Source organism: Saccostrea echinata, unplaced genomic scaffold (assembly GCF_033153115.1).
Source record: "Saccostrea echinata isolate AGI-Se365-2 ecotype Australia unplaced genomic scaffold, CSIRO_AGI_Sech_v1 ptg000001l, whole genome shotgun sequence".
Taxonomy (NCBI): Eukaryota; Metazoa; Mollusca; class Bivalvia; order Ostreida; family Ostreidae; genus Saccostrea; species Saccostrea echinata.
Window position 1 is genome coordinate 36,616,213 of NW_026889750.1, and position 288,358 is coordinate 36,904,570.

The 288,358-nt window shown below is 33.6% G+C and overlaps 14 protein-coding genes and 1 long non-coding RNA gene across 19 annotated transcripts in view; 6 read left to right on the forward strand and 9 right to left on the reverse strand.

Annotated features, from left to right (window-relative positions):
* Positions 1 to 7,178: 7,178 nt before the first annotated feature.
* LOC133190761 (uncharacterized) lies at positions 7,179 to 21,127 on the reverse strand. The gene is made up of 23 exons (XM_061326452.1): positions 21,038 to 21,127; positions 20,841 to 20,887; positions 20,587 to 20,676; positions 20,218 to 20,273; positions 19,255 to 19,330; positions 17,753 to 17,899; positions 17,406 to 17,553; positions 16,154 to 16,280; positions 15,761 to 16,013; positions 15,351 to 15,493; positions 14,980 to 15,149; positions 14,066 to 14,197; positions 13,543 to 13,692; positions 13,258 to 13,369; positions 12,973 to 13,155; positions 12,610 to 12,749; positions 12,153 to 12,371; positions 11,115 to 11,367; positions 10,650 to 10,813; positions 10,136 to 10,331; positions 9,800 to 9,961; positions 9,229 to 9,339; positions 7,179 to 9,125 (listed from the first exon to the last, which is right to left on the reverse strand). Exons 2-23 carry the CDS (start codon positions 20,872 to 20,874, stop codon positions 9,009 to 9,011), a joined length of 3,183 nt encoding a protein of 1,060 aa, XP_061182436.1. The 5' UTR covers positions 20,875 to 20,887; positions 21,038 to 21,127; the 3' UTR covers positions 7,179 to 9,008.
* Positions 21,128 to 24,430: 3,303 nt separating this feature from the next.
* Positions 24,431 to 30,678, forward strand: LOC133178872 (uncharacterized). 2 transcript variants are annotated; one of them, XM_061313542.1, is made up of 4 exons: positions 24,431 to 24,536; positions 28,929 to 29,603; positions 29,710 to 29,901; positions 30,014 to 30,678. In XM_061313542.1, exons 1-4 carry the CDS (start codon positions 24,486 to 24,488, stop codon positions 30,644 to 30,646), a joined length of 1,551 nt encoding a protein of 516 aa, XP_061169526.1. In that variant the 5' UTR covers positions 24,431 to 24,485; the 3' UTR covers positions 30,647 to 30,678. The 2 variants fall into 2 exon arrangements, with proteins under 2 accessions (XP_061169526.1, XP_061169533.1); XM_061313549.1 differs by having other exon boundaries at positions 29,716 to 29,901.
* A 15,657-nt stretch (positions 30,679 to 46,335) lies between these two features.
* Positions 46,336 to 47,994, reverse strand: LOC133178892 (uncharacterized). Its single transcript, XM_061313556.1, has 4 exons — positions 47,839 to 47,994; positions 47,446 to 47,644; positions 47,073 to 47,265; positions 46,336 to 46,853 (listed from the first exon to the last, which is right to left on the reverse strand). The coding sequence occupies exons 1-4, from the start codon at positions 47,979 to 47,981 to the stop codon at positions 46,354 to 46,356; spliced, it is 1,035 nt and encodes a 344-aa protein (XP_061169540.1). The 5' UTR covers positions 47,982 to 47,994; the 3' UTR covers positions 46,336 to 46,353.
* Positions 47,995 to 52,115: 4,121 nt separating this feature from the next.
* LOC133190840 (sialin-like) lies at positions 52,116 to 194,433 on the reverse strand. 2 transcript variants are annotated; one of them, XM_061326535.1, is made up of 11 exons: positions 194,422 to 194,433; positions 69,173 to 69,354; positions 67,775 to 68,005; positions 66,970 to 67,057; positions 60,615 to 60,710; positions 60,370 to 60,491; positions 59,895 to 60,044; positions 58,385 to 58,517; positions 55,529 to 55,684; positions 55,065 to 55,150; positions 52,116 to 54,354 (listed from the first exon to the last, which is right to left on the reverse strand). In XM_061326535.1, the coding sequence occupies exons 2-11, from the start codon at positions 69,257 to 69,259 to the stop codon at positions 54,142 to 54,144; spliced, it is 1,362 nt and encodes a 453-aa protein (XP_061182519.1). In that variant the 5' UTR covers positions 69,260 to 69,354; positions 194,422 to 194,433; the 3' UTR covers positions 52,116 to 54,141. The 2 variants fall into 2 exon arrangements, with proteins under 2 accessions (XP_061182519.1, XP_061182512.1); XM_061326528.1 differs by lacking the exon at positions 194,422 to 194,433 and adding an exon at positions 69,927 to 70,214.
* LOC133190913 (uncharacterized) lies at positions 70,384 to 132,791 on the reverse strand. The gene is made up of 6 exons (XM_061326601.1): positions 132,787 to 132,791; positions 80,735 to 80,873; positions 71,874 to 71,994; positions 71,201 to 71,469; positions 70,879 to 71,029; positions 70,384 to 70,778 (listed from the first exon to the last, which is right to left on the reverse strand). The coding sequence occupies exons 1-6, from the start codon at positions 132,789 to 132,791 to the stop codon at positions 70,672 to 70,674; spliced, it is 792 nt and encodes a 263-aa protein (XP_061182585.1). The 3' UTR covers positions 70,384 to 70,671.
* On the reverse strand, positions 82,806 to 83,867 carry LOC133190904 (beta-1,3-galactosyltransferase brn-like). The gene has a single exon (XM_061326590.1). The coding sequence runs from the start codon at positions 83,849 to 83,851 to the stop codon at positions 82,844 to 82,846; it is 1,008 nt and encodes a 335-aa protein (XP_061182574.1). The 5' UTR covers positions 83,852 to 83,867; the 3' UTR covers positions 82,806 to 82,843.
* LOC133190823 (potassium channel subfamily T member 2-like) lies at positions 89,139 to 133,658 on the reverse strand. 2 transcript variants are annotated; one of them, XM_061326509.1, is made up of 29 exons: positions 133,481 to 133,658; positions 130,831 to 130,913; positions 126,872 to 126,968; positions 118,617 to 118,706; positions 115,929 to 116,037; positions 110,356 to 110,430; positions 109,614 to 109,700; positions 107,654 to 107,757; positions 107,210 to 107,396; positions 106,426 to 106,590; positions 106,130 to 106,266; positions 105,749 to 105,812; positions 105,244 to 105,352; positions 103,563 to 103,671; positions 102,029 to 102,178; positions 101,648 to 101,859; positions 100,511 to 100,784; positions 100,173 to 100,278; positions 99,811 to 99,983; positions 99,581 to 99,652; positions 99,065 to 99,199; positions 98,296 to 98,410; positions 98,020 to 98,124; positions 97,373 to 97,456; positions 96,908 to 97,048; positions 96,253 to 96,433; positions 95,529 to 95,549; positions 91,437 to 91,521; positions 89,139 to 91,348 (listed from the first exon to the last, which is right to left on the reverse strand). In XM_061326509.1, the coding sequence occupies exons 1-29, from the start codon at positions 133,567 to 133,569 to the stop codon at positions 90,973 to 90,975; spliced, it is 3,735 nt and encodes a 1,244-aa protein (XP_061182493.1). In that variant the 5' UTR covers positions 133,570 to 133,658; the 3' UTR covers positions 89,139 to 90,972. The 2 variants fall into 2 exon arrangements, with proteins under 2 accessions (XP_061182493.1, XP_061182501.1); XM_061326517.1 differs by lacking the exon at positions 95,529 to 95,549 and having other exon boundaries at positions 133,481 to 133,657.
* LOC133190771 (phosphatidylserine synthase 1-like) lies at positions 155,286 to 172,390 on the reverse strand. Of its 2 annotated transcripts, none has more exons than XM_061326463.1 (12): positions 172,184 to 172,389; positions 171,013 to 171,104; positions 167,957 to 168,001; positions 166,633 to 166,751; positions 163,685 to 163,843; positions 161,241 to 161,392; positions 159,312 to 159,371; positions 158,786 to 158,980; positions 158,275 to 158,340; positions 157,847 to 157,946; positions 156,982 to 157,044; positions 155,286 to 155,681 (listed from the first exon to the last, which is right to left on the reverse strand). In XM_061326463.1, the coding sequence occupies exons 1-12, from the start codon at positions 172,342 to 172,344 to the stop codon at positions 155,469 to 155,471; spliced, it is 1,425 nt and encodes a 474-aa protein (XP_061182447.1). In that variant the 5' UTR covers positions 172,345 to 172,389; the 3' UTR covers positions 155,286 to 155,468. The 2 variants fall into 2 exon arrangements, with proteins under 2 accessions (XP_061182447.1, XP_061182453.1); XM_061326469.1 differs by lacking the exon at positions 155,286 to 155,681 and adding an exon at positions 155,846 to 155,912 and having other exon boundaries at positions 172,184 to 172,390.
* LOC133181391 (uncharacterized) lies at positions 181,603 to 192,757 on the forward strand. Its single transcript, XM_061315907.1, has 4 exons — positions 181,603 to 181,657; positions 189,704 to 189,762; positions 189,844 to 191,764; positions 192,420 to 192,757. The coding sequence occupies exons 1-4, from the start codon at positions 181,603 to 181,605 to the stop codon at positions 192,755 to 192,757; spliced, it is 2,373 nt and encodes a 790-aa protein (XP_061171891.1).
* Positions 194,434 to 197,008: 2,575 nt separating the features above from the next.
* Positions 197,009 to 211,424, reverse strand: LOC133190789 (tetratricopeptide repeat protein 39C-like). The gene is made up of 14 exons (XM_061326479.1): positions 211,142 to 211,424; positions 208,819 to 208,867; positions 207,028 to 207,165; positions 204,625 to 205,138; positions 204,198 to 204,295; positions 202,416 to 202,509; positions 202,110 to 202,164; positions 201,849 to 201,901; positions 201,133 to 201,242; positions 200,897 to 201,020; positions 199,915 to 200,012; positions 199,635 to 199,739; positions 199,329 to 199,367; positions 197,009 to 199,153 (listed from the first exon to the last, which is right to left on the reverse strand). The coding sequence occupies exons 1-14, from the start codon at positions 211,291 to 211,293 to the stop codon at positions 199,061 to 199,063; spliced, it is 1,722 nt and encodes a 573-aa protein (XP_061182463.1). The 5' UTR covers positions 211,294 to 211,424; the 3' UTR covers positions 197,009 to 199,060.
* Positions 211,425 to 212,379: 955 nt separating this feature from the next.
* Positions 212,380 to 218,532, forward strand: LOC133178901 (snRNA-activating protein complex subunit 5-like). Its single transcript, XM_061313566.1, has 4 exons — positions 212,380 to 212,473; positions 215,511 to 215,837; positions 216,284 to 216,511; positions 217,628 to 218,532. Exons 3-4 carry the CDS (start codon positions 216,320 to 216,322, stop codon positions 217,784 to 217,786), a joined length of 351 nt encoding a protein of 116 aa, XP_061169550.1. The 5' UTR covers positions 212,380 to 212,473; positions 215,511 to 215,837; positions 216,284 to 216,319; the 3' UTR covers positions 217,787 to 218,532.
* An 18,378-nt stretch (positions 218,533 to 236,910) lies between these two features.
* Positions 236,911 to 245,320, forward strand: LOC133190799 (aquaporin-1-like). Its single transcript, XM_061326491.1, has 6 exons — positions 236,911 to 237,136; positions 238,390 to 238,577; positions 238,787 to 238,991; positions 241,292 to 241,372; positions 242,921 to 243,032; positions 243,127 to 245,320. The coding sequence occupies exons 1-6, from the start codon at positions 236,936 to 236,938 to the stop codon at positions 243,222 to 243,224; spliced, it is 885 nt and encodes a 294-aa protein (XP_061182475.1). The 5' UTR covers positions 236,911 to 236,935; the 3' UTR covers positions 243,225 to 245,320.
* Positions 245,321 to 248,398: 3,078 nt separating this feature from the next.
* Positions 248,399 to 250,784, forward strand: LOC133181399 (uncharacterized). Its single transcript, XM_061315916.1, has 3 exons — positions 248,399 to 249,706; positions 250,017 to 250,191; positions 250,408 to 250,784. The coding sequence occupies exons 1-3, from the start codon at positions 248,399 to 248,401 to the stop codon at positions 250,773 to 250,775; spliced, it is 1,851 nt and encodes a 616-aa protein (XP_061171900.1). The 3' UTR covers positions 250,776 to 250,784.
* A 2,199-nt stretch (positions 250,785 to 252,983) lies between these two features.
* Positions 252,984 to 255,379, forward strand: LOC133178914 (uncharacterized). The gene is made up of 4 exons (XM_061313574.1): positions 252,984 to 253,018; positions 253,221 to 254,506; positions 254,603 to 254,789; positions 254,875 to 255,379. The coding sequence occupies exons 2-4, from the start codon at positions 253,307 to 253,309 to the stop codon at positions 255,276 to 255,278; spliced, it is 1,791 nt and encodes a 596-aa protein (XP_061169558.1). The 5' UTR covers positions 252,984 to 253,018; positions 253,221 to 253,306; the 3' UTR covers positions 255,279 to 255,379.
* Positions 255,380 to 286,730: 31,351 nt separating this feature from the next.
* The window catches only part of LOC133178926 (uncharacterized), a 2,346-nt gene continuing 718 nt past the window's right edge, over positions 286,731 to 288,358 (reverse strand). Inside the window, exon 3 of the long non-coding RNA XR_009720076.1 lies at positions 286,731 to 286,863. This is a non-coding gene — a long non-coding RNA (uncharacterized LOC133178926). The remainder of the gene's footprint in view (positions 286,864 to 288,358) is intronic.

Sequence of the window (288,358 nt, forward strand, 5' to 3'; positions counted from 1 at the left end):
TCTGGCCATTTTAAAGATCAACGATCTGGGTTATTGAGTTTTACAAACATTTTTTAATTAATTCTCATTATGCAGCATATTTTTGTCCTTTTCACAAATAATATATTTTTTTAATTACTTTTCTGTAAATCTTAGCTGCAGAACTGTAGCATTTTGGTTTTATATTTTAGTTTTTTGGCCATAACGCTACAGATCCAGTAATGCAAATACGGTGCAATTTACGTCGCAAGATTTTAATTCTCCGCACGGTTGGGGATGTATTTGCCGTAGACGTTTTGAAGAATTTTTCGGTTATTCCAAGCTCACAAATTTATGACCCAGTTGAAAATTCTCAAAGTTCAATATATCAATGGTACAATATATGGTTTCGGAACAATAGAAACTTGCTATAGATAGAACATATGAACAAATCGGAAATTTCATGCGTAAATATATATGGGTAAGCTGTTCTCATGGTAAGAACTTATACATAAATGGATCTGATTTGTTACTTTTTATTTTATTTCATTTTTATTTTTACAAAAATCACCAATTTTGTCCTGGAAGAAGAACTCGGAACAGCACAACTCCAGTAGGTCTCTGCGATGTAAATTATGAAGATTGAGCTGAGGTACGGATATAGCATTTTGATATAAAAATGTAGCATAAAGGACGATAGTCAAATAACAAAATAAGTCTATTATAGAAATTGACGATGTTACGGTCTTGTATAGTAGGGTTTCCCCTCTAACCCCCCCCCCCCCGGCTGTAGAGTAGGATTTCCCCACGGAAAAATGGCTCTAGAGTAGGATTTCCCCCACGGAAAAATGAATCTAGAGTAAGAAGTCCCACATCAGATTAAATTTTCCAGGGAGGGGGTGGGGGAGTGCGGAATCTTACTCTGTGTAAAAGTTATAGATTCCGATTTCCCCCAGAGCCAATTTTCCCCTCGGTAAAATATCTTGGCTGTTCTTATGTAAGGGGGGACATCTTGTTTCAGGTGTCCCTTCTTCAAATTGGAGACCAGTTCCATTGAAACATACGAAGTATGAAAAACTGAAAATTTCAGATCTCATTTTCTTAGTAACCGTCCAACCAATTCTTTTGAAACATTAAAATATTATTCTTTTGATAAAGTCAAACTGGTTTCTCAAGAAATATTGGTACAATGTAATCGGTTGGACAAATTTTTAACTTTATCCATTGAAACGAAATGAAATTTTATTTTAAGTGGTTTTTTTTCTCCAATTGTATTTCAAATTACATGTACATAATATTGCTGTGTACGTGTCTCTCCAAAATTCTGGTGTTTAGATTTCAATAATAGCTGCCATTGCCATGGAACTAAAAATGGATAATTTATTTTTTTAAAATTGAAATTTTGCAAAATTTTAAGAGAGTATATGCTCTCTGCTTTCAAATCCAAAATTACACCGCTGTGGTCGAGGGGACATATGCTTCGGCTTGCAAAAGCAAGGTTTCTTGTATTGTTTTGTTTTTGGTTTTTGCTTCTTCTTCTTTTTTTAATTTTTTTTTCCTTTGAAGAACATCTCGAAAAAATGGCATGTGAAACCTATCGATATCATAATTTTAGAATTCTTCTCACATACTCTGTAAAAAGGATCGATCCATAGAATTACTGGGCCCTTAGAGGGCAAACAAATTAGCAAATCAGTAAAGGTGGCCTGATTTACATTTTAAAATTCGTGAATAAAAGGGTACCACTGCGCCGAGAGAGGGTGTTGAGACATCGAGTTTTACGATTTTTTGAGTGACTAATTTTACAGATTCCTATCAGTTAAAATCGTTGGTTGAGACTCGATGATTTGAACTATATATTTAAAGTTTCATACTAAATTCGTCAATTCTTGAGTCGAGAACACTCACATTTACGTTAAAAAAATCATTTGATTTTCATATAAACTTTTAGCCAAAACATTATCGATATGATTTAAATTATAAACATTGTTAAAAGAAGGGAAATCCTAGGCTACTCTGAGAAAGAAAAATGGGGGAAATCTGGTTCTAGAGTGAGATCCCCCCGGGGGAAAACCTACACTAGAGTACAGATTTCGGGGGGAAAGCTGGCTATGGGGACATCCTACTCTAGAGTATAGATTCCGGAGTGAAACTGGCTATGGGGAAACCCTATTCTAAAAGTACAATTAAATTCCGGAGTGAAAGCTGGCTATGGGGGAAATCTTACTCTACAACAACGGCATTACAATGTTTATAAATGAACACTAAATGGAGAGAGGGACATTTATACAGAATTTAAAAGACATTTTCGTGCTAGGTTAATTTGATTATGAGAAGTTTACAACAAGCAAAACATTAAATTTAAAAAGACTCTTAGAGAACTTCACACATAGAAAAAGAAGACTGGTATTTGCATACTTTCACATTAAAATATGACTTATCATTAAATAAATCAAGCTAAGGGTGTTAAGGATTAAGCATTATTGCATTCTTAGGTAATTGCTAGTAAAAAAAAATGCACTTTATGAAGTTTTGATACGATCACCTCCATACATTTTGGAGAAAATGAATACATGTATGGTGATTTTTAATGGGTTTTTAGCTCACCTGAGCCGAAGGCTCAAGTGAGCTTTTCTGATCACATTTTGTCTGTAGTCCGTCTGTCTGTCTGTCTGTCCGTCTGTCCGTCTGTAAACTTTTCACATTTTCGACTTCTTCTCCAGAACCACTGGGCCAATTTCAACCAAACTTGCCACAAAGTATCCTTGGGTAAAGAGGATTCAAGTTTGTTCAAATGAAGGGCCACGCCTTCTTCCAAGGGGAGAGGATTATGAATTCGTGAAAAATTAATGGCATCATTAAAAAATCTTCTTCTCAAGAACCACTGTGCTTGAAAATATGAAACTTATATGGAAGCATCCTCAGGTAGTGTAGGTTTAAGTTTGTTCAAATCATGACCCCCGGGGTTGGGTGGGGCCACAATGGGCGATCAAAGTTTTACATAGGAATATATAGGAAAAATCTTTAAAAATCTTCTTCTCAAAATCAGCAAAGCTATGATTGGTCATATTCACATGGAAGCATCCTCAGGTAGTGTAGATTCAAATTTGTTCAAATCATGACCCCCGGGGATAGGGTGGGGCCACAATAGGCGATCAAAGTTTTACATAGGAATACATAGTTAAAATCTTTTTAAAAAACCATTTCTTAAGAACAGCAAAGCCATGATTGGTCATATTTATATGGTAGCATCCTCACGTAGTGTAGATTCAAGTTTGTTCAAATCATGACCCCCGGGGGTCCGGTGGGGCCACAATGGACGATCAAAGTTTTACATAGGAATATAAAGGAAAAATCTTTAAAAATCTTCTTCTCAAGAACAGCAAAGCCATGATTGGTCACATTTACATGGAAGCATCCTCAGGTAGTGTAGATTCATGTTTGTTCAAATCATGACCCCCGGGGATAGGGTGGGGTCACAATGGGCGATCAAAGTTTTACATAGCAATACATAGTAAAAATCTTTTAAAAATATTTCTCAAGAACAGCAAAGCCATGATTGGTCATATTTATATGGAAGCATTTTTAGATAATGTAGATTCAAGTTTGTTCAAACATGACCCCATGGGGTAGGGTGGGGCCACAATGGGTGATCAAAGTTTTACATAGGATTACATAGGAAAAATCTTTAAAAATCTTCTACTCAAGAACAACAAAGCCATGATTTATTATATTTAAATGGAAGCATCCTCAGGTAATGTAGATTCAAGTGTATTCAAATCATGTGCCCCCCCCCCCCCCGAACCACTTTTATATTTAAACTTTTCAACCTTTCAAGACTGAACTGATTTCTGCTTTTTCCTAGCTGTAGTGCTCAGGTGAGCGATGTGGCCCATGGGCCTCTTGTCCTAATAGGAATCATTCCCATTCTGTAAAATTTCTTGAACAGACCTTTGCAGATGCTTCTATAGTTGATGATAAAAGCTAAGACTACAAGATGCTGTTGGGGTACCACTATGTCAGGTCTGAGTCTATTAAGTAAGGATTATGATTACCGTATTATACTATATACCGTGCCTTTTTATGTTACATGTGGCAATAAGTTTTCCATGATGAATAAATAATAGCTCATTGTCTGAGTTTGCTTAGAACTAAAATTCTTATACAAGATGGTATAGTATGGAGCTAAAGTATATCAAGATTATATAAAAAGATACCTTAACACGGTTTTTTCTCTATTCAGTGATGTACAAGAGAACATGTCATTTTTTGTATAATTTCTCAATCTGTCATTCTTATGTAACGACTTGATGCTTTCCGTTATCCTAAAGTTTCTCAAATCATAGCGAGAGAATTTAATGAACATGTGTTTTTGTATGCATTAATAAAAACTTTGACAGTTGCTTATAAGTACAAACGTCTGCTCGTGGAATTTAAAGTGCCTCCCCGTCGAAAAAAAGTGAAAATTTGGAATCTGACCGAATTATTGCATGTGTGAATGGAATAATTTTTAAGATAAATTGAAATATTGTTTTACCACTATCTAAGGTTCATGGACTCCGCGTCAAAACATAAAACATCTCAAATAAATTATGTTTTTTCAAAAACTAAGCATGTTTTTTCTTGTTTTTTTTATTTTCATTGTTTTGCATTCGCAGATTAGTATATCAGAGAAACTACCATGAATACCATTATTATCATCTAACAGAATTTTGTTGTTTTGCAGAAACTTAAAACCTATGGGCATAAGAGCTATAAAAAACATGAAAAAGGGTGTTTTTGTAGTCTATGATATCAAATTTTCAATATAACTACTAAAAATTTTTGCAATTCAAATACTCTTTGATACTTTGATATTTATTTTTTTTTTTTAGAAGAACTGAAAAGAAAATCAGTATGCCATTGAATCTTTAGAGAAAAACGTTAAAATTTCTGGAAATGGTTAAAAAAAATACCCTCTGGTCATGCAGAAATAATGAAATCAGAACATTTACAGAATTACATATTTGAATTGAAATTTGTATTCGAAATGTATGGAAGCCCATTTAGGAACCAATCAAAAAATATTTTTGAACTCGATATATTGATTGATTTATTTTCGACTTTGTCAAAACGAATTTAATTTGTTATAATATTTTTTTGATCTCGTTATAACGAAGTAAATATGTTATTATGATAACAGACTTCTTGAATCTGTTATAATGAATTAAAAAAAAATGTTATAACGAATTAAATTCGTTTAAACGATTCTAAAATTTGTTATAACAAATTAAAAATCTTCCTCTCAAAAACAGCAAAGGCCATAACTGGTCGAGCAATCTTCGATAAAGCCAAGTGTATCATATCCATTCCCCACAAAGGAGTAAGTAGAGCGGATCAAAACATGCGTCTAGAGATGATATGCTTCTGCATTTTTGATATTGAAGCATCTCCATCATAAGTGGATTCAAGTTTTGTTAATTCATGACCCCCCTAGGCGCCAAGGTATGGCATCTCAATATGGGGTCAAAATATTTCATAAGATCTTTCCTTGGTGCCAGGGCATGGCAACAATATTGGCTCAAAATATTTCATAGTTCTTCATAATTTTCTTCTAAGAACAGCAAGGTCAATTTATTCAGGTGAGTGTTGCAGCCCAAGGGCCTCCTGTTTCAAAGAGTTTTTAAAATCTTTCAGCCTGGCACATATCAAATGATGAATGCACAACCTAAGCGCTTACATATGTTTTATTTCAATGGATTGTTTTTGTGTAACTTTATAATTCTACATTGGAACTGTGCATTACCTGACTTTTGAAGGGTAATTATAAGTGCAGTTTACTCTAAATCCCATGAAACTGACTTCAAATCATTATGAAACTATTGTCCCTGTCAAAAATAAAAGGCATAATCATTCTCTGAATGGGAGATTCAGAGTCAAAATTCCATGGCTTTTCCAACTTAGAATTTCTTACAGAATGAACTTTTCAACATTCAACAATCTATGTCAACCTTGGAAGTTCAAGGGAGAGTGTATGAAATACATGTACATGTATTTTTTACCCTGGCAAGGATGTTTTCTTGTAGTAACAAAATAAACATATTTGCTAATCTACATTTTATTAAATAAATCAAAGAAAAATGTAAATAACATATAACTTGGTGTTATGTATTTATAAAAGAAATGGACGGAGACTATATACTTTGACTGCCAGCAGTCAATGTTAATTAGGATAGGAAAAATATGACAACAAAATTAACATTGTCCTTGTTAACGAGGACAAAAATCAGGACAAAATATCACAGATAATCACAGGTCATTTTGTGGCTGTATAAAACTACATATAGTATAAAGTTGTTTCCTTCTTAAAACTGTTATTTAACATAATTAATCACAGTATTAAAAATAGTAATCCTTTATAACTACATTAAAATACTTTTCAAAGCTTTAACCAAAACTGTCTACTACAGTAATTGCAATAATGCTGAATGTTGTCTTAAATTTCTTAAATGTTTATAATTACAGTTAAACCTCATTATCTTTAACTTGATGGGACAAGAAAAAATTGAGATATACCAGGATTCAAGATATCCAGGTTAAAATACAAAAAAAGTGGTTGGGACTTCCAATTCACTTTGACATATCCATGGTATTTGAGATATCAGTGTTCGAGGTACCAAAGTTCAACTGTAATTAGATTGTAAAGGAGTAACAAAACTTAATCACAAACCAAAGTTCAACTGTAATTAGATTGTAAAGGAGTAACAAAACTTAATCACAAACCAAAGTTCAACTGTAATTAGATTGTAAAGGAGTAACAAAACTTAATCACAAACCAAAGTTCAACTGTAATTAGATTGTAAAGGAGTAACAAAACTTAATCACAAACCAAACTTCAACTGTAATTAGATTGTAAAGGAGTAACAAAACTTAATCACAAACCAAAGTTCAACTGTAATTAGATTGTAAAGGAGTAACAAAACTTAATCACAGACTAGCAGATCAGAAATATTATAAATATGTATATAATGTTCTTCATCTATGTTTAAAACAGGATTAGAATATTGCATCAATAACTTTCATTGATTTGTTCTTGAATCAGCTACAATTAATTTAAAAGGATTACAAAAAATGGAATAATTCAATTAAATGCATTGATACAACTAGAAAAAAATACTGTAACTATGGAAATTTATTTTGTCAAGATGGTAATTTTTTTTGGATAATAACTCATTTATTAATTTTTGTAAAAAAAAAAATTATTCCTTTAAAAAAATAGCACAAACCTAAATACAGTGTATGTTTCTTATCTATTGACATAATTCACATTTGTACAAATTGAATGATTACATCATTGCGTTTATCTCAGAAATGCACAGTTTCAAAAATTCTGAGGATGCTGTTCACAACACTCATAAATTTTCAGATTTACAGTACCTCTTATATCTATATTTAAGTGAATTAGCATACACTACTACACGTAGCTTATAATAAATGTGGGGTCATATGGAGAATTAGCATACACTACTACACGTAGCTTATAATAAATGTGGGGTCATATGGAGAATTAGCATACACTACTACACGTAGCTTATAATAAATGTGGGGTCATATGGAGAATTAGCATACACTACTACACGTAGCTTATAATAAATGTGGGGTCATATGGAGAATTAGCATACACTACTACACGTAGCTTATAATAAATGTGGGGTCATATGGAGAATTAGCATACACTACTACACGTAGCTTATAATAAATGTGGGGTCATATGGAGAATTAGCATACACTACTACACGTAGCTTATAATAAATGTGGGGTCATATGGAGAATTAGCATACACTACTACACGTAGCTTATAATAAATGTGGGGTCATATGGAGAATTAGCATACACTACTACACGTAGCTTATAATAAATGTGGGGTCATATGGAGAATTAGCATACACTACTACACGTAGCTTATAATAAATGTGGGGTCATATGGAGAATTAGCATACACTACTACACATAGCTTATAATAAATGTGGGGTCATATGGAGAATTAGCATACACTACTACACGTAGCTTATAATAAATGTGGGGTCATATGGAGAATTAGCATACACTACTACACATAGCTTATAATAAATGTGGGGTCATATGGAGAATTAGCATACACTACTACACATAGCTTATAATAAATGTGGGGTCATATGGAGAATTAGCATACACTACTACACGTAGCTTATAATAAATGTGGGGTCATATGGAGAATTAGCATACACTACTACACGTAGCTTATAATAAATGTGGGGTCATATGGAGAATTAGCATACACTACTACACGTAGCTTATAATAAATGTGGGGTCATATGGAGAATTAGCATACACTACTACACGTAGCTTATAATAAATGTGGGGTCATATGGAGAATTAGCATACACTACTACACGTAGCTTATAATAAATGTGGGGTCATATGGAGAATTAGCATACACTACTACACGTAGCTTATAATAAATGTGGGGTCATATGGAGAATTAGATAGATACATATATATGAGTTTACATATTTTATAAAAATACAAAAACAAATTACAATTATGCAGGAGGGAAAAGAAAAAGATAAATATCAAAATTAAATGAAAATAAGTATTGCATCTAGCCAAGAGCACAGCAGTATTGCAGGGACTTCTGGAACACTTCCAAAGGCTGTTAATATAATTTTTGGACAGAATTTGACAAGATAATCAAAAACAAAAAAACACACAAAAACACAAGCTCAAGTCCTGCCCAGCATAAAATATGTTGAGAAAATATTACAAATATGTATTTAAAGTGGGACTTTACACTGACACTGGAGCTTCTTATAAATTAATATGTTTTGAACTTGACACGTCATTCAAAAATATGTTTTCAATGCTGAGAAATGTAACAGTAATGTTTTATAGAATCAAGTTACCTGAAAGAAAAGATTGTCACTTTTTAAACAATTCAAAATTCACCAATCAACTTTTTGCAATTAAAAGATAGGTTCAGTCTTTTTATAAGTGGAAGCCATTATCCTTCAGTTCATTCTTGTTGCCATCTTTTATTTCTTTTTCTTGGGGAGGGAGTCATCACTACTGCTAGGGGAGGGCGATGCTGGGGGAGGGAAATCATCTGCAGTGAATCCTGATCGAGTGTGGGCACTTCTTCTCCCGCGTACCTAATGAAGATCAATAGATTTATATTAAAGGATTCACCAAGAATTTCTGTCTAAATTTATAATAAATTCAATACTCATAACAAGACGAACTATATAAACTGACCCCATGAAAGCTGGCCAGTGAGCCCATCAGATTCTCTACACCTCGGGCTCCTCGCTCCAGGGCAGTCTTCATATCTTTGTCCATTCCAGGGATAGAGATATCTCCAAATACCTGTAATATGCAGGCCTACATGTACATACATAACTTAAAGGTAGAATCACAGATTACCTTGAAATCTTTTACAAAAAGGGAGAAAAAAGAAAACTATTATTCCTCTAATGCAATACCATCAATGTAAATTTTGTGTAGATGTAAGGGAGGAGTGGGTGCAAGAACATTTGTATTTAATGCAAAACAAGCAATTAGTAACTTTCTTTAAAAATATTCTTGTTTGAAGCTGTTCATTTTATTGCAAAACTTGCATCATCATGCAGATCAAGGCAGACAAAATAGTTCCTTGTTCATATGAAGATTGTCCCATGGATTCACTTAAATAACAGAATAATGAAAATTTTAAGATGATTTGGCCTACTCGTTCAAAATTACCTAATCTATTTTTAATTCCACAATGTGTTTCTAGAGTCATTCAGATTTTAAAAAACCCTAAATAAATGACTGGGATAATACTGACCTCAACAACAGCTCCATCTGGCAGCCTAAGGAAGTGCCGGTAGAGTTCACGAAGTCCATCCAAGTGGATAGTGTGGATGGAGACATGAGTTGTGATTTCCTTCTTTCCCTTTACTGTCTCTTTGTGTTCCACTCCACTCTCATCCCAAATACTTTCCTCCACCTAAAAACAAAGAAAAAAATCTGCATAATTTTGATTTTGTTTAAAATAAAAATTAACTTTGCAGACTAAAATTAAACATACCTTTTTTGACAGTTTCAAAAGATACCTTGAGTATTTTATTTTACTTCAAGCTATAAGAAGAAGTTTCCGGATTTTTATAAAAGCTTCACTTACATCTTCCTCCTCCCAGATATAGTCATACACCGCTGTCTTCCTCCTCTCTCCTTCCTCCCCTCTCCATTTCTCTGCCTTCTTCACAATGTAATTCAGCTCCTGATTTGAAACCTCAAGGTCATAAGGCAGGAAGAAGTTGTCCTCATCACCATGGAGACGCCAGTACACATCCAACAGACGGCCATTATTGTGTAGTCTACAATTTGAATGGCAATTTTTTGCACTCAAATATACATATACATTTTAAAAATAACCTTTTATCAGTTATATTATATACTGTAAAATCACATATTTTTGTGGGGGTCAAATTTTTGTAGCTACAGGAAAAATAGAGGTTGGTTGGAATTAGATCTCATGGTTGAAGAATTGTTGAGTTGCTGCGTATTTAAAAATTACATGTCATTTAAATGTGTATAAATGTGTACATAAAACTGCTAAAATTCAACAAATATTATGATATTCTTACGTGTTTTAAAGTATGTTATGAGGAATTTTAGATAAACTTTAATTTTACCTGAGAAAGTACATATACAAGATGGAAGCTGACATAAACATTGTAAAGGTGTAGAGGAAAGCCACAATGAAGATCCCAGCCAAACCAGAACCCTCCAGCCGCAGGAAGTGATAGTAGAGCTTCACCACGTCAGCCTGGGGGTAGATTGAAGTGTCCTCATATCTCTGAAAATAAAACATCATCAAGTACATCCATACTGAAGTCATCACTTCATAAAACATCATCTAAAAATAATTTCATACAAAGTATTTAATGTTCAAGTATTTAAAAGATTTAACATGCAGCAATGATATTATGAATTTTTTTCCTGCAGATTTCTATTAAATTTGAATTCATAAGTTAAAAATTTAATTTAAAATTTTCTTGTTCCACAAAAACTGAAAGACTGAGTCAAAATCAGAATGAATATTATGTCTTCACACAAGTTCTACATCCCATTCACATTTCAGTTTTACTTATCCATACCTTCAGGCTCATGTCCACAATGAGGATAAGGATAGGATCTAGGAAGGTGAACAGTCCATAAGCTACGACAAATTTACACCCAATGTCTGGGAATAGTCCAAACAGCTTCTGACAGACCCAACACAGGACCACAAGCAGACAGAACACTACGATGTTGGTGAGGGGGCCCAGCCAGACCACCCCAATCTCCTCCCGAGTGGCCATCAGAGTGCTCTGGTAGTTCAGCTCTACTGTGTAGGGCAGGAAGTTAAATCTGTATATAAAGAGTTTTATCAAAACATGAGCAACATAGTACTGTAAAAGTCTGCAATTCCACTTTTAAAATTTCACAATTTTAAATGCACTCAAAGTCATTGAATTTCTTACGATCAAACATCTGAGATTTTAAATTTTTCTTTCTTTACAAAACAAAGTTGTGAGAAATTATTCATAAGAAATGTTATTATTAACCTAGGGTTTCTTTATGATTTCCAATAATTCACTATTTTACTATTTCAGAATAGGAAAACAGGGTTTTAAAGTTCAATGTATGTAACTATATGAATGCTTACATTGAAATGGCTATAACATTCATGATGGTTTAATGTTTGTAGAAAAATTCTGTGATTGCAAAGACAGTCAAATTAAAATCACTGTAATGTACTTCATGTTTGCAGTATGTTCATTACATTAAGGTGAATAGATTTAAAGTATTAATCTCAATTTACATAAAAAAAAAAAATAGCAAAGATACAGATACATAAGATTACTATAACCCAACTATCATTTGCAATAACTTTTTTTTGCAATTGGCAGTTATAATAAAGTCAATCCATGACAAATATATTTTTGCGACTTACAAAAACATTCTACATAGCTTTATAAATAGTTTGTGGTGATAAATATTTGCAAGTAAATGAAGTTCGTGAAACTCGCAGATATTTTTAGCACACAGATAAAAGTTGGTTTATAGTATATATTACGAATTTCCCCTACAATAATCGATAAAAGTTTAAAAGATTGAAAAATAAAGCACTGCAAAAAATCTTCCTCACTCACTTGTTGACAGGGATGTTGATTGCGTTGAGGAACATCCACTGACCAATGTAGTGGTTGTACATACGGATGAAGAAGACGATAATAAACATCAATAACATGCCCCAGAATTCCCTGCTTCTCCACTCAGACAATCCCAGCTCTGCCATAAACTGTCGCCCCACATACTGCAACTTTTTGTTGGTCCCACTGGAGGTGTGACCTTTCTCAGCAAAAGGAGGCCTGTTTGGTGAAAAAATGATATGAACATTAGACAAAATCTAAAATTTATGTTAACATCACCTTTAAGAAGCTAAATGTATGTTTTTTTTCCATTACATTTTGACCAATAATTAATGTTTCTATAATACATAACTTTTTGTAAAGAAAAGGCACATTTGTAATACATGTACCATTTTACCTTCTTTAACTCATGCTATAGTATAAAATCATGTTTTTGTTATATATTGTGATAACTCACTGGACAACAAACGAGTGCTGCTCAAGTTCCTCTACATGAGTGAGTTTTTTGCGGTTGACCGGTGGTTGGAGGATATGTGTTCGTGGTAACAGGGAGTACAGCTTGTTGTGGTACACCTCCACAGGATTGTTCAGGTATTTCTGTCATGTTAATGTGTACATATTGTATCTTATTATTTCAAATGTCACAAACTCTTCACTATCAATATATCATTAAATAATGCATGAAATACATTCACCTATTGCTCTCTATTAGATTAATATCTTCATAAATGCACATTCTTTTCTGTAACAAAAATATTTCTTTCTCTTATCAAACGAAGTCTCTACTTTAATGTATTATGCCAGTGAGTTTGACATTAACCTTATAGTACATCCCTGGCATGCCATCCACAGGCCTGAAATCCTCTTCTTTACGAATGGCCTTCAGATCATTGAGGTCAGCTAATGCCTCCTCTTCAGCATCATCTGAATCTGAATCCAGATCCACTTTTTTGTCTTTATGGATGATTCTTGATCCAAAAGTGGTAGCAGCTGTGGAAGGCCTCTGTTGTACAAGACATTTATATATATTATTCTGTAATAAATATTTCAGAAATCAATTGTCTCATATTTCTAGTTTGTGGAATCAAAATTTTAAAATATGTACCTTGTCATCTGATCCAGCTCTTTCATTAAGCTTGATTTTGGTTGCTGTGGCATCTGACTTGTTGCCATCAAAATCTGTCCCTGTTGGACTGGTCAGACTGACACGAGAGGTACTATAAATAAACCAATATTGATTCTTAACAAGTTAAACAAAAGCTGATAAAAATCAAACATCAACATTATACCAATCATATCTTGTTCCCTGTACTGGTTCTCAGGACACGTTTTCCAGCTGATCAATCAATAATGTATGTAAAATTTGTAGGTCAAAGTTTGAAGGTTATACCTGGGGTCAGAGCTGATAGATGACATTGACCCTGGGATGGGTTCCTCTCCATCACGACACTCCTCCCCTTGATTGACACGACTGGGAAAACCAGTAATGGAGGATGAGAATTCCAGCTCCACTTCGTACTCTTTCTGGCCTGCCAGGTGTCTGGTAATGTAAACAAAAATAAGTATTATAAGCTTTCCTTAGACATATTCGATGTCTTTGTGGTTGAGCCAGACCATGAAATTAGATGAACAACAAACTACACACTTTACTAAAGACAGAAAAGGAACATCGACATAAATGGAATTTTTGAAACAACCATGCAATCTAATCCCCATGAAAATTAATGAAACCACAGTTTTGTTAACTTGCTTGACAATTTATCCAAACACTCCAAATGTAATTCAGAAGTCATCCTTTGAATGAGTCAAATTTAAGTAATATATACAGTAAAATTCCTATTTGACTCATTTAGAGCATAACAGGAAAGTTTACCAGTTTTCTTTAAACATTTAAAACATACATCTACACTCACCTTGGAAGTTTAATGATCTCAAAGTACATGTTACAGAGCCAGTGGTCCATGTCTGAGGCCATCAGTTCCTCAATCTTCTCATGTTTGTCCAGAACATGGTCTAATTCACCTCGCAGGAATGGACACTTGTATCTGTGAAGGATAATGGCAGATATTCAATGTCCCAGAGAAATGAATCATACATTGTAAAACATGCTTACAGCGAACACTTGTAATGAATTCAGGCTAGCTGAGTTAAAGCAAAGTGATTTTCATTCTGCATGGTTTTAAAAGATATCATAAACTTAACAGATTATAACAAATTATGTTTATAACAAATCAAAATTGTTTGTCCCTGGCACTTCATTATAAGCCTGTTTTACTATCATACAAAATTGAAGCATGGATTCAAAAATCATTCATCAGTATTTTAATTGAATATCTAACAAAGTAATGCTTGTACCAAGGATAACAATTTGATGAAGAAAATATTCTTTAGTGCCATACATAAGTTAATGTGTTGAATAGGGATCTTATTGGTATACCGGTATATCGTGATTTTTTTTATTGTGTAATACACATCGTGATACAGAGACTAAAATACCGGTATCTGGTACATAATTATAAATTCCAGAAATTATTCATTTATTTGTTCAAACTATTAAATAACAATTACAGGAAGTGTAAAGAATGTTGAAAAAAGTTAAACAATGGCATCCAAACATGCTTTATATTATAAAAATAAAAATTGAAAAAGTGAAGCTATGTTTTTATAGCATCTTTGTAGGATATATGGAAACTCAATGGAATTTGTTGTAAAAATTGTGTGTAAAAATATCACAATACTATCATGATATTCTAGCTGGGAAAAAATTGTGATGTTTCACGATACAGAATTCTAGGCAATACCCATCCCTAGTGTTGAAGGTACGTACTTTCCCTCAATGATATCAAACTGTCCATCACAGATAGGGAAACAGCCCCAGCCCACCACACGGTCAGTCGCCACGACAGCACCTCTCAGCAGAAACAACTCAAACATCAGGATCATTCCGGGTCTCAGAGAGGCTTTGGCTGGTAGAACAGTAAACACACTCTGGTCCATCTATCAAGACAATTATAAATCTTTTTACCATGTCTAAATTATCCAGTGCATTCAATATTTCTTCTGTTGAACTTATGATGAAAATATGGTTTATGTTCATTTTTACTACAAGTATTTTTTTTTACATTTATTAGAAGTTGTAAGTAAATTAGATAATGAATTTGCAAATTTTTTTCTAAGAATAGTTTAAAGAAAACTGACTTTCATTTCCACATTGTAATATCTGCCATCATGGTTTACAGGCAATGTTGCTGCACCCCAAGTTTGACCTTTCAACTTTGACCACCTCATGTTGTGGCCTCCAAGACGATTGTACAGGGACACCATCATGACATATCTTCCCCCTGTATTAATAAGAAAACAATGAAATTAAATTCATTCCTTTGTTCCAAATTCCTTCTATGTGATTACCAAGAACCCTCCATGAAAAACGTTATCAGCAACATGTCTTGCTTCTATTCAACTTCTAGTTTGCCTTCCATCATTGTTTCAAACAGGTAGAGTAACAACTTGTTAAAATTGCTAAAATTAAAAAGATTCTTTTCAATAATTTAAATCTTCTTCATGTTTTTATATTTAAAATAACCACTAATCCATCGGTTGATTATGACCTGGAAGTTTGTCCCTGACCCCTCTCAGACACATAAGCTTGATCTGGATTGGTTGTGGTGTTTTGTTCCAGTCGACCTTCCATCTCCGGCTCTGACTTCCTCCATACACCCCATCAGCCAACATCAGGTCCCCATAAAATGTCTGGACCTCCCCCTTCCTCCTCTCCAGGACGCTGATCAGCTGACTCTCAGCTCGTCTGTAGGCTCGATGGAGACGGTCCATTAGCAGTTTCTCTCTCTGTCTCAAGATCTCCTAAAAAAAAGATGTGTGTGGGAGAAAACCATAATATTTTGATTTACCTTTGAGAAACTTACTGCTCTAGGAAGTTTATGAAAATTTCATATCAATATCATCTGGTACTACAAGAAAACATAATGGAGTGTTTTGCTAACCTCTCTCTTGGCTATGTCTGTCCTGCTGTCCTTAGTCACTTTAGCCATCCTTTGTTTGGCTTCCTCCTCGCGTCTGAGAATCTCTTCCTGAAGTTTTCTCTTTCTTTCAGCTTCCTGATCTAAGTATCTAGACAAAGTAAGACAAAGTCAGTCATATTTCTCAGCTTCTTAGGCTTGGCATTTAGCCAGTCGGAGTGACATGACTTACTATGTGCTATGTCATATGAATCTCATGTGAATGTGAATCTCATAATAAGATAACTTATAGTATATGAATCAGAACAGTGAAATGACTTACTGTATTTGAATCTCATAATGAGATAACTTACTGTATGTGCTAGCTTATAGTGAGATAATTTACTGTTTGTGAACTTCTTAAAGTGAGTTGACTTACTGTATATGTTAACTTGTGTCACAGATAACTTACTGTACATGTTAACTTGTTGTGTCAGAGATAGCTTACTGTACATGTTAACTTGTTGTGTCAGAGATAACTTACTGTACATGTTAACTTGTTGTGTCAGAGATAACTTATGTTAACTTGTTGTGTCACAGATAACTTACTGTACATGTTAACTTGTTGTGTCAGAGATAGCTTACTGTACATGTTAACTTGTGTCACAGATAATTTACTGTACATGTTAACTTGTAGTGTCAGAGATAGCTTACTGTACATGTTAACTTGTTGTGTCACAGATAACTTACTGTACATGTTAACTTGTTGTGTCAGAGATAACTTACTGTACATGTTAACTTGTTGTGTCAGAGATAACTTACTGTACATGTTAACTTGTTGTGTCAGAGATAACTTATGTTAACTTGTTGTGTCACAGATAACTTACTGTACATGTTAACTTGTTGTGTCAGAGATAGCTTACTGTACATGTTAACTTGTTGTGTCAGAGATAACTTACTGTACATGTTAACTTGTTGTGTCAGAGATAGCTTACTGTACATGTTAACTTGTTGTGTCAGAGATAACTTACTGTACATATTAACTTGTTGTGTCAGAGATAGCTTACTGTACATGTTAACTTGTTGTGTCACAGATAACTTACTGTACATGTTAACTTGTTGTGTCAGAGATAACTTACTGTACATGTTAACTTGCAGTGTCACAGATAATTTACTGTACATGTTAACTTGTAGTGTCAGAGATAGCTTACTGTACATGTTAACTTGTAGTGTCACAGATAATTTACTGTACATGTTAACATGTAGACTTATAGTTGTAGTGTTAGAGATAACTTACTGAATGTGCTCATCTCGAAGTCTCTTTTCCTCCTCTTGAACCTCCTCCAGAGAGATTTGACCAAGCATGACCACATCATCCTTAACTCCTTCTTCAAAGTCATTCAGATAGGCTGGATACTCTTCCTTCTCCATTGCGAGCTTTAATTCTAGCATGAACAATTCATATCATAATATTCATATTTTGTATTAAAAAATTTCATGTCTGAGAAACATCCAAAATGTACCTCAAAATGTACCTCTTCTATCACAGTATGATGGATATCACATTTTTTTTTCATCATTAATCATAAGATATCATTGCAAAAGAAAATCAAGGAAAATTTTTATTCATACTAACATATTTACCTGAGATCTTCTCATATTTGGGAACGTGTTCTTCCCTGGTGAATAGAGCTGGGGGATCCCTCTTGGTGACAAGGTCTGTCTCCCCCTCCTCTAGACTGTCTATGAGGCGATACAAGTCAGGAAGTGTATCATCTCTGGGTGGAGGTACTGAAGAAAAGCAAGAGTGACCTCCCTTATTAGCACATCAAAGCTCTACACTCAGTACACAGATTTATTACAAATTTCTATATCCAGATAAAGAAATCACTCCACTGCTTACATTCAAATCACACATTTGAAAAGGAAAAATATTGTGCAGCACTTCAGTGCACTGCAAAATAAACTAGAAAAAGATTCTCTTTTTGCAATAGTGAATTATAAATCTCAAATTCAAAGTGTGTAAACTGTAGCTGCAAATGCTGTGCAACCATTTCTCAAGTATTTTCAACCATTTTATAAGTATTTTTTTCATTGTTTTAAATCTAAGTAAATACAAAACATACAACCTATGGATTGCTCTGCATCATCTGAAAATTCATACATGTATATCTGTATTGTTTAAATCATTGTACAATAAAAATACTTCAGAATTAATCCATTGACATTAGGATTAATCTAATTTTTTTATAGACCAAGATATATATTAATCCTGCCTCCAATAAAAATCTTGAAATTTCATTGGTCAAGATTATGCATGTACTTTAAAACAATATCATGCCCCTCCGTGTGATCTACTGACCCGCTATCAAATTCCATATACAGTTAAACTTCATTATCTCGAACACCAATATCTTGAGTACTATGGATAAGTCAAAGTAATTTTGCAGTCCCAACGACCTATTATAAAAGTATTTACATACTACCCCACTATGTGTCCACATACGTAATATTATCCTGCTACAGATACATTTGTAGAATAATTATTGGCTAATCACAGATCACATTACAACCTGAATTTTTTTTATACACCAGGGGTGGATTAAATATCAGGCATAAGACTCAGTTCTGCCTCACCATTTTACACTCTGGATGACTCCATATTAGGTCCCAAACTAACTGTGTAATGAATAGCAGATAAAACCTAACACAAAACTAAAATTCAAATCAAATACAATCCCAACAAAAAACAGAAAAATATGACATTGTATTAATGTGCAAAAATTGTCATACAGATTGATTTGAAAAATGAAACTAGAAGCAAAAATTAATTAACTATAGGAAGAAACTATGCATTAGCTGGTGAATTTTTAAAATCCAGTTGTTTACAAAAACTGCACTTTCATTAGCAATTGAGTAAAATATCTTACTCAACAATTAAACATTTCTTCTGCTTTCACTTTTACACTACAATGTTTTTTTTTAATTTGGGGGAAAGGGGGGGGGGGGGGCGTAAGTGTTTGCTTTTTGTCTGCCTGTTTGTTTATCTTTTAAAGGGGTGTTCACCTCCTCTGACTTCTTGTGTTGACTGCATTAATAACTGATGTACATGTATTAAGTCACATTTATGATCTCCTTGTGCTTACCATACTGAATTTCCTCCTCTTCTTCTGTGGTATCAAGTGTCATGAACTCCATAGTTTCCTTAGTTTTTACTGAGGTCTGAAAAGAAACAGTGAACACCTTAGTTATTTCTTCATATCATACAGACATATATTGTTCTTAGACAACTTTTATGATTGCAAATTTATCCTAACTATAAATAACACAAAGTAGACTACAACAAAATAGTACCTAGTCTGTCTAATCTAGTACATCTAACAATGATGTGCATTGAAATGGTAAAATTTTCCTTTTGAATGAAATGTTTTGAGCTTTCTTTTGAATGTTGGTTGTTACATAATGAAAAGCCCATTTCTTCAGAAAGGAGAAAATGGTATATTGTAGGGAGAGTGGATGGGAAAATGTCAGTCTGTACTGAGAGAGAAAGAGCCCTCAATTGTTGTAAATTTTCTCACATGCTTCATATAAATACAACAGCCAATCAGACTGGCAGTCTACATATTAAACACTGGGTAAACATGTGTTCAATCAATACCCATGTTGTTATAACTTCAATAAACATGACAAATACTTATATGTAATAATGTATATATTTGTTGCAATATATGTACTTGAGTTTTACAGAAACAGGGATCGAGTCTCTCACTCTCTCCCCCAACTTCCTAAAATCCCCATTTCAGCAAAACTGACATTGCTAATCTCAGAGAGTGGGGTGTACATCTTAAAACACTGCGACGAATATTGGTTTCTCAATTCTAAAGAAATGGGTGTGTCATTAATAATATTATGTAACAACTGACATTCGATAAGAAAGACCCAAATGATCCATTCAAACAAAAAATTTTCTACTTCAATGTCCATCATATTGTACCAGGATTGATTACAAATACTGATATGATTACTTAAAGGTCAAGTTTGATGAAATGTAAAATTACATGTAAATGATTAACCAGTTCTAATTAATTACATTATATGAATAATAGTACCTGTACTGTAGATGTTTTTGTTGATACCTCTCCATTTTGCTCATCCTTCATAACATCTAAGGTGAAGGAAAAAAGTATGCATCATCAAAACAAATCATACTTAGTATGAATCCAATCCTATTATCAGATTTATATTTAATTACATGGAGAAATCTAATAATTGGTGAAAATGTAAAATGTAACATCTAATAGGTATTCCATCTTTTTACAATTTTTCAAGTGCACATGAAAACAAAAACAAAACAAAGCTAATTGAAAAGAGAAAAATATTCAATGTCTGGCTACAGTATCATGAAATACTTAAGACTTCATCTTTTAAATTAAATTAAGATATAATTAATTTATCATAAACGATACACATGTATATACCTGTCTTTGAGTCTGATTTGTTATCTTCTGTTATCACTGTTTCTCTATTTTCTTCCTCCTCTGTGGGAATTTTTGTTCTTACTTTCTTTCCTATAAAATTTTGAATACACAAAAATATATAACAAAAAAACAAAATGAAATCAACTACGACTTTTGTGTGTTACTGTGGATGTAAATTTAGATTAGTCTGGAATTTTGCAATGCTAGGTATCATCAAAGTGCAAAATAAAAGTATGAAACTTTTGCATAAATACCTTTTTTGTGGGGTAACTTGGGTTTTTCTGCCATATTGGGAACTTGACTACATGAAAGCAAAAATATGCAGCTTAATTATTTTATCATATTCCAAATGACTTTTATTGTCCTTTATATAAACATGAAAAAAAAGAAAACAATATTTACAAGTTATGAAAAGTGTTCTGTAAGTGCTTATTCGAAATATTCTATTTACCTTTAGTTGCTCGCACCTGTCAAGCGGTCGCCATTTGTAAACAATATGGGGTGTAGGGTGACGTCATTTCTACGGTAGGTAACTCTGAAAGAACAAAGTCGGCAATTTTATTAATTATAGGAAATGGATACTTCGTTGATAACACTAATGTATATAGTGAACACAGCACCGACCTCTCTTGCTCTTTGAATTAACATAAAAGGTATTTTTGTCTCATTTGAATTTTATCAATTATTGACAATTTAGTCTAGGCCTACCTGACCATAAAAAACTATTGGAGTGCTTTATCATACATTTACGGAAGCGTATTAGGGCCGCAGCAGTATTTTTTATTAATTTGTTTACAAATTATTTTTTTGTTATAACAAATTACTAATCTGTTGTAACAAATTACTAATTTGTTATAACAAATTACTAATTATATAGGCGAAAAATCAGAACATTCCAAAAGAATATGGTGTATAGTTATTGCACAATCGCAAGATAGACATTCAGGTTGACGTTCTTTGTCTAGAAGATATGAATGAGTAAATCTTGAATGTCGAATTCGTATTCTTGAAATAATGACTTCGTCCTGACGTTTCAGGCCGAAATCAGATGATTGATTAACTTTGTGTTGTATTGCATACAATTTATTATGATCACAAAAATCCCAAATTATCTGCCAGAGAGAATTTACATAAAGTTTTACTAAATACTTTAGATCGGTGTAAGGAATTCGAAAAGAAACAATATCATATTGAAGAGCAGTATTTGCAGAACTATCGGCATTGTTATTACCCGGAATACCAATATGACTCGGAATCTAACAAAATTCGACTTCTTTACCTTGTTGAGTCAGATGATAGAACTTAGTTAATATATCCAAAATGTAAGGGTGATCTGTGTTCATATGTACTCTAAGCATGAGAGCGAGTCTGAAAATATTGTAAACGATTTTTCACTAGAAGTTTTTACTGATATATTCAAAAGGTAGACCTAACGTCATAAATTAATATCACAATTTTAATTTGGAAGAGACACTCTTGGCCATCATTACCATGCACTTAAGTTTCTCTGCTTAATATCCAGGAGCAGAGAAGATTTTAAAAGAATGAATGTATGGGCTTCGGAACCGGGGGGGGGGGGGGGGGGGGCTTAGCCCCCAACTTTTTTGCAAAGATAGACATAATATAGGCATTGAAAATTGGGCTTACCTTTTTTTGTTGGTAGCCCCCCACTTTCAATTAGCCCCTACCCCCACTTTCAATGGTTTTTTTTTTTTTTTTTTTTTTTTTTTGGTTTTCGTTTTTTTTTTTAAGAACAAGATGTGTTTGTGAAACACTGATGCCCCCGTATGGCAATTTATATCAAAGGTTAAACTTTCTCAAATGCAAATCAAATATGTTGGTATCCAAAGTAAGGTTTTGTCTGGAGGAATATACCTGTGAAATATGAAAGCCCCAGCAGCAACCATTAAATAGATATGGAAAAGGTTAACGTTTTTTCAAAAGTATGTCAAACATCAAGGTCAAGGTCAAATGGTCAAAATTAATGGTGCCCAAGGAAAAGCCTTCTCCCAAGAAATACACAGGTGAAATATGAAAGCCAAAGCACCAATCATTCAAAAGTTATGATCAATGTTAAAGTTTTCAAAAAGTAGGTCAAACTCCAAGGTCAAAGTGTCAAAGTTGTTGGTATTTAAAAGAAGGTCTTGTCACAAGGATTACACATGTGAAATATGAAAGCCCTAACACCAACCGTTCAAAAGTTATGGCCAAGGTTAAAGTTTTTCAAAAGTAGGTCAAACTCCTAGGTCAAGGTCAAAGGGTCAAAGTTGTTGGTATCCAAAGGAAGGTCTTGTCACAAGGATCACACATGTGAAATATGAAAGCCCTAGCACTAACCGTTCAAAAGTTATGGCCAAGGTTAAAGTTTGGTAAAATTTTGCAAAACTGGGTCAAACTCCAAGGTCAAAAGGTCAAATATGGTGGTACCCAAAGAAAGGTCTTGTCACAAGGAATACACATGTGAAATGTGAAAGCCATAGCTCCAACCAATCAAAAGTTATGGGCAAGGTTAAAGTTTTTGCGGACAAACAAACAGACGGACGGACAGGGCAAAAACTATATACCCCGAATCTTCGATACGGGGGCATAAAAAATAAACGATCTTGTAGGTATATAGTATTGGATGGGATCGTTTCCCCAAGCACCAGAGTAGAATGAGTGAATATTAAATCCAAAGGAATCCAATTTTAAAAGGACGGTAAGTTCTCTAACTTGGTGGAGTGCACACAGGATTCGGAGTTATCTCTGACTGTATTCACCAAGCCTGTTCAAAATAACTAAGACAAATGTGCACAATTAAAGGATCGTTAAGCCACTACACTGACTCAGACATTCTAAAACCACTTCATCTGCGAATACGTACAAGAAAGAATTAAGATACTTATATCTATCATCTCCATCATTCGTCATTAGTCAACGGTTTCTCAAAATCATGTGCAGACATAAAGGAAACGAGTATAAGGGGGTACTTCAAGTACTCTGGTAAACTTTCCCTGTACAAAATTTCATGAATTAATTAAAGTATTTTAACTAATTGTGATACTTCCTGTCATAAAAGAAAAGGAAAAAAGTGTACATGTATTTCATCTAGAGGGATGGAACCAAGATTTTTTTTTTCTAAAAGGAATTAAGGGAGTTCATTTCCATAGAAAGGAAAATCCACCCGAAAAAAAAAAATGTACAGGAAAAAAAACCCTAGGGTTCCTGTCAATCACCTGTCAGTGATCAAGTCTTATGATTTTTTAACTTAATTTCAATTTGACTTGTTTTAGCGTATATTTGAATGATCATAAGGAACACCATCTAGTTTAATCAAATATGCTGTAGCAAATCACTTTCACACACATAATCACACTCTTTCATACACGCACTTAAACTTCACCCTAGACACTGTACAATATGGAACAATGATTTCGCTGTACGTGCAGAATTTTTAGTTCAAAGTAACCAAGAAAAGAAAGAAGATCTAGGTGTCAAATACAGACAAAGCATACTTCCAATTCAGGCGTTTTACCCTTTGGTTAGATATATCTGATGTAGGTAATGGTTTGTTCAAGCAAATTAAGGTTGAGAAGTCAGACACTTGAGCCACGTTTAACCTTAACAAAAAGACAAGCTTTTCCACTCGGCTTTTATGTAGAGTTTATATATACTTAAAGAAAATCTTGATAACATACGTGACATTTAAAGAGACCCAGATAAATCTCCCTGTGGTTGGGCCCCACAAACAAAAATAATCTTTGGTCAAAAGCTGGAGTGTGTGTTTTTCTACTTCCTGGTTTCTTAACCATTAAATGCAGGTAGTTGTTCTTATGAGATGAAAAGGATAACGACGTGATATTGTCACCAGCCCGGCAGCTGATTGAAACAGAAAATAATAGCCGAATATCAAGGAAACGATGAGGAATTTTATCCATTTAGTGATTATAACGGTTGTGATTGTAATACAGGTAGGACATTACGGGCTATTTATAAAATATTACGTTGTTTCCTCCGAGTCAACAGGTGTCTGTTTAAGAATTTGTTAGAATACATGCAAATCGGTGTTAAGAAATCAGTCAGTAAATATGAACTATATACATACACAAGTACATGTAATGATAGTTTAAATGGAGCGTCACTGGGTTGTATTCAGTATTTTTGATACATGTAGTGGGTTGAGTTTGGGTTATTAACGACTTCACTCTCAGGAAAACGACTTATCATATCATTTTAAACAAAATAGCACAAGATAAGTGAAGTGAATTCAAAATTTTGCCGGGCAAGGGAGTCTTATAGACTGTTTGACCTTCAACCTCAACCAGGCACAACTTTTTTGAAGCTTCTATAGGTGTTCATAACATTTTAAAGAAAAATATACTTAGTATATCTGTTTTGTTTTCATTGATGATGACAAGGATTTACTAGTTGACACTCTATGGTAAGCTGGGGAAGAATCTCTGCCAATGTAACGTCATGTACCTGGGGAAGAACCTCTGCCAATGTAACGTCATGTACCTTTTTTATAGGTTTGAAAATGATAACGCGGAGGAGGGGGGGCATATCCCCATCTAAACCCGCCATTAAATTACAAATATTTACGTTGAAATCTTTTCATGCGTACATTTAATTAAATGAATAAACAGTTGCTTGTTGGGGGAGGGGGGTATAATACATGTACCTCACCATAACTGTCTTCGTGTATATGTACGAAAGATGATACTATATTTGGGTATGAGGTGCGACTAGAAAAACGCCCTGCCGTCTTTGGCAAGAAAATAAAATTCTCACCCATATAGTCACATTTTAATCCTCAGATTTTCTGACCTATTAAAAAATTTATAGATGGATTTTTTTATCTATGATCTATTCATATATAATATTAATGTCACACACAGAATTAAGCCACAAGCCCAAATGTTTCGTCACAGCCAACACCATTGTTTAAAAAAATATTTTGTTCAAGATGAGATGAAATTGAGTTATAGTAAAGATGTCGAAAGCTTGCAAAATTCCGTTGTCCCATTAAAAAAAATATAGTACAAAAATGGAAAGCATTGGATTTATACGACACACTCTGTTAATTCGACCCACTTCAGCATCTGTGTATTGACCTATACCTTGATGATGAAATAAAATTCCAATTGACTTCCTTGTCAAATTAACATTTTTGTTTCTTTGACCATGAGAATGTTCATCAAATTAATACATGTACATGTATATGAGTTTTGTTTATTCTGTCTAAAACATCGAATCAAGTTTACTATACACGTACATGTACCAATGTGCACAGGTAAGTAAATTTCATTTATTCTGCCACGATGGGACTGAAGCCACATTTCTTTGTTCAGTTACACAATGGACCAAGATTTCTTCATCACGTTTGTTTGTCCTTTGAGACATATCATTAGAACAACCCACTCGAAGAGACCCTCGGAATAGTCCAATTGGCATCCTGGATAAGATGTAATATAATACTGCCGTTAATAAGCTCGTACTTTTAAGTTTTCAAAGTTTATGTAAAGTGATGCTTGGATAATCTTTTCAAACATATTATATTTACAGTGGGTCTAATTTGTAGAGTAAAATCTACGTGCAAAATACTTAACACGATTCAAAGTCATGCAGCATGTTTTAAACGTTTGAGGTTTTATTGAATTAGTTAAAAGTGCATATTTTGAAATGTTTATTGATATATGTAAAGAAATCTCATCTTCGAAATTTGTGGTAGTTTAGGTTAGATTTAGTTACTTGATAATGCTTGCATGGGGAATATACTTACAATACAAGTACAATGAATAAGTTTATAAAGTTGAACGATACAGATGATACGTAGTATGTTATTTCACTCCAAACTTCCTTCCCCGCTCCCCTGTACTAAGTAGCTGCATGTGCTGTTTTTCTTATGTTAAGTTTGCCTTAAATGATAATCCAGGAAGACCGATGACACAACATATTTATATATATAAATTCTGTACAGGATGACTTTAATTTAAGTTTTCCGGAATCTACTAGGAATTTCTTGAATGGGTTATTCCAGTGAGGTCGGAGACGAAAACCAGTATACTTTCTATCATGTCCAACGCATTTTTCATTACTAAACAATTACTTTTAAGTTTGTACAATGGGGTTTTCCGCAACAGTGGCTCAAGGGCCACAGCCGACAAGCATGATGGATAGAATAATCATCGACAGGTACATTGGCGAGCAGCTAGGAGATCGGATTGAACGTAGACTTGTATTTGGTCTTATTTTTCTCCATTTCTGGTACACCTTTGCATATATATTTCTTGACATAACTGAATATACCAAATAATAAATTATAGCTATTCTTTTCCATTCAGAGCTGCCCCCTACACAATAAAACCCAAATTAAACTCTTTAGCAAAAAACCTACCAACAACAAGACAAAGCAAAATTTCCTCTTTCTTTTTAGCACGAATGCATTCTCTCCTACCTTAAGCACATTTATTTAAAAAAAAATCCCCTAAATAATACATAGATAAATTGCTTAGAACTTATCAGTAAAAAAATGTCAATTTATTGTTTGTCTTCGTCTACCTGTTACGACTAGATAAACACATTATCTCATGTCATACGATGTCATAAATTCGATAAACACAATCCATTAGGACTGGAGTTAACTTCTATACACTTTCAGCAATATTTGATATCCGATATTTTTTATTCATCTTAATAATAAAATAGCATGTATAGACATATTAAACAGATCCTATACATACTGATATTTTTTCTGTAATCACAGATCATACAATTTTTTTTCAATGCATGTAAATGCATTCCATTTTTAATGTTGTTGGACTGTACGCCGTCGTTGTCTCTCTTATTACTGTTGTCCGTCTAGTTGTCCGTCTTTCCACTGTTATCAGTCTTGCTAATACTAGTATGTTGTTTGCCATGCCACTGTTGTCCGTTTTGCTGTTTGTCTTTCATATGCTATTTGAAGTTATTACTTTTTTAATAACTCAAAATTAACCGAATGAAATCAAAGTATTTGCCACTGAGCTAAAGATTAAAGCTTGTATAAATATCTTAGGACAAAAATGTTGAAATTACAAAATATCTTTATTCTGGGTAAAAATATGTAAAAATATACATTTTTTGATTAACAAACACATAGCGTAAAGGCCCATTATACCTTAAAGATACACTTTTATGTCACAACATTTGTATCTTTCCGAGAAATATTTAAGTCCATTTAGTCAAGGGTCATATCACAAACTTGATTTACTAGTAAATGCCTCATGAGTTGTGTAGCATAGTGGTTAGCGTGTTTAAGAAAGAATATTTATATCCACTAAATATCATATCCTTAATTTCTTAAGAAAAACATTGCCATTTATCAGTACCTAAACACCACTAAGCATATCAACTCTACAGATTTCTGGTGCAATGACTGTCCTAACAATGAAACGTACAATGACGTACATATATTTCATCTACTAAATCTACTTTAAATGATTATTTGCACAGATATAAGTATAAACAATAAAATAACGTTCCAGATATTGCAGAAAAAAATTACATATATAACACACTTACGTGGGTTATGCATTTCTTCTGCAACAGCTGCAACATCAATTCCCGTACTAACAACCAAAGAAAGCATTTTGTTGTTTAAATGATATATCCGGGGTTTTTATTGCTTGGCTTCGAACCCCAATAATGGCACGTTTTTTTTATATCATAGAATAATTTTTGCCAAGAGAATTTTCTTGAGAAAAGTTTTGGTTGTCATAATTTCATACCTCTCAAATCTCAATAATAAGAAATTTACTCTAAACACCAAATTCACAAATTAAATATGATTTTTATACGTTTGAAGCTATGGGCATTTTGGACTCCTTGTTCGCCCATCTCCTTTACCCCTACGAAACACACACAAGGTCCATATGTAGTATTACCAAATCCTACACTGTATGCTTCCACATCTGACAAATATCGCCTAGTTGGAATGCAAAAAAGTTTTGATGATCTTAAAACAAAGATCGAAGGCATTTACGAGTTATGACAGTATGTGACACTTCTTTTGATGCATATTATGCCAAATACATGTAAGCTTATCATTAGCCAAAAAGGTTAAAAGATATTATAAAACAGCTACGACACAAACAAAAGGATTTAGAAGAATTCGGGGGTTAAACAATATCATGCTTTGTAGAAAATATGTATCATCTTTTTGTTTTTGGCTTTTTAAGCTGATTGTTTTAATTTTTAGACATATTATAAATAAACAAAATATTTTCCCAGTATAATAACAATTACTATATCTCCTTGTTCCATGGGGTTTCGGACTTGTCCTGTGTAAACTACTAGTACATGTATATCTCTTGCTATTGTAGGACTCTACCCTCGCCGAGGATCCATATGCTTGCTGCTCTGCAAACTCTAACGATACAGGATGTTGTTTATGTTCATCAGAATATTCCAACTGTTCCTCTGTAAATTCGGATTTTAAAACCCTCATTAACACAGACGGAGTACAATGCCTGATTCGTACCACGACCCTGTCAGGTGTCAGTACGTCCACAGGTACCACAACAAATACTGTAACTTTCGAGGAGACAACTCTCACAGAGTCCTCGACTTCAGAGGCGGAGGAGGAACAAACATTCACTATCTGTGTTTTACAATGCCCATTGGGATTTTATGAACAAGATCAGAACTGCCAAAAATGTGATGACCTGTGTAAAAATTGTACATTTGAAGGTGGCTCTGTTAAGTGCTTAGAATGCAAATATGGTATGAACAGTACCGAGCACTGTTGTCCCAGAGGAACTCGGCAGAAATTAGCAGGTAACGTGACCATCTGCGAGAAGGAATCCACACCTATTACACAAGACGATGGCGATGTTATTCCTATCATTGTTGGCTGTGTTGTTGGCGGCGTGGCAGTAGTGGTCGTTCTTGTTGTTGTCGTTTGCTGCTGTCTTCGAAGAAAATCGGAAGGTCACAGTCAGTCAAACGATCAAGAGAGTGGTGAAAGAACAAAACGTCCAATCAGCCAGTTGTTACATGTAAAAAAAAATTACATTTTTAGATTAGATGTAACCACTCTGTGCATGCATTGAACACAATTCCAAAGTACATTCTGGTATTAAAGACTATTTCTTTTATTTTTAGGATAAGTTCAAGAAAAAAAAGAAAGATCCTTCTGAAGGTCAGCTTCCTAGCATCGAGGAATTGAGGGGCATTGACAGACACCCTAGACCTTACGAAAATACAGCCACTATAGACCATAGAAGGATTGCCATTGGAGCTCAACAGGAGCAAGACAAGAAAGGTCGTTATATCAAAGACCCAACAGAAAAGAACGTAAGTCCATAGATACATGTATTGCAGAGGTTTGCTTGTATTAGGTATCAGGGCATGTTTTTATCTTTTTTAGAGAAAGGCAACATTTCTGATGCTTTCTTGTGTTTTGTAGAAAAAAACTCAGAAGAAAATCGATCACGACGAAGAACCCCAGGAGGTGTATGAAAATCAAGCAACTATAAATTTACAAACACAACAGTCCCAGTTTCACAAGAAAAAGAAGGGCCCATTCAATAAGTTATCCCAAAAGTTGAAATCTAAAAAGGGTAAAGATGATACGCATAATGGGAAAACAGAGTTACATGCACCAGTGGGGGCTCCGACAGAAGAGTATGAAGAGGTGAATCCCCCAGCTTCTCAAAGTAACATGCCAACAGAAGCTTATGAAGAAGTAGGATCTAATCAGCCAGATTTTCCGCAGGAAGTCTATGAAGGTGCAGCACAGTCAAACTTCAATGAAGACCTACCCCAAGAAGAGTACACAGCCATGGACCCAAGTACACAACAACCGACAGAGGAATATCTACCAATGAACATCCAGAGTACAAAAAAGAGCAAGCCAACAAAAGTTCGTAAGGCGAAAACGAAGGAAGGAGCAAACAATCCGGTATTTAATACAGGAGAAACTATTTATGAAAACATAGGTGGTGATGAAGGACATTACCAAAATTTTCAAACTCTTCCACAAGACCCAAACATGCCAGAAGAGGAGTATCAGAATTATCAGGGCCCATTATCCAAGTGAATCCAATATCTCGTGTAAGGAAAATGTTCCTTGTTTTTAAGTTGGGTAATACGATTGGTCACAAGTAAATGCGCTGATATTCGTACGTGTAAGGTAAACAGTTTATCCAAGTTTCCTTAGCATATGAATTCTTAACACTTGACTTGGATAAGATTAGAGCATGGGTTTTTTAAAATGGGGTCTAGAGAAGCGATTCGAGGAATCGATTATATACCTGGTATGAAGTGACTGTATATTTGTACAAAATAAATATAACTACGTACATGTACGTGCAACTCCTACTGATAAGATAAGAAATATTAACCTATTGAATACTTGGGGGGGGGGGGGGTGCAAGAATAGCTTTGAATTCAAGTGATTTATGTATATTTGGGGGAGTGAGTGTAGTTGTTTTGTTCTTTTTTAATTTTTTTCAATTGTCAATGTTTCCGAAAAACCTAGTCATATTAAATTCATGTATTCATCTTTTATTCTAATACTTTATTGCCATTTGTTTTCTTTTATTGAACAGTAGACTCTTTTACAAACATCAGCATTAATACGTATAATGAGAATGAAAGCCAATGAGCTTTTTATTAATCCGGCTATGATTGTTCATTTTTAACTTCAAGTATGCTTTATTACTTTATTTTCATGATTAAGTGTCACATGACCATGCATCTATTTCGCGGAAAGGAAGGATATTATGTTAGATACTTAGTGAATTAAAGATTTCCAATTCCTCATGGCAAACTTTTTTTTTAATCCGGTGCTCCTGTTTCAGTAAATGTTGTTTATTTATTTTATGTGAATCCTTAATACTCCTCAACACAAATCATCTGATATATATACATCATGTATAACTATCTATACTTTGTTTACAATATCATATTGTCTATTTACGCATTGTCGTATTTCATCACCAAAACCTTCCTTAAAGAAACACATTTAAATTTCAATAGTAGGACGAAGTCTTAACTGAAAAAAAAAATCTTGAGAACATCCTTGTTACATATCATGTATGCAATAAGGAAATGACAGGTACTCTAGGCAATAATAAGATACTCAGAGATTTATCAAACATAACCCTTAGTTCAATGTTAAGCATGATAAGAATGAGTCAGTTTAGACTGATTGACATGTGCTTTTAAGTGCTATGGTTCAAAAATTACTTTTCTTTCTTTTATTTTTTGAAATTTGTATATTCTAATGTTAATTATGAGATATGGACATGCCGTGTAATTAATGCATGTATAGATCTAAATATAAGACTTTATTACATTTTCAACAGTGAAATACTGTGATTTATTACATTTACAACAGTGAAATACTGTGATTTATTTATTGAATAAAAGTGATATTCTCTCACAGTGTGAAAGAATACCAAAAATGATATTCTCTCACAGTTTGAAAGGATATCAAAGTAAGTAAAAAATAATTTCTGGCCTGTCATAAGATAGAGATAGTACCTAAGCATCTTGATAGAGCTAAAACTGCAAATTTCTTCATAAATATGTTGCTAAAAATCCATGCTATGTCATGTTTTCAATCACACAACTGCTAAACTATGACGTCTCAACCGCTCAACTATGACGTCAAGCCTATGACACTGTGTTAAGAAAAGACAGAGGCAAAGGGAAAATCAAAGAAAATGTAATAAACAGAAAATTCAATGTTTTGTAGATGAATATGGAATTTATTTCACGAGTGGGACAGGATTTTTTGATATTTTCACGAGTGCGAAGCACGAGTGAAAATATCAAAAAATCCTGTCTCACGAGTGAAATAAATTCCATATTCATCTACAAAACATTGAATATCCTCTATATACTCTATCAAAAATTATAGAACAGAAATTTACTGAGGAGGTCATTGCTTTCATAGTTGCTACAAGTTGCAATTTGATGAAGAATAAGGGCACCTGTCACAAGCATTTTTTTCCCCCCAAAAATCATGAAAATAGATATTAAATGTATGGTTATATAAGTAAAATTAAAAGTGTTAGTCATATTTAGTTTTTTTTTCAATAATTATAGTAATATTTATCAATAATGTCCTACAGAGTGATAGTAATGTTGTATCCAGATTGACATGGTAACGACAAAATGTGAGAAATGTGAACATCATAGAAAATGTAAAATTTCTTCATATTTTAGGAATATCTTATTTGCATCATTTGTAACCTGAATACTAGTAAGTCCAAAAATATACATGTATACCAGACGATGCATCCATTTTTTTTTCTTTGTAGCAAGTTTCCTCAAGAATTTTTATGACTTATTGCATATAAAATTTATGTTGTGAAAAGTTCATTTAAAGATATAAAATATGTACATCGTACAGTTTATAGATATTGAATGTTTTTATTTACACATTTTTATCTCTATATTAAGATAGCTTTATTACAATGTACATGTATCCAACAGAATAACCTCTTTAATGCAAGTGACGTTATATTTAAGAGTGAATCAATTTCATGCAGGATGAATGGTGAACACGTTTTGTGTAGAATTGCTTCGTATGTTTTGTTTTTGTTTTTTTTTTTTTTTTGTTTTTTTTTATATAGAACAAATGCACACATATTTCTTATTACTTTAATTTTTAAGCACTTGAATAAAAAATACATGTATATCAGATTGTAGTGTTGCGTATCTTAGACGGTTGAATTTAACCAACATCCATATACAGGTATAATATTTCTACAAAAGTGGTGAAGTAGATTTTTATGATATAATTTAAATAAAAGAGGATTATGAATGAAGAACATGCATATATATTAGTAAGGGAAGAAAGATGCTGATAAATTTGATACATGAGTCAATGAAAAAATACAGGTATTAAACATTCAAAGTACGTGGGTTTCTTTTCCTTTTTAATCAATGCCATATAGATAACTTTTTAAAATTCACAAATAATAACGCTACAGCTTACTTATTAAATGTTCCTTAAGTTTTTGTACACCTCAATATCAATACTGCCTGTTGCTACTTTGTTTTTCATGAAATTATCGCATTGAAGTGTTGTTTCCGTAAACTCCTTTGTTATTCATAGATTCACATAAAGGATAGGGTATGATGGGGGCTAGATTTTGCCTCTCCTTTGGCCTAAAATCAACTCAACAGCTAATATTGTCACAGTATGCTATTTTGCTATTTAAAAAAATCATTTAAAATCAAATTTTGCACTGTACATTCACATAGGTCACAATAAGATGAAATATAACAGTTTGCAGAAGTTCCTCAATTTATTTAATTTCTTTGAATCCATCTTAAGATATATATAAATTCTTTGACAAATAAAGAAATGAGCACAAGCCATCCTAGCTTTCATTTTTGTGTACGATAAGTACATACTAGTAACTAAAATATGTAAATTGACAGATAGTGTAACAGATGCTTTCTGACGAAAAATGCACATTAGAATCACGTGTACTTTTCTGAAAGTATAATTTCATAATTCAATACTTTAGGGGATAATTATAATTTGACATTGTTGCCTATTTTACACCTCATCCACTTTCCGCCCCCCAGAATGTACATGGAATCTACTTGAATGCATTATTCTTTCAGAAGTATTTCATCATTTAGCAATATTCAGTTTAATTCTTACATGTACTTTGATTCAATATATCCGACTGAACTCGAAATAAAAAAAACACCTGTTTCATATTTGGGTATATTACTAGAGAATGACATTGATAGCAATTGAAACTTTGTGACAATTTTCAACTTTTCTATCGTCAACTTCTCTTATTTATGAAACTATATACCGTTATCATCTGATACTGAGTTTTTGTCTCCTAATTCATTCTCAAGAGCATGCTCTACGTTCAAACAATTTCTAAAATAAGGCAGGCTATTTACATTTGGTTGATGATACAAAGATGTCAACAATCTCGTTTAAAGTCAACATATCGCAACTTCTATGGTCGATACAATGACCTTTGTTTGCAAATCTCGTATAATCTGTCGTTGGGTCGAATGTTGACTGATGTCTTTCGTACAAATTGTTAGACCATTATTTTCACACAGAAATGTCTACGAATTTTTCCATTTACGCGATCATGACAAAGAGCACACGGCGGGTGTGACCGGTCGACAGGGAATGCTGACTCCATTATGGCACCTAATCCCACCTCTAATTTCAGAGATCCGAATTTTCTCTGTTCATAATTTATTGTTTAAATGGACTTCTGAGCTTTATCACTGTTCGTTATTTTCACATTTTTTGTTGAAGAAAATCATTGGATATCGTACATTTCGATCATCTTACACTGTTCAAATCAATTCAAAAGACGCAAACATCTTTGATTTGATTGCTGACTCACTGTCAGTTGTCAGTGAGTACATACGTTGAACTAAAATACATAATATTCTATAAGCCCAAACTATATAATATATGTATATATATATATATATATATATAGAAAGCACAAAGAAATTCACTTTAAAAGGATACCCACTTCCGCCCCAATCCGAGGTTGAACTCGAGCTACGGAATCTGTTTCCTAGCAGTACAAGAACAACGCGCTAGACCGCTCGGCCATCTAGGCAAGTCAAAAAACTTGCTTTCGATTTTTATTTTATTGCTAATTTTATTAATACACAGGCGCGGATCCAGGAATTTTTTCCGGGGGGGGGGGGGGGGTGGGGGGATCCTACTCAAAAAAAATTCCAACCAAAAATTCCTTGACAAAAATAAATTAAATAAATAAATAAATTCCCTTTCGTATGGAATTCCATATACGACAGCCAACTGTTAGCTGCTTCCTGTCAACTACTAACTGCTTACTTTGGCTTCACTTCTGCAATTGTGCACACAAATCTATAAAAGAATTACGGCATCGGATGTTTGGTCATTCATATCAGAACGTATAAGGTGACGATGCCGTGGTTTAAGCTCTGGACATATGACAAATTAAAAAGAACTATGTACAGTACAGTAGCAGGAAGCAGCGTTAAAGAAATAATTCAAAAAGGTATTTAAAAAATATTAAATGCAACACTTAATTCATGGCCGTAGGAACCCCCCCCCCCCCCCCAATAATTTTGCCGTTATATAGATCACTATATAGAAAACATAGATACTATATGTTTGTGCCCCCTCAATCGAAACGCCTGATGACCTTTTTTTTTTTTTTTTTTTTTGGTTGTCAAAAATTTTTGGTAGTTGATAGTGCCCCCTCAAACTGAAAATGTATGGCTGTGCCCCCCCCCTCCCAAACTGAAATTGCTTCCTACGGGCCTGTAATTTATGTTAGACAGTTAATTACATACATGGTCGATGTATATTATTTGATATTTTAAAAGAACAATACGAAATGCGTTTAAATGAGGGTTAATATTGATAGTAAAATAAAGTATATTTTCAATATGCATGCTAATTGCGATAAATATGCAAATAAAATGTACCTTTTGATTTAAATGCAATATTTATATTAATTAGATGTCTTTTAAATCTTTATTTATAAGAAAAAGTACAATTTTAGGGTCTCAAAGTTTGTGTATCACAGGACATGAAATTGCCCTTGAAGATGGGAGCAAAATTAATGATTCCGACATATTGAATTCCATGACAAACGGTACTCTTCCGATTTGCTTGAAAGATTTCAGAATGTGAAATCCCCTAATATAAATCAACCAAGTACTATAGTTCAGGTATATATGTTTTTCTTAATTGGATATTACTGCAAAGTACGTGTTTCATATGAAAGGATAATTTGTCTTCTTTCAAAATCATAAAGAACAGTTTGAAATTCTCACACCAGGTTACCTAAACGAGTACGAGAATTGCTTCAAATTGAAATCGAGGCAGAGGAGGAAATGAAGTCAAAAGACCTTCCTGACGCTGCGCTCGAATAGGTCGATTCAAGTAAATATCTATCGGTATATGGTGCAAGAAGCGCTGTAGATCAGCTGTTTGTTGATGAACAAAATCACGGAGGGAAAAGATAGAAAAGATTGACACGGGCTACGGACCTTTCTTCTTAATTCCAAAAGAAGATGTTCCAAAGTTTGATATTAAAACTTCCGAAAGATACATGAATGATCCTAGAAATCTGAATGTTCTCGATGCAAGATTAAGATGGTGGATAAAGGCAAAGAATATCAAGACCAAACCGGTTTCAGAGAACGTTGTTGAACTTAATTAAATAGTGATGATATTGATTTCCAGGGGCTCGTTTCTCAAAAAGTCGTAGATTTGGGCCTAAGTTAGTCCGACTAAGTAAGTTACGCCAAAATTTAGACGGGCCTAAATCGCGTTTCAGAAAGCGTCGTAAGATTAGGCCAAAGACAAACACCTCTCCGCTAAGTACTAAGCATGCGCAAATCGTATTTTATTTGGTTTAGAGACTACAATTTAATGTGGCGGATCAAATTAATATCAAACTTAAACCTAATTGCAGAAGTAAGGAACGGAAAGCATGAGCGCGCGTGTATGTTTTCTCTCTTCACCATCTTTCAAACAGATATATTACGCAAACTTATCTGTATTTTCAAGGTCAAAGCATTAAAATTAAATAAATATTTTTGTTTGCTCAGATAAATTTTAAAAAATCTATATAGGTACAACTTGAAAAATATAAACGTGCATGTACTCGATTGGGATACTTCGATATACAATCGTACATTAAAACCCAAACGATGTACATACATGTAGCATTTGTATTTGCGAAAAATTGGAATACATTAAGCATGAAGAATTTTACTGAAGTAATTTTCCTTTGAAAATAAGCCATATTGTCTTTTCACTTCTGTTTTACATTAAAATAAATACACATAAGGCAGTGGTAAAGGCCTGGAACAGGTTCGTAGCAACGATTTCAAAAGTGAGGGGAACACCACCACCCCCAAAAATCTGAAAAGCCAAAAATAAAACTAAACTACCAAAATGTGGGGGTTGCGGGGGGGGGGGGGGGCAACTTCCCAAATTAATTTAATGTGACCAAAAAAAAACTTCATTAACTGTCCAAGTCAAAAACCTAATCAACTGTCCAAGTCATGGAATTTACCAAGTCAAACAGCAATAATCAACTGTCCAAGTCATGGAATTATGGAATTTGCCAGTGCTCGACCTTTCAGCGACAAAAAGTGTGTATGGGGGGGGGGGGGATGCGGGGGGCTACCAGCATCTGAAGGAAAATTTAATATAGCAAAATACTACACTCAGAAAAAGTGGAGGACCGGGGTCCCCTAGCCCCATCGCGTTATACGGACCAGTGGAAAATTTAACAATTATGAAATCATACATTATTAAAATATGGATAAGAGATTTTTGAAAATTTATCAGTTGTATTGAATTTATAATTTCATAACAGAATAATCAATTCTAACTGAATTAGATTTACTGACATTCAAGTTGATACATGTATTATAATACATGTATTACACTTTGGATATACAGTATAGTTGCTATCGATAATTTACCCAGTCCATGGAAAAATATGCATATATACCACATTTCCATTAGCACACGCATTCTCAATTAAGGTTTGCAAAATCTTTATTAGTATTAATAAATTTCTTGTAATCCATATTACTGTCACAGGGTGAATAAATTATTATTCTGATAAATATTATATGTATGATTAAATATTTAATGACCTAATCACTAATCATCATTTCATTATCTTCATCATCATTTTCATCTATAAAGCATAGTGAATTACAGTCCTTTGGAATTTACTATGTGTTCATTCATAAAATATCTCATTCATATTCATGGGGTTGAATGCTCATTGGTGGATTTAGGAGTGTGAAAGGTCAAAGGTGTTTGTGTCAGAATGGGTGAGGCTTGGAGTTGTATGATTGGTTGATATTTTAGAGTGAGAAGTGTGTGAGTGGTTTTACTAGTTTGGTATTAGGTGCGCATGCTTGGCGCCAAATACCCCAACTAATTCACTCCACCCTAGGACAGCCAGGAGTAAGGAAGAATTCCTCTCCTACTCCACTAAGTCTATCATTTTATAATGTGGACAAATCAACTGCCTATTCGGTAAGAACTTTTACCACCGTTGCTTTGAATAAATTAAATATCTTATCAAATAATTATCTACTTAAAGATAATTACATTGGAAAAGTTAAAATATATTAAAGTAATTTAATGTGTGAGTGTATAGGTATGAGAGTGTATTCATTTATTTTCATTACTGTTATTGTTACAGGTCACCTTTTTAGTCTTACCATGAAATTGAAAAATATATGAATCGAACCCAACAGCTGTTTTCATTGTTATTATTAAAAAGGAGTAGCAAAATAAATTACGGCTGTGACATTACAGGCAAGCAATCTAGTATTTTTTATAAATTTCTTTCATTTAATATATTTCCAGTCGGGATCAGATTTATTTAGATCGGGAAAGGTATAAATTTCAAAATCAACATCTTTTTTCTTTTAAATCTCGTAATTCCGTTTCAGTTTCTATTAAGAATATGATCATATAATATTTCTTTTATAGATGCTGAATGTTTCTTGAAGATTTTATCTAAATTTAAAGATATTAAAACAAGTCATGATTTTCATATTCATAAGTACTTGTGGATAAGCAAAATTTCTTCTTCTTGATATGTTTTATGGGTATAATGCAATAAATGACAGCAAATTTGAAACTCTGTTTCTCATTTACAATAAAAACATTTTTAACACGTTATTGACCGCTTTCTTTTCAAATGCATGTAATATAAAGCGTTTATCTGATAAATCGATCAAAAGACACTCTCAAACAAAATTCGTCCGAGAAAAGTACGATAGATTGTAAATTAATTAAAAACAAATACCTATTTTTTAAAAAATGCATACATGTAGATCCATCTGCACATCTTAATCGCCGTGACAGTTAATACTTTGAAATAGAAAAAAAAACAGTATTACGGACAAGATAATTAATTATACCAGAACATTTAACAAATTCATATTTTTCTATTCTATAAATTTTATATTTAATTAAAGGGGAAATTAAGGTAAAAGGTGCATTAACTTAATAGATGGCATAAATACCGAATATTTCTTATTATCGAAAATATATTAATGGTATATTTACGGAAGCGTATTAGTGCCACTATGACACTTTTTTAATTTTCATTTTCCACACTTTAAACTGTAAATTTTACACTTTAATCTGTAAAATTTACATTTAAATCTGTAAATTTTACACATTAATCTGTAAATTTTACACTTTAATCTGTAAATTTTACACATTAAAGTGTAAAATTTACACTTTAATCTGTATAATTTAACTTTTATCTGTTTAATTAACATAATCAATTTGGCAACTTCATACATCTTAAGTAACACGCTATAAAGCCAACAGACCATGACTCCTGCATGATAAAATTTAATTTTGATTTCTTATTAACATGATAAATGTGGAAAATAATTACTTATCAGATATTATATAAATTATACGTATGTTTGGATATAAAACAAATAATAAGCAATCTAGTAAGACTGATATAAGTGAAGACTTTCATAGAATATTTGAAAGAATTATGAATTCAGTGGAAGTGAAGAACTAATCAAACACATATCGATCAGTGAATATGATATTGATATCATTATACGCAAATCATTTGATGCACTCATATATCAATCTGAACTGCCAATGAAAAGACATAAATATTCGAGATATATATTTTTTAACTGTTCGTCGCTCTTTACTACAGTACTAAATAAATATACTGGATTAAAAGCAGATTCCCGATATTTTGCTGGGGGAAAATTAAGAGGCCCATGAACAAATCGCCAATCCTTACTTATCATATATACATGTATAAACTTTTATACAAACACTTGTGAACATCTCAGTTTTATACTAATTTTTCAAATGTCATAGGTTTAACACCATGCAACGACCGTTCGATTATTACGTATTACATTATAACTTTTTCAGATAAAAGTGTAAAATTTACAGATTAATGTGTAAAATTTACACTTTAAAGTGTAAATTTTACAGATTAAAGTGTAAAATTTACACATTAATGTGTAAATTTTACACATTAAAGTGTAAAACTTACGGATTAATGAGTAAAATTTACACTTTAATGTGTAAAATTTACAGATTAAAGTGTAAAATTTATACTTTAATGTGTAAATTTTACACATTAAAGTGTATAATTTACACACTAAAGTGTAAATTTTACAGATCAAAGTGTAAAATTTACAGATTAAAGTGTAAATTTTACAGATTAAAGTGTAAATTTTACAGATTAAAGTATACATTTTACACATTAAAGTGTAAATTTACACATTAATGTGTAAATTTTACAGATTAAAGTGTTAAATTTACGGATTAATGTGTAAAATTTACACTTTAATCTGTAAAATTTACAGATTAATATGTAAAAGTTATACTTTAATGTGTAAATTTTACACATTAAAGTGTATAATTTACACATTAAAGTGTAAATTTTACAGATCAAAGTGTAAATTTTACAGATTAAAGTATAAATTTTACACATTAAAGTGTAAATTTTACACATTAAAGTGTAGAAATTAAAAAATAAAAAGTGTCAAAATGGCACTAATACGCTTCCGTATATATTGTTTGAGGATTTTTTGTGTTTTTTTTTTTCAAAAACAATATCCATTTCAAAAATTAAAAATTATAAGGAACCCACTGTGTTTGGGCAGATGGGGAAATGGGTAGGTAATTGAGTAACCAAAATATTCAGCAAACTTTGACAGTACAAGATAACAAATACTGAAAGTGTAGGTCAGCCTAAATTACAACTAAATTTTTAACAGACAACACCATTACTGAAAAAGCGGGAGGGTTGCAGCCTTCCCCCCCCCCCCCCAAACTACGCGTGTCTGCTTTTTTTTTTAACGCGGACACTTCTTAATATCTTACCCAATTCAGAATTCTTACTTACAAATTTCTAGCTCATCAAACCTTTATAGGCAAAAAAAGTCTGCATCCTGGCTCGATTTTTACTACCTTTCTATTTACCTACATAATAATTGTACATTTCACGATTTTTCGCATATCATATATGTACATAAATAGGTACATGTATTATCGTATACGTACAAAATAGTTATTCTTTTATCTCTTTATTATCAAAACACTTGCCACTTTTTTCAAGTTGTGTACAGAACTTACGCCTACTCATGAGCAGGAGTAGATTTAAGCTTAACTTTAGTCTCGACTAAGTCTGCGCCTTTTTGTGAAACGCTACTTAGTCCAATTTTTGGGTTTAGTCACTGACTTAGTCCGGACTAAGCTTACGCCAGCTGGTCGTAGGCCTTTTTGAGAAACGAGCCCCAGGTGTTCATTGATGGTCTTGTATCAGAAATTAAGGCATAGATTGAAAGCAATCATTATTTTTTGACTCTGTTTCATTATCATTAACTAGGCTGATACCTTATTAATTGGATTTATTCAAGAAGAATCATTATTCTCAATTTGTAATGTAATTCTCAATTTGTAATGTAATTCTCAATATGGTTAACTCCGTTTCGGAAAACGCTAAATGCGTTACATTATGCGTTACAAGAATTATAATTTACTGAAAATATAAGGCATATATGACAGGTGTTCAATAAACTGTAAATATTTTTTTTTTGTTATTGTTGTTTTAAACATCAATTTGCATTGGCAATCGTTATACTTCCATTGTTCGACAATTCATCCCACTTCTAATTAAAATCTATAGCGGGTAGTATAAAGAGAACTTCTATTTCTTCGCTAGTAAGCTAGTTTTTCGATCTATGGATGGAGAGAATATTCTTAGATTTCCGGCGAGTTAAGCTACGGCGAGACTTAAGGAGGTTGGATCCTGCCATCAAAAGTAATGAGAATTTTTTATCAAGTATATTTTTAGAATTTATACACATAGCTTAATTAAAAATCAAAACAAAAAATGGGGGTCAATGCGCTTCTTTTGGCGCTACAGAGCATTTAGTTTGACCTTTTTGCACTGTAAATACGTCCTACACATAAATCAATTTTTAAAGTTTTTCCTCCAATATTTTTTATTCAATTTAATTATGGGAACAAACACAGTCTTATTTCATCTTGAATAGACACATTAAAATTGGTGACAACGAAAAAATTTTCAAATTACTCCGCATGTTCAATTATTTGACCTTTTTGCACTCAAAAAATTTCATTTTTCTGGCATTAAAAATTTAACGAGCAAAAATATCATTTGAAAGTAATGACATTTTACTGATTTTAAGAAAAATAATTAAAAGTATCTTATATATTTAGAAAAGAAAATAAGAAGTGGGGGTCTGTGATGTTAATTTTTAGATATTACTAAACTAGTGCTAATTTTAAGCTTAAAATAGGGATATTTTTTTTCCCTGATTATCACAATATATTTGCTATATTTATCAAATATGATGACAGAATTCATGACAGTTTATTTAATATATAACTTAGGACCAGTATAAAACAGTTCACTGCACAAAATAACTCTTTGTGCAGACTGCTGTAAAAATAGGAATCCAAACTTAACATACTTTAAATACTTCGAAAGAGAAAAAATGATCATTTTCTTCTAAAAAACCTTCCGCCACAAAATATAGTTCCTCACTTAATGCTTTTGGTATGGAATTTAATCATGGAGTTTTAACTGAATATAGTTTAACTGGCATTGTAGAATCCAAAATTATTGTAAGAATTAAAACTTTATGCAGAATTTTTGAAATATAGGTTAAGATATAAATCTGCTCAAAAGCTCAGGAGCGAACCTCGTTAAGAGCCCTCTGATTAGTGACCGCTTCACGCAATATAACGTTAAGTATACCAGAAGCTTAAGGACATACGCAACGTAGTTTGAACTTTATTGTCTTTTTCCCTGGAGTTGAAGAGTTCCAAAACTTAAAGGAAATGTGTGCTACATTTTAATGTCTATATATGCTATTGTACACTTCTTCTAAAAGAAGTTTTAACAAACAAAACATCTAGAATATATGTTAAGTAATTTTTGTATATTTTTCTTTGAATTATACGGAAATTTTCATCAATTGATATCTTTTCAAAACCCCTGGTAATGCCTGCTGATTTTTTGTCTACGAACATCTGATGGCACTATAATCTTAAATTAAGAATATCTTGAAAAATTATCAGTAGGTAAGGTACGTTGCGTATGTCCTTAACTTAGTTCCAAGATTGTTCATGCAATTCATACCTTGACCTTTACCAGCTTTGATATAAATTGAGATTAGAGAGCTTAAGTTACAAGTTTATAGCGACCTTGTACGTATGACGTCATCAGAATATGTGTACTTTGAAGTTCCTTCGCGTTCTTGTGACGTGTAGTTACCCGTATTGAACCTGTGGCGTTTGATTTACACGTAAGTAAATAACTTGTAATTTTATTTCAAGTCTATGCAATTTTCTGAGAGTTTTAACAAATGATGTTTATATAAATGATTAAATAAGCATATATTACATAAGAATCATATGCATTTTCATTCACAAAGGGACCAAATTCTGTCTGTAGTGTACTGACATTCGCTATCATGCAAAACTTGAAAGTAGAAAAAAAAACCTGAAATTGAGGAAAGTCGGTTGGCTCAATGAAAATTTATATAATAATGTATGCAATAAGATTTTTTTCATAACTTTCGTAGCTGCTATTTAATACGAAACTGTAGTGTCATTAGATCTATGTGTTGGGAGTTGGTTTTGTGTGTGTGTGGGGGGGGGGGGGGCTGGCAGATTTCAATTTTGGAAATAAGTAATGTTGAAAAATAAATAATATTTCTTCCATCTTTAACAAAATAAACAGTATCACATTGACTGATGCAAAATATGATGTGTTGACGAAATAAGTTTCATTGTTTGTTTTGTTTTGTGCGTGGTTTTTTTTTTTGGGGGGGGGGGGTAGCTTTTCCAAAGAAAGAGTTAATCTGTATCTGGTCATCTTGGGCATAATTAATAAATTATCTTTCTTGACAAAATTTGCCACCCAACCCACGTACCCCCTTCCCTCATTTTCACATCAGAATCAACTGGTCGTCCCCTTTATACCTAGATGTTTTTTTTTAAAACAGTTATAAGGATTTATAAAGCCTAAGTTCCCAGTGTCAAAGAAAACATTACAATCTAAATCAATCATATATTTTTTGCTTACACATCCAAAGCAGAAGCAATTAACCGTGTGTAGCACCGACTCCGCATTTAAATATCAGACACAGTTTAAAGTCAATTTAACAATAGAAACATGGGGTTATTCAAACTCAAAATCGGTGAAAATTTTAATTTGAACGTAAATAACAATTTATCATGTTCACTCAATCTCGTATTTTTATTTTTTAGCTCAGATACGCCATATATATCTTTAACTTTAAAAAATAAAACGAACAATCTGCATTTCCCGGTTAGACTACATCAGACAAATATTTTTTTTTTGATTGTTGGCCTAAACATTGTGCTTTTAAACAGAAATTTAAAAAAATCTACAATACATTAATCTATTTCTATGATATAATAATAACTCGCTTTCATTAGTTAAGAATATGCGTACCTATTTAGTCTTAGAAAATTAAAAATATGATAAAATAATAAAAATAAGTCTTCAAAATATTTAATGCAACAGATTTCAATGCAGGTCCTTGACACATGGCAGCAGCTGAAACTCCAAGGAAAAAGATGTTTCGCTTCTCTGTGAAGCATGACATTGACCTCCTTATATGTGTGACTGCTGTAAATCCTTATGCAGGTGATGCTGCTAATAAGTGGTCTGAAATAGCAGAGAGTTTTATGGAGATATATGACGGTGTCGCCATAGATGGGAGAAGATGCAGGGAACGGACCTCTCTTTTATTGTCCTACTTTAAATCAGAAGACCGGGAAAAACTCTACCGGTATGAATTGTTGCATTCGGCTTTGATAAACTTTCTTTTAATATATATTAAGGAATTAAAGTTGAAAGATTTTTAAAATTGTCTTTAATACACACAGATCCGGTTGCGATGAAGATTACAGTAAAAAGGAGCAATTATTGCAGGAAGTTTTGGAGCTGTCAGAGTCACATCAGCAAAAGAAAGAGAAACAGAAGGAGAATGAGAAGGGAAAGCTGATTCGGAAAAAAGCTATGGAAAACATGACTGCGTGTATGTATGTCTGATGGATTTTGATTTAATTAAAATGTTCTTACAATAATTCACTACGAAAGTAAAAACAAATTAGGCAATTTCTTTAGGTATTTATGGAGTCCGACATATGTACATAGATTCATAAATCATGTCATACTAATAATAATTCTAAATTACCCTTTGAATTTCATTCTAGCAACTGCCAGTTTGACTACAGATCCTCGTGAAGACGATGAACTGCCTGCTTTGAAAAGAAAAAGATCTTCTAATAGTGCTACTAGTATGATTGAGTTTCTGCAGAAGAAGACTGATTCGGAGAACCAGTTAAGCAAAGAAAATATAGAATTAGAAAAGAAACGGGTAGAAGTTGAGGAGAAAAGACAGGTCTTAGATCAAGAGAGGTTTGCGTTGGAGAAGGAAGAAAGGAAAGCAATGATTGATCTGTTCAAAGAACTCATTAACAAAGTAAACAAGTAATTTCTGTTGTAAAAATCTTTTATTAATGTTGTTATGATGTTGATGTCATAAATATTAGAATTAAATAATTACAATTATGACTATCAATGGTTCTTATCTGGTGTTCAAGTTAAATCAATACATATGAACAACAATGATTTGGGAAAGGGGGGGGGGGGGGGTAATTGAAAGTTTCATCATTTTTTTTCTTTAATCAATTTGAATCTACAAGTTATTAACGTACTCCTCTAATAATGGGGGTACTACTCCAAAATAGTCAGTCGTGACACTTCCATACAGGCACGTATGACAATTTGTCAAGAAAGCCCCAACCAAGTAATACTTCCCTACTGGTTGCAGGTACAGTTTTAGATTCTTTTTGAAGTCTAAAAATGCAAATAACTTAGAAACTTTATTAAATCCCCATTCAACACATTGTCGAACGGACGACATTTGTCTGTTGAATTCCAATTCCTGTGCTGTAAGGTTGATTCCTTTGAAGGGCCCGAGAAGATGTTGGTTGATGGGGTATGCAGCATCGCCATATAGGCAAAAAGGTTCGCCATTCGGGGAATTCATGTTACGTAAGAGATCATTTGCAAGGTTGCTTTCTCTAAAAATTCCTGCATCATGGCGTTTTCCTTCGTATGGTCCTGACAAATTGGCAATCAGACCATTTGGTGCCATTACCGATTGAAATTTCAACCCATGTGTCCGCTTGTGCCCTGTATTTTAAGAAGATAAATGTTGATATGTTTAAAAAACTAAATCTATTTAAAATGAGTAGTGCATGTTTTCATACCATACACGTCTAGTATGACTGGCACGTGAACTGCATCATTTGGAAATTATAAATGACTTTTCACTGTAGTTTTAGAGTTCTGTTTTTGTTCTGAAATACCTCGGTATTCCTGAAATGAGTCAGCAAGTATTTGTATATGTACCTGAGTAAATAGTTTCTTGATACTGAGATGGTCGTGATACTGGACGTAGTGTCCCATCAATAAATCCCCAACAATTTTGTAGAGGACAAAGCCTATCCACTGAATTCATCAAAGTCTGCAAATCTCTTTGTATCCATCTTTGATTTAGAGACGTCAGTTTATCTCCATGCACATTGTAAATGAAATCCAATGTCTATAAAATAAGTACTTTATTTATTTATACTTAATCCATTGTTAAAATCGTCTATTTTTATCCTTAATGTTTTTTTAAAGTTCACTTTACACTTTAGATTGATTGAATATCCGTTTACGTTTTAGCCATGAAAAAATATTTATAGGGAATATATGCATTAAAAAAAAAAATAGAAATTACGGAATTAAAGATCAAGCTCATCTCGGGCTCACTTCTTCCAAATATGGTAACAAGATCAGCCAATCTGTTAGGGTACGCTAGTCTGCGCAAAAGTATACAAAGTGCTTCCAGGCTACTGGAAACCGATTTGTTTTTGCAAATTATTTTCTCTGGGATACCCAAAGTAGTCCGTAAACGCAATACATCATCTTTGCCAAACCTATAAATAAATGATATGTCTGCTGATACCTTTCTATTCTAATTTTTAGTTCGTCATTTCCAAGAATTTACAGCTCTCGATCCAAATTTCAATAAAAAGCAACCCCCCCCCCAAAAAAAAACTGTTTTATAAAATTTATCTACCCTTTACTATGATTTTGATGTTTAGGCCTTTATTAGTTATTACACATGTACCTGAACATCGAAAAACTTTGTTCATCTGTTAGTGCATCAAAATTTAACCTAGGACCATCAGGAGCAAGCTGGGGAGATCGACAATTAAAAGACGACCATAAAATAAATAATTCTTCTTGATCTATGATCCTCTCATCAAGCATGAACAGCAAGTCGTCATTGCTAAAAGTTTGTAAAATTGAATTTAAACCTGTGTGGATTTTCATTAACAATTAAAAAAACACTTGAATTTCTTTAAACTTTGTCTTTTTCATTTCTCCTTGTGTTTCTACTTACCTTAATTCACACATGTTTGTGTATGTTTACAGTGTTTACGTCTGCTACAAGTACTTCCGGTCGTACGCGTAACTTAACGCAAATGCATAAAAAGTTGCCGTTATGTACGTGTACGTGTAGGCTACACGTACACGTTCGGAGTATTCGAGTAACTAAAGCTCTCTATTATCTCGCCTTCAGATCACAGGTGCTTAAAGATAGGACCCCCCACCCCCCACCCCCCCCCACACACACACAAATAGACCCGTAGGGGGAGGGTTGTTCCTGTCCTCAAGCACGTGTTTCGAATCCATTAGGGAATCTTTAGTTTATAATAAGTAAAATGCTATTTTAACATGAAAAATAACGAATAACTGAGTTTTGCGGTGTACAATACTTTTTTCTCGAGCATTCAGAAGTGTTATTATGTTTCCAAAAAGTTCCATAGCATCATATAGAGTGTGTGGTAGAGACAAATCTAATAGCAAAATCGCTTCTAAAGCTATTTTAGAAAACTCGTCAGACGAGCCCATTTCAGAATCATTCTCCACTGTACTTATTACTTCACACATATCAAGCACGTCTAAGTCAACAGCCCTTATCATGTCACAACAGTCAGAATCCTGGGTTGTTATACAGAAAAGATGGTCTACCCGATGGACAAAGTGTGTTCTGCTTTCTAATTCTGTGATTATTCCATGTGTATATCAACCTTTCAAGGTCTGATTTTATTACTGGAATAAAACAAAATCGCAAACTCTCAATATGTATAGCATCTGAGAGATCAAGAACGCCAATATCTCTCATATCTTTCAACAGGGATAAACAGGAGTTAATGTATGTGTCTATTAAATATTTCCTCCATCTTTCTATTCTTTAATTATGGGGGAACTTCCGGTAAAAACACAGGACGTATCAATAACAAGAGACTATGGGTCACAACGCCCACCTGAGTAACCATGGCCCTGCTGTTCTTCAACAGATTTCTCCCTATCCATTCCTATTTAAAACTTTGATCGCATATTGCGGCCCCACCCCACCCCACCCCTGCGGGTCATGATTTGAACAAACTTGACTCTACACAACTTGGGAATGCCCCCATATAATTATGACTAAACATGACTTTGCTAGAAGATTTTAAAGATTTTTTCTCATCTACATATTTACTATGTAATACTTTGATTTAAAATATGATCAATTGTGGCTTTGCTGTTCTTGAGAAGATTTTTAAACGTGCTTAGACACACATTTGATCTTAATATTTTCTCAAAATTTCTGTGTAATATCACGACTTATATATTCCAATAGCATTTCACACGAAAATATAATTAAAAACTTATTTTATCTGGAAATTATTGGAACTACGAATTCCGGGACGCGTTTGATTTACACATCTTTGCACTTACACAAATTTTAACTTTATCCTTAATATTTAAGAAAAGAAGCGATTTTGCTATGTATTAACGAAAAATATTATATCTATAATCCAGAAAATTCAGAGTAGAAATGTTTGAAAGCAAACCAACTCACCAGTATTGTCAGTCCGTGCTCTGTGATGTGTACAGAGTTTAACAAATTGAACACACCCGCGAAACGTAAACTGTTTTTGTAAACAGGGCACGAGCTCTCTTATTGTTAAATTGTTAAACTCTGCACACACTACTGAGCACGGATTTACAATACTTTGAGTGGGTTTTGCTTTCGAACATTTCTACTCTGAATTTTCTGGGTTATAGTTTTAATATTTTTCATTAATACACAACAAAATTGCCACTTTTCTTAAGTATTAAGAATAAAATTAAAATATGTGAAAGCACAAGGATATGTCAATCCAACGCGTCCAGAAATTCGAAGTTTTAATAACTTCGAAATGAATTAAGATTTTTATTATATTTTAGTATGAAATGCTATAGCAACATATAAATCATGAAATTATACAGAAAATTTGAGAAAATATTAACTTCAAATCTGTGTCCAAGCACCTTTAAAGATTTTCCCTATGTATTCCTATTTAAAAATTTGATCGCCTATTGAGGCCCCACCCTACCCCCGGGGGTCATGGTTTGAATAAATTTGAATCTACATTACCTCAGGATGATTCCACATAAGTTTCACATATTCTAGCACAGTAGTTCTTGAGAAGATTTTTAAATGATGCCATTAATTTTTTACGAATTTGAAATTATCTCCCCTTGGAAGAAGGCGTGGCCCTTCATTTGTATAAACTTGAATCCCCTTTACCCAAGGATACATTATGGCAAGTTTGGTTGAAATTGGTCCAGTGGTTCTTGAGAAGAAGATGAAATTGTGAAAAATTTACAACGACAGACAACCGACAAATTTCGTTCAGGAAAGGTCACTTGAGCCTTCGGCTCAGGTGAGCTAAAATATTGAAAACAGTTAAACAACAGCATCCAAAATTGCTTTATATTATTTAAATAAAAATGAAAAAAAAAGTGAAGTTATGTGTTTACAGCATATTTGTAAGATAAAATATTGAAATTAATCTGAAATTGTAGTAAAGATATCACGATATTATCCCCGATATTTGGGGAAAAAAATGATATATTTCACGATACGAGATTTTTGGCGATACCCATCCCTCTAATATATATATACATATATATATATATATATATATATATATATATATATATATATATATATATATATATATATATATATATATATATATTGCACACACACACACCCTCGCGCGCGTGTGTGAAAATTCTTGGGTCAAGTTACAACTATTGAAAAAAAAAATCCAAACTTTTACATAAGGCTGTCCATAGTTAATTCTACGTTTAACATCACCTATGCATATATTTGGGAGAAATTGGCACTTTGAAAAAAAAACAACAAATCAGCATTTTGTAAACTTGTATTCCAGGTTGCTTTGTCTTTTAGCAACTGAAAACTGCATTCCTTAAGAATAGACATTTGGGCCCTGTATGAGGTATATTTGAGTCTATCATTTATACTGATGGATTTACTAAAAATTTTCATTAAAGAATAAGCCATCACTATGCACAAATATTTACAGTATTTTGATTTATGTAAATAAGTAACTACTTACTTGTTTGAAACTTTTGTTTAATTTTTTCTCCCTCCCTTGTAGGTTTTGAAGTTTATAGGTGACGTTAAACGTAGAATTAATTTCAGGCAGCCTAATAAAATAAGAGCCATAAATGTATCTATGGTAAATTATATTTTATTTGCAGGAATTTTATACATGCAAACTTTCATAAAATTATTATAACTATGAAGTGCTCTTAGATTTTATTAAGTGCATTTGAAGAAAATCATTCAACATACAAAAGATACCCAAAAAAGGAAGATACACTGCAGTTATCTAGCATAAAAAGTCAGTTATGGTTGTTTTACCTCAAACAAGCACTAATTCAAACATTTATTTAACAACTTAAATAGTGTAAATATAATATACATAACCCCTTTGATGTGAAACAAAAACAAGATGTTTCTTATGACAGTCTGAGAAGAACATGTACTCTAATGCCTTTAATGGACCTGAGTTTACAGCAAGTCTGAAAGACTTGGTTTAATTATAGTTTTACAACATATTCACATACATGTATACATCTGTAAATATAACAAAAACAAAAACTATCTAAACCCATTTGATCTAAAAGTAAGAATTCAAATTAACAAATAACAAATACCAAATACATCAATATAACGGGCCCTACACAACAATTGTCATACATAATTGTATTGTTATAAAATAAAAAACACCTTTAAAATTGGGGTGAAACGATATGCCTCCTCACAATACAATACCTACTCGTAAAGTACAATTTGTCACAGTACAATAAACAAATTCCAAGTTGTTTTATATCTTATTCACTATAAACAGTAACTTGACCTGCAAATTGATTAGAAGAAATTAACTAGAATGAATTAACTATTATTGATTATTCTTTCAATTATTATTCTTCAAGAATCACATTTTTAAAATTTCATTATTGCTGTGTAGCATGTTTACACTACAAATGCTGAATTTGACTGAATAATAATCCTGATAAAAAAGTGAATTAAATTTGTACTGTGTATCAAATCAACTAGAAATACTGCAATAAATCCACATCAAAGTAAACTGTTTCACTCCTATTTTAAAACATTTAACCATGATGATCGCATACATTATAAATATTTAGGGATGACAATTGAATGCAGAATTGTGCCATAAGTTAACCACTTATTCCGACTGATTATGCTGTTTAATTGTACATGTATCCATAGTGTGTTTTATTTTCTCATGTTAACTCTATTCATATACACAAAAAAAAACCAGTTTAAATATACTGTTATTTTAATCAGAACACAATATCAATTTTATTTCAATTTTATACTCAAAAAATTATGAAAACCATAAAACATGCCTGCGATATCAGAAACATAATTTCTCAGATCTGATGCCACAACTGGATTCTGCATAGTCATCTCCATCAGAAATATAATAATTAATTTACATCTTTGTTTAAATATAATTTTATTGACAAATGTAAAGGATAGATGGGGTAAGCTACCCCCATTCAATCTGGATAGCCTTAATTGTCATCAAATTATGTATATATACCCTAATTGTTTTTTCAAATTTGAATTTAATCTTTAATAAACTGAATTCAAATATACACATATACAGTCAAACCCCCTTATCTTGAACTTGAACAGACTGAGAAAATACTTCAAGATATACAAGATTTCAAGATATCCAGGGTAAAATTCTTAAGGAATAAGCAGTTGGGACTTCAAAATTACTTTGACATATCCATGGTATTCGAGATACCCGTGTTCGAGATACCGAAGTTCAACTGTATTACATTTTCAACAGTGAAATACTGTACATGTAATTTGTTTATTGAATAAAAATGATGTTTTGTCAAAGTCTGAAAGAATATCAAAGTGATATTTTGTCACAGTGTGAAAGAATATCAGAAGTGTGGCAAAATTTTTGATTTTCCTTCTCTTTATGAAGAATGTTTAAAAAAAAAAACTCCCTGGCACGTTAAAAGATAGAATAAATAAACAATCCTGACAGAGAATAAAACTGCCAAAGTTTTCCAATATTATTCTTATTGAAATCCATGTTTACAATGTTTCAATCTCACAATCTGATGTCTGCTCAACTATGACATTACAGCTTATGACACTTTATTACAAAAAGACAGAGGCAAAGAGAAAATCAAAGAAAATGTAATAAACAGAAAATTCAATGTTTTGTAGTTAGATGTGGAATTTATTTCACTTGTGAGACAGGATTTTTGACATTTACCCTCATGCTTTGCACAAGTGAAAATATTAAAAATTCCTGTCTCATAGTGAAATAAATTCCATATCCAACTACAAACATTGAATATCCTCTCTCTCTCTACAGTTGAACTTCAGTATATTGAACACAGATATCTCGAATATCCTGGATATGTAGAAGTGATTTTGAAGTCCCAATCAACTACTTATTCTTTAAGTATTTTACCCTGGATATCTCGAATCCTCAGATATCTCGAAGTTTTTTCTCAGTCACACTGAGTCTGAGATAACAAGGTTTGACTGTATATATAGTAAAACTCGGTTATTACAAAGTCACTGAGACCTGTGAAATTACTTTGCTATATCATTATGTCTGTATAAGGAATTTGTTAACTTTATATAGCTGGGGATCCAAGAAAACTTTGCTATATCTGTGAATTCACAATATCTGTTTTCATACTAGACAAGTTTTACTGTATACATGTATATATTGTAACTGATTTAAGATTTATTGACCAATTACCATTGTACTGACCAAGTAACTGGTCATCAATCACCATCCCTAATATGTTTACTATACCTTGATATCCACTTTCCAAGTCAATGAGCAGAATTGCAAGGATTAAAAAAAATTCATAATAAACCACAAAGCAATCAACCTTCATTCATAAAATTGCACTTAAACTTTTGAAAGATAATTTAAATACAATGAAGATGTGGTCAATATGACTGATGATTGGACGTTGGCCGTTATACAGTTGTTCAATAAAGATGTGGTTAGTATGATTGGACGTTGGCCGTTATACTGTCCCTACTGCTGTCTGAATCCTCCTTCTCATTGATTGCGTTCCCTTTAAACACTAACACAGATTGTTCTGGAACATTCCAGGGTTGCTCCTCTCCCTTTGCTAACACATTAAAGACCACACATCCTGTCACATAAATAGCTGCCGAGATATAGAACACAATCTGCCACTGATCCCTTGTATCCTGAAATGGGTCACAGATGTATAAAGATCTTTCACATATTAAGTAATTTCAAAAACAAGAGTTCACATTTAACTATGTTTCTTGTTTTTATACCCACAACTTTCTACAGAAAGTTCGGTATGTTGTTGTTATCTTGGTTTATAGGATTAGTGAACAAGTTTGATTAATTTTAGATATCAACCTTACTGGAGAAAGTGGGAAATAATATAATGATTTACCCAGGTAATATCAAATTGAAAAACAAGGGCACTGCAAAGCGGAACATCCCCTCGCAGAATAGCATATGGATACCAATAGGAATTTTTATTTGTGAAACTTCCGTTACTCACACACTCACTCACTTACCCCCCCTCCCCCCCACAAGCCTGTTACTATATCCACTGCAATACTTTCGCAGCTATTATTGTTTACCTAAAACTTTTAAATCAGCCATGCTGTGGTGAACAAAAACAAAGCAGTAAGTCATTGAAGTGCAAACATCTCTATCTTCAATGAGTGTGTTCAATAATTTTGTTTGTCCAAATTGCTCTGTTAATGGTGATTTTCAAAATGTTGTTATTGATTATGGACAGAAAAACCAGTGTATTTATTAATTTTTTTTGTGCTTTAATTTAAACAATATGGCAATACATACAAGGACCCAGAACTGAGACACCTCGTAATTAGCAACTCCACTAAAAGGCTATAATAAATAAATTCATAGTCCTTACCTTATGCTTGGTTAGTACTCCAACTACAGCAGGTCCAAGGAATCCCGGGATTGTGGCAAACATATTGGTGATCCCCATCAGTGTACCTAATTACAGAAATTACAGTTTTTACCTGTAAAATCACCTACACTTCAATAAATACAAATTAGTTTTTCAGTATGTAAGAAAATGCTACAGAAATAAAGTAGTATCAGATTTGTCCTGTTGATGCAAATTCTTATTTTGCCTCAGTGATGTTAGAATTCACTAAATGTAGATTGGAATATGTCTAATTTTCAGTATATTCTCTGATAAGACAAGAATTAGCCTTTATTTTCTTTATCCCTGGATATCACATCTAAAAACATGCTCAGGGTTAAATAAACATACTCAGAAACAGGATTTTATGTCAATTTTGTTCACAGTAGAATTGGAACAATTTGATGCAATGTGTATTTAACATTGGTAAAGTTACAAGAACAAACCTGAGAAATTGGAGGCTATGTCAATGTGGTTACAGTTAAATCCGCCCATACAAAGTCCACCCATGCCTACAGCAAATGTTACTATGACAACCACTGCTGCATGGTCGCAACCTGCAAACTGGACACAACACAGAAGGATGGCGGGTAAAAGTAAACCTGAAATTCAAATACAGTTAAACTTTGTTATGTCTAATGCTGATATCTAAAATAACAGGGATATGTTGAAGTGAAAAATGGCAGTTCCCACCATTTTTCTGTATGTTTTTTCCTCATTAACTCAAATCCTCATGTATTTTGAAGTTTAATCTTGGTCCCATCCAGTTAGAGATAACTAGGTTTGTCTATTATAACAAGAAGTCTGTGAGCCAGTGCTCACTAATAATACCCCCGCTGTGATGTGAATACACAAGTTCAGTTATGGACAGACACAGTGATAATCAGGAAATTGACATTGGATTTGTACAAAAATTAATCCCAACATATAGCATGCCTAAACAAAGAGTGTGTTAAAATTTCAAGCATCTGTGATGAGTAGTTGCTGAGAAAACTGCCACCCAAATTTGTTATGTATGGTACAGATAGATGCATGGATAAACAGGAAGCTGACATCAGATTCATACAAAAATGAATCCCACCATATGGCATGCCTAAACAAAGAGTGTGCTAAAATTTCAAGCATCTGCGATGAGTAGTTGCTGAGAAAACTGCAACCAAAATTTGTTACAGACAGACAGACGCACAGATGGACAGACAGACAGACAGACACACAAGGGTAAAACAGTATACCCCCCCTCTCCTTCAGAGCGGGGGTATAATAAACTGCTTCTACTCCTTTAGCATGCTCAACATAATACAGTAAACAAACAGCTGCTCCAGTAATATGAAAATACAAACTGGTACAATATACAGCAGAACAAGGTAATAGCAAACACATTTGAATAACATAATGATTAAATGGTTATAGCAAAGTGGTTTTCATTCCACGTGTTTTGAAATGTATTGAAAATTTAACGTATAATTACGTATTATGTATAAAATGAATCAAAATTGTTCATCCCTGGCACTTTACTATAAGCATGTTTTACTGTATACTATGGAAAAAAAGAACAAGGCAGGTTAAAGGTCAAATTTGGTTCATCATTTAATGTAAATCATATCTAAGTTAAATATATTACTTAAATAGCCCATTATTGGAACAAACTTGAATCTTTTCAATAAAAAATGCTTTTTGCTAAGTTTGGGTGAAGTGAGTCCAGTGACATTGAAGTATTCCTTCTACAGGAAGTGATCAGAAAATCTATTATCCAGTTGTCAGATTTGTGGATTTAGTAATGGCACAGAATGTACAGAAAAGTCAATTACTTATAATAAACAAATAAACTAATGTATGAGTTAGACTTATTCTAAACACCAATGAACAAACTTTACTCTTAAGGGAAAGGGTAAAGGGGCATTTTGTTCCTATTGACAATTCGCACTGAGACCATTCACCTTATACAGATGTTTCGAGCCACATATAAAGATTAAAGGACATTTTTTTTAAAATTAGGGGTTTTTTAAAATCTTTTCTTTCATTCAATTTGGTATATATTTCATTTTTATTGATCTAATTTGCCTCCTGCTCTTCCTAAACAAGTTTTACTGCTTTTCCGCGATTATAATTTTTGCTTTTCTGCGACTTTTTTAAATTCCATTAGCTCTACCGTTAGCCAGGTAAAACCTGTTGACCCCTACCTACCATGGGCAGGTGGAAGTAGGATTTTAAGCAGAATAAGTCTTGTAAAACACTAGATAACATCACTGATTTAAAACCATTAGCACCATTCTTTAAAAAAATATACTTTTCTGTATGTAAATTCACTGTAGATTATCAATTTGTTCCCCCATTTGTTTCTGTATGTAAAATTTCCATATTGTTAAAACATCTAAAACCTATCACCGACCAGAGTGAAATGTGAGATTCACTCAGTTTTTATCACCATGTGAGTAAGAACTCACTACCGAGTAGAACGCTTTGGGGAAATACAGGTAAATACAAGTAAATATCGGCAACCGTTTGATGTTAATTGCTAAGCGTAACTATTTAAAAGTCGTGGAAAGGAAGTATAAAAAAAGGAGATAACACATAACATAGAAAAAAAAAATCGCGGAAAAGCAGTATAGAGTAGTCACGGAAAAGCAACAGGGTTCTGAAAATAAATTCGCAGAAAAGCATTTCAGCCGTTAAAACTAATTTGGAGACTCTCTCAGTGCAATTAATTAACTGATAAAGCAAACAAGGAGAACATTGGAGAATAATTATGAGAAGGTAGAATGATCGTTGATAACTGTATAATAAAACACAAATTTTAAATATTTTAAAAAATTTAATATAAAACACAACAGTTAACTGATAAGTAATTGCTTATAATTTTAGAAATTGGGATTTTAGTACGAAAGGTCTTTAGGGGTAAAGCTTCCAACATTCAAGGTAATAATAATATTTTCACAGGTACTACTTTATCATATTGGGGTTGAACCATGAAATCTTGTACATTTAAAAAACTCAAGTTTATTCACCATGTAACTGTAAAAATGTTTGCATCTCAAAGTAAATGTATTTAAAAAACCTCTTTAGTGCGTAACATGTTACGAAAGATTTACATGAAGCTGTAATTGTATGGTAAACAAAGTAGTCAGTCGCATCATGTATGCACAAATGGGTTACATATGTCGGATGCATCACATGGTATCAACCATGATAGCCAGAAGCAGATCACAAAAATATGAAAAGTTGACATGATACAGGACACTTCAAACACTGGACAGACTAATCAGTTAAAATGCTGCATTTTCCAAGTGCACATATACACATACCACATGAGTTGACAAGTTTTCTTGTGGCTGCAGTGCTTAGATATTTATTCTTTCTTATGAAGTCAGCAAGTTGTCCTGATGACATCTGACATAACCAGCAAACCAAATATGGCAGTGCAGACAAAAATCCATCCTGAATAAATAAATATAAAATATATCAACACAAAATCAACTAGAGGTACTGTGAGTGAGCTCACAAAACCATCCCCCCCCCCCCCCCCCCCATTAGTAATTTTGTAAATGTAACCACGAACTGGCTAAAATGGGTAAAAAAAATTATACATCCTCTGGTGATCATTTATCTTTGAGTAAAATATGAACATCCATTAGAAAATTATGAACGTAATCTGAATTTTACATTTTTTCTGTCAGGGACCTTGAACTTGCCATAGTACCTTGAGTCAAAGTTATGACATACTTTTAGCTCACAAGTACTCTTTGAAGTTTTGACTTCCAACATTTTTTTTTTTACTTTTTCTCTTCCAGTGACCTTGAACTTGCCAGAATGACCTTGGATTAAGGTCATGACACACCTTCAAGACATAGATAATATTATGTAAAGTATGAAGTTCCAATGTTTTCATCCATTAGAAAGATATAGACTGGACACAAATTTAATACTTTTTCAGCCAATTACCTTGAACTTGGCAAAATAAGCTTGGGATTAGATCATGACACACCCTTACGTCATATCAGTGTCAGGTATCATCAACTTCCAATTAGCCTTCGTTTGATAGTTACAGACAAGACACAAATAAAACCCTTTTTTGCCAGTGACCTTGCATTTGCTGGAAAGACCTTGGGTCATGGTCAATACATACTCTTAGATCATATGTAATATTAGTAATTAGTATGTGCCTATAATGTTCTCCATTACAAGATATGGTCAGAACAAGAATTTTTTTTTTTAAAAAAATATGAATGCCCTTGGACTTGAAAAACTTACCTTGGTTCAAGGTCATGACACACTTTCAGGTAATAAACAATCTATGTATGAAGTATGAACTTCCAATGTTTCTCCAAAAAGAAGATGTAGACCAGGGCAAGGATTTTATTTTTTTCTGCCAGTGACCTTGAACTTGTCAGAATGACCTTAGGTCAAAGTCATGACACAACCTTTGAATGAAGTATGAGCTTCCAATGATTTCCATTACAAAGTTATAGCCTGAACAAGATTGCACAGACAGACAGACGTGAATCCTACATCCCCCCAAAACTTCATTTGCAGGGGGTATAAACATGACAGGGCAGACAGAAATCTTTTTTGTATAAACAATTATAAAAAACATTCAAAGTCAGAAATATCATTTTATGAGAGCAAAAGACTAAATGTTGATCTTTCATGTGTCATTAATCATGATAAGACCTTCATCTACTTTTTACATTATCCCTTTATGTTATATCAACATAAGAAAAATGAAATTAAATCTTTTAATCACCAGGAGTCCAAAATACAAATACTTTTAATTCCTGTATACATATGTAGTGCATTTAAATCAGTGATGCATACCTGTTGCACATCAAAATGAAGAATTCTCTTCATATAGCTGGGTAAACAGGTTAGCATAGTGTAAAATCCCCAGTTGTTTGAAAAATGGGCTGCACAGATAGCATACACAGCAGGGGAGGTCCATATAGCCAACCAGGGGGTCTTCATTTTCTAAAAATAAAACATTTTCCAACTGGACAATGCAATTACACTGTATCAATTATGAAGTAAATTCAATTTAGTTGTGCAGATGTGAATGTAAATCAGGAGATTTAGTGATGTTTTAATTTTCCTCACTTTGTCAAAAGGACTAAAAAAAACACATTGTCCATGCATTGTTCAATGTTTCTGTACCAAACATTGGTCTAGAAAACTGATGCTTGTTAGTATTCTATTTGTAACCATGAATAAATCTGTTTTATATAAGGAAACCCAACTACCTTAATCTTAAAATTAATTCTACAAAACTGGTCAAAAACCTTCACAGAGAGCTTACTAATCGTGTTCCCACAGAAGTCTCAATGTAATCTCTCTCCTCCTTTGAGATCCGTGGATGTTCAGCAGGTGTGTCGTGAACAACCAGCATCCAAACAACAAACCACACACAGCCAATGGCACCTAGATAATATCAGTAAGTTTCATTGTTGAATTTGTTTGTTTTTTGACAGCCATCAAGAACCATTAATTTTTAACAAACCTCTTTGTTCCACAATTTTTTTAGTTTTTTTCTTTGATACCTACCAAACACGTAAAATACTGACGGCCAGCCGCCTAAAAAGTCTGATTTACACAGGATCCCTGAGATAGGCATGGAGAACACAGTGCCTAACTGAGCACCTGTAAGGAGATTGTGTTATATATCACAGCCAGCTAATCAGTGTATGCTTATCTCTCTCACTGAGGCCCGGGGCCTTGAGAATCACACAAGTATCATGCACAGTTTGCAATATTTGTGATCTTACTCTGCATTCATAATAAAAGATAGGGATTGGAATATTTTTTATTGTACTTTCTACAAGATAGCCACCCCTAAACAAACACAAGCTAAATGAAGCTTACTAATGATTAACTATGTCAAAAGTTTGTCTTCTAAAAGTTCTGGGATAAAAAGGAAAATTTTGGAGTCTCTGACCCCATTTCTCAGTCTCTTTTACCCAATAATGATAAACTGAATCAGAATTTCAAAGGAGAAGATGAAAATGGTCAAAGTTTTTTAAAAATGTATAATGAATGGAAGGCATCAAAGGCAAAGACAATCCACTGCTCTGAGACAACATAACAACTTTCCAACAATTGAATTTGGTTCATGTTTTAACCTAGAGGCCAAGAAATTCACAATTCTGAAAGAGGCACCATTGCTCATCATAATTAAACACTTAGCATGCTTAGTTTGATTACTTGATACCCAGATGCAGAGCAGAGGAACAAAGAAAAAATGCATTTCCACCATATAATCAGTAGTGCCCCACCCCACAGGAACCCCTGACCCTGGGGATTTATAGCAAAATTCTAACCAGAAGTCTCTGATGAGACTGTAGCTCTACTGGTCTGTTTGTATAACAAAAGAAAAGTAGCACTTGGATTTGAAACATTGCAACATGCAACAATAAATAGAATTATGTATCTTAATGTAGTCTACTTTTGTGACAAGTTATATTGAAATCATTATGACAAATGAAAACTAGGAGTAGTAGCGTTTTGAAAGTATTTCACGGAAATTTCTATTTTTAGTACCGGTAACCATGACAACACCACTCACCCAAATAAAAAAAAACAGAAATACATATTATGTATCGTAGTGTATTCTAACTGTGTGCCAAATTAGATTGAAATCAGACCAAAATTGTAGGAGGAGTAACGTTTTAAAGGAATTTCACAGAAATTTCTATTTTAAGTAACCATGGCAACACTGTTCATCGAATTCAAAAACCAATGCAATAAATTATGTATCTTAGTATAGTCTTCTTGTATGCCTAATTATATTAGAAGCAGACTAAAACTGTAGCAGGAGTAGTGTTTTAAAGGAATTTCACAGAAATTTCTATTTTTAGTAACCATGGCAACACCGTCCATCGAAATCAAAAACCGATGCACTAAATTATGTATCTTAGTGTAGTCTACTTGTGTGCCAAGTTACATTGAAATCGGACTAAAACTGTAGCAGGAGTAGTGTTTTAAAGGAATTTCACAGAAATTTCTAATTTTAGTAATCATGGCAACACCGTCCATCGAAATCAAAAACCGATGCACTAAATTATGTATCTTAGTGTAGTCTACTTGTGTGCCAAGTTATACTGAAATCGTACCAAAACTGTAGGAGGAGTAGCGTTTTAAAGGAATTTCACAGAAATTTCTATTTTTAGTAACCATGGCAACACCGTTCATCGAAATCAAAAACCGATGCACTAAATTATGTATCTTAGTGTAGTCTACTTGTGTGCCAAGTTATATTAAAATCAGACCAAAACTGTAGGAGGAGTAGCGTTTTAAAGGAATTTCACAGAAATTTCTATTTTTAGTAACCATGGCAACACCGTCCATCGAAATCAAAAACCGATGCACTAAATTATGTATCTAAGTGTAGTCTACTTGTGTGCCAAGTTATACTGAAATCGGACCAAAACTGTAGGAGGAGTAGCGTTTTAAAGGAATTTCACAGAAATTTCTATTTTTAGTAACCATGACAACACCGTTCATCGAAAATCAAAAACCGATGCACTAAATTATGTATCTTAGTGTAGTCTACTTGTGTGCCAAGTTATATTGAAATCGGACTAAAACTGTAGGAGGAGTAACGTTTTAAAGGAATTTCACAGAAATTTCTATTTTTAGTAACCATGGCAACACCGTTCATCGAAATCAAAAACCAATGCACTAAATTATGTATCTTAGTGTAGTCTACTTGTGTGCCAAGTTATATTGAAATCGGACCAAAACTGTAGGAGGAGTAGCGTTTTAAAGGAATTTCACAGAAATTTCTATTTTTAGTAACCATGGCAACACCGTTCATCGAAATCAAAAACCGATGCACTAAATTATGTATCTTAGTGTAGTCTACTTCTGTGCCAAGTTATATTGAAATCGGACTAAAACTGTAGGAGGAGTAGCGTTTTAAAGGAATTTCACAGAAATTTCTATTTTTAGTAACCATGGCAACACCGTCCATCGAAATCAAAAACCGATGCACTAAATTATGTATCTTAGTGTAGTCTACTTGTGTGCCAAGTTATATTGAAATCGGACCAAAACTGTAGGAGGAGTAGCGTTTTGAAAAATTGTTTACAGACAGACGGACAGACAGACAGACAGACAGACAGACAGACGGACGGACAACGGACACCTTACTATCGCATAAGCTCTTCTGGTCTCTGACCAGTAGAGCTAAAAAAGGCACTTGCTCATCATAAATGTTTGATTAATACCAAGAAGCAGATTTCAAAGCATTAATTTATTTTCAGTATATAATCATTAGAGCCCCCCCCCCCCCCAGTATCCCTGACCCAAGGGGCTTGAAATTCACAATTCTGGAAGAAGCACCCTTGCTCATTATAACCATGTACTTAGATCATTGGTATAATACCCTGGAGCAGAGGAGAAGATTTTCAAATAATTAATGCCTTTTTACTATATAATCAATAGCACCCCGCCCTAACTCCAGAACCCCTGACCCAGGGGTCATGAAATTCATAATTTTGGAAGAGGCATCCTTCCTCATTATAACCATGCACAAAGTTCATTGGTTTAATACCCTGGAGCAGAGGAGAAGATTTTCAAAGAATTAATGCATTTTCAATATATAATCAACAGAGCCCAACCCTAAAACCAGAACCCCTGACCAAGGGGCCATGAAATTCACAAATTTGGAAGAGGCATCCTGCCTTATCATAACCATGTACTTAGTTAATTTAAATAATATCCAGGAACAGGGAAGATTTTCAAAGAATTAATGCATATTCATTATATAATCCATAGAGCTCGCCCTAACACCAGAACCCCTGACCCTGGGGCCACGAAATTCACAATTTTGGAAAAGGCACTTTTGCTCATCATTACTATGCACTTAGTTTATCAGCTTAATACCCAGGAGCAGAGGAGAAGATTTTAAAAGAAATAATGCATTTTCACTATATATTCAACAGAGCCCCACCCTAGCACCAGAACCCCTGATCCTGGGACCATGAATTTCACAATATAGGTAGAGGGCTCAATGCTAATTACAACCATGCTAACAGTTTGTCTGCTTGATGTCCATGAGTAAAGAAGATTTTTAAAGACTGCATTAATTTTGATGGTTTTAGCCCCTCCCCTCAGGCCCCAGGGGGACAGGGGTCATGAATTTCACAATTTTTGTTCCCCTTCACCAATAGATTCTTAATGCCAAAACTGGTTGAAATTGGTTCAGCCCTTTCAGAGAAGAAGCTGAAAATGTACAATTGTTAACACACAACGCACGTCGCACGATGACGGATGAAAAGAGATAGCAATAGGTCACCTGAGTGACTCCGGTGACCTAAAAATGGAGTCTGAACCCATTCTACATGTATATGAAAATTGGAAATTTCTGAAAAAATTATCAACAAACTCATTTAAATCACACTGACACACTCAAGATACAAGACTGTGTAGAGTAGTGGTGAAGGCATTTAACAATCTGCCCCACCTCAAGCTTTGGACTAAGATGGAATCATGTATGAGGTTATCTTTTTTTTCACATACCTTAAAAAACGTAACTGAAAAAAATATTTATCAATAAGTAATTCGATGAAATAAAGGAATAAAATGTGTAAAAGATGATACTGAAAACAAACCTTTTGAAAAAATGGAATTTTTTATAAACTTTTAGAAATGAGAAATACTAATATCTTGTCTCAGGGTGGGGGATTCTCCTTGTGGCACCTTTTAGCCTACATTCTTTAAGATCTAATTTATATATTGTCCTCAAAACAGAACTTTATTTTTAATATGTTAAGATAAATTGCTTCATGACATAATATAATTCATTTTTTTAAGAAATAAATGAAAGAGAGTACAAAAAGGTATTACATCTCTGTCATAGCAGTACATCTCAAAATGAAAAGACAGTGACAACATCCATAATGTTACCATCAGGACAGAGTACCGTATTCACAGTAACATGGTCCGTAGCTTTTGATATTTGGTGAACTTTTAATTTTTCAGTGACACAAAAAAATCAATATTATTGATATTAATCACATAATCCAAAATTCGCAAAATTACAGACCATATCACTTTAAATAAGAGTTATGCAAACAGGTTACTCGTCAATCATTCCTATACTTGTTTGCAATTTAAACTTACCTTCATCTTGATCATGGATTCTGTCAGTATGATAAACATGTATAAATTTTCATTGGAAAAGTATCAGAATATATAGTATGCAAGATTTATGAAAAAATCATGTTTGGAAATAAATTAGACCTCAATAAACATTTTCAAATAATATGTGTAATTTTATGTTTCAATTGCATAAAATATTTTCTAATTACAAACACTGACAAAGCATTCATTGCTTGTGACATAATCAAAATAAAGAAAATTTAGTCTCAAAGCCAGGACAAATATCGTTCCATAAATTCTTTTTCACTCACCAGCATAAGTAAAGTCACTAACCAGCTTAAGTCAAGTCACTAATCAGCATAAGTAAAATCACTAATCAGCAAAAGTAAAGTCACTAATCAGCATAAGTAAAGTCACTAATCAGCTTAAGTCAAGTCACTAATCAGCATAAGTAAAGTCACTTATCAGCATAAGTAGTCACTAACCAGCATAAGTCAAGTTACTTACCAGCATAAGTAAAGGCAATAATCAGCATAAGTAGTCACTAATCAGCATAAGTCAAGTCACTAACCAGCAAAGGTATTCACTAATCAGCATAAGTCAAGTCACTTATCAGCATAAGTAGTCACTAAACAGCATATGTAAAGTCACTAATCAGCAGTCAAGTCAATAAGAAGCATAAGTCAAGTCACTAACCAGCATAAGTAGTCACTAACCAGCAAAAGTCAAGTCACTAATCAGCATTAGTCAAGTCACTAACCAGCATAAGTAGTCACTAGTCAGCATAAGTCAAGTCACTAATCAGCAAAAGTCAAGTCAGTAATCAGCACAAGTAGTCACTAGTCAGCATAAGTCAAAGCACTAATCAGCATAAGTCAAGTCACTAACCAACATAAGTCAAGTCACTAACCAGCATAAGTCAAGTCACTAACCAGCATATGTAAAGTCGCATACCAGCATGAGTCAAGTCACTAATCAGCATAAGTCAAGTCAATAACCAGCTTATGTAAAGTCACTCCAGGGATCGACATTAACGGTTGTCCGATTGCCCGGGGCAAGTAAATTCCCAGTTCGGGCAAGTGAAAATGCCAATGCACTTGTCCGTTAGGGCAAGTGAATATTTCCGATATTTCCGATAGAAACTTTTTAAAAAAAATTTTGCTTTAGTTTTCAACAAAACGGTAACACTTTCCACCAAGAACATGACATATGGTTTTGCATTCGGAATCCCTCGGAAGCGTTTCTACATTTTATTCAGAAATCGGGCTGGTTTTCTCTTTTCTTTCCGGTCCATGACAAAACATGGCTCTGCGTCTGACAACTTAGTTACATTCTTATTATGAAATTAGAATAATTTATTTTTTCACTCACAGAACACCAGTTATTCTTGGCACACTATGTATTCTGATCAGGATATGTATGTTTCAAAACATGGCAACTGTTTTCCTTTAGTGAGGCCTCAGTTTTCCAAAGGAAAAAAATCAAAATAATGTATATGTATTTTTAAAATATGAATTTTATTTTAAAGAAAATATATACTGCTGCATGGCAGTGTGAGTTTACAGGATAAATGAAAGGACTGTGGTATACATGTATTTACAATTGTAAGATCACCGGCACGTCAACATTTTTTAAAGTACTTTATCACACATTATTTATAAACATAAATTAAATTACTCGTATTTTCTTCTTTCTAAAGTTTGGGCAACCAAGTTTTACATTCAGACAAGTCAAAATTTGAGTTCACTTGCCCAAAGGACAAGTGAATATGAAAGTTAATGTTTATCCCTGCACTCACCAGCATAAGTAAAGCTCAGTAGTTTGCTTCGCTCCCAAAGAGGAGCCCATTTCCCCCACATGGCATTCATGGCTGGAAAAGTCACACCCTAAAATAGCATTTGAAATAGTTTCAATAACATCATACAAAACAACTAAAAGATGAATAAGATCAATGGTCTATGGATATAAATGTATGCATGTTCATACGAAAGGTTATGGAAAAGTTTGTGGACTGGAGCCATAAAATTCAAACCACTTTAGGTACATCAGTGAAATTTTGCACATTTGGTATCATCTTTTCTGACTACAAAATAAACTATAAGTCAATTGTTTTATCTTTAAATAAATTGTCAGCATTTTTATAAGCAAAGTTATGACCACATGGTGCAACCTCAAAGTATGAAGTTTTTCAACCATGAGTCTAACAGAGACAGACAAGTGGATGTGAGCATTTGTCAAGCAATAATCACATCCATTCACTTGAGTGATGTAACATAATTGTTCCGTAAAAGTTACTATTTTCAGCCCATTTTGTCATGAGTTCTATGAAATCTTATTGTAATTTCTAAATACTACTAGAATGAAAAAACAAAGGGTAAAAAAAATGACAGCAGATGGGTGACAGGTGGCTTTTTTCCCCCTGCAAACTTTAAAGTTCCATTTTGGAAAAAAAAGTGGCATAGAAGTTGGAAATGTGTAAACATGCTGGAGAGAGACAAAATTTGTCCAGATAACCTGTTCAACATTCAACACTTTTATTTTCTTCTTTTACCACTTTTAATAATATGTTATGTTAAAAGTAATCCTGGAATGCAAAAGTTCACCTCTCCTATTCCTTCTACGATTCTGAGAGCAATGAAGACATACAAGTTCCATCGAGCTGCTAGGGGGGTCAATAAGGTTAGAACAGCTGTGCAAAGAACTCCGAGTCCAAAAAGCTTTTTACCCCCAAATACCTCTGCCAGCCACCCTCCAGGAATCTGTGTGATGATGTAACCATAGAAAAATGCCCCCAACACTTGGGACTGTGTGTTTGTATCCCAATCAAACTCACCCTGTTAATTATAAAACACACACACTCCTTTGATTTCATTGGATCACTTTTGCACTAACATTCCATCAGAGTAATTGTTTGTCCTCTGTAATGCATTATTATTTTTCCACAACAATACGCTTGTCCTAAATAACATATGAGCATGCATATTCAAATCAGGTACATGTTAAACACAAGGACACATTTAGATTGTATATGAATCTGGATACATGCCATGTGTGAATTATGGCACTTCAACATTTAATGAAAATTTACAAAAATTGATCATTTAATTCTTAAATTTAAGTGTTGTTACCAATTCATATTTTACAAGTCACTGATACAATGATGCACATTGAAGTGGTAAAATTTTCTGTTTGAATGAAACATTTTGAGCTTTCTTTTGAACTTTGGTTGTTACATAATGATACGCCCATTTCTTCTGAAAGGAGAAAACATTAATTGTAGGGGAGAATGTGCAGAAAAACATTAGTCTGCACTGAGAAAGAGAACCCTCAATTGTCATAAATTTTCTCACTTGCTTCATTCAAAAACCCGTAGAACAGGTATGATCCATAATTTATACAATAGCCAATCAGACTGGCAGTCTACATGAACAATGGGTAAACACATGTTCAGTTGATACACATGTTGTGATAACTTCAATAGACATGACAAATAAATATATGAAATTATGTACATATTCGTTACATGTGTTCTACAGAAGCGGGAGACTCCCAATCTCTCTCCCAACTTCATAAAATCCCCACTTCAGCAAAACTGACACTGTTAGTCTCAGAGACTGGGGTGTCTTAAAACACTGCAATAAATATTGTTTTCTCAATTCTTAAGAAAAGGGCATCATTATGTAACAATTGACATTTGATAAGAAAGACCCAAACTTCCATTCAAATGAAAAATTTTACTTCAACATGTATAACATGTACAATGCCCATCATTGTAATTTATTTTTTAAATGCTTAACTGTGGGATCCCTTGTGTTTCATTGAGAAATAATCTAAAAGTAGATTTATAATATAAACAAATATGGAATGAATTATCTATTGTTAAATATATGTACATTACCCATTTTTATAATTCTACTCAACAGAATTAACATGTTTATTACAAATATGAAAATTACAACTGCAGCAGTCTCAGTGCAGTACTATAAAAAATTTATACTTACAGTACTAGCTGATGATGTATTGGCAGGAATGTCATTTTTACAATCTGTAGTATTATCCGATGCGTCACTATTTGAGGAGTTTACCATAGCAACTAAGGCAACACTCAGATTTACACGTAAACAGTAAACATTAAAGAACCCGAGGAACCCTAAGAGAGTCAAAACGTGCCGACTTCCAAAACCTGTAAGATCACAAATATAGAAGAAATATGTACTATCTTTTTTACTCTCCATATTTGAATAACATCATATGGCATAATAAATAATAATTAGACTATCTCCTGCATGATATATATATACAAATTATAATAAATGCAATCTTGGATATTTTAAGTTCACATCAATATGTCAATCGCATGCATAATATAGTACAGGTCATATACTTAGTGAAATAATGATACTACTTTGAAATGCCTGTGACTGCAATTCTGTCTAAATTTTAGCTAAAAATGAAACAAAATTTGTTTATATATATATATATATATATATATATATATATATATATATATATATATATATATATATATATATATATATATATATATATATATATACCAGTACATTGAGTATCTGTACCAATCTGAAGAAAAATCACATTCAAGTGTGTCTGTAAACACTGTACTTCCAAATATTATATATATATATATATATATATATATATATATATATATATATATATATATATATATATATATATATATATATATATATATATATATATAACAAGTGTTGGTGTATGTAGACAAAACCTCACCTGCTGGTGCGCTTGCATGTGTAATTTTCCCCAGCAGGGGGTCCTTTTCCATGGACTTTGGTTTAAGGTAATCCATAGGATCTTCTGTACTTGAATCAATACTCATTGTCATTAATTTCTCCTTAACAGGGATAAGAAAACAATTCTATAACATTGATAACTTGTTACAACCCCCCTAAGTCCATGCAAATACACACACACTTTATCAGCAGCTCCTGTACTTCACCAAGTGAATGTGTCCTCATTTTCTGATAAGATGTAGACCATCATCTATCATAAGAGATGCAATCATTCACAATGTGTTTGTTATTGTTATCATTTATCAGCTGATTTCAAGTACACCTCTTACCTTTACTATACAGAAGAGTGCTTGCAAGAGAGATAACTCTTAAAAAGATCTAATTCAATTTTTTTTTTAATTTATGTTGACATTTCAACAGATTTTTCCAACATTATTTAAAAAGATACTAGTAAGTTTAAGTTAGAGACAAAATTTAATTTTAATGTATCTTTCACATATAGAAAGTATGTAGTTTATGCCATGACTGATGTAAATAATGTAAGAATCCCAAATGAATAACTGGTACAGTACATTTCTTAGTACATATACCTCCAGTAGACTTCACACATGTGAAGAAAAAATATGTATATAGTTGATAAGATATACAAAAAACTATTGTACAGCTGCTTTAGCAGAAACACTGTTTCATAACAGAAACTCAATAGAAATTGATGTCTATCTAAATCATTTTAAAATGTCTGTCACTATCTCAGAAACAGAATCAGCAAGTGGTTTGGATAAAAATATATTCTTCCAGTCTTTGATGTTTCTCTGTGTCTCTGAATCTTCCTCTATAAATACATGGACGTAGTAATTCATCATTATTGTTATAGCATTTTGTAAGGTGCTATCTGTCATGTTACATGTAATGTATATTGCAATTTCTCTTACCTATCTGAACTCTCTCTGGCAAAACACTTAGTAATCTAAAGACCAGTTTCATTCTATAAAGTTGTTTGGGGTCCTCTAACTTGATCTCGACATAATCATAACTTGAAGTGTTCTGGATGTCACATGAAAAACCGTTTCCCTCAATCACTTCCTTAAAATTGAAAATAAAAATGACACTGCTAAATGTAGAAATCATTTCACCATTTTGATTGTGTCTTGATCAATAACTATGCAATACTGTTCTGCTCTTTTGTCGAGTATTTTACTAAAGAAATATTGCAAACTACAATCTCAAACCTTAATCATTTAAAATCAATCAAACCTTCACTCTCCTGTGTTCCTCTCTTTTGAATATGTATGCTTGCACATAGTTCCTAATGATGGACAGAAATGATGCAATATCTCCTGTAGTCAGGTGGTCCTTCTCCAGCTGAAGTGTGGGGATGAACTCAGGCAATGAATGCCTTAGTATTACATATCCATTATCTTTATTCTTTAATTCTATAAGGTAAGATTCTAAAACAGTGTCATAATAAGAGGCATCCAAACAAACTGTTAACTGCTCCTTGTCCTCATGGCATACATGTGTACCTGAAAAAAGATATCCACCACTGAAAATGCTCTCAAATTTCTTTTTAATGCTCTTCCCTCTGGCAGCAAACTTTGCTCTAATGACACTTATGCCGATTTCATTAATGAAGAACATAAACAAAGTCACATATATTATATGCGTTTAAATAAACCAATTACATCATGGATTTTGATATTTATAATTCCTAAAAAGAGAGATGGATCTCCTATACCCCCACTCCTCTCTCTAAAACTGCCTTTAACGTTGCCTGGGGTTCCACAATTTGATATCAGCATAATCAAAACTTGAAGTATTCTGTATGTCACATGATAAACCAATGTCCTCAATGAAATCTAAAGGCCAATAACATATTTTGGCCCTGTATGTGTTGCTATTTTCTAATGACTCTTTAAGTTATTCCTACCTGTGATCCTGTATAAATTGAGTAAATCTTGTAAATACTGATGTCTCTCTGCCAGCTCCTCATTCTCAGTTTCTGACTGCTGTCCAAAAAGCTCTCTTTCTATTTCTTCTTCTAATTGACTCTGAAATATATAATGAATTCATGCACCTTTAGGCTCTATTATAAATGTGGGCAAGAGTGCATGTTGTAAAATTTATTTTTCTTCAATGGCTCCTATCTGAACTTTCTCTTTAAAATCAACGATTTTTACCTCATGAACAATTACTGACAGGGTGAACCTTGTGGAGAGGACTCTTACATGTTGCCTGTGAGATATAAATATAATTTGTCTTCTCAATCTTTTTGTTTCTTAAATTCAATAACCAATGTCAGGTCATACTAAAAGAATGCCATTGACTATTTTGACCAAAATAATCCTGAATACACCAATAGTTGCCAACTCTCCCGATTTCATCTGGTTATACCCAATTTTCCGACCTGTAACCCAATTATTATTTACGACACAATGGGACATGCTTTTCACACAATTTTTGCTGAAAAACAAAAAATCTTCCAATTTCCAGATTTGGTTTGTAAATTTGTTTGCACTTTTGATTTCCAGCTAAAAAACAGTGAATCATTAGTGCAGTGTTAACAATTATCTAGGAGCTGTTTTGACAGATCAAAGTTTGAAATCATTATAAAGTGGCTTCTGATAGAATGAGATCATTATAAGGGTCAACAGGAACAAAACCAAGAAAAATGATATTTATGTACTTATCCAAGAATCTTGGAAAATAACTTTCATTAGATAAAATAAAGTTACTGAAGATAATGTGAGGCTAACTGTACATTATATAATACACTTGTTTATAAGGTCTGGATAAAATACTTCAAAGTTAATATTTGAATACTTTCAAAATAAGCTCAAACTTCCCATGTTCCCTCCAATCAGTAATGCAGATTCTGAAGGGGCTTTCAGTATTTAAAACACTTAATTAAGGTTAATACTAAACAATGAACCCCCAATGCCCTTTTAATATGTAAATTTAATCAATGAATTCAATTAATGAAATATTCATGCAGATTTTGCCATTGTAATTTACCAAGCTTCTTTTCAATAAATAATTCTAATCAAAGTAAATATGTTGTGAATGTTGTTACGCGTCATGACCAGATTTTTTACTTTCCAAATAAGGTCATGTCCAGATTTTAACATGTTGGAAGTTGCAAGTATGATTATTCATCTATTCTGTTCTAATGTATAATCATATGCATCTTCTTCCACTTGTTTCATTCACTTTTTAACAAACATTTTACCACAGCCCCAGTGTATGCCAAAACTTCAAATAATTATGTATTCACATCATTCATTTTGAAGAATACCTATGCTAGAACTTCATTTAAATTACCAAATGTGTAATCAAAGCTACATGTAAACATACATAACGCTGCAGACCTGTAGCTCGCTGGTCTGAAAAAAAATTGGGATGGACGACCAGAGAGCTACAGTGCCACCATTGAATAATAAAGTGCCCCGCCACAGCATGATACGCCCGTCAAATATTGTTCAATTATCATAAATAGTCTAAAGTGAAAGAAAATCATATTAACCTTGATACAAAGATTTCAATGATTTTTCCATTGCTTATAATTAGGGATGTCAACGAATAGTCGACTATTCGACTATCAGTCGAATGGACCGACGATCGAATAATGAAACGACATTCGAATATTATTTTAACTAAATAAATGCAATAAATGAGTGATAGATGAGATGGAATTCTCATCAAAACAATGAGAAACAGTCTTTTCTCATAGACAGTCGATAATTTTCCTCAACAAAAAAAAAAAAACGGTAGATTTTCCATGTACATATAGAAAGTACAGCAATTATAAATGCTTCACTACTGCGAGAATTAATTGTCAGTAACTGCCTGTGTTGTTTTTGTAATAAATTACCAACCAATATAATGGGCTTTGTTTGTAAAATTATTTACTGGACAATTATCTTTTGTTATTTTAAGTTTGCTCAAATGCAAGGAATAAACCTGTTTTGATACTTCGATAATTATTAAAACAATGCACTTACATTTTAAACTGTTTGAGGTAGGGATGTGCGATTTTATCGGTATACCGGTATATCGCGATTTTTTGTTGCGTGATACGTATCGTGATACGGAGACTAAAATACCGGTATTTAGTACACAACTATGGATTCCGGAAATTATTCATTTATTTGTTCAAACTATTGAATGACAATTACAGGAAGTGTACTAAAAAATATGTTGAAAACAATTAAACAATTTCATCCAAACATGCTTTATATTAAATAAATAAAAAATTCAAAAGTAAAGTTATGTTTTTATAGCATATTTTAAAGAAATATTATGAGTTATTTATTTGAAATTGTAGTAAAAATTGTGTGTAAAAATATCACAATTTATCGTGATATTTTTGGAAAAAAATCGTGATATATCACGATACAAAATTTTTGGCAATACCCATCCCTAGTTTGAGGACATTTTGATAGCCCCCCTCCTCCATTTTATTTCATAATAAGCTTTTAAAAATATCGGCTGGTAATTTTTTAATGCTTACTCAATAAAAATGACTGTATGTACAGGCCGATTTATGAATTCTATTTCCGGGTAAATGATAAATTTTGGAGAATTAGGTTTCTAAATTTATTTCATAGAATCATGCTATCCACGCATTACGTTACATTAATTTTGATGTTACTTTTTAAATAGATTTAAGTAAAAAGGTTTCTGAGTATGTACACTGTACCAACATGACCAATGAAGTATAAAATAAAATTTTATTTTCAGAAAATGTTCCGAATATTTGACTATCGTTCGAATAATGCAATCGAATGATCAACTAAGGAAAATAAACATTTTGACATCCCTATATAATGTTTGATGTACATACATCTCCTGTGGTGTATGTATTAATTATAACAAATAATACATCATATATTTCTCCTTTGGTTTTTGTAGAGCTGAACAAATGCTCGTCTGCAGCTTTGTTTATTGTATATTTTATGATGGATTAACAATGCTACAGCCTAATAAAACATCAAAACAAATTATGTTTATTCTTTAGACTATAAATTTGTGTCTTTAATAGTGAGACATGACACTCTGCAATTTGTTGTAAAGATATAAAAATTAAAATAAAAAAATAAATACAATATATAATTAGTTTTAATTATATTATACAATATCAAACTAGTTTTAATTACTTTACATCAAATTTATCTTGAAAGTTAGACTAACCAACAACACTATTCAATTAAGAGACTGATTCCCAAGAGATATAGATAACACCTGCTTGATCAGAGATGCTCTACCAGTTATCTCCTTACACTAAACTCATTAATTTTTCTCTAATTTGACATGCTATTTTCTGTTATCAAAATTCTTCTTGACCAGAGCTTGATAATTACTCCCATGGGAGAGGTGGAATTTCTCTTATAACATTACATTTGTTACAGATTGCTGTAAATTTTTAATGAAAAAAATAAGTATTTTCTTGATTTAATATCTTTTAAATAAGGATACTGCAATACTCTTACATCTTTTGGGATTGTGTAATTTAAAAGTTAAAAGACATTTTTTTTTTTTAAATTTCACTTAAATTAAAGGTCTCAGTAACCTTGAAATAGGTCGCAACACACCTTCTACCCAAGATGCATATATTGGCCAAGTTTGATGATTCTAGGTCTAATAGTTTTCTAGTTATGAGCCGGACAGGATTTTTCAATATTTGGCCATAGCATCTTAATTAAAGGTCAGAGTGACCTACTTTTAATGTGCGACACACCTTCTACCCAAGAAGTATCAGCTGACAAAGTTTGATAATTCTAGGCCTAATGGTATTAAAGTTATGAGCCGGACACAAAAAAGCTAACAGACAGAAGGACGGACATGAACGCTATAACATAATACGTCCCGTCATAAGACGAGCGTATAAAAAAGTGTATAGATCGATGTATTGATTGTGCATAAAAGTGTCCTGTTTTTTTTTTATTTATTTTTCCATATATTTTACACAGCACAATAAATGTACACTTTTTTCAATGGGTGGCACTGTAGCCCTATGGTCGTCCATCCCAATTTTTTTCAGTCCAGCGAGCTACAGATCTTAACATATATAAAAAAAGATGCATTATTTAATTTTTTTACTAAAACATAAAAACAACAACAACTGAAAAAACAAATATACTATACATGTACATTTTTCCATGTGGGATTAATTTACGCAATAAGTCGGGTCACAAATTTTCCAAAGAAATTTGTCACAACATACTTAAACTAAAGTGATTAAGACATGTATACCATGCATTCCAAGAAATCCTCATTATTTTCAACCCGTGAATTGAATGGAAGAATTATGACCCCATGGAAAAAAGTACATGCTTATAGTACTTTGCAGAGGAATTTATTATCCAGTAAGAACTTTAATATACTTGTCACTAGGGATGTGCAATTTTATTGGTATACCAGAATACTATGATTTTTTTGTTGCATGATACACATCATGATATGTAGACTGAAATACTAGTATTCTGAACATGATTAAAAATTCCTGAATTAATTAATTTATCCAAAATTTTGAATAATAATTAACAGTAGTATAAAAAATGTCGTAAACCAAGGCATTCTTACATCCAGACAGGTTCTCTCTCTCTTTATCTTTCTTTCTCTCTCTCACTCTATATATATATATATAATTATATATATATACATGTATATACAGGTCTGGTACAATCACTAGATTTAGCGATGTAGCTTAAAATAATTTCCTACCGTAGCTTTATTTACCTACTTGAAGTAGCTTTATTTAGCCTTTTCAAAGCAATTTTTCACAATTTTGAAACATGGGTGTAGCTTTTGATGCAAAATTGATAACTTAGTTAGAAAGTAATTATTTTTTGGACAAAATTTTTGTCAAATGCATCGTCAGTGTGACTATATCAAGAAAATTGGTACTCACCATATTGCGCCATTCCTGCGATTTGCCACAAAATGCGAGTAAAGCAAAAAGTGGGTAAAAATAGTTCATGGACTCGGACTCCTGGCTTCGGGGCCACCAACGCTGAGATTTTCTCAAATCTGAGATTTCTCAGAAAATTTGAGTTTTTCTCACCGAACTGTGCCACCAATGAAATATTTTCTCAAACTCAGACTTATTTCTTGAGTTTTTTCTTAAATCTGAGATTTTTCTCAAATCTGAGATTTCTCTGAAACGTGTGTGCCACCAACGTTTTTTCCGACTCAGCTGAGAAAAAAATCTGAGATTTCTCAGAAAATCTTGAGATTGGTACATAGTAGTCTCAAATAAAATCTCAAAGAATTATTTTATGGTAAAATGTTTGCAAATATTATGACAGTGCACAGGTTAATCCATGAATACATGAAATTAACGTGCAAACACAGAGAGCATGTTTATTTCTTCCAAAACAAGATCATACGTTTTTAAGAAAGGGGAGGAGGGGCTTGCGCACATGTAAAAAATGTCATAATATTGTCCACGCATTGAAACAAAAAAAAAATAATAATAATAAGGAATAAAAGCAATATTCTTGTGACACGTTTTACATAACATGTATATCTTCATTCATGCAAGAATTATTTTCATTTATTAATTAAATTCATATTTTAGTGTGCTATGTATGGTCAGGCAAATTTATCAATTCACATTATATATACATGTATATCAGAAAAGAAAATATGATTAGATAATATTAAATCTTCACGGCCTCTTCTTTGTTCTTTTTCCGGTAGTTATTTTTTACTTGTACAATATACGTATATACATATTTGTGTAAATTATACGCAAATATTAAAAGAACATTGTCCAAAATTTTGTGTAAAATATTGCTATGCTTTCAAAATAATTTATAAATCACCATTTATTAATCACTGATGATAGCAATCTGTCTAATCTGGATCTTCACTAAATCTATAAAATTCCTAATTGAGAATAGGTATCCCGGAATTCTTTCCAGTGTTGGGGGGGGGGGGGGGGGGGGGTCCACCCAAGTCAAAAAAAAAAATCCAAACCAGAAATTTCTTGACAAGCAAAACTGCTTTCCCAAAAGTATAAAACCCCGAAAATTTCTTGAAAAGAAAAAAAATCCGTTTCACAAACGTGAAAAACCTATTTCGTTGTGGTAGTGGTGGGGTCCACGTTTTCAGGGGGGGGGGGTCCAAAATCAATTTTTATTTGATTCAGTATATACTTTCAATAACTTTGCATGCAAATTCCGGGGTGGGGGTGGGGGGTGAGGGGGGGCGACCACCTCCCCCCTCTAGATCCGCGTATGGGCATCTGCTTTATACACACTATGCATCGCACACAAAAATCCCTGACCGTTTATATTATTTGAAAGAATAAACCAGACTTTTTTTAATACGACCAGTTACATTTTGAGATTAGACAAGTATGGTCCTAAGTTTCAAATAGTACATGATTACGCCGTGAAACTTTTCATAGGAATTATAATCAGTTAATCGTCACTTGATAAGTGATTGTTAGATTGATTTAGGTAACCAGTGTAACAACGAATATTGCTCACTATATTCTTTGTTATTATATCTGAAATTAATTATTATTATATATATTATATCTGAAAAGAAGAATATTTTTCCTGTGACATTTTATCACGGGATCGTGGAAAATGTGATGTGTTATTTAGCCTCGTCCCTACATACATGTCCGTATAGTTCAATTTCAGGTTGTTTTTTTTTTTTTTTTTTTTTTTTTTGGTTTTTGTTTTTTGTTTCCTCGGGGGAAGGGGTGTGTATACATGTACCTGAAATAACTGACATAATCACATTAAACAATTTGATAAAGAACAAGGGCGCCTTTCATTGGCATTCGGCAGGAATCTGGGCGCACTTAAAAAGTGAAAATTTCATTGATCTGTCACATAAAATTTTAGCATTCTTTTCCTGTATTGGGTTCCTGTGAAATAGGAAATGAAAATATTTTCCCGATATTGTATTTTGATTTGCTAAAAAAGAACTTGAAAATTGGCTAGATGAGTCATTTGGTACAAAATGTTACATTTTCAAACACGTTTTTCTAAAAATTTGCTACCTCTGGGTCATCTCTCCATGATTTTGAAACGTTATTTGTGTGCATTTTAATTCAAAGAAACGAATAAACATTTGTAAAAAATGGAGAGAAGACCCAGAGACAATTAAAAATGAACTTTTTCCAAAAAAATTCCAACGTGTAAATGCAGTGCTTCATTGTCGCTTTAAAAACCATAAAGTGTGTGGAGCGGTGATAGCTCAGTAGTATGAGTTACCCGTCCAGTGCAATGATAAATTAATATTTTTGGTTCGATCCTCGCATGGAGCGTTAATATTTTTTTTAGTGCAAACAATCAATTCTTTTGTCAGTTTAATTTTATGTACTGATTTATTTTCAAATAGATAAATTCTGGTTCTGTTGCACCGAAAGCGAAAGCAATTTTTCTAACCTACTGACACTTTAATATATAGTTAATGTAATTGCATTTAACTATACCCCATAGGTGTTTATTACTTACGTGAAGAGTTACTACGTTTTACATGTAGTAATTATTAAGTTAAGCGGACTGATATATTAAATTCGACACAGTATTTCAAACTAAATGTAACATTTTCCCATGTGCGTAACTTTGTAAAGTGTGTCCAGCTGTGGTCAGCCGACCAAATCGTAGACATTTGAACTATAAATGTTTCGTACGCCTTATTCCTGCAGATCACACACCAAACACGCCCATCTTCTTGGGTTCAAGTAAAACCAAGCATACATGTATATATTGAATTGAATTGTAATTATGTTACTCGCCTTGGACATTTTTTCTGTCGCAACTTATGCACGAATTTTACGGAACACTCAAGAAAATTATCATGTGAGAAAATAAGGATTTAATCAGGTAGAAAAAAAATTACTCGGTGTTTTCTTTATCATTGTTAATGCCGAGTTTGCAGTATTAAAATCATCATTTCGCAGCGGTAAAATCTATTTTCTCTGATCGCTTGAAACGATGATTTTTTTAAAAAAATTATTCTAAATAGGGACAAAAACTCCCTATATTTAAAACATTTTTGCTATGGAGAGTAAAATGTAATAGATATTTCTGACTTTGTAAAAAACAAAATAAAAGAAAAAAAATTGTGTAATCGGCCTGTAAATATATAGTCTTGATCCGCCTATCTACTCTTTGTAATCTTTCGACACGTAACGTCACAATGGCGGAAGTGACGCCTCGGTGTATATTTTTGTGTGTTTATGTAGACAGACGAACCAAGACTATAAAGTTTGGATATGTTTTGTGTTATTCTTCTGTATACGATTTATTTTACGGGGACTCGGTGAATATTTATTGTCGCAAAGATCGTAATGGAATCCTTTCCGTTGAGTGACTCGAAACAGCAAATAAAAGACGTAGGAAGTGGGGGATGTGTATTTTCGCGATTAAACACCAAAATATTGCATTAACAACTGACTAAAAGGTAAATTCAATCATTAATTCAACAAATTTGTGCATTATCAGAAAAAAAGGTCGCATATAACAACGAGAATAAGTCTAAGATTTTTCTCAAATCTCTGCTTACGTGAGACGAATCTCAGAAATGTTGGTGGCACGGTGTTTTAGGAAAATCTCAGGTGAGGCAGAAATCTAAGATTTGAGGTTGAGATTTGAGCTGAGATTTTTATATGTTGGTGGCCCCGAAGCCAGGAGTAAGTTTAAATACCTAGGTAGCTACATAAGTAGAAATAGTCTTTAGACTGGACCTGTTTTAGCGTTTGCAAGAAATTGATTAGGACTTAGTCAGTAATTAAGTTCCTCTTGACAAACAATCAAATAACCGTACCTCAGTTCTATTCAAATGATCTAGCTTTGTGAGTAACTTTTCCCTGACTGACTTTAGGTGTATCCATTTCTGTAAAAGGTCGCTTTCCTTTCCTTCGCTATTTTCTCGCTCTAGCTTCTCGAGAAAAGCAAAACAATCTAAATTAAAAGAAAAAAAATAGTAATACATATAATCTCAAATAAGGTCACCATCTGTCCGAGTGAAGGTCCTTTAATGTACTATTTTGTTTATTTACAAACCTGTCATCTTTCATGACATTCCTGATTCCAAATTTCGCGCTAATAAGAAGGTCAAGACAGATCGTTCTACGATATTTTCGTATCATTCAGTAGGTCGTACTTAAATTACACTTTGATGATGTAAAATCTTGAATTTAATACAAAATTTACAACACGACAACTAGTTACAATATGACAACTAGTGATAGTTACCATTTAATCTTTATAAAATTTAAGAGGAGTTTGAGGAAGAAGATAGTGTGAAGGACGGACGGACCAAGATAACAATTTCCCCGAACTTTCTTTAGAAAGTGCGTGATTATATAATTAAAATATATGTCAAAAATCACTCGATATGCATAGTAGTATACATTATAATATGCTGCCGAGTTAGTGATATGAATATTCAAATAGGGCCATTAACAAAGCATACAATCTATATCAGCCCCCCCTTTTTTTTTTTTACAAAATACACAGCAATATTTTGGGAGGGGGAGGGCTATACAGCTTCTCCATAAAATAATGAAATCATAAGTCCACACTTTAATTATGATACACAAACATGTTTTTTTTTTCAACCCTCGAAGATAATTGTGCTTATTAAAACAGAAAATTTACATGTACACTTTTTTTCATGGAAACACTTGCTTTTCTTGGGAAGAAGGGATGTTGGGGGGGGGGGGGGCATTTTAATGTAATTTACAGTAGTCTGCTCCTCAGGAAAAAAAGTTCTTAGTAATGCTCACAAAAAGTCACCGTGGTTCACAATGTACGTAATCTTCTCTTTTTTTAAATTATGTTTTTTAATATCATTATTTTACTGTTATGGGGGTACAAATGGCTACTTTTTACAAGACTGTTCGATAAGACTTCAAAAAATCTTAAAACGTAGTTTAAGATGCATGAAATGAAAGTTGTTAATCGAAAAAATTTTCAATTTCAAGTTTCACTTTGAGAATTCAATTAAATTGTCATTTTGAGATTTATTGTTCCTGGCTGATGAGTGCTCATCCTTAAAATGAATACGCTTATTACATGTAGCTGATTAGTGTATGGGGGAATCTGTAAACTCTAAATAGGTCTTCCCGTCATTTATAATTTCTAAATTTCATACAGAGCCACAAATACTGTTCTTATATATATATGCATATTCTGATGAAAAGAAAAGGGTTCAAAGAAAGTTAACTTGCAATATATAATTAATATATATGTATTGAGACTTTAGACAAAGAGCAATCTTGAGCCACTTATGGCCTTTTTTGGCCCTGTGAATTTCTGAAAATTCAAAACTGTATAGTTTTAGTCAACAAGACAATAAATAATACTTGAGCACTTGGTGAATGAATATCTACTGAAAATGACGTAATTTTCTTTCTAGTCAATGCATTATGACGTCATGAATTGCGTCATTATTCACATATCCTGAATATTTCTTCAAAAATGGCCAAAATATGATGTCTTTTTTCAATATTTCGTATACAGCACAACCTCCGATCCAAAATGTGTAAATATATTATAAAAGAACTGTTAATGGAGATTAGAAAACAAATTTTAATTTTTGGATCGAGGGGTGTGCTCATATTTTAATTCTTTGCTGAAGGTTTTCAGAAACACCTGTTTTCTGCAAAATTCAATAACATTGCAATTTCACACAACCTGTTTTTCAATGCCTGGACTATTCAAAGGAAATTCTGCTGTATAAACTGAAAGCACTAAGTCTCTACTTTATAGTAATGTTGAAAATGGTACACGGGGTATTAGTAAAAAAATTGGTATATCTACAGGGCCATTTTATGCATAAAGTGAACCTAGTGAAAAATAAAAGGACACAGAAAACTACATGTACACAGGGTATGAATGGAATACGAAATCATAAAACAATCATCATGTTTTATATAAAGGCTTTACATGCCAAACATTTATTCCAATTTTGACAGTTTGCAAAATCAAAGAGAGAAGAATGTTTTAGAGGAATGCCCAGTTTTGATGCCACGAGTCCTAAGTATACGTCATCAACAGGAATATCCTGTACGTACGGGAAAGCCAGAGTCAATCTCTTTGCTATTCTCGAACTAACAAAGTAACTACCACCAGGAAAATATGGAGGAAAAGCATCACTAGAAAACACAATGTTGGACACGAACCATTTACTGGCTCGTTCTCTGACAACTGACGCCCCTGCGGGGACCAGATATCCTATAAACAAGTCATCAGGTTTATACTGCCGAGAAAGGAAGTCGAACACGTTCTTGACATTGATGAAGAAATCGTCATCTTGGAATACAATAAAGCTGGCAGACTTACAAAAGGACGATGCCCATTCGTAGCCCATTTTAGTTTTGAATGTCAGATTTCTGTACGTATCAATGAAATCTCTCTGAATTATATCGCCGTATTTGATGCCCTCTTGATAAATATCCCTGTTATTCTTCTTGGAAAATCCTAACAAGAAAAGCAATCGCAGATTTTTGCCGTACTTGCCTATGGTATCATTCATCAGTACTCTCAACCACTGCCTAAGGCGCGCGTGATCCGGGGCGCTTTTCACCAACACGAGAACACACGAAGCATTGGTCTCCTTCTGAAATCCATCACAGGCACCTCTCGGATTTAGCATATAGTTAAATTTTTCTAAGTTTACTGGTCCAATATCAGGAGTCTGGTGTTGTTGAAGCTTATCTACAGCTTTAACTAATTTCAAATCGATATCAAAGGAAGGCATTTCTATTTCCTCGATGTCTTCTTCAGTCTCATAGTCGAGGCCGAGATCCGTCTTCTTAGGTTCACTTTTAGGAACAATTTGATACTTTTTAGCCATTCGATAGAAAAGGACATATGTGAGCATGAACACAATCAGAAATACCACGACGGGATATAAGAACTTCAAAATAGTCTTCATTTTTTATCCGACGGTTATACAGCTTACATATCCTTAATGTTTCGCATTTACAGCACAGAGACTTCTGGAACGAAGACAGCCACAAAACGGCACAGTGCCTTTTGAACTTTAAATGTTTATCGAACATTACACATACTCTGATTAATAATGTGATAAAATTAACTTTTTTAAAAATCTGATTATGTCTTGGGGGTTCAGACCATTTAACATGACATTTAGGGTATTCAAGCTATTAATTAACACACTGAGAAAAAATTAAAACGGAATATATCGTCTCAAGCCACGGTCCGGAGTTCATCTATAGAGCTGTCTCCTACAATGAAAGAGGATCGCAAATTTTGGCCATGCAATTTTGGTTTGCGACGATGAACCGAATTATAAGATTAAAATTATAGAGCCATTGATTTTCACTGTCTATTTCTCTTCAATTCCAAACCAAACTTTCTACACAAGCCAAAGTAAGAAAATTTTTAAAGGTCTTGAAACTTCATCGTAATGTTGAACATTTCATATTTTATTCCATCGGTATGCACTGCATTTAAAGTAACACTTTGACCAATTGCATGTAACTAGTTAATCTAATCAAATTACACAATTTTGCAAATTTTTCAGGTAACCTGTATTCATGTACACTAGAAGACTAACTATGGGCCACAATGCTCACCTGAGTAACTATGGCCCTTCTTGTACGTCATCAGCAGATTATTTTTCCTGTATAGTCCGATTTAAAACTTGATCACCCATTGTAGCCCCACCCTACCCCAAGGGGTCATGATTTGAACAAACGTGAATGTACACTATTTGAGGATGCTTGCATAAAAAATATGACTAATCATGACTTTGCTGTTCTAGGAAAGAGATTTGTAAAGCAATATGAGCTGCATTTTTTAATAATTTTGTTTGTTATATTTGTTAAAATCATTATGATAAATCTATTTGTAATTTAAACATTTATGATCAATTAGACAAAAATAAAGTATAAAAAAAAAATTAAAAGATTTCTGAACAGTGTATTGTATAGTATTATAAAAGAAATCAAAATTGTACAGGATGACAAGTCAACAATGTAATATTGATTCAATCAAAGCTTATAAATACTGTATAGTAAAGGTTTTTAGCGGGGTGCTAACTTTGGCTTATTTTAGCGGGTTTTAAGTAGCCCGCTAAAATTTTAATCGCTAAATATGCACTATTGCGTATACATGTAAGTACTGAATTAACTTCGATCAGTCTTCTGTTGAACAATACATCTTTCATCTGATGTTGGTTTTTACTCAAACTCTCGTTTAAATCGGTATTCAAACGTAAATTCAACGTACTGAAACTCAGCTAGAAGGTGAACTTCCTCTCTTTTACAATGTTATGGAACTGTGTGCCCGCCAAAATTATTAGCAAACTTTGAGCAAGCAAAACGCCAAATTTTACACCCGCTAAAGAAACCCGCTACACGGTAGTTCTTCCATCACAAAACTGAAAAACAGAAGTTTATAAACGTTCTTTTTTATGTCATTGAAATATTTTATTACACTTTTGCAACAACAATGGCAACAACAACGACAGACAATGGACAAATTTTGATCAGAAAAGCTCGCTTGAGCCTTCAGTGTTTATGCTTGATCAGAACACTATACATTGTATATATTTTATTTCAATTGGTAAAGAAAACGTAAGAAAAAGAAAACGTAAGAAAACCAAGAATATACCCAAGATATCAGAAACATTAATCAAAAAATATTTCTGACCATATGTCACACAGATCATGCTGCATTAATTGTCACTATAATCAGACTATCACTTAATTTACAGTTTGTTTTATAATATAATTTCATAAATAACTGGAAAGGATAGATCATCTATCATAGATGGGGTGAGATACTGAATTATAATCAGTTAGTAGTACACAGATTATCAATGATTTCCAGTGTGAAAGCTTATATGAAGACCACACTTCTGTTTGTTATTATACCCCTCCTTGAAAAGTGGGGATGTGTAGTGATGGGGTGTCCATCTGTCTATCCGTCCATCTGTTACTCTTTGGGGTACACATCTCTTATCCGCAACTCCTCTTACACCAATGAATAACATTTAATGAGACATTCACAGAACCCTTGTTACATAGTGGTATAGGTGGAGCTGCAGCTAAGAATTTAAGGAATTGTGGTGCCCTGCTTTTGGTGTCTTAAAGGATGGGATGCCATCATTTACGGCATATTGTAACTTTCTTGTTTGTGTGTTCTGTATTGTCTATGCATCTTACAAAAAGACATAAATTATTGAATTAATAACAGTTATGGCAAAGATTACAGCTTTTCAAAATTACATCAAACTTCAAGATCAAGGTCATGAAGTCAAATATCATAATACAATCCGAATGGTCTTGACACAAGTAATGTACATGTAAAAGAAGATGTGTTTGTGAAACACTGATGCCCCTGTATGGCAACTTATAGCAAAGGTTAAACTTTCTCAAATGCAAATTAAATATGTTGGTATCCAAAGTAAGGTCTTGTCTCGAGGAACATACCTGTGAAATATAAAACCCTAACAGCAACCATTGAATAGATATTGAAAAGGTTAAAGTTTTTTCAAAAGTCAAACATCAAGGTCAAGGTCAAATGGTCAAAATGAATGGTGCCCAAGGAAAGGCCTTCTCACAAGGAATACACATGTGAAATATGAAAGCGTAGCACCAATCATTCAAAAGTTATGACCAAAGTAAAAGTTTTTCAAAAGTAGGTCAAACTCCAAGGTCAAGGTCAAAGGTCAAAGTTGTTGGCATCCAAAGGAAGGTCTTGTAACAAGGATTACATACTGGAAGTATGAAAGCCCTAGCACCGATCGTTCAAAAGGTATGGCCAAGGTTAAAGTTTTTCAAAAGTAGGTTAATCTCCTAGGTCAAGGGTCAAAGTTGTTGGTCTTCAAAGAAAGGTCTTGTCACAAGGATTACACATGTGAAGTATGGAAGCCCTAGCACCAACTGTTCAAAAGTCATGGCCAAGGTTAAAGTTCAGTAAAATTTTGCAAAACTGGGTCAATCTCCAAGGTCAAAAGGTCAAATATGGTGGTACCCAAAGAAAGGTCTTGTCACAAGGAATACACATGTGAAATATGAAAGCCATAGCTCCAACCAATCAAAAGTTATGGGCAATGTTAAAGTTTTTGCAGACAAACAGACAGACAGATGGATGGACAGGGCAAAAACTATATACCCCGAATCTTAGATACAGGGGTATAAAAATATCAAAAACCAGAGTATACAATCTGAAAGGTCTTGAAACAGGTAATGCACATATCAAATGTAAATGCCATATCTTCTCTCATTCAGAAGTATCAGCAATGTTAATTTTTTTGAAAATTATGTCAAACTTCAAGGTCATGGGGATAAAAATCATAGTACATTTGGAAATGATTGTTGCAGGTAATGCATGTGTCAAATATGAATGCCCTATCTTCGCTCCTTCAAAAGTTAGCAACACTGATAAAATGTTTGAAAATTAGGTCAAACTTGAAAATCAAGGTCACAGGGTCAAATATCATCGCACATTCGAAAACATTTTGACACAGGTGATGCACTTGTCAAATATGAATGCCCTATCATATGTCAGTCAAAAGTAATCACCAAAGTTAAGATCTTCCAAAATAAGGTCAAATTTACAAGAAGATCAAGTTCAAGGGGTCAAAAATCATAGCATGCTCAGAAACATCTTGTTGCTGGTAATACACAATCATGTCAAATATGAAAGCCCTATCTTTCCTCAATCAAAATGAAATGATTAAATTTTTGAAAAGTATTTCAAACTTCAAGGTCAAGTTCATGGGGTCAAAAACCATAGTATGTTTGGAAAGGTCTTGTCACAGGTAATGTACATATGTCACATGAAAGCTCCATCTTTTCTCAATGACATATGTACATTACTTGTGACAAGACCTTTCCAAATATGCTATGTTTTTTTTGACCCCGTGACCTTGAAGTTTGACCTAGTTTTCAAAAAAAATTATCTTTTCCTTTAATTTCTAATTGAGAAAAGATATGGCTTCCATATTTGACGTGTGCATTACCTGTGACAAGATGTTTCTGAGTATGCTATGATTTTTTACCCCTTGACCTTGACCTTCATGTTACAATACTGGACACACAAACAAGAAAGTTACAATATGCCATAAACAATGGCATCCCATCCACTAAGACACCAAAAGCGTGGGACCACATTTCTTTGAATTTGCTTGTTTTCCTTTGTTTTTCACTGAAAAATACTATGAGTACTTATCTCTGACAACCGACATGTTGCATGTGGCTTAATTTTGCTATTACTCATGCATCAAAATTTAATTCAAACAAGCATTCTGAGAGTATTGCATTAGCAATACTAGTCCCCTACCGGCAATTGTAATCTGGTTCCCGTTAAGAATTGAAAATGCCATAATTCCGTCAAAAATTAATGAAGCGGGACGAAATGCAAACTTGTTCTATAACTAATTAAGGTAAAGCCACATACCAAAAATCAGCTCAATATCTACAAGCGTTTAGAAGAAAATTGCGGAAAACCCGTAAAATTGAAAAGGCCGTAATTCCGTCAAAAATCAATGAAGCAGAACGAAAGGCAAACTTGATCTGTAACTCATCAAGATACACTCACATACCAAAAATCAGCTCAATATCTCCAAGCGTTTAGGAAAAAAGTGCAGAACATAGTGGGACAGACTGACAGACAGACAGAGGGACAGACAGACAGACAGACAGACGGACGGACAGACTCAGAGGAAACCTATAGTCCCCTCCGGTTTCACCGGTAGGGGACTAATAAGCTTTGCTTAGCATTCACACAGAGTTAATGCAAAGCAAATTGATGTGCAGTAAATTAATTCGAATTAAAATATAATTCACATTATATTGTTTGAGTGAACCCAGTTTAAATTTAATTTGTAGTAACCTATGTTTAATATGAATTAAACTCTCCTTGTGAACAGGGCATAAATCATGTTATCTTTTCCCATTATGGAGATATACTATATTAATTTTTCATTTCATTATTTTCTTTAAAAATATAAACTTACAAAAACGAAAGGTAAACTGTTTGGTATGCTTCCACAAGAATTGAAGGGTGGACAATTTTTGAAAAATTTTCCTAACAGCATCAGTCTACTTTGATTGACTGTGGCTTCTAGTTATACTCTCTAATGCTGAAATTTTGATTGTCAGAATAATCTAAACGTGGCCAGGGTTTCAGTCTTATTTAAATGCATAGTATACATGTGTATATACTAGTAATTCAAAAGCAAAACAAAATAAATTTATCATTATCTATTCTGATGTTTCAAAGGAAAAATGTTCATAAGCAAAGCACCATAAGACCCGAGCACAGAAAATTCTCAAGCATTCAACGAAATAAAAATAACTGTAAAAATGCTGTCATAAACAAATATATAACAGATTTACAAGTCTTTAAAACATATTCCATAAAAAAGGGAAATGTCTGGAAATCCTACTGATATGGCAAGTTTCAAATGAACACCAAATTAGTTTGGAATGCATTTATAAGATGACAACAATGAGATTCCTGTTGAGTAAACACACTGAACTTCTAAAAAATGGGTACAGGTACAACAATCAACAAATCAACCAAAAAGAGACATCAATTGACACTATGTCACTACACATCAAAGGACTAACTACTCAGCATTTTAAACAATATAAAACAGGTACAAACACTGATAATTTCTCATTATTAACAAAAAGATATACATGGAGGTTTATTTATCATCAATTTGTTATTATTTCGGTGTTTTCATTATTAGGCTAACAATCCTTTCACCATACCATGAAAGTACCAAGTTTTCCAAGCACCTTCCATTACAATTCTTGTGAAAGAAATACCATTTCCTTCAATCATCATTATACATGAATTGTAGTGTGCTAGCACTTATGTCTTTGAAATAAGAAATATGTTAAATGAAATACAGTATGACATGTAATAATGATTGAAAATGAATACACATGCATTTATAAATAATTTAACATCGTCTTTGATAAGGATACATACATGTACACCTGCAGTGATTTAATTCTTCTTGATCCATAGTACATTAGATTTATAAACAAAAAACCAATCAGGGAGAAAAAATATGACTGCTATAAAAAAAACCCTTATACATGTAAAACACTAAATTAAAATTCTTGTTCCTCAGGTCCCTGTTGGAAGACATACAATAGGAAAGACTTGCAGGAGAAATTAGTTACGTATAAAAATGACAAGTACTAGTTCTTTTTCTCTGGTTATACACTACATTGTGATATGATAAACTGTAATACATTGAACCTTAAACACGTGTGAGACAACTATTCTATGGCATGAAAGATAAATGATTCTATGGTAGGCCTCAAACATCCTTTGATACAACCAAAAGAATTAATCTCTAATATGGTGAATCTTTGGCACACTACAGAGTGGATTTAACCTGAGTCATTCATTACAGCAACAAAATTTACTCATTAGATGATTATGACGTTGGCTTTACAAAGTGGTTACTGATTACTTCCGAAGTAAATGGAAGACACCATTATATACTAAACCACAACTGTACAAAAATATACAGACCTGCAATCAAACCGCAATCATCCATGTTTAACTATGAAGTCTGTAGGACATACAGCAGTAACAGTATGGAAGTCAACTCTGGAGAATGTACCGATAAACTTGAATACATACAAATCCGAATAAATAGCATATTGTTAATACAGGAAAAAATAAATGGTTTTATACAGCCTGATCCTGTACATGAAAGTCAACTACATGACTGAACCTTGGACTAAATGTAGCATGCATAAATCTACCTACAATGTTCATTCATATTTATAAAAAAAAATACAAATGCCCTATTTTTCAAACCACTGTCCAATTCTTTACATGTTGATGTAAAGATGCAGTATTCAATAAAATACATACTGTGCAATATCTTTACTTCTATAAAAAATTCTAGCTGGTATCAAAAAATATTAAGACCATATCATGTTCTATGTTATAGCAACAAAAATGACACTGTAGAAAAATATATCCCTTTCCCATAAAATTTTAACAAACAATGCACACACAAAATATTAAAATATGAGTATTGCTAGCTTTTTAAGCATCTGCAGCACTATGGACTGTGAATCTGGAGACCTTCCTCTCTAGTATCCCAGGCTCTGGAATACAAACCTCAGGCATTAATAAGTCCTGTTTCTCGGGGTCCGTCGAGCTGTTTTTGGCAGAGCTACTCAACTTTCTTAGAGGAAACACAAAAACACTTTCATTTTCTTTAGCATACAGTTCCCCAGATCCACTGGATGTTCTTTTGAGTAGGTTTCCATTGCTTTTGCTTGTTGGTGATATGCTAGAGGATGACGGATTACTAAGTGACCTTGACACTAGAGATTTGCCAGATAATGCATTCCTCACCATGTTCCATCTTGTTTTACCACTAGGAATGGCAGCCATGCTGCTTGGTTGTATGACATACCTGCACAAATCAACATCAGTCATGTTCAGATCTTATACTCCACTAACATGTTTTTATAATAAGATTATACTAATCCTAGAGGACTTACACAATGTCTCCTACTCTAAGTTTCCTCATTGGGGTCGGGTTTAGGATGACGTAGGATATGGTGTTGGCCGATGTATCTACATCCACTGTAAAACAAAAAAAACGGATTTAATGTCTTCACGTCTAGTCAGACAGTAATCTTATTTGCCTGTATAAAAACAACATTGATAACACAAATCCATTTCAAAGATTTTTCTGGTAAATGATGCATACTCAAATTAAGGATCTGAAATCTCTTGTTTTAGTCAGAGGCCTCCGTTTTTTACACACATAAACACACACACTCACATTAGCAATAAAAAACAGGAGGCCCCTGGGCCACAATGCTGATCTGAGTCACTTTGGCCCTTCTGTTCTTCATCAGCTATTTTTTTCCCAATATATTCCTATGTAAAACTTTGATCGCCCAATGTGTGATCCCTCCCTAAACCCAGGAACAGGATTTGAACAAACTTAATTCTACACTACCTTAGGATGTTTCCATATCAATATGACTAATTATGACTTCGCTGTAATTGAAAGAAGACTTAAAAAAAATTTCCTATATATTCCTATGTAAAACTTTGATCAACCACTGTTGCCTTACCCTTCCACTGGGGGTCAAGATTTGAACAAATTTGAATCTTCACTATGTCAGAAAGCTTTCATGTAAGTTTCATCTTTTCTGGCCCAGTATGTCTTGAGAAGAGGAGTTTTAAATGACCCCACCCAATTTTCACTATTTCTTAATTATCTCCTCTTGGAAAAGATGTGGCTCTTCATGTGAAGAAGCTTGAATCCCCTTCACCCAAGGATACTCTGTGCCAAGTTCGGTTGAAATTGGCCTAGTGGTTCTGGAGAAGAAGATGAAAGTGTGAAAAGTTTATGATGACGACGATGAGAACAACAGACAAATTTTGATAAGAAAAGCTCACTTGGGCCTTTGGCTCAGGTGAGCTAAAAACAAAAATGTTACAAAAATGTGGCAAACTTGGTACATGGTATTCTATAATAGAAATATAACATGAATATCTTAAAAAAGATTTGACAAATGCAATTGTCATTCAAAAAGCCATGTGAACAAAAACAGTCATATGAACATAATAGTTATGAATCATTCCAATTTTTTTCTCATTTTTTTTTTTGGGGGGGGGAACTGAAATTCTCAGTTATTCCTTTTACATCCACTGTCTATACATTGCAAGACAATTTTTACCTAATGGTTTTGAAAAAAATGTGGATTATCATATATACTTGTATATGTGACACTCCACTAACAAGTCAGATTATTTACGAGGTATTTCCCATTTACCTACTTGTTGGTTGGTGTCAATTTTTGCCAAAATCAGTTGCCAATTTTTGATCAATTGTATTTACTGGTGTTTCAAAGTATGTAATGGGGTAAGCCATCAATATTAAGACTTCTATCAACAAATTTAACAACAATATACATTTTATAAAGAAGGACTCACTAATACATGTAAGTCGCACATAAGAGTTTGTGACCAAAATTCAACTTTCAAAAATCTGACTTACATTTGTATTATGCAAGTATATACAGTATAACTGTATGATCAAGAACAACAACAACGAAAACATACAGTAAAACTCGGTCATAGCGAAGTCTTGGTTTGGGACCTGCGAAATCACTTCGCTATATCCATAATTTGTTATATCCATATAACGAATTCGTTATAGTATATATATAGGGAATTCGCAATAAAGATTTTTTCCTTCAAGTATGACTACTAAATGTATTTTAGGAAGTATTAAATACAAGAGTTACTTTGGAGTTCAAAATTTTGGATGAATTGGATTTCAGATTTAAAATACTTACAAAAATAGTGTCAGTTCAATACTTTTAAAATGCGATCTTTGAAAATTCGATATAAAAGATGTAAACTTCGTTATTCTTAACCACTATGGGACACAAAAGCAGATGGTTTAAGATGAAACTTGAATTCCTGCTGTTGCCCTTAAATGGTCAGTAATGCTGGTTATGGGCAAAAATCTGCTGCATTTTGACATTACTTGTATGAAAAGTCCCTGTCTTACAGTTAGTTTCTTTTGTCTCCTCACTCAAGGATGGTCTAAAACTGATGCACTTTCCCTGTATCAACTAACTAAATGTAACTGGCAAACAGTTATATAGTGGAAAATAAAATACATGTAATAAGGAACAATAGAAACATTTATGCCAACATCCACCATTCCTTCTGTGGTCATTTTGGGAAAGGCTTCTGTTGAGCATTTAAAGGACAAGGTATGGCAACGGCTGAATCTGGCCCCTTTTTTTATGTAAAAATCAGAACACAGTTAAAATTGTGAAAGTTTGTAGTTAAGGACTTAAAATGATGCTTGTTTTAAAACCAGCACTAATTTTGTTTCAAAGCTTACACGGAGGCTACAACAGGGTGCTGAAGTAGGACATTTTCCCGAACTTCCTCAATTCTGGTAGAATTTTGTTAAATTTGAGATACTTTTCACTTCGGGAAACATAGAGGACAAGCTTGCCTGAGATTTCATACATAAGATGCATCTGATACTAGTTTATGAAATATATAAATTTGGTAGATAGGCAAGCTTGTGCTCTATGTTTTCTGAAACAAAATGTGCTGTAAAATCGATGAAAATTTGCATAAAAATGAGAAAATTCAGAAATTGACATATTTTCTGACCTTCCTGTGACCTCATTTTGTGGCAGGGCTGACAACAGGTTTTAATTGATAAACTGTTGCATCATTCTAAAAGACACCCCAAACGAGGGGCCAAAAAGAGGTCTAAGCCTGTCTTGTCCTTTGATGCAAAATTTGTGTTCTTCCGTCTTTAATACACTTTGATTCAAATGCAATGGATTTTAAACACTATCTGATTAGAAAATCATATTTACCTCAGGCAATTGTTTTTTGCACATTCTACTCACTAGTGGTGCTAAATCATTCAACCATGGGTGGTTTTAAACAAAGGGTTAATATTTGTGTTCAATAGTCATTCAATTGGAATTAACAGGATCTTCAATAATTTTCACGAAAAAAATTTAAAGTTGCTAAATTTTTTTGTTTGGGTATAAAAATATCTAATTGCAGTCCATAATCTTAGTTACTTAGGACAGGGAATAAAAATTTAGGTCAGATGTGGCATCCAATGATGCTTTATACATGCAAGTTTGGAATGCCAATAATAAGCTAAGAATAAATTCAATTTCAGACTTAATGTACAATGTATTAAAATGGTCAGAAAGACAACTATGGTGTTCACAGTTTTCTTCCTTAACACTACGTTGCTGTTGCATAATGGTGCATTTCTATGAGGATTACATGTACAAATTTGATATGTTTTATTTTTAATCTTGCATTCTTATATTCTTCAGAATAAAATAAAATACATTTGTCAACTGAAGCTTGTACATGCTGTTATATATACACAGTCATACACATAAATGTCCAGATGTATGTCAATGAAGCAGAAAGCTCTCCAGATACATTCACAGACTTTCAATATTATATTTGATATTTCAAATGCAAATTTACTTTCATAAATTTATCATTAACCATTTCAAATACAAAAAATTTGCTTGAACAACTCCTATTACCCTGAAAATAAGTTACATTTTTAATCTTTACACATTTAAGAACATCTATCAATGAATTTATCAATGATTTTTTTTTCAAAGTAAAAAGATTGCATGGCTCTGCATGGCATATTTCTGATTGTAGTAAGTGATAGAGTTATGATCTTTGATGATTACTTACTTAAATCAATATCTGTAATACACACAACAAGGAAAGCAAACATTCAGAATCACACTTTACAGGTTCAGAACATAAATTAACTGGTAGTAATTCATTCCTATACAGCTATAATTTATAAACAGCTACTTTTATTAACATTATTTTTCAATCATTCATGCTACAGTTCTTGCTATGTTCAGTGCATTTTCCAGTGATATATGGTAAAATCTCTATAATGATGCTACTATCTAATGAGGTCTAGCCTCATCTTTGATGACATGCAAGGGAAAAAAAAATACAGGTAGATTATTATTGGATTTGTTTCAAACTTTACACAATTTTTTTGTAACACTTGTGCTCAACATTGTTAGATATATGTATACCTCCTAACTCCTCTGTTTTATCTATAAAGTGATCAAAATGGAAAAATCAATTTTTATCATTATTTATTTTATGTACTATACAGTTATCATGTTACATGAAGAAATAGCTTCAATCTTAATACTGAAACCAAATCATTAATGAGCAGATACCTATTGTAGCAAATTTTTGAAATAATTTGTCTTTAAGTTAATTAACATACTTCTAGAGATGAATTATAATTTGATAAATATTATTACAAAGTACATTGTATGTAGATGTATATGTGTAGTAAAATATTTATAAACTCCTTATTGAATAAATCTTAGAAATGTGGATTGGTTCAGTATTTAGTGGGTACTAGCTACAGAAAAGGTGAAAGGGGGTGGGGAAGGGGGGTCTCATTTATCCATTCCCCTAATGATTTGTCAAATGTCTATTAATCTTTTCATTATTAAGGTGAACATTTATTCAAAATGAATTTTTCTTCAATTAAAAAAAAAAAAAACAATCTTATTTTAAACATACAATGTAATTTCAGATGTAAATAACAAATGAGGACTGGTGCAGAAAACACCCATCTTCTAAGCAACAATCCACAAAACAAAAATTATCTGCTGAATAACAGATTTCTCTATTGAAAAAAATATCCAGTGACAGACAGACAACATTATAAGGAAACAGCACATTCCTGAACCTGCTACAAGCCAGCACTCCTACAGTAAATTGATCCCTATCAATCCTTACCATAATCTGATGATTTCATGCCGAGTTCTCTGAGCCGATTCTTGACTAAAGCAGCCAGATCTGCAGTCTCTTTCTCTGATTTTCTATTGGACGGCTTTGAGAATAAGCCTCCTCCACTCATTTTGGTTGAGAACTTCCTGTCATCAGTCTGGAGGTGGTGATTATTATTCTTACTATCTGACTGCTTGAAGTAAGAATTTAAGAGAGTTATTTGTATAGAAAGAATTTAGAGTTATTTGTATAAAAACTAATACTAGTGCAGCATACATACACATTACCTTAAACAAAATGTTACTGTAAAATCACATATTTTTGGGGGGTCAAATTTTAAATTTTCATGGTTTGAATAAAAATTACTTGTCTGAGAGGATTTGATCTCATGGTTAAAGGAGAAACATCATAGTACTGCAATATGGAACTTTACCATTTTTTTTGGAGGGGGGGGGGGGGGGGATGGGCATGAATGCGATATTTCTCCGTCAAAACAATGAAAATTAACCCCCCACAAAAATTAATGATTTCACAGTATACTAATTTTTACTAAGCATTTATTGAGTGAAAACATAAGAGAACAAACAAATTATCAAATTACACACTACCATTTAGACTGTTCCTACACTGTAAATGTTCTGTTTATCAGTGTTTAGTTACATACATTAGGGACATTTGATGTTGCATCTGGGTGTTCTTCTGTTCTGTAAATAGCAATAGGGATTTCCCCAGTGGTTGTTGCCATGGCATTATAGAGATCACCATATGTGCTATATCTGGCATAAGTCATACGCTGCACCCTGACCTGTAATCATTAAGATCAAAGCTAACTGAAAACTTATGAACATGTATGTAGAGAGACTTTATAAAAGTCTGTTAAAGAGAAAATAACTTACAATAAGAAGAAACTAATTTACACTTGAGGGGTGACCAGAAGAAGAGAGAGGTGACCAGCAGAGGTTAATTTATACTTCAGGGGAACCAGCAGAAATTAGTTAACTAAGTCTCGAAAGGTGACTAGCAAAAGCAACTTATACTTGAGAGGTTACAAGCAGAAGTTGGTATACTTGAGAGGTGACCAATAGAAGTTAACTTACACTTGAGAGGAGACAAGCAGAAGTTAACTTACACTTGAGAGGTGACCAGAGTTTTCCTCAGCATCAATACCTAGTAACAACCTGACTAGTGTGATCAAGTAGCCTTTTACAAAAGTCTGAAAAAAGGAAATAATTTTCATTTAATTCCAATCAAATATATTTTTATATATTCATAAATATATGTTTACTCAAGAAGCAGCTCTATTAGAATATTTTATGACAAAAGCTTAATGATCTTTACAATTGTTACATGTAATCTTTACAATTGTTACATGTAATCTTTACAATTGTTTCATGTAATCTTTACAATTGTTTCATGTAATCTTTACAATTGTTACAAGTAATCTTTATAATTTTTACACGTTTCTTTACAATTGTTACATGTAATCTTTACAATTGTTACATGCAATCTTTACAATTGTTATATGTACACTGTATCTTTACAATTGTAACATGTAATCTTTACAATTGTAACATGTAATCTTTACAATTGTTACATGTTTCTTTACATTTGTTACATGTTTCTTTAAAATTTTAACATGTAATCTTTATAACTGTTACATGTATTTATTTCTAAGTACCTTATATATATATATATCTTTACAATTGTTACATGTATTTATTTCTATGTACCTTTTCTATATCTTAACAGTTGTTACATGTATTTATTTCTAAGTACCTGATAGAGGAGACTGTTTAGCATACTGGCACTAAACACCTGTCCTGCAGCAAAAGGCTGACGAAAAATATGAGAGAGTGCCGAACTCATTCTACCACCCACCACCTACAAAAGACAGCAATTACATGTACAATGGTGGTTTCAGAATATGCAAAAAAGGGCATGTGCTTGCTTTGGAATAAATTGAAGCAAAGTGGATCTAAAATTTAGTGTTAAATATATCCGACTCTGATGACATTGGCTTTGACATTTCAACTCTTTCCTAGGAAAACCAACCTTTTGCAATTTGGAATCCTGTTTTGCATAATGTGTGCTGTGAGCATGGAATTGCATGAATCTTATACTGGTGGCCTGGCTCAGCTCAGTAATGATGTTAATGTTGGGAAATAATCTGGGCATACACAGAAAAAAAGGTACATTATATTTTTTATAAACATGATATAAAACTTTTTAAAGCATTTTTGTAGGTATGTAACAGAATTATCTTTAGTCAATGGAATTAAATATACTCCTTGGAGCGATTTATTAGAGTTGTCTCCCTTATAAAATTTGACAGAGATAGCAAAGATTATATTTATACATTCTTCAAGAACTTTCTTGCGAATCAAATTGATTACACAAGTACTTTCACTTAAGATTTTAAGTAATGCCTGTCTTGAAATAGCATAATCTCAATAACTATTCTGTAGGTGTTCTTATTTCATCACATTTCTAAATTTATAACAAAAATAGATGAGAGGTGACTAGGCACATCATGAATTATATAACAATGGGTAAAATTTACTTGACAATGATTCTCATTTTAAGACTTGTTAAATTAATGTGTAAAATTTATGCAAACACTGTTCATCTTAGCTCTTAGTACATGTATCGTGTCATTTGAGAGTTAAGAATACATGAAGCATTTCTTCCTTTCACACAGTGTGTGATAGCCACTGAATAAAAACAAATTTATTTAATTAGCTCAGAAAGGATTGTGCCCAAGATATAAAAAATTCTTAAATATGTACACATACAGTATTTATTCTAGTACATATATGCCTACTTGACAATGGTCTGGACAGCAACAATAGTCTCGGAGTCCACCATGGTTTCCTCCATATTTTCCCTCATTGCATCATGATTGACCACCACTAAATGACTGACCTTGTTAATTCCAGCCAAAAGTAGATCATCAATGCTAAAATATATAAAAAATATAATTACCTGCCTGAGATTTCAAAAACATAGAAACATGGAAAACTATGTTATTAATTGTGTGAATAGCAAAAACAATATGCATGAAGGTTATTCCAAAGAGCAGCAGAATTTATCATCAACGTTACATAAAATGAGATATAAATGCATCAGTATGGGTCGGGATGTTAACAGAAAAATTTCTTCCTCATTTCCTTCTACTGTATGTAGATTAAATTATCATATGTTTACAATAAATTATCAAGTTTACAATATATATTTTCACGTTAACAAATAGTCATGAGTGATAAAATGAATCTACATCTATGTAAATGCAGACTTCAAAGCTATTTACACCAATCAATATGACATGTAAAGAATTTACCAAGAAATTGTTCCTTTCATCCAATATACCAAAGGAAAATGCCCAATAGAACTAAGGAACATATCGTCAGGGCTGTAGAAGAGAGAACATTGACATTAATGGAAAACAACCACCCTTATGTAATTAAGGAGTAACTTATCTTCTCATTTGCCAATTTAACATTCTAAATATCAAACTTTAATGAATTTTTGATTCCTAGCTTTCATCAATTGATATGTTACCGTACTTACCTATCTTCCATGAGGAGTATAATTGGACTTAGTGAATTTCTACTGATAAAGTGGGATCTCAGTGGTACAATAAAGTTATGGATCCCAGAACATGCGTGCTCCACAGCCAGTATAATCAACTGTCCCTTCCAGCGATCATCGTTAGCATTCTTGTATGTGCAATGTTCACAGTTCTGAAGAACATGATGTAGAAATAGTGTGTGGAACTTTAATCATGAGCATTTTTTCAGTGCAGTATAAGACATTACATAATCTTTCTGCATGAGAAAAAGGATAAAAAATTCTGCTCTAAACTTGCATCACTGATAAAACCCTGTCTGCAGATTTAAAATCCCATGTTCATTTATAGACAGAATTTTTACCTCCCCCCACTTGAGACAACACTTTGGTCTGGGAGTGCCCATCAGGTGACATAGTGTTCTTCTGTTTCCAGAATACAAAGTGACAGGAGGTGGCCCAGTTATCATTCTGAAATCACATCAAGAGATGATATAGAATCACACCAAAATAACAAAGAAAACAAACATCAAGTATCTACATGACATTTACATCCAATTCATAAGCTTTATAAAAATAGGGAAAAAACTGAGTCAGTAACAAAAGTAATAAGTGCAATTACTTGCATTCTCAGTGGAAAAGGGTTAAATAATTTTTTTTTTACACAATATCCAATGAAAACTAAATCAAGAGATAGGCTTACTGCTCCTGCCCCATATCTTTGTGGACCTGTAGAACACGAGGACCTTTTTTGTCCTTTCCTACATTAGCGTTAACTTCAGCTTCTATCACTGTAGAGTTCTCTTCCTCAAATGTGTCAGTTTTACGAAGTTCCCCGCTACTCTTCCTGCGAATTCGACGTGCAATTTCTTGCCCCCACTCATTAGTAATGGTAGAGTTAAACACACTCTCCTCTCCATAACTGTCTGCCTCCAGTTCTTGCTTGATCCATTTTTCTAAGACTTCTGACACTTGTTCTGTAAGGATATACATGGGAACTTGCAACTGTCCTTAAAATAAAGTCTACCCCTGTTGGTTATTTGCCATAGTTGTCTGTTACAAATCGTATCCATACAACACAATTCAGACCCCTTGATTATGAAAACTTAAGTCTGTAAAAACAGCTAAACTTCAGTATCTTAAACACTGTTTAATACATGTATGTTGAATACATTGGATATGTCAAAGTCATTTGAAGTCCCAAGCACTTTTTCTTTCAGCATTTTACCCTCAATATCTAGATCCCTCAAATATCTCAAAGTTTTTTTATTGGTCCCTTCGAGTTCAAGATAACAATCTTTGACTGTATATTGATTTCCATGAGATATATGTGCCATGGTTTTGTTTCCATTTTTTATACATGTACATAAAATCAAGGTAATCAGGCAATGAATTTTAAAAATTGTGTCCAGGTTTAATTTGGAAACTTCGAAGCATTTTTTTCAAACAGAAGTACATGTATTGTTGCCCATAACCTAATTTATCTTGAACTCCACTTTGCACAGGTCATAGGGCAAGATCACTTTTAATGAGATGTTAAAATTGAGTTACTAAATACAAATGTCATCAAGATTATAAATTTTTAACCACTAATTAAAGCAAGTCCAATCTTCTTATATACTGTTCATCAAGATATAGAACACAACTCTCATTTTAAAAATTTTTTCCAAGATCAAAAAATTAAATGAGGTATCAGTGAGGAAGACTGGAGATAGCTATTGTTGATGAAGACAAACAACATCTGGTTGTCCAACATCTCCAAGGCCACAACAACATCTGGTTTTCCTCTGTTGTATCTGATTCTCACAATATTACAAACTTTGTTACATTAAATCCTCACCTAAACTCTTTTTACTGTTAGTTGGGGCTTTCTCACTTGGATTCTTCTCCAGAATGACATTCTCAGACTTAATTTTGGAGAATTCTTCCTTGAATTCTCCTATGTAGAAGCAGTAATCAGATAACTTTAACTTGTGGGAGGATCCTGGGTTTAACTGCAGACGAGGCTCTTCATTTGTGATATCAAGAACACCAATCAAACACACTCCAAATCTAAACATAAAACACATTTGCTGATACATGGTACACAGATGATAAAACAGCTAAACATAATATGCTAAAACATGGTATATACACAAGTATACTGATATTCGTCAAGTCCATAGATTGTTTTAAAACTATTTTGTAGGAAAATGATTCAATACTTGAGTGACTGTCTTACCTTTTATGAGCATCAGCTGATGCATTTGTAAAACTCTGTCCCTCATATTTTTGGAAAAACACACTTTTACTGAGCTGTATGTGATAGACCTCATTCCCAGAGTGTCTGCCATAAACATGTTGCCAGCTCTGTACCCCCACCTGTCCTAACCTACAGACAAAATCAAACAGTAGTAAACCAATCATGTACACGATGATAAAAAAAAATAACCTAAACTTTGTTGTATATTCCTGCACACACTTAGAACCCAAAAAGTAGAGTAAAACCATGCAACACTTATGTAAAGAACACAACTTCATAGTTAGTATGAAATAATAAGTGATCTTGGTATATCCTAGATAAAGATTGGTCAGACTGGAAAGATACATTGCTCTCTCTTTTATGGTGTAAAGGAGCAGAGTGACAAATATAGATATGTAGTCTTGATCATAGAGACAGACACGCATATCAGTAATATACTTAATCTCTGTTGTATGGAGCAGTAGAGTGACCAGTGAACCTTGGATACAGACAGACATACAGACATAATATACTTACTCTCTGCTGTATAGACAGAAGAGTGACCAGTGACGACAATCTACAGACAGACATAATATACTTACTCTCTGTTGTATGGAGCAGTAGAGTGACCAGTGAATACAACCTGAGATACAGACAGACACACAGACATAATATACTTACTCTCTGTTGTATGGAGCAGTAGAGTGACCAGTGTAGACAATCTGGGATACAGACACACACACAGACATAATATACTTACTCTCCATTGTAAGGAGGAGTAGAGTGACCAGTGAATACAATCTGGGATACAGACAGACACACAGATATCATATACTTACTCTCTGTTGTATGGAGCAGTAGAGTGACCAGTGAAGACAATCTGGGATACAGACAGACACACAGACATAATATACTTACTTTCTGTTGTATGGAGCAGTAGAGCCACCAGTGAAGACAATCTGGGATACAGACAGACACACAGATATCATATACTTACTCTCTGTTGTATGGAGCAGTAGAGTGACCAGTGTAGACAATCTGGGATACAGAAAGACACACAGACATAATATACTTACTCTCTGTTGTATGGAGCAGTAGAGTGACCAGTGAAGACAATCTGGGATACAGACAGACACACAAACATAATATACTTACTCTCTGTTGTATGGAGCAGTAGAGTGACCAGTGAAGACAATATGCGATACAGACAGACACACAGACATAATATACTTACTCTCTGTTGTATGGAGCAGTAGAGTGACCAGTGAAGACAATCTGGGATACAGACAGATACAGACATAATATACTTACTCTCTGTTGTATGGAGCAGTAGAGTGACCAGTGAAGACAATCTGGGATACAGACAGATACAGACATAATATACTTACTCTCTGTTGTATGGAGCAGTAGAGTGACCAGTGAAGACAATCTGGGAGACAGACATAATATACTTACTCTCTGTTTTATGAATCAGTAGAATGACCAGTGAAGACAATCTGGGATACAGACAGACACACAGACATAATATACTTACTCTCTGTTTGTTGTATGAAGCAGTAGAGTGACCAATGTAGACAGCCCAGGATACAGACAGTTGTTGGCTAACAGGGCATATTTAAACTCATCCTCACAAACCACATGCTCTGAAAATCAAATCTACAGCTACAGAACTCAAACAATACATGCACTAGGAATGAAAAGCTCTCCACAAAAAAGGATAACAAAACAAAATTCAAAAAAGTGTGAAACTAGACTACAAACAAAAGTAAAAAAATCAATGCAATCCAACTGTCAGAGAAAAATAAAGCTATAATTTTTTTTTTTTTTGAATAATGCTGAATATTTCAGTAAAGTGTATTAAATCAGAGAAAGGAATTAACAATTTGAATGACTTTTTTGTGTTTTGAAATGTTGCTTGTTTTTTTGCAAAATTAATGAATAAGTAATGTATTCTATTATTTATTCATGATATAAGGGACAATTACAGTGATGAACCTGACATAAATTATAATGGGCTACTTATCTAGCACCACATTAAATTAAAGTTAATAAAAATGACAAGTTATGATAATAAACCATTTTATGTCTTAATTCATCATGTCTATGTTAAGTGGTGCTAGTCCTTAGATGTCTCCAAGGCCACAAGCCTTTAATGGGAAAAAATCTGAGTGTGGACTTTGATTCTTTTATTAAAACATATATTAGGTAATGAAAGATTACAGAGCTCACCTTAACGGATGTTATCTTTAAGTAAGGCAAAGTCTCACACAAAACTAATAATCTAGTAATGTGCATCCCTAAATGCAACATATATGCAATTTTGGTCTGATAGGGCTTGGAGTTAATTGGGAATGGACTTGTTCTAAAAACTTTAAACTAGTCACTCATCCAGGAAATGTATGTAAAATCCAGCATCTGAATCAACTCTGATAGTGTGCATCCTTAGATATTTCATCCATGCAAGTTTGGACAACATAAGGCTTATGAACCTGCTCCAAAACCTTTACTCTCAGACTGGTTACTCATTCAGAAAATGGAGTTCAGATCCAGCATCCAAAGCAAGTCCATCAGTATGCATCCTTAGATGTATAAACCATGCAAGTTTGGTCAACAAAGGGCTTAGAGTGAACCTGCTCTAAAAACTTGAACCTACTCCAAAAACATTGATCTGGTCATTCTTGAGCTGAAATTGTAGCATCTGACTGGTACAATGAAACACATTAGAAGCATCATCCATGCATCTCTGATTAATTTAGGACATAAAAGTACTTAAAAAGAAATCTGCTCCCAAATCTTTAACCTGGGACACCAATGCCGACACCCATACTGAGGGTACTATATAAGCTCCACACAACTTCATTGATTTGAGCTAAAAATTGATAGGATTGTGACATTCACTTGAAATGTAGTGTAATACTAAACATCTTCAGGATTTTTCCATTATACATGTATTAATATTAATAATGTGTGGAAAAAAACCATACTGATTTCATTTATTGATCTTTTTTCGTATCTATAATGCCTGTACACATAACAGTACATCAAAGCATGAATAGTTTGGGGGAAAAAATCTTACTGTCCATTGAGATTAATAATGAAGTTTAACTGGAAAGAATTTATGAAGATGATTATTATTCAAACAAAATAATGAGAAAAAAAGATGTGCAACAATAAATGATTTGGAAAGAAGAAGAAAACTGAAGTTGACTACCCACCAGCAAACTTGACATGTAATTTGTGCTCAGTCTTAAAGAGCTGGATGTATTGTCTACACTGTGGTGCAAAGTCTTTGACAGCCCAGGATCTTAAAATAGTGTGCTGGTCCTAAAACCAAAGACTAAAGATGAATTCAATGGAATATGAGCACATAAATGTTCATGTGTTAAAATTGAATTAAATTATTGTACAGTCAAACCTCGTTATCTCAAACTTGATGGGACCGAGGAAAAACTTCAAGATATCCAGGGATTCGAGATATCAGAGGTAAAATACTTAAAGAATAAGGGGTTGGGACTTCCAAATCACTTCGACAAATCCATGGTATTCGAAATATCAGTGTTTGAGATACCGAAGTTCAACTGTATGTACTACTATTGAATTCAACAATTAATCTGGACACAGTAACAATACTTTGGGGAAATTTTAGATCAAAATGTCTCTGTCTGGTAGTGGAAAGATTTCGGATTCATAGAGACTAGAGAGCACAGAATGCTGACTTACCGCCTCATCTCTATTGTGACATTTACTTGGGGCCAGAATGAAGCAAGCATCTGCCTCCTGTAATCTGTAAACACAATCAATATAAGCAATGTACAGAATGGATACCCAATTCTGCCAAGTGAAAATATGTTATCTGGCTTACTTTTGCTTTCATAAGAAATATATTAGCCATCAGAGAATATTGATGAATATATCAAATGCTTTTACTAAAATTCTTTTTCAACTGATTCAACATCATTATGTAAGTGTTGGAATGTTATTTTTCAAAATCTTTAGTTCTTTAAAAATCACATAACTAAAAAATAATCTATCAAATGCAGTTTTCCAATGTCCTGATAGAGTCCAACTGAGCACTAACTCCCATCCATGTCCTTGACTTACCTACATCTCTGTAGATCTGTGTCTTTAAGTGCTGACCCTTTCATGTATATCACACGATGGGCCCATTTAGGATCCTTCAGTATAATTTGTAAACTGGTATCCTTCTCATCAGAACTTAGAAGCACTACTATGTGATCCTTCAATGACAAGAGATATATCTTTTTTTCCCAGAAAATAATGAGGCAAAATGACAATATATAAAGTTTCTCAAATTTTACAATTTAATTAAGGAAAAGTTTTTGATTGTGGAGATCAAGTAAAAAACATATTGAATTGGACATTTTTGTTGACAGTACCTCTAACTTCCTGTTTGCATAGAACTCAATCAGGAAGTCCATGGTATACTCAGCACTAAGATGGCTAGTACAGACTACGACATGTCTGTGTCCGGAGGCATGTCGAGAACTGTACTCTCCCCCAGTCTTCTTACGCTCCTTCCACGTGGAATGTATTCCCTCTATCTGCAGGTGACATAGTACTATCTTATTCAGTAGTGCACATAATTCAACAAATCACTATTCTATCATTTGGAATTCGAGATTTTTGATCATTTTTGGGAGCCGTTTCTAATCATGATAATGGCTATAGACACATACATGTACAGATATGTTTAATGTTAACATCATATCATGAATATTTGGACACATTTCCACATTTTTACAGCAGTATTTTGACTATTGTACAAATGTATTTTTAGTACCGTACATAATTCTAAGGAATGGCTTGTCAGTTGAGACTTGAGAGCAAAAATTTAAGCAAAGTTTTGTTACTCTAACTCTATTGTATGATTTCTAACCATATAATTATAGTTAAGGAATGAATTTAATAGCTATCCAAGTCGTTGAAAGGATCCAAACTAATTAATTTATAACTGTGATTTTATAGGTTTTTACCATTTTTGTGTGCTTACTTTTTATTTAATACTGGGTCACAAATAACAAGTATCCTGAAAAATCTATTTTCGTTGTAAAGTCACAGATTTTAAAAATTTCATTTTTTAGTAAATAGTAGACTATGTTGCATCCTATCACTGAACTGCTGCACATTCTGCTTCAGTAAAAAGGAGAATTTAATACATGCCTGTCTAGGGATGAAGGCGAATGCTAAGCAGATCATAGTGAGCATGAAGAGTTGTCCTAGCCAGTTGTCTGGTGAGATGTCTCCATATCCCACCGTGGAGAATGTCACGATCACAAAGTAAAACGACTCAAATAACGTCAGGGGATGCGTAGCACTGCTACGCTGTATGTGCTGTATACCACAAATCCTGCAATAAAAAAATCTAAGTAAGACAAAAGACTAGAGCTTAACTGCACTTTAGGATTATTTTCAGAAATCACATGATTTTATTATATGCATACAACACATTTATGCATCAAACTCCTTTCCTTTTAAAATAATTCAATATATTGGTACTCATACATTTAATATAATGTTAAATCACTGAAAATTCTCTTCAACAGTTGAGAAGAGTCAAGAATTCTCCATTAGAATCTTTGTTTCATGTTTGAGTGGCTTACTTACGTTGTAAATACAAGACAACCCATGGAAACAACCAGCAGGAACAACTGTTGTGATAATGTCACAGAGATTGTCTGGAATCTCTGCTTCGTCAAGTGTAAATCATTCTGGAAAAAAAAACAAGTCATTATTAATTAGGTGAGACAGTGTACTCACGAAAATTTCATTCTCGTGTATATTAGTATTCCTAAAGATTTTATAGAGCAATTCACAATTCCTGAATATTCTGTCTTGCTAATAAAGAGTCAATGATTAAGTTTAGTGATCTACAGTATTAAGGAAGCTCTAAACACTAACAGAAAGTGCTTTTTGGACTTGGAGAAAAATATCATATAAAGGTGTGCATATTGAGTCTATTTAGTTCATGTTCAACATAGGGTACCTGCCTTATTTCCTCAGGAGAAATGTTCAAAGACAATGGACTATGCTTGAGCAGAAATCACTGTTGTTTACTTACATTGGAAAATTAATGGAAAAAATGAATTCAATTACTTATTCTCGGTCTAATATAATGCTAGGAATATTCTGATCTATTACAAATTGTGCAATTAACTGTAAATAAGCGTTTTTTCTATTTTACTTCTAAGGGCAGATCACTCTAACTGCATAAAACTACCCCATAAGTAGAACTCTTTAGTGTGCAGTGTTTAGAGCATCCTAATAATTATGAAATTTTGATAAAAAAAGCTTCAAAAGTGATCTTCAAGGTAATGGGAAGATCAAGGAAAGAAAATTTTGACAAAGTTGGAAAGCTCTCACCAGTTTGTATTAGTGTATGAAGTTTGATGAAAATATTGTGAACAGTTTCTTCTAAGTGTGTTAAATACAAGAAAATTAATAGTGAGATCAAGGTCATGTGGAGGTCAAGGTAAAAATTTAAAAAGTGTATCACCTGTGTTTTACATTATAATTTTGTTAGTGGAAGCTGATCCCCATATCTGATGATCACCTAAATAGCCTTAGGTGGTGAGGGATGATTGGTGATATTCATTGCTTCAGTAATTTTATATACGTGTCTAGAGCTCATCATAACTTAATTTGCCTGGAGTCAATTCATTTGTTTTAAAAACTTAATTTGCAATGAGTCAATTCACTTGCCAACTGCAACAGCTGAGAATGACAGTTCCGTCTTGTTTAGTACACAAGACAAACAAAATAATAATCTACTTCAATTATATCAATAGATTTTCAATAAAAATTTAATGTGGAAAAAGTTTTTAGAAGTATGGCCTGTTTCTCTGTCCTCAAAGTCACAACAGTTGTCCTCTGCACTCAATTGTTACTGGCTCAGATTGATTCATTCATTATTTGGGCTGAAATAGTTTGTACCCCATTCAGAAGTTTATTACGAACGTGTCAGGCCAGAAGCTCTGCAGTTACTGATCTTGGAATTTTCAATGTTAAATTCTAAGCATTATGCAGTTTATTTCAGTTTTGAATCTCATATACCAGTATGTATTTTTTATAAAGTATGGATTATTAAATTTCTCTCAAAGTCCTCTCACATTTCTACGTGCTACGAAAAGAGGTACTGAAGTTTTGGGAAAGCTTTACATGGATTCAGATTAACTGATAAAACTTTGGGTACTGATTGATATATTAATATTTTCAGTATAAAAAACAAAGAAATTTTCAATCATACTGTATCAGTTTTCATTAATGCAAAACTGCCGAAAAAAAGGGTAAAGCTTTGATAGCAAAGGTACTAAAATTCAAGAAACTTTCACAAACACTCAATTACACAAACACTGACACTAAAATAAAGACAAATGGCCCTCAAAATACCCCCTACTGATATTGAACTGAGTTTTGCACTGAGTGACTTGATGTTTTTTTGTTTACGTTTCTGTCAGACTTGATGTGTTCTGACAACATTAACTAACCCTTGTCCTCTCAATTTGTGTCATTACCCCAACCCCTGTCATTATCACTGACACTTCACTGTCAGACCTTCAACACTTACAAAGAGCTTCTCCAGAGATTTCTTTACCAGCCACACATTGAGAAAGCTTGGCACGTAGAGATTCATCAGAAATGGGGGGTGAAATAACTGCAAGAGTTCAGAAAACTGTATTATTATCATATGTCACAAACACTTACATATCAGACTACCTTTGTTACAAAACACAGTGAGCAAGTTTACTCTGAGTTCAAAAGACATCCATATCATGTCAATAGAGTCCCTGTGAATTTCTTCTCAACAATTCAATTTTGGGTGACAAAATAGACTTCATCCCTAGGTATATAACAAAATTAATCTTCACAGGTTAATGCAGTGATCCTAAAAGTCAAAATTATATGTACAATAACTACACTTCTACAATACTTTTACATGTACTCCTCTGAAAATGTATTTCATTAAAATTAAAGTACATTGATTTAATAGACATTATATTTTCTGTCTTTCACATTGTACAAATTTTATTAACATGTTACAACATCACTTTAAAACAAAAGACATGGACACTGACTGCATGGATTGTTAATCAATACTTTAGATTAATAGATAGGGTGCACATTTTATCTGTAACTATAGGAACATTCATAGGAAAAGAACTTGTGGAATGCATTGATTTTGATACCAATATAAAATCACATGCATGACATTTCCTGTGATTTTTTTCTCTATCAAGGCAGTTTGATATCTACATCAGAATACAGCACAAAACAACAGAGAGCTAGTTATAATGAAAGGGTATACTCACAGTTACTAGGAAAGGGATGGAGCATACTAGCTCCAGGATAAAGCAATCTTGTGTTGCTTTTTCTATGAAGGTTCCCTGTAACACATAATATCTGTACAGTAAAAAACAAAGATCATTAAATTGACTATTTACATGTATAGCCATGTCAAATAAACTTTTCAATATTCAATCCCCTGAATTTTAATTATTTTTTTTTAATCTTTTTGATGCTAATGCGTAAATTTAATGTCTAAAAGTTTCAGCTGATATAGCAGGCTTTGTTGGAGGTGATTGCATAACATGGTACCATCCACTATTCCCATTTTCTAAAAATCACTACCAGGGTAATTACTTCCATTCCAAAATGCCAGGTGATTTGATCATTGTTTTTATGGCATTTAAGTTTAATTACTTGTCACCTTAGAATTACCTGTATGTTTAAAATTCTAGAAATATACTTCATAAACTATTTCTATTATTTTGAATTTCTAAAAGGAAATACAAACACAAGAAATGTATCGTATTTGCTTCTCATGTGGCAATAATTTCAAAATTTAGGATCAATTTTTAAATTTAGAATTTCTATAGTGATAGTACTAGTGAAAGCTATGGGTAAGGTAATAGACACGAGCAACTACAATGCTTTTTATCTCTATCAGGCAAAGGGTTCTAAAGATATTAAAATAACTGGTCATTTGAGTCATGACCTTCAACCTTGAGACTTCAACCAATCCTTAGGCATGGGTACCAGTGCATCAAGTTTGATGTCTGTCATCCAAAGATCTCACAAGATATTAAGTGGACAAGGTTTTCTTATGTCCAAAGTATTTGGACTCTTGACCTTTAATTGACTTTTTGTCCTCAATATAAAATATAAGGACCAGTGTACAAAGTTTGATTTCTATCAAGATATTGAGTGGACAACATTTTTCTTTGTTTAGAGTAGTTTGACCCTTGATCTTTGACCTTGTGACCTCAAAATCCATAGAATCCTCTACTTTTTAGGGCTACCATTGAATCAAGTTTGATGTTTATCAAACAAAGAGTTTTCAAGACATTAAGTAGACAACACTTAGTTTTGCTATCAAACGACTGACTGATCAACGAATGTGAACCTGAATGTCCCTTTATTTTTAAATGAAGGCATAAATATGAAAAAATAAGACAAATATTTATTTTTTATCAACTGAAAATGTGAATAATTTATCTGATTCTATTATTTTAATAATTTAATAAATTTTGATTTCTGTACAAGTTTGGTAAATCTATTTACAAAACAAGAGGCCCATGGGCCCTAATGGTCACCTGAGCACCATGAATTTTTCAGGTTAAGGCCTCTAATTTGGCCCCACCAGGAACTGGCCTGGACTTATGTCAAAAACATTTTATAAATTGAGGAGAACTCTATAATCATTATCATATTTATGCAGCTTGCATCCTAAATTTAAGGAGGCTTGAACCAAAGGCCATGGAGGAAAAGGGGGCATGAATTTTACAATTTTGGAAGAAGGCTTAAGTAGTAATCATTATAATCTTGCAATTTTTTTTCTGCCAGACATCCATGGGTAAATATGAAGACTTTCAAAAGTGTTATAATATATTTACAAAATTTGACTTGCTTAGCCCCACCCAGTAAGGCCTGAATGCTGGAGACAGCAAACATAAATTTTCAAATTTTGGTAAAGGGTTACTGTAACAATGCATCCATTGTCATCATAAAATTAGGATGCCAACAAGATCTCATTAGAAAAAAACTAGAAATATGTCCATAGGACATGAATGCCCCGCCGAGGGTATATTAGTAATGCAACATGAAAATTTGTATTACTGCATGAAATTTGATGAGAATATCTTGAATAGTTTCTTTAGAATTGAAATCTAAAAAGTTGGATATAGATGATAAATTCTCGCCAAATTATGTATAAGTGCATAAACTTACATAAATATATCTTAAATGGTTTCTTTAAAATTAAGCAAAATACAAATCTAAGAAAAGTGAGGTCAAGGTCACAGGAAAGTTCAAGGTCAAATGTTTTTGATGCAGTTGAATACTTCTCACAAATACGTATCAGCATATTTAAGTTTGATAAAAATATTTTGAATGGTTTATTTAAAACTGAGCTAAACACTAATTTAAAATAAATGAAGTTAAGGTCAAAGGAAAGGTCAAGGTAAAAAAATGTTGATGCAGTTGAAAAGGTTACATCAGTATGTATTAGCATTTGAAGTTAGAAAAATATTATGAATGCTTTCTTTAAAACTGAGTTAAACACAAATTCAGAAAAGTGAGGTCAAGGTCAAAGGAAAGGTCAACGTCAAAAAATATTGATGCAGTTGAATAGCTTACATCAGTATGTATCAGCATATGAAGTTAGACACTAATTTAAGAAAAGTGAGGTCAAGGTCAAAGGAATGGTCAAGGTCAAAAAATGTTGATGCAGTTGAATAGCTCTCATCAGTATATACATATTTACATTTCCAATGTCTTTGTCCGAGATAAAATTTCAAATAGTAAAAATACTTTATTTCTGCATAAATCTACTGGTTCATTGATAGGCGTGGTGAAAAAAAAATCACATGGGGGGGGGGACAAATAGAGACAGAAGCAGGGCTTGTAGCATGTGAATTTGCAGAATCAAGAGCATGTAAATATAAGGAATAACTGTCAGATTTTTTGGTTTCATGACGATGATCAATCGATTGGCTTGCGTGATAATTTTATGCATAAATGCATTTGGCATTTATGCAAATTATCACGCCAGCCAATCGATTGATCACATCATGAAACCAAAAAATTAGACAGTTATTCCTTAAGTATTAACATATGAAGTTTGATAACACTGTATTGAATGGTATCTTTAAAACTGAGCTAAACATTTAAGAAAAGTGAGGTCAAGGTCAAAGGAAAGGTCAAGTTCAAAAAATATTGATGCAGTTGAAAAGCTCTCATCAGTATGTATCAGCATATGAAGTTTCATAAAAATATCCTGAATGATTTCATTAAAACTGAGCTAAATACTAATTTAAGAAAAGTGAGGTCAAGGTCAAAGGAATGGTCAAGGTCAAAAAATGTTGATGCAGTTGAATAGCTTACATCAGTATATATCAGCATATGAAGTTTGATTACACTATCTTGAATGGTATCTTTAAAACTGAGCTAAACACTAATTTAAGAAAAGTGAGGTCAAGGTCAAATGAAAGGTCAAGGTCAAAAAATGTTGATGCAGTTGAATAGCTTTCATCAGTATGTATCAACATATGAAGTTTGATTACACTACCTTGAATGGTATCTTTAAAACTGAGCTAAACCTTAATTTAAGAAAAGTGAGGTCAAGGTCAAATGAAAGGTCAAGGTAAAAAAATGTTGATGCAGTTGAATAGCTCTCATCAATATCTATCAGTATATGAAGTTTGATAAAAATATCTTGGATAGTTTCTTTGAAACTGAGCTTTGAACAGAGCTAAATGCAAAGTGTGACGGAAGGGCGGAAGACGGACATGACAAACACTATATGCCCCGGCCATATTCATGGCGGGGCATAAAAATTCTGAAACATGAAATGAATTTTCAATATACAGTCAAACCCCGTTATTTTGAATTTGATTGGACTGAGAAAAAAGATATCCAGAGTAAAATACCAAAAAATCAAAAGCCTGAAAGGCTTCAATGACGTCGAACGAGAAAAACAATTTCAAAAGATCTTTTTGAATTTGAAAATAGCAATAAGTCAAGTGAGTGACTCAGGAGACATAATAAAAAAAATAGTTTTAAACAAAATATCACAATTGCAGTCTGGGGCCTTATGTCATGGTCCGAATGGAGCAGGGTTCGAATTGACCAGACACCGTCGAACATGTTTTCAGTCAATTGAAGAACTATGAAGGATTTCATGAATTTATATAATATTTTTTCTGATTGCCAATGTCAAAACGTTGTATAAGTGATTGCATCTAAACTACAACCAAGACTCTGTTCTGTTAAAATTACGATCGAGTTACGATCGGGCGTGGTATACGGTATACTGGGAAATGGAGGAAATGGCGAAATACAGTAATACTGGTCAATATCATCGGTTTTTAGGATAGAGTTGGTTAGAAGATTGTATAAGTAAAGCGAAGATTTAGAAATTCCATCTTTTTAGTCTTGTAGTATTCGTGTTTAGGTAATTTTGTAATTATTTTACCTCCTGTTTTGTGTCGTTTACGTTACACGGTTATCGTTCCGAAATGTTATTCATGTCATTCAACGCACCCTTTCTGTAGAAATTCATCCGCAACAACCATCACGTTTTTCTTGTTTGAAAATAAAACATAATATCGTTGATTTGCAATGGAATTAATTGCAGATATAATTGATGCAATTTTATTTTCAAGCTATTATTCAATATGAGTGTTTTCAAAGAAATGTGGTTTATACACGTAGCTATTGCTATTTTCTATTGCGGATGCATCGACTGACACATTCGGTCGCGTACATCACCGGTCGCGATTTGAACTGGGCGCTTGCTAGATGACGTTCGAGCTCCAAGAGCTCGACGTCATAATAAGTGGTTGGAACTTCCAATCACTTTGACATATCCATGGTATTTGAGATAACTGATGTTCAAGATACCAAAGTTCAACTGTATGACCAACTGCCCCATTCCCAGGCCTGAACCATGACCCAGGGGGTATGAATTTTACAATTCTGGTAAGGGTCTAAGTGTTTGTTGTAATCATGTAAACAGTTTGTCTGCTAGATGTCCAAGAGTAAACATGAAAATTTTCAAAGTTTTATTTTATGTATTTTCAATGTACATGTATGATAACTTAGCTCCACCCAAAGCCTGAATGCCTATAGACCCAGCAGACATGAATTTTCCAATTTTGGTAAAGAATTATTACTCACTGTATTAATAAAAAATAGCTTGCACACTAGATGTCCTTTAGAAAAGAAAATTTTCAAAATTGTTTTGATTTTTCAATATATGACCTACATAGCCCAACCCTGGGACCTGAATCAAGGGCCTCAGGATTTCAACATTGTTATGAATTCTCAATATAAAATTCAGCCCCATCTTGGTACCTTAACCATGAGTTTAGTGGATTTAGTGTGGCCCTGCTGTTCTTGAAATGGTTGACAAAAAAATAGAGAAAAGCCTTTTGTAAAATATTGTTCAATACATGTATAAAACAGATATCAATTTAAGAGCTGACCACATTTTTTCTTTACATCTCTTTAGATACAAACATACATGTAGTCCTACCATCCAGAAAAATACTGGTGAAAAATAAAGTCATAAACACAGCTTTGAAAAGAGGAAATGCATGTTTTCTCCTCTTATGTCAAATCTAGCAATTTTTTTCGCTATGTGACAAGCGAAAGATTTCATACCAAATGCAGACAGGTACTAGTTTTTTTATGCAGAATAACTTTTATCAGAAAACAATTTTCTCCCTCGTTTTAAAGATTTCTATTTAGGGAATCCTTTGGGCTACATACTGTGAAGGAAGGATTACTATACAAAAAAAAAAACAAACAAAACACAAGCCTTGAAGATAAAGTGTGTGAGATCAGGCCTTGATGAGGGTCATGATGTTGTAAAACTACCAACCTTGGAGACAATAAACATGTCCAGACAGGCCTTGGTGAGAGTTATGATAGATAAGAGGCTCTGGAATAGCCATAGAAACAGGGGACGCTCCACCCATAATATCACATACCTATAAATAAGAAATTTTAGCTTCTAACATGTACATTTAAAATTTCACTTGTAATGACCTGATAATTTTGATTTACATTTTCATTTTACACAGATTTAAGAGTAAACTTATAAACAACAACTGAAATTTCCATACAAATAAGGGTCTTTGTAGCTTAATGCAGCAAAATGATTGGACTTAATTTTTAATTAACACCTCCAAATATGAAATCTTTAACTGTGTACACAACATATGCATTGTAATGCTATATACCAGTACTCTGTATTTATATAGTCAAGGTTAGATGACTGAGACACAGAAAAAAAAACTAAATATACACCTGGATCATCATTTTTTCCATAATTCATGTTGAAATCTTTTATCATTTGTCAACAGATATATCGACTTTCATACACATGAATTTTCAGATTATTTCTCAAATACCTCTTAAATATAAAAGTTTATATCCAGCTCCTTAGTTTTCAGAAATTTTATGCATAGATGTATCTTGGTACATGACACAAGTTTGCATGTGTATAGTTTTCTGGTATTTATCTAACATCAAAGCAGGATCAGTCCCATGGACTGAAATTAAAACTACATGAGTCAAATAAAATAGCCATTTATTTGATAAAATAATCCTATTTGCTGATATCTATAATGGTTTCATAGTAAAGGAAGAAAATACTGACACTGATAACAAATGCACTATTATGCATGCACTGCCCCTGCACAATATGAATTTACTGTAAACTGATACATGTATATGTAACTTAAGTCTATACATTACAAATGAAATTCATCACAAATCAATTTGGGATAGACTGCTCAGAAAATAGCGTCTTAGCTTATAAAATGCAGGCAATTTCATACTTATAATGATATCACCCTGTTCTTTTCATAGAGAGAGATTGGGTAGCTTTTGATCACCACAACTAAAGTTAACTTGTGGAAATTGACAGATTTAAATTATGCAGTATATTCCAGAAAAATAAGGTAATGTAAATACACTGAGCAATAAATTCAATCTGTTTGTCCTCATTTTACCCTGTGAGTTCAATGGAAACAAAAGTGAAGGTCACTTAATACTAGTAATTTTACATATATTAAAGCAAAGTGAAATACTTACATGCACAAAAATTGATTTTATGATATTGAGCACATTTTTCTTTTCTCTGTTTTGAAATTTATGACTTTATGATTATTACTTTTTTTTTGTAAATTAATGGCTAATTGAAAGTTAAAATTAGCCAAGCTTAATAAACAGAACAAGAATTTATTTCTATTGCTTAATTACTGCTTAAATACTGCATCAGTCCTATTGAGTGCCCCTTCCTATAAGTGCCCCCTGGGACCTTTTTCACCAAGAATAAGGGAACCCCCCACCCACCCCATTTTTTCTCAAATATTCTTACCCTATACATGTAATTTTACTTTAAAGGATTAGATCACTATGCATTGAGGATATTTAATAAATTTATTCTTGGAATGACATGTTTACATTGTTTAAGCCTAATCTTAAGATGTTCATTGTTTCAGAAGTTTTTTGTCACATTTTATTTTTAGAATGTTGGGACATTTACCATTTTTAACATGCATTTTAAATGGTAGTTCTTTAATTAATAAAAGTATGTTTCTATTTATTTGAATACTATAAATGTCTTGTATTAGAGCATAATTTTACACAACATGCATACCTAATAAATGCTTTTTTTCCCCTTATGCCCAGGTCACTTAATAGGACAGATACGCTATGTCTGTTTCATGCACAATAATATTGAACCATTGTTTATTCAAGTATATCAAATATCAGCAATCAATCAGTACAGAGCAAAAAGTGCTAAAAATATCTGGAGGACTTCAAATAAATTTTATCCATATTAAAACCACAAATACAGCAAATAGCTCAGTAATAAAACACACACTGGTGTACCAAGGCACTTGTACATTATTTATAAATATGAACATTTAAAATACAAACATATTATTATGCATATTAGAGCACAACTTGTTAAGTGCAAAGTTAAAGCAAGTTCCATCTCTAAAATCCATGAATTTTAACATTTTAACATTTTAAATAATGCAGGATTTATGACTAGTTTATGTGGCACTGATAAGACTAATGCTGGTTCCAATCCTGCCAGCTACTTTTTTAATATAGTACTTTATTCACAAGCATGGATAAGTATTTGCATGAGAAATTCCACTGCCATTAAGAAGTTGATAGGAATTAAAATTTGCCTGCTTATAGTATCTAGGAGTTAAAAACAAAAAATAAACTCATTACTCAAGATACAACTAATTTTTTTTTGATTTATCATTTTTTATCATAATTGATTATTAATTTTGATATATATTATTTTTAAATGTCATATTTTTGAAATTACAATTCAAGTAATTTACATTTTTACACTGGACTTAATTTAGCTTTAATTTACTATTTTACAAAATAATTTCTGAAAATTGCTGGTGAATTTCAATTTTGCAAGTAAATGTTTTTGTCATGATGGTAGCTTAAGTTTGCTCAAGGAAACAAAAATTAATTTTGAACCCTGAACTCTGTTGACCCTAGCAATAGTATAGATAATGTATATACAAACCAGTTGATGGCTGTAGAGGAAAATTTCATACTTCCATCATCCTGGGGCAGAGTGTGCGTCTCGTTCCCAGTGCCACATTGGTGTCCATTGCTGTAAAATTGTACATCAAATTTATATTTGAAAAAATCATCTCTCTATTAATTTACATAAGAATTTTTATATGTACTCCACTCTTAAGTAATAATATATACTCAGGACTGTATATTACATATATCACAAGAATTATACATGTACAAACAAACAGAAAACAGATATTAGTCAATGGATTTTTATTTTTGTTGATCTGCTGCACTGAGATGACATGAAAAATGAGCCCATCACTAAGAAAAAGAGGAAGTTATATAAAATACTCCTCCTAAATCCTCCCAAGAAATCTAGTGCTACCATTACAGTCAATCTTTGATACAGACTATAATTTCTCACAACTGATTTCTGTTGAACATTCAAAACTGGTGACCCAAGATAAAAACATCTATACTTTGCAAATGACCCCAGCTTTAAGTTTTCTAGCCCATAAATCAGTGAACTGTTTGTCAACACATAGTATACAAGAGGGCAGCAAATAAATGAAGGAGAAACTTATATATCTAGCTGTGTAAATTAACTCTAATCAATGGCAGATGTTTTTCCTTCAGAAGAAAGTTTAATTTATTTTCATTTTACTTTTACCTGTGACAATTGACAAAGAGAAAACGATTAATATAGCTTGTCTTTTGATAAAATACATTTCACTTCCATGGAAAGATGTCATCTCTTTTTCAATTTTGTGACATATTTATTGACGTCACAAACATTTTTATTATCAATCCAATTCAAAGCTGGTGGTATATGTGTGATGAAATATCATGAGAAGTGCAAAAATTTGGTTCTCCAAAATAAAGCAAAATAATTCAAATTAAATTGCATTAACATATGTCATTTATAAAATTAATTGCCTTGTTAAAAAAATGTTGAAACTGCATGCAGAAATATAATTATATATGTGCAACTACCAGTTGATAGATATCTATAATAAGCTAGTCAAATTATTATTCTAATAAGCAATTGAAATTTTAAAACAATAAAAATTCAAAATGCAATTACCCCCATCCTCCATTTAAAAAAAAATATTATTTCATGAAGGTATTTATAAAGTCTGATTTTTTTGCACAGAACTGTATTATGGTTAAAATTTATACACTGTAGATAATTTAAACATTATTTTTGTTTTTGATTTCAATTGGGTGGCTTGGGAGGGGGGATCTTCACTGATAGAAAACTACAATAGCTTCAAGAAATCACAAGATTTATTGAAAAAAGTAGTAAAAGCAATACTTAGCTACAGTTTATGGCGAATAATTTATATTTTTAAATACAACTGTCAAAAAAATGTATGTTTCATGTTTAATGATGACAAGTGTTTTATGCTACATTATACTACAAAAAACATAAAAAGTGCTACTTTTAAAAAAGTATATAATTTATTATGTCTGTTAAAACTTCAGAAAAATGCAAATTGCTAAGATATATAAAGCTTTCATTTGCATTTTTCTATTAAAAGTTTAAAACAAATTTAAAAAAAAAAAAAAAAAACTTACTAAACTTCAGCAAAAAACTGTCAGACATTAATTGTTTGACACCACTTTAGCATGCAAAATTTTCTTCTTCAAAATGGCTGTATACTTAAGACCTTAAAATATTAAAACATCTACTAGCTTCCAGAGAAAAAAGTACATCAAGATTATTAATCAACAAGATCTTACAAGAAATGGAACTAGACATCCATAGCTGTGTTACCTTGAATGTACATATATTTATCAATGGATGAATCATTTACTGTATAGGGGGAAAATAACTCGCGGTGTTAATATTCGCTATATTCACGGTGTAAATAAATCCGTGAATTCAAGAAACAGTGAATAAGTTTTCAATAACTTCCATGTTTTATTTGGAAATTTGAGAATATACTACGATAGGTAAATATACGTGCAGTACATGGTCATTAACGTTATTACGAGTCGTACTTGTCATTCAATTATTTTAATTATCACGCTTTACTTTAATTTAGATCATTCAGCAGATAATAACCTGTAATTGTAAAAAAAAAAAAAAAAAAAAAAACTGTTTTAATAGCCAACGCTACATGTTTCATCAATCAAAACACGTGGGTCATGGGTTTTGATTACCCATGCGTAACTACGTTACCACATGTATTTGTTACCTGCATTATCATGTTTTTATCGACATTTTGGTTTTTAAAAAATCATTCAAATAACTATCGAACTTGCTGATGATCTGGATGGATATTATTTCGTCGACCTACATTAACACATTTCTTACTGTCCAGTGGCTTTTCGCCGCGATGTATTATCCCCAGGGAAAGAAGATCTTGGGGTGTACATACACTCATCGTAATAGCATATAGGAAGTAATTTGACGTTTATAGTAAAGGACTTTGAATAACTGCACTTGTTTTAGTTAGTCGTCAATTAATTATTAAATCTAACTATTTTATATAAATCTACCCTGTTGTTTGTGAAGTGAATACATAACGCTGATTAATGTCGTTCTAGCTATGCTATGAATAAAACGGATATAGACATTGAAGGGAGGTACATGTAACCTTTATTATATACCGATTCCACGAATTCAACAAACTGCGATCGTGTCAGAGGAGAGAAAAACGTGAAAATTACAACCCGTGAAATTAATCCCCTATACAGTAATTGTTTCTTCAAAATATTTCAATTTCTTTAAAATAATTTTAAAAGTTCTGGCTATATAAAAGAACAAGATAGACAAAAATGAATAACAATAGGAAATCTGAGTTACTCAGGTGACCTAAAAAATAATGTCTCTCCCATTAAAACTCTTGGTCATCACTGTATGACCCTGCATGGTGACATCTCACTGAATCAAGATGGCTGAAAACCATACCAGTGGCATTATTAGGGTATGGCTTTGATAAGAATTGCAAACTTCAACCTCCTCAAGCCTTGACATTAACCGTGGAGAGATGACATTGAGTGAGACCCTAACACAACTTAATACTAATACAGGAAACAATACCCAGACAAGATTCGAACTATTTCACATGCTGTTCTTGAGAAGAAGATTTTTTTTAAAAATATTCCTATAATTTTTGTATAATTTTGATTCCTGTTTTGGCCCCATCCTACCCCAAAAGGTTACAATTTAAACAATCTTGAACCTACAATACCTGAGGATATTTCTGTATTAATATGACTAATCATGGCTTTGCTGTTCTTGAAAAGAATTTTTTAAAAAGATTTTCCTAAAAAATCCTATATAAAACTTTGACCCCTGTTGTTGCCCTGTCCTACATCCGGGGGTCATGATTTGAACAAACTTGAACCTACAGTGAGTATGTAATGAAGCTCTCATATAAGTTTCAACTTTTCTGGCCAAGCAGTTCTTGAGGAAAGGAATTTCAAAAGATGCCACCAAATTTTCACAAATTCTTAATTATCTCCCCTTGTAAGAGGTTGTGGCCCTTCATTTGAACAAACTTGAATCCCCTTCACCCGATGGTACTCTGTATCAAGTTTGGTTGAATTGGCTCAGCTGTTCTGGAGAAGAAGCTGAAATTGTAACAAGAGATGTTTGTGAAACACTTATCCCCCCCCCTCCCCAGACATACATTATAGGGTTTGCTAGATCGTACCCAAAATAGAACTTGACCTAGATATTATTATGATAAATCTGTATACCAAATTTCATTTCAGTATGTGCAACCTCTGCAAAGAAAATAAACGGAAACTGCAAATAATTGGAATTTTTCTAAGTCCAAGGGGCATAGCTCTATCAAAAATTGCTTGAACGTATCCAAAAAAGAACTTGACCTAGATATTCTTATGATAAATCTGTATACCAAATTTCATTACAGTATGTGCAAACTCTGCAAAGAAAATGAATGTATACTGCAAATACAGTTGAACTTCGGTATCTCCAACACGGATATCTTGAATACCATGGATATGTTGAAGTCCCAACAACTTATTCCTTATGTATTGTACAGCAGGTTAAAATCGCGGTTGGAAAAGATCGCAATTTGTTCAACTTGCAGCAAATTGCGGTCGTTTGAATTCGCGGAAAGGAAAAATTATGCAAAAAAAACTTTCCACACTGAAAGTATTTTCCTTGCGTATTGTGTCGATTCTGAACCCGATTAAAAAGAACGAAACACCGGACTGATCCCGATTAGAAGACAAAATGTTGTACGATTTATAATATTACGCATTCACATAAATTTTCTTTCTTTCTCGTGTTTTCTTTCTTTCTTTTATTTTTGAAATACATATGAGTCTATACTCGAGTGATTTATTCAAGTGATTTCAAGTCGTATCCAATACATTCATGTAAACCAGAAGTCTCTGATGAGACTGTAGCTCTACAAGTCTGTACATATACATGTAACAAAGAAAAAGTAGCACTTGGATTCGAAACTTTGCAACATGCAGCAATAAATAGAATTATATATCTTCATATAGTCTACTTGTGTGCCAAGTTAAATTGAAATCAAATAAAAACTGAAGGAGGAGTAGCGTTTTAAAAGAAATTCACAGAAATTTCTATTTTTAGTAACCAAGGCAACATCGTTCATCAAAATAAAAAACTGATGCTCTGAATTATGTATCATAGTGTAGTCTACTTGTGTGCCAAGTTATATTGAAATCAGACCAAAACTGTAGGAGGAATTTCATTTTGAAGGAATTTCACAGAAATTTCTATTTTTAGTAACCATGGCAACATCGTTCATAGAAGTCAAAAACCGATGCACTAAATTATGTATCTTAGTGTAGTCTACTCGTGTGCCAAGTTATATTGAAACCAGACCAAAACTGTAGGAAGAGTAGCATTTTAAATGAATTTCACAGAAATTTCTATTTTTAGTAACCATGGCAACTCCGCTCATCCAAATCAAAAACCGATGCACTAAATTATGAATCTTAATAGAGTCTACTTGTATGCCAAATCATATTGAAATCAGACCAAAACTGTAGTAGGAGTAGCGTTTAAAAGGAATTTCACAGAAATTTCTATTTTTAGTAACCATGGCAACACCGCTCATCCAAATCAAAAACCGATGCACTAGATTATGTATCTTAGTGTAGTCTACTTGTGTGCTAAGTTATATTGAAATCAGACCAAAACTGTATGAGGAGTAGGGTTTTAAAGGAATTTCACAGAAATTTCTATTTTTAGTAACCATGGCAACACCGCTCATTCAATCAAAAACCGATGCGCTAGATTATGTATCTTAGTGTAGTCTACTTGTTTGCCAAGTTATATTGAAATCAGACCAAAACTGTATGAGGAGTAGGGTTTTAAAGGAATTTCAAAGAAATTTCTATTTTTAGTAACCATGGCAACACCGCTCATCCAAATCAAAAACCGATGCACTAAATTATGTATCTTAGTGTAGTCTACTTGTGTGCCAAGTTATATTGAAATCAGACCAAAACTGTATGAGGAGTAGCGTTTTAAAGGAATTTCACAGAAATTTCTATTTTTAGTAACCATGGCAACACCGCTCATCCAAATCAAAAACCGATGCACTAAATTATGAATCTTAATAGAGTCTACTTGTATGCCAAATCACATTGAAATCAGACCAAAACTGTAGTAGGAGTAGCGTTTAAAAGGAATTTCACAGAAATTTCTATTTTTAGTAACCATGGCAACACCGCTCATCCAAATCAAAAACTGATGCACTAGATTATGTATCTTAGTGTAGTCTACTTGTGTGCTAAGTTATATTGAAATCAGACCAAAACTGTATGAGGAGTAGGGTTTTAAAGGAATTTCACAGAAATTTCTATTTTTAGTAACCATGGCAACACCGCTCATCCAAATCAAAAACCGATGCGCTAGATTATGTATCTTAGTGTAGTCTACTTGTTTGCCAAGTTATATTGAAATCAGACCAAAACTGTATGAGGAGTAGGGTTTTAAAGGAATTTCAAAGAAATTTCTATTTTTAGTAACCATGGCAACACTGCTCATCCAAATCAAAAACCGATGCACTAAATTATGTATCTTAGTGTAGTCTACTTGTGTGCCAAGTTATATTGATATCAGACCAAAACTGTATGAGGAATAGCGTTTTAAAGGAATTTCACAGAAATTTCTATTTTTAGTAACCATGGCAACACCGCTCATCCAAATCAAAAACCGATGCACTAGATTATGTATCTTAGTGTAGTCTACTTGTGTGCCAAGTTATACTGAAATCAGACCAAAACTGTATGAGGAGTAGCGTTTTAAAGGAATTTCAAAGAAATTTCTATTTTTAGTAACCATGGCAACACCGCTCATCCAAATCAAAAACCAATGCACTAGATTATGTATCTTAGTGTAGTCTACCTGTGTGCCAAGTTATATTGAAATCAGACCAAAACTGTAGGAGGAGTAGCATTTTGAAAAATTGTTTACAGACAGACGGACAGACAGACAGACAGACAGACGGACGGACGCCGGACACCTTACTATCGCATAAGCTCTTCTGGTCTCTGACCAGTAGAGCTAAAAAAGGCCCTTTGGCAGGTGTTCGTTCATAGGTGTGTTTTGAGTAGAGTACAGAGTAGTATTTACTGCAGTATATTTAAATCTCCCTGAATCTAAATAAGTTGTCAGTACCGGTAATCAAAATGTTGAACTGTTAATAAAATTGAATTAATGTGTAACAGTGTTGTCTTTACTACGTAAGTGCCTTGATTAAAGATAATAGGACTGAGTGATACGCTCGGGTGAAATCTAACAATAGGCCTCATGTTCTACAGATAATTACATCGCACCTCTACTGGGTGGCAGAATTAAATGTTAGTTATAGATGTTTATTTATCAATTAAGATTTAAAAAAAACCAACTCAGTACGTCTTAGTAAATCAATTGATCCGTACACCCGCATAATTAGGAAGACAGTCTACATCTATATTAATTACTGCTTTTATGTTTGCAAGGAAAAACAAATAGAGTTAACGAATCTAATCACAGATATCGGTATATTTCAATTTATCCTTATCAATTTTTGGAGGATTATTCACTGTATTTAGAATTCGCGGAATTTTTATTTCCGCGAATATAGCGAATATTAACTTCGCGAGTTAATTTCCTGCTGTACAGTATTTTACCCTGGATATCTCGAATCCTCAGTTATCTCAAAGTATTTTCTCGGTCCCTTCAAGTTCAAGATAATGAGGTTTGACTGTAATTGGACTTTTTCTAAGTCCAAGGGGCTCGATCATACCCAAAACAGAACTTGACCTTGATATTCTTATGATAAATCTGTATACCAAATTTCATTTCAGTATGTGCAACCTCTTTGAAGAAAATGAATGGAATCTATTGGTGGACAGACAGACAGACAGATCGACAGACAGCAACAAAGCAATATGCCCTCCCTTCTTTGAAGGAGGGCATAAAAAGTTTACAATGCCGACACCATCACCGACAAGGACAACAACAGACAAGAGACAAATTTTGATCAAAACAAATTGTCTCCACCCAGTTGGACAGAAGAATATTGTATGACAAAACAAGAACCACTCAGCAAATTCCCCTATGATTTCTTACTCATTCCATCCCATGGTACAAGTAGACATGTTTTTTATTTCCAAATAGGACAATAACCATATAATCTCTATGAACACAATATTTATAGTGTATGTTCTACTTCAATTTACATATAGTCACCATTTTATATCAAGTATGTAACATTCAGTGCTGAACATTTATGACATGAAATATCCCCTACATATCAATGTTCAATGGTTTTATGACCAATAAGGAGAACTTTTTTCTGTAAGAAGAATTTTGAAACCTTACTTTACAAGGTCAGAAGGAGAATGACAAGCCATTTCTTGAAACAATTTGGCAATTTTATGGCTGTTAAAACAGCACACATTTGAAGATTTAGCAAGTGTCACACGAGAATTGTGTCCATTTCTCAATACCACCCTTTTATTTATGGACATAATACAAATATACATGTTGTTGTATCTTATCATATTCATTACATAATGAAATATTGTTAAAATTAAATTCACATATTTATGATAGAAAAGTTTTAAAAATATTAACTTGATATAAAACACACATACTTTAGGCAAATGCATGTTTCAATATCTTCTTGAGGAAATTAAAAAAAAAACCTACTGAATTACTTTATAGAGGACATGTCATGATTGTATTAACATTAATGCATCTGGGACAAAAAAAATATTATGGATATTATTGTTAATATATATACTTACCATTGATAGTTTACAGGTCTGTCCAGGGACACTCGCACAATGTACAAAATACATAACAGCAACTTGCATATAAGATCAAATATTCTCAGACGTATCCCTGAAAAGATAGAAATGACCACATTTAGTGAGTTCAATGATCATAAATGTATACATTTTTTTTTAAACACACTACTGCTGTTCTTTTCTAAAACTTATTTCATTGTTCATACATAAACTCCCTAAAAAAACTCCCACACTAAGCATGCTAAGAATACCTATACATTTTTGATAAATCTTCTAAAACATGAATGTTATTACATGAAAACATGCACATTGCTGACAGAGAGAAAACATTATAAGCTACATTAATTTGCAAGTCTTTCTCTAGGTTTTTGCGATTGTGTACATATGAAAATATGTGTAACGTACCATTCAGAAATAATACATTGTACAATATATAATGACATTCAATTTAATTTCCCTCATTTCTCTCTCTTTTTTTAAAAAAAAAAAAAAAGATCGACTTAAAGGACTCTTTTGTCCCAACCTGTTAATAGCAAGATCAGTAAGCTGACCCATGGATGAAGTGACTTCAACAGTAAATTGCCCAAATGGAATACATTAACAGGTTTGGAATACAAAAAGGATACAGATTTAAAGTGCAAACCAGAAGTTTCTGATAAGATGTAGCTCCACTGGTGTGTATTTATAATAAAGAGTGTTAATTGTTACTTAGTACAGTCTACTAGTGTACCAAGTCTGATTGAAATCCAACCAAAACTGTAGGAGGATCAATGTTTTGAAAGAATTTTATAGAAATTTCTATTAATAAGAAGACAAGGCAAAATCAATTGTAGAAATAACAAGAGGCCCATGGGCCACATCGCTCACCTGAGCACATTGGCTAGGCAAAAGCACAAATCAGTTCAGTATTGAAAAGGTTACCCGGGGTGGGGGGGGGGGGGTGGGGGTGGGGGGGGGGTTATAACAAATGTCTTTGTTGTACTTGAGTAAATTTTGAAAAAATTTGATCCCCCATTGTGGCTCCTCCCTATCCCAGAGGTCAATATTTGAACAAACTTGAATCTACACTACCTGAGGATGCTTCCATATCAATATGACTAAACATAGCTTTTCTGTTCTTGAGAAGAAATATTTTTTCTGTATGTTCTTATGTAAAACTTTCGATCCCCCATTGGGCCCCACCCTACCCCAGGGGTCATCATTTGAACGAATTTGAATTTACACTATCTGAGGATGCTTCCATATCAAAATGACTAAACATGATTTTCAGTTCTTGAGAAGAGGATATTTTCCTATATGTTCCTATGTAAAATTTTCGACCCCCATTGTGGCCCATCCCTATCCCCGGGGGTCATCATTTTAACAAACTTGAATCTACACTACCTGAGGATGCTTCCATATCAAAATGACTAATCATGGCTTTGCAGTTCTTCATCAGAAGATATTTTACTATATATTTCTATTTAAGACTTTGATCCTCCATTGTGGCCCCACCCTACCCCAGGGGGTCATGATTTGAACAATCTTGAATTTACACTACCTGAGGATACTTCCACATAAATATGATCAATCAGGGCTTTGCTGTTCCTGAGAAGAAGATTTTTAAAATTTTTCCTACATATTTCTATGTAAAACTTTGATCCTTCATTGTGGCCCCGCCCTACCCCCAGGGGTCATGATTTGAACAAATTTGAATTTTTACTACCTGAGGATGCTTCCATATAAATATGACCAATCAGGGCTTTGCTGTTCTTGAGAAGAAGATTTTTTAAAGATTTTTCCTATATATTTCTATGTAAAACTTTGATTCTCCATTGTGGCCCCACCCTACACCCGGGGGTCATGATTTGAACAAACTTGAATCTTCACTACTTGAGGATGCTTCCATATAAATATGACTCATCATGGGTTTGCTGTTCTTGAGAAGAAGATTTTTAAAGGTTTTTCCTATATATTTCTATGTAAAACTTTGATCCTCGATTGTGGCCACGCCCTACCCCCGGGGGTCATGATTTGAATAAACTTGAATCTACACTACCTGAGCATGCTTTCATATAAATATGACCAATTAGGGCTTTGCTGTTCTTGAGAAGAAGATTTTGAAAGATTTTTCCTATATATTTCTATGTAAAACTTTGATCCTCCATTGTGGCCCCGCCCTACCCCCGGGGGGTCATGATTTGAACAAACTTGAATCTACACTACCTGAGCATGCTTCCATATAAATATGACTCATCATGGGTTTGCTGTTCTTGAGAAGAAGATTTTTAAAGGTTTTTCCTATATATTTCTATGTAAAACTTTGATCCTCCATTGTGGCCCCACCCTACCCCCGGGGGTCATGATTTGAACAAACTTGAATCTACACTACCTGAGAATGCTTCCACATGAGTTTCATCTTCCCTGGCTCTGTCGTTCTTGACAAGAAGATTTTTAAAAGATGCGATTAATTTTTCACTAATTCTTTATTATCTCCCCTTGAAAGAGGGCATGGCCCTTCATTTGAACAAATCTGAATCCCCTTCACCCAAGGATACTTTGTGGCAAGTTTGGTTGAAATTGGGCCAGTGGTTCTTGAGAAGAAGATGAAAATGTGAAAAGTTTACGACAACAACGACGCCGACGACGACGCCGACGACGACAGACAACGGACAAATTTTGATCAGAAAAGCTCACTTGAGCCTTTGGCTCAGGTGAGCTAAAAAAACTGATATACTGCAGAAGCAGAAGTATATGTTGGGGATTTAATTTTATGGACAAAATTTATCCCAAATTTTGTGGATGAAATTTATCCAAAATTAAATCCAAAGAATTATTTAACCTAAAGACTGTGTGAAACTAAACCTAATAGAATAAACTTGTAAATTTCATTTATCCATTTAATTATAACATTGATAAACAAGAGGCCCATGGGCCACATTGCTCACCTGAGCACTTTGGCAGGAGAAAAGCAGAAAGCAGTTCAGTATTGAAATATACAAGTGCCCCACTCACCAGAGGGGCAGGGAAGGAAGTCATGAGTTAAACTGATTAAACAAACTTGAATCTACACTACCTGAGGATGCTTCCATATAAATATGACTAATCAAGACCTTGCTGTTCCTGAGAGGATGATTTTTAAAAGAGTTTGCTATGTATTCCTATGTAAAATTTAGATAGCCTTTTGTGGTCCCAGCCTACCCCTGGGGTCATGGTTTGAAAAAAAAATGAATGTATTTTGCCTGAGGATGCTTGTAAACAAATATGACTAATCATGGCTTTGCTGTTCTTGAAATGAAAATTTTTAAAAGAGTTTTCCTATTTATTCCTATATAAAATTTTATTAGCCATTGTGGCCCCACATTTCCACTGGGGGTCATGATCTGAATAAAACTGAATCTTCACTACCTGAGGATGCCTCCATATAAATATGACTAAACATGGCTTTGCTATTCTTGTGAAGAAGATTTTTGAAGATTTTTTTCCTACATTTTTCTACGTTAAACTTTGATCCCCCATTGTAGACCCAACTTACCCCCGGGGGTCATGATTTGAACAAACTTGAATCTAAAAAACTTTGATCCCCCATTGTGGCCCCACCTTATCCCTGGGGGTCATGATTTGAACAAATTTTAATCTACACTATGTAATGAAGCTTCCATATAAGTTTCAACTTTTTTGGCCCTGTGGTTCTTGAGAAGAATACTTTTAAAAGACGCCACAAAATTTTCACTAATTCTTGATTATCTCTCCTTGAAAGAAGGTGTGACCCTCCATTAGAACAAACTTGTATCCCCTTCACCTAAGGAGGCCTTGTGGCAAGTTTTGGATGAAATTGACTCAGTGGTTCTGGAGAAGAAGTTGAAAATGTGGAAAGTTTACAGACAGACAGCTACACAGACGTTTGGACAACGGACACCTTACTATTGCATAAGCTCTTTTGGTCTCTGACCAGTAGAGCTAAAAAGTATACATACTTGTTGCTGGTTTTCGGATTAACAATCTTTTAAGACGACCTCTAAGTGACAACTCATTGGTAAAGTATTTTATTGGCGATGACCTAAAAATATTAAATATATTTATGGTTAGAAAAAACTACTTTAATGATGTTTGGGTTGGGCTCAAACTCCACTATAAAGATAAGATAGGCCTGGTTATAAGTATCTGGAAAATATTATTTGCAACACCAGGGCAGTGCCAGAGGTCAACGTCCAGTGCACAAAACCGACGAAAACCAGGGACATAAAAGTTTCGTGCCAGTCTGCATAGATGTTTTTCCTACCTCCGACAACTGAAGAGTACGGTGCGCTCAACGACCATTTTACTAGCGATGTAACAATACATCGATACAGGCCCGTAGGAACCATGGGCACGGAGGGGGAAAGCATGCCCCAATAATTTTGCAATGAAGCTAACTTAAGGTTGTCCCTCCTCCCTCTCAAAATTAAAGCCTGATGAAATTTTGTTTTGCTTGTCAAGGAATTTATTTAAATTATGCCCCCCTCCAACTGAATTTTTTAGGCTGCGCTCCTCAACTGAAACTGTTTGCATGTGATGCAAAAGGGTTCGATATAAAATATCTATACATAAAATGAATTTATTTTCCCCCGATACTTTCCGGAATCGTAAATAGAGTATTTGAAAACAACAAGAGCAGACCTCGTTAAAGTTAACTCTCTCTCTCTCTCTCGCTTTATACATACTGAAAGACTTTCAGAATGAACTTTTTTAATGTAGGGACGCTGAAATCTTCCTTTTAAACCCAAAATTAATTACGGAGAAATCTGTAAATGTAAATACTTGATACATAATGATATATTGCGATATTTTTCTGATATATCGTGATACTTTTTTTCTTCACGACACACAGTCCTACATTTTACAGAGCGAATGAAGCCCTCCCCCTCCCCCATCACCATTACAACAACCCATTCCGTACATTAAAGTACTTTTTAATTAATTTTAATTTTTTTTTTTTTTTTTTTACTCAGAATGAAAATTTTGTTTATCCCCCCCCCCCTCACAACTAAGGGATACCTTATTCTAGAAGAATGGATCTGAGAACATGAGAATACAATCTTATATCATTAGCGATCATTTGGCAATGGAGAGCAAACCATTCCCCTTAACCCAAATTTGCATGCCTTTCAAAAAAGTCTCTGTTTTCCAGAAAGTTGCTACGAGACAAAAACAACCCCCGGATTATATGTATGTGTGGAGTATGATTCGTGAATATAAAATAACTACGGTAAATTAAATCAAACTACATATATGCTAATATTGTTTTTACTAAACCCTTGTATTCCTACCCCAAAATAGTAAAAGAATTGAATTAACTTTATATTACGATCAGCTGGAATAATTGATTTTATGTATTTAATGCAAATGAGCTAAATGTATATAAGGCTATCAAAGTTGCTTAAATTGAACGATATAAAATTATGTGTGTTTAACCGTAAAAGCTACTCAAGGTTAAAAAGAAGTAAACCTTGCACAGAAAATATTCTAAAGCATAACGAACTTCTCAATTCTATTCAGCAGAACAACTGATTCACATTTGATCAATACGAACAAATTCCCAAAAGTTTCAAAATAAACAGTCATTACACCACGTTATACATTTATGTCTTGCCTCTGTGCTTTTCGCCCTTGTGATAATTGATTGGCCGTTCTTTTAAAAAGTTTGATATTCTGTAAGCATAATTTGTTTTACAGATTTTATTTGACAAAATAAAATATATTGGAAAGGACCGAGGGATTATTTATAGGCTGTTGTAGAACTTGTCTGACATTCCAGTCTAAAGCGACAAAGGAAGGTGTCAATGATTGTTTTCGTTGCAAGCCATGTCGGAAGACTGTAAATCCACTAAGCAATGATTAGTATATTTCTAGAGTTGGTTAAATTAGGGTTTAACTAATTAAAAATAATGTTGGTCATGTTTCAGGTTGTGCACACGTGCGAACATGGTATCAACGCCCATAATTAATCATCAAAGTCTTCGCCAAAATATAGAAATTACGATAAATGCCAAGTACTATTTAATAATTCTGGCAAATCTGTGATATCACTAACATATTATAATTGGTTTTCAGGAATTAGTCATGGACTTTTTTGATCTCCCTGTATTCATGGCCGTAGGAACCGGGGAGGGGGGGGCACGGGGGCTGTGCCCCCCCGCCCCAGTTATTTGCAGATATATAGAGTACTATAGAAAACATAGATACTATATCTTTTGCCCCCTCAATAAAAACCTCTGATGACCTTTTTTTTTTCTTTTTTCTTTTTTTTTTTTTTTTTTTGCTTGTCATGGAATTTTTGGTAGTTAGTAGTGCCCCCTCAACTGAAAATGTATGGATGTGTCCCCCCAAACTGAAATTGCTTCCTACGGCCCTGTGTATACATACACGGAAAAGTGTAAATATCATGCAAGAAACGCTTTCAATTTGTAATAAAGTTCCGAATTTAAAAGCAATATATACATCCATGTAAATAAACTGTTTTTAAAAGCAATATAGACATCTATGTAAATATGCTGTTTTTCAATAACTACGTTTTCCTTTAAAATATATACATAATTGTTTGATTATTATCTTTATGTGAAATTGATCGATGCGGTAAATCGTTACCTCAACCATTCCTCTTCGTTTTCCTCGTCGCTCTCATTAATGATGAAGTTTAGATCTATTCCATCACACACCGTGTGTTCATACACCATAATGATAGCTCATGCATACCGGTTACAGCAACTGTCCAAAAGTCCTTACTCCCAATTATTTTTTAATCCCTGCAATAAAAGTCACTGCCTTGGCGTAAAACGTCCCAGAAATGTGTTTATTATTTTGCCTCTCATGATAATTAATACATCACATGTTACGACAGAAATGTTCAACTTTTTTCACCTATGGTAACACACAATTGTCAAACGACGCAAATTCGTTGCATAATTTTCATTGTTTATTACAGTAGCAATGCCAGACCAAAATTTAAAAATATGCTTGAAGAGTTTTCTGCAATTGTATTTTGTAGTTTAATGATAAAACATTGCTTTTCTTAAAAAAAATTACTAAAATATTCTAAAATGGGTATTTTTTAGACACATTCTTAGGGTAACCCCCTCGGCAGTAAAAGAAGCATTTTTCCCGTTTATCAAAGAAAGTTGTCCCAGCTTTGAAACTTGAAAGATATTTGATTTCTGGCAATTTTTTTTTTCATTAATGTGTTTTTATACATTCCTTCTTATAAAATAAGGCAGTAAACACTTACCAAATATTAATTTAATATCCAGAATGTCCTTTGAAAATGAGCAATATGACCCGTTTTCAATGTGACAATCAATGAAAATTGAAAGAAAACTTGTATTACAACAAAGTTACTTTATATATAAGTAAAATATTGAGATGCCATCCATATTTCATTCATTAAAAAAAGTTATAATTATTGTTGTGGGAAGTAAATGAAATTCATGCATATTATATTGTATTTTATATTACTAATTTATGTACAATTTATTGAATTTGCGTAAATTTCATTTACTACTGACATCAATAATTATACATGTAATTTGTTTTTATAAATGATAAATGAATGGAATTTCAATATTTTAATTTTTTACAAGTCATCTTTAAATGTTCTTTCAATTTTCAGTGATTGTGACATTGAAAAGAGGTCACACTATTAATATTACTAGTACGAATATTTCCTGTCAGGGTATGAAACAGGATTTTCAACTTGAATTGAAATTAACAAAGTAGGAAAAAAAATCATACTGAAGAACCATCACCATCAAAATTGGTTTAAAAAATCCATTCTTCTTGAAGAGTAAAAGCATAACATACAAAGGAGAACAGTATATTTATAAATGCATAACTTTCAAACATTTTTATAAAATTTATTTATTTATTAATAAATACATGTATATAGTCATGCGTTGCATATTTTTTATAAGTTCAGATTATTTATCTGAACTTATAAAAAATATGCAATGCATGACTTTATATTTATTATTAAATAAATAAATTTAAAAAAAAAATAATCTTAATATGTATTTTATTAAATTGTATTAGGACAGAACTTTTCTGTAATTTAAATTTAAATCAATATCGCTTTTCAACAGATGTCAAGAATTTAACACAATAACCGATTTATTTACCGACTCTACATTTAAATAACAGAAATTTAACTATAAAACGTGAGGATATTCAAGTTCAAAATCGGTGAAAATTTTTATTTGAACGTTATTTATGATATAAATTATATCTACATTGAATCTCGTATAAGTACTTTTTTTAGAGCTCTCAGATACGCCATACATAGCTTTAAAAATTCTAATTTTGATTCTAAGTTTGCAATATATGTCTACAAAATCTTCTTTAGAATTTTAAAGAAATATGTACCTCGTAGACTGACTTCGAGTCAGTACTCGTGTTTGTCATCACGTTGTTTACAGTTCGAATTTCCCTAAACAGGTCACTTCCGGTTTGAGGGTACCTGAATATTTCACAGTGCTTTCAATATATTACGGCCAATAATGACATTAAAAAAGGTGCCAATTATATTTAGAGGTATTTGTTGATTAATTCAAATGTGTTGAAGTACTGTAATAAATTGTTAAGATTGTAAAAATGCAAATCCAAGATTTTCAACGACGATAATTACCATACTATTGTGAGATTTTCCCCGGTTTTTTGTCATTACATAAAGGTAAAGGTCACTACTCTAAAATTACCAACCAAAGAAATCAGCAGAATCTATAGGGAACAAGTCAAAAGCCGTAATTCAAGGGTAGTATGCGTTGGGACACTTTCCCGCGAAATCCTAACTTTCACGTTGCGCAGCGCCACCTATCCTTCCGGCAATGCTAATTACAGGAACACCGAATATGCTTACTGGTCAGTTACTGGTCAGTTGTCGGGCGATCTTAATGTTCGTTTGTCTCGTTAGCTTGATGCAGCGCCCGTGGGGACAGACGAACGTCTGGTAATCATATACAAATTTTCTAAGATAAATTACCAGCGCATAATCCCGTGCAGAATAGGTAAAATAGGTGTTATTTCCGTGAGCTGGTTAAATAGTTACGTAACTTGCTTCAACTTTGACAGGACGAAAAATTAATTTTAAAGAAAATGTGTATATAATCTTATGTTACCTATGAAAATATTTAGATTAAGGTAAAGTATACAAGAAAAAGGTGGGAAAGATAAGGTCTTTTATTTTGATTTTTTTTTTTTAAAAAAAAGAAAAACAATATAATCTCAGTAAAATGTGGTCAGAATTAAATAAATGCACGTTCATTTTTTGCAGCGTTAATAACATTTCATGGTAAGGGTTATCTTTATGTCAGTCTATTTATAAAATAAATTATACGTGCGACCGCGAGATATTTAGTGATATGTTAATTCACTACATATAATATTATATATTACTGTAATACTGCATTAAGTAGTAGACTTGTAAATCCCGGAAGTGTAATTTGACCGAACGGGATATGTAACTATTATACATATTGAACATAAACATTACTTAATTATTAATTCATATGGTCAGAGAGGTTTTTTTTAATTTGTTTTACTTTAAAGTTTTATGTCCCTGATGTCAACAACGAACTGTACTGACGTACGACTGTTATGCAATTTCAAAACGTAATTCTCATTTAATTTCGAGTTTTTGCTCTTCATGTAAACATCTTTGTTCTCAGCCGAAGTTGTTAAAAAATCTAGAAACAAGTGATACGAAAGGCCTTTACAAATCTTTGAATTGACGTCTTTTGTTCAGCGTGTAACCGCAGACTGTGTCAATACATTATATATACTATGTAACACGGTACATGTATTCTTCATCTCGTTAACCCTGAAGACATGACTGTGCATAAAGTATCAGATATACAACACAACATATCGTTACATTATCACTTACGCTCATTTCTTCTACAGAGAACTGTATCCTTTGTAATACTCCTTAGCCTCCTTTGTTGAAAAAAATAACAATATTCCTAGGACAAAAATCTCCCGCGATCGTCGGACCGAAAAAAAATCTAAAATTCGATAATAACACCAAATTTTCTTAATAGAACCAGTTCACTTAAGAATTTACTTTCTGTTTTCCCTTTAAAACACACGTGGTTATGTTGACCGAGTGCACCATTTCCTTGTGTTTGTATGTACTACTCGATTATTGACAAGTAAAGTCTGTTTCATTTTCGGTGACACAGCAGGATGCTTTGCTCATGTACATGTCCCTTGATTTACAATAAACTTGACGGATGTAGAAAAAAATCTGTCAAAAAATAGTTTCTGAATATACAGACAATGCATGATTGAACCCTACAAAATATGTAATAATTATTAATCACGGAAAGACAATAATCTATTTATTAATGTGACTTTAATTTGAGAATAAATTTCACACGTTCAACACAAACAAATAGATGTCTGACAGCTGAACATTGTGTTGAGTTAAAATATGCCATGATATATAAATGAAGTACTTATAAATGGAATGGGATGTATGCTGAGGATAAAATTATAAATACGAGTGCTATAACCAGAGGAAGCCTGGAGTTCATAATTAAAAACAGATTTGAAAGCAGGAAGGTCACCAGTTGGAGAAGGGAATGAAAACACCAACTCTGCCTTAAATTTTGACAGATCATGTACATGATTTTCAACAAATTCCTCAAACTGCCCCCCCCCCCCCCGTTTTCCTTATATATACCTTTAGAAGGTTTTAGCAATGTCAAATATATATCTGCAACACAGCCGTGCTGCGGATTTTCTTTGGCAAAATAGAAATGTCAGAAAGAATACAAACGTGATAAAGCCATATATCACTGAAAATTGCTTCGACTTAGACAAATAAATCCGATCAAGATGACTAAAATGGATGATTTAATGGGCTGGATTTAATCATCAGCACTTATATGTTTTTTAATTATGTACAGATGACCCACTTTTTCTATACTTTTATCACCTCTTTCCTGTCTGTATCTAGGCATAACATACATGTAGTTATAAATTAGTGACCGTAATTCCTAATATGTTATCAAATATATGAAGAGATGTTTCTACTCCCACCCCACTCCCACTATACTAGTACATGTATATTATTTATTGTATCACAATGATAAGGTAACACACTGTTAGTAAATCTCAAAAGAATGAATTAAAACAGTGGCTAACACAGTAGCTGCAAAATCTATAAGTTTACCCCTGGAACACAATAATATTGAAGTTTTCACCATTTATTTTGGGTGAAAGTCCAGATATTATTAGAGTATCTTCTGCAAAATTATGCAAAGAAACCCCTCATACAACTGAAATGATGTAGAATGATAAAGTAAGCAAGAATTTTTACAAAGAATCGATCAAATCTGCCAACCCGCGTGTCATAGCCAGAAAATGTTGAAGTGTTCATGTACTTCTAGCACGAATTGTGAAGTGGGATATTGGTATCAGTAAACGGAGAAATCACTGTGTTCCGTGGTACATTAATATAGAACTAATTCCATCTCAATCGCTGTAGAAAAGCTAATTAGGTCAATTTTCCTAGCAAATTACGCTCCGAAATCCGCACCCCAAAGGTCACTATTCCGTACCCCCATATGTGGGGTTATACCCGATGAAAATTTGCAGTCAAATTGAAGTTGAATTACTCTGTATTGGATTCTAAAACTTATAAAGAAGAGGTCCAAGGGTCTTAACGGTCACCTGAGTATAGTATAACACTGTAAAGGATTCAAAAATTGAATATAAGATAAAATAAAATAAGCTGATAAATGAAGCTATGTTACCCAAAAGCAAGAGAAATAGGATGATCAAGGACCAGCAAAATAATTAATTTAGTGCTCAGTAACATATCTTAAAGTTGATCTATTTACTTGCCTGCACTTGCCCCCATTTGTCACTATCCCCATGCTGACTAAATAAAACAATAGTTCTTGAGCACTGTTAGTTAACCGATATCATTCCCTCTCACGATGGCCTCACTTAGTCTTTGAAGAACATTTATTGTACAAATAAAAGGTATTTTTGTCCTGTTTTTATTTATCTATTATGTACAAGTTTGCCTGACCATTAAAAACCATGAAAGTACTTTTTGTATAAAAAATTATAAAAATTCTTGTATAATTCTGTTATTCAATTGACCTTTCAGTTACACTATAGTTACATTACAGCACCATCCTAATACCAGAGCCCCTGACCCAGGAGCCAAAAAATTCACAAAGGCAACCTTGTTTATCATAACCATGCACTTAGTATGTTTGCTAATTACCCATTGACAGATAAGAAGATTTTCAAAGAAATAATACATTTTTTTACCATATATTCAAAAGAGCCCAACCATAACACCAAAACCCCTGACCCAGGGGTTTTGAATTTCAAACTTACTGAAAAGGCATCCTTGCTTATCATAACCATGCAATTAGTTTGTCTGCTAAATACCCATGGTCAGAGAAGGAGATTTTCAAAGAAATAATGCATTTTCACAATAAATCCACACCCCACCCCCACCCCACCTGAACAAGGGCCATAAATTTTATAATTTTGGAAGAGAAATTCTTGATTATCATAACCATGCACCTAGTTTATCTGCTAAATAGATGTAGCACCAAATCCCCAGACCCGGGGCCATGAAATTTTGGAAAAGGCATCAATGCTCATCATAACTATGCACTTGGTTTGTTCAAATACTCAGTAGCAAAGAAGATTTTCAAAGAAATAATACACTTTCACTATATTCAATAGAGCCCCCCCCCCTCCCCCCTCACAGAGAACCTCGGGGCCAAGAAGTTCATAATTTTGGAAGAGACACTCTTGATTACCATAACCGTGGAATTAGTTTATCTGCTAAATACTCAGGAGCAGAGAAGAAGATTTTCAAAGAATTAAATTTAATGCAATTTCATTTTAACATCAATCAATAGAGCCGCACCCTACAACCAAAACCCCTGATCAAGAGGCCATGAAATTCAGAATTTTGGAAGAGGCACCCTTGCTCTTTATAACTATGCACTTTATTTATGTGCAAAATACCCAGGAGCAGATAAGAAGATTTTCAAAGAAATAATCCAGTTTCACTAAGTTTTCAACAGAGCCCCCCCCCCCCTTCCCCAACTGATCTCCTGATCCTGGGCCACAAATTTCACAATTTTGGAAGAGGCATTCTTGATCACCATAACCACGCACTTAGTTTCTCTGCTTAATATCTGGGAACAGAGAAAAAGATTTAAGGGAAGAAATCGTGCATTTCCACTATATAATCAAGATCCCCACACACTAGATCCCCTGACCCAGAGGCCATGAAATTCACAATTTTTGAAGAGGCACACATGCTCATCATGATTATATACTTGGGTTTTGTTTTGCTTAATAACCAGGAGCAGAGAAGAAGAGTTTCAAAGAAATAATACACTTTCACTATATTCATAATCAATAGAGCCCCCCTTTCCCACAGAACCCCTCACCCCGGGGCCACAAATTTCAAAATTTTTAAAGAGGCACATTTGATTATAATAACCATGCACCTAGTTTATCTGATATATATACAGGAGGAGAGAAGAAGATTTTTAAAGAATTTATGCATTTTTCCTGTATGGTCATTAGAGCTCCACCCTAACTCCAGAACCCCTGACCCTGGGGCCATGAATCTCACTCAATGCTTATTACAATCAAGACAACGGTTTGACTGGTTGATGTCCAAGAGTAAAGAATAAGATTTTTAAAGATACATGTAGCATTAATTCTGATGGTTTTAGCCCCACTCGTAAGGCCCGGGGGACAGAGATCATGAAGTTTAGTGAATTTTGTTTCACTTCACTCATAAATATTCTGTGCCAAAATTGGTTGAAATTGGTTCAGCGGTTCCAGAGAAGAAGCTGAAAATGTTCAAAAGTTAACGCACGACGGACGACGACGGACGAAAACATAGTAATAGGTCACCTGATTGACTCAGGTGACCTAAAAATCTTAAAAAGATGAATATCGGGATATAGGAAACCAGTACAGTAGCAGTACTTTTCAACAAAATATTCAGAAGTGGTGTTAATCAAACGTGGATACCAAAAGAAATTTTAGAAAATATCAGATCACACTTTGCCAAAATCAAATAGCATAAAACTTACATACTGTTTCTTCAGTGAAAACAGAACTCTCTTCATTTATCTTGTCATTGGTCATTTACAAATTCACTTTGATAAAAACCATTCTGATTCTACATGTATGAAGTTGATATTAAAAAGATGCTTGAGTTTACCATTGGCAGTATAGTAGTCTTTGGAGACCAGGTCTTCCAACAATCCATTGGAATTTCCATGGGCTCTAATTGGGTCCTTTATTAGCATGCCCGTTTCTTATGAAGCAGAATTCATTTTAAAACAAGATGTGTTTGTGAAACACTGATGCCCCCGTATGGCAACTTATAGCAAAGGTTAAACTTTCTCAAATGCAAATCTAATATGTTGGTACCCAAAGTAAGGTCTTGTCTCGAGGAATATACCTATGAAATATGAAAGCCCTAGCAGCAACCATTAAATAGATATGGAAAAGGTTAAAGTTTTTCAAAAGTAAGTCAAACATCAAGGTCAAGGTCAAATGGTCAAACTTAATGGCGCCTAAGGAAAGGCCTTCTCACAAGAAATATACTGGTGAAATATGAAAGCTGAAGCACCAATCGTTCAAAAGTTATGACCAAGAATTAAGTTTTGCAACAAGTAGGTCAAACTCTAAGGTCAAGGTCAATAGATTACAATTGTTGGTATCCAAAGGATGGTCTTGTCACAAGGATTACATACGTAAAGTATGAAAGCCCTAGCATCAACGGTTCAAAAGTTAATGCCAAGGTTAAAGTTTTTCAAAAGTAGGTCAAACTCCAAGGTCAAAGGGTCAATGTTGTTGGTATCCAAAGGAAGGTCTTGTCACAAGGATTACATATGTGAAGTATGAAAGCCTTAGCACGAACGGTTCACAAGTTACGACCAAGGTTAAAGTTTTTCAAAAGTAGGTCAAACTCCAAGGTCAAGGTCAAATATGGTGGTAGATGAAGAAAGGTCTTGTCACAAGGATTACAAATGTGAAGTATAAAAAGCCTAAGCACCAACCATTCTAAAAGCATGGCCAATGTTAAAGTTTTTCAAAAGTAAGTCAAATTCCAAGGTCAAAAAGTCAAAGTTGTTGGCATCCGAAGGAAGGTCTTGTCACAAGGATTACATATGTGAAGTATGAAAGCCCTAGCACCAATTGTTCAAAAGTTATGGCCAAGATTAAAGTTGGGTAAAATTTTACAAAACTGGGTCAAACTCCACGGTCAAGGTCAAAAGGTCAAATATGGTGGTAGATGAAGAAAGGTCTTGACACAAGGAATACATATGTGAAATATGAAATCCATAGCTCCAACCAATCAAATGTTATGGGCAATGTTAAAGTTTTTGAGGACAAACAGACAGACAGACGGACGGACAGGGCAAAAACTATATACCCCCGAATCTTCGATACGGGGGCATAAAAACTCTGCATGAAAAGAAGTCTCTTGCTGTAACCTTTATATTAATTCTACATCAAGATACATTGTATATCGACGACGTTTTTTCAAATAACAATATTCATTTTCACTCACATGTTGTTTCGATATATCCCACTGAACTCGAAATGAAAGACAGCACAGTCTCATATTTTGTTGTTTTACTGGAGAAGGATATTGAACTAAACTTTATGATAAACGTGGTGATTTTAACTGTTCTATCGCCAACTTCCCTTATTCACGTGACAGTATACCATTTTCACCTGCATATGGTATTTATGTATCTCAACTGAATCGAAACGGAAGAGCATGTTCTACGTAAATTTTGAACAATTTTTTCTACTGACAAATAAGTTAAAGATACAATGGTACCAACAATCTAGTTTTAAAGTCAATATTTACAAATTCCATGGTGGATATAACGACCTTGTTCTGAAATACAATTGACATCAGGTCGAATATATTGACTAACGTTTCTCATACAAATTATAAGGCCAGGCTAGTGGTAGGGCGCTCGCTTCGTGATCGGGAAGTACCGGATACGATTCTCTTTTTCTGCATCGCGTCAAACCTAAGGCGTTAAACATAAGCAGTGACTGTTCCAACGTCAAGCGCCCGGTATTAGACGTGAAAGTCACAGTCTTTCGGATGAGACCTTAAAAACCGAGATACCGTGTCAGTTAGGCGTGGCACGATAAAGAACCCTCTCTGCTCAATGACCCTAAGTGCTGAGTAAGGGTCTGAATTTGAAGCCCTTCACCGGTATGTGAGTGAAAACTTCTCGCAAGGAACGTTCAAGAGCAATCAATCCATCAGTCATACTGAATTGTTAACGAATTTCTCCCTTTACCTGATCCTTACAAAGGGTTTACGACGGGTGTGACGGTTGACAGGGGGTGCTTACTTCTCCATGGCACTTGATCACACCTCTGATGTTTTCAGGGGTCCGTGTTTGCTCTGCTCTCAATTTGTATAATTTGATTGGATTTTTGAGCATGATTACTGTTTTTATCCTCACATTTCATTCGAGCATTGAATGCTTATGTTTAGCATATCAAGCACAAAAGCCTTATAAAAAAAGAAAATGATTAGAAGTGTAACGGAATGCCTATAGTCACTTTCTTTTACAGTGAGCTACAGTAGGATTTATAACCACATTTTCTCATTCTTTTCGACTGAAACCATTCAGATCTATTTAAACATGCACACCTAATCGAGCGACACCAAGATCAAGAGACAGGAATTTATGTTTGTATTTTAGAAAGTTTGGGGCAAAGATATGGAGACCACATCCACTCACACTGAAATATCACAAGAGTCGATCAAGTAGTTAGAAGATATACTGACCACACTCAATAATCATAAAAACCTAAGATATCACGGAATCAAACACTAGATTATTGGACCTCCATACTATATATAACCTGACACACATGTACGTGTAAGAGATGAACATGTAATAGTACGAGGGTCATTCATTAAATAATGCAACCTATGGTTTTCCATAAAAAATATAAAGTATTTAACGATCATCTTATCACAGTCTATAAATTCCATTCTTTCCAACTCACTCGTCGAAAATTGAAAATGTAAGTGCGAGAACATATATGAAAAACTGTGTATTGCTAGGGAAATCATTGAAAGACAAACACAAAGAATTGGTTGCTATACATGGAAAGGGTGTAATTTCAAACAGTACAGTTTTTAGATGGATGAAGAAATTCAAACATGGAGAAACAAGTCTGGAAAATCGAACACATACAGGACGACCAAAAAGCGTGATGATCCAAAGAAACATTGATGCTGTGAGTACCATGATAACAGAAGATGCAAGAGACACAATAAAAGACATTGCAAGGGCCTTCCGGATTTCAACGGGAAAAGTAAACAGTTCTAATAAAAAAAAAACCTTAATCTTAGGAAAGTTTCAACTAGATGGGTGCCTCATTTACTCACTGAAGAACAAAAGAAAACAAGGGTTAAAATGGCGAAAGATCTCCTAAAGTCATTTAAGAATTGTGACAAAAGAAAACTGTCTAGTATCATAGCAGGTGATGAGACCTGGATCTATTTTTTGAGCCCCAAAGAAAAGTGAATAATAGAATGTGACTTAAAAATGCAGCGGAAGGCCGGAATTGCCAGGAGATATCAGAGTTCAAAGAAGGTTTACTATTGCATTTTCTTTGACTCAAGAGGTGCAATCGCTCAAATTTCTATATCCAAAGGAAGAACCGTTAATGGTTTGTTTTACAAAAACAGGGTATTGAAGAAAGTGAAACAAATCTTCTTTAAAAGACGCCCAAAGACAGGCCTTCGTAGAATTTACTTGTTGCATGACAATACTGCCGCGCACAAACATAGAGAAGTTAAAGCGTTTCTGAGGAAGGAAAGAATCACAGAGTTAAAACACCCGCCATATTCGCCTGACCTGAGTCCATGCGACTTATTTCTCTTTCCTAAACTAAAGAACATGCCATCTGGAAGACGCTATGGCTCCAGATTGGCCATTGGAGGTGCTGTCTATCAGTGACTTTTCGGTATCCAGAAGAAAGAGTATGCTGAGGCCTTCCAGTCTTGGATAAAAAGACCTGAGAAGTGCATTAAAGTAAACGGGGAATATTTTGAGGGACTAATGTATTTACTAGTAAATTATTTTGAATTGAAGCTTGTGTCATACTTTTTATGTATCCAGTTGTATTATTTAATGAATGACCCTCGTAAAGTCATGAAAATTTCTTTGAACCTAGATATGGAGACAACACCAATTCTTTGTGGTTTACACATACTGGCGATGATAGTAAATGGCAAGTCTCTGAGCATGCAGAAATGACTGACTGTAACCGACTCGGTTGTTCCCTGGTTTTCTTTGATCTCCCAGATGCGTTACTAGTCCCCCATCGGAAAAAATGAGACCTGAGGATTTATCTACGTTTGTCGTTCGTTTTCCAGAATTTTTTTTGTTAAACTTTAAGATTAAAGATTTAAATTTCTTACACTGGTACATGTAGGAGAGTTTCAGATCGTATAAAATTTAAATTTCGATACTATTTTGTCAGAGTTTGGGCCCCTTAGACGAAAAAAGGGGAAGGTGATGAACAGTGATCAATCTCATTAACCCTGTTAACAATAGGAATCGTGAACAGGGTAAAAACGGGGATCATTGGAAACATCAGAGATGGGATCAGGTGCATAAGAGGAGTAAGCAACCCTAGTCGACCTGTCACATCCGCATTGAACTCTCTGTATTGAACAGGTAAAAAGAGTTAAAAATCATAGAGAAACAAAAGCCTTACAATTGATAGGAAACATGTCAGTCAAAAATAAGACCCAACGATAGGTTGATTTTTGCAAGCAAGCACATCATAACGGTCATAGAATTTGCAAAAGAGACTGTAAAAGAGATTGTCGATGAAATCCCTGTAACATCAACTTATTTGTCAGTAGACTGCCTACTTTTTAAAATTTGATGTACCTAGAACACACTCCTGCATACCGAAACAGTTGGGAAACATAAAAGCCATCTGACACTGAGGACACTAGAATATTAAATCCAGGGAGTTGACGATAAACATGTAAAAAATGAACATATCCCTTTTGTCATACCCATGTAGTTTAGTTGTTCATTGGCCATTAACGTCTACAGTAAGTAAAACATCCAAATACGAAACTGATGCGACAGACTCTTTGGTGTGTGTCGAATTGAAGGCCACGACAAGAATTTTCTTCTTCTCATGTAGAATTCTTAGAAGAAAAAAAGATCGGCTAATAAACCAGCACAATTACTTCCCATCGGAATTCCAATACATAGCTGGGAGTTCTGGTCTAAAGGCTACATTGATATTGTCAATGAGGAACATCAGTGTGCATTTTTTTTATATCAGCTTCAGAGTAATTGGGTGTAGAATCGGATTGTTTTTTTTCACCAAAGTAATGTATTGTAGATGACCAATCATAAAAAATAAAAATTCCCTAGTCTCATTTTTTATTGTAGAAGCAGTTGTCCATGTTGCTAAAAGGCCTGGTCTTTAATGCATCGTGAGGAATGGTAAAATGAATTGTTCAAGTTATGCATTTTGACATTATTGATTGGGGGGGGGGGTATATTTTCTAAACATTCTTTGGAGTTTTGGATAGGTCTTGTAACAGGTAATATACATATTTAATATAAAAGCCCTATCTTTTTCTCATTTAGAAGTTATGACCAATTTAAAGTAATGATAAAATTTTTTGAAAAGTAGGTCAAATTTCAAGGTCAAGGTCACAGGGTCAAAATTCATAGTTTATTTGGAAAGGTCTTGTTACAGGTAATGTACATGTGAAATATGAAAGCCCTATCTCTTCTCATTCAAAAGTTATGACCAAGTTTTTGTGATAGACAGACGGACAGATAGACGAATGAGATTTAATGTCCCCTCGCTTTCGCGAAAGTGGGGGACAATAACTTGTACTACTTTTTTCAATTAAATACATGTAACTCTGTAATCAAATAACATTCGTTCAATAATTAACACAAATTTTCGGAAAGGGGGATGGGGTGGGGTTATGATCTCTTTTGCAATGTAATTTTTTTTATCGTCGCCTTTGACAAATATGAAAAGGACATACACTTAATATCTGATGAATCTGGAGTAAATTTTTGTAGCAACCGCTTATTTACACACTATAAATTTTGTATCAATAGTTTTTATTCGGTTTTTAAGTTCTACGATAACTTCTATGCTTGCCTTACTATTGTAGTGCCACGTATAAATGGAAATGTTGGAGAATTTGGCAAGGATATAAACAGGTAATCAACCCTACAATGATAATACCTTTCAATCAATACTAAATGTCCAAAGAATGCAATTGCTTGATTACTTTCGACTTTTCTCCAACTTATTTGAAAGATAATCCTATTCTACCGCATAAAAACATTTATCACAGAGTCCCGTGTGATCCTTTGCAGGATGATAAATCAGGTGTCTAATGCATACTGTCTACAAGTATGACATTCTTGCTATTTGCAGAAAGAATAAATTGCTAACGTCTGAAACTGTTTAAGAAACGATTTTCAAAGGGAAGAGAAGAAAGAAATGTGCCTAATTAACGAGAGTTTTTATTAAACTGTGGCCATAGCTCTTTGACTAAAGCCAAGTTGTTTCACACTTACATTTTTATGTAACCTTAACCATGAAGAATTCTGATTTCCAAATATCAAAATAATTGTTGGATGTTTTGATGAGTATAGACGTTAATGGGGAACTATCAACTAAACTATGACAAACGGGATGCCTTCGGCTTTTCCATCGTCTACTTCCCTTATTTAAGTAGCAATATTCCATTGTCACTTGCACTTGGTGTTACATGTAATTGTTTATGTCTCTCACTAATTCGGTACGCTGGAACAAGTTTTGTGTACGATTCATTTTTATACTGAGTCAAGGTACTGACAAATAAGTTGATGTTACAATGAACTTTTTTCGTTGGGTCAAATTTTGACTGACATATTTCATATTCGTAGTCAGACTAATTCTGACTACGGATTACCCTGTTATCTGATCAATACAGAGTACTCGTGGCGGGCGCCACTTGTCCACAGGGGACGTTCCTCTTAGGCTCCTCATCTCATCTCTGATTGTTCAGATGAGATGGATTTTTGTGTTTTTGTTTTGTTTATTGGATTTATTGTTTGATCACTGTTCCTTATCCTTATCTTTTTATTAGTTAAAATATATCATTATGGGAGTAAGCAAATTGAAGAATCAGAGATGTTTAATTGGAGGCAAAGCTGAAGCAAAAGAGTATCAGAAATCGTGCTCACGAACTAAGGATGTGATACCTTTTTTATTTGATTTCATCTAAATTTTAAATTAAGGCCGGTACGCACGTTTCGAGCCCCGCAAGCCTGACTTATGAATGGATCACTCCTCAATTTCTTAACACTAGTACAAAACATAGCTAACAGTCAACCTATTTTATGACGTTGAAACCTGGCTTTGGGGTCATAAAGCTTATTTGTTATCTCAGTCTTACTTTTCTACCATTAATTCCTTTTGTAAAACTGAGACTAGAGCTTGTCTCAGTGATATTGGCCCTGAGCCTGGTATTAGATAATCGTTATTTTTTATGAACGAATCAACCGTGCGGAGGAAGTTTCTGGCGTCTTCTAAACTCATAATCTATGTACTATGCACTGCTGTCTTCCGTATACGCAGACTCATTCACACCTAGCTCTCTGTTCAACCTCGTCCTTTTTTTTATATAGAAGTGTGAATACATGTGATCAATATAATTACTGCCGCTGACCTAGAGCATATGTAGAAGCATTATCTTCCAAACTTACAACCAAAATCACCGTCTTGGAATTATAATTCACTTAGATTTATAGAAATGCTCATTATATAATCATGTGAGGCTTGCCTTAGCAGACACAAAGCATCGATATCGTTTTTCAAAGGGGGATCGGCCAGAAAAATAATTGAAAAGTAAAATGAATAAATGAAATAAATGAACCTGAAAAAAAATTGACAAGAAAAATTGAAACAGAAGAAAATAGATGTATCTGGATGACAGGAATGTCCTCGTTGACACGCACGTTTTAAATATATCGTTTTCTTTAGATTTTAAACATATATCAGATATGATAAAAAGAAGGCGCCCATACTTTATCCACATTGGATAGACGACGCTCCCAAGAAAGAAGACTCGGGTTGTGATGGTCACCATGCTCATTCTGGGAAAGGATATCCTTATCCACCCATCCTAATGATGGGATTTGGTCATTTCTGGCTAATGTACTGTTTTGTAATAAAAAATTACTTGCATGGTAAGAAAAATAAGACTCGGAAAAATCTTTTATCTGTAAATAGAACGCTATGGAGCATGTCACGTGACCGTCTGTATCACGTGATTTGCGCATGGGCAGAACGGTGGCATATATGCATTTAAATCGGAGAGGACTACGTTGAAAAATAATGAACATTGAAGTGTTGTTGTTTCATCTACTAGAACTATCCTATTGCAATTCTTTAATGTATTCCTTTCCAAATGTTTTCATGGACTTTCTTCAGGTGTTCTTCTGCCTCTTTCTTTGATGATTTTAGGGTATTGTATCTCTCCCTATCGAGCAGGTCTTATTGTAAATCTGTATGGATGAATTGATTCATTATCTTCGTCCTTTATTGCTAAATATCCTCCTATAATGTCGCCTATGCAGCCCTAAGTCTCTTGATGTCATCTTTCAATATGCTCTGCAGCTCTCTAATACCTAAATTTTCCTCATCTATTGCTTTTCGGTGCTTTCTTGATGTAGTTCCTTCATCCTCGAGTTTTTTTTTTAAATTTTATTGCCTTTGAGATCGCTTCTTCTTTCCCTCTGTACCGAACCTCTCTTTGCTGACGATAGACTGTCTTGCATTGTTGTAATGGTCTAGTTACAATGTCTAACCAGACTTTGTCACCTAAGGCCAGTTTATACATTATTAATCTGGTACTGCTGGCTCGTCTTCAACCTGAATTTGACATTGCTCCTAATACCAACACCATCTGAGTTCGAAGTTGAAAGATTCCCAGTGTTGCGGTGTGGCTCCTGATTAGGTTCCTTCGACGTCTTACCAGGGCTTAGCAAGCTTGCTTTGTGCACTGCAACTGATTAACAGTATGGGTGCATTCGGATCTGTTCTGGTCAATTCGTAGGCCTCTGGCGTTTTTGCTAACTTTCCTAAATCTGCATCTTACTTTCGTTTGTTCACTAGTAAAGGTGTTTTGTAATAAATTCGTGTCCTGTGGATCGTCCGACTTGCATTGTAGCCGATAAATAAGTTAAGGTGAATCTCTCATCCTGGTCCCCTTCGGTAGACTGAGGATGTTGCTCTTCTTGGAACACCATAGCTGAGTAGGTGTTCTTTCACGAAAAAAATGCACCCTTTGTCAATCTGTTTCCGGCTGTTTCCTGCTGCCGAATGTCTCTCCAGCGTCACTGGTCTTCCCCTTTCGCCAATCCAGTGTATTCACAGAAGTCACTGGTAACCTGGAAATAGTCAATTACAGGTGATGGTACATGTACTAGTATTCCACTTATTACTGGCCAGGCTTTCTGGTTCTGAGTCTAGTATACGGCCCCTAATTTAGACTCTTTTGTCTGTTTTGCTGCAATCTGGCTAATGCTTGGTGGTAGGTTCCGTCAAAGACATCATCAGATTGTTTCCTGCTGTCATTGGACGTTTCTCTTCAAAACCTTGTCATCCTACAGTTCGTGTTTGCGGGGGTCTGCCTTTTTTCTCTGTTCTCAATTTTTTTTAATATGATTTCTTTTTGTGAAACTGAACCTTGTTCGTTATCTTCACCCATTTCTTAGTTAAAACACATCAAAGAGGGAGTTATCAACTGAAGATTCTAGTTTCCGAGATCAGATCTTTGAGGGGAAGTCACCCATTTCTTAGTTAAAACACATCAAAGAGGGAGTTATCAACTTAAGATTCTAGTTTCCGAGATCAGATCTTTGAGGGGAAGTCACCCATTTCTTAGTTAAAACACATCAAAAAGGGAGTTATCAACTTAAGATTCTAGTTTCCGAGATCAGATCTTTGAGGGGAAGTCACCCATTTCTTAGTTAAAACACATCAAAGAGGGAGTTATCAACTGAAGATTCTAGTTTCCGAGATCAGATCTTTGAGGGGAAGTCACCCATTTCTTAGTTAAAACACATCAAAGAGGGAGTAATCAACTTAAGATTCTAGTTTCCGAGATCAGATCTTTGAGGGGAAGTCACCCATTTCTTAGTTAAAACACATCAAAGAGGGAGTTATCAACTGAAGATTCTAGTTTCCGAGATCAGATCTTTGAGGGGAAGTCACCCATTTCTTAGATAAAACACATCAAAGAGGGAGTTATCAACTGAAGATTCTAGCTTCCGAGATCAGATCTTTGAGGGGAAGTCACCCATTTCTTAGTTAAAACACATCAAAGAGGGAGTTATCAACTGAAGATTCTAGTTTCCGAGATCAGATCTTTGAGGGGAAGTCACCCATTTCTTAGTTAAAACACATCAAAGAGGGAGTTATCAACTGAAGATTCTAGTTTCCGAGATCAGATCTTTGAGGGGAAGTCACCCATTTCTTAGTTAAAACACATCAAAGAGGGAGTTATCAACTGAAGATTCTAGTTTCCGAGATCAGATCTTTGAGGGGAAGTCACCCATTTCTTAGTTAAAACACATCAAAGAGGGAGTTATCAACTGAAGATTCTAGTTTCCGAGATCAGATCTTTGAGGGGAAGTCACCCATTTCTTAGATAAAACACATCAAAGAGGGAGTTATCAACTTAAGATTCTAGCTTCCGAGATCAGATCTTTGAGGGGAAGTCACCCATTTCTTAGTTAAAACACATCAAAGAGGGAGTTATCAACTGAAGATTCTAGTTTCCGAGATCCGATCTTTGAGGGGAAGTCACCCATTTCTTAGTTAAAACACATCAAAGAGGGAGTTATCAACTGAAGATTCTAGCTTCCGAGATCAGATCTTTGAGGGGAAGTCACCCATTTCTTAGTTAAAACACATCAAAGAGAGAGTTATCAACTTAAGATTCTAGCTTCCGAGATCAGATCTTTGAGGGGAAGCCAAAGGAAATAAGTTCTATAGTATTGCTTACTCTTGAAGGAAAATACTTTATTTGTTAGATTATACCGATTTAAGGTTAAAGGCATGAACACGCACAGCTTAATACAAGTTGGGTTTTTTTCTAGCCTGACAAGTTTGACTTGTTTTCGTAATTCTAGTAAAAGACTTAGCTGACTGTCAACCTATTGTTTTATTGAGTGAACATCTTGTCTTAGCTATAGATGGAGACAATCTCCATTTTATATGATAAATGAACCATGATCTATGCGGATGAAGTTTCTAAACGTACATTCCAGTCTTTAGTCTTGCAGCAGTACACTGTGTGGACCAAACTCTGCTTTCCTCCATATCCAAGGGCGCGTAAAAACGTGGGGGAGGGGGATAAACTAACATCAGTTTAATATTGCTTAGTATACACTACTATAGCTGGTATGGTTATCAAATGTTCGAACTAGAAATCAGAGATACATGTGATGATACACATTAAAATTATTAGGACCTGGCAAAGGCAGTGTTGCACCAAAACTTGCAAATCCTGATAGCTCACAAATAGCAAGACTATTTCTTCATCACCTGAGATCAATCACTTATCTGACCAGTCTCTGCTACTGTATGTTTCTAAATGTCAGAACCATATACTATATATAGTATAGACAAATTAATTGATGGTTCGCCATAAATCTTGCATGCTAATTAGGAAGACTAGTATTGATGTTGCTGTTAATAGATTGTTACTTGGATGTATTCCAACAAGGTTACATGTCAATAAATTGAATTCTTAAATGAAAATAACTCAATTTCCAGACTTCTTGGAGTCAACCTTACAAAGTGCAATATGTATAATGCAATTAGGTGTATAGCCAGAAAATGGCTAAACCTAAAGTCCCCCTGGTTTCATTGATAAGCAAGTGCTAAAAGATAACAATTTTTATGTCGATTATTTATATATTTTAATTGCAGTCCAAATGAAACTAGCTCAATCACATATCATTTGTTGCTAAAGCTCTGGCAAGAGATTACAACTGTAAATGCAAATGGTAACTGTTGGGTCAATCGTCCTTTAAGTAGCAAAGAAGTATTAATATTTTACCCAGTATCAGCATAGCGAAATGCAACTTTGTATCAACTTTTTTAAGATGTCTTACATCAGTATGATGCAATAACAATGATTTAAGGAATGGACTCATTCATTTGAAAAATAAATGCACTTTCATTATGGTCTTTGTTTCAATATTCATTTTGATTTTCAATTTCATTAAAAAAAAAATAAAAAAAATTAAGCATAATATTTGGAAAAACTTTCACTTGTGGTTAATGACAATACCTTACAAAAACAGTAAGTACACCTGTCCTAAACAATTAAGCAATCTATTGGAATATTAATTTGTTTAAATTTTAATTATCAATAATTCCAAAATATTGAAAATTTGATTACATACAATTGATGGCTTGAAACTCCGACAACTTATTTACAATGTTCGTAGTGGGACACTTTGACAGTTTACTATAAGGTATCTATTATCTAATCTGTTTTACAATACTGATATCAGAATCAGATCATAGAGAATTTTTACTTTTTTAACAGTTTTGTTATTGTTCCTCATCATCCACATTTTTATGTTTACAGTAACAAAAGAATCAGTCGAGGGCTTATGAAAAATCAACAATGCATACATCATAGAACATAAAGAACAAAACAGTGGGTATTTTGGCAAAAAAACACACTTTGGCAATATATTCATATGCACCAAACAAAAATATCTTTTGAAATAGTCTACCTACAGTGTGCATTCAGATAAGAATGGAAAGTAAAATATACATATTAATTCTAGAGAGAGAGAGCAGACAAAGACCATTTAACAGCAGATCTAAAAGCCTCATGAAGTTAACCAAATTCTGTAGTTTTTGTCCTGGTAGAATTTATAAATATCTCAGTTTGACAACAGACTAGGACTCAACTTCCAGTTCTAAACTGTTAAGTGTTTGTTTCCAACATTGTGACAATTTAAGCAGCACACTCAGTGAGTATGTGACTAGAAGAGTATTATGACAGATAATGACAAAGTCTTATATAAAATCATATGTAAAATCATCCTCATCATTTCGCATGTCAGTGTATCACAACAAAAATCAATCACACAGCTTTCTATAAAAGAAATAGTAGAAGAAGTATATCAGCAGGTTAGGGCAGATCTTTTATAACTTGTGAGATCTTAAAACATCAAAAATTTAAAGACAAACATTGTGAAACAGTCCAAAACAGACTGATATTTTACAAATAGATAATTATTAAAGCTATCACTCATTTGGTACAATTGCCATTTAAAAAAAAGGTAACTTTTCATACATTTTATAAAAACAAGTAAGAATCATTTGTCAGATGATATCTATTATATATACAGAGTATCTAAACAATTTACAGGATTTTTCCTTGGTGCTGTCATTTTCTTTTTTTTAATTTGAACATTGTATTACAAACGTATTTAACATGTACTTCAAATGAAAAGAGAACAAAATTAACATCTTAAAAAATATTCTATAGGTTTCATGTGAAAAAATCACTTAAGAGATACTAAAGTAAACGATCATGTGAATTAAATGTGAAACTCTTATGAAACTCATATGAAAATTCATGAAATACCCAGCTGGTTGTAAAACTTGCAAAATGTACATAAACTTGACCAGATTTTAAAATTGACTATATTTAAAAATCTTTCAGACTGAAATACTGGCCATAATGTAATACATCTTTTATAAGAAATAAAAATGGTGAAAAATCATGTATATAACTATACAAAGAGGTGTCAAAACATCATGAACACATCAAAGATTCAAATTGAACAAATAATTTACACACATCCAGTCTCAGATAACTACAAATATTAGTTAATCACTAAAGAGGTTATCATTTTGATATCTTAAATTCACAACTATGTCAATACTAATGTAGTATTGTATAGAAAATAATACTTCAAATACAAATAAATAACACATACTACATATCAATACTTGATAGAAGATTGTTCCATACAAATGGTTGACATATTCCATGGCTGTTATAAATATGACTTAACTTGCCAGTCACAGTTATGTCCCATCATAAAAATGATTATCATATACACAATGTGTGAGTAATACAATACATAAATGACTAGAAAATCACACTTAACAAGATGTCTCTTGAAAAGATCCTGCACACATCAGCACCTAATGAGTTCTTATTCACAGCAACTATCATCATGACAGAAAAATCAATACAAATCCGAAAAAAAATTAAAATCTTCAAAAAAATCAAAGTTTTTAAAAGACTTCGAAAGTTATGTTTTACACATATGGCAAATCAAAAACATAATTGAACATATCTCATTTAATCAAGAAGTCAAAAGGAAACAAATATAAGTTCACTCATAGAGACTCAAGAAAAAAAACAAAAGAAGGACCTGAGTCATCACTGTCTGTTAAAATATCAATAATCTTGAACAAAAAAAAACTGGTGGATTATCCCCCTTTAGTGGAAGTGTCCATTTCTGACTTCCTTATTATTTCTGTGACGTAGATTGTATGGAGAATGACTAGAAGAAAATCCATTTAGTCTGCCTGCTGGATGAGTACCATTTTTTGATATAGACACACTGTTATTGTCTGTCTGGTTGGATGTCTTACTGGCCAATCTCTCTGCTTCTTTATCTGCTTCAGTCATAAAAAATCCATCCTCTAGAGTCTACAATAGATAAATTAATATCATATTTTTAAACTTGTCTTACTCTTCACAATTATTTTTGGAATTAATCCCCTCATTTATTTTCGTGTTCCATTTTGGACACCCCATCCAAAACAACATTACTATCCCTGTATATTAGATAATCAATACACTATTGTGATTACCTGAAACTTCAACTGATTGCATGAAGTGCTTAATCTTTATGTCACTTTTTAATCACATGCTTTTATCCTTGAGTAATAAGAAACAAATGTTAATACATACTCATTTTTGAGAAAAAATGTGAAATCATAACATACATATAGGACAACAAACAAACAAACAGACAATTAACAAATTATCATGCAGGCAAAGTAACATTTTAATCTTATGCACAATATTCAAGTATAGGGTTACATTCTTTAGAGCTAAACAAACATGGGGGATTTTTTCAAGCAATTGTACAGTTGTATCAGTTTTTCAAAATTCACACATATTAACTCTAACACTTTATGCTTTTTTATTCTATCCTCTGTCTACTGCTTTTGTTTAAAAATCTGCTTTTCTACAAACTCCATTTTTTGGTTCACTTGGATAGCCATTTTGAAAGCCACTCAGTTATAAAATCTTGTTGGTTTTTAAGTTACCCTGTGTTTACTTGGCACATAAAAATGCTTTTGTCATTCCGATGTTTAGATGAATTTCAAGGTGGCATTTGGCAACAACAGGGTGCATACATTCTCTGTGATAACATTGCTTTGATAAATTTTGTCAACGTTCCCAAGAAAAAGGGAGATTGTGGTTTAGAATCTGGATGAAAACTTTTGACTTCATTCATAAAAGTAAAAAAGGGAATCAGCATTTATTTTTAATTTTTTGCAACTCTACTTTTGCTTTCAGACATCACAAGAAATACAAATCTTGTTTAAAGAATTACAATCTAGTTTTAGATTCAAATAGTCTCATGACATCATTTGCTCTATTTGGCAACTAAATGAACAAAACAATGACAATAATTTCTTCCAGGTTATAACCCACAAACATCACTCTTCAAAAGGCTAAGCAGCCACTAAAAGCTATTGTGATGAGCATGAAAGATATTTCTTTGCATAATTTATATACGTGGTGATTTTGTTTACCTGGTAATTCATTACAGTTGATATTAATCTTAATTATTACAGTGGTCATTAGAGGCCATATACTTTGACATATCCCAGATTGGAAGTGTAAGAACACTGCATGCAATGCTACTACTTTTGAGGTTTGAATCTTCCTCTTTTTCATCACAGTAGGTTAACGTGTATGCTAAATTGAATCTTACCGTCCATTTCCAGTTCCTGGCATAAATAGCACAGAGGTACACGCAGACAATACTTCCGACAAACTGTAAAACAGGGTACAACATTAATTGGTTTATCTAATAATTCTGTTTAATATAGTAAAAGAAATTGAATTCATAAAAATTGTAACCACCAACCCTCTTCAATATAGCCCTAGTGTTGGACATATTGGTGTTTGAGATACATGTACTGAAGGTGAATGTAAGAATACACATGTTATCAGGTATATACATGTATAATGGGGTTGTTAAATCAGTCCAAATCTTATAATAATATGATAAAGGATAAAGTTGGAGGGGGACTCAAATCTTAGAAATTTAGGTTTAAGGGATAATTCACAACTCACTGAAAAGCAAATAAGCTTTATAATTGATACCGATTTGTATGGGCCTGTGCAGTGGTGGATTTTGGGGGGGGAGGGGGGGGGGTGCACCCAAGGTAAGCGTAAATCATACTTTCATTGAGAAAATGTAAGAATGTCTACTATGTAGACCTCATTTTTATCCTACAAAATCTCTAGAATTCAGGAGCTGACTTTGATTAATATGATCATTTAACTGACTTCGAAGAACAATACCCCTTAGCACTGTCCTTCTCTGGTGGCTAAATGATCTTATGAAAGTCATATATAAGTATAAGTACAGTGAAACTTGTCTAATCCGGATGTTGTGTATTCCGAAATCTTGCCTAATACGATGTAAACTTAAAAGTCCCTTTCAGTAATTTCAGTTGTTTAAAATGTTGTCTAATCCGGAATGTTGTCTAATCCGGCCAATTTCTTTGGAACCAGTGGTGGCTGGATTAGACAAGTTTTACTGTGTAATATTCAGATTATTCATATTGTACCTGAATAGTTAGCCACATAACTATATAGGACACTTCTGTCTTTTTAAACAGTTCCAGCCCAAACTTGACACAAATGAATGCTTCAGTGAATGTCACAATGCTGAAACATAAATATCTGGCATTAGATGAATGTTGCTGAATGAAGATCTAATTTAAGCTCACAATTAAAGCTAGGTATTATTTTGTCATGTTGACCTTTAGAAACCTTTACATCTAAAAAGTAAATGACACAAAAGTGTCAAGTGGTATAAAAAAGTGATTTGTCCATGCTCTTTAATTACTTAGACATGCATAAATAATGCAATCAGTCCATTCAAATGAAATTACACAGTTTCAACTTAAACTTATAACTGATTTTTCTTTTCATTTTTCATGGCATGAAATTTAAAACATTATTTTTGAAAGATCCATAGACAGAAGCAACTTACATGAATATCCAGCACTGTGTTCCTACCCTTCTACACTGGGTGTCTGTCACATATACATAGTACTGTCTGTAAATAAACACAAAAGCATGTACAAGTTTGTGGGTGTTCAGAATAAACCATAGCAATCCAAACAATAAAACCTGAGTATTATAGAGATGGCTTTTGATAGTGGGAAGGCTAAATGCCACATTCGTATAAGACACATAATTCAGTGTAGATTCCTTATTAAACCTCAGTAATTAATTTCACAGAAGACTTGTAGATGTCAAATCGTGAGAACATGAATTCATTAATGTACTGTTGATCAAATTTTTACATGTATTTCAGCAATATAAAAATAAAAGTAATTTTTGAGTGGTGCTTCTCATGAAAATATGATATAAATAATAAATTCCATGTATATATTTAGGAATCTACAGTTTCCACCAGTAATTCAATATTTTATATAAAGAATCATCATTTAAAGAAAGACCAAAGAAAGTAAACAATGACAAGTCTAGCTAGAAAATACCTGATTGAGGGGGCTGAGATCAAGCTAATGAGAACCAGTCTCCACACATTGATCTGATGAGAAGGAGGAATCTCAAAGATTTGTTTAAGGAAGAATGTGTTGAGTTCTGATAACTGCCACACAATGATAAGGAGAGACACAGCTACCACCCTCATAGTGGAGGAGTGGGGGTCCAACCAACGTACATTATACCAACTGAAAATAAAGAAAAAGTGAACTTTAATGCTGATACATGTGTATTTTCAAGTCATGACAACAATACATCGTAAATTTGAAAATAACTTTCCAACTGGAATAATGATTATGCTAATTAAGTAATTAAAACCAATTTCAAAAAATTTTAATTTGCACTTTAACAAAACATGCATGGACATTCTGCAGTTTTTAAATACTTTCAACATATGAAGGTAATGAAAAAAAAAAACAGGATCCTGTTGCTGCATTAAATTGAAGTACATAAGCATAAATCAATGTAATATTATGATGGATTCCCTAAGTGACAGACCTGCACTTTACAGGATCTTACCTGACAGGTGTAAACTGCAGCACAGCTCTCCTGATCTTCCCAGTTGTTGAGTGGATGTCTCTGGTAAAATTATCAGAAATAAAAATTGATAGGATATTTAGGAGAATTAGAGTACATCTAGTAATTATGTCGATCAAGTCTTGCCAATGACTAAGCCTACCAAGACAATAAAGCACACAGATAGAAATGGCATTATCAGGTACACATACCTCTGCACAATTCTAAAACATCAAGCTAGGTTTTTTTTCCACCCTTATCTTAAAAGCAGTCTTTTTAAATATCATTTTGGGAAGAATATTACATTAAAATCTCAAAAGCAATTTGGAAAATATATCTAATTTTGGGAAGAAAGTATAAACTGTGAACAGTAGTAGCAATTCAGGTTTACAATATGATGTCAAACAAGTATGGCTTCACCTTAATCAAGAGGGAATTTATTGGAAACCACATAAGTTAAATATAAAAATAAGGCCCAGTTTAGCCCTAAATGGTCCTGTTCTAGTACATACTCACTCCTGTCTTCTATTTTAATTATGTAAATCAAGAGATATGTGCAAAATCAATACATATTCTGCAGAATCCAATACTCCAATGCTTTTTTTTTTCAAGGTTTATAAAATGTTTCAATATTTTGCCCAGATTTTAAAACTTAAAAAAGAAAAAGGTATGCCTGCACTGAAAATATTAATTCTTGTCATATTCTCATAATTGTTTAATGTTTGAAACACTGCTTTAAAAAAAAAAAAAAAAAAAAAAAAAACAAGAGTTTTGCTCCATTTATACATTTCATATTTCTGGTACATGTACAACATACCAGCCATTAAATCCTCCAGTATATTGTGTAATACAGTGTCTTCCTTTATGTGTGTTTATAACTAAAAGAATAAAATTCATTCATTTTTGAAAACATCTATAATTTGTTATTTACCTGTAAGAGATTTCTTTCTAAACCTTCTTAAACAACAAATTGAATAAAGGTACCTCTTCACCTGCATATGTTGATCTAATTTGTCTGATTAATTTCCCAAAATGATTTTAAATGTCATACATGTCTGTCACACCATATACTCTTATAATCATTTAATTTAATCAGGACTGATTGATGAAGAATTTACATGTCTAGTATACCATCAATCATCAAGAAGTATTCAAATTGTAGAGGAGAGAGAGAGAGAGACTATGAACCCTTATCTGTACACTCCTATACAGGAATTGTAATATTAGATTATGTGGGTTATTTATAAGACCTGAAGTTTTCATATTTGAGTTATATGCATACATGTTTTTCTTTACGAGATGTGAAAATTAGCACTTGATAAAAATGACATTGTCTGTTTGATGCCTAAATTTTTCCTTATCGTGACAAATGTCTGGATTTTGAAAAACCATTTTCAAAATAAAACAACAGAAATTCAAAATTCAGACCTCTTTACTCCTTTTGTTGTTTCTCAATATTTCAGATTAATTTTGAGTAAGATTTGACCTTTCTCAGGAAAATTTATATATCTGACAATGTCCCATCAAGTGATTAAGAGAAATGCCACACCATTACACTTAACAGCTATCCATTATCAATAATAGATAAACCACCATCACAATGTATTCTAGATGTGATCATTTAAAGTGTGCTTGATAATAACAACAATAAAACACACAACAAAAAATTCTAGAAATTCTAAATTCTAATATTCAGATTTTATTGGAATACAGACTAAGAAATGTAATTTGTATTTGAATTAATCCAGAGTTGGCCATTTCCTTATTTGTGTTAAATTTTTACTTGTAAATCCATAAAAAATACAAAGAAATCATAAAAGTAAAGAGGCCTGCAAATTAAAATGTTCTTCATTTTGCAAGTTCTACTTTTTTAAAAAACTCTTTTATGTAATTTTTAATCTTTTACTTAAGAATCTGAGAAGTAAATCTCACTTGATGCTCTCCCAGTGGTAATTACGCATTTCTAGTTTACGACAGACATACATCCCCAGCCAGATTCCGAGACCATTACAGATGAGAACATCCAGGACCCATGCATCCCACCAACACTCGGCAAAGTTAGGCAGCAAGTGGGAAAATGCCATCTAAAAAAGAATTACTACAGCTTATCACTAAAATTCTGTATCTAGAAATATTTAAATTTATGACATTAAAGATGTATACAATGATGTATACACATGGGCCTAGTTTATTTCATGTAACTGATTGTAATTAACAAAAATACAATTTAATCAAAATATGACTAGATAATTATGCTTTTAGTTTAATTAAATAATTCTCGCTTTCTTTTATATGTTATGAAAAGCTTATTTTTGACACAAGAACTTTTGTTTGGACTATAATGTAAATGTGAACAAGAGGCCCAGGCCCATGGGCCACAATGCTTACCTGAGTAATTCTAGCCCTGTTCCTCTCCAGGAGATTTTAAGAAGACTTTTACATTCCAATGAAAAATTGTGACCCCACATTTTGACCCCACTCTAACTCTATGGATCTCTGAATCCTCAAAATTTGGTGATACTTCGATCATTATCCATATGACTAAAATGGCCTTGCATCTATGGAGAAGAAAATTCTTTTCCTGGATACATGCATCATGTAAAATGTAATCCCAACCTTTGCCAACCCTAACCTGGGGTACATAATGTGAAAAAAAAATGTATCCACACATCTCATAAAATCGGGGGGGGGGGGGGGGGGGGGGGGGGGGGCATGATTTGAATCTTCACATGTCCGAAAGCTTTCACATAAATTTCATCTTTTCTTGTTGATCCCCTATTGTGTTCCCATCCTATCCCAGGAGCCATGAATTGTATACTACCCCAGGAAGCTTTCACATAAGTCATCTTTTCTGGCTTAATGGTTCTTGAGAAAATTTTTAAATCAGCCATCCTTTTTTTTTTTTTTTACCTTTTCATGATTATCTTCCCTTGGAATGGGGCTTGGCACTTCATTTAAACTACCAGTATATAGAATCCCTTTTACCAAATGATGCTTTATGCCAGCTTTGGTTATAATTGCCAGTGATTCTTGAGAAGATACAGAAAATATGAAAAGTTTACAGATGAACACACAGCTAGACAGATGGATGCCTCACAACAGGTGATTAGATAAGCTCACTTGAGCTTACAGCTCAGGTGAGCCAAAAAAAATTAATCTGCATCAAAGTTGGTTATTTTTTGTTGTTTTGTTTTGTTCTTTTTCAAATAACATGCAGTGAATTTTTATGCAGTTAGTAAGCCAGGAACAAGTTGTGCTCACAAAAATCCACACACTTTAGGGATTAAGATATAGGAGGACAGGAGACAAGATCAGGACACAGAGGATAAGACATTATAGAAGAGAAATCTTTTACTAAAACCACACAGCATGCCAGCTATGATATTTTTTTAACTGTGTTAGATCATCACTTGACTCCTATACGGAAGAATCTAACACCTTATAGCACCACTCTTAGTGTGTACAACATAACTTGAAAAGGAAACTTATGACCACCATCTCTTTCTCTCCCTATGCAGTCATGGAGTGGACAGTGCTCACGTAACTGAATGATTAATTAAGGAGCCTGGCAAAGTGACATCCATACATCAAGCTTACAACACACAATGATTTCAAGGCCACCTTCTAGCCAATCATAAGCTAATATGGTTACACTTGGTAACGAAGATTGACATTAAACACCCTATAAACAATGTTTGAATGATTTATCATGGTACCCAAGATGGCCCCCGTACTATATTAACCTGTATATTTTGAAGCTATCCTCAAGCTTACTCTTTACAATCATGCTCCACCTGGTATAAAATATTTAACATTTTTTGGATAAGACTGAAATAATCCTTCAAAAACATGTGACTTTTTTTCAAAAAGTTATACCATAAATTAGATGAATTCTAAATTTGTAGAGCTGTTGCTGAAAATAAGTTCATTTAATTAAAACTGCTTGTCACGAAAGTGTCAGAATTTTTGGAACAAGTTATATAATTGTATGAAGAAATTAATGCAGACACACCATGTAACTGTATATTTAGAAACATTTTGTTATGAAAAAAAAATATATGAATGCCAATTTTTCTAAAGGAATAAAGGTGATATGTGCAGAACATATTTCAGATTTTTGAATAATTTAGTAATTAGGGACTTAAGAATCCAACACAACATAATAAGGCTTTAAAGATTGGCCATGAAATTGAACAGCATTTTCATTACAATCAAAGGATGTGTGAAATGTTTCCTCATATATATATGAATTCAGTTTACACATAATTTGGTAAAAACTGTTTAAAAATGTAATTAAAATCTCTTAAATTTTGGTGTATGATATGAATAAAGATTAACCTGTTGATATATATATCAATATACATATATATATATACCTCAGTAATTTCCCATGTGATGCTGATGGTCCATAGAATGCCATGATGACGAATCAACAAAGCCTTGAAGAACCAGCCTAACAAATGGGCTGCAGCGAAACAGTCTATCATGCTGTACAAACGGGCCCAGTCCATCTTCCAACAATTCACTGCATACTCCTATATATACACATAAAAAAACTTCATAATTATTTTATAAGTGACAATTCATAGATTAGTGAAATACGGAATCATTACTTATTGATGACTTGTTACTACAGAATTTTGCACAAAAAAATGAATTTTTCGGAAAGAGTAAATTTCCTTTTCAAAGATTGTATAAAATATAATTTTATAAGAACTGTTTGTTCCCTCGAGGCTCACAGGGGACAGTGACTTTGAAGTTTATCAGACTGGTTTCTTGTACATGTACATCCAGAGATGTTACTTATATTTACATATCATTAATCAAGACTGGTGATGGCTGGTCCAGCAGTATCAAAACTGATGTAAAAAATTATTGTGTGAGATTTAACAACAGTAAACAATATATCATGGCTCAGAGAAGGATCACAGGGACTTACAGTTATGTACAGAGATGATACTTGAGAAACTGTATGAGTGAATAATTTTAGAAGCTGTCTATCATTCTAACACAATAGGATGTAATATTAGCAATCCTTACTACCCTAATTCACCTAATGGTTGCCATAAATAGATGGTTACAAATGGCAGGTCCATTGGTCTTGAGAGTCACCTGATCATAATTATCAACCAGCTCCATAACTTGCCTAAAAATTCTAGTTCCAGGTGGACAAGAATTTATAACTTAAGTAGAGAAGGTATTTCTAGGTCAATACTACAATGTCCTTTAGTATGCTTGCTAGATATCCATTTGTTACAAGGACTTTCAAATAGGGTTGTCAATGAGTAACCAGTTAATTGAGTACTGTAGGTTCTTTATTTTCTGCAAGTACTTCACATCGCAAAATGACTTGTAGACACTAAATTGCAAGAATATGAATTTGGGAGTGTTCTTTTGATCAAGTCCTTTTACAAACTAGATTTCAGCAATATAAGGATATATAGCAAGCGGTGCTTTCCTCAACATTGCATGATAATAAATTCCTTGCTTATATCTGGGAATTTTACAGTACTCATCAAAAGGTCCAAGTATCAAATACATGTACTGAAATAAAACTCAAAAGCACAGAGAGCGGGGCTCATTTACACAATATAGTTAATTCACAAAGACTGTTCTACATGAAACAATTTTCATTCCTAAGACTAATTTCTGTGATATCAAAACTCTGTATCACAAGGGACATAACTCCTGTTAGTCACATTTAGTAACAGTGTAACTCTTCATCAATGCTATGTTTTGTGTTGTAGTGTCAGAGAACATGAACTTAAAGCATTCAGCTACACTGATATCCATCAATCTGTCTTATCTACATGTACAGGTAGGGTTTGGAAGAATAGTGAGATTATATAATGCCAAATTATGTAAAGTGGAACCAGGTTCTATGTTAATCACTCAAACTGCCCATAACTGTCATTTCCACCACCCATTATTATAATCTTACTTAATCATATTTTTTCCATACCTGTATTATCATACACGATATTAAGTCACGTATCATGTTCCATGCACAACAATTGAAAAGTAACTCTTAATGCTATATAGTTATCTATTACTTGTGGCATTCTATCTAGATTTTTTGAATTAATTACCTTATTTGGTTTTATATGAAACATATATGTTTATATGAAACAATGAAAGAAATCAAATTGTTTTTATTTTCATTTCAAAGTCTCTTGCTGAATCAGCAGACTCTCTTCTAGACTGACAGTATCCTGCATTAATTTATTGATTTCATTCTTGCAAGATGTTGGGCCGTTTGCTTTTTCTGTCAGACATTTGGAAGCTAAATCAATACAGGCATAAAGAGGCTGCTGAAACCCAACACTGCCAGTGATATGTTTGTATCTGCATGTCTGCTATTTTACAGTTCTCCCTTTTAGATATCCAGTTTTATGATATCAAAGCAATGTTAAGATTAATGAAGGTTCATTGATTGCTTATAGACACTGATGTTACATGGAAATAACCCACATTGCCCCATTTGTTTAAAAATCTTCTTTTTTTTTAAAGGCATGCATTATAATAGACTGGAATATTGAAATGGCTCTCTATTATAGTATCAAAATAAGTTTTGCAATTCAAATATATAAGTATAACTATCAATTAAACTGAAAAATATTGAACTGTGGATAATTACCTAACATATCCATTTAATTTATTTGAACATTTCAAAACTTCAAATAAAAGTTACCATGTTCACCTTAAAAAAAAAATATTTACTTATATCATTATAATATTCTTTACCTTTTGTGGCATGATAATAAATACTAACAATGTAATCTTGGATTTGATATATATAGCTATAATAACCTAAAACATGTAATAATGACCAATTTTTTTTCTTCTCATAATAGTCACTCTTAATATTACATTTTTTTTCCTTAGAAAATATACCCCTCAGAACAGAATTAACTCATCTTATTGGTTGGTTTCATGTTACCAGTGAAAAAGCTATGTGATTATAGGTCATATAACATTAAGTTAAGATGTACAGTACTATGTGTCATAATACTGAGGCTTCAATAAAGATATCTAATTGATTGGAACTGTTGTTCTATTTCTGTTTATCTCAGCCCCCCTCTGGCATTTATATCAACTTAAATGCCAAATAAAATCTATCAATACTGTGATTTTATTCTCATAACCACTCAAATTACAAAATCAAACATTTCTGGAATTAATCCTGATTCACATGATTCGACTATGTATTACGTATACATCAACATAACAACTTTTCAGGCTATATATGAATGTAAAAACATAAAAAACGACAAGACAGTCAAGCAAATAGAGAAAGGACTACTAACCTATAAGCTTCCCTTACCTTATCTTCAGGAGCCACACCCTTTAAGTCCGGGAAAATCCATTCTATCATTAAACGAACATCTCGACGATTTTGAAACAGCAGAAAAACTAACACCATGAAGTACAATACACTCAGTCCTATAACAAAAAATCATAGCAAACTTTTACGAAAGGCTTCAAATGATTCACAACCCATTTCACAAAAGACCTCAAGACTATGACAATTTTTTTTTTTACATTTTATCCAGTAGATCTTAAAATTTACATGTATTTCATCCTGATTAAAATAAATTAGAGGAATTGAGTTGTGGGATTTAGTACAAATATTTTTCAAAAAAAAAAAAATCATGTTAAGAATTAAGAAAAAACTAAAAAAATGTCCAAAGAACATGAATGCCTGGGGCTCTTGAATGATTTTCTTTGAAACTGAGCTGAACACAGATTTTTAAAAAGTGAGGTCAAGGTAACAGGAAAGGTCAAGGTCAAAAAATGTTGAAGAAGTTGAATAGCTGTCATCAATATGTATCAGCATATGAGGTTTAATAAAAAAAAATCCTAAATAGTTTCTTTAAAACTTACCTAAACACACATTTTTGATAAGTGGTGGTCAAGGTCAAAAGAAAGGTCAAGGCCAAAAAATGTTGATGCAGTTGAATAGCTGTCATCAATATGCATCAGCATATGAAGTTTGATAAAATATTAAATACTATGAATAGTTTCTTTAAAACTGAGCTAAATGCAAATTTTTGATAAGTGGTGGTCAAGGTCAAAGGAAAGGTCAAAGCCAAAAAATGTTGATGCAGTTGAATAGCTGTCATCAATATGCATCAGCATATGAAGTTTGATAAAATATTAAATACTATGAATAGTTTCTTTAAAACTGAGCTAAATGCAAATTTTTGATAAGTGGTGGTCAAGGTCAAAGGAAAGGTCAAAGCCAAAAAATGTTGATGCAGTTCAATGGCTCTCATCAATATGTATCAGCATATGAAGTTTGATAAAAATATCTTGAATACTTTCTTTGAAACTAAGCTAAACGCAAAGTATGATGGAAGGACGGACAGAAGGACAGAAAGCAGACATGACAAACGCTTTATGCCTAGGCGGCTGGCCACATTCATGGCGGGGCATGAAAAACATAATCTTTGGTCTTTATCATCATAATTAAAGTCCTGTTGTACACAAAGCCCAAGACTATTGTATCAAATTCTCAAAATTTTTGGTTGTAAAATTTAAAAATAATCATCCAGATAGGACAATTAAAGTCATTTATTAATAATCTTGAGTGATGTACAAGTTTAAATGTATATTAATTTGCAAAAATATTTAAACAGAATTATTACCAAATACTATTCTCCATATCCCTGGATGAGGGCGGGTAAAGGGTCCTACAAAAAAGCAGTAATTGTATAGTTAATATTATTATTATTAATTCCTCAATCAAAATTTTAAACACTCTAAGGATACTGTATTAAAATGAAAAAGATCTAAAAATAATATGAAAAGGCATAGGGCTGGTGTGCATGCTCATCTTAATAAGTATATACAGTCAAACATCATTATCTCGAACTCAACGGGAACAAGAAAAAACTTTGAGATATCCAAGAATTAGAGATTTCAAGGGCAAAATCCTTAAAAAATAAGTTGTTGGGACTTCCAAATCAGTTTGATATATCCATGGTATCCGAGATATCAGTGTTTGAGATGCCAAAGTTTAACTGTATATATATCCTAGTACACATAAATTATATACAGTCATGTATACATAATGTTATGTATAAAGTAAAGTACATATTATTTTATTTACCATTAGGGAAAAAACAATTTCTCTGGATGTGGAAAAGGGTGATCTTTTTTTATCTTTAGAGACAATATTGGTATATGTAAAAAAGGCTTATAAAAGTAAAATTTTCTGAAATTATATTGTTCAGAATATCTACATTTCATGTCCCTTTCATACTTGCTTCCCTGTGTCTGTATAAGAGTGTTCTTTACATCAATGAGGAAGCTCCTTATAAATTGTGCAAATGTTTTTTATTATTATTATCATTATTAGGCCAAAAAAATAATAGTCTTGTTTCCTGCTACCCGACCTACCCTATTTTTTTGCACCTGACCCTAAAGTTTTTTTCACGTTTTGGGAGAAAAAAAATCGGGAATTTCTGGAATTTCATCGTTCTGTCACTGTAATCGGTTTCCGTGTTAACACAAAACAAGCATTTCATGAAATTCTTGTTTTAAATATGGACTTTCATAAAATACCACTTGAGTTGTGCATAAAAGACATGAAATTCAATTTTAAAAGACAATGTTGACCTGTGACATGTTTAATTTTATCTTGTATTAGTTCATATCCAAAAAATGCTGTCAGAAAAAAATAAAATAAAAATATAAAATAAAAAAATTTTCCTACCTACCTACCCTATTTTTTTCAGGCTGGTAGCAGGAAACAAGACTATTATTTTTTTTGGCCTTATTAAGAATTTCCTGTAAAAGGGGGGAATATTTTACTTATAAATAGTAGAACATAATGACTGGATAACAGCACAAGTGTATACATGTCAGATGTACTAGCATTCAATTTCCTGGTAATTTAGTTGTACATGAAAACATGAATTACCGTAGATGTTACTGATCTGCCGTTTATGTCATGCCCTCTGCATAAACTTTGATCACAATAAATTTTGAATAAGAATGAATTTACTGTGAAACATAAATTCCACTTCCTGTAGCAATATATAATTGTATATAGCTTCTTCATAAACAAGATTTTTGTGTAAATGAGACCCTTATAACAAGTTTTACTGTAGTAAGAAAGATCATTTTGATGCGTATGTACTTATAATTGTTGGATGCATCTGAGAAGATCAATTAAACATAATTTCTACACAATATATTACCCTAAGACATTTGAGAAGACCTTGTGTCTATCACTGTGACAATATCAATTTATTTACTTGAGGGAGGGGGGTGTCTTTAATTATTCATTTCAGACCAATATGCTCCAGATTTTGAGCAAACATTTTTTTCTGTTTTTTTAGTTATTCTGAGATGTTGTTTATTCTCTGAATGTTAGATAACTGTGGTTTTATTTTGTATGTTAAACATATGCTAATTGCATATATTTTCTTGCATAACTAAAATGCTGTGGGTTAATTGATGTCAGTTTTATTCTTGTAATTATGATATAGTTCTGCAAGGCCCATTCAGCATTTTTTAGAGCAACAATTCATTTCTTGATTGAAATAATTTTATGTTCTCAACATTTTTTTCATTTCTGACAACTGTTTTAATACTTTTTATGGATTTTGTTTAAACACTTAACTACAGAAGTTCCACTATAGAATAGCTTATATTTACTTCAATGTCTTTTTACATATGTTATCAAATTCAAAATCAAACCTCAAAAAATGTTCTTTAGAATTTTTTACTTTATAAATGTACAAGCATATGTCTTAGCTAATGTTCATAATCAAAGTCTACATTACTACAGTAAATTTTGCTAAACTTCTGCATATCATACAATGTACATGAATTTTTAGTCAATACATATTTATGGCAAATCCATGATTAATGTTTCCTAAGACAGTAGCAAGATTACTACAGGAAAGTAGTAGGGTGGTACAAGTATTTCTGCCAGAAAGGAAAAGTTAACTATACTAATCATAGGTACTTACTCTCTTCAATCACTAATAACTTGTGGCATCTGTGAATCAATTTCTTTGCCTTAATTTTTAGAAATATCATTTCCAAGAAAAACATCTTAAGCAAGCGATCTACTACAAACTTGTCTCTGATAATAATTAAGACAAATTAATGTAATGGCCGGTGCAGAACAATCTGCACGTTACATGTATTTTACATGGTTGGGATTTTTAATGATTACACTAACAGACAAGGTACTGTACAATGGGATAAATATACTTTTTTATTCTCCTCAAACGCAGACTGATAATTTTTAGCATTATTTCCTTTTACAATAAAAGTATCATGCATATGTTTCCTTAAAGTTGTATTTAACTTTATTCAAATTGTTAAACAGCATATTCAAAATTTAGTCCACTCATATTTGTATTACTATCTGACATCCCCAAGAGATGAAATATAGAGCTAAACAAAGAGCTGGACATACTCCAAGCATGCATGCATGATTATACATAAACTGACTTTAAAGTGTATCAGTACTCAAATGCTTGTACATGTTTGTGAATTTCAAAACTTCAAGATGTTATGATAAAGAGCATAACACGAGGGTTGATACTAGTATGCATGTTATAAATAGTGCTCAGTGTAAGTTGTGGTGTGGCTATTGACATGAGATAAATGATGTAAACTGTATGAAGATATCACAAAAATCCAGACTTTTATTCCCATCATAAAGGTTATGTATGAGTCTTACCATTTGGAAAAGCAAGCACACTGACAACAATAAAGAAGAAGATGATCCAGCACAGGCCAATCCATAGATTGTTGTCTTTATCATCATCATTCCTGAAATATTCAAGACAATCAATGAAGGACTCATCAGAGTGCCATTGAAAATCCCAGTGGACACTTCTAGTGGCAGTTAACACAATGCTTGTAATTATCAATAGGGCCCTAAAGTTAGCCAACACCTTTTTCTCATAGTTTTATGATACTATGACTCACCAAGAAAAATACAAATTATAGTTCAACTTATAACACTCATGTGCTTTGTGCATTATGCATGTATGTAACATTGTACTGATAAGGTATAATAATTGTTCTTGCCACTGATTATAATTTAATTGAAATAATTTCTATATAAATTAATTATAGGCTGAAACAAGCTGCAACTAGTGCACTAGCTGTACAATATATATATACATGTCAACAAATGTAATGTGTGTTACTTATATTAAAATACATGTACTTTTCAGTGGACATGTTTTACAATAATTTTAAATACAAAGAAAATTATTTGATCCATAATATTATATACCTACACAGTTATTTGACAAATACAACCATGAATCCACAGACCCTTTAAGAGAATTATATCAGATATTTTAATTTTATTATGTGCTGGTTTACAAAGTTTCTTCCACAAACTGTATTAAGAAATAAAATCCTTCCTTAAAGCCATCTGGTAACATCTTGTGGATTTTACCCCAGTCATTCATTCCTACCTAAGTTAACCAACTGATCCTCCAAGCCTTAATTCAACAAGGACAATTTAGTGAAGAGGTTTTTACAGGAAGATGATGAAAGCCAATAAATCTATGGATATATTCTATTAAATGAAACTTATCCTAGAGTTATTTATGTCAAAATGAAAGTTTAATCCATATTTATATAGCACGAAATTATGAAACATGGTGAGCTTTGATCAATGTGACTTTAAACATAGAGTCTTACGTAACAATTACATGTTCATTCAGCGTTTTGTGAAAATCAGTTTCTAGGATCTTTTACTAAAAGTATGTGCATGCCCCTTTTCAAATTTTTATTCTTGTGAATTAAAAGTAATAAAAATTATCATAAAACAGCAAAGAGTCACGTGTAAAAAGGTAAACAACGTGTGCGAGCAGTCGACACACGATACCTACCTAGTGAAAGCTGAATATAGAAGTCCTAAAACACACACAGACAACAAAGTTAAGGTGTGAGGTTTGTAAAAAAACGCCAGAGAAATATCATCTACGGATTTTTCATTAATAGAACGAAAATGTTCCATTTCTTCGGCAAGGTCATCTCTTTGTCGATCCATATTGCGTGAGAGGTGTGTTTTTGTTTCGAATTGCAAACTCCGAGCCCGATGTAAATTTCTTCGACCTCATATTGATTGAAGTGAAAATTTAAAAATTTCTGCATCAGCCGATAACGATATTTAAGAATTTGGTATACACATTCTGAGATATTTTATATATATGTGTGTTATGTTTTACAGTGTACCAGCAAATGAAATCCCATGGCTCGTCACGAAATATCTGTATTCTTTATATGTAGCGACTCAAAGTATTTGATAAGGATCAAATTATGCAAGATCAAGAACGCTTAAGTATGTGATGTATCATAACGTAATGTGTATATATTGCATACATTGAAAACTTCCAAATATATCCTTAAAATCGTTTTTAATGATACATAATAATAATTTTTTTTTTATTTTAGTATCAAATATTGACTCTAATTTATGTGGATCTATTTGAACGTACTCACGTACTCTTCATTTTGAAGATCATATATATATATATATATATATATATATATATATATATATATATATATATATATATATATATATATATATATATATATATATATATATATATATATATATATATATATATATATATTAAACGAGTCCATGGGTCATAAAAACGAGAGATGACTGACTGAAAACACTATGCGAAATTTTCTTCGTCCTAAAAATAAAATTCATAGGAAAAAATGAGGAAAAATATTTTGCACATTTCACGTCTTCCAAACTCATCGGTTTGAAGACAAGTTCATTTTTCAAGTAAAAGGGTCGGTTGCAGCTGGAAAATACTTGACAAGCATCAAAGAAAGAAAGAAACATGCATACATACATGTACATACAATGTAACGTACATATATACACATAAAAATACAAAACAAGCAAAACAAAACACAAACAAACAAACAAAAACAAACAAACAAACAAAGTTTACAAACAAAAACGAATAAACAAAATATTGTATACATGTAAACAAAACAAAAACCAACAACAACGACAAATAAACATAAAGAAAACTGCATGCCCAAATTCAAACAAGAGACCGAACCTTGTAAAGGATCCATAGAATTATATAATATTGATAGTGGAAGATATCTTGCTAACATAAATAAGAGAAAAATTTAATTCTAAAATATTTTATTCCATTCATGATGATTTGGAGGGGGAGGGGCATTATATATGGTCCTCATATCAGTGTCCAAATGATTATTTAATTGAACATGACTATGAATGAATACCTTAATTGCCATCGGGCAAGTTAAAAGTATTTACAAAGTTCCATGGGTATGACATAATATAATTATATAGAAGAAGGCAATGTAACAGCAGTGAAATGGTAGGGAATCAAGGCCAAAAACTCCCTTGAATGTAATCTACAAATATTTTCCCACTACTTACTATGTCATTAACTACATATCTTAAACATTAGCATAAAAACTACTCTGGTACACTGGGTATAATCATTGCACTGTAGCTTGACCTCTCCTGATCAGTTTAAAGAGAACATTTAAAAGTACATATACATATAAGGTATTTTTTGTCTAATATTTATTTATTTTAATTTTTTACAAGTCTACGTGACCATTAACAAGTATATTACGATATTTTTTTTTCTATATAATAAAAAGTCCTGTATTATTCTTTTATTCGAGTGACCTATCAAATATAATTTAAAGTTATTTATTTATAAGTAAATAATCAAAGGGGGATAAATTCTATCAAACAGCAAAATCAATCGAGCCATCCCTAGCACCAGACCCCTGACTTAGGGTCATGAATTTCATAAGCCTGGTAGAAACACCCTTATTCCTTACAACCCTCTACTTGGCCTGTTCATTCAAAGAAGAGTTATAGCGAAGGAAATTTTTAAAGAATTAATGGATTTTCAAAATATAGACAATGGGACCCCGCCTTAACACCAGAACCCCAGACCCAGGGAGTTGAAATTCACAAATTGGGTTGAGGGATCACATAACGATGAACTTACCTTGTATGTTAAATACCCAAGAACAGAGAAGAAGATTTTCAAACATGCAAAGCATTTTCGCTGTATGATCAAATGAGCCCAGGCGTAACACCGGAATCTCTGGTCTAGGGTCCATAAATTTCACAATTTTGAAAGTAGATTTTTCAAAAATTTAAGAATTTTCTCTCCATGATCAATAGAGCCCCACCTTAACATAAGAACCCCTGACGTGGGGCTATGAATTTCACAAGTGTGGTAGAGAGCTCATTGCTTATTTTGATAATGCTAACAGTTCCACTGCTTGATGTCCAGGAGTAAAGAAAAATGTTGAAGATTGCATTTATGGTGATGGTATTTAGCCCAATCCTTAGGTCCCGTGTTGGGGTTCTTTAGACATGAAATTCACAATCTTGTTCCTTTCAATCCAAAGATGCTATACATGTATACCATAATTGGTTGAAATCGGTTTTGGTGGTAAAAGAGAAGATGCAAGCGTTCAAAAGTTTACAACTGACGCACGACGGACGGCGACGAACAAGAACAGGTAGCAATAGTTCACCATAGGGACCTTAGTTATGGTGAAAAATACGCTTTTGTTGTTGTTATTGTTGTTTTTTGTTTGTTGTCTCTTGTTTTTGTATGTTTTTTTCTTGTATTTTGGGGGGGGGGGGGGTGAGGTTATTTATTTGTTTTTTTTTTTGGGGGGGGGGGTATAATGACACATCTTCTAGTTTTACCATACATGTACATTTATTTTGAGACATGGCGACAACTCTTGAAGGCTTGTAAAAAGTATTATTAGTATAAAACTTTTATGTTTAAATTAATAAAGTTATTACTGTAATCAATGTGTCATGATGTACATTTTGAATTTACTAGGAATGCAAAATTTACAACATGTCATGTTGTAAATTTTGCATTTACCTCCCCCTAGTAAATTCAAAATTTACGGCATGACAAATATGAGAGAATCGTCTCTATTATATTTAAAACTATTACTAACGTGGTGATGAAAATTTGCCTTTACAGATAAATAACAGTATTTTTGCTGCTGTTCATAAATTTATTGACGAAACGTGTAGATTTTCTTAGTTGATATGTTAAATTTTAGTTGTATCATTTATATTATTTTTCTTTAATTTGCATGACATATTGTATTATATAAGGAGAGGAAATAGTAAGTTATTTTAGAACTTGTTTCCAATCCTTTTGAGTTAATCAATAAAATATGTTCAAAACAAAGACAGAGAATCGTGTAATTAAGAAGGTTTATACATGTATACACTGTATTTGAAGCTCTTGCGCTAAGATGTACAATGTAATACAATGTACATGTAAATATATTAGACATACTCACATACCTCTTCGCACTTAGTAGAATGTTGTAAATATAAATAAATAAAACTGATCATCTATTTTTGACAAAGCTTTATAGATAATAATGTATCATATAATAAATTGTGCCACGCAAGATTGTCTTCTGTCCTCGAGAGATCCCGACTGTAATTAACAAAGATCACCAACAAAATGGCCATTAAAACTCATTCATTATTGGATATATGTATTCCGGTAAATTATATTGTTACATGATGGGGTTAAGCCGGGATCACTCACATGGCAGACGAAAGACACACACCACAGGGACTAACACTTTCGAGAATTTTTCACTCATATGGAGACGCCACCATTGAGCAGTGAGGGATCTTTTTCGTGCCAGCACCTACTGCGACACGGACCTCGGTTTATACGGTATCACCCGAAGGACCGGTCTCCACGTCCCACAGTGGGATTCGAACCCGCGACGTACATGTATATAAGGATCAACTCCTTACTCCGCGACTCTAGAGCAAATTTACTCTGTGTTTTAATCTGATCCCATTTTTTTAAAGTTACTGGTGATCAATTTTTAAAGGCAATGGTATGGTCCAAATTTCAACAGTTCAAAATATTTAAATTTAAGTTTTAAAATAGAGCGTTGCTATTGAAATTATAGGAAAAACATGTTTAAAAACTTGAGAAATATTTTGCTACCTTGGATTCGTACCCTTGTCTGTACATGTAGATTCCCTAAACATTTGACCGATATTATGAGTAATTAACCTGACTTTCAATTTCTGACTAGGTAGTACCACACAATCTCTAATTGGATGCATGATATTACTATAAAATCAACAAATCTGAACAATTTCTCTTCTTGGTAGCCATAGCAACAGTGCTATTCTCTTCATCAAACTTTATCAATATATGATATTCAACTTTAGTTCTATAAGTACAATTCAAGCTATAAGTCAAATAATATGTTTCTTGATTGAATGGTAACTAAATTTCTAAATCAGCAAAAAACTATCGCTATAAACCACTGATACGTTGTTTTCATGGTTACACCACTATGTAGCAATTAATCCCATTTTTAGCTCTACTGGTCAGAGACCAGAAGAGCTTATGCGATAGTAAGGTGTCTGTCGTCCGTCTATCTGTCTGTCTGTCTGTCTGTCCGTCTGTCTGTAAACAATTTTTCAAAACGCTACTCCTCCTACAGTTTTGGTCTGATTTCAATATAACTTGGCACACAAGTAGACTACACTAAGATACATAAATTAGTGCATCGGTTTTTGATTTGGATGAACGGTGTTGCCATGGTTACTAAAAATAGAAATTTCTGTGAAATTCTTATAAAACGCTACTCCTCCTACAGTTTTGGTCTGATTTCAATATAACTTGGCACACAAGTAGACTACACTAAGATACATAATTTAGTGCATCGGTTTTTGATTTCAATGAACGGTGTCGTCATGGTTACTAAAAATAGAATTTTCTGTGAAATTCCTATAAAACGCTACTCCTCCTACAGTTTTGGTCTGATTTCAGTATAACTTGGCACACAAGTAGACTACACTAAGATACATAATTTAGTGCATCGGTTTTTGATTTCGATGAATGGTGTTGCCATGGTTACTAAAAATAGAAATTTCTGTGAAATTCCTTTAAAACGTTACCTCTCCTACAGTTTTGGTCTGATTACAGTCTAATTTGGCACACAATAAGAATACACTAAGATACATAATATGTATTTTGGTTTTTGATTTCAGTGAATGGTGTTGTCATGGTTACTAAAAATAGAAATTTCTGTGAAATACTTTCAAAAAGCTACTCCTCCTACAGTTTTCGTTTGATTTCAATTTAATTTGGCACAGAAGTAGACTACATTAAGATACATAATTCTATTTATTGTTTCTTGTTGCAAAGTTTTAAATCCAAGTGCTACTTTTCCTTTGTTATACGTACAGACCAGTAGAGCTACAGTCTCATCAGAGACTTCTGGTTTATGCTGTCACTTTGAAGTGAAAGTCACGGGTATTTCGGATGAGACCTTAAAAACCGAGGCCCCTGTCACGCCATGCGTTGGCACGATAAAGATCCCTTACTGCTCAATGACCCTGAGCAAAGGTCTGAATTTGAAGCCCTGCACCGGTACATGGTGACGTCTTTATATGTACATGTGAAAAATGGGACGTAGAACAACATTCAATCAATATAAATCTTATGCTGTGTAAATAAGGTCATAACAATGCATATTTGCCGTCTTGAATTTCAATATTTTTCCTTAAGAAAGCAACATTAACCAAAACTTGGCAACAATTTTTTGTGTGGCTACACTCTATTACCATGGCAACAATGAAAGTTTATTTTTATAATGATATTGCCAATAACATATTTCTTGAGGTCAATTTTTTTTCTTGTACTGTTGATTGAGTTTGATCATGTTAGACCTATCATTAGAAAATATTAAGCGTTTTTCAGTTTTTTATCCCCCGCTTTCATTGAAAGTGGGAGATATTAATTAATTATCTGTCTGTCTGTCTGTGATTCTGTCTCTTTGTAACACCTTCGTTTCTTGACTATATCTCGAAAAGCTTTTGAACTTTTGCAATGAAATATTATATCACAACCGCCTATGGCCTAAAGAAGAGCCTTCTGATTTTGAAGTCAAAAGGTCAAAGGCCAGAAATTCATGCATTCTGTATGTGTGTAACACTTTTGTTTCCAGAAGATATCTCAAAAAGTCTTAGAGCTTTTACATTGAAATTTCATATCACAACTTTCTAAGGTCTAAAGATGACCCTATTAATTTTGAGGTCAGAAGGTCAAGGTCATAAAATCATACATTGCAAGGAACAATTTCCAGATGATTATTTCAGTTTTATTTGAGCTTTATTCAATGAAATTTGTGTCCCAATTCACTGTGGTCTAAAAATGACTATTGTTGATTTTGATATGAAAAGGTCAAAGGTCAAGATAAGAAATTAATACATTCTGTATGTATGTAATACTTTCGTTTGCGGACAATATCTCAAAAAGCCTTTTAGATTTTGCAATGAAATTTTTTATAACAAAATTCTCAATGACCTTTAAAAGATCCCTCCTAATTTTTAGGTCAAAAAGTGAAATGTCAAGGTCAGAAATTTATTTATTGCCGGAAATGGTTTACAGATGATTACTTTAGTTTTCTTTGAGCCTTTTCAGTTAAGTTATGTATCATAACTCCTGGTGTCTTTAAAAAGACTCCTATATATTATTAGGTCAAAAGGTCAAAAGTCAAGTTCAGAAATTCATACAATGCAAAAACTATCTCCGGATGATAATAGTTTTCCTTGTTTTTTTAAAATACAGTTCTATATCATAACCCTCAATGAATTAAAGAAGACTCCTTTGATTGCTAAGGTCAAAAGATCTTGGTGAAAAATTCATATCTTGCATAAAATGGTTTAGTGGTAATAACTAGTTCTCTGCGACATCCAGTTGAAAAAGAGATGGTCATTCTTATACAATTTATTTGAAAGATGACCAGATTTATGTGACTTATAAAGAAACATTGCAATTTTTACTTTATGTTATTATGCCCCCGTATCGAAGATTCGGGGGTTTATAGTTTTTGCCCTGTCCGTCTGTCTGTCTGTCTGTCTGTCTGTCTGTTTGTACACAAAAACTTTAACCTTGCCCATAACTTTTGATTGGTTGGAGCTATGGCTTTCATATTTCACATGTGTATTTCTTGTGACAAGACCTTTCTTTGGGTACCACCATATTTGACCTTTTGACCTTGGAGTTTGACCCAGTTTGGCAAATTTTTTCCAATCTTTAACCTTGGCCATAACGTTTGAACGGTTAGTGCTAGGGCTTTCACACTTCACGTGTGTAATCCTTGTGACAAGACCTTCCTTTGGATACTAACAACTTTGACTCTTTGACCTTGACCTACGTTTGAAAAAACTTTAACCTTGGCCATAATTTTGAACGGTTGGTGCTTGGGCTTTCATATTTCACATGTAAACTTCTTGTGACAAGACCTTTCTTTGGATACCAACAACTTTTACCCTTTGACCTTGACCGTAGAGTTCGACCTACATTTGAAAAAAACTTTAACCGTGGCCATAACTTTTGAATGATTGGTGCTTCGGCTTTCATATTTCACCTGTGTATTTCTTGGGAGAAGGCCTTTCCTTGGGCACCATTAATTTTGACCATTTGACCTTGACCTTGATGTTTGACATACTTTTGAAAAAAACGTTAACCTTTTCCATATCTATTCAATGGTTGATGCTGGAGCTTTCATATTCACAGGTACACTGTATATTCCTCGAGACAAGACCTTACTTTGGGTACCAACATATTTGATTTGCATTTGAGAAAGCTTAACCTTTGATATAAGTTGCCATTAGGGGGCATCATTGTTTCACAAACACATCTTGTTTTTCCTATAACCATATTACTAAACATTGTATACATGTATATATATGGAATATAGATATTTTTCTACTATATTTATCATGGTGAAACTGTAATGGAATGGGTAAGAGGAAAGAATCAGTGAGTAAATGTTAAATAAAATCCGCAATGTTTATAAGTATACTTATATTGTCATCTGTATGTTGAAAGGCGGAAAATGAAAATGAAAAAAAAACTCTCGTTCTCTTTGGGAATCTGCAATGAAATTTTATACCTTTAGTCAATATGAAATAGAAAAGACCCCTATGATTTGAAGTAAAAATGTCAAAGACCAAGATAAGAAATTAATATATTGTATACAGGGTTTTCATATGATAATTTTAGTTCTCTGTTTTTGCAATAAAACTTAAGGTGATGAATTTCTTCAACCTATGAAGGACTCATATTGACTTTAAGGCCAAAAGCTGAAAGGTCAAGCTTGACCTTTTTTCTTTCTCTATCTGCATATTTTTTTCAGTTCTTCCACCCTCTTATCTTTTTTCAGTCTAAATGAAGATTCACATTAGCTGAAAAGTTTAATTTTTTAAAAACTTTTTCGGCTTACCATGGCAACCAACATACATAGCAACTAAATTTTATTTATGTTTCTTTCTGGGGTGAATTTTTAATAATGGGCAAGGTTTCATCAAAATCGGTGACCGTGCGGGCCCGAAAGTTGAAGTGATTACAGAGAATAGTTCTTAATCTCTTTAACATCTGCCAAATACAAACTTTGCCTTCAGATTCAATTTACTTGAGGATCTTAACGAATCCAGTTTATGACACATTCTATCCTTTCGTGACGGAAGTATCGACTAGATGCTTCTTGGACAAATTACAGAAATTATTTATACAAGTTAGTAATCCTATAAAAAAAAAGAAAATTGAAATTTTTGAAAATGATCAAGATAGATATTTGATACTTTATACAATGGAGGTTTGGCATGGACAATTGTTTTGTCTGAGAGTGAATCCATCATATTTCTAAAGACTAATGAAATAATGATCAAACTTTAAAAAGACGGGTTATTTATACACTACTCCATGTTTATCCTTGGAATTCTGACTACAAATTTAATGGCTTTTTTCTTGTGATTTTAAATTTTGGATTCATTTACATTTATTTCAATAACACATTTTTAAAATTTCAAGTTTCATTTCTGTTCAGTCTCTTTGAAACATGCAATATTTAACTTGAATTAGGATGTCTATATAATCACGAAATATTTATAATTAATTTATTTGTTACTTTTGGTTTTGTGTATAAAATATTTTTGTCTAGTAATACTAATAATAAATTTTATAGCATTTCCCAAACATATGTAATGAAAATATTTCTTTCAAATCAGAAAGAAATCTGCTACATCGGTTTCCCGTAAGACGAAGTTCCTCTTGGGATTTTTTTTTTCTTGGATAACCTACTAATGAATTTTTGAAGTACATGTATATATAAACTGTCTATTTGAATGAGCCAGAACGGATACTGATCTCTCCACAATCTGTGGTGGAGATATCTGTGTATAGCCCATGTGGATATGATCGACCTGGTTGATATAATCAGTAACTGTAGCTTGGATAGATTGATTGATGGTATGTTGTTTTACGTCCCATTTGATAATTTTTTACTGTTATAGAGACGTCACAATATACCGGTGAAGGGCTTCAAATTTTGACCTATACTCGGCATTCAGGGCCATTGAGCAGTGATGGATCTTTATCATGCCAACTCCTTCCACACGGGACCTTTTTTTAAGGTCTCACCCGAAAGACCCGTGCCTTCACTTCTAGTGCCGGGCACTTGGCGAAGGAACATTGCGTACTTAGGTTTACGACCTAGGTTTGACGAGGCGCAGTGAATGAGAATCAAACATAGGCCTCCCTCTCGAAGCGAACGCCCTACCACTAGGCCACCGTGACCGGTTCCTTGTATAGGAAAACAGGCGAAACTTTCTACGAATGGACCCAAATTGTATGATACGAAAACAACTCCACATATAGTACTATTACTTTCTATTTGATTGCAGTGTGCGGTCTGAATGTCAATTATACAGCCCCGTCTGAAGGCAGATAAAATATGCCACAATATTGAAAGCTGCCGTATTTTCTTTCATCAAAGAAAACTGTTAAACTCATAAAAATGTTTTACAATGCATACACTAATAAAGTGTGCGCTGATTAAATAAATACAACCTCACTGACACGTCATTTTGACTTTTTGTGAAACAATCCTGTGAAAATGAGTTTCAAGCTGAATGTTGGAGTTCTCTCGGAAAAACAAAGTTATAACGAAAGCGCGGGGACTCGGTTTCAGGCTGGTGTTTTGTTTTTTTGTGTGTGTGTGTGTGTGTGTATCGTGTTTTCTTCTGCGTCTCTGATTACGATTATTAAAATTCAAACCGAAAATTGCTGTTATTAGCAGTTTTTAAAAATATCGTATTTCCATGTACATTAAAAAAAACCTAACCTTTCCATGCCAAAAAAGAGAACATTTCTGTTAAAAATGAAAATACGTATAAAAATAACTCCTTTTTATTACATTGTAGTTGCTGTATGATAAAAAAAAATAGTGTCGATTTCATTCATTGTCTTCATATTTTTTCTTTTCTCTCTTTTTTTAAAAATGAAAATCTTGTAGAACTGTTAAATCTCATACGTGATGTATTGGTTTGGGTTGCAAGGACTGCATATGTATACATATCAGCCTGGATAGCTCTGTGGTTAGCGCACCTGTCTATAGAAATGCTGTCCTAGGTTCGATTCCCGCTCCTTCCATAATTTTCCCCCCTTCTCTATTTGGTGCCGTGACCAGGATTTGAGAATGTAGTGGTTAAAGTTGTATGGACTGGGCGTATCGGCCTGGATGGCTCAATGATTGGTAGAACCTGACTAGTAATACAGGGGTCCTGAAGTCGATTCCCGGTCCAGCCATAAATTTTCTCATTACCTGTTACATTAGGGGCCGTATACTTAGGATTATAGAATGTATTGGTTTTTGTTGTTTGTGGACCAGGAATGTCGTCCTTAGTGGCGGTATTTTGAACAATTGACTAGTAATACAGGGGTCCTACGTTCGATTCCCAGTCCATCCAAATTTTCTCCTTTTTCTATTACAGTAAATCAGATCAGCAGCAAATTATCTCCCTGTCGTTCAACAGCATTTCAACCAATGAAATTGACGAAAAATGTTCACATCCAGTCACAAAGGAGAGATAGTGCATAATCCGAAGACTGTACATAAAATACTTCATCTCTATATACCGTCTGCTAAAGCAGGCGATATTAAGACTCGTGTCTAAGATTTTAAAAGGTGTGTTAAGTGAAGGTTATTTCTTGAAGGCCAAGGTCAGTAGGCGATGAGACAGTTAAATGTCCAGGTTGTATCTTCGGAAAACTTGACTGGTTTCAGTATATTGTTACAATTTAAGATGAATCATTACTTTGACTTCATCTTTTTTCTAAAAAAAAAAGGCTGCAGAGTTTGAAATAATTGGGATGAAGATAGCTGGATTTTCACGCATTTAAAACAGTGGGGATTTATTGCATACAACTAAACTGCATGAAAAACGAGATGACTTCAACTTTTCCATCGGCAACTATCCTTATATATGTAGTAACATTCCATTATTAACTGCATGTAGTGTTCACGTTCATGTCTTCCTACTTATTCGATATGCAAGAACATGCTCTGAGTATGATCAATTTTTAAACTAAAAGGGCTACTGACACTTAAGTTAATGTTACAGGAATTTCAACAACCTTTTAAAGTCAGCATTTCGAACATTCATCGGTCGCTATAATGACCTTGTTTGCAAATAGAGCTTATCATTGGGTCTTTTTTTGACTGACAAGTTTGATACTTATTGTTAGGTCATTGTTTTCATACTACGGATTACTTTGTCTACCTGATTAATAGGTAGGGTGTGACCAGTTGATAAGGGATGCTTACTCCTCCTAGACACCTGATTCCACCTCTGTAGTTTCAGGGGTCCGTGTTTTATGCCCAATTCACAAATTTATATTGTTTTTAAGAATTTTGAGATTGTTCAAAGTTCTCATCCTCACGTTTTTCATACAAAACGTGCACACTATTCGAGAGTAATAACATTTTAAAGCTGTCATCTCAAAATGTTCTTTAACAGCGACAATTACTAATTTGGGCTGTTATTTAGTATCCAGGAATATCACTTATTGTGTCTTATTGTGTCATTGGTTTGGTACTTAAATCCTGTTGTTTTGAGGTTTACTTCAAGTGTACCCATGTATATCAAAAAACTTTAAATTAAAGGGAGAATGATTTACAACATTTTACTCAGAAAAAAAGGATTGAATGTCCAGCGATCATACAGTGAAAACGATAAGAAAATGATATTTCTTCGGGAAGGTGGGGTGGGATAAAAACCAGACAGTGAAAAAAAATCTCATTTTGAGTTAAGGAAAATAGAGCAGTCACTCTTTCTTTCTTTTCCTTCAGAAAAAGGTGATTGATACATAATAAAATTGTGGTCAGTGTTCCTTTTGTTTCCTGAAATTGAAGGAGCTTTAAAAATGCTAGTTAATGTGGACAAGAAAAGTGAATATGGAGGATAATACTGTTTATGTTCTATTGATGTACTTCACATTTGAAACTTCAAATGATAATAGAAAAACAATTAATACAGAATTTATATATTTTGCAATATTTGCAAGATGCATGCAAAACATGTATATACGAATCTGCCCCGATAAGGTAGAAAACAAGGTAGATTTCTGTAAGATTTTCATCTCCTCTCTTTGACCTTTAAGACGAAAATAGCCAGTCTTACATAGCACTGGGTAGAACGCTATATCGTGTACGCAACTCCAGATAAGTTCACTTATTTATGACAAATGGTGTCTAGACCTTTTTTCAGTGTGGTTTGCGCGCCCATTCAGTACAGAGATATGAGGAAAGCTTTATATCCACAGGTATATTTTAAATATCACAGCTTCATATAAATTCTAAAAAAAGTTATGCATTTCCTAAATTATGTTCTTTTTAAAAATCAACGTACTTTCAAAATAAGATCTAATAAATTTGAAAACATGCAAGTGTAACGAACATTCAGCATCGAAAGAAAAATCGAATTCTGTCCAAATTTTTAAATCTCTGTCGAATTTTGTTTCCTTGGAACAATGAATATCTTTTAAAATACTTAATATCAATGTTCAAATTTTCCCTTTTTATCTCTTTCATTCAAATTACTTTGAATTAAATCTGCTTCGGTTAACTTTATTTTTGTGAAATCATTTACGCTGCGACAAAACTCCCTTCCTCAATACTGCTGCTGACTGATTTTTATTTGGAACAAATTTATCTAATTATTCCTAAATTTAAAAAAAAAATTATCAGATCTAATTTCAATATTTTAATTAAAAAAAAATCAAGAATATATTTTATATAAATTGAATATAATTAAATGTCAAACATGGTGTTGCTTCTTGGTTTAAAAGGGTGTTTCATGATTTCTTGCCGTGTTCTCAAATTTGGTTTTAAATAGTACTTAATGTATTTCTAATGATTTTTTTTTTTCTGATTTGGATACTACTTTGCATCATTCTGACCACAGTTAATTTTGTTAATGGCAATCTCAGTATACAGCCGCACAACTTCAATATTTTTGATCTGTAGACAGAGACATCGAAATTTTAGCCTGTTTTTATAACATCAAAAATGAAATCATAACATTTTAAAAAATGCTATTTTTCAAGATATAAAATTGTTTCTTTTCTTCTTTATAATACTGTTTTATTTATTTTTTTTAAATATGATTAAAATTAAGGATTTTACAGACAACTGTAATGGGGATAGATTTTATGAAATACTCTGTACCATATTGATGTTAAAGACAGTACCCAGAAATTATACAATATGTGACCTTTAGTACATATAACAAGAAAAAGAATTTTAGACCATTTGTTAAAAAAAAAAAACAGTACATATTGTTGTTTTAAAGGTGCTTGGACACAGATTTGAAGTTAATATTTTCTCAAGTTTTCGGTATAATATCATGACTTATATGTTGCTATAGCATTTCAAACGGAAATAAAATTTAAAAAAACCTTATTTTATCTGGAAATTATTGAAACTACAAATTTCGGGACGCGTTTGTTTGATACATCGTAGCACTTTCATAAAGCAAACTTTATCCTTAATACTTAAGAAAATTAAAATTTTTGTTGTGTATTAATGAAATATATTCAAACTATAATCCGGATAATTCAGAGTAAAAATGTAAGAAAGCAAAACCAACTCACCAGTATTGTCAGTCCATGCTCAGTGATGTGTGCAGAGTTTAACAAATTGAACACACCCCGTGAAATATAAACATTAACAATAACAGAGCTCGTGCCCTGTTTACAAAAACAGTTTACGTTTCACGGGTTTGTTCAATTTGTTCAACTCTGCACACATCACTGAGCACGGACTGACAATACTGGTGAGTTGGTTTTTCTTTTTCACATTTCTACTCTTTATTTTCTGGATTATAGTTTAATATTTTTCATTAATGCACAACAAAATTCCTACTTTTCTTAAGTATTAAAGATAAAGTTTGCTTTGTGAAAGTGCATAGATGTGTCAATCAAACGCGTCCCGAAATTTGTAGTTTCAATAATTTCCAGATAATTTTTTTTTTATTATTATTATTTTTATTTCCGTGTAAGTCATGATATTATACCGAAAATTTTAAAAAATATTAACTTCAAATCTGTGTCCAAGCACCTTTAATGTCTATATTTGTTTATCATGTTACTTTATCAGTTAAAATACAAATTTAATTACAAGATTTTGTACATGTGCGTGTAAGCAATGTGAGTTTCAATCCTGTTGATTTCGTTGTTAAATTGAAATACTGTTCTAATGACAGAAAAAATGAAGGTTTATAAGTTTGTGTTGGAAATTAAAACTATTAAAAAGCAAAATTGCAATTATCGTCGTCCTTTACAAAAATGATTTTTTATGTATTTCTACACATTCTTTAGTGCAGAAATCTCTCTTTTCTTCAGATAAAATTTCTCATTCGGTAGAGCACTCGCTCCGTGATCGGGAGGTCGTGAGTTCAAATCTCGGCCGCGACTGACATAAGTCGATAAAAAATGGGTAGCATCTGTTCCTTCGTAATGCGCTCGGCACTTTAAGTGAAAGTTGCGGGTCCTTTGGATGAGACCTTAAAACTGCCGTGTCACGGCAGGCGTTGGCACGATAAAGAACCCTCACTGCTCAATGGCCCTAAGAGCCGAGTAAAGGTCAAAATTTAAAGCCCTTCACCGTTATATGGTATATGGTCTATATGAGTGAAAAATTCTCGAATGGGACGTAAAACAACATACAATCAATTAATCAATCAGATAAAATTTAATGCGTGCAAATGTAGTTTGTCTTATTGATGATAATGATTCAAGCTACATGTAGAATTATCATTATAAGCGCATATTTACAGCAATATAAATTACAAAAAGTGAAACTCTCTCTCTTTCCCCCCGATTTTTTAAGTGTTGAATTAAGGAATAACTGTCTAATTTTTTGGATTCATGATGTGATCAATCGAGTGGCTTGCGTGATAATTTGCATAAACGCCGAAGGCGTTTATGCATAAAATTATCACGCAAGCCAATCGATTGATCATCGCCATGAATCCAAAAAATCTGACAGTTATTCCTTATATTTACATGCTCCTGATTCTGCAAATTCCCGTGCTAATAGCCCCGCTTCTGTCTCTATTTGTCCCGCCCCGCACGTGATTTTTTTTTAACCGCGCCTATCGATGAACCAGTAGATTTATGTAGAAATAAAGTATTTTTACAATTTGTAATTTTATCTCGGACAAGACATTGGAAATGTAAATATAATGATTAAAAGGATGACTGCACTTTAGGACATGCGAAATTTGCGACAAAATAAACTTTCAAAACAAGCATTTTTCTTTTCATTGCAAGAATGGCCAACATCCAATCTACAACTTTATTTAATTACGGTTAATAAAAGTGTGTATTTACGAAGTTCGAATCTGTTTTCAAAGGCAGGGGTCATCACAATTTCTTGAATCTCCATTCGATAATGAGGACACCCACTTTTTTAATGACTTTATACATAGTCAGCGCATGTTTGTCTATTGTTCTACGTTTAACAGTAGTTGTATATTTGCATAAATAATAATGTGTCAAAAGGAGATTAATAGACAAACATTTGCTCAAGGTTAAAAAGAGAAAAAACTGCTTCTTCTTACATTCGCTCCATGTGTTGTAACCAAGGCTTGTGACATGTTGAATATTATAATTCACCACGTGATTTCTTGCCTCAGGTAACTTTGTGAATACTAAATTCCGTCACATGACTTGTAAGGTAGCATGTTTTGTGCTTACTAGGACATTGTGTTCGAACACGAAGTCATCTGGCACTGATATAAAATCTGCTTTAATTACATTGACGTGCTCCTATTGTTAATTTCGTTTTGAAACCTTTGTCAGTAGTGTATTTGTGCCATACAGAATGGAGAGGGAGATTGGAAAGAGTGATCACGTTCTTTTTTTCAAACATGTCATTGTTATTTATCAAGTCTAATTTTAGACCCATTCTTACAATGTTACAAATGTCTCCACCTCTCATGCACATCTAATGTTCAATCAAGGGCATGTAAGTGTAAATTCACTATATTTGAAAAGCAGTAAGGACAGAAACATTGAATCATTTTATTATATCACAGTATAAAATGATTTTAAGATTTAAATTTGGTTCCAAATTGACAGGATTCTTTCATAAAATTGAAATAAGATTTAGATGTGAAAGCAACAGAAGCAACCGAAAAAGATCCAAAAACAGGCGTTTAGTGCAGTCTTCCTTTCTTACGGCAAAGATATTAAAGTACGTGTTAAATTTATTCACACCTAGTATTTGGCATCCGAGTGTGTGTATTGCCTCAATTTTTTTTCAAGTAGATTTCCATTTCCTTTTTTCTTAAAACAGTTTAATTAGCAAGATTTACACATTCGATATGTTTTATTTAAACTTTGGAATGATTAAGATAAATTGATATTTTTTTTAGGAAAGGGGGAGAGGGGAAAGTCCGGTACCTAATGCAGACCGGAGAGGCCGGGCTGTCTGTAACATTTAAGTTGAAGTGTTGAAGCAGGAGATTTTGAGGGAAGGCGTTATTGAGAATAAGAGAAATAAAAGAATGAGAACAAAATGTTCCCATTTATGAAAAATGCAGTACATTTTCTTCTGTCGTATTCATATGTAAAATATTTGTTTTCTGATCTAACATGCAAGTTTACTTATATATATATGGTAAAAGTGACAGCTCTATTTTTCAGAACATTACATTATATTTAAAAAAAAAAAAAGAAAAAGAAAGAAAAACACTTGCCTAATATCTGTTTTTAATTTTAATCAAATACATGTACAGTATAGGTTTTAACAATACATGTACGTGATACTTTTCTGATTTTTCATTCAGTGAATGAAATAATAGCAACAAAAGACAGTCTCTTTTTTCGTCAAAAAATAAATGATTTTCTAGAAAAGTCGAGCGATATGTTGAATTTACCAGAAGCTCGGCTGTCACCGTAGATAGTCACTCAATATACCTTAAAAGTTAAAACGTGTCTTTTTCACTTCAGAATATTCTGTTGGATTTGAGGGACAAAATAGAGAATACAATTTACACAGCTCCAGCTTTGTATGTAATGTTTTGAAAAAAAAAATGATTTATTTGATCATTCAACTATAAATTTAATTTATTTTATTATTTTTTCAACAGATCCTTAAATATTTATGGGCCCTTGCTTTAACTCGCACTTTCCAACCATGTTTGTCACAAGTGCCATTAGCAAATCCAGGACTCTCATCTTTTAACAGTGGTTTTCTAAACGATGGGTTTGTTTCTGGAATCGGCAGTGTAGGTGGCAGTACATTAGGTATTCCAAGTTTCAGTACATCTGGAGCAGGAACAGGACTTCCCATTGCAACGGGAGGATTTACTACAGTAGGTGGGCCTGGCGTGGGACTAGTGGATGGAAGTCTTGGGACAGGTGGTGTAATTGGTGGAGGTGATCTAGGAACCGGTGGATTAGGAGGAACTACATTTGTTGGAGGACCTGGCAGTGGTTTAGGAGGGGCTGGCGGGGTAGTGCCTTCCTTCGTCGGAGGAGTCGATGGATTTGGAGGAGCTGGTGATGGTTTCACTTTTGTTGGCAGTGGAGGAGGTGCTGGAGCTCCCGGAGCCGGTGCCACATTTTTTGGAGGTAGTGGTTTAGGAACTGGCGGCGGATTGCCTTCTTTTGGGGGAGGAGTTGATGGATTTGGAGGACCTGGAGGTGGATTCACTTTCGTTGGCGGTGGAGGAGCTGTTGGGGCTCCTGGGGACGGTGCTGCATTTGTCGGAGGTGGTGGCTTAGGAGGAGCTGGAGGCGGATTTCCTTCTTTTGGCGGAGGAGTTGATGGATTTGGTGGACCTGGCGATGGATTTACATTCGTTGGGGGAGGAGGTGGTGTTGGGGCTCCTGGTGCCCCTGTACAAGTTATTGATGCTGGAACGGGGGGATTTGGTGGAACTGGTGGATTAGGAGGAGTTGATTTTGTTGGCAGTGGAGATGGCTTTGGAGGACCTGGCACCATTATCAACGGAGGTGCCACTGGTTTTGGAGGACCTGGAGGAGGTGGAGCAGTACCAGGTATTGCAGTTGGAGGTGGTCCTGGAATAGGAGGCCTAGGGGACGTCACTATTCTAAACGGTCAAGGAGGAGCTTTGGGCACAGGTGGGACTTTTGTAGGACCGGATCCCTTTCCTGAAGGTGGAGTTGGTCTAGGCACAGGGGGGACTATAGGCGCAGGCGGTACAGGGTTACCAGCCGGTAGCTTTGTAGGTCCAGAACCAATAATACCCACCACATCTGTAGTAACAGTTTCTCCAGGAGGCATCGGAGGTGGATTAGGAGTAGGAGGGAGTCTTGGTGGAATTACCAGTGGACTTGGAGGGGGAGGGGGATTAGGTGGATTTGGTAGTCTCGGTGGAATCGGAGGACTGGGTGGTGGGGGTGGACTTGGAGGTGGGAGTCTGGGAATTAACAATTTTGGAGGTGGGGTATTTGGTGGTGGACTAGGAGGCGGGGGATTAGGTGGTGGGTTGGGAGGTGGAGGATTAGGTGGTGGGCTGGGAGGTGGGGGGTTAGGTGGTGGGCTAGGAGGTGGAGGATTAGGTGGTGGACTGGGAGGTGGGGGATTAGGTGGTGGGCTGGGAGGTGGAGGATTAGGTGGTGGGCTGGGAGGTGGAGGGTTAGGTGGTGGGCTGGGAGGTGGAGGATTAGGTGGTGGGCTGGGAGGTGGAGGGTTAAGTGGTGGACTGGGAGGTGGAGGATTAGGAGGACTAGGTGGTGGTGGATTAGGTGGTGGACTGGGAGGTGGTGGATTAGGGGGACTAGGTGGTGGTGGATTAGGTGGGTTTGGGGGTGGAGGATTAGGGGGACTAGGTGGTGGTGGATTAGGGGGGCTGGGAGGCGGATTAGGTGGTGGATTAGGGGGGTTGGGTGGCGGCTTGTATGGTGGGGGGTTAGGTGGGCTTGGAGGGGCCCTTGCTGGATCTGGAGGGGCATTTGGCGCATTAGCTGGAGGGGGTGGAGGATGGTGGTACTCTTTTACACAGAGTGCTTTTTTCCCTTTTGCGGTAGCTGCTGCAGTAATCGGTAAGTTTTTAGAAAGCGCTTCATGAACCTTGCTATATATATATATATATATATATATATATATATATATATATATATATATATATATATATATATATATAAAACCCCTTTTTAAAAAAAAAAAATCGGTAAGTTTTTGAAAGCGCTTTTAAGAAAAGCTCTCACAAAAAATAAACTTAAAAAAAGATTATTACTGTTGAAAGTAAATCTACTGTAAACCAGCTATTATTCATGACATCTTTTATTCGTGATTTTTAAGTTTGAAATCCATCCACAACTATTTATTTTCGTGACTGTGAAAACATTCTACATAAAATCAAGGTGAATCATTAGATCGAGACGAGAAATATTCGCGAGTAAAAGGTCGCAAAACTCGCAGATATTTCTCGCTTGCTAATAAAAATTGGTTTATATAAGAAAAATGAATATGTTTTGCAAATAAAGTTTAGATTTTTCCAGGATTTCATATTTATACTAATAATATTCTATAAAGAGAAAAAGGGACGTCAAAAGGTGATCATAATCATATAAAATCCCAAAAGTGAATGTTTTAGCAAGTGTCGTAAGAACTCAAATTTCCCAGAGCACATTTGTATAAAACACAATTCCTCCTTTAATTTTTTTATTTTCAAAATTAAGATTCTTTCTTTTTAAGCTGCTGGACAAGCCGCGAGTGGAAGCGGAGGAGGTTTCTTTGGACTCTTTGGGGGAGGAAGCAGCGGTAGCGCTGCCTCTTCGTCCGCAGCGGCAGGTGGCAGTGCATTTGTAGCCGCAACTCCGGCACCTGTAAGCAGTCTGTGTCCATCACGAAGAAATCCTGTTGCTTGTGCATGGTGTAACACAAATGGACCAACGAAAGCAACCTGCGATGCCAATGCAAATGGTGCAAATGGTAATGACGACCCTGTAAACTCTGCCACCGACAGTTCTGGTGATGACTGCTTGTGGTATAGTGATACAAACATATGTCTGAATGACGAGGGAACCACTTAAAATCCTCCAGAATGTTTCTTATAAAGAAACTGAAATGTGTCGTGTCGTAGTTTCATCATCGGGTATCTTTTGTGGATAATAATAAAGTCACGATTTTGAAGAATTTATGATCCCATGCATTTTAATTTATTTGAACAAGATCCTATCTGCAAGTAAATTTTAACTCGACAAGACAAGAAGTCTTTCTGTATATCAATTTGACCACAGGCTACAACAGCATATATATAACTTGATTGGTGGAACACTAACTATCTTCCTAAACCTCTTCCACATTCAATACAATCAGAATGTTAAAACGAATTATGCTTCATTAAAGATGTATTCACTTACGAAAGCCTATTAGGATCAATCTATGGGTGAAAAAAAAATTAAACGCAAAAAGAGCAAATTATTTGCATGGGTAAAATGAGCAATAAGCCTTCAACCAAAATTATGAAATCAATGACCCTTGGTCCAGGTGACTAGCATGAGGGAAAGACTAAGTTGGTTCAACTTGAAAATATAATATATAATAACTACAATCTGTATAAATTATTATCGAAGATTCGGGGGCATATAGTTTTTGCCCTCTCTCTCCGTCTGTTTGTCCGCTAAATCTTTAACCTTGCCCATAACTTTTGGTTGGTTGGAGGCATGACTTTCACATTTCACATGTGTATTCCTTGTGACCTTTCTTTGGGTACCATCATATTTGACCTTGACGTTTGATCCACTTTTGAAAAATTTTATGAGACTTTAACCTTGACAATAATTTTTGAACCGTTGGTGCTTGGGCTTTCAAACTTCACATGTGTATTTCTTGTGTCAAGACCTTTCTTTGGATACCAACAATTTTGACCCTTTGACCTTGACCCTCGAGTTTTACCTACTTTTTCAAATAAACTTTAACTTTGGCCATAACTTTTAAACAGTTAGTGCTAGGGCTTTCATACTTCACATGTATCCTTGGATACCAACATCTTTGATCCTTTGACCTTGTTCCTGGAGTTTGACCTTCTTTTGAAAACTGTAACCTTGGGCTTTCATACTTCATTTATGCATTCCTTGTGACAAGACCTCCCTTTAGATACTAACAAACTTTGACTTATTGACCTTAACCTTGGAGTATGACCTACTTTTGAAAAACTTCAACCTTTGCCATAAATTTTGAACAGTTGGTGTTACGGCTTTCATACTTCACTTATGCATTCCTTGGGACAAGACCTTCCTTTAGATACCAACAACTTTGACCCCTTGACCTTGGAATTTGACCTACTTTTGAAAAACTTTAACCTTGGCCATGACTTTTGAACAGTTGGTGTTAGGGCTTTCATACTTTACATGTATATTCCTTGTGACAAGACCTTCCTTGGATACCAACAATCTTGGCATTTGACCTTTACCTCGGCATTTGACCTACTTTCAAAAAAATTTAACCTTGGCTATAACATTGGAACGTTCGTTTCTAGTATAGGGCTTTCACATTTCACGATCATCAGTATCACTTGTGATAAGAGTTTCCCTTGGGCACCATTTGACCTTGACCTTGCCGTTTTACTTACTTTTCAAAAACTTTCACCTTCGCCTTAACTTTTCAACGGTTGGTGCTAGGATTTTCATATTTCACAGGTATATTTCTCGAGACAAGATCTTTCTTTGGGTACCAACATTTTTGAACTCTTGACCTAGAGTTGGACTTGCATTTGAGAAACTTTAACCTTTGCCATAAGCTGCCCTACGGGGAAATCAGTGTTTCACAAATAGATCTTGTTTTTTGAGAAATTAGCCCTATACTAAACTGTGAAATTCAGGTCCGAGGGTCAATATTTCAGGTCCCAGAATCCAGTCATGAAAATGAAAGGCGAAATATTGTCTTTTGAAAAGAATTTATAACGCCCTTTTTAAAGGCGTAATAATGTCTTTTGAAAGGCGTAATAAGGCATTTTTGAAAAGCGCTTTCAGAGGCGTAATAAAGCATTTTTAAAAAAAGTTATGACGTCTTTTTCGCGTTATTACGTCTTTTTGCGTTATAACGCCTTCTCACTTTGCGTTATTACGCCTTTTAAAAATGTACGTCTTTTAATTTTTTTTTCTTTCCACAGATTGATCCTAATAGGCTTTCTTTTTCACGATTTAGGAAATAGTAATCTAAAAAGGTAACGATAAATATATGTCAATGATATTAGTGTAGGCTGTAATAATAATAATATTTTACAATGTATATTGCCATAGCATAGAATGATCAATCAGGGGATGTAAGAAGCCTATTTTCACCGTTACATAATGCAGGTACCTAAAACAAATTGACTTTATACCCTCATATAGTTCTTTTACAAAAAGCAATGAAATCGCCATCACTCAATACAATGGTATTGAATTTTTAATTGGTGTTCTCCTTCTCCTGTTCATCACGAAATGTTTACCCCCCCCCCCCTCCCCCCTACACAAACACACACAAGTCCAGATCTGCCTTAATTTGACTTCTGCTTTTGTCTCATGTTTTCTCTTGGCATAGTCTCGACTGACTCCTCTATTCACGTTCGTTGAAAAGCCATGTTTCAGATCTTCGATGATTAAAACACTTTTTTTCAAATAAACCTTGTGCATATCGTAATGCCATTAAACACGGTTAAAGCAAACAAACTTTTCTTGAATTCATGCTAACAACGATGTGATTCTTTTTAAAAATGTATACAGAACTAGTATACTGGATAAAGTAAAGCGAAAAACACTTAAATTACAAATCAAAATTCCTTGTCCCTGCCACTTTGCTCTAAGCATGCTTAGTGCGACTGAAAAGTTCCGCGCGCTCGTTTGTGTGTGTGTGAGGGTGTGTGTGTGTGTGTTTTCTTCACAAAGGAAATACATGAAATGATTAGAAAGGCAGAGAAATGTCAGAAATGTATCAAAAGAGATTCAAAAAAGATATTTGCAGGAGAATTGTTATACATGCTGTTATGCATGAAGTTTACTAAAGTTCTGTTTTTAAAAAAAATCCTTTGAGAGAACATAATTATTTAAAATCACGTGTTTTATTTATTTTCTCGTGGATTTGTCTAAATGCTGTTACATAATTGGTCGGACCTTGTTTACTTTGTGTATTTATGGCAATTAACAATTATCGAACTTGACCAGCTACATCGTCCAAACCTGTAAATTTCAGACATTAAATTTCTTTGTAAAACCAACGAAAAAACTGACAACCCCCCCCCCCCTCCCCGTTTGAAAAAAAACCTAGATCCACTCCTTTTGCTGATGTATTTTTTTTAACTTTATAATGTTGACAATAAAAGTACATTGACAACATTTTTGTAATCCTGTAATAATTGATTAATGTAAATGGAGTTTTCTATCTAAGAACAACACAGAAATCTGTTCCCTTTATTTTCACATCTGTGTGATGAAATCATCATGTCAAAGAAGAAACTAGTTAAATGATAAAATGTGCATCTTCATATGCAAAGACATTTAAATTGCAAAAAATGGAAATTCATGTATTACAACTGACATCATTGGTAAATATAAGCAAAATGTGTTCAGGACAGGAAGTTAATTTACAAAAAAATCACAGTAAATTCAAAGAAAAAGACTTCTGAATTCAATCTGTACAAAAAAATCGAAATGTTCCATAAAAAATTCAAATATTATTAAGGAAAGATTCAAAGTTGAAAACCTAACTACAGTAAAACACGCTTATAGCGAAAATGGTTATAACGAATTGATGTTTACAGTGAAGTGATTTTCATTCCCGGTGGCTTTAAATATATTGTGAACTTAATAGATATAACGAAATATTACGTTTTCAACAGTGAAATACTTTGATTTATTTATTGAATAAAAGTGATACCGGTATTCTCTAACAGTTAGAAAGGATACCAAAGTGATATTCTGTCACAGTGTGAAAGGATATGAAAGTAAGTGAAAAATTATATCTGGCTTGTAATAAGATAGAGATGGTAACTAAATCATCTTGATAGAGACTAAAACTGCCAATTTCTTCCCAAATATGTTGCTAAAATCAATGTTACAATGTTTTCAATCTCACAATTGCTAAAGCTACAGTATGACATCTCAACTGCTCAACTATGACATCACAACCTATGACACTATGTTAAGAAAAGACAGAGGCAAATGGATAAACAGAAAATTCAATGTTTTGTAGTTGGACATGGAATTTATTTCACTTTTGAGACGGATTTTTTTTTTTATATTTTCACTCTTCGCACTCACGAAAGTAAGAAATCCTCCCCCCCCCCCCCCCCCCCCCCCGAAATAAAATTCAATATCCAACTACAAAACTACAAAACATTGAACATCCTCTATTTACATTCATAATGAAGCAAAGTTGTCAGTCCCTCTCACTTCATTGTAAGCATCTTTTTCTCTACATGAACATAGTCAGTTACAAATGCCACACTAATACAGTACTTTAGATTAAGGGATTATTACACCATCAACTGATAAGATGAGTATTACAAATAAGGCAAGTCAAGAAGTTTTCCTCTGTAATTTCTAACAATCAAATCTAAATTTATTATCATATAATTTTGTTTGCATATGTCATCATAGGGTTTAAATTTTTCACATACAAAGCAGTGTCACAATAGTGCCAGCATCCAAACAATGTAAACATGCAATTTTTTGTAGGAATTAAGGTTTTCAAAAAAATTAAGTTTCTTAGTTTATCATTGATCTTATGAAAATATAATACTGAAAATAATTATATTCAACATACTGCTTACAAAAAATTCCATGAAAAAATAGGATGACCTCTTCTTCAGCAGTGTCTAGAGCCAAGAGAGCTACAGACATAGAGTACTCATTAGTCAATGATCAATATGAACAGTAGTAACCCGCACTATACTAAGAAACATTTCAGATCATGTGCTTACAAGAATATTTTCAAAAGATATAATATTCAATAACCTATATCATATTTAATGCATTTTAGTTTCACATTGCTAAACAATGATAAGTAAAACAACCTTACTAAGAGCCAAAAGTTAATTACCGATTTCAAAGTAAAAAAGTTCAATCTGATTAAAATCATATCTTTGTTACACTCTGAAATTCTGATGGTCGCTGTGTTCTTCGTACAGTGACCATCAGGATTTCAGAATGTAACAAAGATCTGATTTTAATCAGATTGTAAAAAGTCTGGTTCTAAATCAAATCTGTTAAGGTACAAATGTATTTATAATGTCTCATTCTGATTACCTTTATTAGAATTAAGTCAGAAATTGAAGAGATAAAGAGAATTTGTCCAATAAAAGGATCAAAGATTCAAGTCTAAATTCAACTCACAGAACTGAATTTAAACATGACATACATGTAACTCTGTCTAAAGTTAGACAATAGTTATAATACAAGTGGTCTTCACCAGACAAATGTTTCATTTGACCACTTTTAAAGACAAGGTCAACTCAATGGGGGATATCTTACTTTCTGTTTCAAATCCTGACTTGCCTTAGAATGACATATTAATAAGATACAACGTACCCCTCTTTCTGAGTTAAGTGCAACAGCTGAACAAACTGTACAGGATAATGAAAGGACAAATATTATAAATCCATAGACCAGCCTCCCAAAAGGAATCCCATCTTTTTCCATGCTTGCTTTTTAAAGCCTCTGCGGTTCATCTGCATTATCTGACAGGTACTTACTATATGAACCAATGATGTAAATGTTTATGAAAAAATTCAAAAATACACTGTACATGCAATGACACAGAACAACAGCAATGTACATGTATTTGTCATCGAATTATTAAAAAATGCATTCAACAACTTCATATGTTTTTGCCCTAATAAACATCAAATAATCAAAGTTTAATGGGGCATCAAACTTTGGCACACTGTTGACATATAATACTAGTAACTTTTCACCAGTAATTGGTCTACATTTGGTCTAAGGAAATGGAAACATAAATAATATACATGTATTTAACTAAAGGACAAATACATGTATTTGTTGCATTCATGATTTTCAAACAGTGGCATTATAGTAATCTATTTCTTTATGAAACAACCCTGATATGGGGACACACAAAAGATAACAGACATCTATCTCTATATCTACTCAAATACTGAAAATTAAGGGGTTGGGGTGTCACTAATGATTAGAGAAATATATCATTCTATGTAAATTAAAAGCAATCTGATCAACTGCTCTTTTTTTTAATTTATCTGGATTTCCTGAACACCCAACTGGATTTCCTGAACATCCAACAGGGTTTCCTGATTACCCATTTGGATTTCCTGATCTTGCTTTTCTCTTTGAAGTGGTGATGAAGTGAGGGAATAGATGTAGGTGTGACTCTTTTACTCATCCCACTTTGGCACTGATTTTCAAAGCCTTCAAGGCATTGTTCACTCTCACTGTTAATCTGTTCTCAAAATCATAGTCCTTATAATTATCCTAAAAAAAATAATATGTTGGAAGCTGATTTTGTCTTCGAAATGTTACAGTCATTAAAACTTCTTTACTGGCTAAATTGCTTGACATATGTACATGTTCTGTCTTCAATTGACAACAATATGAAATTGAGAATTAAAAATAAATGTTCCCCTTTTACTGAATGGACAACTCTTACCTTAATCTGTTGTAAAAGTTGTTTTGCTTTTCCGGCAGTCTGAAATGTTCATATTTTTATACATGTAAAAACGAGTCCTAAATCATTGAGCTGATGAAACTTTTAACATTAATTATACTGAAAAACTACATATTTACTTACAGTACGCACTGAAGATGGTACATGTACTTTATGTACCGGTACATGTATGTTAAAAAAATTAGACTATTTTTTTTTTTTTTTTTTTACAAAAATGTTGTGAATGATTTTATGTCTATACATGTATTTTACACAAATAAACATTAATTTTGTTTATTTATTGTTTACCTCAGGTTTTCTCATGAAAATGGAAGCAAGCTCAAAGCTGGCAAAAGCTGGGACATGTTGGTCCTCCTTCATTCCTTGTTGTCGAGCAATGGCCTCCTCCAAACACTAAACAAAAATTTCAGTTGTTAAACACAGATGAAGTAATGAGAAGAAATGTAATGGACATGTGAAAAATCTCTTCACAAGGAGATCTTACTTATGTATACAAATCATACACAAGTTGTTAATTCAAGTCGTAATGAGTTGAAATTTTCTGCAGTAATGTTGAACTCCCCCTCACCTGTACTGCCATTTCTAATTCTCCAAGCTCTTTATACACAGCTCCTTCTATCAAACATTTGACATGATAGACCTTGGCATCTGTCTGCATGTCACAAACTGAAAAAATATATATACCATAAATTATGTACAATATTTTTTTCTTAATTTACAATCTTAATGCACCACTAAATTCCATCTTCACTAGCCAAGTGTTTCTAATCAGGCTATGGGGGCCATAAAAAGTAAGACAAGCTCACTTCTGATCTCAGTCTCTCTTTTCACTATTAATTCCTTTGGTAAAGTGAGACTGAGATCAAAAGTGAGCTTGTCTGAGTTTTATGGCCCCAGTAGCCTGTTCCACTCCTCACAACTGAAAAATCCTTGGCCTACCTTGTTATCTTTCAAATTATCTCAAATCTTATCTCTTAGACACAGCTTGCATCAATGACAATATATCTGCGAGAAATGGCTTAGAAAGAACTATGCACACTAACTCTCAATTCCTGGCTATATTTAACACACATTTAATTCTGAAATCAATACTAATGACAATTTGGCCATTAAAACTTTTTTGAATGCAAAGAAGAGTGGTAATTGATCAATAATTTTGATACCAGTAATACCAATTACTCTTTTATACAACTCATTTTATAAGGGGGGTAGAGGATGTTCTTCATTAAAAACAGACTTTAAAACATCACAAGATTTTAAAATATTCATGGATATAGATAAATGTCTCTTTGAAAATCTTATCATATGTTTAAATCATGTAAAATTAAACATACAAAATTGATAAAATACGATTTTTAGCCATAAACCCCTTGAAATTGGTGATAAAATGATCATTTTTGCTGGCTTTTTTGTCTATAAACATACTCCCCCCCCCCCTTTATAAATATGAATAATCATTCAAATATGTTAACTTTTGAAGATTGACTTTGAGATAGGCAGCAGAACAATACTACCATTTTCAGTTTGATTACTGATTTATTACTATGTACCTGTAAGATAGGGTTGAAGCTCATCAGCAGTGCAGGTGGGTAGAGCATGCCAGAGAAATATCAGCTCCATACATAGCAGTCGACAGTACTCTTGGCTCGGGGCTGCTTTCTTCAACTTTTCAGCCTTTTAAGAAAAAAACCAAAGTGTCAATCAACTTCCTTAATTTCCAGCTTATAAATCAAAGACTCCTCCCATTAGCTTACAAACAATGTCATATGATTAAAACTACACTAACCCTCCTTGAGACATAGGCTTCGATTTGATTGTTCTTCTTTTTGAGCAGACCTGGTACTTCTTTGAGTATGTCATGAGCTCCCTTTATATCACCCATTGCTCCCAAGGATACTAAAACAAGCAAAATATTAATCATTCTCAAGCACCTATCTTAATCACTGAAAATACAAACTATTGATTCTTAATACACATGTACAAAACATACAAAAGACAGAAATTTCCAAATGTTTATTACAACAGTTTCTAATTGTTTAATTACAACTCTATTTCAAATACCTGTAGATTCCTAAATATATGAGAGGGATTATATATTTCATTATTTCCTGAGAAGCAACACTCATGAAATAAAATTACTAGCTGTCATCTTTATGTTGCTGAAATACATGTATATGTAAAATCTCTTAATCAACAGTCCATTTGTGTTTTCATGTTCTCCAGATTTGACGTCTGTAAGTCATTTCACAATAATAAGTACTTGCATAAATTAAGAATTCTACAGTAAGGTGCACATTTGCTAAATTCTTCACCAAAAATTAACTTAATTGGATGATTTACAAAAAAACATCTTTGAACCTACAAATATTAAATTGATTTAAGTTTATCTATCAGGTAAATAATAAATAAAAATTCATTTTTATTCAATGACATACCTTTAAATTTTACACGGGATCATATACATTGATAAAATCTACAAGTATGAGATTTAAATGTACTCACCACCCATGAGGTATGTATAGTAACACTTGGACCACTTCGTCTCTTCCTTTAATCTAAAATTAAACAGGACAAAACATCTCTAGAGAGGTGTATTCAAAGAGCCATAACAAAAGTAGAGATCAACTTCTGTAATCAATAGATGTAAGATTTGTACTGGTATTATAAATAGGTATGGAATCTCCAGTCCTTTATAAGCATCAAAAACTATATGCTGTTGTCTGGAATTTCAAGGGCAAGGTACAAAGAATTTATTCTGTTTACCTTGTGAATGCTTGTAAACTTTCTCTCCATTGTAATTTCATTAAATTAACCCAACCTAAAAAAAAAAAATACAAAATAAAATTTGCATTTATATTTTGGATTCAATATCCTTAAAAATTTAAACATTATATTTTTTCCATATCAAATACATTCATTACATGTCATATTATTCTTCTTAAGAGTTATTAATCTTTTCATATGTCCATATGAAGAAAAAAAACCTGCTTTATAATATATTTGTCAGTTTGAAACATCTTTGTCAGTTTGATACTTGATTTCTGTTTCCCTAAGATCTTTGATATTTACCTATTTCATATTGACACATGAGTTCTATTTCCCGTTGACCTTTTGCTGCCTCTAAAGCTTTTTGATAGGACTCCAATGATTTGTCTGTTTGTTTCTAGTAAAAACACAAAAATATTCCATAATAGTACAGTGTCAAAATATACTTATAGCAGAATTGTTTCAATTTGTGTATGCTATTAAAGCCTCTTTAAGAATTAATGGCTGATATTTAATTAAAGATAAAAGTACTACTATATTGAACCTGACTTCACTCTTGGTTAATTTTGCATGTTTTTCTTTCTGTTTAAAATTTACCTTTTTTCTGTCCAATTCAATATATATTCATTAATAAATTAATTTACAACAGTGTAGTCACTATATGTTTCAGTTTTTTCCCCTAGAGCTAAGAAAATCAGCATTCTGAGAGTAGAAGTGAAACATTTAACATCTGTACTGGGTCCAACATATCAATGTATAAAAAGGTACATTCTTTGTAGAATAACATTACAACACTCACTCTTTTAATAAAAAGCTGAAGCTAAATCTACTATAAGAGACCAATCTAATTAAAAAATGACATTTTCTCTCTCTTTTTTTTTTTGGGGGGGGGGGGGGGGGGGGGAGGTTGTATTCGTTAAAACTCAAGTAATTCCAAAAAAAAATCTTGAGTCAAAATTGTCAATGCTTTAAAGTAATAATATAAGAGCATAATTCAGTCAGACAGTATTAAATTCCCATGTCAGTAATACTGTCACTCTGAAACTCTGCTGTAAAAAAAAGTCTACCAGTATCAACGTAAAACTGAAAATTTGACATAACAAATTAATCTTTTATTTTTAGTAGATTATCAGCCAACTTTCCCTATAGTTAGAATCCAACTAATTTCACACTGGTCTTTAAATCTACTATGGACAGTAGTATGACGAAACTCAATCCATTTTAATTTTAAAATTTGAAACTTCCCAAAAATAAAATTTTCATTTTTTTTTTTTAAACAATATAGGTCAGAAAGTCCTTAAAATAAAGGTTGAAACCCATGAAACTCGCACTTGATCTGCAACATTTCTGTATGCAAGAATGTACCAAATTTCAATTTAATATCTCTGAGTTTAATGCACAAATTCTGGAAAACAGAAGCTTTCTCAATTTGTAGTCAATAAAGGGATATAACTTCGTACCTCATCTAACCTCGGCTGTACCATGTAAACCTCCATTAAACCAGAGCTACTTTATAAGCAATATGGCTGCGCCCTATAATTACATGGGCACAGTGTGCTGAATTCGATCTGTTAACAAATGTGATTATGTAGAGATACTAGGAGCATGTTTCTTGGTAATTGTTATTGTTAGTGTTACCTAAATGCTTTTGAAAATTTTTATCGTATGTCAGATACATGTTTATTATTGTTTTCATAGCGTTAAGTTTTCCCTAAGAGGTAAACAGGCAGCCTTATCACAAATGTTAAGCGGAGACGCATATCAAGTTTCCTCGTACAGCCGAGGTTTGATGAAAGTGACGGAATCAGCCGAGGCTTGCCGAATGATTCTCAATCTTGGTCTGCACTCATTATACATGTATATTATTTTAATTATACCCCAAAATACAACCAATAAACAATTCAGGAAAATATTAGTGGAAGAAAGACAGCTATAGGCAAACTATCATTCAGATTAATGGTGAAACTAGTCTCTATGGTTATCAAACAGATCAACAAAATTAAAGGCAGTTGTATACTTTAATTTATAAACTTATGTGAGAATTTTCAACAAATCTGTCATGAAGACAACCAAATAAAGGATTACCCTGAGTCTATGGATCCTCCCACGAAAAAATAAGAATAAGGAAGACTGCTGGAATTCAGCTTCCTTCTCCTCTATAATTCTCTCTGCATCTTCAGTCCCTGATACAAAATAAAGAAATTCTCATCAGGCTAAAATGCTTCAAAATTACTTTTTTTCTGTACGTCAAAATTTCAATTCTCAGATTTAATCAATGCTGTTCTTTGGAAATGCCACACAGTTAACAAAAGTACTAAAATATTGTAAATATATGAATTTCCTTAAATCACTCTTGGTTCTATACTTTAAATTTATGGGGAAAAAAATCCAACCCTAGGAAGGAATGATTTTGTACATTACCTTCTTCAAATTATACAGACCATTACAATTATGTGTTATTCAACAACTTTAAAAATTCTTAATGACTGATGTTCAAAAGATGATTTTTTACCTGCACTGTAATCATTAGCTCCATCCAATGCAAAGAATGGACGCAGTACAGTGTGGTACCACAGCAGGCCTAGTGTGGCAAGAGGTGCCTTCATATCTTTACTGTGACTAGAGTAATCTAATGCTGCAAGTCCGGCATCACGGTCCCCCTCAAACCCAAACAGTTCAATCAACTTAAGAATCTTAGGGGGAACCATTGATATACAAATCTGGAATGTTCCGTATCCAAAACTGACTGCCCCTTGGAGACGGTCCAGAAGTTCCTGAGGCATTTCGTTGTCATTTCCATCCACTGGTCCATTCTCTGACTGGCGTAATTTGGCATTTCTCATCTGGAGCTGCATGACATCTTTGTATAATTTCTCATAAATTTTCCAGGCTTTACGGAGGTACCATCCACCTTTGATGTAGCTAGGAATGTCTTGATTGGTGAACACTAGTATTGCCTGATAGAGTAATGAATCAGCCACAATCACCTGTCTTTGAATCTTTTCATCAATGCTGATTTGTCCCTCCTGAAAAATGTTTTTTCTTTTTGAATTGCTGCATTAGAGAGTATACATCACTAATGAGTTCATAAAATATTCTGTAATTTATTATGTACTGACATGTAGTCAATTTACTCAACTCATTTTTTTTCTACCATTCAGTAAAATTCTACAAATCCTTCTATTTTAAGCATAATTCTAGACTTTTTTCAAAAAAATAGTCCTTTAGTAAGTTTCAGAAATTAGCTTGTAAGCACAAAGATCATCAGTGTTTTATCTGAAAGTATATTTCATAGAAATGTATATAAGGCCAAATAAAAAAATATGTGTGGTTCCGGTTACCCAACCGTCCCTATTTTATACCCCCGACCCTAAACTTTTTTAGGCAATTTTCATATTTTTTCCGGAATTTTCTCTGATTTCCGTCATCGGCTCCGGTATTACTTTTAGTTTCAGCAATGGCAGCCTCCTTGCAAAACATCGTTTCAACACATGCATTGTTTAATAGTGTTAAATCTAAAGCAAGCTAGCATGGCGTGACAGCATGCTTTGTTTTCCAGTATCATGTTTTGTTGTTGTTGTTTTTTTTCTTTTGGCTAGCCAAAATTAAATAAATATGCCAAACAGTGGTGAGGTTCACTAATTGTTGCTCAGTTTAACCAGCATGCTGATTATTTAATACACGCAAAGGTGTGAAGTCAGGATAGAAAATCATTTCTCGCTTGAACGCACACAGACAGCTGGCCAGGTAACATGCCTTTGGGAGTTGGGGGAAGATAACATGAGAAAACATCATTTGATTGCATTGATTACGCAAGAATTAGCCTAATGTTCAAGATAGATTAACTTGTAAATTATTAAATAATTTATATCAGGATTGTTTCTTTTAATTTAAAAATTTTAACCGAAAGTAAAAAAAAAAAAACAGTTGATGAGGATAAGTGACAAACAAGACTGCTGATTTTACCTGAATAAAGTCAACATATATAGTACCAATATATATGAGAAATGAGCTTGAAAGTATGAAGTCTTCAATGAAATAAAAAGTGTTAAATGTAAGAATTTAAAATTTTAACAATATTAAATTTTTATAATTCTCACACATGAATGATTCTTTGTCACTTTGCTTATGTGGTTTACAAAGTACAGGTGTCACTTTCCTCTGACAGCTCTTAGCAGTACTCTATGTCCATTTTCTATTTTATCGTTCTAAATTTATTCTTGAATAAAATAAGAATTACTCTGGATAACAGTCATTAATTTCATAAAACTTGGATTTAAAAAAAAACAGTATGTTCACCTTGGAAAAAAAGAGATTATTTGTGTTTTTATTATTTTTGATTTAGGGATGCCCCCTACCAATGTTGACTAGTATATTATCATGGTACATCTAAATGCCACTTGCAAAGCAGTGATAGGTATTATTTAGAAAAATTAAGATTGATTGATTGTTTGTTGTTTAACATCCTCTCAAGAATTTTTCACTAATATGGAGATGCCACCACTTGCCGGTGGAGGGCTACAAACTTTGACCTATAGTCAGCACTCAGGGCCATTGAGCAGTGAGGGATCTTTTTCGTGCCAGCACCTACTGCGACACAGAACCTTGGTTTATACCGTCTCATCCGAAAGACCTGTCTCCACGTCCCGCGGTGGGATTCGAACCCGCAACAAAAGGATCAAGTCCTTACTTTGCAACTCTAGAGCAGACGCTCTATCCACTGCGCCATGTGGGCAAAAAATTTTGAAAATCATTATGTTAAATGAAAAAAAAAATCTCTACCTACCTACCCTAATTTTTTTTGGAGGTGTAACTGGAACCACACATATTTTTTTTGTTTGGCCTACACTTATTTGTTACGTGTACATGTATATAGACATCATCTCTGCCCAGTGCATGTAATACATATTTATACCTCTCTCTTTTTCTTTGACTTGAATCTGTTTTTGATTGACTTCAACACTCCTGAATCTGTATCACATAATTTTTCAGTTTCTTGTAAAACTTTTAAAGCTTCATCTAGCTTTTCCTCCTCAAATGACATAAGAGCTTGCTGCAAAAAGTAAATAATTTTTTATCTAAAAACACACACAGTAAAATCTGTTCAGCAAACTTTTAAGTACATGTATTTCTTTTGTAACTAAAAACAAAATGCACTGATGAGTGATGACAATGCCATTAATGTATCAATAACATCAATGAGACTTGATAAATAGGACAAATTTTGAAATATTAATGTGCACCGAGTAAATGTGCTGTTATATTCCACATGAGATTGATATAGATAGTCCAACTGAAGAATGAAGTTGTACAGTCAAACCTTGTTATCTCAAACTCCAAGGGACCGAGATTAAAGTTCAAGATATCCAAGGATTCAAGATAACAGGGTAAAAAACATTTTAAAAAAAATTGGTTGGGACTGTCAAATCACTTTGACATATCTCAGGTATTTGAGATATTAGTGTTCGAAATAACAAATTCCAACAGTATTTAGTTTATTCACATTATAATGTATTAATCCATAATGTATTATAGCACAATATTTTGCATATATAAAGACATTATAACTAGGGATGTCAATTTTATTTGGACAGCTTAGTCTAATAGTCAGCGGCTATAGTCGAACGATAGTCGAATATTCGTTGAAATTTAAATTAATTTTCATGTCATTTTCACTATTTGTCTTTTATAGACTAGTTGTACAATATTTATACTACGCTATCACCATTATACAATGAATCTCTGAATCATAAACATTTACGTTGTACAATAAATACATCTACATGTAGTGACCTATGACTGGTAAACAATTAAAGCCTGCCTCTTATAAAAACAGAGAGAACTCACGATAAATTTTAATTATGAGATTTTGTGCAAACAATCAACACCATCTTAAAATGACTGTATGATATTAATATCAGAAAGAAACACCGTTTAATTACGTTAAATGTCCCCAAATTTACATGTATTTACAATTTTGTAACAGCTGTTTAATCATTCTTTATGAATAGTTGCATTACGTCAAATCTTATGGAATTGCAGGTTGAAACTTTATAATTTAAATCAAAACCAAACAATTCTTGAACGCCCTCTCCATTTACAACAAAAAGAGGTACATTGTAGACAATCCTTGATAATCATGTTTGTGTTAGCAACATTTTTCTTTCCGGCTCTGCTTTTTTGTCTTTTTTGCGGAGAACTTACTAGGAAAGTTTTACTTGAAGACTACCGGTATATATGTTTGACAGATACGGCATAGATACCTAATATATGATGTTCCACTGCAGAATACAACTTCAGTTTCACATAAACTTGATAATGTACTTTTCACTGTTTTTCCATCCTGACATCTTTTAAAGTATGTCAAAACTGTAGATTTTGGAGGCATGTTTGCCAAACATAAATCGACATATACATAATTTCCTTTGAACAGTTAAACCTTATCCTGAGTTTTACTTACGAGAACATTGATCTGTAAATAAATGAAATGGGCAGATCCAAGTTTGTTACTTTGAATTTAAAATTACTATTAGAATTAGGTGACACATTTTTAATGAATAACCAACTAAAGAAATTTTAGTCGATAGTCGGTATGATCGAGCGATAGTCGAGTACTCGAATATTCGTTGACATCCCTAATTATAACACATAGACTGTATCTATTATCATTCTAACTATTCATTTCTTCTCTGAAATTATCACTTACCATGAAAAATACAAAACTATATCCTGAATTCATCAAGTAACTGTCATTCCTGTAATAAAATGTTTAATGGAGTTAAGATTAATTCTAATGAATTTCGAGCAAGTGCAGGGAGCTCTTACAGCAATGCCTGGGTAAATAGGAAATTCAGATTATGCACAATTTTTTTTGCAGTAACCTGGTTAACACTACAAATTACATTCATGTGGTAACAACAAAAGTTCATGAAAAATAAAGAAATTCACCTTTCAATGGATATTGCAGATAAATATTATTAACTAATTAAAAACATTCTTTGTTTAAAAAATGTGCACTATTCAGACTTAATTTGTTATGGAAATTCAAAATACAGCTAACATCATAGTCTAGACCTTCCAAATGTCTCGTGTGGTTTGGAGAGATGGATCTAAGTTAAAAGTGAATAGGTATCCAGTTATAATATACACAACTGTGTTTGACCAAATAGTCGCACTGTCAACATATTAAACGATTACATGTAAATGAACACTTAAAGCTTCAAGTAATGCAAGAATTATCATAAAATTAACCTGAGGGGAACATTGTCACAAATCTGAACTTTTTATATACATAAACATGATAAAGGGGAACACTCACAGGTCTGGATTCTCAGCTCTATATACATAAAGGAGAACATTGTCACATGCATGGATTCTTTATGTACATAAAGGGGAACATTGTCACAGGTCTGGAACTCTGGATTCTCTGTGTACATAAAGGGGAACACTCAAAGGTCTGGATTCTCTATATACATAAAGGGGAACATTGTCACAGGTCTGGATTCTCTACATACATAAAGGAGAACACTCACAGGTCTTGATTCTCTATGTACATAAAGGGGAACATTGTCACATGTATGGATTCTTTATGTACATAAAGGGGAACATTGTCACAGGTCTAGAACTCTGGATTCTCTATGTACATAAAGGGGAACACTCAAAGGTCTGGATTTTCTATGTACATAAAGGGGAATGCTCAAAGGTCTGGATTCTCTATGTACATAAAGGGGAACATTGTCACAGGTCTGAATTCTTTATGTACATAAAGGGGAACATTGTCATAGGTCTGGATTCTCTATGTACATAAAGGGGAACATTGTTATAGGTCTGGATTCTCTATATACATAAAGGGGAACATTGTCACAGGTCTGGATTCTCTACATACATAAAGGAGAACACTCACAAGTCTTGATTCTCTATTTGCATAAAGGGGAACATTGTCACATGTATGGATTCTTTATGTACACAAAGGGGAACATTGTCACAGGTCTAGAACTCTGGATTCTCTATGTACATAAAGGGGAACACTCAAAGGTCTGGATTCTCTATGTACATAAAGGGGAACACTCAAAGGTCTGGATTCTCTATGTACATAAAGGGGAACACTCAAAGGTCTGGATTCTCTATGTACATAAAGGGGAACATTGTCACAGGTCTGAATTCTTTATGTACATAAAGGGGAACATTGTCATAGGTCTGGATTCTCTATGTACATAAAGGGGAACATTATCACAGGTCTGGATTTTCTATGTACAAAAATATCTGATTCCTGACTAGTATTTTCTTCTTCTTTTTTTAATTTTACAGGGAGTTATCTTTCTACCCAATTAGAATCATCAGTGGACCGATCTTATATTTGAATCTAATACTAGGTTTGTGTGTACTTATTTTTGAGAGATTAATAAAGATTCATATCTTAAGGAATTTGGTTCAAGCCTGTATAAACTTAATCCTATCCTTGAATACACTAAAATAAATACATTACATATACAATACACATTATCTAAACATTTTTATAGCAAGTAAGCAACATAGGGCTAGAGGGCAAAAGACTGGTTTCAAAGTTTTTCCTCTCATTCCATTTTCTTTTCTTTATTTTTATTTATTCATTTATTTATTTTTTTTGGAAACAAATTGACTTACTCAAGAAGAGACTGAAATAACAATAAACAAAGATGGAGTTGTAAAACTGATGTTAAACAGGATGTGTACATTATGAAGTATGATTAATAACCAAGGAAATATTAAAAAATATGACTCACTGGACATTATTATCTTGTTTGGTTACATCTCTTACTCCAAATCTAAACTGTTCAATGTTTTTGGCTACTGTATTGTATTCATGTTTAATTAAAAACTTAATATCATTTACTTTTCTTGTCCTTAATAAAAATAATTACACAATCCTGACTTTAGCTTCGGGATCGAAAAGATTAGCAAAAAATTTCTCTGTGTGATTGTGTTTTCTCCCGATGAATTGCAATTTATTAAATTTTTTTTAATTTTTCATATGTTCATATGATACATACTTGTATTTTTGGAATAAAGCGCTTGCTTCTTCAAAACCATTATTCAGCAACATTGAAATACCATTCAATGCCATTTCGGACTCGTCCATGCCAGCAAGGGTGTCCTCGCTTTCGGAACTGGTCAATTCGGGAATGATTGAATTTGTTGCCATCTTTTCAATTCTTGATTGTGCTCACGGTGACAAAATATCGATCGCTCATCTCCTCTTTCTCACGACAGCAACATGAACCTTGACTTGTTTGGGGTTGCCACCGTTCTTACGCACTTCCGGATAAAAGGGCATTCCCAATGCGGCACGTCGATTTACCCAAATGGACCCAAATGGAACCCAAATGGACACAAATGGACCCAAATGGAACACAAATGGACCCAAATGGAAACACAAATGGACCCAAATGGAAACACAAATGGACGCAAATGGAAATCAAACGGACCCAAATAGAAATCAAATGGAATATTAAATATATATACACTTTGTATCATCGTATTATCAAGTTGTTACTTATTTAAAATGATGAAAATAATGAACTTACAAATGGAGAATATTAATTATTCATTTCTAATATTGTATTTTAAAATACGAATTAATTTTCTATAGTATTCTATACATCGGCAAAATTATTGGGGGGGGGGGGGGGAGAATAGTGCGCTTCATTTTAACGATAGAACATTCTGTCTAGCTTCTCTCCCCTCCCCCCCGGTTCCTACGGCCATGAAATCTATAAACTTTTTAATATGAAATACTTCCATTTTGTATTCAATGATATGCAAAAGTTATTTCAAATAGAAAAAAAATAATTCGTATTTTAAAATACAATATTAGAAATGAATGATTAATATTTTCCATTTGCAAGTTTATTATTTTCATCATTTTAAATAAGTAACAACTTGAGAATACGATAATATATATTTAATATTCTATTTGGGTCCATTTGATTTCCATTTGGGTCCATTTGTGTTTCCATTTGGGTCCATTTGGGTAAATCGACGCACCCTTCCCAATGAAATCCCGAGCCCGAGGAGGAACCTAGCACTGGTTCTCTGCCCTTGATTCCAGTCGCTGCCGCTAGGAATTGGTTCTTGAGGGCACTTGCGCCCGTTAACCAATGTCAGGGTACCAGTCTAGGAGGAACCCGAATTACCAATCGGCAATCCTCTGCTACGGTCCTAGCACTGGTTCTCTGCCCTTGATTCCAGTCGCTGCCGCTAGGTTTTTCAGGGCGCTTGCGCCCGTTAACCAATGTCAGGGTACCAGTCTACTACGGTCCATGCAAATAGTGTCGAGGCACGAACCACCCGAGGAGCTTCGAGTGCCATTAAAACTTGGAAAGGTAAAGTCTAACGTTAAAGAAAAACATTTACTTAGTATAAAGACAATACAGGTGAAATCAGGGAATCCACCTGTATTTACCGATAGCAACAGAGGAATACAGACACAGATTGCCTTACACTTACACTACAGTAAAGCTTTGAGAAACCTAAAACAGGTTTGGTACAGTCACTAGATTTAGCTACGTAGCTTGAATTTTTACATACCTATCTGATGTAGCTGTATTGAGCTACCAAATCAAAGTTTTTTCGTAAATTAGCATTTTTTCTCGGGATGTGCAGAAAATCACACTTTGATCCAGTGATAATTTTCAACTTTATTTTCATCTGAAAACAAATTCATGAAATATGTGTCTTTTCTGCGCAATTGCAATCAAAGTTCTAAAAATTTAGGGGCTGTATACAACAGTTAATTTGGATCAAACAGTTACTTCTTAAATGAAATAACTAAGACAGACCAGTTCTGGTTAACACGATAATTGATTGGGAATTATTCAGCACAATGTGAAGTAATCATACTTATCCATGCCTCACCACACTCAAAGTGGTGTACAGTTACTCAATGAAAATACACCTTTTGCTTAAAAGTGCTCAAATGCAACAATGTTTAAACTATCTGTTCTTTGGATTGCTTTTTTATAAATCCCTCATATAAATATTGGTAGTCATATACGGTATCAGGTCCGTTCTCCCTATCTACCTGTTCGCATGAGTCCGTTCATGCAGGGTCCGTTCGCCATATATCCCATTCGCCTTATTGATGATATGCAGTGTTTGAAACTCACGATAGAATTAGCTAGACATGCAGGGCTGACTGCCAGTGAAAGTTGTCAGCCCAGCCAAAACTCAACTAGCCCGAGAAAATAACCCAGACTTTAATAAATATGTTTTAACGATAATGTGAATGGGGCACGATCACCATAACTTCCATCCCAAATGTATAGGCTGTTGAGTTCTACCCTTTTAGCGTCTCGGGTGGTCGGGCGCACGATTATTTCAAACACTGTGATATATGTCATCATTCTCATTGAATTATAGGGGAATTTCCTTTCCATCAGGTGAATATTGACTTTATTTTCGACTTTAATGTTAATCAAAGATGTAATTGGTTTCATTGCTGTTAATTTAGTATTGTAAATTATGGAACGCTTTCTTTTTTTAGTATTTTTTTTAAAGGTGCATATTACAGGTACGTTTTTAAAGTAATTTGGGAAATTGAGAGTGACCTTAATCATGTTAATAGGTCATTTTAATTGGGAATGAGCAGCATCTAAAGAGCAGCAGATATATTCATTTTTTTTTTTATTGAAGAATCTTTTATAATTCTCAACTTCATAGAACGTTATAAAACATTACTAATAAATTAACGAGTATCACATCAATTACTTACCAGTTTCTTCTTATTTCTTTATCCATATATACTGAAAGTTTAAGTATGATAAATATAGTTATAATCTAAACAGAAAAATTCAATAAAATCAAAGGAAATTACAAAACAGACTAACATATAAAGGACGAACGGACTTTGGGCGAACGAGTTCTAGAGCGAACGAACTCTGGGCGAACGAGAATTTGGGCAGATGACATCAAGGGCGAATCTGTTTTAGGGCGAACGAACATACATTTGTCATTAGTGATTTTTTGTCTTTTTTAAATAAAAAGCAAAATTGTGATGTTTGCATTGAAATAGCTAAATAAAGCTACCTGAGGTAGCTAAATAAAGCTACAGTTGGTAATTCTAGCTTACGTAGCTAAATGTACTGATTATACTGGACCTGTAGAATACTACATTTATTTATCAAATGAATTGTTTGTAATTGTGAGCATGGAAATGATAGATTAAAAATGGACATATTGTTTTATATCTATGAAATGCATAGACAAAATGTTTATTGTACCTTCCTGATCACCTGTAGAATTGGGAAAAGCATAATTGGTGGACTGAATGTCTATAATCTTATCAGAATCCTTGTTACATGTCACTATCTCTGGCATGTCAAATGGCTGACAGATCAACGAGCCAAGATGTTGACATCGAAATTGCACATAAAATTGGCCATTTATCATTTGGCTTCCCTGCTTCTACAGAAAACAGGATCTGAAAAATTATAAAAGTCACTTAGTCAGACTGTTTTCAAACTGTGTCGTTTAGAGTTTCAAATTCAATACAGGAGAAGCACAACAAATCTGAAAATTGACTGAAATCTTAATCATCACACCAAATGATACCCATTGTTTGTTTACTTATTATTTGTTGACATTTGACAGTCATGATTTTTAATGAAATTTCATTCAAATTATTGAGGTTTTATGAGAACATGAATTCATAATTGAGACCCATAAATCCAGAAAAAAAATAATTTAAAGAAGCATATATGATTAATCCTTCATATTCTTCAATTGAAAAAATATCTATGATATCTCTGCTAAGTTAGAGCTGGGATTAAGTGCTTGAATCAGCTTTCCAATGTATTTGACTGATCTATAATTATGAGTTATGAATATTAGATAATATATTGAACAAAGTGTATAGTTATACCTTTAAAAAATGTTTCCTATATGATTGTATACTAAAAAAAGTCTAACATTTCGAATGTTCTACTGAGCGGTCATAAAAAACATGAAAAAAATCAATGTTTGACCGCAGAGTGTGATATTGGACCTGTTGATGAGATAATGGACTGCTTACATCACAGTATGGGCGGGATCAGCTGTATCTTATTTGCATTTGTTGGAGTTCAGGAGAACTCTACGGAATTGAACAAGTTTAAACCGCAGGGCGCGTAAACAAAATTTACATCATGTTATATCAAAATAAAAAGTAAAAGGTATAACAAAACATTTATTGACTGTGTTCTTTTTCTTCTCTTTCCTAACGGCCTCAGGCAAACAGTTTGGTTCTTGGGTCCAAAAAATGCATGTTGCCCTTGAACCCAGTCAATAAATGTATATTGATATCTTGTATCACAATCACTATAAGTTTAAGTGTTAAAATATCATCCCATTCCTAGATAATGATATGAATTGACTCATTGGCAGAGAACAGAAAGCCTGCATGTCCCTGGTTACATGGAAGCTGACACTCTGAAGCAAGAACAAAGAACAATACTACGTGAGAGATTTCTCCGCATGTGTGCAGCCATCACAGGACAATCTGCTAACATTTGTATGCAAGAGAAGACCAATGTTCAGTGTGTGTTAAGTCACATTGACATCGATGTCCAACACGTACAAGTGAAGGATCTCCTAACTCCAATGGGAAAAATTCCTAAAGCTGTGCTCCGTCTTAGTGATGTCATTTCCATCCAGATCCCTGACCTTCAGAGCAAAGACTTCTAGAAAAAAATATATTGTTCTTGTTAAAAGGTATGATTATATATATTTTATATGAATGAATGTTAAAATTTTATCTTTTTTTTTTTTTCAAATCGTCCTTTAAAAATGTTTTAAATGCTTTTCAAGAGGTGATGGAACTTAGGATGCCTCTTACAGAAAAAAAATATAGTGGAAGTTTTTATTAGATTTTTTTTACTACCTGCTTTTATCCACTATATACTTATTGAATATTATTGCATATTTAATAGTAATGTGTTCCCCTGTTAAGCTTGATCTCTGTTTAGAATGTATGGCTGAACAAACATACACCTGCATATTAATTATATAATCTTTTCATCATCTTTGGTTAGTCCAAAAAAAGGTGTGGGTAGAAATTGTTTAAATAATTTAAAACACATGTTACAAATATTGCAAATCTTAGAATTTCACCAGGAAGTGCATTTGTTCATACATGTACATGTCTATTTCATTTTCAGTTTATAGTTCAAAGCATAAGAAATTTAAAAAAAAACATGTCAGAACTGAAGGAATTAAAGCGGCTGAAAGATGAAGAGAGGACTTTGATGAACATTGCCAGTAAATTAAGTGATCAGTTGAATCGGATGAAGGTTGAGGAATTAGCTTTACTGAGTATGTTACACAAGGAGGGGCTGCCTGTCGAAAGTGAGGAAAACAAAGAGAAGGAGGGGGAGGAGGAGGCCCAGGTGAGGAGGAACAATAGGATAACATTCGTAATTTAGGAAGGAAAGTAACCACATGTGGGGATATTTTTATCAGTACATAAATAAAGCATATTCAGTGTTTTGTAGATGAATATGGAATTTATTTCACGAGTGGGACAGGATTTTTATTATATTTTCATGAGTGTGAAGCACGAGTGAAAATATAAAAAAAATCCTGTCTCACGAGTGAAATAAATTCCATATTCATCTAAAAAACATTGAATTTTCTGTTTATTACATTTTCTTTGATTTTCCCTTTGACTCTGTCTTTTTGTAACAGGGTGTCATAGGCTGTGACGTCATAGTTGAGCGGTTGAGACATCATAGCTAAGCGATTGCGAGATTGAAAAACATTGTAAACATGGATTTTTAACGACATATTTGGAGAAACTTTGGCAGTTTTAGTCTCTGTCAGGATGGTTCATTTACTCTATCTTATAACAGGCAAGGGAGTTATCATCACTATTTGTGATGGGAATGAGAATCGAAAGTTTTGCCGCACTTCTGATATTCTCACACTGTGAGAATACCATTTTGATATTTATTCACACTGTGTCAGAATATCACTTTTATTCAATAAATAAATGACAATATTTCACTTTTGAAAATGTAATAAAATTACCTACATCCTTAAATCTAATTGAAGAAGCACAGGGTACAAAATAAAAAAATATATATATTTGCAATTATGCTCAATTTGAAACACTTAAAAATTATTTAAACTATGAGGTAGAATAGATGTTAATGTTTTATATTGCAATATAAACAGATTTTATAGAAATCATCCAGAAAAAAAGGGGAAGGGTAAAAAAATTGTTTAATGAACTTGAAAACATCTCCATGTCAATACAAAGAGTTCTTTGTGGTTTTTAAACTAAGATAATCATGAGTTATGTTAGGCCTCTGCAGTTTTACAATAAAAAGTGAAAAGAAAAAAAAATGCATAATGTGATTAAGAAAAAAATGCCTTAACACAAGGGCTGTTAAAGCATTTGGTCCTTTAGATTTCTTATACATTTTGTTTGTTCATAATATGTGTACATTGTGTACAACATGGATTCTCCAAGACTACTGTCTAATATTTTTTGTATCTTACAGCAACCATCTACTTCACAAGCCATTACTGAGGAGACTGAAGAGTTAGTTCCCTTAGATCTCACCGTGCACAATCTTCAACAGGTAGAAAGAATGGAAGAGGAAGAGGAAGATTTTGAAGATGATGATCTCACAATGATGATGACACAGATAAATGGATGATGTTATGATGATAAGAAAAAAAATGTCATTTCTACCAGAATCATTCGCTACACATACCGTATATACTCGCCTATAAGTCGGTCCGCCTATAAGTCGGTTGTATTTTTGAAGCTTATATTAGAGGGATTGACCTTCTAAAATACCAGTCTTTTTATAACTCGCCTATAAGTCGGACATAGAGTTTTGGACCAAAGGTTAACTCCCAAAAATCCGACTTATAGGCGAGTATATATGGTACATGTACTAGTTGACAAGAATATTTATGAATGCTCAAGACACAATATGTGTTACAACTTACAAGAATAAAATATTTTTGTGAATGTTGATTCTTGATACACTAGGATACTATATAAAAGATACAATATGATTTATATGTAAAGTTTTTGTTCATTAATTCAGTTAGTTTTGTATGACAAAAAAAAAGAAATTTGTCATGAATGAATGTATATGTATTAGTTTCAATTTATTACAAGTTTCCATTTTTTAAACTAAATGTATGTATTTTATAACAATATCATAGGTTGAGCTTTTGCTGAAATTAATAATATAATAATATTTCAGGTAAAGCACTTTGAAATCAAGTGAGGAAATACTTCATGTCATAATTTTGAATCCATTCACTTACCACAATACAGAAGCTTTTTCCACAGAGACTCAATTTTTTTTATCATATCCAATGTGTAGAAAGGTCTTTTTGGTATAGAGTATGAGAAAGAAGGCTAGTGGAATAATTTGTGAATTCTGAATGTGTGTTCAAATCTTATTTTCAACAAGAGATGAACTTAGGTATTGGTTAAAATTTAAAGAATTTTTTTTTTACAGTGGAGCCTCATTAATCTGGATGCCAATAATCTGGACACTTTACTATCTGTACGAAGTATGCGGGGGAACAAACTAATTTATTATATGATTGAATAATTCCCATCTCTCTGATTGGCTGAGATCTAATAATGTTAGAAAAATACTACGTTATATTGACCTGCATGTGACCTTCCAGGTCAATATAAGGAATTATTCATTCTACATTGGACCAAAAATAGATAGGAAAATTGAAAAGTGATGCAAATAGTTTTGGAAAGTTATTTCACTTGCAACTGACTTCCACTCATGTGAACATAACATTAGGCCACAAAGATTCTTGGGTAAGGGGTGGGAGTGGGTTGCAGGAAGCCTGCCCCTTTCCCCACCTTTTGAGAATGTAAAGTTTTAATTTAAATCTTAAGGATTAAAAGTTTCAATGAAAGCCCCCCTCCCTCCCTTCATCTATATACCTTTACATCCCACTAAATAAAATTTTGAGTTGGGAGAATTCTTTAAATTTCCTTTTTGGAGGGGGGGGGGGTAGTCAAAGATGGCATGGATTGCTTAATGATTGTGTGTCATTTAATCATTGAATCATATAATAAAACAATTATTGCTGTTTTTTCGGTCAATACGATGATTTAGCCACCTTCAAAGTACAATATTCACCTCGCTCTTTGGGCTCGGTGAATATTGTACTCCTCAGGTGTCTAAATCATCGTATTGACCTCAAAACCCAGCAATAATTGTATAATATACACAAAGTATGTTTCAGTAACCCAGACACTACATTATTCTGGACAATATGCTCTGGGACACAAATGTCTGGATTAACAATTAGGCACAACTATATTGTTTTTAAATAATATTATAATATTATACAAATATAATACAAATTTATAAACACTTTGTATATTGAAAATGCATAATACATCTATATTTGAAAATCTCTACTCATGGACATACTTTGCACGATTAAAATGAGTACTTAACCCTCTACCACAACTGTAAAACCCCAGTCACATTTCCAAAAACGATCGACGTCCGACGGTTTTTTAGGCAAAAATAGGATTTATGGGGCGACAGTCTGCAGTTCATCGGTCGTTGTCGTGCCTGACTTTTATCTCTTCTTTTGTCGGCCGATCGATTTTGTGTCAGTCCAGCCAAGTTATAATTTTTTCTGCGTCGGTGGCCGATTCCTTCAATTGAAGCAGTCGTTGAATAGTCCGTCGACCATCGGCAGACAGTTTTTAAAGTCGGTCGGTCGACTTTTATAGGAATTGAGTTTTACGTAAATATCGGCCGACGGTGAAAATCTAACTGCGGTCCAGCGAACGATGATCGGCCGACGGTTGGCCAACTAATAAATATTTTTACTTTGAAAGCTATCAGTGTTCCTAGGAATTAATGTGACTACTCTGCATCGCCTGATACTCGTGTCGGCCGATTATGTTTTTTCAGCCGACGATACGGGAAAAAAATTAGTCGCCCGACCATCGGCTTAAATGAGACCTAGGCATAAGATTGATGCCTCTTGGGCACAGCACTTCACATGCTTCAGACACCAGGATAAGGAAACTGGTCAAATATTGAAAATACATGTACTTTATATACATCTTATTGGGAAATTCTCTGCTTTTCTATTAAAAGGACAAATAGTACTCAAACCGAGTATATGATTACAATAATTCATGACCCCCTGGATCCAGCGTTCAAGCCTCAGTATGAGGTTAAGTTGGTCATAGATTGAAAATACATTACACTTTTATGGACATGAGGCAAACTACGTGTATTTGCACGATTACAAAGTTAAGAGTAATTGGACATTCACCAGATTTGTAAAATTTGTGTCCCGGGTCCAACGTTAAGACCACAGCTGGGGAAAAGGGGGGGGGGGTAAATTGGTCATATACCTTTGAAATTCTTTTTTATTCATTTAGCAGACAAAATGTTTGCATGACTTATAAGTATTCCTCTACCTAAATTGTGAAATTTAGGTACGGGTCTTAGGGGGTGACTAAATTGGCCATATATTGAAATTTATTATACACTGTAAAATATTTTATTACTCCTAACTTCTAGGAGTAAATTAAATTCCATGAATATGATTACAATTATTGAGTCCTTATAGAAACTGTAATTTTTTTTGTCTATTGAGTTAAATTCCAGCACAAAGTGGGGCTAATTAAAATGGCCACTCATTATACCATGTGTCGAATACCTGATCACCCTTACTGAATATCAGCATAATGTCAAAAATAAGTTTCAGCTAGTGTATCGCTTCTATTCAGATCAATGTGGTGTACGAAGGAGACAATTCTAAATTAAAAAGGCTTTTAGTGATCCATGTTAACGGATACGGGTCTGAAGTTAGACGAAAATGTGGAATTGCATTGATTTCTTGGCTGACCTTTGATTAATTATTTGAAGACCTCATCAATTCATTTGATGCGATCAACATCTCTTCTTGGCGCTACATACATCTCTCCTTTTTGTCCCCCGCTTTTGCAAAAGCCAGGGGATGTTAAATCTCATTCGTCGGTCAGTCTATCTGTCACAAAAATTTAATCTTGGTCATTACAGATAGGGCTTTTATATTTCACATGTACATTACCTGTGACAAGACCTTTCCAAATATAGTATGATTTTTGACTCCTTGACCTTGTATTTTCACCTACTTTAAAAAAAATAGCATTACTTTTACCTTGGTAATAACTTTTATAATGAGAAGAGAAAGGGCTTTCATATTTCACATGCACATTACTTGTGACAAGACCTTTCCAAAAAAACCCCAAAACAACTGATTTTTGACCCCGTGACCTTGACCTTGAAATTTGACCTACTTTTCAGAATTATTAACATTGATTCTACCCTTTGAATGAGAGAAGACAGGGCATTCATCTTGAACACTTGTATTACTTGTGACAAGACGTTTTCCGAACATTCTATGATTTTTTACCCCGTGACCATGACCTTGAAGTTTGACCTAATTTTCAAAGATTTTAACATTGGTAATAACTTTTGAATGAGAGAACTAAGATAGGGCATCCATATTTGAAAATTGCATTACCTGTGACAAGAAGATTCCGAATGTGCTATGATATTTTACTCTGTGACCTTGACCTTCAATTTTGACCTTATTTTCAAAATTTTTATCATTACTACTTACTTGTGAAGGAGAGAAGATTGGACGTTCATATTTGACATGTGCATTACCTGTGACAAGACGTTTCTAAATGTTCTATGATATTTTTACCCCATAATCTTGACCTTGGAAGTTTGACCCAATTAAAAAAAAATTAAACATTGCTGATAACGTTTGAATGAGAAGATACGGCATTTATATTTGAAATGTGGATTACCTGTTTCTAGGTCTTTCCGAATGTGCTCTGGTTTTTGAGGTCGTGACCTTGACCTTAAAGTTTAATCTATGGTCTTTTAATTTTTATTTTTTTTTGCATTGGTGATAACTTTTGAATGAGAAAAGATAGGGTTTTTATATTTTACGTGCAAATTACCTATGACAACACCTTTCAGAAAGGTATATCATTTCTTACTTCATTGCCTTATCCTAGAAGTTTGACCTACTTATCAAAAATTTAGCTATGGCCATAATTTCTGCTCCAGAAGAGACAGGGCTATCATATTTTTTCACATGTGTATTACATGTGACAAGACCTTTCGGATTGCATTATAATATTTTACCTTATGACCTTGATGGTTGTGGCAGTTTTGAGAAGCTTTAATCTTTGCCATTACTTTTATTAATTCAGTAATTTAGTAGTATATCTTTTCTTGTATAATGGACAGACAATGCAGGGCACAAAGACAAGCAAACAAGACAATTACAATATGCCATAAATAATGCATCCCAACCACTAAAACACTGAAAACGGGGGACCACAGTTCTTTGAAATTTCTTGTTATCTATATTATTTTAAGATAAAAAGTAGCCCAAAAATACAATCTAATTAAAAGTGAACTTTATTTTCGCTCCTCTACTGTACGTATTGAAGCCTAAAGTAGAGGAGCGAAAATACTAATTAGGTTGCACAAAACTGCACGCAAGAATTAAAATCTTCATGAAAAAATTAACTTTTTTCATATTACCTTTCATGTACGAAGATTCGTTTCAGAAGTGAAAATAAAGGAAACTGGTTTTGTTAACTATATACATGCACAGATCTAGACACCCACCCACCCCGGGATTTTCAGAGTTATTAAATTATAATGATTAAATAATTAACAAAATGTCGTTTTATTAGGAAACACGAAGCTCTCGCTAGTTCGTAAGATTTTATGTTGTTTTACGTTCCATTCGAGGACTTTTCACTAACATATAGATGTCACCGTATGCCGGTGAAGGGCTTCAAATTTAGACCTTTACTCGGCACTCAGGGTCATTGAGCAGTGAGGGTTCACCGTGACACAGGCTAGGTTTTTAAGGTCTCATCCAAAAGACTCGCAACTTTGAATTGCCGATCGCTTGGCAAAGGAACTATTTATCAACTTAGGTCTGTTGCTTGAACCCACGGAGCAAGCGTTATACCGTCTGAGCTACCGTGATGGTTTGTTTGTTTGTTTATTGATGGTTAGTTAGTTGGTAGGAAGAGTCATATATATATATATATTTTTATTTTTCTTGGGTGGGTTGGAGGCAGGAGGCATGCTTGCTTGTCAAAGAATTTTTGAGTAGGTATAACACCCCACCCCACCAACCACCACCGTAAATATATGTATAGAAGTTGATAAAGATGTTAAGTGGATCTGCTGTACACGAAAAACTTACTCTTAGATTCCAAGATGTATAAATAACAATCGAAAAATGGAATATTTAGTATCAATGTCATGTAAATCTGTAATTTACCGGGTGGGAGTAAATACAAAGTTTACCTGACATCTCTGATTTCATAGTGGACCCATTGGACTCATCGTTAATCTACGTCATTCAATATAATAATCTTCGATTCTTGTAGAAAATTAATTTCTTCATTTGATCATTTATTAATTTTCCACTATAATTTTACATGTTTATTCAGATGCTAAATGAAAAAAATTAATTTAAGAATAACCCCTTGCATAACCCCGTGCATATTACAATTGACGTCGTTATCCTTTTCATATAAGTTTGACGTATTACAACAAAAGATCAGCAAAGATAATATCATTCCTATAAATGTTCCTGTAAATGTCTGAGGTCTTTGATCTAGTTTAACCGAAAATCCTAGTAAATCATTATTGATAATATCTTAAATATAAGGCAGTTGTACATCGCCTAGTTTAACTGTCATGTTCTAATATGTCACCACCATTAGCAATATTTAAACACAGGTCGTTATAAATATGCTCACCATGACGAAATAAATGCTTCAATAAACGCCGCAACAAAAAGGAGTAAAAAATGAAATCGTAACTTGGTCATACTGCTACATGTATAAATAGTGTGATAAATTTTTGAATGATAACCTGTTTTCTACACGAGAGAGAATTTATTAGTACCATTAATACATCACATATAAATCACAAAGTCCTCTACAAAACTTAACAAGCAATATTTCATTTACAATTTATACATGCATCTATTTATGCGGTACATTGGTCCCATGCGGTACATTGGTCCCTGCAGATGTCATTTTTTTTTTAATTTTGTTTTTTTTTTATTTATACAATGTATATATATATATATATATATATATATATATATATATATATATATATATATATATATATATATACAGATATCCTGAATAGTTGGATCGATCATTTTTTTTAAATTATCACCCAGACACGGAACGAGTTGGATAAGACATGTATATAGTAACATTGCCGAAATAATGTCTATATAATTTTAAACACCCCCCCTCTCTCTCTCTCTCTCTCTCTCTCTCTCTCTCACTTACTTTTAAAATCATGGGGTAGGGGGTTGAAAATAAGGTAATTTCCTATCTGCCAATGTTAATAAAACCTTCAGTAATTTATAATACTTTAAAACAAAGTGTAAAGTTATACGATCCCGTTTCGTATTCTTATGATGCAGAATTGGTCTTCAGTAAACAGTTACATGTACGTAAAAAAATCGACGCAGTTTTATCACTTAACAAAGTTCATTTTCATGGATATTTGTCGACTCGGTATTCCAGTAAACCTGAAATAAAATATACATGCACATCTGTTTTACATTTGGATATTTTACCGAATATAGAATTTCATGCCAAACTCTAGACAAACTAGATGATTTCAGCTTTTTTTATCGACTCTCTTACTTATTTAGCAATATTCCATTATCACCTGTATGGTGTCTAGTCTCCCAGCAGACTTGTTCCGCAAGAGCATTTTCTGTTTACGGTCATATTTTAATCGAAGCAGGCTGCTGTCAAATAAATTGATGTTACAAGACTCAAAAGTCTCGATTAAATTTAGCACTTCGCAAATTCTTTGGTTATTATAATGACCTTGTCATCAAATACAACTTATCGTTGGATTGAGGTTTAATACCAGTTGTTAGGTCATTATTTTCATTTTAATTTTTACTACGGAGTGTACCTTGTTTACATCCGAATTGCAGAGAGCTTACTACTTGTAGGCACCTAAACTGATCTCTGATGTTTCCAAAGCCCCGTGTTTTTGTCCTTTTCTCGATTTGTTTTCATCATAAGATTTATTTGATCACTGTCATCTTCCCCTTTTTTTTTCTATCAAATAGACAGTGCTCTCCCAATTTACCGGTATTGACGCATAAATAATCAACTCCATAGTTATTATATAGTAGCATAGGTTTGGGGGGAGGGGTGTTAAAAGTTATGTAAAATGACTTTCAAGATCGACAAACTCATATCGTTTTATTTTTTTTTTAATTTTATTTATTTATTATTATTATTATTATTATTATTATTATTATTATTATTATTATTATTATTATTATTTTGATATTCCATTTTTATTTCTGATAAAAGGTGTTTATAAATTTTAATGAATGAATGTTATAAATAAGCTAAATGCTGTATAGTATTGAGGAAGACACATTATACCGTTATGTGTCAATCTTCGGAGGACTCTGATTTCTTAATTACTTTGTAGATGTAATAAGCTGAAACTCTCGCGATGAAATATTGATTACACAGATTCTGAAATCAACAATTTAACAGTTTATTTTTCTGTATTAAGAATGTGTAGTTTATTTACTTGCTTATAAGACATGTTAGACAGTATAAAGACGAGAGACCCACGGTCAGACTATGTTATCTTCGTAAGACAGACGCAGTGCGAGTTACGGTCAATGCTTTATGACTCTAGTTATTTCTTTATTGTGGATTATTTAAGCCATGTAAAATATGAAACTCTTCATCTATTGACATAGTAGCACCAAGGAGAAATCTATAGCGCTCCTCAAGGACTTAAGAACGAAAAGAAGGTCAGTTAAAACTTACTGTGAGACTAAATAACTAAATATTACATATACATAATCTGTAAATGTAACACAAATCAATACCACGGTGCGCGCATTTCTGACAGGTTTTATTTTGCCACAATAAAAATCTGCAATATGACAATATGAATATTCTTAAAAGAACTTGCATTTTTGATAACCAAAATCTCCCACAAAAAAACAATAGTATATAACATTTCTCTCACCATTTTATGCGAATTTGTTCGAATACTTTAAATTATCATTGTATTCGAAAAGCATCTAAATATATATTGCGATTTACTTTTGAGTGGTGTAATTTAGATGATGAATTTCATCGTTTACTTGAGTCTGCCTCATGGTCTGAATAAGAGAAACTGAATATAAATGTTTGTTTTCATAAAATAATTGACCAAATAACCCATAATATTTGTAGCAAATATCGGTGTAGCTATTGTATCCAACTACTATTAAATATTAAACTTGGCTTAGATCATGCGCAGATGCTACATATACTAGAATAAACGTTTAAAAATTATAAATACTGCAGTTATTGAAAAAAGATGGTTGAATGGATCGAACACCCAAACCTCTTTTAAGAACAGTAACAAGGCATCAAAATTACAGAAACCAGAATTTTCTCTTTGGATATCATAAATATCAGTGCATTTAAAACAATATAAAGAATTGAAAATTCCAATATGACTTCCCTAAATCATAATAATAGACAGATCTCGACTCCAGAATAGCATCATTGACCTAACAATTATTCTATGTACACGACTCCCTCCAGCAGCTATTAATGTGTCCCTTTACTGTTCCACTCGATTCCAAATGTGAACAGTTTTGTTCTAGTTTAGTGAAGTACAAGATATGCTCAGGAGATTACTACATTTTAAGTTTTAACAATTCTTGATCCTTATAGTCGGATGCAGCAGTGTATCATATTTTAATCATGCATATTGATTTTGACAATCTGGCAATTGTATCATTTGCCATCCAAAGTCAATGCTCCTACTTTTTCAGAGCACTTGTCGAAAGAGGTATGATCGACACCTGATTAAATTAGAAAAATGACATGTGGCTAAGGTTCTCATTAGTAGAAAGCGTAAATGAATTCCCTTATTAAAGTATTCCTGTTGTTTGTCTTCTCGTCCATCCAGCTTTCACATTTCACACGTTTGTACGTCTTATTCCGAATGTCAATAATACCAATATTTAAAAGACCTTTTAGCATGTGTCTTCATTCTTCATGACAAGATTCCATTATATCCATTAGAATGTCCAGTTTTCCTGAAAAGATAGTATAAAGAGAAATTGGGTAACATTAGCAAAATTTTGTTCTTTAGAACCCCTTAAACCAAAAATGACTAAAAATTAGACTTAGGTGACTTGGACTTTCGTCACGAGTGTCCGTAACAGTGAATAAACTTTATCTTATAAACTTCAGTAGTGGATCCAGCGGGGGATCCCCGGATATTCAAAGTTATCAAATTTATAAAGTAAATTAACCAAAAAATGACATTCCACTCCTCCGAGAGACACGGACCCTTCATTCGTAAGTTGTAAGACATATATGAAGGGAAACACCTTGTCCAGAAGAAGTGACGAATCCCCCCTCCACCCCACTCTTCCCCGGGTTTTGTGTGTTTCAATATGGATATGGACTTCTCTCTCCCCTCTCACTTTTTCCAGAAAATAAATCCTGGATCCACCGTTAAAACATTGCATTACATTGATTTGATTCTGATCTGGTTTATTTAGATTTTAGAACAATTAATTTAATTAAAAAGTCACCATACTTTCTATGCTGCAGTTAACATTTTTCACTTTTTTTCCACAAAAAGATCATCTTGACCGAACATACGTGCCATTTTTTTTTTATAGGGACATGTAGTAAAAGAAGTATATACTTCATTCACGAAAGTAAGCCTGTTAGTTTGTTTGATCTTAAAAGTCACTTTTACAATGAAACGTAATGGAAGATAATGGGGCATTCCATTTCTGTATTTCTTTTTTGAGAGGGAGGGAAATTCGTCTTTTTAATGAAATAAATCTTGGAAAACTTTTGTGATTATTTTCTCCATTATTTGATGGGTTTTTTTCTTGATGGATTTAACTAAAATTCACTACAGTTTTCCAAGACTAACAAAGTTTTCAGAATGCATTAAAATGGGGGGGGGGGGGTGAAGTCATCCTTGGTGATTGACATGGCTGCAAAAGAAAACACATTTGTAAAGAACGATGTAAATTTATCTTGTGGAAAAATGTGTACAATATTTATTTATTAAAAAAAAAAGAAAAGAAAAGGAGTGATAAGATAATTTGGATATGAAGTTTTTAATAAATACTTTTAACTTCTTGTGATGAATATTGGAATTATCGAGGTGCATAGGCATTTATCTGGTAAGACCGTGGATAGGAATATCTAACTGTCGAGATCATTCAACATGTTCAAATCGGCTTAAAGTGGTGACATAATCTAACAAATGCGCAATTTATTGACCTGATAACCCGAAGGAGTTCACATGCAATAGAAACAAATTGAAATTAAACAATTTAATAAGCAGGGCTTTGAATCCTCCGTGTGGGTATGGGATTTATTTTGGCACTCTCATCATCTTTAACACGAAATTATCAATAACGCAGAACAGAGACTATAATATTCATTACGAATGAATGAAATTTACGGAATATCAGTTATTTATAACACTCTCTCCTCATCATATATGAAAAAAAGATCGTAGAGAGTTTATTATGTACCATTACTATGCTCTGTAATGACAGGCACGTAGTATGGGGGTGCCCCCCCCCCCCGCTTTTATCCAAACATTTTTTACTGTTGAATGAAAATGTCATTAAAGGGCTGCCCCACTTTTTGTTGCGGTACATTATGACCTTACGTCATTTCCATCTGTTACAGTCAAAACATTTATGATAGACAATGAAATGGGCGGGTACAATTCGACACGGACGTCCGAGAAAACATCGGATTGAAAGCTTGAAGCTTCTAGCTTGAAGTTCATTTTCAATCCACCTGAGCTGTTTTCAAACCTAAAGTGTGAATGTATGATCCAAAAGACAAATACTTTCATATTTATGTGAGTTTTTTAACCTATAATTTTAAGGACACGTAAAAGTAAAGAAGGCAGTGATTATTTTTTTCAGGGGACGGCCATTTGATTCTAGAAAGGGGTGGGGGTGTGTCAAAAATTGTGAAGTCAGATCATGCCTTCACGTGACAGAATATACATGTATTCTAGGATGACAAGAGTCTTTTTTTTTTTAGCTTTGTCTTCACAGAAAAATGTTTAACAACAAAAACAGGGAGGGATTGTTCAAAGTAAAAGAAAACTAATCTTCTTATTTATTTCCAAGATCGTTCAGCACCCCCCCCCCCCCCCCAGCAAACACATACCAAACAGAAATCAAATATTTGTCCCTTTATATTTCTTTAAAAACACTGGACAGAAAATTCTGATTTATATAAATTTCAAACTATCTCCGAAATTGAAATTATTTGTCATCTGGATCAATCAGTAACACTGCGTTCTAGAGTAGCTGAGGTGGATTGAAAATGAACTTTAAACTGGAATTTCAATCCACTGTTTTCTCGGACGTCCGTGTCGAATTGTACCCGCCCATTTCAATGTCTATCATTAAATCTTTTCACTGTAACAGATGGAAATGACGTAAGTTGCATATTTCCAATTTTGCCAGTTAATATTCCGCGGTCTTAAATCATAGTAAATGTAATATATGAATAGAATTTGGTTGCAAAAAAAAAAAAAAAAAATCTGGACCCCCAGTTGTCTTTTTTTCTCTGACCGGCGTAAATCGTCTACTTTGAATTATATCTGTCACTTTATGCGTAGCGCCTCGTGGAAAAAAATTGAAAAGTTTGGTTTTTTTAATTTAACAAAATCATTGACATGTTTTTAACAAAATAAACATAGATTTTTGAAAGATATAAATGCACAATCAAAGAAGATGCCAATTGATATATTGGAATTGGAAACAATTTATATTCACATTTATATATATATATATATATATATATATATATATATATATATATATATATATATATATATATATATATATATATATATATATATATATATATATATATATATAAATGTGACTACATTGTATATCATTCATCTACCTACAACCACACAAAAAGGTCATTGGCCTGTAAGTTTTGGTTGTGTGACTTGAAATTGAATGATTTGATACATTTGAAATGTACACTAGTTGATAAATGATATCCAGATTATACTTTAAAAAGACAAGGAATGGTGAGGATTTATCAAGAATCACGCAATATTTATATTAATAAAGACTAATAGAAAAAGCTTTAATCGGCTTTTTGTCACTCAATCGATGAGGAAAGCTTTCCTTAATTTGAAAATGCCATTTTCTCTCCACAGGTATAGCTGGACGAGTGAGTTAATTATGGTATTGTTGCTGAGGAATTGTTTTCCTCCTCTTGTTAAGTCCCTCCTTTGTATCGTATAACACAATTCAAAACGTCAAATTGTCCCAGGAACTGGAGCTCTTATCTTGTACCTTCTCCCTCTTCAGCTAATTGGATTCTTATACTCTTAAAAAGCAACAAATTAATACGGCAATTTTTATTTTTGCCACAAATGAGACCGACCTAATCAGGTTTGAATGTGACATCTTAAATAGCATTTTTTAGCATTATTTTTTTTAATTCTAGTGGTCTTGTTGGTTTGTTTTGCGTCCAAACCCAACCCAGGGACGTAGCATCGTTTTTGAAAGTGGGGGGGGGGGGGGGCAGCCAGAGAACAAAATTTCAAATTACCTCAAAAAACTTGACAAGAAAAACAAAAAAGAGGGGGGAATCGTCCAAACTCGAAAATCCTATTTCGTGGGGGGGGGGGGGGGGTAGGTTCCAACTTTTTTTCAGTACCAAATTTTAAAATACACTACTACATTACCCTTATTTGACTATACTGCAACAACAAAAAGTGGGGGGGGGGCGCCCTTTCATGAACATTTTCAAAAGTAAAAAATTATGTTTGGAAAAAAGTGGGGGGCAGCCCCCTGGTCCCTCCTGATGCTACGTGCCTGCAACCAGTTGCTGAAGTACTCTTAACTACAGTTGTAGGAAAATACTGATATAAAAATAGACTTTAATTGGTTTACATTGAATGCAATATAAAAGGCATTCATTGTAGGGACTAAGATTTAAGGAGAGATGTCAGTTCAATTTATTCACTCAAATCACTTAATGGTACATGAGGTTCTATATAACATAAATACAAACACAGACAATATACAAGATACACGTGAAATGGCGGGAAAAATACAAGTTAAATAAACATACGTAATTATGGAGGACAGTCTTGTTCGTATACTTAAAGATATGTAAAAGCACAATTTAATCAATACACTGGAGTCAGCATTTGACAATAATTCTGAGAATTTGGAAAATTTGGTTTATAACAATATTTTTTAGGAAGATGCTTTTTCCGGCATTCTGAAAAAAAAATGACATTCTAGAATATAATGATGCCCATCTGCTATTTGTCCCTTTTTACACATATGTCAAATATCTACCATTTTTTGGAATCCCACAACATCTCCCAGTCTCAACTGGATCTAGACGATGATTTTTTGTTCTGAATTTGATAAAAAATGAATTTTTAGGTAGTATATTCAAATATTTTTCATATAAAAATTCTGTTTTGAAAATACCATATATCTGACCTTTGGACGAATCGCGTATATCGCTTTGCCATTACTTTGTTGCAACCTACCAACAAAAACAACTGGAAAAAAGCCCGCTGAACTTGAAGATACACAATGTATGTATAGGTAGAACAATGCTGTGGACAATATGTAAGGTGTCCGATATGCTAGATAGAAAGAAACTATTAAAGGTCAAAATCTTACGCTATAATTGCCATATTTTAAATAAAATGTATTCCCTTTTCTTTAAAAAGGGTTATGAGCCTCTAAATTGTTTCTGAGTCTGAAAGAAATGGATTTTTATAACATTTATTATGTCGGTAACAGACCTCAGGGATTAACGTGGTAGTATCCTGCTCGAGGTACATGTACAATGTATACCCCTTTATAATCTGCTTTTAAAACACGGAGATAAAAAAAAATCTTAACAAGATAGTAATTAAGTAGTACACGTACTTGAATTTTTTTCAGTCTTCATGCATAAAGCATGTGATATTGACAAAAATATATTTTAAACATTTTGCTAGTTGTTCAGTTATGTAGAAATTTCAGATAATTTCCCTGGGGTCCATACTTTATTTACTACTATGACAGTCTTTTATCTTATAACATAAATTCCAGTGATACTATTCGGTAATTCAGTGTTAGTAAAGAAATGAACATGGTCTTATTATTAGAACAAGTAGCTGACCCCCCACCTCCTCTCCCTGTTTCCAAGGTTAATGTTAGTCACTCTGGGTCATTATATTTGACCTTACATTGAGTCCATATTTATCATATCATATTATATAATCACTTTTAAGGTCTAAAAAGGAAAAAAGAGAGAGAAATATTATACACAGCAAACAATAAATGAATTTAAATGTTTGAGAATTTATTAAAAATATTCCGTACATGTACTATGTTGTTGCAAAGTTCTACATAAAACTTGCCAAGCAGACGATTGAGTTCTTCAACACTAAATCCTTCAAAATCCGCGCTGATTTCTTCATAGATCAAATATGCCCAGAATACATTGATAGCTATCCGTCTTACACGGTAGTCTAACAACCAAACTTTATGATAAACGTGATGACTTCAACTTTTTTATCGTCAACTTCGATTATTTATATTGCAATTTACCATTTTCACCTATATACGGAGTTTATGTCTCCTGGTTGATTCGATACGCAAGAGCGTGCTCTACGTACGAATAATATCTAAAACAAGGCAAGCTATTGACAAATAAGTTGATATACAAGGATATCATCAGCCCCGTTTAAAGTCAACATTTCGCAAATTCTATGGTCAATACAATAAAAAAATCAATAAATATATTTCTCAGAATTTCCACTTTTAAAAAAAATGATTAAAATATATAGATGTGTAATCATATGCATACCATATTCACAATACTTTAATACATTGATTGCGAAATAGATTATGATTAACACACCAAAATGACAACAAGCTAAATTAAGACTTAAAAATATTATGTTAAACTACATTTTTTGATAAAGTGGGTCGAATCATGCTTTGATGTTTTTGTTGTTTTGTTGGGTTTTTTTAGGGGTGTGTCTTTTTTCCTTTACTTGTTATTTTGTTTTTATTTGTTTTTTTTGTTTTTTTTGTTTTTTTTTTTTTTTTTTTTTTTTTTTTTGGTTTTGTTTTGTTTTGTTTTTTTTGACATTTTTTTTGTTTTGTTTTTTGTTTTATTTATTTATTTATTTATTTTTTTTTTTTGCTTTTTTTTACTTTGTAATTCAGCTAAAATTTAGCTAGGTATTATTAAAAAAAAATCACTATGCTACTTTGATGTAATAATTAAACCTGTTTCAGCTGTCAAATGATGATTTCCAACGGACGAATCAGATTTACGGTCTTACTGTTATATTGTTTCTCTCTAAATATAACGTTTGATCCATGCAAGGTGACTTGATATTAGCATGCATGTATAACAAATCACACGAAACACACGAACTTTCACACAATGTCAGGGTTACTTTCTGACCTCGAACTTCACCTTTGAGCTACTTTAGACATGAATATCTGTGACCAAAATTTGACCTCTGATCTAATTACAAAATATGACTTTTTCTCATCCTATTTTGAACCATAAAATTAAAGCTTAAATTTTTAGCATGCATTGCCAAAAATTAGCCGACAACTAATATTACATACAAAGTTCCCTTAAAAAAGAGGGAGGGGAATGAGTGAACAAGACTCTATAACCACCCTATTTCAAAGAGTTAGCTTCAAGTAAATCCTCAAGGTTAATCGAAAAATATTACCGGTAAAATGTTATGCTCGTACGTTAATGGTGCCCTAATTTACCGATATGTCAAGTACTTGTTTGCACAAGTTAAAAACAACCAAATTTTTACACAGAAATAAAGTGGCACATTCAATTTGCACCCTAACACAAGTATTTTTTTTTATCGCTTACCATCTGCAAATAGCCGTAAGCGATGACAAGGTGTGTACTCTGGGAAGAGAATCGAGTACATCATACAGGTATCTGTGCTAGAAAATGTGTGAACACTTCTCTTTTAAACCGATGCCATACCAGATATACATGTTCATCCTTTTAAATTCTATCAGGTAGATAAAGACATTTTAATTTTATGGCTGAAGAAAATGAATGGTAAAAGCGCATACGTACTTTACAAAATAATTGACATGTGAAATAATGTATTTGAAAGTACATTTATATCATTAAAAATATTTAACATTGACACATCCCCTATCCAAATTATCAAATTAATATATAAAAAAAAAACAAATAAAAATATTTCCATCTATATACTTGTATACTCTTTGTTCTGACTAAGTACGTTATTATAAAGAGGAAGCAAAGCTAATGACAATTTAAAACTGGACAATTACACTGTGGTTAATTGCCCTGGCAGGAAGTGGGGCTCCAAAGAGTTTCGAAAACAAGTTATGAGAGTTTTGTTTCCAGATGGAGAGAAGCTACATTGTAAATGCGCATCGACTCTGAAACAATTATACAATGTACACTATAAAATATTATGTCTTAAAAGATACTTAAAAGAGACTATACATGGTTTCTGTAGAATTCCTCGGAGAATATTAAAATAAAAGTAAATGGTAATATGCAGCTCTATTCTCAACAATATAAGTCAGAGGTAATTTTAAAAATTAAAAGTCACGCTGAGAAACTTTGAAAGCTAATAGATAATGTTTCAGACACTGCTGAATCAGATTTGAAAAAAATATATATTTCGTATATTGGCTTACTTTGTGTTCATTCAGAATTCAGTAAGCCGTACATGAGCGTCTTCCACATATAAAGAAAAAATAATAATTTTGATTCAAACTCTGAAGATAAGAATTTTGGGGAAGTGTATGAGTAATTTAGATTAGTATTTTTCGGGGTCTGGTGTGGGATTGCCGGGCAGCTACCCAAGGATTTGCTTCTGTAGCAACTGGAGAATGATAAAAACTTCAACAAATTTGTGTGTTTGGCCAAATATACGTATTTATTGCCATCAAATCCTACACAGGATATGTCAAAGTTATCGGGGGGGGGGGGGGTTCAGGGTGTTATTATTACACTGTGGGTTAAAAAAAATAAATTACAGAAATAAGTGCCTGTGTTTTAGAGCATTGCTCTACTATTTGTCGAAATACATTTTGATACATCTTTTATCATACTTAAACTTAGGTGAAGCCGCTAACCTATTAGTGCTCTCGTCCTCACAATTAGATGTGGTAAGCTGGGATCTTACTAAGGTTTTTTTTCTTTTGTTGAAAATAAAAGTTTTCATATGAGAATCGGTCATGCAAGTACATGTACTTTTGGCGAACGGCATTCAAAAAATAATTTCTTTCACTTTTAATTTACTTTAAAAGATATCTTACTATATAGTAATTTAGCTCTTATACAATATTATAGAGATACTTATCCGTATTCCATATTTTTTCTGGGAATTATCATTCGTTTTATTTTAATTTGAAACAGAAATTACCAATTTTATCTTGTTAGTTCTAAAATGAGGAACCTCATACCGGATCTAGTTTTGATTTTATACAAAAAATAGTTCAACTGAAACTTGGAAAACACACAAGTTTTTGAGCGTTTGGAATACATAACTCTAAACAGTCATTAAAGAGAATAAAATCATAAAAAGGAAGTATGGGGCGTGATCTAATTACAGGAAGGCTAAATCGTGTTCATGATAAACAGGATTTATTGGGCGCTGCAACCAAATTCTTATCTATCAATCTATAATATCCGCAAAGGCATAAGTACAATTTTATTTATTTATTTTCAATTTTTTGTAGTATATATATAGGCGATAGGATAATATGATATTTCTACCATTTGCCCGCTAAGTTCATGCAAAACTACCCCTTTTTAGGACTTACAAAAAACTTAATGAAATTGATACACAGTTGAACTGCAGTAAAGCCAGGAAAGGGGAATTTTTTAAACATACTTTTGGGTAGTATTGAAAACCCATGTTCATGTCAGACATATTGTAATAAAATTCGGCATACAAGTATATATATATATATATATATATATATATATATATATATATATATATATATATATATATATATATATATATATATATATATATATATGATAAAATACTATCAATAAATAATAGACCCTCAACATGTGCATCTCCATATCTTGCCAAGAAATTAAGCGCGTTTTGTTGTTATGATTCAAAATCTCTCTCTCTCTCACTCTAAGAGAGTGGAGGTTACAACTAGATTATAATGTTGCACTACCATGCAACGCTAGTTTCTCTTATTGGGAATGCAATGTTTGTTTTTCTTCACCTTTGTTTCTTCCACAAGTACCAAAAACTGTCCTATATTTACACAGTGCATCTATACTAGAAAAATACTGTACAGTTCTTAAACGAAAAATTTATTGTCAAATAGCAGTTTATTAATTTTATTTTGCATAAACATGAGAGTATGTTGGGTAACGCCTCTTTTGGCAGTACAGCATGTTAAAATAGCTGTATTATCACATACCAAATACGTAATCACCTATCGAAGCAGGATTTATTTATGCTATAAAACAGCACCAGTTATCATCATTTTACATCACTGTAATACCTATATAATAAAGTACGTAAGAATTTTTAAAAGTGGAAACTGGAGTTTGACTTGTTTTAATCGTCGGTGTTTTTCCCCTCTCCTGAAAATTATTTGGAGTCATAATTTTTTGCAGAAGCTCAAGATTGTGAAAGTGAAAAATGGAGGGGTATTTTATGCACGTTTCACAAGCAGTAGCTGAAGCCAGATTTGGAAAGGATTTGGAGGAAAAGGTTTATTCCATCCGTGAACTGAAAACTTGGAAGTTTTGGAGGGCCGTGTTGGCGGAGTTCGTGGGGACTATGTTGTTTGTCTTCCTAGGATGCGCTTCCACATTAACTAACCCCATTAACCCTGTCAGAGTAAGTACATGTATAGGGAAATCTCTCTCTCCTCTCTCATATAAAGTTTTAATAGTAAAGATTCTTTTTTAAATGAATAAAATATTAAATTTCTTTCCTAGCAAATATATCATAATTTAAAATATTCACCATACATGCGTATTTCATTTAGATTGGTTTTAAAATTATGATTAAAATGCATGTGCATTTTTTCATTGTAATCTATAATTTAAGGCCAAATATTTTTTTTCTTTGGTAATCTTGTATATTAAGCAATATGCATATTAAGATAACAAGAAATTTCATTCAGAGTTTCACGTTTTCACAAGAAAAACGCGTGAGAGTTGAAAAGTTTTTAGGACAAATTGGTTACCAATACCCAGTCCCCAACACCCTAACCCCTGTATATTTATTTATTATGTGGATCTAAGATATTTTAGTTGTTGCATACAGACGATTTATGGTGTAGTATCATGGTACCTGAACACATTTCACTCTAAAAATAACGATAAGTACATTCCACTTTTCTCTTCTTTAATGACAATAAATTAAAAATGTTATCTTCTACAGGTAGGATGTCTTACACTGATATTGTGCAGTTATGCATTCAATAAAGATAATTAAGACTTTAAAACTTTTTCTGACTATACAATTATTGCCGCTTTATCCTATACCGCATTTTTTGAGAAAATCATGTATAAAATAGATTGTCGTGGTCAACATTCACAAAGTACGTTGTTCCACTAATCCTGTAGACAGAAGACAAATTATCCTCACTTCATTATAGGAACAAGCATACATAGTAGTTAATACGTAATTTAACGCTCTTTACCACGAAATAAAGGTCTACCGAGTTTCCTCTAGTTTGTCAAAATATTCAGGTTAGTTACCAACCTTTCAACATTTAAATGACAATGATTTCAATGTTTGGATAAACAAGAATGTATTTTTTTTTTCTGTTTGAAAGCACGGTGAATGGAATGTTAACAAAACAGCCCATTGTTATTCCATCAGTCCTGGTGTTAATTTGTTATGTTAGTACGGCTAGGTTATACCCACAAACTTGATGTTATATAGCAGTGTGTTAAAATTATATAAGAGGCCCGAGGGCCACAAGAAGCACCTGAGATACATTTTCTTCCTTAAAAATTACTGTAAATGAAAACTTTCAATGTTGCCTCAAACATAACTTATGTTTTATCAAGATTTATCCTACAGTTAGCTACAAATGATAGACCTCCTCATATTGAACAAATATTTTGTTTTTATTACAGATAGCGCTTGCATTTGGACTGGCTATTATGGCCCTTATTCAGATGTTTGGTCACATTTCCGGAGGACATTTCAATCCTGCGGTTTCTTTGGGACTTTTGGCGAGTTTTCAGATCACTATTTTTCGCGCTTTGCTTTACACAGTTGCTCAGACCATAGGCGCCATTGTGGGAGGCATGATTCTGAAAGGGTAACGGATTATAATGTATTAAAATCATGATTATTCTGTTTGGATTAGATGATACATATACACCGAAAATGTGATTTCATCGGCCTTAATCAACAAACATATGCACGTGCATCTTCAAAAATAAGATTTTTGTAATGCAATGTAATTGGTATATGACTAAAAGAGAAATATATTTCAGAGTGAATCACTCGAAGAAAATTTAATTTCAGAGTGACACCGGGTGATTTTCATGCCAATCTGGGAGTGACCAAAGTCTCCGATAGCTACACTCTTTTACAAGGAGTAGCCATTGAGCTGATTTTAACCTTTTGTCTTGTCTTTGTCATTGTTGCGACAACAGACGGAAACAGGACAGATTTTGGTAGTGTTTCTCTGAAAATTGGGCTTACAGTAGCAATGCTGCATTTTTCTTCTGTAAGTATACATGTACATACATGTACCTTGACATGTGCATCTTTAATAATCATGACATTCAACCATTTAGATTATTTAGGACTAATTATATTTTCAAGTGTCTTGAAACATTTTTTCCCCATAGATCGATAAAGGAAATGGTTTAATCAGGATATATGTCTCTTTTCGTCGTGTACCACTTATCATTGTCAACCCCTTCTCAAAACTGGTGAATGTATACTAATTGAAGTTGGTACTTAACATTTTTAACGAAAGGGAACTTTTTAAAGAGTTGATTCTGTTACCTGAGGCTTGCTGGGTAGGTTTAAAACTAAGTCCAAAATTGAATGCATTGATTTCTTTAAAAATTGACTTCTTTGTGCATTTCGAAGGCACATGATGGCAATGAGCAGCAAGTATTATTTATGTAATAAAGTCTCTATGTAATAAAGGTCTAGGGACGGGGTTAACTCAATCACAATTGGAATGATTTAAGTAAACTTAAAACAATAGAGAGCTCCACAAAAAAGCGAAGGTGCGAAGGCGAAGGAACGATACTATTATCGCTCCTTCGCAGTCGCACCTTCGGACTTTCGCTCCTTCGCCTTCACATCTTCGCCCTAAAGGTGAGAGTGCGAAAGTGCGAGTGGCCCCAACGGAACACCATACATATCCGTAAATGTCATTTTCCTAGATAAATCACTAGAAATGTGTCTGTCCGTTTGTCATAAACTTTTACTGGGTCGTAATACCGATATGGAGAAACAATAGGTGTTCAAGCTTAAGACGAAGGTTGCCTTTGAAGACCCAAGGTCATTTGGTGAGATGAAATTCAGTTCTGAAAAGTCTTCTCGGGTCGTAACTTGGTAAAGAAGAAACATTAAAAAAGATGAAACTTGACAATAAAAAGTACTTATGGTAAAGCATCTGAATGATGAATTTTTTCGAAACTCCTGGTGACTGAAAGGGGAAAAAATTAAATTTTTTAATGCTTGTAACTATACTAAGTCATAAAAAATCATAACAGGAGGCTTGTGTGTGAGGAATTTTTGAAGTTTTGTTGTTGTTGTTGTTTTTCTAAATTAATACATGATACTCAGGTGGCTATGAAGGTCAATTGACCTCTTTTGTTAAAGGATAGTTAAGAGATAAATTTAATATTTGATAATTCATGAGGACATGAACTACGACGCTTTACGCCTGCATATTTCCTGCAGCGCGTTGACTAGCGTTCATTCATTCGTTCGTTCGTTCATTCAGATGCATGAGTACATTTTATTGTCAATCACATCACAATGGAAATCTTCTTACTCATACCACGGTAGTTCATGAGAAGATGAACTTTTTCTTATTTGCAAAGAATCTTGAGTAAACATATTTGGAAATGTAAATATTGAATATTAAGAATTTTACTACTGGATCATTACTGAGCTTCCAACATTTCCTGTTACTTTCATATAACTTTGTTCATTTTTATTTAGAACAAAGATCTCTGCATATTCATATATGTGAGTTCAGTATTCTCTCTCCTTGAAGAATATCAGTACTCCAAGAAGAAGATCATTAATACTTTTAATTTATGCAGAATGTTTGTGTTTTATTTTCTAGCATCACTGAAGGGAAAAACAAAAAAATAAAGAAATGGTTTCATGATTAATTAACAATAGTTAATTTTATCATGAAATAGAATTATACAAGACATGAGTATGTTTTCCTAAAATTAAATAAAATAAAATAAAGCTTCGATATTTATCTTAGGTTCTCCATTCCGTCGTGCTTATTACTTGGACACTAAATTACAAACTAATCTGATGTATATAAAATTCACAGACACGTGTCGCAGATAATGCGAGCACGCCTATTTGAATCATTAATCAAGAGCTGGAGTATTTCTATATCCTGTAATTGCTGTTGATAATGATGAATATAGAGAACATTGGTCCCCTTCTTACATGCTGAATCAGTGGTTATAACAGATCTGGACAATAGGCCTGATTTCCTATCTGGCAACAATCTAATTGCGTATTATGTAGTTCTTAAAAAAAGAAAAAGCTACACTAATGTGAAAAAGGTATTGACTCCTTTTTTCAAAACCAGAACTTGTTCCTGATCACGAAACAATGCAATTTATATTTATCTTCTGTAAATATGTTTACTTCTTTAACTTATTTTCCTTCCTTTAATGAACAATGTCGAGATACTATTTTCTTAGTAAAAGACAGTGTCGAATTATGTGATATATACATGTAAGTGTCATCACTGTTAAACTTGTAGGACTGGCTCGATAAACATTCTAGATTTCATGGATTTTCTTTTTACAGATCACCTTGACGGGGTCCAGTATGAACCCTGCCCGATCCCTAGGGAGTGCTGTAGCCTCCAACGACTACGACACACACTGGGTAAAGTGTTTGTACACAGTCTGTAAGAATTACTTCTGTTCTTGACACTTTGTAGGACATGCGCCTTTATAGTTACACTTGATTTTAAACCACAGAATGTTTTTACTTGTAATCAAAGTAAATTTAAATCGAATTAATTTATTTATTTTTGGTAATTGATTAAATGGTGCCTTAGACACAGCTTCTTTAAAATTAAAATCATTATAGCAAGTTAATGCACATTGTCCTGCTTAATATCAAACAAGCAACCCCCCCCCCCCCCCCCCCCCGGGTGCAATGATCTATGGCATTTTGTTACTTATTACTGTCTTATCACGTGACTCTTGTCTGTTCATCTTACTAAGTGAAGTTATATGCAAAAGTTACGGTCATGATTAAGAAAGTCAAATTTTGGGGTCTAAGTGTCATAGTACATTTGAAATGAACGTGTCACAGGTAATGTACACGAGAAAACCATATGAACACCTATCTGATGCAAAATGGTAATTATAGGTCAACAACAATGATAATACATTCGGAATGCCTCGTCAATGGTGATGGACATCTTAAGCACATGGGAAATATGAAAGCTCTGTCTCTCCAGGTGCAAAGCTACATGTACGCGGCTAAGGTTTAAATTTCTGAAAAGAATTCACCCGGAAAGATCTTACCTTAAGTAATGCGTATGTAAAATATAAAAGTTCTGTCTTTTCAGATGCAAAAGCTACAACCAAGGTTAAAATTTTTAAAACGTAGGTCAAACCTTGAAGTCAAATTCAGAGGAAAAAAAATAATTTTTGGAAAATGAAAAGTTTTTTTCAGAAGTAATGCACATTGTGAATTTGAAAGCTCTATCTTCTCTCATTCAAGTTATGGCCAAGGTTATAGTTTTTAAGACAAACAGGGACGGACGAATGATCAATATTAAGGTCAGATGATACGTTCATCAAATATCTGTTTTGTATATCTTCGTATTTTATTTAAAAATATTCAGAATTTTAATTACCTTCTGATTTCTAAATTGGTTTCTAATTGTCTTTAAATATGAAACACTAAAAAATATTATATAGGCAAATTAATTTTTTTCCAAAAGGATTATATAGGAAACATCATCCTCTGGTATCTTCCACAAATGCTTGGTAAAGTACCCCAATTTTTTGCGAGTAAACATGTCAAAGTAGCAATACTTCAATGACAAAATCTTAGAAAAAAATTATATATTATTGAGGAACGTATCGTCTGTCCTTAAATGTCCCCATGCTTTCGCGAAAGCAGGAGACAAAAATATAATAATAAGAAAGTGAAAAACAGCATTATGAAAAATGAGTAATATTAAAAAAATAAATAGATAACGATCTCTTCATGATTTGTACTGATCTTCATGGTACAATACATGTACATATAGATTCAAAACATGAATTCTGCTTATATGGGTGTATAAAATTTCTGTTTGCTTAAAAGATGCTGCTCCTCATGAAACACCAGACTCAAACTATTAATCATGCTAAAAGAAATATTGGTGTATAGGAACTTCAGTTCTATAGAAGATGGATTTATTGTTTGTTTTAGGTGTACTGGGTAGGACCAATACTTGGAGGTTGCATAGCTAGCCTGTTGTACAAATTCCTATTCTCTCCATATAGAGGAGCAATATCTAACGACGAAGCTACTCATAAATTGCGTATGTATTCAGTAACGGTGGATATATCATAATAAGCCACAAATATCCTCTCCTAGTATTTATTTTTTTTTTAAATAAATTTTATTTATTTCAGTTGCAGAAGGAAATATGATTGCAATCCCAAGGAATTACTTTACCGGAACCACAGAAGCGACATTTAATGGGAAGAAGTTGGATTCTTCCAATCTCTAAATAGTATCCATCAAAAAGTTCATACAGCTTTAAGACCAAGTTTCAATTCCATTTTATAAAAATATAAGAATGCTAATTGACTGATACAATCTTAGTCACTTTAATATTATACGGGTATTGAGGCATTCTGCAGTTGCTTGTTTAGTTAGCTGCCCTTCTTCTTGGCACAGTAGCTTTAATAGTCAAATCGTTTGCAATTGCAATCAATGTCTGAAAAATATTTTGAGCAATTTTAATGCTATACGTCTCTCTCTCTCTCTTTCTCTCTCTCTTTTGGTGTGTATCAAATTTTCTATTCATTATTGGTTCCATGCTTTGAAACATATGATTTTCTCAATGATTAGGTTAAAAAATGTCAATAACTGTCAAGTAAAAGAGTGGTTTATAAATGGTCTATTGAAGTGAAACAAGGACATGTATATAATCCAGTAGGCTCACTATGTGAATATAGCGCACTGTTTTGGCACCGGAAGCTGGTGCGATTTTGAATTAACACATTTTGTATTCCTGTCAGATCATTGTTATAAAACCCCTTCATGAAATGGCAGGGGCATGGTTTTTTTTTTTTTGTCCACCTAATGTTAGTCCTTCTTAATACCATTTCGTCAAATCAACTCGTTAAGTTTTATAATATACTTGAATTTTCACTTTAGTAGGTAGGTTTTTACGCATCAAACTAAACTTCCGGCTCGAAGATGGACAGTTTTTAATAAAAATTCTAGATGTGGGAACATATAATTAAAGATTATTTTGAAAAAGAAGGTTCTGGTAAGCTTTCTATTAAGTATATAGGGAGGACTTATGAAATAGAAATTGAAGGATAGTGCCAAATGTACATTTTTGATTAAATTCTTGATTTATGAGCAAAAACAACAAATCTGAAGATTTAGATAGCAAGATTACTACATTTCATGACAAATTTCTTCAGTATTTGCAGCGAGGCTTTGGTATTAAATAAAGCCCAAACTCAAACATGAAGAATTTCTTATCACTCTTGATTTCTGGGACAAAAATAGTAAATGTATACGTCTCGAGAAATTCTAGTAATCTTGTTTCATTCAATATTTCCTATTATTTTTTAGGGTCAAATTTGTAGCTGGACATTGTGAAATAGATATAAATATTAAGCTTTTATATTTGACTTAAACTTGAATGTGAGGACAAAAAAGGGTAAATATTAATATAAACAATCTTCTTACTGTTCAGACTACAACTTTTTCTGATTTTTTTCTAGGCGTTTCAGGAAGACAGCAAAATAATTTATCTTTTGCGAGGGCATATGTTTTTCATAAAGTGTTTTTTTCTTTTTTTTTTCTTTTTTTCTTTCTTTTTTTTTTTTTTTTTTTTTTTGTATTACTGATATAATTGTATACAGATTATTAGATCTTCCAAATATAGAAATGTATATTACAATGTCATTTTTGTTGATTTTGTTAGCTTTAAATGAATGGCATTGTAGAGAAATGGCAATATTTCATGTGTTACAGATATAACCTACTTCGTCACATGACGTATATTTTATTATAATTTGTTTTGTTTTTTTAATATTTTGTTTCGTTGTATATAGTTTAGTAAACTTTTTAATATCCCAAATTTACATGTATATCCCACATTTATATTCGTGTAACCCCTGAAAACTTGAATTTATATGTCAATAAGGTGAAAACGACAAAATATTTTTAAAAAATTCAAGAAAGTGAAAAAGATATTAATTGTTTAATTGAATGTATACATGTATAAAGCCTTTTCGTTATTATTTAAAATTAATTTCCTATGAATTCAAAATTCATTTATAAAATCCATATGTACTGTTTATTTGTAATGATGTATTTTTTTTTACATGTTTAAATATATGTCACAGTCAAGTTGCCAAATCGATCGCGAAAGTATATAATTAATTTGGTAACCTTCCTACCTTGTTGATCAGTTGTTGATTTGTTAACGGTCTTCACTTTTATATACTACTATTGTTTAATGTTCCATAAATAGAAAAAAAAATGTTGATATTTGTGTAACGTTTACGTATGAAGCAATATTCCCAACAGAGAGCATAGAGGATATTCAATTAATGTTCTTAATTAAAAGTTGGATATGTACATGTAATTCATTTCTTGAATGGGACAGGATTTTTTTCCCTACGTTTCGCACTCGTGAAAATATAAAACAAATCCTCTCTTAGGAGTATATAGCCAACTATAAAACATTGAGTTTTTTTTTTCATTTTCTTTCTTTCCCCGCTGCCATGTGATACTGTGTAGTCATGTTCCGGTTATTAATATCATTTTTTTTTCAACGGACAAATTACACTTACTTTACTGTTGAATATTTGACAAATAATTTCAAAGCAGTCTCTAAGGGGGTGCTTTAGGTGAGATCGCATCCACTTGTATAAACACCTTTTTTTTTAAATTTATTTATTTGAAGTATTGCTGCTTGATAATATTTCTTTAATATTTGAAAGAATGGCTTCAAAAAGGCAAAATAACCCACAAAAATGGTACCAATTTATAACAAAATTTCTGGCTTAGGGAAGGGAGAACCCTTGCAGACCCTCTTCCGCACCCCCTCCCCCTTTTCCAGAAAACATTTCGACGGCCCTGGATTCTCTTTCTTTTATGTTGTTACAATATTTCGACATTATACACGAGGCGGAGCCGAGGTCAATATTGATATTTTTCTGGTGAATAAAACTAATTACTGACTGTAAGAAAGTATACTCGTAATTCGTATTTAAGCATCCGCCAACGGTTCTTCGCTCATGGTGGAGAAGTCTTTTCTACCCTACACCAATTTTAAATGCGATTGCTCCTTCATTTATATAGACAAGTATGCAATAATAATGAATTTTAAAAAGTGATTGCAAAAAAATGGGAAAAGGAAGAAAAGCGAAAGAAAAAGGAAGGGTAAGGATTGTAGGAAGCAGGAATGGACACGCCGAGTCAATAGAAGCTTTCCGATTTAAATTTACACAACAATTTTAATATTTTTCTAGAGCAAGAACAGGATCTAGATCTCAAATTTCTTAATTCTCATTACGGGAAATAAATCTGAATTCAATATTTCAGTATTTGAATACAAAAGTTTTAGATACTTCACCGTTTAGTAGGCGTTTACTGATGCCCAGGTAACTCTAGATGTGTTAAGTGTACCAGAAAAAAGTGATTGCAAAGTTTGAGAAATCAAAAGTCCAAAAATAATCGAAATTTCTCCTGATGTTTTCATTATCATACAGTATATTTTAATCATTATTTATAGGTGTTTTCCATGTTTACTTTTAGAAAACTGCCTTTCAAAAGCAGTAAAATATTGAAGTATTATGTACATGTGTAGTATTATGTACATGTGTAAGCATGGTCAGGTCACCTTTACAGAATTTAAAATGAAATTCCCGGTTTCATTATAATTTAAGGTGTTACGTTTGGACTTTCGAATTCTTTTGGCCAAAAAAAAAAAAATCATAATTTTTGTTAAATGCGTGTTACACAAGTGACATACAGAAAGGACGACAACCCAAAGAAAAAACAATATCCCAATCATTGTCATATAAACTGTTGGTTTAGATAACATGAGAGGAAAAAAAAAATCTAATATTATGTTCCTCTGGGAATTTTGACGCAGATAACTTATTCTCAGCTGTAAATATTTGAAGAATACATGAATTACGAAAAAAAAAAATATCGAAAGCTAATAGAAAATCGTAATTGCAGATGAATAAAATAAGAGTAAAAAAATATGAAAGAATATATCAATTTTGTTGTTCAAGTCATTTGTACAGTCATGATATCATTAACAGTAGTTTATATTCGGAAAAATATTCAATACTGTTAGAAATGCTTCTTTATTCAATATTTACAACAGACCTTTAGATCGTGTTTATCCGACTGACAAATTGGGGGAGGGGGGTATAAAAAAGTCAGTACTTTTTAAAAAAAAGTTTTCCACACCGTCGTATAATTTGAGCGTTCTAAAGGCTTGTGATATTTACATAAATGAATGGATTGCACTTTAAGCTTTCTAATTGTGAAAGACATATTGTATTAAAAACAATACATGTTAGAAGTTTGTTAAACAGTTCGAAGATGTTTAATCGATGCTAAAACATAATTATTTCCTATAAAGTCATCCTTATTTTATACATGAAAATATACAGAAAAATACTTAAACAACTTGTCATACGCTTTAACTTTCATAGAGACTTTCTCTTTCTGTGGTAAGATAAAAATGTAATTTTCAAATCTTTACCGACAGTACAACATGGAGGTATTCAATTAGTAATTCATTTACATAAAACGTTTATCCTGTTGATTAATTTTATACGAACAAACATAAGTTAATGAGATACCTTGACGGCTGAGATGAGTACTTCTGTGGAGAAACAACTGGAATCCGCATGGACATTTGATTCAACATGGACTATCTTGTATTCTTCCAAGTGACTTTATGCTGTATTACTGCTATTACAGGTATGAGATCATTAAAAAAAAAACATGAACTTAAAAGAAATAACATAGGTAAATAGTCATAACTTTGTGATTTCAGTGACAGTTACGTGAGCATGTTCAATTAATTAACCGCTGATTTTCAGAACCCGAAAATTGGACTACCCTAATCCAAAGACAAATAATTTCAAATATTTATATCTCTGCTTAATACAATTGATTTGAATTCAAAAGATTTACATTACTTATCTGCAAATATATGTATGTCATGCTATTTAAAAAACAATAACCTAAGTCTTACTATTCTTAGAAGGAGATATTACAAATTTCAATACTTGAAGATTATAATTGGTTTGATGACATTTTATTACTTATACATTTTTATTGACTTGACCAAGGATACTGTATTTAGATAATATTTGGAATCGCCAAAATTAATTGAAAAAATTCGATATAATTAATTGATGAAACAATATACATTTGGCCGTAATTTAATCTTCTTTATCAATAACAACATAATACCATTATACGAGTAACTGTTAAAAAGATAATGTTAACGTTTTATGATTTCATTTACATTTCCTTGATATTTATAAATACATTCTTATTTTAGACATTGTAAAACTATGAATAACATATATTTGTTTTTAGAAAGATTTAAAACCGTAATTGTGAACGTTCAATCACATAAAAAATTCACCCTTTCTCTGAAAATTATTTAAAAAAATCTATAGCATGACGAGTTTCTATTTCGTTTTAGCCACTACCATTGACAACACTGGAGAACAGTTTGTAGCAGCATTCTTCAGGAATCTAGATTTGTCCAAATTTGACGCTTACCTCATTGTTGCTGGCGTGCTTGACGTAAATGTGACAGTAAACGTCATTTACGAGCAAGAAATTAATAAATTTGGCTCTCCTCTCCAACTTAGTCCAGGGGTTGTGAAGCAAATCACTTTGAAAGAACATAATGGGGAAACTAACATGCTGTTTCCTGTTCTCAGAATAGTGGCGTCACATCCGGTTAGCATCACAGCTTTCTCCGATGGTCCATCGTCAGCTGCGTCATATCTTGTCTTTCCGCTAGATGTTGCTGGTGAAGAGTACAGAATGATGCCTTTCTGCCAAAATTCAGAAAATAGTATTTGTGTTTGTTCGATCGTAAGCTTAAAAAAGAATACCATGGTAATTTTAGAGAATAAAAACCATGGCAACATATCGGTCTTTACCCCCGAACACGCTGTGGGAAAGAACACAATTGACCACTTGTCCCTACCAAACACTAGAACTCGTTTTCTCGTTAAAGAAATTTACAGTCACGTGTCATTGGAGAGCCAAGACGATTTCACAGGGCTTTTGTTGCGAGCCAACAGTTCTGTAGTTGTGTTCTGCGGTGGAAGAAAACAGGATGCTACCATGTCCATGGAACAGATACCACCCGTTGATTACTACGGTAAACATTTCTATACATTCCCTATTGCCTATAACTCCATGTCTCCCTCAAAACTCCGATTTGTCTCCCATCACAACTGCACTAATATTACAACGGTACAGGGCCATTACTGGCTAGATGCCGGCGAAATTCAGGAGATTTCTACTAAAAAGGTCGTTACCAGCCATATTTCCTCCGACAAACCCATTGCAATTATGCAGATCTTCTCTGGTTATGTACCCAACAGTAGGTACCTCAGTTATCACGAAGGCCTGTTATTGTTGCCTGCCATTGACCAGTATGTGTCGACTGTGATTATTCCTCGACGAAACAGAAAGAACAGGGCAAAGATTATGAAGATGTTCGTGGGACTGATCACTGACGTATGCTACACTCTTCAGTCTTTTTCTGGAGACAAGAGTATCCTTAAGAAAACTTTGAGTAGTGGAATTATCGTGGAATATGACGACAGTGGTGTGGCTGTTAATCTAACACGGGATTACAACTGTAAAATTTGTAAAGGGGGTTTTGGAGGGTACGCATTTCGAACAAATATTCATGGCAACGAGGCTTCATTTAGTACAATTGGATATAATTTTATTTCTAGAGAGGTAAACTGCTAAATTTATTTTAAATCATTTCTTTAATGTTAGGACCGTCTTTAAAAAAATGTTTGGTTGTCCTCTCCCGACCGACTGGCTAAAAATGGCCGGACTCAAAACTTTTTTATCCCCCAGGAAACATATTTTAATGCATTCTGGAAAATAAATTATGAAAATTAAGCATTGATGTTGAAATTTTCTGAGAAAAAAAAATTCCACCTACCTACCGAGCCCTGAGTCGGGAGGGGGCAAATAAACATTATTTTAGTATTGGCCTCGAATTAAAAGATAAAATTACTGGATATTAGTCTAATTGCAGATTGAAAATCTTCAACACCTTACAAAACCTTGTGGAAATAAACAAGAGGATACTTCTACTCAAGATACATCTGAAACACGGGCACAACACCTAACCATTAATATGACTCTGAGCTCCACAGAGTCTACCCAATCATCTACTGCTGAAACCACATCAACATGGACCGAAATTTCTGGTAGGAACATTCAAACGACATAAAAACTACTTGGAAGTCTTTTCACGGTTACTTGTATTCGAGATACTGAAATTATATATATATATATATATATATATATATATATATATATATATATATATATATATATATATATATATATATATATATATATATATAATGTAGTTATCAATGCAAGTTAAACTATGAACATGCATGTAATATTTTCTTTTTTAGATGTCACCGATATAGAGAGTAAACAAACAACGGTTTCATCAGAGCCAACGATATCACAGTGCTCTAGATGTCCATGTCATCCAAAGCCAACTCCCACTTACCCCCAAACGACAGAGGAAGAACTTCAGGAGAAAATCTTGGAAATCAAGAGAGACCTCAAGATCAAGAAAAACGATCTCTCGTCCTATCGTCGGAGCAAAACAAGTGCCGGTGATGAACGGATCTCTGCTAAGGGTATTGGAATCGTAGGTGCCAGTATCCTCTGTTCGATCGTATCCCTCATTGTGATAATGGACTTCCCCACCCTGGCCCATCAGACAATTGTCTTATGGAGGAACATGCGTGGGTGTCTGCGAGGAGAACCATAAATTGATTTTACTCTGTAGAAAACTGTATAAATATATATATATATAATAAATATATATCGTTTGTTCAGATCATCAGAGCAAAACATTTTCATGCAGTTATATGCAGTTTAAAATTATAAGTTCTGAAAGTTTTACTTTAACGCTCATTTTTGTTAACATAAAATGTCTCAATCTTTAACTTAGAACGAAGGTTTTTCTTACGTTGGGAATATCTAAATAGAATTGTATATACACATTATAGAGTCTACATAACTTTACACCAAGACAAAACAAAATAACATACACAATATTGTTTCTGAAAAAATACCCTAACACTTTAAAAAACTTTCATAAAAACTTTGTTTTTATGACCTGTTCTTGATCAAGTTGAAGAAAATGATACTTTGAAAATAGAAATGAATGAATCCAATTTGTATACACTTTTTTTTTCAAATGTATTTATGGCATTTCTTATCTAGAGCAATCGAATACTCATTAGTCAAAACATTAGTTTTTAATCTTTTTATTAATCTTACGCTGTCAAACATCCAACTTAACATTTCCAATCCTGGTCCATTAGATATCTTATAGTATATATATATAGAGAGAGAGAGAGGAAAAAGAGAGAGAGAGATGATACATTTATATATTTATTTCTGAACAGTAAAGAATGTGATCATAGCAAATTATAAGAAAACATGAAGAACGGAGTCTGAAAAAAAATTATGTAAGAAGTCGTCAACTATTGTATTTACTGTGATTTGCACTTGGCTTTCACCAGATTTTGACTAGATCCTAGTTAATCTCTGTCGAAGTAGAATGATATTCACAAAATAATGAAAATTCCTTTGAAATAGATTCATTCATCATCATTTGCAAACTGAAAGGGATTCGTTCCTCTCAGTTGACATATATCAAAAAAAAGGAAAGATAAAGCAAGAAAGGTTTTATTCTCATCATATTATACGATTAAAAAGGAATGTACCTATTTATATTTTGGAAAATAAGACGAAGGATAAGTAGAAGTTAATGATATTATTAAAAGAGGGTACCTGATCGGCATTTCCACCCTATTATCTAAATAGATGCTTGTGAACTACAACACAAACTGTGTTAAATCTGTAAACTAAAATTTCATAAACTGACATAACCATTATACATTACATGTAGCAGGTATTTATTTAAAGACAAATTCGTACGTCAATGATAATGTCCTATTTGTATAATTGCTGGAAAACAACTATTGATCCATTACTGTTTGCTCGATGCAAAGTAACTCAGGCTTGAATATTATAATGTAATTTCGTTGCAATCCAATTATCAGACAATGCCCGAGGCATGTGTTTAACTCTAGAGACTTTACACGACTGATTATTTTTATAATTAAATATGAAACAGGCAACAAATCGCATAGAACCCCCAAAATATTGTTTTAAGTAAATCTATTCTTTTTGAAATATTTTAAGCCTAGATATTTTACATATATACACTATATTATTCAAGATGGTCAAATGTCAGTGGACGAATTTGTTGAGGAAGGGGCCTTCCCTATCTTTTTCATCAGTTGGTCAAGATGACTGAATAGATTTAAGTTTTCACATATGCTTTTGCGGAAAACATATACAATAATTGTTTAAATTTACAATATCAATCGTCCCATTGAAAATAATCAGTGGGAAAAATTAACAAAAATTATGAACATGTCACAACATGTATGAACAGGAGTAGAGATAGACATCATTATAAAATACACCAAACGACGATGTGTTCTTTTTTTTCGCCTGTTCCTTTAGTTTTGTTCTTATTTATCAAAAAGAAATACTTCTATTTCAGCAATTTCTTTGAGAGGAAAGGTCCATTTAATCATTGAAAATTCTATTTGCATCTGAAAAGAACTCGTGTAATTCGTGTTGTACATCTATACATAAATATATGGTGAAAATGAGAGTTTCAATAAACGTTCCCTATAGATATACCACCTTATATAATTTTCCATATATAATTATATTGCCCCTGGGTTCTCAATTTCGATAAACAGATACAACAACAAAAAATCCCAATCACAGGCTACAACTTTTTTTTCACCAAATGTTTAATCAACAGATTAAATCTCAGGAAAAATGTTTTCAAATTAAATACATTTATCTTGTCTTGAAGGCAAAGAGACACCTTATAAAGGCCACGCGTCTGTTTTAATCTGTCATACAATATGGAATATCTGTGTCTGTTGCAAACAGCAGTCTGTTTTGTCACTGCCATTGCAGGTATGGTAAATTTATTGAAAAGTTCTCACATATTGTATCATTTATGTATATAAGAAAAATGCGCATAGTTTGATGGAAACACACCTGTTTTAATGTCAGATATACGATCAACTGACTTACCCCTAAACCAATAGGTATAAATAAGATGTGTAATGTAAATTTACACAATGAATTTGTAAATTTTTGCTTATTATCTATACAGACCAAACATTTGATAGCACTGGAAAAGAATTTGTGGTAGCGTTCTTCAAAGACCTTGACCTGAACAAATTCGACGCCTACATCTTAATGGCATCTGTAAATGCCGAGAACACCACGGCTATTGTAAAGTACGACCACCACTCTCTGCTACGGCCGTCCAATCTCCAGCTTACCCCAGGAAAGGTAGAACAGTTAACTTTGCAGGAACAGTATGGGCCAAACCAGAGTATTAAGATGGCGTTTCCGGTTCTACGGATTAATGCTTCACATCCGGTGACAGTCACAGCTATCGTGGAAGGTCCAATGTCAGCTGCTTCCTATCTTGTGTATCCAGAAAATGTCGCTGGTGAGGTATACAGAATGATGCCTTTCTGCAATAAGACGATAGATGGTTTATGCATCTGTGTCATTATAACATTGAAGGAGAATACCACAATTATGCTTGAAAATGAAAATAACGGCAACATATCTGTGTACACACAAAAACACGCGGTAGGTGAAGAAACAATTGACTATCTGTCGATGCCACACAGTAAAATTAACTTCATGAACAGGAAAAAACACAGTTATATTTCGTTAGAAAGCCATGATGATTTTACTGGGCTCTTATTGCAAGCCAACTGTCCAGTGGTTGTGTTCTGTGGTGGAAGAAAACAAGATGCTACGATGTCAATGGAACAAATACTTCCTATCGAATACTTTGGTCAGAACTATTATGCATTTCCTTTTGATCACAATGCTGTGGCAACACCAAAACTCAGGTTCATAGCACACTATAACTGCACCACAATTTCACTTGATCATCAAGATAGTTGGAAACGACACGCAGGGGAAACTTTGGAACTTTCAATAAACAAATCTGCTCCATTCAAGTTTTTCGCTAATAAACCAGTAGCATTAATTCAAATCTTTTCTGGACCTTCTCCAAGTCGAAAGGATCAGAACAATTATGAAGAAGGTTTGTTGCTGCTACCCGCAATGGAACAATATGTGTCAGCTGTGGTTATTCCTCGACGTAAGAAAAAGGACAAATCTGCGACTAGCAGAATGAAAATGCTTGTAGGGCTTGTGTCTGATGTTAGTTATAATTTTCAGACACAAATAGGAAACACGTCAAGAAAGACAATCAGTAGGGACATTGTTTGGGAGTCTGACGACGACGGGAGGTTGTTAAAACTCGCACAGAATGGATGTAGCAATGGAAATACTTTTGGTGCGTACACGTATCGGCGAGCCGGAAACGACGCGTCATTCAGCATCGTTGGTTTTAAGTTTTTCAAAAGAAAAGTAAGATATACATTCACAAAAATGCAATAAATTTATCTAAGATTTTCTGCTGCTTCTTTTTATATTTTCTACATTGAAAAGATTTCTTTGTTGTAGAATGAAAACCGTCGATATTTTGGTGAAACCTGTATTAATACACAAGAAGAGGAAAATGTTCCAATTGACACTAAAAATACAATGCCTACAACAGATACACCGAGTTCTACAGAGATTCGTCAAACCAATACCGAGAAATACATCATAGAGGATAATAACAAAGAAACAAGCACCAGGGGAAGTGCGGGTCTGTACAAATGTTATTGATCAAGTTATAATAGGCCATACGAAACTATTGCATAAAATTAAAGTCTATTAAAATATATTTATAGAAATTTCCTCTAACAAAATAAGGAGAGGAACAGCAATATCGATTGAACCCAATGTTTTTCAAAACACATGTCCACCATGTCAGTCGAAGCCTAAAACCGATGCCACCATACAGACAGAGGAAGAAATCGAGGAGAAAATCAAAGAGATTAAAAAAACTCTCACAATAAACAAACATGATCTCTCCTCTTACAGACGGAAGAAAATCAGCGCAGATGATACCCGATCATCTGCAAAAGGCATTGGATTACTTGGAGCATGCATCCTTTGCGCCTTCGTCTCCTTCATTTTCATTATGGATTTTAAAACACTTGCACACCAGGGATCCGCTTTGTGGAGGAAACTTTTTGGTCCGAATCCTTGCTTTGTCCGTGAACGACTGCGCATGCGTAGAGGAAGACCGTGATATATACTTAAACATGAAACTAAAAAAAAAAACACCACTCATTACTCTTAACGCTTAGTACTAAGTTAATCCAAATAATGTAATATAAGGAAATTATAAAACCGAACTTCTGCTCAGTTATAGAATCAATAATTTATGCTGAATTTAGAGTTTTGAACACTTTCAGAGATATAGTTTAACAATATGAAATAGGAAGTTCTGAAAAAGATATTTTTTCTCATTTGATTGATATCACTCATCAAAGGAATGTTTATTATGAGCAATTGCTTTCATTAATAATAAAAAGACACAAGCAGAAGTCAGTCTATCATTAATAGCAATTTTCACGAAATGTTTATCAAGCAGAAGATTAATTTCACAAAAGCAAACATAGTAGAGGTTCAAGCCAGTGATTTTGGGCTCAGAAATCTCAGCTACATTATTCAACCATGGAGTATTTTCGTACGTTACTAGTGCTTTTGTGTCTATTTTCTACGACGACAGGTATGAATTCAAAGGCATATTTATAGTAACATGGAATATGATTTGAATTTTTGTTTAAATAACATTTACAGAACTTTTTGATTGATCCATTTCATTGTTTTTTTTTTAATAGAATTGTCTTTTTTCCAGTCCTATAATTACACATATGATATTAACAATATACTAGGCTGCATTTCGAAATTGTGAATGAAAATGTACAAATATACAAATCAGATACCCAATATAATAATATCTTGATATAATAAATCTTTTCATTTGTGTAGCTCAGTCACGAAACCATACTGGAAGAGATTTTGTGGTGGCCTTTTTTCGTAATCTTGATTTGAGGAAATTTGATGCTTACCTCTTGCTGGCATCTGTGGGAAAGGTTAATGTAACAGCGACTGTTTTTTACCGGAAAGATCCAGTACTAACGTCCTCTTTCCAAATCAGTCATAAAATTGTGGAGCAATTCAGTTTGGAAAATTTTGGAAAGATCAGCATGATGTTTCCAGTTCTCAGAATTAAAGCATCGGATGCTGTAAGCATCACAGCATTTGTCGATGGACCAACGTCAGCAGCATCTTACCTGGTGTTTCCGCAAGATGTCGCTGGTGTGGAATATAGAATGATGCCTTTCTGTAATAAAACAGCAAATGGTCTTTGTGTGTGTTCCATCGTAACATTATCGAATAACACTTCCATTATATTAGAGAATGAAAATCATGGCAATATCTCAGTGTACACTTCAAAACACGCAGTTGGCGAAGACACTGTGGACTACCTGTCACTGCCACACAGTCTTACCAGTTTCAGGATCAAGGATAACTTCAGCCATGTGTCTTTGGAAAGTCTGGATGATTTTACTGGACTTTTATTGCGCGCCAATCAGTCAGTCGTTGTGTTTTGTGGAGGTATGATTCTAGACTCGACCATGTCGATGGAACAAGTTCCCCCTGTTGAATATTTCGGTTTTTCTTTTTACCCATTTACGTACTCCACTGTTGGTCTGACACCTTCTAAACTAAGGTTTATATCTCATTATAACTGTACGACGATTGAAACGGTTTACGGAAAGCATAATCAAGACGCCGGAGAATTCCGAGAAATCCCCCATAACCAATTTGCGATTAATCCTTATAAGAAAATCCATTCTGACAAACCTATTGCAATTATGCAGACATTTTCTAGTAGTTCTGAACCAAACACCAAATACCCGAACAATAGTCAGGAAGGACTCTTACTGTTGCCAGCAATAGATCAGTATTTATCCTCTGTAATCATTTCTAGGCGAAAGAAAAAATACCCAAATATGGTACTCGGTTTCATCTATGAAGTAAGTTTCAACTATACTTTTACGAAGCTTTCAGGAGACCAAGTTTTTTATAAGACTACCACAAGCCGATGGTTTGCAAGGGAGTACGACGACATTGGAACATCAATAAAACTGACACAAAATGGCTGCCAAGGATGTGGAAATGAAAATTCTTTTGGAGTGTACATATATCGGACAAATATTCACTTGAACGATGCTTCGCTCAGTATGGTTGGCTACCAGTTTATACCAAGGAGGGTAAAATATATATTTTACATATGTTTATACAAGTATAATATAATACAGGCTTTGGGAACGTTTACAGGTTTTCTTATAATTTTTTGCTATTTATTTATTTATTTTTTATTTTATTTTATTTTATTTATTTATTTTTTTTTTTTTTGGTTATAGATCCAAACACATAACTATTCTGGGGATCCATGTAGAAGCAAGAATGTTGATACTCATGTTTCGAAACTTAATAGACAAAGTTCGACTTTGGAGGAAGTTCCCATCTTTGTAGAACAGACCTCATCAGACGACATGTCCATAACTATGGACTATTCTAGTATCAAACATATGTATTATCTAAATCGTATTCTGTTTTAAAACACAACTTAGTCTTAATCACAGCAATATTGCTAATCATGAAAATCTTAATCATCATATTGCAAAATTGTGGTTACATGGTTTTGTTTAAATTAATTTGCAGAGAATGCCTTTGATGAATCAAGTAAACAACCTAAGATTACAACAGTATCGACTATGCCACAATGCAAATGTCAAACGGACCCAGAAGCAAACACAAATATACAGACAGAGGAACAGCTTCAGGAGAAAATCAAAGAAATCAAGAAAGAACTATCCATCAACAGGAACGATCTCTCCTCCTACCGTCGGAGGAAAACAAGCGTAGATGATGACCGTACCTCTGCGAAGGGAATTGGAATCGTAGGCGCCAGCATCCTTTGCGCTTTTGTCTCTTTCATTATTTTCATGGATCTTAAAACTCTTGCTCACCAGGGAACACTTCTATGGAGGAGAGCCCTAGGAAAAAACGTCCGAGGTTCAAGTAAAAGTCCATGATCTACTAGCTAATAGGACAATTTTTGGGGGAGGGGTGAAGGCTAGTTATTTTTATGCAGAATATTTTATGTAATTTTTTTTTCAATGCACATTCCTACCAATCTGTAAGAAATAAAGGATCGTTGACTATGTAATAAAATTAAGCTTTACTTATCGAGAACAAATGAAATGACTTAACTTGATAAAATAGAAAAGTACATACTTTTTTGGTATCCTCTTACAGCGGAAGTGAGAAACTACAAAAAATACGTGCACAAATTAAGGAAACAGAAAACGAAAGAGTCAAAGGGGAAAAACTATCCATTTCATGCTTATTTGATTTTATTTTACTTCACAAAATACCAAACAGTAAAATTTTGTTTGATTACTGCAAATCAGAGGTAATATAATATCAAAAGAAAAAAATCATTCTCGAAGACATACAACATCCATTAAAATCAGTTGATAGGACATGTAAAGAATTTAGTTTAATGTGACCAAGTGATATAAATACGTAGATTACGTTCCAAGTGTTTATTGACATCAAAAAGGTGATTCTACAAAGAAATATAAGTACATGTAAATATATTCAAAGTATACATAGTAATGCATTACATATGACAAATAAATACACATTCAACTTTATTATAATCTTAGTTATTAGTTAACCTAGTTCTTTATTTACTAAGAAAAATTGTAATATTATTAACATATAATAAAATAGTTAGTAATTTAAAATTGAGATTTGGCTCTCTTTTCTTACAAAAGAAACGATCTGATTTGATAGTTCATTATGACAATAGCCGATGAGAAGTCATAGCCAATAGTAAAGCAAAGAAAGTGTTCACCAACTCAATCCACCTGCGCCATAAAACTAGCTTAACTTCTATTCTCAATGACATCGTTAATTTATTTGAAATAGAAACATTTATTTAAAATGCGAAATTGCAATAAATATATTTAATATATATAAATCTGTCCACATTTTTCCCTGCTTTGAATTTTATCGTCCCGATAAAACCAAATTATAATAAATTAACACAGACAAAAATACAATATAAATAATATCATCAAGTTTTATTTTACAAATTCATACAGTCTATAATTCTTCGTGTCAGTTTTCTTTTGAAAATTAAACCCACTTACTGCCCTGCTTTCCGCGCACACGCAAACTACGACGTAAAGGTATTGGTAAACGGAAGTCACTGTTTTTTTAATTGTCACGCGCATCACCGCTTGAATTTGGAGGTATGCGTTTAATATCCCGTCTATGAAGAGTTCTTTGATGTCCGTCACTGGAAACGACTGTGTACACACTGTCTTTGATTGTCTGGACGCGATGTCTTCTTGAACTCCAAAGGTCCATGTGTCTTCCAGTGAAACCTCTGTTTCGTATACAAACTTCATCTCCCATCCTGATCGGAAGATCTGCGATTTTTGTTGTCAAAGCTGTCCTTCCTCTTCGATGCGTTTCGTTGTAAATTATTTCTTGCGTGTTGGAATATTTCACTAACACCTTTTGTGTTCTTTTATGAATCATCATAATTTTCAACACTAATCGGAGTAGAATTGGACACAATTGGTGACACAATAAAATCTACTGGAAGTTTAGGTTTACATCCAAAAAAAATAATAGAAAGGACTGTAACCAGTACTGGAATTTAGAGATACATTATATGCGAAAGTAACATCAGATAAATGGTCTGGCCAGAATTTCTTTTTCTGTGTAGGCAAGGTTCCAAGTAAATCATGAAGCGTGCGATTGAAACGTTCTGTCTTCCCGTTGCCTTAAATTCCGGGTGATAGGGTGTGAATCTTGAATTCTGTATGTCGTACATTTTAAAAAGTTGTTTATAATATCCGATTCAAAGTTTCTACCCTGATCGCTGTGAATTCTCTCCTGTAAGCCATAAAGATGAAACCACTGTAGTATTAAACACAAAGCAACAGTAGAGGCTTTCTGATCGTGATTCGCTACTCCTGTATAAATTTGATAAAAACGTCCGTCATTACCAACACATTTTCTTTACCTTTCGATGGTTCCAAATCTATGGTTAGAATCTGCAGAGGTCGATTGGCTAGTAGATGATTCATCGCTGGTTTAATCTGTAGGTTTCGGATTTGGCTACACAACAACATTCACAATTCTTGCAATATTCTTTAATATCGTTGAACATTCCATGCCAGTAACATCGGTCTTTGATTACACTGAAGTTTCTTTCAATTCCCTGATGACCAAAGTTGTTGTGACACTTTAGCCGGATCACACACAGTTCTGTAAAGTATTCCTTTTCCAGGGTTAAACGATTCCACCGTCTAAGAAGAATATGAACATCTTTTTCACAATTCTTTCTATCTTCTTTCTCTGGATAGACGCCTTGTTTCATGAATTTTAAAATTTGTTTAATGACTTTGTCCCGAGACTGTAATTGCTTCAGATCACTATGGTTGAACTGGTTAAGAGAACATTTCATTTCATCACATATCACTTCAGGTGAATCTATACCCAGTCTACGTTGTACACACTTAACATCCTTTGGAATTTCAGATGACCACAAATTTCCATGACTGGCTGATGAGGTAGGTATTTCTTCTTCACTCTCTAATTTACGTGAAAGAGCATCTGCGTTCGACTTATGTTTTCCACTGCGATATTTTATTTCAAAGTTGAATAATGCCAACTGAGACACCTGGAACCTTGTTCGTATGCACTTAATTTGGAAGACCGTAGATACACAAGCGGGTTATTGTCGGTAAACACATTGAAGGTGGAGTTCACAAAATAATCCCTGAATTTGTCAGTAATCCTTCACTACAAAGCTAATAGTCCCCGACGTCGTGAACTATAGTTCTGACACGTAAACGACCATCTTGATGTTGGAAAAGTACTGCTCCCAAACAGCTGAGACTTGCATCTACTTCCAGCACGAATGGCTTTGGTAAGCCGCATAACCTAGAATCGGCACAGAGGTAAGTAATTCCTTCAGTAACACAAACGATTTTTCACATTTGTTATCCGATTTTTCACAGAATTAATTCTTAGATGCTTAGGTTGTACAAGGGTGCCACAACTTGTGCAAATGACTGAATGAAACGTCTATAATATGACGCTAGTCCAAGAAACGAACGTAACTATTTTGGTGTTACCCAGTCACTCACGACTTTCATTTATCTGGATCTGTATTAATTTCATGCTTTGAAACAATGTGGCCGAGGTATTTCACTTCCTGTTTGAAAAATAACATTTAGATGGTTTTATTTTAAGTCCATGCTGACGAAGCCTTTGAAACACTTCTAATCTTTGAATGTATTCCTCTATTGACCTCGATAACACAATGATGTCATCTAAGAATACAAGGAGTATCTGGAAAACTTCGTCCCGAAAACAGTGTTGCATAAGTCACTGAAAGGTTGCGGGAGCGTTGCGCAAACCGAACGGCATAGTGTTAAATTCGTACAGTCGGTGTGGTAAACGCGGTCTTATGCTTGTCCTTCACTTCCACTGACCCTTGTTTATATCCCAAAGTTAAATCCATAGTAGAGAAATAACGTGATCCACACAGTAAGTCAATTGATTCTTCAACACGGGGAAGAGGATACGCATCTTTGATCGTTTCTGAATTTGACTTCCGATAGTCTACACAAAGTCATAAATCACCGTTCCTCTTGCGAACAATCGATTGTTGATACATATGCACTGGTACTTTCTCTGATGATATTTCTATGTATTAGTTCTCTAATATGTTGTTTTACTTCTTGGAAATGGGTCGGGGGAATTCTTCTGTATGGGAGGTTAACGGGTACTTCATCAGTCAGTAGAATGTTGTGTTTCATTGTATCTGTAAAACCCGTATCTAAATCCGATTGCGAAAATACATCTTGATATTTGTAGAATATTTTTTCTATGTTCCATTTCTCTTGGTCTGTCGCATCTACGTTGTTCAGATTAACAGGCATACGAAAATTTGGGTCACAGGAATGTTCGGTAACAGATTCAGTTGTATTACACTGCACATATATTTCCTGCAATGTACCACGATTAAAAAACTGTACGGGATCACTGTTCTCGTTGGTACCTTTTTCTAGATAATATAGCCATGTGTGTTCTAGGTGAAATCCAGACGTCGGAATCACTGATGTTTGCTAACCGCAAGTAAAAATGAGCCTCACTTGAACGAATGACCGAACTACAACAATGCTGTCTTACAGGTGTTCACTATAGGACAGTGATTCTGATACGGCTGAGTAACTTCCAGGTATCGGTGGACCAGTCGCGTTGATTACTATCACAGATTGAGCAGGAATTCTAACGGGATGTCGTACGGACGGTTTTGCGAAACCATAATTATACATTTCTATTTTCCTGATCACAAACTCGGAGTGCTGACTAAACTTTTGAATTCTTAGATATTTCAGATACTTTTTCATGATAATAATTCCCATGTATTTGAATAAGAATGTCTCTACACTGTTCAATAATATTCATTCCTAGAATTCCTGTGATATTATGTTTACGTTTTCTGGTCATCCTATCTGTTGGATCTTTAAATAACATTTTCCCATGCATTCAACGTCAGTTTCTTTGTATCCAATATAGGGAATAGAAATTCCATTTGCTGCTTTTAGATTTAATTTCACATTTTCAATGTTTTTGTACATAGCTTCAATGTTATTTCTATAAAATTAATTGTTGTCACCATAGATCCAGTGTCTAAGAAACAGTTGATTCCTATTCCAAACAATTTTATGTTGACTGTATGGCTTGGACCGAGAATACGGTTGACACAGTTACAGTCATCTTAATTTCCCTCTGATGTCAGACTCTACTCTTCAGCAGAATCCATTTTCCCAACTGCTGATAACTTGAAGAAAAATTGCGTCGACAGTCTCTTCAGAGATGATTCTCGATGTTACAGTTGTAGCAACGGCGGCGTAATTGTGGATATGATGATCGGTATTGTTCTTTTGGTTTTGACACAGTCTGTTGTTCTAATAGTTTTGTTAGATTGTCGATGTTTTGTTCTTGTTGTTTTATGAGTTCTAGGCACTTTTCAATTTCGTGATTAGTTTTCTTGGGCGTGTTTGTAGATCCCGTTACTGAGTTTTCCGCTGAATGCTTCTCTTTGCTCCGGTTTTTTCTTCTTCTGAGTATAAAATTGCTTCGTCACGGAAGTCTAGAAAATGCATTTCGGTTGTTGTCGAATGAGTCGTTTTAATTAATTCTCGGCGTACCGAAATATCAATCACATTTTGCGCAAATTGTTCAGAAAGGATAAGATCAGGATTTGAAATTGCGTATATGTTTTTCGTTGTTATTTTCTTTATGAGGGTCATCAATGCGTAATTGTATTCACGTAAAGATTCTTCCTTCATCTGTTTTCGCTCAAAGAAATTTCTCTGTAGAACTGTTATTCTTTCTTTGTGTCCGAATGTCTCACTCAAAATAAGCAAAACTGTAGTTGGATTGTTTTTCTCTTCATATGATCTGTAATTGATTTCTTCTTTTGCTGATCCTGTTAAATTTGAATATAAAATCGATACTTTCCTCTCTATTCATACGGCGGCTTTTGATGACATGTTCAACTTCCTCTATCCAGTCATCGACATGAATATCGTCCTTTTCTTCAGTTCCGCTAAATTATGCAGCATCCGAAGCAATTTCAGTAGTGTACATCAATTAAATGTATCATCAATGCAAAATTGATAAGCATAGGGCTTATAATTGCTTTAGAATGATATCTGTTCCAAAAAATTAATCTAGTCGCTCATCCAGAAAATGTTGGTCAAATATAACTTTTGAAGCAAGTCTTGTGTAGTGTGCATCCTTGGATGTATCATCCATACAAGTCAAGTCAACATAGGGTCTTCAGTCACTTAAGAATGAACCTGCTCCAAAAAGAAAGAGGGCGAGGACAATCCCCTGCTCTAAGGCAAAATACATGTATTTCTCAGTTTTCGAGGTAAATTGAAAATTTATGTTTTTCAAAAATTATTTTGTTGACAGTTAAGCATTTTTGTTGAAAATGGGTTTATTGGAGACATAACAAATTATTTTTGAATATGAATGTGTTAAGTCTCTATTCTACAATAAAGTTTAAATGACGGAAAAATGAATGTAAAATCAATTTTTTGTTTAAAAAATGGAGTCTGAATTAAAATTGAACATTTCGAAAAAAAATTACATGCTTCTACAAATTCGTTTAATATTCAGATCACACTGACACACTTCAATAAGAAGACTTCGAAGCTAGCGGTGTCGATAACGCGTTCAGACTTGCACCTAACACGGAACTTTGGAGAGAGTTCGAATCATATGTGAACCTTTTCTTTTTCTTTTCACATACCTTAAAACATACCTGAAAAATAAATCATTTATCAGTAAGTTATTCAATAAAATAAGGGAAACAAACGTGCAAAAGATGATATTGACAATATAATATTTGGAAAATATACCTTTTCATGAACTTTTAGAATTGAGAAATGTCATTTCTCAGAGTGGGGTTCAATTAAACATAGTAGAAAATCGTCCGTGCATTGGTGATAGATATAGGGCATAGTAGTACTTAAAAAAGGAATCTGCTACAAATACTTTAATATGGGACGTCGATATCTGACGCCAAGGGTATTATATAAGTTCCCCCATCTTTGTTGAGGTGAGCTAAAAATGTAATTCTTTTCACCTTAAGATGTTTTAAGGTAAATTTAGTTGACCACTGTTTCTGGAAAAGAAGGGCCTTAATGGTCATCTGACTATAATACAACCCTGTCAATGAACCATGGAATGGCAATTATTTTGTTATAAAAACATTCTGATTGTATACACAAGTACTCTGAAGTTGATATTAAAAAGAGGCTCAAGTTTCTGATTGACAATATCTATGCGTTTTTTGGAGACCAGGTTTTCCAACAATCTATTGGAATTCCAAGGGTACCAATTGCGCCCCTTTATTAGTAGACCTATTTTTTGTATTCATATGAAACAGAATTTGTTCAAAATCTTATACGTGAAAAGAAGATAAGACTTGCTGTGGCCTTCAACTCGAAATTTAAATATATCGACGACGTATTGTCAATCAACAATGGTTATTTCCATTCTTATGTCGATACGATATATCCCTGTGAGCTTGAAATAAAAGATACCACAGAGTCTGACACATCTGTTTCATATTTGGATATTTTACTTGAAAAAGACGTCAATTGTAATCTAACAACCAAGCTTTATGATAAACGTGATGACTTTAACTTTTCAATCGTCAACTTCCCTTACTTATGCAGCAATATACCTTCAACAATTGCTTACGGGGTTTTTATCTCTCAGCTGTTTTGATACGCAAGAGCATGCTCTACGTATGAGAAATGTCTAAAACGAGGTAACTAATTGACAAACAAGTTGATGAAACAAGAATAGTCTCGTTTAAAGTCGTCATTTCGTACGTTCTATGGTCGATACAATGACCTTGTCAGCAAATACAATTTATCATTAAGCCAAATGCTGACTGACGTTTTACTAACATTTCCCTATATTCTTGCTTGTAGGTGCCAGTGCTAAAAGCTAACTACATACACTCAATAATAATAAAAAAAACCTGACAACACAATAGTATTGAGCAAAACACACCATATATACATATACATGTACATAGTGAACCAAGCACAGTTTCTATACCATTGACCTTTTTTGGTCTATGAACAACATTTACAAATATAAGGTATTTTTGATCAACTCTTTGAACAAACGACATGAAATTTTGGTTTCCTACAAAAATCAGTTTAAATCGACAATCTATCATTGGCATCGGTTGAGAAATTTGAAAGATGTTGCGGGCTCCCAGGAAATCAAAGTCCAAGAGTCCTTATGCTCGTTCTACTGTCCCAGCTGCGGCATCCATCTCCACTTCGGTTATGACCACGCCAGAATCCCAGACGGCCATTACACTGACTAATGGTACCCCAGCCACATCAACCTTTCCGACGGCGACTCTTCCTCCAATTTCTAGTGTTACCAGTATTCCTACTAGTAGCGTGATCGAGTCAGCCACCCAGACACAACAAAGTCAGCAGAACGTGGTAGATAATAGATAAGAGAGCACTGGCCCAGGTACAATGCACACAATTGATTCTTTGGCATTGTCTTTACCATTTATTAGTACAGCTTCCCCCTAGGTGTCCATTTTTCACAAAGTTTGATAGAAAAAATATATAATAATGAATTTGTTCATCTAAACAAACTACTATATCATGACTAAACGTCTTCACCTACAAATCAAATAGTTTTTGGGGATGGTACTTTCCAACTTAAGCCCAAGATTAAAGAACAAAAAATTGTAAACATATCTCAGTGAATGCTATAGATTTAATTTTCAGGGGGTTTGCAGTAAAACAGGTGTAATCATTTACACCATTGTCTTAAACGCAACGTCTTACATCCTATGAAAACGTGCTTCAAAGCTAGCCAAGTTCAAGCCGTACACCTACAATAACTTCAGTAAATTACAATACTAAAAATAATTATTACAGAAACAGTGCAAACCAGTTCCAGCAGGGGCAAAAAACAATAGCTTACAGTTGGCAAATAACTTTCAGCAATTGGATTTGGGCAGATCACCTATAAATGTATTACTTTTAGAACAGTTATTACAAAATTATCCGGATTTTGAGAATGCCAAATGTTTGGCTAATTGTTTTAAATTTGGTTTTAAATTAAATTACCGTGGAGATGGAAAACAGATAAAATAAAAAATACATGCTTTCTACCCAACAATGTGCAGAAATTCAAGGGAAGATAGACAGAGAAATAGAGCTTGGGAGAGTGTTAGGTCCTTTTCCTTACCCTTCCATTTCTTATTTACGTTGTAATCCCATTGGTTTCCTTCCAAAGAAACAAGGGGGTTGGCGCATGATCACCAATTTATCATATGCTTTAGGGGATAGTGTAATTGATTATATAGTTTCAGAGTTGTGTTCAGTCTATTATTCAACTTTTGATGATGCATTAAAAGTCATTTCGGCCAAAGGTGAGGGGGCGCTAATGGCAAAAATGGACATTTCAAATGCATTTAGGTTGTTACCTATATGTCCAAGATTTTTTGCTTATTAGGCTTCAAAATTTTAGACTCGTACTACATAGACAAATGTTTGTCCATGGGCTGTTCAATAACTTGCTCATTTTTTGAAAAGTTTTCAACTTGCCTTCACTGGGAAATACAGCATAGATCAAATATTGAGAGGATAGTTCACTATTTAGATGATTTTTTATTTGTCGGATAGAAATCCAAAGATGAATATCAAATATTAATGCATTGCTTTCAAGAATTATGTCAAAGACTGGGTGTTCCATTAGCTGTAGGGAAAACTGAGGATAAAAATACTCGTATTTGTTTTTTGGGCTTAGGCATTGACACTATATCTCAAACGATTTTTATCCCAGATGACAAATAAGGGAATTATTGTCAAAAATCCAAAATGTTTTAAATTGTAAAAAGGTAATACTAAAGCAGTTGCAATCTCTTGTAGGAGCATTGGCCTTTGTAGTTAATTAAGATATCATTTCATTTCATTGGAAAAACAAACGATATAAAAATGGACCTCCAGATATGGGTTCATTTTTTGCTCAACTTTAATGGTACTACGCTTACGCCATTTCCTTCTCAGCATTGGCATAAAAGTGAATTTTTAGAATTATTACTGATAGTTCAGGAGCATATGGCTGTGGGGTTAGTTTTTGAAAATTTTTGGTCTTGTTTATCCTGGCCTTCATACTGGTCTTCAGACATAATTAGGGATATAAAATTATTTGAGCTCGTCCCCATAGTATTTGGTCATCTAACCTGTTACTTCATGTATACAAAACAATCTGCATTAGTGCATATCAATTTAAAAAAAAAACACCAAAAAAAAGAGTCATGTTAATGCTTCGTTTCTTAGTTCTGAAAACTTCTTAATTCAATATTCAAATTAAAGCGCAGCATATCAAGAAAAATATGGCTGATGCAATTTCTCGATTTCAGTGGTCCAGGTCCATGCAGCTTCTCTCTACGGTACCAATGCAATTATGGGAAATTATGGAGAAACTATAAACAAACTTTTGCAAGCTAGTATATCAGAAAATACTGGTAAAGTTTATAAACAAGGACTACAGAGTTTTTATAATTTCAGAGTCAAATGTGAATTTCATCAAACCTGGCCTCCACCTCTTGACCATATTCTAAATTTCATAGCTTATTTGTGTAAAGAGGGATGTTCGTTTTCAACAATCAAATGTTACATGTCAGGGATACGTTATTTGGTTAATTTGAATAATTGGAAAAATCCGTTGGAGTCTTTTTTGTTAAAGAAATTGATAGCAGGCTACAAAAGGTCAACGTAATCTTGTGATATGAAGCAGTTTTATTTCAGCCATCTTTTACTTTAGCATTCTTTGCATTGTTGAGAAGAACTAAGAAAGGATGATATTTAGATTTTAGACAGTGGCATATCAGTGTTTATTAAAAGTTCTAAAACTGACCAACTAGGTTCTGGGGCTTCAGTTTGGATGCCTTACACTTCAGAAAGGGTACTGCTAGTCAATTTATTGAAGGAGTTTTCCCTACTATCTAGTAAAATTGATAGGGGTCGCAGTGGTTAGAACGTTCGCTCTAGAGTCGCGGTGTAAGGAGTTGATCCTTACGTCGCGGGTTCGAATCTCACTGTGGGACGTGGAGACGGTCCTTCGGATGAGACCGTATAAACCGAGGTCCCGTGTAGCAGTAGGTGCTGGCACGAAAAAGATCCCTCACTGCTCAATGGCCCTGAGTGCCGAGTATAGGTTAAAATTTGCAGCTCTCCACCGGCAAGTGGCGTCTCCATATGAGTGAAAAATTCTCGAGAGGGACGTTAAACAATAAACAAACAAACAAAAATTGTTAGGGAGGTATTTTTTGCCCATTTTAACTCGAAGCCATTGACACAGTTTCAGTTTTCTAGCATGTTACATAAATCCTTAAAATTTCTAGATATTAAAACTTCAAATTACAAAACTCACTCGTTTTGTATTGGGGGTGGTACGCACTTGTATTTGGAAGGGTTGTCTGAGGGGAAAATTCAACAAATGGGTAGATGGGTAGAAATCGAAAATATACAAATCATACATTCGTCCTTGAAATGCTTAGATACAAATGTATATGTTTATAGATGGGTAACTGCATTACAATTTTTTTTATTTAATAGTATTCATTTTCTTTAGTGGCCATTTGGATTATAGGATCTTCCATTGTACATTGGACACATAGCTATGCAGTCAAATCCAATCAATCGGACCTGGGATAAGCCATTCAAAAATATTGTAGCATGAAATTCGCGGAATGGTGTGGGAGCAATTAAACCCAATGTTACACTTTTTATTAGTTAGTAACAAAGCCCCAGATATCATTATTCACTGTGAGGGCAAACATTGGACAACAAAACAACATTTTAAAAGATATACAAATGATGATAAAGGCTAATTTAGCAAAAATTAAAGAGCGGTTACAAAATTGCATCATTATTTGGTCTCATATCTTGCAACGTAGAAATTGGTCAAATGTTGTAGCTACCTTAGGAGAAAAATGTAGGCGGAGAATCAGCTGTTCAATAGCATCTTTTGTATTCAATAAATTGGGTGGAGCAGCTACCCAGATATAGCGGCTAATCAAAGGAATCTGTTCTGCACAGATGGTGTTCACATGACAGATTTAGGCAAGGACACACAAAAACATGCGGTAGGTGAAGAAACAATTAACTATCTGTCGATGCCACACAGTAAAATTACCTTCATGAACAGGAAAAAACACAGTTATATTTCGTTGGAAAGTCATGATGATTTTACTGGCCTCTTATTGCAAACCAATAGTCCAGTGGTTGTGTTCTGTGGTGGAAGTAAACAAGATGCTACGATGTTAATGTAACAAATACTTCCTATTGAATATTTCCTGTCGAATACTTTGGTCAGAACTATTATTCATTTCCTTTTGATCACAATGCTTTGGCCAAACCAAAACTCTGGTAAATAGCACACAATAACTGCACCACAATTTCGCTTGATCATCAAGATAGTTGAAGACGAAACTTTGGAACTTTTGATAAACAAATCTGCTCCATTCAAGTTTTTCGCTAATAAACCAGTAGCATTTGTTCAAATCTTTTCTGGTCCTTCTCCCAGTCGAAAGGAACAGAACAATTATGAAGAAAGTTTGTTGCTGCTACCCGCAATGGAACAATATGTGTCCTCTATGGTTATTCCTTCCACGTAAGAAAAAGGACAAATCTGCGACTAGCAGAATGAAAATGCTTGTAGGGCTTGTGTCTGATGTTAGTTATAATTTTTAGACGCAAATAGGAAACACGTCAAGCAAAACAGTCAGTAGGGACATTGTTTGGGAGTCGGACGACGACGGGAGGTTGTTAAGACTCGCACAAAATGGTTGTAGAAATGGAAATACTTTTGGTGCGTACACGTATCGGCAAGTTCGAAACGACGCGTCATTCAGCAACGTTAGTTTTAAGTTTTTTTTAAAAGAAAAATAAGATATACATTCACATAATGCAATAAATCTATCTAAGATTTTCTGCTGCTTGTTTCATACTCTTTACATTGAAAAGATTTCTTTGTTGTAGAATGAAAACAGTCGATATTTTGGTGAAATATGTATTAATACACAAGAAGAGTAAAATGATCCAATTGACACCAAAAGTACAATTCCTACAACAGATATAGAGAGATTCGTCAAACCAATACCGAGGAATACATCAAAGAGGATAATAACAAAGAAGTGCGAGTTTGTATAAATGTTATTGATCAAGTTATAATAGGCTGTACGAAAATATTGTATAAAATTAAATTTAAAATATTTTTAAAGACATTTCCTCTAACATTTTCCTTCCAAAATAAGGAAAGGAACAACAACATCGATTGAACCCACTGTTTTTCAAAACACATGCCCACCATGTCAGTCGAGGCCTAAAACCGATACAACCATACACACAGAGGAGGAAATCAAGGAGAAAATCAAAGAGATTTAAAAAAAAAACTCACATAATAAACAAACATGATCTCTCCTCTTACAGACGGAAGAAAATTAGAGCAGATGATACATGATCATCTGCCAAAGGCATTGGATTACTTGGAGCCTGTATCCTATGCGCCTTCGTCTAGTTCCTTCATTTTCATTATAGATTTTAAAACACTTGCTCACCAGAGATCCGCTTTGTGGAGGAAACACTTGCTTTGTCCGTGAACGACTGCTCATGTCTAGAAGGCCGTGACATATTCAGTTTCTGATGTTTTTCATGAAACACAAAGAACACTAATTACTATTTGAAGTGCTCTGATTTCCTCTAATTAGGTTAAATGTACAAGGTGTTGTTTTACATGTCAAAAAATAGCAAGAGAGAGAAACGGGTTTCAAGATTATTCAAACTCTTTAGACGATCTACAGTTTTTTAATGATTAAGATTTTATTTCTAAAATATTAAAAAAAAAATCATTCTGCACCAAAGGAGTTTAAAGTTTAGCTTAACCTGTATTCTAGTACTTGTTTCCAAAGCAAAAAATGTATATTGACATAGTACTAAGCAAATTCAAATAATGTAATATAAGGAACCTCTAAAACCGAACTTCTGCTCAGATATAGAATTAGTAATTTGTGCTGAATTTAGAGTTTTGAACACTTTAAGAGAATTAGTTTAACAATATGAAATAGGAAGTTCTGAACAAGTTATAATAATATTTATTTATTTATTATAGTGACTTGGTTGTACATTATAAAATAGTTCATTTTAAATATAAAACGACAAGTACTTTACCGGCCCTTTGGACCTATAAGTCACCTGGATTTTAATCAAACATTTTCCTTCACGGACTTTTTATGTATGTACATTGTGTAAATCGTTAACTTATTTACTTGTGCTACTGAGAATGACATAGTATGACTATCGAAATAATGACATAGTATGTCTATCGAAATAATGACATAGTATGACTATCGAAATAATGACATAGTATGACTATCGAAATAATGACATAGTATGTCTATCGAAATAATGACATAGTATGACTATCGAAATAATGACATAGTATGTCTATCGAAATAATGACATAGTATGACTATCGAAATAATGACATAGTATGACTATCGAAATAATGACATAGTATGTCTATCGAAATAATGACATAGTATGACTATCGAAATAATGGCATAGTATGACTATCGAAATAATGACATAGTATGACTATCGAAATAATGGCATAGTATGTCTATCGAAATAACAGTAATTTTAAGAAGTAATTCATGTACAAACATGACATTTTCTTTTTGTATAGGCCCCAGTCATTATATTCAGTTACCTCAAGATATGGCACAAATTCACGCTGTTTAAGACGCACTTTTACTCAAAACTCAGAGAACCGAAAAAATGACGTCCATACACAAAGTCAAGTGACGCTCCGTTATATTTTTCTCATTTGGTTGATATCACTCATCAAACGAATGTTTATTATGAGCAATTGATTTCACTAATAATAAAAATACGCAAGTAGAAGTCAGTCTATTATTAATAGCAATTTTCACAAATGTTTATCCAGCAGAAGATTAATTTCTCGCAAGCAAACATTTCAGAGGTTCAAGGCAGTGATTTTGGGCTCAGAAATCTCGGCTGCATTATTCAACATGGAGTATTTTTGTATAGTACTAGTGCTTTTGTTTCCGTTTTCTACGACAACAGGTATGATTTCAAAGGCATATTTATAATAATATGGAATATGATTTAAATTAGTTGTTTAGATAACATTTACAGAACTTTTTTGATTAATCTATTTCATTGCTTTTTTGAAAAGAATTGTTCTTTTTCCAGACCTATAATTACACTTATGTTAACGTAGTAAAAGATATGCTAGGCTTCATTTCAAAATTGTGAATGAAAATGTACAAGTATACAAATCAGATACCCAATATTTGATATTCAATAATACACCTTTTCTTTGTGTAGCGCAGTCAAGTGACCATACTGGAAGAGATTTTGTGGTGGCCTTTTTTCGTAATCTTGATTTGAGGAAATTTGATGCTTACCTCTTGCTGGCATCTGTGGGAAAGGTTAATGTAACAGCGACTGTTTTTTACCAGAAAGAGCAAGAGCTAACGTCCTCTTTCCAAATCAGTCATAAAATTGTGGAACAATTCAGTTTGGAAAAGGAATTTGGAAAGATCAACATGCTGTTTCCAGTTCTCAGGATTAAAGCATCGGATGCTGTAAGCGTCACAGCATTTGTCGATGGACCGACGTCAGCAGCATCTTTCCTGGTGTTTCCGCAAGATGTCGCTGGTGTGGAATATAGAATGATGCCTTTCTGTAATAAAACAGCAAATGGTCTTTGTGTGTGTTCCATTGTAACATTATCGAATAACACTTCCATTATATTAGAGAATGAAAATCATGGCAATATCTCAGTGTACACTTCAAAACACGCAGTTGGCGAAGACACTGTGGACTACCTGTCACTGCCACACAGTCTTACCAGTTTCAGGATCAAGGATAACTTCATCCATGTGTCTTTGGAAAGTCGCGATGATTTTACTGGACTTTTATTGCGAGCCAATCAGTCAGTCGTTGTGTATTGTGGAGGTATGATACTAGACTCGACCATGTCGATGGAACAAATTCCCCCTGTTGAATATTTCGGTTTTTCTTTTTACCCATTTACGTACTCCACTGTTGGTCTGACACCTTCTAAACTAAGGTTTATATCTCATTATAACTGTACGACGATTGAAACGCTTAACGGAAAGCATAATCAAGATGCTGGAGAATTCCGAGAAATCCCCCATCACCAATTTGCGATTGATCCTAATAAGAAAATCCATTCTGACAAACCTATTGCTATTATGCAGACATTTTCTAGTTCTGAACCAAACACCAAATACCCGAACAATTGTCAGGAAGGACTATTACTGTTGCCAGCCATCGATCAGTATTTATCCTCTGTAATCATTCCTCGGCGGAAGAAAAAATACTCAGATATAACCACTGAGATGGTACTCGGTTTCGTCTATGAAGTAAGTTTCAACTATACTTTTACAAAGCTTTCAGGAGACCAAGTTTTTCATAAGACTACCACAAGCCGATGGTTTGCAAGGGAGTACGACGACATTGGAACATCAATAAAACTGACACAAAATGGCTGCCAAGGATGTGGAAATGAAAATTCTTTTGGAGTGTACATATATCGGACAAATATTCACTTGAACGATGCTTCGCTCAGTATGGTTGGCTACCAGTTTATACCAAGAAAGGTAAAAAAAAATCGTCATTTTATAGATGTTCATACAAGAATAATATAATACAGGCTTTGGGAACGTTTACACGTTTTCTAAACAAAAATTGCTATTTATTTTATTTGTTACAGAACGAAACAAATTATTATGAGGATCCATGTAGAAGCAAGAATGTTGATACGTATGTTTCGAAACTTAATAGACGAAGTTCGACTTTGGAGGAAGTTCCCATCTTTGTAAAACAGACCTCATCAGACGACATGTCCATAACTATGGACTATTCTAGTATCAAACATGCATTATCTAAATCGAATTCTGCTTTAAAACACAACTTAGTCTTATTCACAACAATACTGTTATTCATATCATGAAAGTCTTAATCATCATATTGCTAAATTGTGCTTTACATGGTTTTCTTTAAATTAATTTGCAGAAAATTTCTTTGACAAATCAAGTAAAAAACACAAGATTACAACAACATCGACTGTGTCACACTGCAAATGTCAAACGGACCCAAAGGCAAACACAAATATACAGACAGAGGAACAACTTCGGGAGAAAATCAAAGAAATTAAGAAAGAACTTTCCATCAACAGGAACGATCTCTCCTCCTACCGTCGGAGGAAAACAAGCGTAGATGATGACCGTGCCTCTGCGAAGGGAATTGGAATCGTAGGCGCCAGCATCCTTTGCGCATTTGTCTCTTTCATTATTTTCATGGATCTAAAAACTCTTGCTCACCAGGGAACAATTCTGTGGAAGAGAACCCTAGGAAAAAACGTCCGAGGTTCAAGTAGAAGTCCATGATCTACTAGCTAACAGGACAACTGGGGGAGGCTCGTTAGTTTTAATGCATAGTGAGGAATCACATTCCTTCCAATCTGTAAGAAATGAAGGATCGTTGACTTGAATAAAGTTAAGCTTTTATTACCGAGAACAAATGACTTAAATTACATACTTTTTTGGTATCTCCTTACAGCGGAAGTTAAAAGCTACAAAAACACGTGCACAAGTTAAGGAAGCAGAAATCGAAAGATTCAAATGAAAAAATATCCATTTTATGCTTATATATTTGATGAATCACAAAAATGCCAAATAGTAAAATTTTATTTGATAACTGCTAATCAGAGGTGATGTAATGTCAAGAGGAAAAATTTAATCTCGAAGACATACAACATCCATTAAAATCAGTTTATAGGACATGTAAAGAATTTAGTTTGAAAATGAGAAAGATCGTCGTCCAAAAAACGAGTCTTTTATCTGACTATCTCTGATGGATATTCATAAAGAAGAAAGACAGTGATTCACCCTGAATGGATATCCTATTTTTTGGAGGCAAAATTTCGAAACATGTCTATACAACAAATCAAACTAGAAGAGGACTTTCAGATACCAGAAATATCCCGGGGTTGGGGTGGGGGTAATTTTTCCAGTAAAAAATAAGGTGTAACAATCAAGTTTGACTGTCAAACAGGATCGAGCGGGATTAAAACTGTCGTTTTCATTGATTGATTGATTAATTGATTGATTGATTGATATTGTTTAACGCCGAATTGGCAATATTTCAGTATATATCGGCGGCTGTCGTTGTGAGGAAACTAAGAAACATACTGAGAAATGTTTGTCTCATTTGGTTGAGTCATCAGGCCTTTCCTTTATATAAAGATGTTCCTAGAGAATAACCTAGATCCACAATCCATCACAGCTGGAATTGTGCATTTTACGACAAAAATACGAAATCCTGTAGTTATTTACCATCTGAGAAATCCACTTAATATTTTTGGCAATTAAATTTTAGGCCATTAAATCTTATTACTTCAAAATATAGTAAAAGCCTTTTTTCTTCTGATGCAAAAGTTAAGACCAAAATTAAAATGAAAAGTAGGTAAGAATTTAAGGTTATGATTTAAAACATGAAAATGAAAGATGAAAGCCCTGTCTTCTCTCATTCAAATGTTATGACCTGGCAAAGTTTTTTTTTTTGAAAAGTTGATCAAACTTGAATGTCAAGGTGATGAGGTGCAATGTATTGGTACATTCGGAAAGGTCTTATGCACGTGTAAATATGAAAGCGCTGACCATAATTTTTCATTCAAATGTTAAGACCAATTTTAATTTCTTTTAGACAAACAGACAAACGGACGGATAAATTTAATGTCCCCGCTCTTTCGCGAAAGCAGGGTACAAAAATGTTAAAGGTTCATTGTTTCATGGCTCTTCCATCAATGCTTGTATATTTCATTATTACTTTTCATTGACCTGCAATACAAACATACGTACCTGTAGATGCCAGGGTATTCATATGTAAAATGTCGACCCTATTTTCACTCATATAAAGATGTCCCACTTCCTTAAAAATATTTTTTAAAATGTTTATTATCTCGCAATTTTCTCCCCTTGATAGAGGGACATGGTCTATCATTTGAAAACAAAGGTATTCAAAGAATTACTGAGCTCACCTTAATGAATGTTATCTTAAAGTTAACATTAAATCCCACTGTAAACTAAAAATTTAGTAGAGTAAATCCCCAAATGCAACATTTTTGCAAGTTTGGCCCAAGTAGGCCTGTTTCTAGGGAATGGGCTAATTCTTAGAACTTTAAACTGGTCACTCATTTAAAAAATGCAGGTCAAATCTAGCATACAAAACAAGTCTATTACTGTGCATCCCTTGTTGCATCAATCAAACATGTTTGGTGCAGGTAGGCCTTATAGTAATTTGGGAATGGACATGCTCAAAAAACCTTTAACTTGGTGACTCATCTAGAAAATATCGGTCATATCCAGTCATATCCGAAGCATGCAAGTCTGATGTTGTTCATCCCTTGATGCATCATCCATAAAACTTTGATCTAGGTAGGGCTTGAAGTTACACTAAAATGAACCTTATCCAAAAACCTGGTCACTCATCCATAAAATGTAGGTAAACTACAGCATCGGAAGCATGTCTGATAGTATGCATCCCTAGATGCAAAATCCATACAAGTTTGGTCCAGATAGAGGGCTTAAGTAACATGGGAATGAGCTTGCTCCAATAACTTCAACCAGGTTGAAAACATCTGGAAAATGTAGGTCAAAATCAACACCTAAAGCAACTCTGGTAGTGTGCATCCTTTGATGCATCATCCATGCAAGTTTGGTTTCTGGTAGGCCTTACAGTTTCTTGGTAACGGACCTGTTCCAAAAACTTAAACCTGGTCATTCATCTGAAAAATATGTCAGATCTAGCATCCAAAGCAATTCCAGTAGTGTACATCAATAAATGTATCATCAATGCAAGATTGATTTGCATGTGGCTTATAGTTACTTTAAAATGAAAACTGCTCCAAAAACTTGAACCTGGTCGCTCATCCAGGAAATGTAGGTGAAATCCAGCATCAAAATCAAGTCTGGTAGTGTACATCCTGGATGAATCATCCACGCAAGTTTGGTCAATATAGGGCCTTTAGTTACTTAAGAATGAACCTGCTCCAAAAGAAAAAGGGCTTGAAGTACAAGGCGAGGACAATCCCCTGTTTCTCAATTTTCATGGTCAATGGAAAAGTTATTATTTTTCTAAAATTTATTAGTTGACAGTTAAGAATTTTTAGTGGAAAATGGGATTATTGAAGACATAAAAAATATTTTTATGCCCCCGTATCGAAGATTCGGGGGTATATAGTTCTTGCCCTGCCCGTCCGTCTGTCTGTCTGTTTGTCCGCAAAAACTTTAACCTTGCCCATAACCTTTGATTGGTTGGAGCTATGACTTTCATAGTTCACATGTGTATTCCTTGTGACAAGACTTTCTTTGGGTACCATCATATTTGACCTTTTGACCTTGACCTTAGAGTTTGGCCCATTTTGAACAATTTTATGAGACTAACTTTGGCCATAACTTTTGAACAGTTGGTGCTCGGGCTTTCAAACTTCACATGTGTATTCCTTGTGACAAGACCTTTCTTTAAATACCAACAACTTTGACCCTTTGACCTTGAAGTTCGACCTACTTTTGAAAAAACTTTAACCTTGGCCATAACTTTTAAAAATCACACTGACACACTTCAATAAGAAGACTTCGCAGCGGAATGAATAACGCGTTCAGTCTTACATCAACCCGGAACTTTGGAGAGAGTTCGAATCATATGTGAACCTCCTTTTTTCTTTTCACATGTCTTAAAAACATACCTGAACAAGATGTGTTTGTGAAACACTGATGCCCCCGTATGGCAGCTTATGGCGAAGGTTAAAGTTTCTCAACTGCAAGTCAAAATTCAGGTCAAGAGATCAAAAAAGTTGGTACCCAAAGAAAGGTCTTGTCTCGAGGAATATACCTGTGAAATTTGAAAGCCCTAGCTCCAACTGTTCAAAAGTTATGACGAAGGTTAAAGTTTTTTTAAAAGTAAGTAATACGTCAAGCTCTAGGTCAAATGGGGCTCCAAGGGAAGGTATTGTCAAAAGTAATATACATGTTCGTGCAATGTGAAAGCCCTAGAACCAAACGTTCACATGTTATGGTCAAGGTTAAAGTTTTTTTTAAAGTAGGTCAAACTCCAAGGTCAAGGTCAATTTCAAAATTGTTGGTATCCAAAGGAAAGTATTGTCTCAAGGAATGCACATGGGAAGTATAAAAGCCGTAGCACCAAATGGCAAAGATTAAAGATTTTTAAAAGTAGGTCAAACTCCAAGGTCAAAGGGTCAAAGTTGTTGGTATCCAAAGGAAGGTCTTGTCACAAAGATTGCATATGTGAAGTATGAAAGCCCTAGCACCAACCATTCAAAAGTTATGGCCAAGGTTAAAAATTTTCGAAAGTAGGTCAACCTCCTAGGTCAAGATCAAAGGGTCAAAGTGGTTGATATCCAAAGGAAGGTCTTGTCACAAGGATTACATATGTGAATTATGAAAGCCCTAGCACCAACCATTCAAAAGTTATGGCCAAGGTTTAAGTTTTTCGAAAGTAGGTCAACCTCCTAGGACAAGGTAAAAGGGTCAAAGTGGTTGGTATCCTAAGGAAAGTCTTGTCACAATGATTACATATGTGAAGTATGAAAGCCCTTGCACTAACCGTTCAAAAGTTATGGCCAAGGTTAAAGTTTTTTTTAAAGTAGGTCAAACTCCAAGGTCAAAGGGTCAAAGTGGTTGGTGTCCAAAGGAAGGTCTTGTCACAAGGAACACACAGTTGAAGTTTGAAAGCCCAAGCACCAACTGTTCAAAGTTATAGCCAAGGTAAAAGTTTCATAAAAATTCGCAAATGTGGGTCAAACTCCAAGGTCAAAAGGTCAAATAAAATGTTGTTATCAAGAAAGGTCGTGTTGCAAGAAAAACACATGTGAAAAATTTAAAAGCTCAAGCACCAACTGTTCAAAAGTTATGGCCAATGTTAAAGTTTTCAAAATTAAAGTAGGTCAAACTCCAAGGTCAAGGTCAAAAGGTCAAAGTTGTTGGTATTCAAAGAAAGGTCTTGTCACAAGGAATACACATGTGAAGTTTGAAAGCCTTAGCCCCAACTGTTCAAAAGTTATGGCCAAGGTTAAAGTTTTTTTCAAAAGTAGGTCAAACTCCAAGGTCAAGGTCAAAGGGTCAAAGTTGATGGTATCCAAAGAAAGATCTTGTCACAAGAAATACACAGGTGAAGTTTGAAAGCCCAAACAACAGATGTTCAAAAGTTATGGCCGACTTTAAAGTCTCATAAAATTTTGCAAAAGTGGGTCATACTCCAAGGTCAAGGTCAAAAGGTCAAATATGATGGTTCATAAAAAGAAAGGTCTTGTCACAAGCAGTACACATGTGAAATATGAAAACCATAGCTCCAACCAATCTAAAGTTATGGGCAAAGGTTAAAGTTTTTGCGGACAAACAGACAGACAGACAGACAGACGGACAGGGCAAAAACTATATGCCCCCGAATCTTCGATTACGGGGGCATAAAAATAAACTATTTATCAGTAAGTTATTCATAGAATAGGGGAAACAAATGTGTAAAAGATGTTATTGACAATACAATTTTTAGAAAATATACCTTTTCATGAACTTTTAGAATTGAGAAATGTGTTTTCTCAGAGTGGGGTACAATGAAACATAGTAGAAGTATATTCCATGCATTGCTGATAGATATAGGACATAGTGGTACTTGAAAAGGAATCTGCTTCAAATACTTTAACCTGGGACGTCGATACCTGACGCCAGGTTTGTTGAGATGAACTTAAAATATGAAATTCTTTCACCTAATGATGATTAAATTTAGTAGACATTGGCCCATTGGTTTTGGAGAAGAAGTCATCTGACTATAATACAACCCTGTCAAGGAACCATGGAATGGCAATTTAATAATTATATAAAACAAATAAACTAATAAATGAAGTTACGTTGCACAGAAATGTTAACAAGAAAAAAATAATGATATTTAATTCACAGGAAATTTCACCGTCTCCAACCGGAGCTGATTTTCGATACTTGCGAACTGAATTAAATGCCGAACTTACAATTTATCAGTAGCACAATGCTTGTAGTACTCACCAATATCGATGAAAAGAAAATATCACTTCACATTTCGATACAGGTCTTGCAAGATTTTAAAATGCACGAAATGAAAAGAAAACTCGACGGTCTGATAAAATGTTTTCACCAGATGTATTTATCATAAACAAACCATAAAAACGATGTTGGTGAGTACTAAAGGCATCGTACTATTAATAAGTAGTGAATCCAGCATTTAATTCGGTTTGCAAGTATCGAAAATCAACCCAAGAATGCCGCTCCAGTTGGAGGCGGCGAATTTCCAGTTTTCGTAATGGCGCCGGTTCTGACGTTTTCCTGGCATGATAAATATCAAAATCATGAAAAAAGCCTGGAAAACGCTAGATACATCGGACTACTTGGAAAGTAGATCTATTTTCTTGCCTGTGCTAAAAGCTAACTACATGCACTCAATCATAATCAACAACGCCCGAGTGGCGCAGTGGTTGGAGTGTCTGCTCTAGAGTCGCGAAGTAAGGAATTGATCCTTACGTCGGGGGTTCGAATTCCACTGTGGGACGTGGAGACCGGTCCTTTGGATGAGACCGTATAAACCGAGGTCCCGTGTCGCAGTATGTGCTGGCACGAAAAAGATCCCTCACTGCTCAATGGCCCTGAGTGCCGAGTATAGGTCAAAATTTGCAGCTCCCCACCGACAAGTGGTGGCTTCTCCAAATGATTGAAAAATTCTCGAGAGAGACGTTTAGCAACAAACAAACATAATCAACAAACTTGACAACACAATATAGTATTGAGCAAAAACCACCATATATACATGTACAAAGTAAACCAAGTACAGTGTCTATACCATTGACCTCTTTTGGTCTACGAACAACATTTACAAATTTAAGGTATTTTTCTCAATTTTATTTATTATTTACAAATCTATCTGATTATTTACATTATTTATTATTTACAATCTGCCTGATTATTTACATTTAATTTTTTTATAGCAGGAATGAATTTTTCATATGCATTTATGCCTTACATTTTATGTATCATTTCATTATTCATGTGTTCATGCATATATTTGTATACCGCCTTATTCCCCATATCATTTGTTTATTTTTTCAAACCTTTTTGAACTCCCTATGGCCTGAAGAAGACCAATATTGATTTTGAGGTCAAAAGGTCGAAGTCATAAATTCATACATTTCTTTCGTTTCCATGTGATATCTCAAGAAGCCTGGTGTCGGGTCCTCATTTTACCATGTTGACCTGATGAAGAGTGATTAATTATATAATAACACAACTCTTTATTGCCTAAAAGAGACATCGATTGATTTTGAGGTCAGAAGGTCAAAGGTTATGGTAAACAATTAATACATTACAAATAACATTTTCCAATGCTACCCTGTGGCCTAAACAAGAACCTGTTGATTCTGAGGTCAAAAGGGCAGAGGTCAAGGTAAAAAATTAATACATTCTGTTTACACTTTCCATTCCAAACAATATCTTTAAAAACCTTTGAGATTTTGCAAAGAGAGTTTATATCCAATCCCCCATGGTTTTAGAAAACCATATAGATTTTAAGGTCAAAAGGTCAGGGTCAGAAATATATATTGCATATATAGTTTTAGATGATATTCTATTTTTTCTGCAAGCTTTTGCAAAGAAACTTTTGGTCAATAACTTCTTTTCTTAAACTTTAAAAAAAGACTTCTATTGACATTAAGATCCTGTTAAATTTGTCTGGCCATAAATCTACATGTAAGGAGTTAGTTTTAGGATATTCCTAAATCATAAGTGTTTTCTAAATTCCCTAAGCCTTTTTCCCTAGCTAGGTTGAGCTAGCATTTCTGTACACTAGGAATGGGGGAGGGGTGATTTTTCAGCATTAGGTAGGTTAGGGTTTTTCTTCAAGGCAGAAAATTACAGTTCTTACTCGACACATTGATATTGTAAGGTACTTTTGAGATAAACAATGAATGTGAATATAATTTTGTTTTGTTTTTTTTTTGTTTTGTTTTTTGTTTTTGTTTGTTTGTTTGTTTTTGCAAAATTGTTGCGTAACGGCGTAGCGCAGAATGGCTTTGACCACCAGTTAGCTATAAATCAAGTCATGAGTTAGAATCACGCCGGAGCTTACATAAATTTCACCTTTCCAAACAAATTTAATAAAAGAAATTATGGATATTCATTGAAAATATGACAACAACAAAGAGTTCAGCACTGCTGATACCTATAAAGCGTAGTTACCATGACGACCTTTACATATTTAGAAGAACAGGCTGTCCCTTCTATATAACGTACTGAAGATCAATAACAATAATTTACATATTTCATCCAATTTTTTTTGAAAGTTAAAGAAATTTTTAGAGGTGAATTTAGATATAAACAATAAAATACTTTCTTTGATGGTTCACGTGGGAAATGCACGGCGCAAGCATTGCAGGGGGTGTTCACCGTATTGTTGACAGACCAGGGTCAGAGGTCATTACATGTATTTACATAACAAAGCTATAAACCTACAATAATGCTATTGATTTCACTGCACTTCTAAGAAATATAATGTGAATTTTTTGCATGGAATCAAATATTTCTTTGCCCCTAGTTTATGTTTCATATTTACCGCGTTATAAATTTCAGCAGTGAAGGTAATAATAAATATATGGCGAACAAATTCAAGTTGCAATCATTTAGACACATTTCAAATTGAAAATATCGGTTATATTGACGTTATTTAATTACTTCGATTTATTTCAAAGTTAAGAAATGAAAATAATGTTATTGTAATTTTTGGCGGAAAAAGAATGCTTACTTCACTAAGATGTGATTCTAGCTGGAGTTGTAACCCCCCCCCCTTCCCCTCAAAAAAGCATAAAAGAAAGGAAGGATAAAATAAAATCGGGTAGTTACATTAATATTGCTCCTACGATCATGAGCTTTTTGCCCCCGTTGAGATGGCCAGATACATAAATAACATATAGTAAATGTGTCTCCGAGATGGCGAGGTATATTTACTTATAGAAACAGGCTATGAGACCGTGGTCTCATCTAACTCAAAACGAGGCTATTGCTCACCGGAATGGGTTCTCTCATCTATTTTCCCCTAATCATATCCGGTTATAATGTAAGCCTAACGTTTCCGTGCAAAATTATGAAATTATTTTGGTTGTGTCTAAATATCACGAGCCTAGCGTAATTATGAATATTTATGAGATGCCTCTAACGATTAAAAGGAATCCGATGCAGTACTTTATTTCCGGAATGTTTAGTATCATCGTCAAAAAGAATAACGATCGATAGCAACATATCAGTTTTTTTTCTTTTTAATGTATTCCACACTGATTTTACCTTATTTATCTTTGCCGATAATAACTGAATTTAATACAATTTTTTTTTTCACATAAAAGAATTATTGAAAGCTATTGCTTGGTTTTCATGTGCAGTTGTACATTAAAGAAATAATATAAATAAATTCTAAAAAAAAATATATTTATAAATAAATAAATAGATAAATAAATAAATAAATAACAAGGGCACTGAAGAAAAGAAAAAAAAATGTGAATGATAATAAGTAAAAAAAAAAATGAAATTAGATTGTAAATGATGGGAAGATAGATATCAATTTTCTAAACAAAACAACACCAGATAAATTATAACTATATTTAATAAATAATTCTGAAATTAACAGTATTAAATTAAAACAAACAGGAAGAAAATATGAAACATATTTCAGAAAGTCATCTGATCTAATCTGATAACATTAAGTCCAGCATCCATTTTCCTGATATGCCAAGCTACTGTATTGGTATGCTCTACTGAATACAATATATGTGACGCACCTGTACCCTAGGCTTTGGAAACAATCTACCAAGTACAAAAGTAACACACCTGCACCCTAGGTTTTTAATAAGGTCATCTGGGAACTACATAACAGTGACCCTCCTGTACCCTAGGCTATTGATACGATCTACTGAGTACTACATAACAGGTAAGAGTCCAGTACCCTAGGCTATTGATACGGTCTACTGAGTACTACATGACAGGTAAGAGTCCAGTACCCTAGGCTATTGATACGGTCTACTGAGTACTACATGACAGGTAAGAGTCCAGTACCCTAGGCTATTGATACGGTCTACTGAGTACTACATGACAGGTAAGAGTCCAGTACCCAAGGCTATTGATACGGTCTACTGAGTACTACATGACAGGTAAGAGTCCAGTACCCAAGGCTATTGATACGGTCTACTGAGTACTACATGACAGGTAAGAGTAAAGTACCCAAGGCTATTGATACGGTCTACTGAGTACTACATGACAGGTAAGAGTAAAGTACCCTAGGCTATTGATACGGTCTACTGAGTACTACATGACAGGTAAGAGTCCAGTACCCTAGGTTATTGATACGGTCCACTAAGTACTACAGGACAGGTAAGAGTCCAGTACCCTAGGCTATTGATACGGTCTACTGAGTACTACAGGACAGGTAAGAGTCAAGAACCCTAGGCTACTGATACGGTCTACTGAGTACTACAAGACAGGTAAGAGTCAGGAACCCTAGGCTATTGATACGGTCTACTGAGTACTACAGGACAGGTAAGAGTCCAGTACCCAAGGCTATTGATACGGTCTACTGAGTACAACATGAAAGATAAGACACCAGTACCCTAGTTTATTGATACGGTCTACTGAATACTACATGACAGGTTAGAGACCAATACCCAAGGCTATTGATATGGTCCACTAAGTACTACAGGACAGGTAAGAGTCCAGTACCCAAGGCTATTGATACGGTCTACTGAGTACTACATGAAAGATAAGACACCAGTACCCTAGGCTATTGATACGGTCTCCTGAGTACTACATGACAGGTAAGAGTCCAGTACCCTAGGCTATTGATACGGTCTCCTGAGTACTACATGACAGGTAAGAGTCAGGAACCCTAGGCTATTGATACGGTCTACTGAGTACAACATGAAAGATAAGACACCAGTACCCTAGTTTATTGATACGGTCTACTGAGTACTACATGACAGGTTAGAGACCAATACCCAAGGCTATTGATACGGTCCACTAAGTACTACAGGACAGGTAAGAGTCCAGTACCCAAGGCTATTGATACGGTCCACTAAGTACTACAGGACAGGTAAGAGTCAGGAACCCTAGGCTATTGATACGATCTACTGAATACTACAGGACAGGTAATAGACCAATACCCAAGGCTATTGATACGGTCCACTAAGTACTACAGGACAGGTAAGAGTCCAGTACCCAAGGCTATTGATACGGTCCACTAAGTACTACAGGACAGGTAAGAGTCAGGAACCCTAGGCTATTGATACGATCTACTGAATACTACAGGACAGGTAATAGACCAATACCCAAGGCTATTGATACGGTCCACTAAGTACTACAGGACAGGTAATAGACCAATACCCTAGGCCATTGATACGGTCTCCTGAGTACTACATGACAGGTAAGACCCCAGTACCCTAGGCTTTTGATACGGTCTACTGAGTACTACAGGACAGGTAAGAGTCCAGTACCCTAGGCTATTGATACGGTCTACTGAGTACTACAGGACAGGTAAGACCCCAGTACCCTAGGCTATTGATACGGTCTACTGAGTACTACAGGACAGTTAATAGACCAGTACTCTAGGCTATTGATATGTTCCACTGAGTACAATATATAAGTGAAACACCTGTACCCTAGGATATTGATACGGTCTACTGAGTTCATATATAAGTGACACACCTGTACTCTAGTGCAAATTGTTAAGTTATTATGGATTCATGATTCAGGTAGCTATTTTTATGAAAGTTTTATGATATGCATTTCTGTGTTCATCATTTTTGAATTAAGATATAACTAGAGTTCAGCAATTTCATCCTGTACAGAACGCTCTGTAAGAGTGCATCTTTCATCTGCTTCTTCGTATGGTAAACCTGTTCTCTTACATATCAGATACACTATAGATTCTTTAACCAAAACCAGGTTCATGTAATGTACTCCCATTCTGAAATTATAAAAAGGTAAAGAAAATTTAAATGAGTTTGAAAGAAATAGAAATAAGATCACATTTTTTCATAGTACAAAGTTAAATTTATAGACTTGTTTAAAAAAATGTGAAAAAATACTGCATACAGGTTATTTTTAAGTGTTATTTTCTACTTAACACACCTTCGAATAATTTCGTCTAAACACATTTGTATTCAATGAGATATGACTTTCTCTGAAGTTACCCTTTTTTAGCTCACCTGAGCCGAAGGCTCAAGTGAGCTTTTCTGATCAAAATTTGTCCGTTGTCTGTCGTCGGCGGCGGCGTCGTCGGCGTCGTTGTTGTCGTAAACTTTTCACATTTTCATTTCTTCTCCAGAACTACTGGGCCAATTTCAATCAAACTTGGCACAAAGTATCCTTGGGTGAAGGGGTTTCAAGTTTGTTCAAATGAAGGGCCATGCCCTCCTCCAAGGGGAGATAATTACGAAATAGCAAAAAATTAATGGCATTATTGAAAAATCTTCTTCTCATGAACCAGTGGGCCAGGAAAGATGAAACTTATGTGGACGCATCCTCAGGTAATGTAGATTCAAGTTTGTTCAGATCATGACCCCCGGGGGTCGGGTGGGGCCACAATGGGGGATCAAAGTTTTACATAGGAATATATAGGGAAAATCTTTAAAAATCTTCTTCTCAAGAACAGCAAAGCCATGATTGGTCATATTTATGTGGTAGCATCCTCAGATAGTGTAGATTCAAGTTTGTTCAAATCATAACCCCCGGGGGTCGGGTAGGGCCACAATGGGGGATCAAAGTTTTACATAGGAATATATAGGAAAAATCTTTAAAAATCTTCTTCTCAAGAACAGCAAAGCCATGATTAGTCATATTTACATGGAAGCATCCTCATGTAGTGTAGATTCAAGTTTGATCAAATCATGACCCCCGGGGGTCGGGTGGGGCCACAATGGGGGATCAAAGTTTTACATAGGAATATATAGGAAAAATCTTTAAAAATCTTCTTCTCAAGAACAGCAAAGCCATGATTAGTCATATTTACATGGAAGCATCTTCAGATACTGTACATTCAAATTTGTTCAACTCATGACCCCCGGGGGTTGGGTGGGGCCACAATGGGGGATCAAAGTTTTTACATAGGAATATTTAGGAAAAATCTTTAAAAATCTTCTTCTCAAGAACAGCAAAGCCATGATTGGTCATATTTATATGGTAGCATCCTCAGATAGTGTAGATTCAAGTTTGTTCAAATCATGACCCCCTGGGGTCGGGTTGGGCCACAATGGGGGATCAAAGTTTTTACATAGGAATATATAGGAAAAATCTTTAAAAATCTTCTTCTCAAGAACAGCAAAGCCATGATTAGTCATATTTACATGGAAGCATCCTCAGATAGTGTAGATTCAAATTTGTCACCTCATGACCCCCAGGGGTTGGGTGGGGCCACAATGGGGGATCAAAGTTTTACATAGGAATATATAGATAAAATCTTT

Excerpts from the sequence above, each read along its gene's own strand:
- LOC133181399 (XM_061315916.1), top strand. The coding sequence starts at position 248,399 with ATGACGAGTTTCTATTTCGTTTTAGCCACTACCATTGACAACACTGGA. Across the intron at positions 249,707-250,016 it reads ATAATTTTATTTCTAGAGAG|ATTGAAAATCTTCAACACCT; the intron begins GTAAACTGCTAA and ends GTCTAATTGCAG. Across the intron at positions 250,192-250,407 it reads AACATGGACCGAAATTTCTG|ATGTCACCGATATAGAGAGT; the intron begins GTAGGAACATTC and ends TTTCTTTTTTAG.
- LOC133178901 (XM_061313566.1), top strand. The coding sequence starts at position 216,320 with ATGTCAGAACTGAAGGAATTAAAGCGGCTGAAAGATGAAGAGAGGACT. Across the intron at positions 216,512-217,627 it reads AGGGGGAGGAGGAGGCCCAG|CAACCATCTACTTCACAAGC; the intron begins GTGAGGAGGAAC and ends TGTATCTTACAG.
- LOC133190823 (XM_061326509.1), bottom strand. The coding sequence starts at position 133,569 with ATGGTGTATGAACACACGGTGTGTGATGGAATAGATCTAAACTTCATC. Across the intron at positions 109,701-110,355 it reads CCATCCCTTTCCTAGTAACT|TTATTTCACCCCCCATTTCT; the intron begins GTGAGTATACCC and ends GAACTCTTGCAG. Across the intron at positions 97,049-97,372 it reads ACTCTGGTCACCTCTCAAGT|GTCAGGGTGCAGCGTATGAC; the intron begins GTAAGTTAACTT and ends TAATGATTACAG.
- LOC133190771 (XM_061326463.1), bottom strand. The coding sequence starts at position 172,344 with ATGGATCGACAAAGAGATGACCTTGCCGAAGAAATGGAACATTTTCGT. Across the intron at positions 168,002-171,012 it reads TGTGCTTGCTTTTCCAAATG|GACCCTTTACCCGCCCTCAT; the intron begins GTAAGACTCATA and ends GCTTTTTTGTAG. Across the intron at positions 157,947-158,274 it reads ACACAGTGCTGGATATTCAT|CATTGTGACATTCACTGAAG; the intron begins GTAAGTTGCTTC and ends TTTATGTTTCAG.
- LOC133181391 (XM_061315907.1), top strand. The coding sequence starts at position 181,603 with ATGATCGACCTGGTTGATATAATCAGTAACTGTAGCTTGGATAGATTG. Across the intron at positions 181,658-189,703 it reads CTTGGATAGATTGATTGATG|AATATTCTGTTGGATTTGAG; the intron begins GTATGTTGTTTT and ends TTTTCACTTCAG. Across the intron at positions 191,765-192,419 it reads GGTAGCTGCTGCAGTAATCG|CTGCTGGACAAGCCGCGAGT; the intron begins GTAAGTTTTTAG and ends TTTCTTTTTAAG.
- LOC133178872 (XM_061313542.1), top strand. The coding sequence starts at position 24,486 with ATGAGGAATTTTATCCATTTAGTGATTATAACGGTTGTGATTGTAATA. Across the intron at positions 24,537-28,928 it reads CGGTTGTGATTGTAATACAG|GACTCTACCCTCGCCGAGGA; the intron begins GTAGGACATTAC and ends TTGCTATTGTAG. Across the intron at positions 29,902-30,013 it reads AAGACCCAACAGAAAAGAAC|AAAAAAACTCAGAAGAAAAT; the intron begins GTAAGTCCATAG and ends TGTGTTTTGTAG.
- LOC133190904 (XM_061326590.1), bottom strand. The coding sequence starts at position 83,851 with ATGAAGACTATTTTGAAGTTCTTATATCCCGTCGTGGTATTTCTGATT.
- LOC133190840 (XM_061326528.1), bottom strand. The coding sequence starts at position 70,038 with ATGACAATGAGTATTGATTCAAGTACAGAAGATCCTATGGATTACCTT. Across the intron at positions 58,518-59,894 it reads TTCATTTTGATGTGCAACAG|GATGGATTTTTGTCTGCACT; the intron begins GTATGCATCACT and ends TTATTTATTCAG. Across the intron at positions 54,355-55,064 it reads GAGTACTAACCAAGCATAAG|GATACAAGGGATCAGTGGCA; the intron begins GTAAGGACTATG and ends GACCCATTTCAG.
- LOC133190799 (XM_061326491.1), top strand. The coding sequence starts at position 236,936 with ATGGAGGGGTATTTTATGCACGTTTCACAAGCAGTAGCTGAAGCCAGA. Across the intron at positions 237,137-238,389 it reads ACCCCATTAACCCTGTCAGA|ATAGCGCTTGCATTTGGACT; the intron begins GTAAGTACATGT and ends TTTTTATTACAG. Across the intron at positions 243,033-243,126 it reads CGAAGCTACTCATAAATTGC|TTGCAGAAGGAAATATGATT; the intron begins GTATGTATTCAG and ends TATTTATTTCAG.
- LOC133190761 (XM_061326452.1), bottom strand. The coding sequence starts at position 20,874 with ATGGCAGAAAAACCCAAGTTACCCCACAAAAAAG. Across the intron at positions 16,014-16,153 it reads CAGACATAGCCAAGAGAGAG|GAGATCTTGAGACAGAGAGA; the intron begins GTTAGCAAAACA and ends TCTTTTTTTTAG. Across the intron at positions 14,198-14,979 it reads TTTGATATCATTGAGGGAAA|ATACAAGTGTCCATTCCTGC; the intron begins GTACGTACCTTC and ends TATCCTTCACAG.
- LOC133178892 (XM_061313556.1), bottom strand. The coding sequence starts at position 47,981 with ATGCTTGATGAGAGGATCATAGATCAAGAAGAATTATTTATTTTATGG. Across the intron at positions 47,645-47,838 it reads CAAAGTTTTTCGATGTTCAG|GTTTGGCAAAGATGATGTAT; the intron begins GTACATGTGTAA and ends ATTTATTTATAG. Across the intron at positions 47,266-47,445 it reads TGAGCTTGATCTTTAATTCC|ACATTGGATTTCATTTACAA; the intron begins GTAATTTCTATT and ends CTTATTTTATAG.
- LOC133190913 (XM_061326601.1), bottom strand. Across the intron at positions 71,995-80,734 it reads ATCATTTGAATAGAACTGAG|AGTCAATTAGAAGAAGAAAT; the intron begins GTACGGTTATTT and ends TATATATTTCAG. Across the intron at positions 71,030-71,200 it reads AGGAACACAGGAGAGTGAAG|GAAGTGATTGAGGGAAACGG; the intron begins GTTTGATTGATT and ends TTCAATTTTAAG.
- LOC133190789 (XM_061326479.1), bottom strand. The coding sequence starts at position 211,293 with ATGGCAACAAATTCAATCATTCCCGAATTGACCAGTTCCGAAAGCGAG. Across the intron at positions 199,740-199,914 it reads AATTAGAAATGGCAGTACAG|TGTTTGGAGGAGGCCATTGC; the intron begins GTGAGGGGGAGT and ends ATTTTTGTTTAG. Across the intron at positions 199,368-199,634 it reads TTTTCATGAGAAAACCTGAG|ACTGCCGGAAAAGCAAAACA; the intron begins GTAAACAATAAA and ends TGAACATTTCAG.
- LOC133178914 (XM_061313574.1), top strand. The coding sequence starts at position 253,307 with ATGGCATCTGTAAATGCCGAGAACACCACGGCTATTGTAAAGTACGAC. Across the intron at positions 254,507-254,602 it reads TTAAGTTTTTCAAAAGAAAA|AATGAAAACCGTCGATATTT; the intron begins GTAAGATATACA and ends TCTTTGTTGTAG. Across the intron at positions 254,790-254,874 it reads AAGCACCAGGGGAAGTGCGG|AAATTTCCTCTAACAAAATA; the intron begins GTCTGTACAAAT and ends ATATATTTATAG.